The sequence below is a fragment of the Papio anubis genome, chromosome 1 (assembly GCF_008728515.1).
Source record: "Papio anubis isolate 15944 chromosome 1, Panubis1.0, whole genome shotgun sequence".
Lineage (NCBI taxonomy): Eukaryota > Metazoa > Chordata > Mammalia > Primates > Cercopithecidae > Papio > Papio anubis.
This window is the reverse complement of record NC_044976.1, coordinates 114,762,738-115,038,986: the sequence shown is the minus strand read 5'-3', so window position 1 is coordinate 115,038,986 and position 276,249 is coordinate 114,762,738. Positions and strand designations below refer to the sequence as shown.

At 44.8% G+C, this 276,249-nt stretch overlaps 2 protein-coding genes, 1 long non-coding RNA gene and 2 pseudogenes across 9 annotated transcripts; 4 read left to right on the top strand and 1 right to left on the bottom strand.

The window, feature by feature from the left end:
• Positions 1-10,186: 10,186 nt before the first annotated feature.
• On the top strand, positions 10,187-15,152 carry LOC116274676 (annotated as a pseudogene).
• Positions 15,153-63,447: 48,295 nt separating this feature from the next.
• Positions 63,448-156,750, top strand: IGSF3 (immunoglobulin superfamily member 3). Of its 4 annotated transcripts, none has more exons than XM_003892466.4 (12): positions 63,448-63,585; positions 64,241-64,908; positions 114,765-115,142; positions 116,996-117,406; positions 122,880-123,269; positions 124,647-124,706; positions 127,173-127,574; positions 130,798-131,202; positions 141,938-142,348; positions 146,010-146,417; positions 151,147-151,629; positions 153,619-156,750. In XM_003892466.4, the coding sequence occupies exons 2-12, from the start codon at positions 64,866-64,868 to the stop codon at positions 153,867-153,869; spliced, it is 3,642 nt and encodes a 1,213-aa protein (XP_003892515.2). In that variant the 5' UTR covers positions 63,448-63,585; positions 64,241-64,865; the 3' UTR covers positions 153,870-156,750. The 4 variants fall into 4 exon arrangements, with proteins under 4 accessions (XP_003892515.2, XP_003892514.2, XP_017801658.2 ...); XM_017946169.3 differs by having other exon boundaries at positions 63,450-63,585; positions 124,650-124,706; XM_017946164.3 differs by lacking the exon at positions 63,448-63,585 and adding an exon at positions 63,675-63,836.
• Positions 156,751-160,015: 3,265 nt separating this feature from the next.
• CD58 (CD58 molecule) lies at positions 160,016-215,868 on the top strand. Of its 3 annotated transcripts, XM_009216299.2 has the most exons (6): positions 160,016-160,205; positions 185,541-185,834; positions 194,213-194,476; positions 208,388-208,465; positions 211,116-211,152; positions 215,563-215,868. In XM_009216299.2, the coding sequence occupies exons 1-6, from the start codon at positions 160,136-160,138 to the stop codon at positions 215,570-215,572; spliced, it is 753 nt and encodes a 250-aa protein (XP_009214563.1). In that variant the 5' UTR covers positions 160,016-160,135; the 3' UTR covers positions 215,573-215,868. The 3 variants fall into 3 exon arrangements, with proteins under 3 accessions (XP_009214563.1, XP_009214568.1, XP_021778300.1); XM_009216304.2 differs by lacking the exon at positions 211,116-211,152; XM_021922608.2 differs by lacking the exons at positions 208,388-208,465; positions 211,116-211,152 and having other exon boundaries at positions 160,058-160,205.
• Positions 194,483-200,021, top strand: LOC101005310 (annotated as a pseudogene). The gene has a single exon (XR_159748.5). The product of XR_159748.5 is annotated as a nucleosome assembly protein 1-like 4 pseudogene (transcript).
• Positions 215,869-241,336: 25,468 nt separating the features above from the next.
• On the bottom strand, positions 241,337-245,311 carry LOC110740711. The gene is made up of 2 exons (XR_002515713.2): positions 245,231-245,311; positions 241,337-241,498 (listed from the first exon to the last, which is right to left on the bottom strand). It is a non-coding gene; the product is annotated as an uncharacterized LOC110740711 (long non-coding RNA).
• Positions 245,312-276,249: the final 30,938 nt, after the last annotated feature.

The following is a 276,249-nucleotide window of genomic DNA, read 5'->3' as shown; positions in this document are numbered from 1 at the left end:
GCCAAAGTAATTAAGGAGAATACGATGTGCTTTTACAAATATCAGGGGGAAAGAAGATTATGGAGAGGAAATAAGACTTAATAAATGCAGAGGACCATGAAATTAATGATGACCACAAATGGCTAAAATACCCAGTTCTTTTTTTGTTAGCCTTTAACTAGGAAAACAAAGGAAAGAAACTGAGCAATTAAAGAGTAAGGACCCAAAAAAAAGTAAGAACAACTTGAGAGAAGAGTTAAGTAGACACTGGCAGGGAGGAGGTGTCTGCACCGTGCGGTCCTCAAACTCTCCAGGCACCTTCCTGGGACGTAACCGCCATGGGCTCAGGGAACAGCCCAGCCCCGCATTGGCACTGGGCTGGTGGGCAGGATGCCTGAAATTCTGAGTGCAACCAATTGACAGAACTTCCCCACTTTCTGGGGAAAGACAGTGAGTGAGGAGGGGAGAATGGGAAGGAGAACCAGGCCAGGGTCTTCAGAGAATGGTGACCTTGGAGCCATCATGACTGCTCCAGGATAAACAGAGAGGCAGGTTCCACTGGGCTTCCACATCACCCCTCTCTTCCCATTCCTTCTCTCTCCTTCTGCCTCCAGCGCTCACCACCCTGTGTTCAGTGCACATCTGTTGAGTTCTTCCCTATGAAAAGCGCACCGACAAGATTGTCACGCTTCATGAGAAATGGAAGGAAGTACAGAGCATGCTGAGGGAACAAAAATGGCTTGTCCTTTTTTTGCTTGAGGGGAGATCACATTCGTTTCTGTGACTTGCAACCAAAAGTCCTACTCATAAAGCCCTGTTCTACAACAGGCACTGGGGATACAAAGATGTGAGACACAGTGCTGCTCTTAATGAACTCACAGCCCAGGAGGGAGACATACACACACACACACCTTTGCAATATGGTGTGGTGCATGCAATAATGGTGGATGTATGGACAAGGTGCCTTGCCAGCTCAGAAGAGGAGTGAGCAGTGTTGCTCCCATAGGCCAGTGAAGAAAGCTTCTAAGAGTTTCTTGTGCTTGCTCCTGAAGGATGACTAGAATTTGGACAACTGGCAAAGGTGCACTCTTCAGACAGCAGGAAGCCAGTGTGCAGAGGCCAAGAGGCACAAAGCGCCTGTAATATCCAGCATATAAATCATTCCTTTTTCTTTCTAAATCTTTCCAGCTAAACCCTCTGGCTGCCTAAAATTCCCTCATAATTCGGATATTTCTTGCTAGAGAAAGAGTTGTAGGAATAGGTTCAACTTTTGGCTAACCTCAAGGATTAGGCCACTTTCACGTCCCTTAATTGCATTACAAAAGACAACTGAAATGTGAGGACACTGCTTACCCAAAGCAATAGGTAACTGCTGGTGGCTGTTCTGACAGTGACTGGCTACAGTGGGGAGCTGGGGAAGTACGCGGTCTCGGTCTCGGGGAAGGCAGGGCCAAGGAGGCCAAGTCGTATTCTCTGTCTCAGCTGCAATGGGAAGCTGCTGAGAGGTCTAAGCAGCAGGTGACCTGATTAGCAGGTAGGTTCGAATTTTTAACAAATCACTCCGGTTTCGATGTGTATATAATTTGGAGTGGGTCATGTGACGTGAATACAGGTCCAGGTGACAGATGAGCCTGGGGCTTGGATTAGTGCAGAGGCAGTGAAGACAGAAAAAAAAAAGGCAGGATGTAGTGATGAGTTGAATATGATGGTGTGGAGTCAGGGTATGGAGAGGAAGGTATCAAATGGAACACCTTGGGGTTTGGGATCACGTATCTGGATGGGGATGCACTAACTAAGATGGAAAGCCCTAGAAGAGGACCCATGGTGAGCCTCACCCAACCCTTAACTCACCTTGTTCTTGCATGTAGATGTGCCCAAGGGGCCATTGGAGGTACCACTGCTGCCACCATCACCCTGATTGACCCACAAACTGCTAGTTTGACAGTCAACAGGCCATGTCATGTCCAGCTCCCCCAATGGAGGGACATGGCACTGTCAGACAATGTGGCCTTGGTGTTTTAACTTTTGTCATTCTGTATTGTGTTTACTAACTTTTGGGGATGGAGATGGGGGTGGAGTGAAGGAGAGGCTAATAATTAAGATAAAAGAACTAAAAGGAGCTTCGACTTGGCAAAAACATATTGAAGAGTTACATGATCAATCAATCATAAAGTGTTGAAATTGGGAGGAAACTTAGTTAAAAAAATAATCTTTTCCAGAGCAGTTTTGACAGTAGTTCAAATACCCTCTGCTTCAGTGTTTCCAGTCCTAGGAGCAAACTGTCTCAAAAAGCAGCCGGTTCCATTGTCAGAGGATTCTGATAGAAGGAGATAGGGTTTTCTTGTATTGAATTGAAATTTATCTCTGAGCAACTTCCATTCATTTGTCTTGGTTCCATTCTCTGGAGGGAGAGTAGGTCAATGTCCCTTTTAAAATGTGGTGCCCAAGGCCGGGCGCGGTGGCTCAAGCCTGTAATCCCAGCACTTTGGGAGGCCGAGGCGGGTGGATCATGAGGTCAGGAGATCGAGACCATCCTGGCTAACATGGTGAAACCCCGTCTCTACTAAAAAATACAAAAAACTAGCCGGGCGTGGTGGCGGGCGCCTGTAGTCCCAGCTACTCGGAGGCTGAGGCAGGAGAATGGCGTGAACCCGGGAGGCGGAGCTTGCAGTGAGCCGAGATCGCGCCACTGCACTCCAGCCTGGGTGACACAGCGCGAGACTCCGTCTCAAAAAAAAAAAAAAATAAAATAAAATAAAATAAAATGTGGTGCCCAGAAAGCAACACAGAACTCCAAATGTGGTCTGATTTAGTTAAAGCCCTGTGGGGAATTTAGAGGGGGAATAAAAATAAAGCCACGAGTTAACCAGCTTTAAAAAATGACTGTCATAGAAAGCTCCCATAAGCGGAACCTTAGAATCATAAACTAAAGGGAGCCTTTGAAAACACCCAGCTGGTTTGTTTCCTTGCAGAGGAAAATCACACCTAAACCTGTCTAACCCAGAGATACTGACCTATTTTTTAAGACCTCTAAAAGCAAGGGTTCCACTGATGTTTATTGCAGAGAGATTTCTTACAAATCAATCATTATAAAATATCTTCAAATCAGTGTTTTCTAGTAGACTAATTTGTTTTTACATTTTCCTCTTTCTCTTGCTATTATCTTTCCGACCACATAAATTGTCTTCCTAATGAAGCCGCTTATTGTATCATATTCTGGGAGTGTATGTTCATCTGCTCCTGTAGTGTTTCAGCTCCTACTGCATTAATTAACTGCGCTTCCTCTATTATTTTCCTCTTTTTTGCATGCGATCCATGGCATTTATCCTTATATTGTTGCATAATGCTTTGTGCGATGGATGTGTTCTCAAAATCGTGTGCAAATCTAATCTTCGCAAATTGAGTCTCTTCAATCAGAAGTGCCTTCCAAATGCATTTCAAATGTTCATTATCGAAAGTCACTCTGTGGGAGTTGGCTTGGTAGAACAGAAAACACAGGACCTTTGGGTCTTCTTCTTACAAGCTGCGTGATCTTTACTGGTGACGTAATCTACTTGAGCCCTAGTTTCTCATCCATGAAATGGGGATAAAAATGCCTCTTCTCAATATGTTGTTGTAGACAATAAATAAGCTAAGAAAAAATTAGTGCAACTTAAAAAATAGATGTCTTCTTATCTTTAAAGTGAAGAGTCCTCTTTAAAGACAATAATAGTCTCAAAAGTCTATTTTGCAAGTTCAGATGTTTTCACATCACATGTTCTTAAAGGAGAACACAAGCATATAATGACTTTGCTGTCTGGCTGTGGCAGCTTTCTACCAAACTTCTTGGATTCACACCTCCAGAACCCCATCTTGTCTGGGCTGACTTTCTCATTTGCAGAGGTGAACATCTGCAGTGTTCGTGGCCATCTTGCTGTGTCCCTGCTTTTACCACTATGCTTGAGTTCTTGAAGCTTAAGTAACTTAAGCTTAAGGGATGTAACATCCCTTCTGTTTTCATTATCATTTAAATATCTCTTTCTGAATATCCTAACCTGCTCATTTCCATGTTATTTGAATCCTTTTTGTTTCCCCAAGAATCACCCATCTCTCCTACCTGACTCTGAGTTCCTTGAGACATCATGTCCACAGGCCAAGAGTAGTATATGAATGAATGGCTAATGACCCTCACGAGAAGTTCTTTCTATAGCCTGACACATCAAGCAATTCACTTCAACTCTCTGAGATTCCATTTTCTCATCTGTAATATTAGGATATGCAATGATATCAGTGGTTTCCAGGAGGCTGGGGTGCCTTCTCCTTGGGGGTCTATGATGATAGAAATGGAGCAATGTTTTTAAAAGCTCAAAAGAAAGTGTGTGTGTTGCCAGTTAAGGCTATGTTGGCTAATATGAACACTGTCTCTTGCTCTGGTTGAATGATGTCAACTCTGTGGGTATCGTAGATAAAATCATGTTGCTTAGCATGTGTATCCATCAAGATTCTTGGCTGCATGCAATAGAAACTAAGTCTAGTTGACTTAAGCAGAAAATAATTGCTTCGGGAAAATGTCTGCCAGCTCCAGAGCAAATGAAAAGGCAGGAGGACTAGACTCTGGACATGGGCAGTAGCCAGGAAAAGCTGAGCAATGAGGAGCTCAGCCAAGGTCACATCACAGAAGTGGCATGGTTGGGATGCCACTGGACACCAGGCACTGACCCATGGAATCCACCAGGACATGGGATGCCACTACCCAGCAGACTGCATTCCAAACCATGGTTGCTGCTTTGTGTTACTTGCTCCAGATGCAAAGTCCCAGGTTGAGACCATCCAGTTGGCAATTTTTTTTTTTTTTTTTTTTTTAGACAGAGTTTTGCTCTTATTGTGCAGGCTGGAGTGCCATGGCGCGATCTCGGCTCACTGCAACCTCTGCTTCCAGGGTTCAAGGGATTCTCCTGCCTCAGCCTCCTGAGTAGCTGGGAGGCATGCACCACCATTCCCAGCTAATTTTGTATTTTTGGTAGAAATGGGATTTCTGCATGTTGGTCAGGCTGGTCTCAAACTCCCGACCTCAGGTGATCCGCCCACCTCAGCCTCCCAAAGTGCTGGGATTACAGGCATTAGCCACCGCGCCTAGCCGAGTTGGCAAATCTTAAGTCTTGTGTGCTCTTGCCCAGCTGCTGAAGGACAGGGACAACAAGTATAAGGCTGTCAAAAACTCTATTTTATTAGGATTCCCCAAATATAAGAAGGAGATCAGCTGCTGGCCAGCCCACAAAATGAAACAAAACAAAATCCACTATGGTTGTTAAATATTTGTTTTTTGTTTATTTTATTGAGACAGGGTCTGACTTTATTGTCTAGGCTGGAGTGCAATGATGCAATCATAGCTCACTACAGCCTCAAACTCCTGGGTTCAAGCAATCCTCCTGACTCAGTCTCCCAAGTAGCTAGGACTAGGACTATAGGCATGCACCACCACATCCAGCTTGTTAAACGTTTTTCATGACCAAAAAACCAATAGAACTTAACTGATAGTAGAGAAACATATTTTGGAACATGAGATCAATGGAAGAAAAAATAATGAACAGGTTTAAAGATTTAAAAAAAAAAGATTGACTATAATAGGCGATCTCTAATGTTGTTCACAGACTTAGACGCCCCCTGCAGGCAGGATGAAGGAATAAAGACTGGACTGATTTTCTCAAGCCCTTTCTTTCATTGAATATATGTCATAATAATCTGGACTTGTAGAATTAATCACTGCTTAGAAATAGCTAGCTCATAGCTGCTACACATAAGAGAAAACAAAAGTAATAATGCCTTAAACATGGTATGGAGGTCCTATTGGTTTGAATGTGTCCCACAAAGTTCATGTGTTAGAAACTGAATCCCCAAACCAACATTATTGGGAGGCGGGATTTGTAAGAGGCTCTGCCCTCGTGAATAGATTAGTGCTTTTCTCACAGGGGTATGTTCCTGGATAAAAAGATAAGCTTGGACAGCTTCCTGGTCTCTCTCGTGTCCATGCTCTCTTGCCCTTCCACCTTCCACCATGGGATATCACGGCAAGAAGCCCCTCATCCGATGGAGGCCCCTGTACCTTGTACTTCCCAGGCTTTAGAACTGTAAGAAATAAACCTCTGTTCTTTATAAATTACCAGTCTCAGGTATTCTGTGATAGCAGCACAAAACAGACCAAGACAAGTGGTTTCTTTCACATAAAAGAAATCTGAAGGTGGGTAGGCCCAGGTTGGTGCCGTGATTTCATGGTGTCCATGAGCCCGGGCCTCTTTTATTTTTGCTCTGCCATCATTAGTATTACAGGGCTCCCATCCTCAAAGACACTTCCTTAAGGCTGCTGGAGGGAGGTAGGCAGAAAGGTGAAGGGAAAAAAGACAAGAGAGAACAGATAAACCATCTGACCCCTCTTAAGACTTCCTGGAAGTCCTGAGATCTACATTTAGATTTAACAATGTCTGCTTGCATCTTATTGACCACCCTTAACTGTAAGATAGCCTGGGCGTTGTGGTCTTTTATTAGGGTACATGGTCACTCAAATATTGAATGAGCAACTAGCAGTCTTCGCCTCCCCAGGGAAGTTTCAGAGATAGTGAGAAGTTTGATTTAGTGGCCTTTGACTCTCCCTTTGTTCCAACTCTGTCCCTCCCCTGAGTCGACTTTATGTGATATCACTTAGGACGAGGGAAGCTTCCAGGGAAGACACCAGCACTGAGGCGTTAGCACCACCTCTCTGCAATGTCTAGAGAGTGGTACGAGCCCTTTGAGGAGCTTCCTAGGAAATAACCGCACACTGAACATTTATTGAGCATTAACCTTCTGCCAGGCACTGCGTGAAGTGCTTTATCTCCACCTTCTTACCTCATCCTCATAAATGCTCCACGAGGTAGGCACAATTGTGCCCGTCCTGAAAATGAGGGAGCTAAGGATAAGTGACCGTAACTGATCACAGTTAGTGAGTGGGGACCAGGATGGAAACCTGTGTTTATCTGACTTCTGAGCCCAGGATCTTAACCAACCCACTGCAGCTGTGCTGTCCCATACAGTGTCACCGGTTCCACGTAGCTATATGCCCTTAGATTTAAATTAATTAAAGCAAAGTCAAATTTAAAATTCAGCTCTTCAACCATGCTGCTTACATTTCAAGAGCTCAGTAGCTGTGGAACACGTAGAACACAAGATCAGTGGAAGAAAAAAATAACTTTATTATTTTTTTCATTATTTCATTTTTTGTGGCTAGTGGTTACCATCTTGGGCAGCAAAGCCGTAGAACATTTATAACATCACAGAAAGTTCTGTTGGACAATGCTGTGCCAGAGGAATGGATCATTATTGATTTTCATTCATCATCACAAATAGGATGACCAGAAAATTTTTTCTTGCCCTAGCCTCTTTTCCTGTTTTCCAGCTGCCTTTTCTTGATATATTATATAGCCCAGCCATACACGTACAAAGAGACGGAAGAAATTCTGAAAAAGAAAATACCAACCAAAGGTGAAAGTGGCCGCTTGTGATATTTCTGCTGCGACGATACTTTTCACTCTGGGGCAGGAGACCATTGTGGAGGGCACGGCAGGCTTGGTGGGGAGGGTGTTCCCTGGTGTCTGCAGTCAGCTCAGCTCACAGGGTGAGCACTAGACAGCATGAATTCCTGAACACAAAACCCTCTTATCTTTTAGTTCTGCTCTTTAGCTGTGCTCTAGTTGCCCTATTTCAGCACATGCCAAATGTGTTTCAGTGTAAACCTGTACTTTTAAAAGGTTGCAAAGCTCGTAGGTGCTGCAAAGTAAGGTTTTTCAGAACACATTTGCATCTTTTCTCAGTTGCTACCTTAATTACACATAATAAAGGTATTTAGTTATAGACAAATAGCTGATGAGCCTGAACTGTAATGAAAAGGTCTTGCCAAAAGTCATTTTCCTTGTCAAGAGAGAACTTGCTCAAAGACAGTGGAAAGCTGTGATTCATTCTTGTGCCACAGTGTTACTACAAGAAATTCAGTTCACTGGGAGTGGCTGGCGCACAAACTTCAAGCAGTGACAAAGTCCAGAGTTCTCAGCTGTTTTCTGTGGCCACCACTGATGCCTTGATTAGAAATGTGTGATGAGAGAAGACCAGCACCATTTGTGATTGGTTTAACAGGAATCAGCAAACTTTGCAGTTGACCATCTGTTTTTGTTAATAAAGTTTTATTGGAACACTGTCCTGCTCATGATTTATGGCTGCTTTCATGAGACAACAGTAAAGGTGAGTAGTTATAGCAGACACTATATGGCCTGCAAAGCCTAAAGTACTTAATAGATGACCTTTTCCAAAGTTTATTGACCCCTGGCTTAGAAGGTAGGAGCTGGACTAAATTAGAGGTCTCGGCCCTATCTCTGTAGGAGGGCTGGCACTGACCTTTCCCTCTCACCTGGCCCAGTTGACCATCTCTGCCCTGCATGACAGCCCTACCTTCTTTCTGCCTAGCCGTCTACCTCCTGGCTACCTGCAGTCTATTCTCCTCAGCACAGCTAGAGTGCGCCCCTTTGAAACATAAGCCATTTCATGTCACTCCCTTACTCAAAGCCCTTCAAGTGCTTCCCATTTCATAGACAGTAAAATCCAAAGGCCTTCAAGTGGCCTGCAAGGCCCTATATCAGATTCTCCGGCCATCCTAGCCTTCTTGCTGAGCTCGAACTGGCAGCACTGTCTCCACTCAGAGGCAGAGGTGGCTCACTTACCACCAAAAATGCCCATAATAGTGTGCCCTTGCTGCCGGAGGCAGCTGCCCGGAGAGATGCCTCAGCATTCAGGTGTGGCTGAGGACCGGTTCTCCCCAGCGGAACATGACACGAAGTGGTGCTTGTCACTTCTACTGGGGGTGTGAGGAGGGGGTGACTTAAGAACCATCTGTGCCTTCTCTACTCCCCATCTGCCCACTTATTGGGGAGGAGTTTTGGACCCTTGGAAATGAGAAAGCCACGAGATGGAAGTCGTTTGGATGTCAGGACCCAAATGAAGACTACTGTCCATCAACCAGCAACATCATGTTGAACTGGAGCATGAGCAAGAAATAAACATTTACTGTGCTGTGCTCTTATTGTGAAGTTTGGGGATGTGTTTGTCATGACAGTTAGTAGTAGTGCAACTCACATAGGGCCTTTGCTCCTGCTGTTCCCTTTGCCCGAAATGCTCTTCCGCAAATACTTGCATGACTTTCCACTTCCTTCAGATCTCTGTTCTGACAGCATCTTATCCGAGCAATTTCCCCAGGTTACCCCAGATAAAAGAGCAGCTCACCCACCCCAGCATTCCTCTCTGCCTGACCCTCTTTTCCTTTTCCGTTTAGTACACATTGCTTGGCATAGACTTTACCAGCTCGTGGCTCGGTGCCTGAGTTGTTTGCTGTCTTTCTCCCTCCATTAGAATGTAAGTTCCATGAAGGCTGCCATCTGGTCGGGGTATTTCCACATGCCCCCACCACTTAGTATGGTGGCTGTCACAGTGTGGGGGTGCCATAAATGTTTGATGGACACGTAAAGAAATGAGTGAACAGACCAGCAAGCTGGCTGTCTTCCTGATTATGTACACAAGGATGAATGGGGAAAATAGCAAGGTTTAGGGTAGGCCGTAGAGAGGAGAGAAGAAAGCAGAATGACACAAGTGGGGTGATTTTGTTTTGCAGTTTTTAATATTAGGTATTATTTGATGCCAGAGACAATACATGCACCAGGCATGGGGGGGCCCAACTGTCAAGGTGCTGCAAGTCCATGGAGGCTTGAGACTGGGAAACAGGTGGCACACACTGGGAGCATGGCCGTGTGTTCTGCAGGGATCTCTGAGGCTCACGGATGAGCATCATGATTAGCCTGTGGGTCAGGGAAAGCTAGACAATCCCTAGGAGGACTCGGCAAGAAGGAGAATCCAGAAGAGGCACTCCTGGAATCAGGAAGAGCAGGTAAAGTTCCACAGCCTGGTGGGTTGGAGGAGCCCTGAGCAGTATGATAGAGCATGAACCTAGAGGAAGGTGGCGGGGAAGGGAGGGGACGGCAGACAGGCCTGTGGGGCCCAGATCATGAACAGACTTGTTTGTTATACTAGGAAGTTTGAACTGTATGCTGAAAGCAATGGGAACCAAGCAAGAGAGGTTCAAGCAGGCCGATGGCACAATCAGATGTGCATTTTATGAGGCTCTTTCTGGCAGCAGCCTGTAAAAAAGATTGGCATGGATGTGAGATTAGAGGCCAGGTGAGGCAAATATATCCAGATGTCCTAGGGATGGTCCAGGAACCCAGCACCAAATTGTTGTGAGACAATGCAAACCATGTGCCCTAGCTCTAGCCATGGGAGCCTGGGAAGCTATTTTCACTTTCTTTCTCCCTGTGCCAAGTTGAGGGGGTGGGTGCCATCTAGATCTAGTTTCCTAAAACCTTGGACTCCAGGAGAAGGCAAAGGTTTCATGCAATGACATCTTGAAACCTTGATTGGGCTTCATGTTCTGCCTTTTTTCACCATCCAGAGGGGTTCTTATAGGGATGGTGGAGCCCCGATGAACTATTACCACAAGCCAGTGCTGAGGCATAGGCCAAGGACCTTGAGGTCCAACCAAAAGGGAGGATATTTGGGAGGCCCAGGTACCAGGTTGATCATGTTTTAAATGAAGTGTCTAGGGCCTTAGCATCAGAGGGGTGGCCAGAGAGGGGACATTCAGGGTATATAGACAAAGCAGCTGCATTTCAGCTGATTGGGGTTAGCATTCTCCAGGAGAATCAGCTGCATTTCAGCTGATTGGGGTACATCCTTCCCAGGAGAGGCCAAGGAAGACAGAGGAGATGTCAGGAACGGGTATCTGTAGCTACCCAAATGTCAACAGGAGATCTTCCGAGACTCTTGGTTTGCTCCCAGATGCTTGGTAGCTTTCATGTGGCAGTGTCTACACAACAGCAGAACTCTTGATAATTTTCCCTGAGCTCACCTACCCATGTGGCACTTGTTGAGAATTCCAGGAATGAGAGAAAGGATGGAGTGGGGTCTCTCAGGGTATGTAAAAAATACTTGGAGCTGAGCAGTGGGTGAACTCTAGGGGTCTGGCTTCCAACAATGAGTCATAAAAACTGGGAGAGGTCAAGATTCAAGATAGCCCTTGTTTCTCATATGGTTTGTGCAAAGCTCCTGTGCTGTGAGAGAACATTCTGCATTCAAGGAGTTTACAGATGTTCAGGGTGGCTGGAATGAGAAATACAAGGAGGTGGGTGTATGAGTGAGGTTGAGAACAGAGGCCAAGTCAAACAGAGCTTTGCAAATCATGTCAAATATTTGAACAAATGTCTGAAACAGGTGCCCATAAGTGGCTTTTATAGGTTCCCTGTGCCTCTTGTTATACATGAGTGGCATGGAGATTTCAGTTAGAAGCTTAGAAGGTCTGGGGTTCAATGTGATGCTTTGATATATGTATATATTGTGGAATGACTATATTAAGCTAATTAACATATCTGCCACCTCACATACTTATCATCTTTCATAACGAGAACATTTAAAGTCTACTCTTTCAGCAATTTTGAAGTCTATAATATATTATTACTAACTATGGTCACCACGCTGTGCCATGCTGAGACCGTCTTAAAATATCTTTCTCTTGTATAATTGAAACTTTGTACCCTTTGATCAACACTACTTGTTCCCCACCCCACTGCACTCCTCAGCCTTTTGTAGCCACCGTTTGACTCTCTACTTCTAGAAATTCAACTTTTTTAGATTCCACATATAAGTGAGACATGCTGTATGTGCTTTTCTGTGCCTGTTTCATTTCATTTAGCATTATATTATCCAGGTTCACCCATGTTGTCACAAATGACAGAATTTCCTTCTTTTCAAAGGCTGAATAGTATTCTATTGTGTATATTGTGTGTACATACTACATATTCTTTATCCATTCACTGGTTGATAGACACTTAGATTGATTCCATGTCTTGGTTATTGTGAAAGATACTGAAGTGAGAAGGAGAGTGCAGATATATCTTCAACAGACTGATTTCAATTTCTTTGGATGTATACCCAGAAGTTGGATTACTGGGTCAACTGGTCATTCTAATTTCTGTTTTTTGAGAAAGCTCCATATTGTTTTCCATAATGGCTGTACTAATTTACATTTCCACAGTCAGTGTACAAGGGTTCCTTTTTTTTCCACATCCTCACCAACATTTCTTTTTTGTCTCTCTTATAATAGCCTGTTAGAAACAGGTGTGAAGTGATATCTCATTGAGGTTTTAATTTGCATTTCCCTGCTGTTGGCCATTTGTACGTCTTCTGTTGAGAAATGTCTACTCAGGTCCTTTTCCCACTTAAAATATTGGATTGTTTTCTTGTCGTTGAGTTGTTTGAGTTCCTTATGTGTTTTTGATATTAACTCCTTAACAGATGAATTGTTTGCAAATATTTTCTCCCTGTTTATGGGTTGCCTCTTTATTCTGTTAGTTGGTTCCTTTGCTGTGTAGAAACTATTTAGTTTGTATTTCTGGTGCTACAGAAATACAGGGGTTCATAAGAAATGACTATGAACAATTATCTGCCAAAAAATTGGATTTTTTTGAAATCCAATCTAGCTGAAATGGATACATTTCTAGACACATACAACCTACCAAACTGAATCATGAAGAAATAGAAAATCTGAATAGATCAATAATTAGTAAGGGGATTGAATCAGTAATAAAAAGCTCCCCATCAAAGAACAGCCTAGGAATAGATGGCTTTATAGTTGAATTCTACCTAATATTTAAAGAAGAAAAATATCAATTCTTCTCAAACTCTTCCAAAAAATTGAAGCAGAGGAAATACTTTCAAATTCATTTTTCAAGCCTGCCTTTACCCTGGTATTAAAGCCAGACAAGGACACTACAAGAAAATAAAATTACAGGCCAATATCCCTGATGAACATAGATGTAAAAATTGTCAACAAAATACTAGCAAATTGGATTCAACAGCACATAAAAGGATCATGATCACCATGATCAAATGAGATTTACCCCTGGGGTGCAAAGATGGTTCAACATACACAAATCAATAAATGTGATACACCATATTAACAGAATGAAGGGCAAAAACCATCATCTCGATACAGAAAAAAAAAATTTGATAAAACCCAACATCTTTTCATGATTAAAACTCTCAACCGAAGAAATGTACCTCAACACAATAAAGGCCACATATGACAAGGCTATAGCTAACACCACACTCAATGGTGAAAAGCTGAGAGTTTTTCTTCTAAGCTCAGGAAAAAGGCAAGGACGTCACTCCTGACACTTGTGTTCAACATAGTGCTAGAAGTTCTAGCCAGAGCAGTTAGGAAAGGAAAAGATACAAAAGGCATCCAAATAGGAAAGGAAGATGTGAAATTGCCTCTATTGGCTGGCAATCTGGTCTTACACAGAGAAAATCCTAAAGACTCTGCCAAAAATTGTTAGAACTGATAAACAAATTTTTCAGTTTCAAGATACAAAATCAACATCAAAAATCAGTAGTGTTTCTATACACTAACAACAAATTTTCTAAAAAAACAATTAAGAGGGCCGGGAGCGGTGGCTAACACCTGTAATCCCAGCATTTTGGGAGGTCAAGGTGGGCAGATTACAAGGTCAAGAGTTTGAGACCAGCCTGGGCAACATAGTGAAACCCTATCTCTACTAAAAATACAAAAATTAGCCTGGCATTGTAGCGGTACATGCTTGTAATCCCAGCTACTCAGGAGGCTGAGGCAAGAGAATTGCTTGAACCGGGGAGGTGGGGGTTACACCACTGAACTCCAGCCTGGGCGGCAGAGCAAGACTCTGTCTCGGGCAGGGGATGAAAAAGCAATTAAGAAAATCCCAGCTCTCTGCTCCTCCCATTCAACAGACAGCTGCATCTTCTCGTGCAGCGCCAGCTGCATCCCTGAGACATCATGGTGAAGCTGAAGCCTGGACTCAAATGGGTTTGGCTGTATTGGGTGCCTGGTCACCAGGGCTGCTTTTAACTCTGGTAAAGTGGATATTGTTGCCATCAAAGACCGCTTCATTGACCTCAACTACATGGTCTACATGTTCCAGTATGATTCCACCCATGGCGAATTCCATGGCACCGTCAAAGCTGAGAACAGGAAGCTTGTCATCAATAGAAATCCCATTATCCTCATCCAGGAGCTAGATTCCACGAAAATCAAATGGGGTGATGAGTATGTTGTGAAGTCCACTGGCGTCTTCATCATCATGGAGAAGGCTGGGGCTCATTTGCAGTGGGGAGCCAAAGGGGTCATCATCTCTGTCCTCTCTGCTGATGCCCCCATGTTCATGATGGGCTTGAACCATGAGAAGTAGGACAACAGCCCCAAGATAGTCAGCAACGCACCCTGTGCCATCAACTGCTTAGCACACCAGGCCAAGGTCATCCATGACAACTTTGGTACCGTGGAGGGACTCATGACCACAGTCCACACCATCACTGCCACCCAGAAAACTGTGGATGACTCCTCCGGGAAACTCTGTTGTGACAGCCACAGGGCTCTCCAGAACATCATCCCTGCCTCTACTGCCAAGTCTGTGGGCAAGGTCATCCCTGAGCTGAATGGGAAGCTCACTGGCATGGCCTTCTGAGTCCCCAGTGACAACGTGTTGGTCATGAACCTGACCTGCTGCCTGGAAAAACCTGCCACATATGATGACATCAAGAAGGTGGTGAAGTAGCATCCGAGGGCCCCCTCAAGGGCATCCTGGGCTACGCTAAGCACCAGGCTTGTCTCCTCCGACTTCAACTGCGACACCCACTCCTCCACCTTTGATGCTGGGGCTGGCATTGCCCTCAATGACCACTTTGTCAAGCTTATTTCCGGGTATAACAATGAATTTGGCTACAGCAACAGGGTAGTGGACCTCATGGCCCACATGGCCTCCAAGGAGTAAGACCCCCAGACCACCAGCCCCAGTGACAGCATGAGAGGAAAAGAGAGGCCCTCACTGCTGGGGAGTTTCTGCCACACTCAGTACCCCACTACACTGAGAATCTTCCCGCCTCACAGTTTCCACGCAGATCCCCTGAAGAGGGAGGAACCTAGGGAGCCCCACCTTGTCATATATCATCAATAAAGTCCCCTGTGCTCAGGAAAAAAAACAAAAACAAAAACAAAAAAACTCCATTTACAATAGGATTGAAAAAAAAAAAGTTCATTTCTGCTCATGTTGTCAGCAGCTGTGGCTCTGCTCTGCATGTCTTCTTGTTCCAGGATCCAGCTGTAAACCAGACTCATCCTGAACACATTGTTTTGCGACCGAGGGAGAAGAGGGCCCGCAGACCCATGTGGTGCTTCTTCAAGCCACTGCTCACCAGGCGGCACAGATCACTTCTGCTTACATCCTGTTAGCCAAAGCAAGCCCCCTGTCCAGGCCTGAGGGAGTAGGGAGAGGACCTGCACCTCTCCCATAGGCAACAAAGGAAGGGTAAGGGATAACTGGGCACAAGAATAGGATTTGCCCCACTCCCTGTTTTTAAATGTTGGCAACTGAATTAAAAGTGTCATAAATGCTGGGCAGAGCCAAATAAAACACAAGAAACCACAAGCCATGGATGTACAACCTCTAATTTAAAAAGTCAGAAATGGAGTGAAAGCCTTGTTCTCTTCCTTGAAACATACACACTACCTCAGAGTCTGCCGAGTTGAACAGTCCTCTCAAAAAGGAAAAGTGGTTACTTTGCCTTTAACAGTATGGGTGAATCTATACTAGCTCCTAGTATAACCCAGCACCCCTGTTTTTCTAGAGGTGGTTTGTTTTTTTCCTTCTCGCTCTCTTCTTTTCTCATTTCCCTGGCTCCCTTAGCCTTTCAGAAATGCAAATACAACCATTCTCCTCCCCCTCACCCGACATTCCCTACAGGGCAAGTTTTTCTAACTGTGTGCTCCAAGACAGATCTCTCCTGGAGAGCTGACGGTCGATTTGCAGACCAAAGCACACCCACCAAGGAACTTTCCCTTCCAGAGGTTGCCTCAGAACTTCCATCTTCCCAGGGTTGCCTCAGGGCTTCCATCCACCAGGAGGGCAAATCGAAAGCACACCCGCTTGGCCACTTTTTCAACTTACTTCTGCCCAGGAAGGCGCCAGCTCAACACCAAGCTAGGAGGGGCACCCCTGCCTTTGCTCATTTTCTCCCTTACCCTATAAAAATCCCTGCTTTCTGCTCCCAAAGTGAAGCAGCACATTTTAAGGTAGGACCCTTTGTACCCCTTCCCCAACCTAACTTTGGAATCAATTCGCTTTTTTTTGTATCAGACCTTGCTCTTGTTAGCTGGACTCCACATGCAGTGAGCAACTAACCTGCATTTTAGTTACACTGGTAATCACTACTTCCTTGTGTAGGTGCTCATAAATTCTCTTTAAACAATTTATTTGTAAATATGACCCAGAATCTAGGTCATTTGCTATTCTGTAATCTCCAGGATTCACCTTCTAGTTCTTGCACTTAGGACGTTTGCCTGGGTCCAGTGCTATGGCACCAGTTTTGCTCACTACAGTCCCACAAAGATCATTGGTAGAACTAAGCAACACATTTGCAAGATTTCTTAGCACCCAAGGGTAAAATGTTTTCGGGCCAAGAAACTTGACACCGCCTCCAATTGCATGAAGCTCTTTTACATTTCTTTAACTACTTTTTTATTCTGGACCCTATCATTGTCATTAAGAACCATATGAGTAGAATCTGGAAGAAACTGCCATTCAAACCAGCATTAATTTTTGTTCAGAAAGAAGATGGTCAATTACTTAGGGTTCTCCAGGGGGACAGAACCAATAGGATACATATATATATATATAGGATTGTATACATTTGTGTATATATACACACATATATACATGTATCCTATTGGTTCTGTCCCTCTGGAGAACCTTGAGTAATTGTATACATGTGTGTGTATATATATATGAGTTTATTAGGGAGAATTGGCTCACACAATTACTAAGGCAAAGTCCCACAATAGGGCTTGCAAGCTGGGGAATGAGAAAAACCGGTAGTGTGTCTCAGTCCAAGCCCTAAGCCTCAAAACAGGGAAAGCTGACAGTGCAGCTCCCAGTCTGAGACTGAAGGGCTGAGAACACCCCAGAGGCCACTGGTACAAGTCCCAGAGTGCAAAAGCTGAATAACCTGGAGTCAGATGCCCAAAGGCAGAAGGAGAAAAGACGGCCTGCTCTGGAAGGGAGAGAGAAAGAGAAAGCCCCAGCAAGCTGCATGCCCCTTCTGCCTGCTTTCTTCTGCCTGCTTTCTTCTGCCTGCTTTCTTCTGCCTGCTTTCTTCTGCCTGCTTTGTTCTGCCGCGCTGGCAGCCGACCAGAGAGTGCCCATCCACAGTGAAGGCGGGTCTTCCTCTCCCAGTCCACTGACTCATATGTCAGTCTTCTCTAGAAACACCCTCACAGACACACCCAGAAAAAGTGCTTCACCAGCCATCTAGGCATCCCTCAATCCCATCAAGTCGACACCTAATATTAACCATCACAGAATTCATCTGGACAGTCAGCCCTTGGGTCACACTTCATGGGTCTTTTTGTTACATACATGTGCCTGGAACAAGTGCCCAGTGTGCTCTTTGGAACAATTATAAAGTCATCATTATTCTGGATGATGATTTTAGGTTTGGATGATAAATGTTTTGTGTTGGTCGTGTATGTTTTTGAATATGGTCAAGCCTGAGCTACGTCTCTATAATTTTCTTGCTTTCCAGGAAGGAGTGAAATATTTCTTAACTCAGTAGGAATGTAGTGAATTACAGTGTTTGCTTATCCTTGCAGAGTGGAGAATGTTTTTTGCCAGAGCAATTGTTTGCAAGAGCGGCCAGCCCAGAGGACTACAGAAGGACATTCAGGCAGAATATTCACCTCTCCCTAGAAGACAGCTTATGAAAGAGAACTAAGTGTGTTCAATGGACAGTTTCTGCCCTTCAAGTGGCATTATTGAAGTATAATGACCCCAAAGCCCTTGAGACTATTGTGTTCTGATGGGACTGTTGTACTGGGTGCCACAGGATGAGATCATAGGCCTGGAGTGAGGGCCGGGTTTCCTGGGGGAATAGATGTCCCATCATTGGTCACCAGGGAGGAGCAGGTGTTCGGTAGGAAATAAGTGCAGGGAGGCAGCTTGAGAATCCCTTCCCCTTTCTGGGTCTTGGGAGGGGTGGGGCTGGGATTCCAGGCAGAGTAGACCTGATTTGAGGGCACTTAGACTGCGTGCAGTTGTGCTGGCTCATGCCACAGGACAGGATAGAAGCCCTGTAGGAAGACAGTGCAGCTTTGTCCAACAGAGCGCGGCCAAGCTGTGCACCCTGCTGGGGGCTGCCCTTGCTGGGAGAAAGGCATGTCTTTTTCTCGACACAAAGGTACCACCTACTAACCAAACCCTTACCTGACAAGGACCTGCCCAACAACTGGGATCGCTGTCTTCTAAGGTATCTGCCTGCCTTGTGGGTGGGGAGAGGGGACCCATTTTTCTATTTTTTTCAGCCCGGAGAAGCTTTTTCTGCCCACAAAGACATATTCTGCACGCCAAGCCATCAGACTGCTTAAGGTAGGTACATTTTCATCACTGGGCATTTCTAAATCTGAGTCTGAGGATCCTGAAATTCACAACATCTTTTAATTGTTGTTAGCTATTCTCTGCCTTGTTCTTTCTTTCACTTTTTAAAAAGTAAAATAGAGATAGCATCTCGCTATGTTGCCTAGGCTGGTCTCGAACTCCCAGGCTCGAGCAATCCTCTCCCCTTGTTCTCCCAAAGTGTTGAGATTACAGGAATGAGCCACCTTGCTCAACCCTTTCTTTCACTTTTGAATGTTTATTAAACGCTTGTTAAAAGTCAGAGATTTACTGAGCTCCTACTGTCTACCAAAAACTGTTCTAGACCTTGGGGTTACATAGATGGGGGTATGGGTGGGGTGCAAACATTCCTCTGCGTGTGCAGCTGGTATATTAGAGAGAGGATTGTGCTCTGGGGACTCAGGGAATGCTGTGTTCTGTGTTTAGGATGGAAGGCAAAGGGAAACCCAGCATCCCTCATCCCAGGTGGTGGCAGCAGCAGAGCTGGCTAGCTATGCCCTGCAGAGGGTCCGTCTCCTGAGTGTCATTAGCATCAGGGGATGATTTGGGGTGGTGAACAAGCATTCGCAGCCCGTCACCCAGGGGGAATCTCAGACATATCTGAGGAACCCTTTGCAAGGGCTACATTCTGCGGGGGTATTTAATGGGTATGTGAAGTCTGCTCAGAGCAATTATATATGGCTTTGGTTCCCTCTAACCAGCACTAATTCTGCCCTTTCCAGTCTGAAGATGGGTCTTCTGGACTGAGAACTGAGAAGTAAAGTACAATTTGAGGAGTTCTGCCTGTTTTGTTTTGAGACAGAGTCTCGCTCTGTTGCCCAGGCTAGAGTGCAGTGGTGTGATCTCGGCTCACTGCAACCTCCGTCTCCCAGGTTCAAGCAATTCTCCTGCCTCAGCCTCCTGAGTAGCTGGGACTATAGGCGTACACCCAGCTAATTTTTTTGTATTTTCAGTAGAGAAAGGATTTTGCTGTGTTGGCCAGGCTGGTCTTGAACTCCTGACCTAAGGTGATCCCCCCACCTCGGCCTCCCAAAATGCTGGGATTACAGCAGTGAGCCACCACACACAGCCCGAGTTCTGCCTTCTTGCTATCATCTGTTAACAAAATACAGTTAGCCCCAATTAGCCTCCCTTTCCTCTTGAGCTGTCTTCTCATTGAGAGTCTCTTTTCCGAACACGTCTGAACCCTGCTTTCAGAATGGGTTCTGCCTGAGCCCCGGGTGCCACCAACTTTGCAAAAGATGGCTCCTCTCAGGGTCCCTGTCACTTCCACTTCTGCAGAGCATGACCCCTGTGCTTAGGTGCAGGGTAGCAGTCCCTCTCATTTCTTTCTTTAAACTATGAAAGACGAAATTGTCAACATGAGGAGAATTTATCAGACACCCAGGGTCTAGGAGAAGGAAATTCCCAGCTATCCCCACTCAGTCTTGCCTCTGTGCCAGCGTTGTCAAATGTGTCATCAGAAGGCCTGCTCATGCCTTTGAACCCCGAGGGCAGAGTCACCCGCTTGTGGACAAGCAGGAAGAAAAGCCACAGCTCCACAGCTCAGCAGCAGACAGCCATTTGGTGAAATTCTATGCGCATCTTTGTGTCTGTTGGCTCCTGCCCCTCGTCCATCCACCCCAGCAGACCCCTTCTTGTTTCTAGCCTCTGTTCCTAGGTCCTCCCTCTACCTGTGTCTGCCCACTTTTACAACTCTCTTTCTAGATTTGACTCACTTGTGTCACCTGGTTTCTGCTTTTTGATTGACCTTGAACCCATATTTGTCTACTCCTGTGTCAATCAATTTTGCTTCCAGTCCCTGCGCTCAGACGTGCCCACACCTGGAACTGCCTACCAGGGTCAGCCAGTTGCTGCTGCCTGGCTCTTGGCTTTCTATGCCTCCAGCCCCTGATTCTGCCTGCCAGTGAGCTGCATGTGGCTCTCTGCCCCAACCCAGCATGTGCACTGTGATTCTCAGGAGCGTGGCTTCCAGGCCTTACATCTGGCTGCACAACCTCGTGTGCAGGCCACAGTCCCCCTTCCCTCTCTCTCCTTACCTTCTCCATTACTCTCTCTACTCATGGTTTGTGGATTTTCATGCAGGAGCTCTCATCTTAACACGTGGTCTCCTCCACTCCACTACCTCCCAGGTCTGTCTTTTGAGAAAGGAATGCTGTTCCATTGCTGCCATCCCACCTCCCTGGGCTCAGAGAACCAGCACAGTCACATGGGCTTTCCTGAGCTGTGATCTCAAGGTCACTTGTTTCAGTACCATCTCTGTCACCTGGGGTGCAGACACCCAAGACTGCAAAGTTTTATTCTCCCTAGTTATTTTATTTCCTGTGAATTACTGGAGATTTCCTCCATTCTTGTTGTGGCTTCTATTTCTTTTCTTATATCAGGCTCTATAATTTTGCTGCCGTAGCCAGTGCATTGTTTTGTACATTCTTGGTTTTAAAAAAATGACAGAAATTCAATTCTAATAAGCACCAATGATAGAGAGGATTTGTGGGCTCCTGTAACCAAAACAAGAAGGGCAGAAACAGGGTTGGACATCAGTGGCCACCAGAACCAGAAGCTGGAGGCTCTCAGGACACTCTCTCCTCACCCTTTTTTCCTGCTTGCTGCAGGCAGCTCTATGCTCTCCGGCTGGCTTTCCTCTCAGTGCTGGAGGCAGGGATGCCAGCAGTTCCCATCTCACATGTTCCCAGCTTTGTGTCCAACAGGGCAGGGTTTGCTTCTTGGTTCAAAACACCTTTGAAAGCACCTGGTTAGGCCAAGCGCAGTGGCTCACTCCCATAATCCCAGCACTTTGGGAGGCAGAGGTGGGCGCGTCACCTGAGGTGGGGAGTTCGAGACCAGCTTGACCAACATGGAGAAACCCCGTCTCTACTGAAAATACAAAATTAGCCAGGCATGGTGGCGCATGCCTGTGATCCCAGCTACTCAGGAGGCTGAGGCAGGAGAATCGCTTGGACCCAGGAGGCAGAGGTTGCAGTGAGCTGAGGTTGCACCATTGCACTCCAGCCTGGGCAACAAGAGCAAAACTCCATCTGAAGAAAAAAAAAAGAAAAGAAAAGAAAGAAAGAAAGCACCTGGTTAGCCAGGCGTGGTGGCTCACGCCTGTAATCCCAGCACTTTGGGAGGCCGAGATGGGCGGATCACGAGGTCAGGAGATCGAGACCATCCTGGCTAACACGGTGAAACCCCGTCTCTACTAAAAAATACAAAAAACTAGCTGGGTGAGGTGGCGGGCGCCTGTAGTCCCAGCTACTCGGGAGGCTGAGGCAGGAGAATGGTGTGAACCCAGGAGGTGGAGATTGCAGTGAGCCGAGATCGCGCCACTGCACTCCAGCCTGGGCGACAGAGCGAGACTCTGTCTTAAAAAAAAAAAAAAAAAAAAAGAAAAAAAAATAAAGAAAGCACCTGGTTAATATCTTGGAGAATTAGGTCATCTCACAGTCCAGGGGAAAACTAGAGAAGCCCTTATAGAGCCTCATCACTGGGGGGATGTTCCTAAGTGAAAGGATGTCCATGCCAGAAAGAAGGGGTCTTGGCAGATAATAAATGTCCACTGCAGACCAAGATTAAATACATCCTGGCTCTGACCATCTCTCATCTCTTCCCCCCAAGCGCTCTTCCCCAAGTTAGGAGAAGTCTTTTATTCCAGAAGTCTTTTTGTTTGGCAACTTGATTATGGAGAATGTGACCCCAGTATACTAAGTTTTCTTGGGTAAAATGTGGAAGGAATATATATTGACAACAACGGTGGTGAAAGGAGAGAGGGAGAGGAGGATCAGATTACACTGTAGTTTTCACACGCAGCTCAGCAGATCTACACCAAGTCTCTAGCAACATTTTCATTGACATAAGCTAACTCAAGCACATCTTTGGGCTTTCATTGTAACTTTGAGTGGATACGTGTTATAGAGACAGGTGGTTAGTGCTAGAGCACTAGTTTCAGATGCAGCAGAACACCCTTCATTTATCACAAAGAAAATAGTATGAACTTTAATATGTAGAACAGATCAGACCATATATGCTGTAATTGAAGTTTCCCTTCTGCTACCCTCCACAGGAACCTGAGCTCCACAGAACTCAATGAAAAAGCAACTGTAACAGAAGAGATACGTACGTTATATTCTCTGTTTACTTTGTTTATGTTTATGTCTGAATTTACTTTGAAACGCTTCAGCATTGGCAGTGTGATTTGCTTGCGTATGTTATTTAGATGTAATCTGCACCCAAGGGATGATCACTTGCTGTAATTGGGAATGCGTACTCCAGGGATGGTTAGTTAATATTTACCAAAGTAGCAGACAACACAGAAAATGAGAGCCAAGTGAAAGGGGAAACCCCTTATAAAATCATCAGATCTTGTGAGACGTGTTTACTACCACGAGAACAGTATGGGGGAACCGCCCCATGATTCAATTATCTCCCACCAGGTCCCTCCCACAATATAATTATGGGAGCTGCAATTCAAGATGAGGTTTGGGTGGGGACACAGCCAAACCATATCACCCGATAACAAGGTTAAGAAGGGGGAAGAGCCAATATCTTCACCTCATCAAGGTTGGATCCAACTTTTGTGGGGCCTGAGACTTACATACCTTCAGGGTCTTCTTTGAAAAAGATGTATTAAAAATTATAAATACAAAATTAGCGATGAAAATGAATACAGAATGAGAAAAAAATGACTTCAATTTTTTTTTTTTTTGAGATGGAGTCTCACTTTGTCTCCCAGGCTGGACTGCAGTGGCGCGATCTCAGCTCACTGCAACCTCTGCCTCCAGGGTTCAAGTGATTCTCCTGCCTTAGCCTCCCGAGTAGCTGGAATTACAGGCATGCACCACCATGCCTGGATAATTTTTGTATTTTTAGTAGAGACGGGGTTTCACCATGTTCACGGCTGATCTTGAACTCCTGACCTCAGGTGATTCACCTGCTGTGCCCTCCCAACATGCTGGGATTACAGGCGTGAGCCACTGTGCCTGGCCAATGACTTCAAATATTGAAAAGTTTACAAATACCACAAAAATCCCCCAAATAACATAATATTTCTATTAATTAATGGTTGATATGGCTGTGTAATACATTTTCTTACTTTTTTGCTGCGTCCTCCTTGATGGCCTCTTCATGTCACCACCGTGTGGTAATACTTTCTATAGAGAGAATAAAATAATTCAGTGCTTCCTCTAACTTGGTTGATCAAAATTTTTTCCATGTTAGTTTTTAAGATTCATAAAACATGCAACTTCAATAGACAAGTTCACTCTTTGTAGTTCTTCCACAAGGTTGTGCACTATAAACAGAAAAATTCTGATGAATTTAGTTTTGCATAATATCTTCACAAAAGAAAACATCATGGAGTGTTTATAATTGTATACACTGCATATAAAGCACACTCCTGACAGAATGTCCTTTACTAGAAATGGATGAGAACAGAATCCTCCACTAGGAATTGTTTATGTCTTGATGGAAAGACACTTCCAGAGATTAGTTTCTGGCTTCGCACAATTAAAACCTTGTTTCTTCCCCTCTCCCTGTAAGGATCCAGTGCTGGGTGCCATAGCATAGGTTCATGCTCATAGGTGCTCTGGTTCCGTATCTTCCTGTTATATCACTCGGTAAGTTTGCCCCGTGGGTGGTAAGAATATTCCTGCACAGGACAGCTAGGAATAAGTTAACTATACATGGAAATGTCTGCAAACCACATAAATACCTCCCACTAAACCGCAGCTAAATGTATCACCAACTCAACTTTCCTTAACTAGATCCCCAAAATGCTTACGGTCACTCCCCACCACCTGAAAGGGGAGACTGGCTGAAAGAAATTCATAATGGAAAGAGAGAGTGCCTTATTCCATTGTGGTTCAAATCTGTCCTTGGCAAAATTTATAAAACCATCTACCATGTAAACAGATGGCTGGGGACCCTCCCAGGGCCTTGGAAGTGGTCCATCACATGAGAGCTCTGATATTTAGCTTCGTTTGTTTCGTAATACAATGCCTCTCCACCAAACTATAGAGGGTCACCAATATTTACCTTGGGAACAGCCAGTTGAATTAGGTGGGTTTGCAACAAAGGGAATAAATGAAAGACAGGCTTTTTCTATTTATAAGCTTCTGCTTATAATCATCAGCAAAACAGTCACACATAAAATAACTGCCAAAAACTTAACAAAACTACATGGCCAGAAGTGCAATTTAATGTAGTAGAAACGAAGTACAAATTACAACAAAGGGCAGATGAATGAAAAGGGTGAATGGATTAATCATAGGGTGTTTTCTGGAAAAGGTGAGTTTGAAAGAGCTTTTGTATGGAGTGAGGCATAGAAAGAAGAGGAAAATGCATTTGAGGAAGGCCTGAAAGGTCTAAATACACTGAAGAACATCAAATTGTATACAGGAATCAGCTGAAAATTGACTGGAAAGGAGTGTTCATGAAAAACAGCATAAAATTAAATTTTAATAAGACTGTTTATGGTCAGAACGAAGTAACTAGTGCACATCTAGTCCACCAAGTGTCAGCAACTAGAAAATTAAACAAAAATATTAATATCTGAAATAGTTATTTTCGGTTATTGAACAACAGGCATTTCAGGCATGAGATCTCAGAGAGAAGACAAACAAGTGAGGTGAGCCCTACCATAGCCCTAGCCTTTTATTTCAATGCATTTTCTGGACCAGTTGCAGGAAAGGGGAATTCAGAGTATGGCAGTCTCATTGACTCAAAAAGTCAGAGACTGGAGTTCAGGAAGCCTGAGGCATCTGGATGGAACTTGTGAGACACAGTAGCAGAATGAAAGAGCAACACAGAATAAGTTCCAGAAATCTGCAGAGGATCCTCTTGAATCTTTGGCTAAATAATAAGATGCACATGTTAAAGGTGAAACTCCATAAACCCCGGGAAATAATAATGATTAAGGAAAGATAAATTACGGGGAACTATAAACTGAGCAACTATCAGAGCTTGCACAGGACTGGGAGATATTTGAGTTCAGCTCAGCCAGAATGGGAAGACCTCATTGAGTACTTGCTGCATTCAGGTGAAATCCTGGAAAGAGTATGTCTTACTAGTAGGGCTAAACCAGTCCTAGAGCAAAAGATACTCTAGACTCTTTCTAAAAAAGCCTCAAAGGGATAAAGCTGATCTGAAATTAATTTAATCTATTGCAAGAGCAAAAATCAATAATTTGTAAAGAAACACAAGAAAGTTTAGGCTAACAATGGAATATTCGCAATAGCCAGAATCCAGTCAAAATTATTAGACATGCCATAAACAAGAAATGTAACCCATAATGAAAGGGAAAATCAGACAATAGAAGCAGATCTAGAAATGACAAAGATGGAATTAGCAAACAAGGGCGTTAAAACAACGATTATAGATTTGTTCAAGCAATTAAGGGAAAACACGAACATAATAAGTAAGTAAATGGAAATCATTAAAAGAAACAGGCCAGGCACAGTGGCTCATGTCTGTAATCCCAGAACTTTGGGAGGCCAAGGCAGGTGGATCACCTGAGAGGTCAGGCGTTCAAGACCAGCCTGGCCAATATAGTAAAACCCCGTCTCTACTAAAAATAGAAAAAAATAGCCAGGCGTGGTGGCGGGCACCTATAATCCCAGCTACTTGGGAGACTGAGGCAGAAGAATCGCTTGAACCTGGGAGGCAGAGGTTGCAGTGAGCCAAGATCACACCATTGCACTCCGACCTGGGCAACAAGAGTGCAACTCCATCTCAAAGAACAAAAACAAAAACAAAAACAAAAAACAGAAAAAGAAACAAATCAGCCATCTAAAGCTAAAAAACACCCCAATATCTAAAACAAAAAGCCCACTAGGCAGATTTAAAGGCAGATTCTACATTATAGAAGAAAAAAATTAATAAAAGATGTATTATATCAACCCTAGAACAAACTATTAAAAAAGTTATAGCTAATAAGACAATAGTGAAAATAAAATGAAATAATAAATTTTTTAATTCAAAAGAAGGGAGAGAGAAAGGAAAACAAAACCAAAGAAAAACTGAAACCAATAAGTCAATAGTTAACTGATTTAACACAGCCACATTAAGAATTGTATTAGGTAAAAATGGACCAAAATCATCTATTAAGAGATACCATTATACTTGGTAGAAAAGTATAATAGGACCAAAATCATCTATTAAGAGATACTATTATACCTGGTAGAAAAGCAACATCCAACTATTTGTTTTCTACAAGGCTTAGTTTTTTAATACAAAAATACATATAGGTAAAAGTTAAAGAACAGAAGAAGATATACCAGGCAAATATTAATTATAAAGCTAGAGTGGCTACTTTGATATCAGACAAAGTAGACTTCATGATAAGAAATATTTCCAGATTAAAGGGAAATATTTCATCATAAAAAAGGGTCAATTGATCAAGAATATTTACAATAGTCAATGTATGTGCACCTAATAATAAAGTTTGAAAATACACAAAGAAAAAACTGACAGAACTGAAAGAAAAAACACACAAATACAAAAGTATAGTCTGAGATTTTTAATACTCCTCTCTCAGTAGTTGATAGAACAAAAGGGCACAAAAGTTAGAAAGTATATGGAGGTCTTGAGCAACACCATCAAACAATCAAACTTAATTGATATTTATGGAATACTCCAGACAGCCAACTATGAAACACACACTCCTTGTAAGTGAAAATAGAACATTTATCTTAGAGGACACAGAGGGCACATAATTGGCCATAAAATACGTTTCAATAAATTTAAAGATATTCAAACCCTATACAGAGTATGTTCTCTGACCAGACCACAACGGAACTACATTAAAAAACAAGAAGAAAAAAATCTACAAAATCCACAAATATTTGAAAATTAAACAACGAACTTTAAAATAACATATGGATAAGGTCAGAAAATATTTTGCGAAATTAGAAAATACATTGAACTAAATAGATAGATAGATAGATAGATAGATAGACAGATAGATAGATAGATAGAAAGAAATATGTGGATACAGTTAAAGAAGTACTTAGACAGAAATTAACAACTTTAATGTTTACATTAGAAGAAAAAAAGTTTAAAAATCAATGCCCTAAGCTTCTACCTTATGAAACTGGAAAACAACAGCAAAATAAACTTCAAGTAAATAGAAGAAAGGAAATAATAAACATAAAAAAGGAAATCAGTACAACAGAAAATACGCAAATAGCAAAGAAAACTGATAAATCCAAACATTCATTCTTTGAAAAAAAATTCAATGAAGAAAATAAACTTCTAGTGGGCAAAGGATATGAACAGACACTTCTTAAAAGAAGACATTTATGTGGCAAAAAAAAAATATTAATAAAAGCTCAACATCACTGATCATTAGAGAAATGCAAATCAAAACCACAATGTGATACCATCTCATGCCAGTCAGAATGGTGATTATTAAAAAGTCAAGAAACAATAGATGCTAGTGAGGCTGTGGAGAAATAGGAATGCTTTTACACTGTTGGGAATGCAAATTACTTAAAACATTGTGGAAGACAGTGTGACAATGCCTGAAGGATCTAGAACCAGAAATACCATTTGACCCAGCAATCCCATTACTGGGTATATACCCAAAGGAATACAAATCATTCTACTATAAAGACACATGTACACATGTTTATTGCAGCACTATTTACAATAGCAAAGACATGGAACCAACCAACCCAAATGCCCATCAGTGAGAGACTGGATAAAGAAAATGTGGTACATATACACTATGGAATACTATGCAGCAATAAAAAGGAATGAGATTAATGTCCTTTGCAGGGACATGGATGAAACTGGAAGCCATCATCCTCAGTAAAACTAACACAGGAACAGAAAAGCAAACACCACACGTTCTCACTCATAAGTGGGAGTTGAACAATGAGAACACATAGACACAGGAAGGAGAACAACACTCACCGGGGCCAGTCAGGGGGATGGGGGGCAAGGGGAGGGAGAGCATTAGGACAAATAGCTCATGCATAAGGGGCTTAAAACCTAGATGACGGGTTGATAGGTGAAGCAAACCACCCTGGTACACGTATACCTATGTAACAAACCTACATGTTCTGCACTTGTATCCCAGAACTTAAAGTAAAATTTAAAAAATTTTAAAAAAGAAAGTAAAAACTATCTTCTGCTTTTTGTAGTCCCTCCCCCACCACACTCCCAACACTATGACAGTCAATTCCAAGCTAATGTTTGATGAATGAAAAAAATCCTCAAAATAAGCTTTGTTTTCCATTAAAGAGAAAACAACCCCTAAAAATAAAAAATAAACTTCTACCAGCAAGACAGATAAAGAAAAAAAAAGGAAAAACACAAAAATAAATATTAATAATAAAAGAAGGGACAGCATTATAAGTCTTATAGACATTAAAAAATAAAAAGGGGATATTATGAACCACTTATGCCAACCAATTAAAAAGTTTAGTTGAAATGGATAATTCCTTTGAAAACATGAATAACTCAAATTGACACAAGAAGAAATAGAAAATCTCATCAATTCTATGTTAAGCCTAAATAAATTGGATTTATAACTTAAACTCTTCTGATAAAGTGGACTCTGGGCCTAGATAGATTAAATAATGAATTCTATCAAACATCTAAAAAGGAAATAATATCAGTCTTAAGCAAAATCTTTCAGAAAATAGAGGGGGAAGAAATACTTTCCAACTCCTTTTATGAAGTCACCATTATTCTAACAACAAAACCAGACAAAGACATTAAAAGAAAATTATAGTCTAATTCCTTATGAACATAGCATAGATAAAAAATTCTTAACAAACTATTAGCAACTAGAATCCAGAAATATAATTAAAATGATAATACATCATGACTGAATGGAGTTTATTCCAGGCATGCAAGGTTATTTAACATTTGAAAATCAATCATTGTCATTCATCACATTAACAGAATAAAAAAGAAAAATCCTATGATCATTTACAACGATGCAGAAAAATCATCTGATGAAATTCAGTACCTTGTTACGATTTTTAAAACTCAGTAAACTAGGAATAAAAGACAACTATCTTAACCTAATAAAGGAATCTATGAAAAACCTGAGCAAATACTGTAAATTAATATTGAAAGACTCAACATTTTCCCATTAATATTGAGATCCAGGCAAGAATGTTTGTTTTTTATCTTCCATTCAACATTATATTGGTGTCCCACCAGTAAAATAACACCTACAAAATAAAATAAAATCTTATAGATTAGAAAAACAGAAGTTAAACTTTTTTTATTCACATAATTTTCTTTTCTTTTCTTCTTTTAGTTAATAGAGATGGGGTCTTGCTGTGTTGCCCAGGGTTGGGGTCTCAAACCAGGCGGCCTCCAAGCGAATGCGTCCCACCTCAGCCTCCCAAAGTGCTAAGATTACAGGCATGAGCCACCATGCCCAGTCATATACATAATTTTCTATCTAGAAATGCCAGCAGAGATCTACCCTGTGGTGGCTACTATGTTAATAAGTGAATCTAGTAAGGTTGTAGAATACAAAGTTAACAGAAAAATGAGCCACCATGCCCAGTCATATACATAATTTTCTATCTAGAAAATACTAACAAGTCTACCCTGAATGGCTACTATGTTAATAAGTGAATCTAGTAAGGTTGTAGAATACAAAGTTAACAGAAAAAATTGTATTTCTGTATTCAAGCAACAAATAAGTGAGACATTAAAATGTAAAACATCATTTACAATAGCATCAGAAATAGATAATATTTTGGAATTAATTTAACCAAGCATGTATAGAACCTATGCTAAAAACTACAAAAAAACTACTGAAAGAAATTAAAGACCTTTGGAAAATGGAGAGACATACCCGTTTGTGAATTGGAAAACTCAATATTGTTATGCTGTCAATTCTCATCACATTGATCTACAGATTACATGCAACCCCAATCAAAATCCCAGCAGGCATTTTTTCTTTAAGCAATTTTTATACTGAACCTAAAATTTGTAAAAAATAAAAATAACCTATGTTAGCCAAAACAATTTTGAAAAAGAAGTTCAAAACTGAAGGACTTAATTTTATATCAAGACTTACTTTAAAGCTACAGTAATCAATGTGCAATGTATTGCCTCTGGCTGCTTCCTCATTATGATGGTAGAGTTGAGTAGTTACAACAGGGACCATATGGCCCAGAAGGCCTAAAATCCTATCTGGCCTTTTACAGAAAGAGTTTGCTGACCTCTATCATAGATGATGCTCGTATGTAAGACACTACTATCTATAATTCCTGGCCTACCAGGTATTATTCCACGACTTTCTCTGTTATTCATTATAGCATATTAAAATGCAGATAAGGGAAAATAATTTTAGAAATAATCTTTAATCCCTTCGAATTTATTTAAAATCAAAATTGTTCATAGATTTTGGCACTTTATAGTTAATAATACGTTATTTGCAACATCCCTTACAACTGTGTACAAAGCCATAGTGGAAAACCAGTCCTACCAGGATGAAGATAATTACACATTAAATTTGTATTGTATGTAAATATGTATAGGAGGCATTGTAAGCATTATTTGACCCATTTTTTAAATGAGGAGGCTGACTGGCAAATGCATCTATTAGAGCCTGCAGAAAGTGAGGAAGGCATGGTTAGGAAAAACAGACCTACTGGACAGTGGAATTAATAGGTTGAAATTGGTAATAGATTGGACATAGGTAATGAACACAAGAAAGTATTGGAAAAGTAATTTTGAGAGTTGTTGTGAATCTGGGTTTCTAGACAGGGTTGCCATTGACCTGGTAGGAAAATTGTGAAAAAACATTTATTTCGCCACTGAGAGCAGATTGATTATGTGTTCCCTTTCTAATTGCTCAAAGTGGTGCTTTCCAAATTAATGGACTTACTAAGTACCTGGTCATCTTGTTAGAATGCAGATTCTGATTCAGCAGTTTTGGGATAAGGCCCAAGATTCTGCGTTTCCAATCAGCTTCCAGGTAATTCTCATGTGACTGGTTCAGGAACCACACATTTTAAGAAAGGCATTAAATGTGACTAAAGGAAATCCAAGTGTAGATTTCTTCTGGAAGATAAGAGGAGGGTGCTGACGGGGAATACTGTTTATGCAGTTGGAAAGAAGCTATCTATTTGTCTTCTCTAGAGGCAAGATACAAAACTAAGGGCCTGTAATCTTGAGGAGATTCTCAGTGCAGAGAAGAGAAGGCTCTAGAACAATCAAGGAGACAGAATAAGAGCCATCAGAAAAATAGAAAAACCAGGAACATTTAGTGTCATTAAGGAATCCTATGGAATACTGAATGTCAAGGAGTCAGTCAATGAATTCCAACATGCAACTCAGTCATCACACCATCTTTTCTGGCCCCCTTTCTTTGCCTTCTTTGGTCTTTTTTCCAGCTCTCTCTAGAATGTAGTAGATGCTTACTGGATTGTCTGTCCAAAGCTTCCCCACTCCATTTTTTTTTTTTTTTTTTTTTTTGGTAAAGCCACCCATCATCAACACGACTACCGTAAGAGCTGCCATGTTTTTATATGACTCTCGGTCCTCTTCCTACAGTTGATTGGTCCAGGCATGGACACCTGATCCCAGCTCAACCAATCAAAAATTTCTTCTCTGGGATTATTCAAAAGAGGATTCTACAGAGACAAAAGTTGTCAGGTGCAAAACAGTCTTTATAATAGGAAAAGTCGTTAGGCACAAAATCTACTAGTCCTAATATGCAGCCATGTTAGGAGCCAGCACAGAGAAAAAGTAAAGACAGGTGATGGAAGATAGTCCTAGCAGCATTCCAGTTTTTGTTCCAACTGTTCCCGAGCCCAACTACTTTCGTTCCTTTCCCATGATTTGGTTATTCAATGTTCCCTTCAGTGACCCAGAAAATTCCCCCTATTGCCTAAGTGAGTTTGAGTCACTTGCAACAGAATCCTGACTAATACATGGCAAACCTTATCCCCACTCATTTTGTCTTATACAGCATCTTCCTTTGGGTCCCTGCATGCTGTTGACTGCAGCTTTCCCAGGTTTTTCCTTAGAATGACACCAGGCCAAAACCAGCTGCTGGGCAAGGACCATAAACCCCAGTGCTGGTCTTGGTGGATGTTAATGGGTCACTGAACACCAATGTACCAAGTCGATGTGTTCATGGCAACAGCCAAAAAGAGCCCACAAAAGTCTAATCTTTGGCACACTGGGGGCTTCACTGGCAGATTGTTAAGACCCTGGGGGCAAAACTTAATTTGCATAAGTATTTGCAATGCACAATTACCTTTTTATTCATTTAGACTAAATTAAATTCATTTTGGAATCTCCAAAGTTATTGCTGTTGACTTCTCTTCCCTTACTTCACGTTCTAGGTATATTTCCCCAAAACCGAAAGCCATTTTCATCTCTAGTTTTCTGGATGCCTCAGATCCCAGGTGAGGTTTTATCCCGCCACAGTTCTTTAAGATTAGCAAAATAAATTAACTCCTTAACTGCTGGGAAATTTAAACAACAAAAAAACTGCTGTTTTGCAAAAATGCGAATATTATTAGTATTCCCTACTCTCTTCCTTACTCCCAACACACACACACACACACACACAGACACACACACACACACACAGGCACGCACACAGGCCTGGCTGCACTCGAGAAGCCCATTCCCACCACCCCTTCTGCAGACAGAAATGCTGGCATTCGTAAGCTGTCACACTGAGGAAGACAGCAGCTGTGTTATTCCATGATTTATAGAACAGATTTGCATTTCCTTGCCTTTGAAGCTTGCCTATAATCTGCCACATAAATATTTGAAAGACAGGATGGTGGAAACAGACCTAAGCAGCTTAATCGAACACTTGGCAGGTAGAGGACTCGGGCTGGTGTTCATTTCAAACACCCCCATTGCCCCGAGGCCTCTTGGTGTGTGTATGCAAAATTGAAATTCAATGTTTAAACCCAAACCTACAGTCACAATTCCACTTGAAGAAAAAGTCAGAAGAATGCCCCTCTGAAAGGAGGTTTTGTTTCGTCTGGTCTCCTGAGGCAAAAGCCCAGTAGTCTTCCTTAAATTCTGCTCCAGGAAGCAGGAAGCAGGGAGCATAAGTGTCTCAGCCACTCCAGAAGCCCTAGGTGTGCTCATGCAGGGACAGGAGCTCTGCCTTGCCTCACAGAGGCCCTGAGGCCACAGAGAGGCACTTTCACCAGGGAGCAGGCACATTCCTGTCCTGGAGACCAGTCATAGCTCTGGCTGCTCCATAGAACCAGGATTCCCTGGTAGAGGATCAGGCAAACCTTCAATTTTCCATGCATCCACCTTTGTGCAGCTTTTCACAAAATATGGTATGGAGAACACTTTCTGGAGTTCATGTTAAATGGCCACAGTCTCAGTGCTTTTTTTTTTTTTTTTTTTTTTTTTGAGACAGAGTCTCACTCTGTTGTTGCCCAGGCTGGAGTGCAGTGGCACGATCTTGGTTCACTGCAAGCTCCGCCTCCCAGCTTCAAGCCGTTCTCCTGCCTCAGCCTCCTGAGTAGCTGGGACTACAGGCACCCACCACCACTCCCGGCTAATTTTTTTTTTTTTTTTTTTTGGTAGAGATGAGGTTTCACCGTGTTAGGCAGGATGGTCTTGATCTCCTGACCTCATGATCTGCCCGCCTCGGCCTCCCAAAGTGCTGGGATTACAGGCGTGAGCCACCATGCCTGGCCAACAGTCACAGTGCTTTTTAGCCCATTATAAGCTGTAAGTCCTGCAGGAAAAATAAAAATCTAAGTTGTTTAACCTAATTATTTAAGTGGAAAATATGCACTTTTATTTTTGCCGTAGTTCTATTAATATACTATTGGAGAATTAAAAAACCGAAAATTGGCTAGGTGCAGTGACTCACGCCTGTAATCCCAGCACTTTGGGAGGCTGAGGCGGGCAGATCACCTGAGGTCGGAAGTTCGAGACCAGCCTGACCAACATGGAGAGACCCCTGTCTCCACTAAAAATAGAAAATTAACTGGGCATGGTGGCAGGCACCTGTAATCCCAGCTACTTGGGAGGCTGAGGCAGTAGAATTGCTTGAACCCGGGAGGCGGAGGTTGCGGTGAGCTGAGATTGCGCCATCGCACTGCAGCCTGGGCAACAGGAGCGAAACTCTGTCTCAAAAAAAAAAAAAAAAGGAAAATTATGTCCTAATCTGATTCAATAAATATGTGTCGACGCCCCATATGTGCTCAAGGAGGCTAGCCACAAAGGTGTCTTCACGCTCAAGACAGCCCAAGAATGCCACTCATGGCCTAGGCATCTTATCAGAAGTTCTACAAGGTAGAGGGTGGGCAGGGGAACAGAAAGAAGAGGTTTTTGAATGTGAAGGACCTTTTATAAAATTCAAAAACAACAAGGGCAGAAGGCACAGTGAATGGAGACCCAGACTCAAAGTCAGGAGATACGATCAGTCCAGCTCTGCCATGAGGTCCATGTTCTTAGTCCAACCACTTCACCTCTCTGGGCCTCTGTTTTCTCATCTGCAAAATGAAGCAGTTGACCTAATAACGTCCAGAGTTTCTTTCATACTGATATTCTATAGCAGGCTGGGGCTAAATTTAGATTTAGGTTTGTCCAAATGATGGAATGACCTCTTTTCCCATCCCTTCCCAGGTTCTAACTGGATTCTGGAGCTCCAGGGAAAGAACCCGCCTGTGTCCATAACTGGGGTCCCTGGTGCCTGCAGAACTTAGGACAGGGAGCGGGGGAGGTGGGGTGGTTAGGGACAACACCCAAACATGGACTCCTTAAGAGAAAGTTCAACCTTAAGAAGAAAGGAATCCGTCCCAGGCAGCAGCACAGTTGCAAGTCAGAGGAAGCTGCGGTTCCGGGTCTTGGGTGGTGGTCTCTACTGTTATCAGCCACCCTGAAGTCAAGCAGACATCTGGGGTGTCTCACCAATCTCCCAGCCCCTAGAATGCCAAACAAGCATGCTCTGAGGCCCTATAATATTATCACATGGGGGTCAGGGAGCTACTCTCCTTCAATACTTCCAAGCAAACTGCCTAGAGCCAAAAGTCCCGGAAGACTAAACACTCTGCAGATTTGAGGGAGAAATCCCCAGGGACTTCCATAGACACTGAGAGTCTCAGAAACACCTACCAGGTTGGTTTCCCGAGGCAGTGAGCCAGGGAAGGAGCACTGATGGTGATGTTACCTCATTTGGATGCTCCATGAGTCTACACGAGTTTCACAAAAGCTTCAAAGGAAAACAAGATATCAAATGAATCCATTAACAACATTCAGGGGAAAAGGCTACCTGGAAGAGGGACAAAAAGGGACCAGTTTCTAGAGGAAGCCTAGGGAAGATGCCTGATGTCACTGCTGACAGAGGAAGCAGGAGGACTCGGTACTCTCTGGACTGACCAGGCTGTGATGGGTGTGGCAGGCCAGAACTGGGCAGGATCATTAAAACCCTTGGAGAGGATTTCACTGCAGGAAAGAAGAGCTACCAGGCCTGGAGGAGAGTAAGACTGGGAACCCAGGCTGCCAGTGAACTTATGCCCACCCAAAAACTCAGTGGCAGAAAAGTGGTAGGGATGAGTACACCAAAATGAGAATTACAGTCTCTGCCTCCTCAGCCCTGGCAGAGCTGCCATACGTGGCAGCAGCACTGTCCTGCCTCCAGGTGAAATAGGAGCCACTGGGATCACCCGCCACGCTGCAGGAGCTCTGAGGTGTACAGAACCGTGGGGAAGGGATATCAACACACATAAAGTAGTTCCATCCTTGCCTTATATCTGTCTTTTTATACCTCCGCAGATGTGGCCAAGAAAATTGCTACATAAATTGGACACTGCCCAAAGAAGCCTTTAACGCCATTCCTGGGTTCTTTGTCAAAACCATGGTGGCTTTTCTTGTCTTCACAGAGCTGAGCCCATTGTTCTGTGGTCCCTGCAGCTGTGCCTCTGACCTGGGTGGAGCTGCAAGTCTGGGCAGGAGAGGCTTGGGAAGCTAGAGTTGTTGCTGATGATCTGTTTTCAGCTTGGGGCAGGAGCCAGGCTGGGTGCCAGAAGCAACTTTTGATCAGTCATTAGGCACAGACTTTGCTCCAGCCACACAGCCACCTCATTCCTGCCTTGGGGCCTTTGCACTCGCTGTTGGCTCTGCTTGGAGTCTTCTCTCTTGATCTGCCCCGGACTTGTTGCTCCCTACTTCATCAGATGTTACCTTCTCAGAAGGACCTTCCATGTCCACCTCCAGTGCAGGCCCTGTTCACACTCTGTCCACTGCTCTGCTGATTTCTTTATGACAGTTACGGCACTCTACAAGGATCTTGTTTATTTGTTTACATGGCCACTGTCTCTTTCCTTACTGGAACGTCTGGAACATTAGCTCCACCAGGGTCATCTGAGGGCTCCCAGGGTGACCCACACAGACCAGACTCCAGCCTGCACCCCAGGAGGCTCCTGCTCCCCACATACACAGAGCTCGCCTCAGCCTTACCTTGTAGATGAGGAAGACTTTGGCGCCCATATAAATGCCCATGTGTGTCATGACCCAGACAGCAGCGTTCATGCCTGCGAGAGGTCAGGGCAAGCCCGTCAGTCCCATGCTGAGATGCGAGGCCCTGGACGCCTCCTCACCTCAGAGGGTGAAGCGGGGAGGCCTGGACACCCTCTCCATCTCAAAGCACAGGGGGTGAGGGGAAGGCCTGGCAGGCGAAGGATCTTGTCTCTCTTGTTCACTACTGTCCACAACCTCCAGCACAATGCTGGGTATATAATAGATAATATCTGTTGAATGAATAAATGCACACAGCAGCAAGCTGTGTGACTGCTTATCCAACATAACTGTATCCCTGCGCTTCTCCCTTCCTAACATAACTCCAATCTGCTTGGCAACATGTCCTATTCATGACCACGTGTTTGCCCTAAGCTGTTCATAGCATTCTCTTTCCCTGTGCTAATAACTGGTTTTTCAAAAGGACCCATGACTTAGTTCTGACCAAAACCATGAGCAGAAGTCTACTAGGTAGGGCCGGGGGTTCTAAAAGAGGCTTTCCCCTTTATAAAAAGAGAAGCAGCCACTGTCATATTATCTGGATTGGATCTGCTTAGTACAGCTGTGCCTTACTTCTCGCTCTGAGGAGAGTTACCGTGAAGAAAAATGCAACCCGATGAAGATAGCTAGGGTGGGAGTTGGAAGAAACTGGGTCTTCTATGACATTACTGAAGAAATAAATTAACCATCTCTGGAGCTTGCATATCTCTGGATCTCTTGCTATGGGGCATAATAAATTTTCTTATTATTAAGCCATTGTGAATTGCATCTTTTGTTACTTACAGCCAAAGGCATTTGAACGATAGAGACTATGGCATACACTGTCCCTTAGTCCTGGTGGCTGCCACTGCCCTGTAGAATAGAGCTATGACTTTTATCCACCAGGTATACTGTAGGTAAACATGAGTTAATGAATTAGTTTTTTCTTTACTTCATTCATACACCCAACAAACTTCATTGAAAACTTATGTGTACAGGCACTGCACTAGGAAGAGTGATCAGAAAGGCAACCTGCCAACCCCGAGGAAGCTCAGAGCTCAGTGGGAGGAAGACTTTTCAACAGAGAATGACAATCTAGCATGGACACACTACAGCAGAGGCATGCAGAGGTGCCACAGCAGCGGCGGAGAGCAGCAGGCACATGGCGTGAAAGAGGACAGGCAGGAGGGTAGCTAAGTTGCTTTCACAAGAGGTTGTGTCTGATCTAGTCTTGAATGAAAAGCAGGAGATGCCCAGGAGGACCAGCTGGCTGAGTCTCTCAGGAAGAGGGAACAAAAATGTCCCACATTGGGGAGTAGGCAAGACCACTTTTCACGATGGGCCAGGCACGGTGCTAAGAGATTACGTAGACATTGCGCCCTCAGATCCTTAACAATATGCACTCAAGGTAAATACAGTTATCCCGTGTTATAATATGGAAACCGAGGCTTCAAAGGGTCAAGGAACTTGTCCAAGGTCATACAACCAGGAAGTGGCAGAGCCAGGCTTTGAACCTAGATCTTCCAGAGCCCACATTCTGTTTACCACCCCAGCACTCCTCCTACACTAGTGGACCCTGTTAGGGAAGCATCATCTGTAGGGCAACCTAGTGTCCTGCCTGTAAAAGAGAGTACACCTCCGTGGGCAGGCGAGAGAAGAGACTGAGCACACGGGCAGGAAAAGGTGTACTCTGAGAGGGGTAGTGGTTAGGTGGGTGGGCAATGGAGAGAGCAGACAGAAAAGAGAGAATGTGGGTGGCCTGAAAACACCCGTTTCTCTTCTATTCTGTTTATTTTAACTTGAATGGCTTTACTCAGGGTCACCATCTTCTAACCTTTCCCCTTCAAATCACTCTTACAGTTAAATTATCCTGAAAATTTACCAGCCCACAAATTTTTGTTAACCAGCCTGCCACAAATATTATACAGATGGCAGAATAAATAAAATTCATTGGTAGTTACAGCTAGCCTCCCTGAAATGGTAACTGGCCCCGGGCCCACAGGGACTCAGCTTTGAGAAGACTGCCTTAAATAATGAACAGGCAGATGAAACAAACAGTCGGTCTCTGGGCACTGCATGGCACTGCAAGTTGGCACCCCAGGTCCTGCAGCCACCCTCGCTTTGCAGGCTGTCTTTTTCATGAAACAAGGGGGGTATGGCAGACACCCATCATCATCATAAAATAATGGCACCAGCTAATTTCCTGAGGCTTCAAGCTCAGCAGGGAAGGATATAATATTGCAAGCCAGCAGAAGCCAAGCAAGTGGTGATACAGTAGTTCTGTTTTACATTACATTAAATGTTACTATTTCTGAAGGGAATATCTGCGGAGCACTGGTGTAACCCATAGCAACCAGCTAATAAATTGTAACTTACACTGGCTCAGCTTATTGTAGGGGTGGAGAACAGCAAGAAAAAAAGACAAAAAAAAAAAAAAAAGGCAAATGCTGGCAAAAATGCCACATTTTTTCCCTCTTACTACGTCCTCTACACACACACACACATAAACACATGCGCGCGCGCACACACACACACAGCACAAATACAGGCTGCATCAGCATTCTCTAGCAAAATTACTTAAGGTGAAGCAGGACAATTAGCTGCCAGGATTTTAGAATTCTTGACCTTCCTGTAGATCTATATATACAATGTCTCTTTTAAAGCTCAGAAGTCGTACTTTAAATGTTTCCAACACTGGGCCCTGCCCTCTATGAGGGTGACCCTTGGCATCATTTTGCAGCCTGTATTGAGGATGACAGTCCTCTGCATCCAACCTGCACGTGGAACTAAGCTTAAGCCATTTAGTTCACCGTTTTTCCTTCTGTCTACAAATAGCTCATGCCTAATTGCCCCCATACTTCAAATTCACAGCAGGCTGGTGAGCCTGGCTCTCTGCTACACTGAGCCTACTCTTTGACCTCAACCACGATAGATTCCTTCCATCCATTAATTCCTGTTCCCTGAGCCCTTCGTCTTTTACACATTCAATCAGTCTCTGTGAAGTGTGGGCATTGGATGTGTATTTACAGGGAATTATTCATGGGGCACTTTGTGGCCTTCAGACAGTATGTTCGTCTATTTGGGTTGACTGAACGTGCACACCCACTGTCTGTCCATGTGAATAGTGCTAAACTTAATGAAAGTGCTCTGTATCCTGAAATGCCCGCCACTTAGCCACCAAGGGGGAAGTGACCAGCACTCAGAGCACCTGAGTAAGTGTTACTGGGCATCTTCCTTCTGTCTAGCCATCTCTGAACTGTGTACAGAAGAGGAGAGCCAGGGAGTTCATCAAGACTCAGACAACAGGGGCTCTTCCTGTCTCTTTCCCCAGGACACAAGTGAGGGACTTAGAATCAATCACCCATGATCAAGAACCATTTCGGGCATTTGCTAGCTGAGTGTCATTTGGCAAAATCATTTTACTTCTGGGGCCTTCATTTCCTCACCTGCAATGCGAGAACATTGAGAGTATCAGGACGCATTTGACTGCAGGAAACAGAAAACCCAACTCACAGTGCTTTAAAAGGGAGAGAAATAGAGTTTCTCATGTGACAGTGGATAGGGCAGGGTGGAGCCTCAGTTTCTACTTCTCTATGCTTCTCTTTTCAGCTGGTTCCTTTCAACCCCATGTTCTCTACCCCAGAGCTTGTCTTACCGCTGCAGTGACACTGTTTGGGAAAAGATTGCCTGTTGGTCTCTCCACCTAGATCTGATCCCTTCATTCATTCATGAAAGCCCTGGCTTCTGGACCAGTGGCTAGCATGTGGTCTGAATGAATGGATGGGTGAATGAGTGAGCGAATGATTCTAAGCAGTCTTACTTCTTGGACAATGAAAAGGGAATTTGGGGCAAATCAAAAGCTGCAACATGTGCAAAAATGCTCTATAAACTGTAAAATGCTACAAGACATTAGGAAATGTTATGGTTATTAACGATTACAATCATGAATCTTCATGCTATAAGAGCAGCCTCCTGGAGGCTGGTGTCAGCCATAACCACACCATAGTGGGGTTTTTGATGAGACAATGGAAGAAAGATGGTTTTTCCAGGAAAAGTAGATGACTTTTGCCCCCTAAAATGTTTTAACATCCACAGTGTGACTATTAATGAAAAAGGTCAAAAGGTATCTTTACAATGGAGAGATGTGATGGATATCTCCTTAACCAAATAACTGAGCATCATAAACATCAAGGTCCTCCTGATATATGCAGCAGGAAGCACACAGTGTCACCTGCAGAGTGTTCTTGCCTCAAACATTTAGCCTAAATATCATTATGAGGAAACCATCAGCAAAATCTAGATTGTGCGATGTTCAACAAGACAAGTGAACTCTAATAATGCCAATGTTGGTCGGGCATGGTGGCTCATGCCTATAATCCTAGCACTTTGGGAGGCTGAGGCAAGAGTATGGCTTGAGCTCAGGAGTTCAAGACCAGCCTGGGCAACATAATGAGACCCTGTCTCTAGAGAAAACAAAGAAATTAGCTGGGCATGGTGGTGTGGGCCTGCGGTCCCAGCTATTCGGGAGGCTAAGGTGGGAGAACGGCTTGAGTCCAGGAGGTCAAGGCAGCAGCGCACTCCAGCCTGAACAACAGGGTGATACCCTGTCTCAAAATTAAATTAAATTAAAATACATGCCAGTATCCTTAACACAAAATAAGTAGTAAATAGAGGCAGGAAGCTTCTTTTAGATTAAGGGAAACTAAGAAGATATAAAAATCAGTTTTCAATGAGTAAAGTTGAATGGATCCTGGATTATTAAAATACTATAAAATAGATATTTTTAGATAGCTGGACTATATATCAAAGAATGCTATTGCGTCAATGCTAAATTATTTTAGTGTGATCATATTTTAGGAGTGTGTTATTTTTATTTATTTATTTATTTATTTTGAGACAGAGTCTCACTCTGTCGCCCAGAGTGCAGTGGCGTGATCTCAGCTCACTTTAACCTCCGCCTCCCAGGCTGAAGTGATTCTCCTGCCTTAGACTCCTGAGTAGCTGGGATTACAGGCACGCACCACGATGCCTGGCTAATTTTTGTATTGTTAGTAGAGATGGGGTTTCACCATGTTGCCCAGGCTGGTCTCGAACTCTTGACCTCAAATGATCCACCCACCTCAGCCTCTCAAAGTACTGGAATTACAGGCGTGAGCCACCGGGCCTGACCTTGTTTTGCTTTTTGAGACAGTCTTGCTCTGTCTCCCAGGCTGGAGTGCAGTGGTGTGATCTTGGCTCACTGCAACCTCCACCTCCTGGGTTCAAGCGATTCTCCTGCCTCAGCCTCCTGAGTAGCTGGGATTACAGGTGCCCAATACAATGACCAGCTAGTAATTTTTGTATTTTTAGTAGAGACAGGGTTCTACCATGTTGGCCAGGCTGGTCTTGAACGCCTGACCTCAAGTGTTCCATCTTCTGCCTCAGCCTCCCAAAGTCCTGGGATTACAGGTGTGAGCCACCGTGCCCAGCCTGCATTTGTTTTTCAACTTCTACCTAGGCCAAATTGGGGAGCCTAGGATAACATATCAGAGTACACATATTTGTCAGGATTGCAAGTTTCTTTCAAAAACATTAACTGGTCCCCTGCTGTGTGTTCCTACTGTGTCTCCTCCATCTCCCCCTTTCCTTCTCTCTCCCAGTCTTCTTTTCTCTCTTCACTGTCTTCCCACCAGTTATCTCAAACGCCCCTGCATTTAAATGACCGTTGTCCCTGCCCTCCAGCCCTGCATATCCTAGATAAGACGTCCTTTGAGCAGAAGGAAGGAGAAGAAATGCTGGTTATTTCTTCCCCATCATGTGAACATCACACACACACACACACACCTGAGGCTTGGACAAAAAAGGACAGATTAAAGTTAAGCCTTAGTGGATCAAGTCCACATCAGAGGCAGTCTTTGGGACAGGGTCCCAAGTGACTCTGAATTATGAAAGGCTGGTTCTGGCCCTGGCTGATAAAATGCAGAGCAGACCAAGCCTGGGATGCTAGGCCATCTGGCAGAGTTTCCAGACGGGCAGGTCCTTGCTGCTTCCTGTCCCTGGGACTGGATGTGGCTAGCAGGACCTACCAGCCATTGACAAGTGGCCCTTCGCCCCCTGGAGTGTCCAGTCCTGACTTTGCTCTTCTCCAGATGCACACACCTCTGCGGTATTTGGCCATCTTGTGAATTTATTCCTCAAGTATTTACTCCTCTAATACAATCCTTGCTCCCCAGGCAGGAGCAGACTTCTCCACAGGCAGAATGGGGAGGGGATCATGGTGATAAGGAAGACTTTGGGACCCCATCCTACTGCATGCTGCCTAAAGTTTAGAACGGGCGTGTCTTAGGCACACAACACTTTTAGGGGTCTAGAGAAAGGTTTTACTTTGTTTTAATGTCAGAATAAAAATAATAAACTTTTGGAGGTCGAAGATTATAGTCTTCCTTATACCAAAGTAGTCATAAAATGTAATCTTTAGAATTTTTTATGGTGAAAGTTCTGCTCACTCCTCCTACTTCCCCGAACACGGTGCCTGGGGCCGAAGATCATGTGGCCCTGAGGACAGGTTGTTGGCTCCGCTTCCCCAAACCCAGGGTGGCTAGAACCTCAGCACCAGAAAAAAAATGAAGACCAGATGCCTCAGGACCTTTGTCCATGTCCCTTTACTCTGCTTGTGGCACCTTCTCCAGCTTCTCTCGCATGAAACAAGACAAATAAGGACAATGTGATGAGTTCTTCACAAAGCCAAATTCATACCAATTCAAGAACACTTCATTTTTGCCTGTTATTATGTCCATTTCATTTCTTTTTCTTTTTTTTTGGTATAAAAATGTCCTTTCTTCTATAAAAGTATAATAGTGGACGATATTCTCAGTAAACATTATTTCACAAATGTAAAAGTTGATAACCTTTTCCTGGTCCTGACAACTCCTACCCCCAATTCCACAGACAATCTGCTGCTCTGTGAAACCCCACAGTCTGAGAAGCACTGGTTTAGATACTTTGAGTTTATCTTCAAGGCTTACCTCTCACAGGTGTGTAAAGCTAGCATGTTGGGAAGCCGACCCAGGAGGTCACTTGAGCCCAGGAGTTTTGAGGTTACAGTGAGCTATGATTGCACTACTGCACTCTAACCTGAGTGACAGAGTGAGACACTGCCTCTCAGAATAAAAAAAAAAAAAAAAACTTACCTCTTATGTCATCCTTTCTGAAGCCCTCTCTAACCCCAGAGCTCTGGAGGACCCTGTATCACTTCCACCTTAATACTCACTTTCTGTTTGCTCGTTAGCATTTCTCGGCTGTCTCCCCTCCTAGACATCTCTGGAAGACAAAACTGTACCTTACTTCTTCATGTCTCCTCTCCTTAGCATGGTGCCTGCCACACAGTAGCTGCTCAATCAATCTTTGTTGAATGAATAAATATACTAATTCCCAGAAAAATTAAGTTAATGGATAGAGTATCTTCAGCTTTTAGTTTTCTCTCTCTACATTTTTATTAAATTGTTGGCACCTGTTATTCCTTGTCCACTGGCCAGTGCTAGCAGATGACAGAAAGAATTAGTAAGTAACAAATGAATATTAATGGACCCAGACATCGCCGACAGTGCTTAGTTTGACAGCTTTTTTCTATGGACAGGTGTTTGGGCTTATGGTTGTGGTTTTATATTATGTGATAGTATCTGTAAGTTTAAATAAATTTAACTTTTTTTTTTTCCCCAAGACAGTCTTACTCTGTCACCCCGGCTGGAGTACAGTGGCACAATCTCAGCTCACTGCAACCTCTGCCTCCCAGGTTCAAGCAATTCTCCTGCCTGAGCCTCCCAAGTGACTGGGATTATAGGCACGTGCCATCACGCCCAGCTAATTTTTGTATTCTTAGTAGAGACAGGGTTTCACCACGTTGTCCAGGCTGGTCTCAAACTCTTGACCTCACAATCTGCTAGCCTCGGCCTCCCAGACTGCTGGGATTACAGGTGTGAGCCACCGTGCCTGGCCCAAATTTAACATTTTTAAGCAACTTAAGCATAAAGTAGCTAAATATGTAATTTTGTGCTAATTCATAGGCAGTATTTTGAACTTAAATATATCAATATTTCATGGTGTTCTGCAAAGGGTACCATCACTGATTGGAGGAGTCCCACTGTATGAAAATGTTGAAGGTCTGGGTGCGGTGGCTCAGGCCTGTAATCTCAGCACTTTGGGAGGCCAAGGTGGGAGGATTGCTGGAGCCCAGGAGTTCAAGACCAGCCTGGGTAATATGACAAGACCTTGTCTTGACCAAAAAAATAAATTAAAAGAAAATTAGCCAAAAGAAAATTAGCCAAATGTGGTGGAATACATCTGTAATCCCAGATACTCAGGAGGCTGAGGTGGGAGGATCGCCTGAGCTGAGATTGAGGCTGCAGTGTGCTATGATTTGCACCACTGCACTCCAGCATGGGCAACAGAGCAAGACTGTGTCTCCAAAAAAAAAAAAAAGTGTTGGAGACTAGAGAAATAGTACTGTCCTGGTGCAAATTTGAACTCTGGGGGAAGATTTTAATTGGAATGAGGGCTCTCTGAAGCTCCAGGGAGCCTAAATGAAGTGGGTGGGACACAGAGAAAAGGGCTAAAAAGGCTTGCCTGAGGCCAAGGCAGATTCTCTGTCTTGATGCTGCCTCTCATTGCTTGGGTCTGAGAATGTAATTCTCTCTTGTTTATTCTTGCCGAGGCTTTAGATGTGTTCATGTTAAACATCTGCGTATACTGAGGGTGTGGCAAATGACTAAAAGAATTAGTTATTATTGGATAAAAAAGAAATGCCTTCAGTCCCCCTGCTAAAGATAACTCTTCCCAGATTCAGCTCTGACCATGTTACTTTCCTATTAAAAAAAAAAAAAAAAAAAGTCTCTAGGGGCTGCCATTTCCAACCTAAGCAAACCCACATTTCTTGGCCTACCATTTAAGGCTTCTCAAATCCTGACCCAATGTAACTTTCCAACATTATTTTCATTACCCCCCTCCACACTCTATAAGTCAGCCAAACCAATCTTACCACGGAGTTTTCCAGACCAGTCCACTTTCTTGCCTGTATGTTTATTATTACTGCTGTTCCCTCCTTCTTTTCTTTCTTTTCTTTTTTTTTTTGGAGACAGAGTCTCCGTCACCTAGGCTGGAGCGCAGTGGCACGATCTCAGCTCACTGCAACCTCCACCTCCCAGATTCAAGTGATTCTCGTGCCTCAGCCTCCTTAGTAGCTGGGATTACAGGTGTGCACCACCACACCTGGCTAATTTTTGTGTTTTTAGTAGAGACGGGGTTTCAACATGTTGGCCAAGCTGATCTTGAACTCCTGGCCTCAAGTGATTCACCCGCCTCAGCCTCCCAAAATGCTGGGATTACAGGCATGAGCCACCGTGCCAGGCCTACTGTTCCCTATTTTCTAGTCCTTACTTCCTTGATTGACACTACCCCAGCTTCTCCAAATGGATGTTTTCACCATCTTCTTTGACTTCCTATATCTCTTTCAAGGCACTAAACATATTCTGCTTTCTAGAATAGTAATTTTGATATTCTTATTATCCCAGTTTACAATGCACACACATATATATTTGTCATAAGATATTCATGGTGAGGAAGTTTTATACTTCTGTGTCTAATACTGTGCCTGGTACATTGTTCTCATTGTATCTATATTGCACTGAATTGAATTTGTGTTCTCAATGGTCCCAAGCTGAATTCTGTATCTATTTTACTAATGATCTATGTATCACAATTCTTCCCACTGTAAATCACAGACGAACCAACAAGAAAAGGCATAGTCGACAAGGAAAATTATAACAATATTTCACATATTAAGAAGGCTGGGCCGGGCGCGGTGGCTCAAGCCTGTAATCCCAGCACTTTGGGAGGCCGAGATGGGCGGATCACGAGGTCAGAGATCGAGACCATCCTGGCTAACACGGTGAAACCCCGTCTCTACTAAAATATACAAAAAACTAGCCGGCGCTGGGGTGGCGGGCTCGTAGTCCCAACTACCTCGGGAGGCTGAGGGGCAGGAGAATGGCGTGAACCGAGGCGGAGCTTGGTGCAGTGAGCTGGGAGAGATCCTGCCACTGCCCTCCAGCCTGGGCGGCAGAGCCGGTGACCCGGCCCCCAAAAAGAAGGCTGGGCTGGGCTGGGTGGCTCACTGTAATCCCAGCACGCTAGGGAGGGGCCGAGGTCGGGTGGGATCATGAGGTCGTGAGCATAAATAACCCGGCCAACACAGTGAAACTCCGCCCTACTAAAAATAAGCAAAAATTAGGCCGCGTGCGGCGTGGCGCCTGTAGTCCCAGCCACCAAGCAGGCTTGAGCAGGAGAATGGCATGAACTCCAGGAGGCTGCTTGCAGTGAGCCGCGATAGGCCACCGCACTCCAGCCTGGTGATAGAGCTTGGTGCATTCCTGTCTCAAAAAAAAAAAAAAAAAGAAGTCTGGAGACAGGGAGGCTCCAGGATTGAATTCAGTGGTTTGGGGACTCATTATAGAACTGCCTTCTTCAGCCTGTGGGCCACCCTTCGTACTGGTAACATGTGACTGCTGCAGATCCAGTTTCAACACACAGAGCAAAGAAAAGAAACAGAAGAAACATTCCTTCCGTGATTCTCTTGTTATCAGAAAGGAAAATATTTTCTAAGAGACTACCAGCAGATGTCCTGTCACATATTGTTGGTCAGAATTGTAACACATGTTTGTACCTAAAAGAATTGCTGGCCAAGGAAATAAAACTATCTTGATTGGCCCACACTAACCAAGATGAACAGCCTTGGTCAGGGAAAAGACTCAGATTCCCCCAAGCACATGACCACCACATATCTGAACAAAAGAGAAAGTAAGAAATGACTTTGTTTAGGCATGATAGTGCCAGCCAAGATCTCTCTACATTACAGGCTATATCAAGCCTGGGCCCATCAGAACAGGAGTCTTGAGCTCCTGGATGTAATGAGTAAGTTGGGAGCCCTTGCCTCCTACAAGAAGATAATAACAATGGATACTGTTCATTTCTAGATGAGAATTTCTTATCTTCTTTCTCCTCAACGTTCCAACAACCCCAACAACCCTCCCCCATCCTCAAGCTCAGCCAATGACCTTGCTGAGAAAACATAAGCAAAGAAGTTTTATGTTCTTCTACCTACGTGTGACCACCAACTTATGTCAGTGCCCACATATTCTGCCTTTCCTCTCACATTATATAAGATTCATCCTTGCTCCCAGTTAAAGCCAATGCCTTCAACGGGTCCCATTCCCACTCATCTATTCAAGGATATCATCCAGCAAATCTTTTTTTCTCTATTCTTCATCACTTGATTTTCCTCTCTCTACTAGGTCTTTCATATCTATAAATAATATGCTCTCAATCTTAAAACCTGTCTCTTAACTGCAGATCCTTTTACCACTATGGACCCATTTCCCCATTTTTCTTTATATGAGAGTTCCTTAAAAGGGTTATCTATAGCCTTGGTTTTAATTCTTCTCCTCTCATTCTTTAACTCCTCCTAAGCAGGCTTCCACACTTTGCACTCTAGTAAAATTGTTTCTCTCAATGTAACCAAAGATGTGCCTTGACTAAATTCAATGATTAATTCTCAGTCCTCATCTTAGTTGATTAGGTAGCAGTATCCAACACAATTGCTTCCTCATTTCTCCCAGAGACACATTCTGTACTTGGTTTTCAGGACACCAAACATGCCTGGTTTTCCTTCTGTTGTACTGACTTTTGGGGATTCCTCTTCCTTTCTAAATGTTATGGTTCCCCAAGGCTCAGTCCTTAAACTTCTCTACCTTTACTCACTTCCTTGCTGTTTTTATCAGTTTCATGACTTTATCATCTATATGCTCATTAATTCCTGAATTGTGTTTTCAGCCTGGACATGTTCCCTGGATTCTAGACTCAGGCATCCAACAGCCTACTTGAAATCCTAATTTGAATGTGCACAAGGCATCTTAAATTTAACATGATTGTACCAGTTATATATTGCTACATAATTAAACTCTGAAGTTTAGTGGCAATTTAGGCTGAGCTCAGCTAGGTGGTTCTTCTGTTCTTGCCTTGGGTCATTCACGTGACTGAAGTCTTTTGGAGATTTACTGGATGGTTTAAGATGTCCTTGCTTACATGTCTGGATATTAGTTGAGCCTATTGACCAGGGCATTTTGGCTGTCCTCCATATGGTTCTTCAGTAGAATTCCTTTTAAGGCCAAGGCAGCATTCTAAGAGGGCAAGTCCCAGTATATAAGGCCCAGTACATGACTCACTGGGGACTATTAAGGTAATAATCTCTCACAATATCCAAAACATAATTCATAACATCTACCACCTGCTCCATCTCATCCACCCCCAAATTTGCTCCACTTACAATTTTCCTCATCTTAGCAAATAGCCACTCCATCCTTTCCATTGCTCAGGCCAAAAACCTCAGAGACATTTTTGAACTCCTCTCTTATTTTCACAATTCCTTTCACAAATCCATCATCAAACTCTTACAGCTCTTCCTTAAAAATGATATCCTGAATCCAACCCCTTATCACCACCTCCTTCTCTACTACCTAGTCCAAGCCACCACCATCTTTCACCTGGCTTATTGCACTGACCTTTAACTGGTTTCCCTACTGACACTCTTGATCCCCCATAGCCTACTTGCAGCACAGCAGCCAGAGCAATCCTCTTAAAATGTGAATCAGATTCTATCATTCCTCTCCTTAAAACTCCCCAGAGTTTTCAATGGCTAACAAGTTCCTACATGATTGCACTCCCTGCTGCACCTCCCCTCCTTTGTGCATGCACCATTGCCTTTCCTGCCCCACTTCCTACTACTGTCCCTCCCCCACTGAGCTCCAGCCCACCAACCTCCTAGATATTTCTCAATCATACTGGGTGTACTCTTGACTCAGGACCTTGGAACTTGCAGTTCCCTCTGCCCAGAATGCTCTTCCCTTCAACATTTGCATGCTTGGCTCTTTCACCTCCTTTAGGTCTTTAACCAAAAAATTACATTTGCCGGGTGTCTGTGCTGCTCTGTTTAAAACTGCAACCCCTCTTCTCCTAGCACTCCTTTATGCCCTCTCTGGCTTTATTTTTCTCCTTTCACTTTTGATCATCTGATGTGCTATATATTTTATTTATTTACTTGTTTATTGTCTGTCTCCCCCTGCTAGAATGTTACCTCCATGAGGGCAAGATTTTCTTCTTGTCTCTTTTGTTCACTCAGCACCTGGAATAGAGCCTGGCATGTAGTAGGTGTATAATTCACTGAGCATTTACTATGTGCTATGTATTTCACCTAGTGTGTTATTCCTGCATTCCTCACACTAACCCCAATATCTACAATATGGGGGAAAAGCACTATGATATCTCCTTATATAAAGCAGGTGCCATTATCTTCATTTTGCCAATAAGGAAACCAAGGCTGGCTATGTCACCCAGGCTGGAGTGCAGTGGCACCATCATAGCTCACTGAAGCCTTGACTTCCTGGCCTCAAGCCATCCAAGTAGCCAGGAGACAGGCACATGCCACCACGCAGGACTAATTTTAAATTTTTGGGGAGATGAGTTCTCCCTATGTTGCCGAGGCTGGTCTTGAACTCTTGAGCTCAAGGGATTCTCTTGCCTCGGCCTCCCAAAGTGCTAGAATTACAGTCATGAGGCACCACACCCTGCCTGAACTCTAAACTAGTAAGCTGAACTATCATTTGCCTTTTTTGATGTTATCTTATGCCCCAGAGACAGGGCTGGCGGCTCTGTGGCCTTCTGATCGGCATCTTTGTGTGGTGTGACTTCTGACTGCCTTTCTGTGACTCCATTGCTTACCCGAGTCAACAGTTATGAAAGAAAAGGAGGAGATGGAGGAGGAAAAGGAAGGGGAAGAGATAGAGAAGAAAGAACTGGAAGAGAAAGACGGAAGAGGTGGTGGGGTGATGGGGTCAGGAAACATCAGCTGCCTCTCAGTCTATGGTACAGTACTGGACTGCACAGCCAGTACTCAGGGAAGGGGGACTCCGTGTGCCCCACTCCATGTCCCCAGCTCACAGCACTCCTTTCAAATCCCACTATTATGTCTGTCCTTTTATTCTCTCATGCTAAAGACTGGATTCCCAGGCAGAAAACAAGCTTTTTAATAAGCAGCAGTTGCTGAACTTTCGGAAGAAATCTAACTCCATCCCAGCTCCACTTCCAGGTGGCTTTGCTCCTTCCCTTCCCCCACAGCTGGCCTCAGGCAAGATTAGGTCACACTCAGATCTGGGGTGGGGCTCAGAAAAGGCTGCAAACCCCCACCCCTACACAGGCTGAAATGGCTCTGTGGTGGGTGAGGATGAAAGGGAACCACTGAATGACATCTGGTGGCCAGAAGCAGGCTGGGGGAACCACTGCTGAGTCTCACAAGTCAGCCATTGTTGCAATGGAGGCTACTTTGGTTCTGTGGCTGAAGCATACACACACACATGTTTAAAGAAAAAAAAAATTGTTTTTAAACAGTCCAGGACCAAGACAGATGGCTGTGGCTGATAGTTTCTGGAGAAAAATAGCAATTCCTGTGTTTGGGTTATCATATGATAGGTCACAAAGAAAAGGGGCTTTGTTCTATGATTGGTTTCTCTAGTCAATTAAATGTTTAATATCGGCCACGAGGTTCCTGCTGTTTAAGTAGAGATACTTCAGATAAATTTCACAGATGTGTGTGGATGCTTAATTTAAAGTTCTCTCTTTGTTCTTTCTTTCTGTCTTCTGTTCTTTCCTTCTTTGTACTCCCTTTATTTTCCTCTTTCTTCCCCTTATTCTCCTTTATTTTTTTTTCTCTCTCTCTCTTTTCTCTCTCTCTCCCTTGTTCTCTCTTCTCTCCTCTTTCTCTCTTCCTTCTTTCTTTTTCCTTTCTTTCCCTTCTGGTCCTCCCTTTGTTCCTTTCTTTTCCCAATTTTTCTTCTCTGGTTCATCCTCTCTCCTCCTAGCCGTCTCATTTTTATGTTCCTCTGTACTTCTTCTTCTATAAATAGCATATTATAAGTGAGGGGAAAAGGGAGAAGATGCGGGGGTCATGGACGATAGTAGAAATTACACATGACTATGAAAGATGAGTGTTAACATCCACATGTGATAATTTGTGCTGTGAACTTAAGGTACATCTGTGGGCTCCTAAATACAGTCAGCATCACCCAAGCTGGGAGGAAATGCTGCTTTGGGGTAAGTCCCAAGGGCTGGGCACGGGATTTGTGGGTGGCACAAAAGAGGGTAATCAGTAACTAAGGCTCTTGGGTACAAGTAGCTACAAAACTTTTGAACTCTTACTTTTTGTGTGAACCATCCATCTAAAGCAGCTAGGGAGAGAGGCACATGCCATGGCCAGCGTCACCCAAATGAAAGCTCATGAAATACCCCCAACGCTGGTTGCTACAGCTTTCCTCTAGGGGCTGGAGGTCTGCTCTGTGAGCTTGAGTGTATAGTCTGGTGTATTTGTTCATTTAACGACTCCTTTATCCATTCCATAAAGATTTAGTTGAGACTAGGTGCAATGGCTTATGCTTATCATCCCAACTCTTTGGGAGGCCAAGGTGAGAGGATTGCTTGAGTCCAGGAGTTCAGGACCAGCCCTAAAAACATAGTGAGACCTTATCTCTACAAAAATATTTAAAAATTAACTGGGTTTTGTGGTGCATGCCTGTAGTCTCAGCTACTTGGGGGGCTGAGGTGGGAGGATCATTTGAGCCCAGGAGGTTGAGGCAGCAGTGAGCCGAGATCACACCCCATGTCCAATCCAATCCACTTTACTCCACTCCTGGGTAACAGAGCGAGACCCTGTCTCCAAAAAAAAAAAAAAACAAAACAAAACAAAAAAAACTTCAGTGGAGTGCCTGCTATGTGCCAGGCATAGTATAGGGAGCAGAAGACATAGTCATATCAGGCAGCCTCTGACCTCAAGAAACTCAGTAGGTAAAACATGGAAAGTGGAAAAGTGCTACCTTAGAGGAAGGTCTATACTAAACACAGAGCTTTCATAGATGATTAACTCAATTCTGGACGGACAGGAGGAGGGATACTTCTCAGAGAAACTCATGCTTTGGTTGTTCCTACAAGAAGGGTGGGAGTTTGCCAAGTTGATGGGCAGCAAAAGGAGGAAGGGCATACTGGCAAACTACCTAGCACATGCAAAGGCATGTCCAGGAAGCCATAGATAACTGGTAAGAGCAGGATATAGTAGGATCAAAAGCATAGGGAAAATGGAGAAAGATCAAGGGGGGTTGGAAGGCCCTTTAACCCATTCTAAGGAGTTTGAACCTTCTTTAAGCAATTGGCAGCCCCAGAAGTGTCACCTCTATATTTTAGAAAGATGCATACTTTAGAATGACAGTTGGGCAGGGACTGAGATCATTACCTGGGAGATAGGTGGGAGACTATGATAATAGTCTAGAGAGAGGTGATGAAGGCTTGATCTAGGGCAAAAGCCATGAAAATAGAAAGAAACAGACAGCTTCCAAAGAAGTTAAGGAGGTAGAATTGCTAGTCCCTGGTCGCTAATTGACTATGGAAGTGAGAAGTCTAAAATTAATCCAAAGGCTCTGGCTTATGTGATTGAGTGAAAAGTGGTATCATCAACTAAGATAGGAAATTGAGGAAAAAAATAGTTTAGAGGGGCAAATAATGAGCTGAGTTTGGGGCACGTTCAGTAGAAGATCTGGTGACATTGAGGTGGAACATTTCAAAAGGCAGTTGGCTCGATAGGTGTAAAACACAGAAAAAACGACTGGGCTGAAAATGCCAATTAAAGAACTGTCTACTGAGAGAGAGAAGGAAAAACCATGTGGGGTGGGGGAGAATGGGGTCATACAGAAAGCACATGGAGGTGAAGAGCTATGCCGAGCTTTTTCTCACACCCCATGTCTAGTTCCATTCACTGTATATTCTGAATTCATTTCCCACCACCTCCATCATCACCACTTTACACTAAGCCTCTATCATCTCTCACCTGGACCATTCAATAACCTATTAATTGGTTTCCTTCCTTCTATTTTTGCTTCCTTACAGTCTATTTTCTATACAAAAGCCAAACTGACTTTTATACAATTAAGTAAATTAAGTTATACCACTTCACGGCTCCAAGGCATCAAATGGCTTCCTTTGACACAGAGACTAAAACCTAAAATCCCTTAAGACTCAACATGATCTGACCTTCACCTTCACCTTCCTCTTTGACCTCACCTACCACCTCTTACTCTTGTTCCCTCTGCTCCTGCCAGAGAATTTCTATCTTTTTAGCATGCCAACCTTATTCCTGCCCCAGGGCCTTTGTACTTGCTATCCTCTTGGCCTGGAATGTTCTTGCCCCAGATCTTAATACGATTTTGAGTTTCTGTGCAAATTTTCAAGTCTGAATTTTATTTCTTTGAAGAGGCAGCCTCTGACCTCAAGAAACAAGCAAGCCTAGTTGTTTTATTGGCTGTGCTGGATGATTTCAGTATCTCAGGGTTTTGTGGGCCTTCCTGGTTATACCTGACTACATGCTGGAAATTCCATTTTGGAATAATTTGAAGCTTAGAGTGATAGGGTTTTCCTCTTGACTCTGCCAGGTACCTGGCACTCCTCCTTGTCTGGAACCACTTTAACCCAAGTTCTAGGCTCAAGATCTCTTGTACTATCCAGGTGACTTGAAGTCAGGTTACAAGTCTGAGTAAGAGCTGGTTTATTTCTGCTTCACATTTACCCAGAAGATGCAGCTGCTAAGGGGCCCCAGCTTCAAGCACAGAGTCCCCATCTTCTTCCTAGGCTTTGAGGCTTGTTCCCCTTGCCTTATGAGGTCAAAAGACAGCTTTTGCAGATATTTATTCCAATCCATAGATGTCCTCATGGCAACGGTGGCTTTCAGTGATGGTCCTCCTCTTCTCCTACTTTTTGCCTGGCAATTCTTCACCACTAATAACTATTTTTTCACATTATTTAAATTTTGTCCAGTTTTTTTTAGTTGATCTCAGTGGGAACATTGGTACAAATGTCCCGGTCTGATATTAAAAGCAGAAGTCGGCTGGGTGCAGTGGCTCATGCCTGTAATTCCAGTGCTTTGGGAGGCTGAGGTGGGTGGATCACAAGGTCAGGTGTTCGAGACCAGCCTGGCCAACATAGTAAAACCCTGTCTCTACTAAAAATACAAAAAATTAGCTGGGCATGGTGGTGGGCACCTGTAATCCCAGCTACTGGGGAGGCTGAGGCAGGAGAATCACTTGAACCTGGGAGGCAGAGGTTGCAGTGAGCTGAGATCGCGCCACTGCACTCCAACCTGGGCGACAGTGTGAGACTCTCTCAAAAAAAAAAAAAAAAAGCAAGAGTCCTTCTTCTCTCAGATCTTCCATGATTCTTTCTTTCATTCAGATCTCTGTGTAAGTATTATTTCTTCAGAGATGCCATTCTGATCACCCCATCACAAACAGCCACCTCCAAAATTAGCCAGGTGTGGTGGTGTAAGCCTGTAGTCCCAGTTACTTGGGAAGCTAAGGCAGGAGGATCACTTGAGCCCAGGAGTTCCAGGCTGCAGTGAACTATGATTGCACCTCTGCATTCCAGCCTGGGTGGCAAAGTAAGACCCTACCTTTAAAAAAACAAAAACAAAAAACACCCCAGCCACCTCCAGTCCTATGATCTCTGTTTCATTTTGCTTCATAGCATTTATCACATCTGCAACTGATTGCATATTTGTTTGCCTACTTGTTTATTGTCTTTCCAACTAGAACTTATTCATTCAACAAATATTTGTTGATCACATCCTATGTGCTAGGCATTATTCTAGGCATTGGACCTACACTAGAGAACAAGACAGACCAGATTCCAGCCCACAGGCAGCTTACATACCCAGGGGAAGATGGACTACAAACGGAGAAACTAATGAAGAATGTAAACTCATGAGGATAGGAAACTTACCTGCTTTCTTTACCATCCCTGGGCATAGAACAGTGCTTTATGTTAACTGAATTTATTTTTTTAAAGTTTTTGTCCTGATGTTATTTTTCAGTATTATTGAATCCCTGGTATTTCGACTGTACTATTGGTATACTGCTTTTCCCCTCTGAAATATGTGGCATTTCAAGCATGTTAAGGGTTAAACACACTTGCATGTCAGCCTGGAAATAAAATCACCATTTATTATATTACTGTTATGGGAAAATATGTTCTGAGTTCCAAATAATTAACTTCCAAGTGAACTTTTGGAAACTGACAGCCAAATTCATATATATTTGGGTGAGATTTGCCAATGTCTTTGCACTGTTTTACAGGGAGAGGCAACGTGCCAGCCAGATCAGGCCAGACAGGCCTGGCGACTAGTAGGGTAACAGATGTCTCAGAAAAAACACCCCATCTAGAAGGCTCCATTCTGCTACAATCTCATGGTTGTTTGGATTCTTAGATTCTCAGATCTACGGTGACACACTTTTCCCTGTGCAAGGACAGACGCTCTGTGATCAAACTAACATCTTTCCTTTGGAGAGGCCAAGCCAAATTCTTACGAGTCCTCCACCTGGACCACAGCATGGTTGAAAGTGGCAGCCAGCCCAGGCAGACAGCCCAGCTGCCCTGGGACGTTGAGAGAGAGAGATTGGGGGTCAGCCAATCTAATTCAGAAAAGCTACTCCAACGCGACAAGCGTCATGGCTTTCAGCCTGCCCACAGGTTTGGGTTCTTTAAATTCTTTAGCAAAGGGAGGGAGCCCATACAGGGAAGAGCACTGGCCAAGAGCCAGAGCTAGATGTAAGGAGACATAGATCCAAGGCTATCGGATTAAGAAAAAAATCAGGATTTGGTGAGATTTTGGAAAAGACGAATGGAGAGTCATTAAATGCTCAAGCTTTGGGACTGGGAAAGATCGGGAGCCTGTTGACCATGGTGAGGACTAAGTTCAGAATGGAATATTGGTAGAAGAGATGAGCTCCTCTGATTCTTCTTATCTGGGGTCAAGTTATGTAGTTGAGGGAATTCTCAATCCCAATAAAAAATGAACTTGGACAGAGGGGATGGGATCATGAATCTGAAAATCTGTCACAAAATGTTGGCCTGAAAGACCCCTTTTAAAAGTCTTCTTAGACTAGTCTCAGAAATATGTTCAGAAATAAGATCTTCTAAGTGGGGCCTGGGAATCTGCACTTTAAATGCTTTGGGAGTAACTCATGCACAGCCAGTTTGGGACTTTCTCACTAGTCTAATCAACCTTTTTTTTTTTTTGAGACAGAGTTTCGCTCTTGCACCCATTGTGCGATGGCGCAATCTCAGCTCACTACAACCTCCACCTCCTGGGTTCAAGCGATTCTCCTGCCTCAACCTCCCAAGTAGCTGGGATTGCAGTTGCATGCCACCATGCTCAGCTAATGTTTTGTATTTTTAGTAGAGACAGGGTTTCACCATGTTGGCCAGGCTGGTCTAGAACTTCTGACCTCAGGTGATCCACCCGCCTCAGGCTTCCAAAGTGCTCGGATTACAGGTATGAGCCACCGTGCCTGGTCATCACCCTCATTTTACAGCAGAAACTTGGGTCCAGAGAGGTCAAAACACAGCATAAGCAGCAGAGCCTGAACTGGAAGCTAGAATTTCTGACTCCTGGTTTCCTGCTCCTTAGACCATGTAAAGTACATTGATTTGTGAAGAGAATAGCTAATGAACACTGAGAACTAAATAGCAGGCATTTTACTAAGTTCTGTCCATATATCAACTCATTTAATCATTCCAGCCTCCCTTTGAGAGCAGGTGGTATTTGTTATTCCCTTTTACAAATGAGGAACCTAGAGTAAGAGAGGTTAAGTAACTTGACTGGAGTTCGGTGTCAATAAGTGTAGATCTGGGACACAAGCCCAGGCATTTGTCTTCAGATTCGCTCTTCACCGTCAGCCAAGAAAATAAGCTAACACAGCACAGGAGTTTTGTGAAGAAAGTAGAACGTTAGCTGAATACAATTGTATTTCCCCCTCTGGGATAAAGTAGTCTTCGAAGCTCCATGAGGGGGCAGACCCCTCTCTAACGCTAGATGGCGAATCTCAGGTTCTGAACACCCACCTATGGGTAAAGCCTTTGGGGACTACCCACTCGCTACCCTGATCTCAAGATCATATAGTCACTTCTCTCTCTCTCTTTTATTTTTAAAAGACAGATGGTGGGGGCTGGGCGCGGTGACTGACACCTGTTATCCCAGCACATTGGGAGGCTGAGGTGGGTGGATCACAAGGTCAGGAGTTCGAGACCAGCCTGACCAATACGGTGAAACCCCGTCTCTACTAAAAACACACAAAAAAATTAGCCAGGCATGGTGGTGCACACCTGTAACCCCAGCTATTCAGGAGGCTGAGACAGGAGAATCGCTTCAACCTGGAGACTGCAGTGAGCCGAGATCACACCACTGGACTCTAGCCTGGGTGACGGAGTGAGATGCTGTCTCAAAAAAAAAAAAAAAAAAAAAAAAAAAGACAGATGGTGTCCTGTGTAAATTATTCCTAGTCTTCGGCTCTGGGGATCCTTGCCTGTGTAGGAGGGTAATCACCCAGAAGAAAGCTGGCTCTCGGAAGAATTGTTGAGTGGGACACTTTTAGCTCCAACTTGGCTATTCTGTGAGGTGGGGAGGTTGTGCTCTTTTCATTTGGCATTTTGAAGTACATAAAGAACAATTAACATCAGTTGCTTGTGAGTGCACAGTATCAGGCTATCCTTAGACAAAATGCCTTGGCTTCAATCTTCTTTCAAGTGATGAAGGATAACTTGGCTAACACCCTTCATTTTTTTCCCCTTAAAACATGTAACTCTCTGCCATTTGTGGTTTTATATTAGCCTTTTGGTTATAGCTATGGTAGGTCTAGAAACCCCAAACTGATATAACCACTTGGCCCTATCTTATCCACGAAAAAAATTTGTGTTGGCCCCCCCCACAGTGTTTAATTAGTTAATTAATTAGTTAATTTATTTGCCCTCTCAACCCAGCTTTTCCTCACTCTAGGAAGAACTAGAAAGAGAGGGATTAATTTATTTTTGAAACACTAGTTTCCAATGAGCAAAATTAAGAATAATTTTTTCTAAAAATGTGGATTTCCTGATTCTCTTAAAAAGCAGGAAAACCAGGTAACACCACACCTTCCTCACCAGCAGCAACACTTTGCCGAATCTGTGCGTGCTCTTTCAGGCTGTGCTCTGGGGGCATGGGCCCCAGTACTCCCTCCCTGGCACTGTGTGCTTCAGGCTTATTTCTGTATTTTGGAGATGAACTTGATGATGGGTGACTACAGAGTCAAATGTCCAAAATAAACACCTGATTCCAGGCCAGTCCAGTAGAGGTTTCAAAATTCAAATGCAGACGTTTTGGTGCTGCTTGAAATACCCAGCCTGTAATTACATTGCTGACTGGAACTTCTGTGCACTCTCCTCTTGACATCTCTTCCTTCCTATGGACTCTTTCCAATTACATTTTCCTTCGCTTTTCTTTCTTTCTTCTTTCTTTTCTCTCTCTCCCCACTCCTCTTTTGACTTCTTCCTTAGGACCTTTTCCACCATTTCTCTCGCTTTTCTTTTCTTTTCTTTCTCTTCTTCTCTCCCCACTCCTCTCCTTGACATCTTCTCCTTCCCTTAGGACCTGCTGACGATCGATATTTTCGCCATTGATATGCGCGCGCGCGCGTGCCGCGTGCGCGTGCGTGCGCGTGCGCGCAAAAGTGCGCAAAAGTCGCGCCGCCGCCGTCGCCGCCGCGCGCGCGCAATGCGCGTGCGCGTGCGCAAAAATGGATTTTCTTAGATTTGAGACGATTTTCTGATTTGACGCGCCTGCCGATCGATTTTTGATGCCTGATTGATTTTGATGACGCTGGATTCTTCTTTTCGCCGCCATGACGCGCGCGCGTGCGTGCGTGCGTGCGTGCGTGCGCGCGCGCGCGCTGAATCGCCTTCCTTAGATTCTTTCTTCGCCTGATCTCGCCGCCGGATCGATCACGCGCATGTCTTTTCTCTTCTCTTCTCTTCTCTTTCTTCCCACTCTCTCCTTTGATATTCCTTCCTTCCTTGACTCTTCTCCAATTATTTCTCTTCATTTCTCCTTCTTCCTCCTTCCTTCTTTTTCTTTTTCTTTTTAGAGAGATATAGTTTTCATATATGTTGCTCAGGTTAAGTGCAATGTGTCACCGCAGAACCTCTGCCTCCGTCTGGCAGATTCTGCCCCAGCCTTCCTGTGAGCTGAGGGCATGTCACCATATTAATTTTTAGATTTTAGTAGAGAGATTAGGTTTCTCCATGTTATCAGGCTACACACTTAACTCCCGACCTCAGATCTGCCCCGCCTCTGCATGCCACCTAAAGTGCTGGGATTATAGGTGAGCCACACCAGCCCAGCCCCTCCAATTCACTTCTCTGCCTGCTGATGAGTTCCTGAAGGGGCCACCATCATATCACTATTCAGGACTTATTTCATTTAATCGTTTCTATGTCTGGAGGGCAGAGGCATTCTTTTAAATTATACTTTTCTCTCCCCATCCAACACTTTGCACAGTTCTTTGCATATCACAGAGGTTCCATAAATGTGGAAATTAGAAAGAATGCCACGCTGGGAATCAGTCATAACACATCTGGTGGTGATGGAAGTCAAGGGTTGAAAGATTATCCAGAAGGATGCAAGGGGCCATGTAGTATGAAAATGAGCAGATTGAGATTGAAAGAACGAGTAATAGAGAAGGGATAACTGAGTATAGGGGTTCAAGGATGAGGGCCTAGGCAGAGGCCTCAGAAAGTGCAGTCTTGGGAAGAGTTAGAGCACCTTGGTGGGGTCAGAGAGTTCCAAAGCAGGCTGAGATGGACCTTCTGAAAGATTCCCTGACTCTTCTCTTTTTCTTCCCCTCCGTATTCAACTCTTCAGAGAATTCATTGACTTTGCTTTCCAAATGCTTCCAGACTCCACCCACTTCCACGACCTGCATCAGCACCACCCTAGTTTAAGCCATGATCATCTCTCACCTGTGCAATGGAAAGAACCTCCCATTCAGTGTCCCTTGTCCACCCCTACAACCTGATGCTCTATTTTTACCCAGCAGCCAGAGTGACCCAAGCTCCTCAGGTTTGAAGGTCCTACTAGATTTGGCCTCTTTGACCTCTCTGATCACATTCCTCCTTCTCCTTCTCTTTTATGCCATTTCAGACACACTAACGCACCTTTAATTTTCTGAGCATGTTACAGGGCTTTCCACTTGCTGTTCCCTGTGCTTGGAATGTTCTGCCTCCAGAAATCTCCAGCGCTCACACGCTCCCTGTACTCAGGTCTCTGCTCAAATGTCACTTCCTCTGAAAGGTCTTTTCCGACTACCTCACCTAGAAAAGAGTCCTTCTTCCCACTGTAACCCCCAAACATACACACTATTCTTTTCTTTTCTGTTTTTTATTTGTTTGTTTGTTTTGGAGATACTCTCACTCTGTTGCCCAGGCTGGACTGCAGTGGTGTGATCTCAGCTTGCTGCAACCTCTGCCTCCCAGGTTCAAGCGATTCTCATGCCTCAGCCTCCCAAGTAGCTGGGACCACAGGTGTGGGCCACCACGGCTGGCTAATTTTGTATTTTTTGTAGAGACAGGGTTTTGCCATGTTGACCAGGCTGGTCTCGAACTCGTGACCCCAAGTCATCCATCTGCCTTGGCCTCCCAAGGTGCTGGGATTACAGGCATGAGCCACTGTGCCTGACCACACATTTCTTTACTCCACTTCTCTTCAGAACACGTTACATTATATTATATACTTGTTTCATTGTCTGTGTTTGCCACTAGAATGTACGCTTCATGAGAGCAGAGACTTTTTTTGACACATAGTAGGTGCTCAATAAATAAGTGAAGGAGTCTAGCAGATGGGAACTGAGAACTGCCAGAGTCATGGGTGTCTCTGGGAAAGACGTAATAATTAACACACAAGGAAAGATTTCTGGCGGGCACAGTGGCTCATGCCTGTAATCTCAGAACTTTGGGAGGCTGAGGTGGGCAGATCACCAGGTCAGGAGTTCAAGACCAGGCTGGCCAACATGGTGAAACACCATCTCTACTAAAAGTACAAAAATTAGCCGGGTGTGGTGGTGCACGCCTGTAGTCCCAGTGACTTGGGAGGCTGAGGCGGGAGAATCACTTGAACCTGGGAGGCAGAGGTTGCAGTGAGCCAAGATGGCACCACTGCATTCCAGCCTGGGTGACAGAGTGAGAACCTGTCTCTTAAAATAAAATGAAAAATAAAACGTATATCTGATAACCATAGCCCCTTACTCAACACCTTCAGTGACTTCCCTATGGTCCCAACCCCTTAACACACCATACAATGCCCTCTAGCTTCTGGCACCGGATTTCTTCTCAGCTCATTTCTTGTCACTTCTCCCCTACAGTCAAGTTTGGGCCCAGCAGAGCGTCCTGGTCCTCTAACCGGGCTCCTTTCTGGGCCCGCAGAGGTGCTGTTTCTTCAGTCTGCGATGCCTTACCTCCCCTCTGTCTCCTCTGCTGCTGCCTTCTGCTCCTTGGCATTCAACCGAGTTTTCCTTTCCTCTGAGAAGCCTGGGACCTACCCGGACCAAAGCTTCCTCCTCCTCGCCCCTCCCCCAATAACACAGGGTTGGGGTCTGCATTTTCTTCCTCAGCACTGTACTTTTATTGTCATGTCTATTTTATGGTCTGTGTCCCCACTAGACTGCAAGTTCCATGAGGGCAGGGCGGTCTATTCTGCTTTGGTCGCCTCGTGACGGTGTCTACCCAGCAGGTTGTGCGTGTTGGGTAAGTAGTGAGGGAATGAAAAAGCACTTGCTTTACAGGGCGGTTGGTCATAAAACAATAATAGCTTATATTTACTGACCACTTATGATGTATCAGGCACCATTCTAAATGTTTTACAAGTATGTCACAGACTTCTCACATTACCTTCTTAAGTAGGGGTTATTTCTTCCACGGAACAGATGGGGAAATTGAGGCACAGAGAGGTTAAGTAACTTGGCCAAGGGCCACAGCTAGGAAGTGGAAGAACCGGCGTTAGAACCCAGGCTGTTTCCAGAGTCCAAATTCTATCCAAGAGTGAAGTGCAATATGGGGTTCCATTGCATGAACAGATTCAAGTCTCCAGCAAAGGGCTTTGTTTTTGTTTCCAGGAGAAAGGACAAGCTTCTGTGCCGCGGGCTTCCCGGGTTATGGGTCGCCGGCTGGGCTTTGGGAAGGGCCTGTACATCTCGCAGGCGGCCCCGGAGTCTGGGTGTGAAGCCCTGATTAACTTTGCGGGCTCCTCGGCCCACACGCCAGCGCTGCCCAGGTCCTCCGGTGCCCCCGGTGCCCCCGGCCACTCGCGTGCCCCCGCCAGGCCCGGAGCCCGGACTCGCGTCTCCGGGGGCGGGGCCGAGGGCGGGACCGGGCCGCTCTCCGTGGCCGCCGCCCTGGCCCCGCGCTCGCCTCGCCGAGTGCAGCGGGCCGGGCTGGAGCTGGAGGGGCGGGGACTCGGGAGGGGCCGCAGCGCGGCTGCTGGTGCCGTTGCGGGAGAAGAGGAAGCGGCGCGTCCCCTGAGGCGTGCGCCCGGACGGACCGACGGACGGACGGACGCGCGCGGAGGGAGAGGGCCACGGGCGAGGTCAGGCTCGGCGGGGGCGCGGGCGGCGCCCGGAGAGGGCTGCAGCGAGGGGAGCCGGGGGGCCCCGGAGAGGGAGGCGGGGAGGGGGGAGCGGGCCCGCGCCAGCTCCGCTCGGGGTCGGGCCCGAGACCCCTCCCCTGGCTGGGCGGGCACGCGGCGAGCGCGCTCCGGCAGCGGAAAGCGGAGCCCCGGACTCCCTTCTTCCCCGGTCTCTTTTCTTTACAATCAGCGAGAAATAAACACCCTGGAAGGTAAAACAATAGCGGGGCCACCTGGGACGCGTCGCGCGCAGAGCTCCCACGGTTGGGGCGGGGGCCGGGAGTCGCGGCCCCACCGCGGAGCCCCTTCCCAATTTGCCCTGGCGGAGGGTGGGGCTACCTGCGGCGCCCGGACTGGGTAGGAGGTGACGGGAATTCCCAGGAGTGAAGCATTTGGTGAAAGTATTTCAGAAACAATCGGGCTTCCCACTGTTGCCCTGCTCTGGGCAGGGAAACTGAGGCGGAGGGAAAGATAGCGACTTGCCCAAGGTCAGAATGCGGAGGTTGACTGTCCTGGTCCAGGAACCGGACCCAGGTGTCCGGACCAGCTCAGCGCTCAGCCCCAGTGGGTTTTGCAGTCTTGCCTTTGATAAAAATCTCTGTTGTGTTTGTTTTAGAAATCTGCTGGCGCTGGGGGACCGCTTCAGGGCTGCCGAACGCCAACTTGCTTCGTGTGCCCTAGGCAGGCGTGGGGCAGGTGGCGCCTCCGTGACCTACCACCATGGATGGAAACGGACTTTTTGGTGAAGAAACCCAAACGGTTGATGTCAGGCAGGGTGATTTGGCCGTCAAAGGTTTTGACGAAACCTGCCTTGTTCTCTTTGGGGAATCTGAATGAGGGAGATCACAGACACCTTCACTGGGAAGCCAAGGACATTTCTGTATAATCAGTGGATGAAAGGATTTTCTCAGACTCTTTTTTCCCTGATCCTGGAGGATTAATCCACTACAGTCTACAATTTCAGTGGAAACTGCAAGGCACACGATGTGGCAGGAGCCGGGAGCGCCTTCGGAATTGTTGTGGACCCTTCCTGTGGCATAGGGGAGTTTTCACACTTGCCTCCACTCCTCCCCTTCCCCCCAACTCCCTCCTTCTGATCTCTTTAATCTGTTCCCATTTTCCGAGTTAAGTTCTATTTCCAAAGCTGTTCTCTGGAGCTATAAGTGGATTGCCAGAAATGAGAGATTAGGAGCTGGGAGAAGAGGAAGCGCCTTGTGTTGTGTCTCCTGGAGGCTGCCGACATGAAGCGCTTTTTCCTGGTGCTGAGCTGTCTGGCTGTGCTGGGTAAGTGGCTCTGCTTATCAATACAATCGATGTGAAAGTTTAACCTGCTCTTGGTTCTTGTAATTTCTTGTGGTTCTTTTTCATCAACACTAGGCTTTGGGGGACACCAGGAGGTGGTTGGTGTGTGTCACAGGTTGGAGTAGAGTATGAAGAGGCCCGTTTCTGATCCAGGAGCAGCGATGGAATATCATTTGTTGTCTTTAAGAAGGAACATTTGCTGTTCTTAAAGTGTCTGTCTTGGGCCCTGGGGTGAGGTCCTGCATCTGCACATCTGTGGTTTAGGGACTTCATATGGCTGGTGGGCTGCTGTCTGGTAGCATGACAAACATGGATGCTCTGGTGTTGTCACTTCTTTGTTGGGCTGCGTCGATTCCTAACTGGGAGTGGGAACATAATTCCCCTCTGTCTCGAAAGTTGGTTTGGGTGATAATGATGGTGCCTTTTTTGAGGTGGAAATGGGAGTAAATGGGATAGGGGTTGAAGGGATGCTTTGCCTACCTGAGTGGTCTGTAGGCTAAAAATGTGAGGGCACACTAGTCCTGTGTCTCCTCACCAAGGAAGCTTAGATCATAGTTCTGGGAGAAAGAGAGCCTGAAGAAAAGGAAGCTGCCTGGTAGAGGAGGTTTTAGGATTGGCTTTTGTGCTCCCACAAATCAGAATGCTTGGAGTGGGAAGAAGAAACTATGGCCCTGGGTGAACCTTTGACACCTCTGTTAAGGATCCCTACCCCAGTGAAGAGGCCCCTCTGCTCATAAATTGCCTGTTCTTTTTATGCCAATGAGCACTGTCTTCAGCGTGATATCTTAGAACACATCTCAGGTCTAGGATAAACTTCATCGCCGGGATTTGGTGCCATTCTCTTTCCCCATCTCAGACCTCATACCTAAGCACACCCCCTGCCCTCTCTGTAAGGCTCGGTCCTCTGCATTCAGAAGGGATTATGATTGTTGCCTACAGGGTTCACATCTCCAAATCTAGGTGTCTTGCACGTAACTTACGGTGATCTGTTGGCAGTGGAGATTGCTTCCATACATTGTCTATACCCTGGAAGTAGTTAACAGGTGTGTGGGAAGAGAATGGACTTTAGAATTAGGGGACCTGAGTTCCTATCCCAGCTTCACCATGATTGACATCTGAATATCAATAAAACAGAAACAATAAACAATTCAAGGATATAAGGTGTCCTAAATGCCTTGACTGCCTTAAATAATGTCTGAAACTCGTAATAGATGTTCAATCAGTGGTTCTCAATCAGCGGTTCTATCAGTGGTTCTCAAACTCTCGTGTGCATGTTGGAATCACTGGGGGAGCTTTTAAAAATTCTGATTTCAGGCAGCAACCCCCGACCAGTGAAACCAAACTCCCTTGGTGGGGTGGGACCCAGGTCTCAGCCTTTGAGCTCTCTCAGGTAATTCCATGCATGGTTCACTTAGAGAACCAGTGGGTGAGTTCATTAGTGCCAGTGCCCTACCACCCAACACATGCTGACACCCTGCCGGCAGTGAGTTTAGTTAGTCTTCTGTTCAGCTGTGGGCTAGGATACAGGCAGTGTCTCCCTGTCACCTCTATGCTCAGGCAGAGTCAAGAGGCAGGGAGCCCTCCATTTGCCAGTCTTTTCATATTGGATCTGTATTTGTTGTACTGTATGTGTCATTCGCTTAGTGTCTGGGTTTAAATCAGCAATTAGTGATTCATGTGGATTCAACAGGACACAAACAAGGAAAGCCCTTGGGGAGATTTGGATGTGGGATGGGGTGTGTGGCTAAGGCGGGAAAGAAGGCTGAGTGGCAGGGTGGGGCCCAGGGCAGGAGAAGTAGCCATCAATGGGAGAACAAGGCAATGTGACATTTGTGCCTTTTGTTTCTTCTGGCTGCTCAAGAAATGTAAGGCTGCATGCTGGTCCCCTGCTGTTCACTCTCTGGGCCACTCTGTGGAGTGGAGCTTGGGCCCTGGCACCTGGCAGATGCTGTCATTTTTCCTCCACCCTCACCTTCATGTGTAAACAGGTGCCATGGAGGAAAATGAGCATCAAGGTGGCTTTAAAGGGGCACAGTGGCAGACGCCTAGATGCAGGCTAACATGGGAAGGTTTGGAACTATAGGCATGCATATGGATCTCTGCCTGATTTGGAGCCCCGCTGGTGGAACCTCATCTTTCTCTTCACCTGATGGCTGTCAGTACGGTAGGAAGGAGGCCTGGCTACTACTTTCCTAATCTGGGAGAGGTAGAAGGCGTTTTGGGAGGGAACAAAACCCTTGTTGGGGTCTTATTTCCTGCTTGCAGTCTGCTGTAGTCTGGTTCATGTGTCAGCATTCTTGCTGTGTAATGTGAATTAATGTGTAGTGTGAATTTAAAACAGCAAAGAATTCTAAGGTTTTAAGCCCATGTAGGTCACATGCCTGGAATAAAATTTTGTTTATAAAAGTTGGATAAGGCTAAGTGCTCTGAAAGTGAGACTGATGCAGGTGCCAGCCTCTAGAAATGGCAATTTTGGTTAGAAAACCCCGGACAGTATGTGAGGGGGTACACAGGGTAAATCTCGGAGACACTTTCATCTCCCTCAACATCATAGACCTGTGCTTTTCTGCACCCGTCCTTTGCCAGTGTCTGGGATTGGAATCAGATTCCTCTTTTTCTGTCTGTTGGGACAGTGATTCCTGCTTATGTCTTTGTCCTACCGTTTGTCTTTGTACCTACCCCCTTGACCTCTGTGTGTTGTTTCCTTCTGTCCTAACCCTAGGTGCCTCACCCAGCAAGGGTTGCGGTGGCAGTGCATGGCCCTGCCACCACAACCCTTGGTTCCAATTACAAAGCCACTTAAGCCTGGTCCTGGTTGAGTCATGAGGGTAGTAACGTCTCTACTTGAGGACAGATGTAGCCAGAGGGGCAGAAGATTAGAGAGAGAATGCAGGCTGATGCAGTGGTAGGAAGGGAAGGGTAACTGGAAATGTGCCTCTGTCTGGGAGCAGCCTGCATGAGTGACAATGACATGGGAAGATGACAGCAATGTGGGAAAGAGAGCATAGGATTTGTGTCTGCAAGAACAGGAAGAAAAATTCTCAGGAAAGATGAATATAAGCTTTAGACACATACAGCATGCTTTGATTTTGTGTAGCCATGAAGAGTTACACCTTCCAGACCAGTGCTGATGTTGCAAACAAGATTAAATAGCTTTAAAAGTGTTAGCAATGAAAAATGTAGGCGATTGGGACATCTGAGAACCTGTAGATGGCAAATGATCATTTGTGTTCTGCTCCAGAGGGAGAGAAGTTGATTTGTAGAGTTTGGGAAGTCTCTTCTTTGAATAAGGTAAGGCCAAGGAAGCCATGTCTTACTTCCCAGTTAGTTAGAAAAGGTTTCTTAAGGGAGAGGCCAGAGGGTGGTTCTGAAAGGGATTGAAAGAAACTTTGAAGTACTGATGGGTGTGACCTCAGAGACAGGGCTGGAGTGATCAAAGGCAGAAAAGAAAGAGGAGGCAAAGAAAAGTGAGATGGTTTGGAACAATCAGGAGAAGAGTTCTGAAAGAAGGAGATGAGGATTGTGATTTATGGATGAACAAACACCACTGTCCTAATAGTTGTCCCAGAGGTAGTACACTTCCCTTTCCTGGGGACCATTTGACAAGGGTGCAGGAGAAGGAAATTCTTGTCAGGTGGACTTCGCCTACTAGGATGCCTTTCAACTGTGAGAATCACTGAGCTACCTCCAAGTACCCAGGGCTGTGTTAAGATGTTGCCATCTTCTACAGTTTTCATGGCAGCAAGACTGCTGGTACTTCCATAATGGCAGTAATACCAGCTCTCCTAACTCTAGTCCTTACTGTGACCCAAGCCCTATATCATCATTCAGTCTTCAAAACAACCCTGCAAGATAGATACCTTGCATTATCACTTTTTTTTTTTTTTGAAACGGAGTCTCGCCTTGTCGCCCAGGCTGGAGTGCAGTGGCGCGATCTCGGCTCACTGCAAGCTCCGTCTCCCGGGTTCATGCCATTCTCCTGCCTCAGCCTCCCGAGTAGCTGGGACTGCAGGTGCCTGCCACCACACCTAGCTAATTTTTTGTGTATTTTTAGTAGAGACGGGATTTCACCATGTTAGCTGGGATGGTCTTGATCTCCTTGACCTCATGATCCGCCCGCCTCGGCCTCCAAAGTGCTGGGATTACAGGTGTGAGTCACCACACCTGGCTGCATTATCACATTTTTATAGATGGGGAGATTGAAGCTTAGGGAGGTTAAGTAACTTGCCTAAGCTGGGCACGGTGGCTCATGCCTGTAGCCCCAGCACTTTGGGAGGCTGTTGGATCACTTGAGGTCAGGAGTTTGAGACCAGCCTGGCCAACATGGTGAAACCTCATCTTTACTAAAAATACAAAAATTGGCGGGGCATGGTGGTGGCACATGCCTGCAATCCCAGCTACTTGGGAGGCTGAGGCAGGAGAATCGCTTGAACCCAGAATGTGGAGGTGAGCCGAGATCACGCCATTGCACTCCAGCCTGGGCAACGAGAGCAAAACTCTGTCTCAAAAAAAAAAAAAAAAAAAAAGTGACTTGCCTAAGATAGATTGCTGACAGTGGTAGGGCTCCAAGCTCCTGCTGTCTTTCTCCATGTGCGTGCTCTCTATTCCCAAGATGATTTTGTGGTCCAGGTTGACTTCTAGCCCCAGCCATCAGGAAGGAAGAAAAGGCTAGTGAAGGGTAGGACCTCTCAATGTAAAGATACTTCCTGGAAGTTATATACATCACTTCCACTGACATTCTCATTGGCTAGAACCTAGTCATGTGACCATACTTAGCTGCAAAGAAGGCTGGAAAATATGCTTATCCTGAGGATCCATGTGTCCTGAGAAAAACTTGGGATTCTATGACTGTAGGGAAAGGAGAGAACAGATTTTGGGGGACAGCTGCCCGTCTCTGCCACAGTCACAAAGCTAAAAAGTGGCAGAGTAGGGTTTTGAAGCCAGGACCATTTGGTTCCAAATCCTGTGTTCTTTCATCTAATAAGCTATTCCCTTTGAGTCTGAAGCCGAGCCTCTGGCCTCCAAGAAGGCTTGTTAAGAAGGCATGAGTTTGATGAATCAACATTTGTTTCGTAGAAAGCAATCTAAATCAGCATATAATTAAACACTACATGTGGTGGTTTTATCAGTGAGTATTAAAATGTTTATAGAGTGCTTATGTGCCACTGTGCTAAACACTTTACATAGCATGACCTTCTGTATAAAGTTCTTAAAGACCATCTCTGTCATGTTCATTACTGTAGCCCCAGAACTCAGCCTTGTGCCTTGCAAAGTAAGCAGGTGTTCAGTTATTTTCTTTTTTATTTTTTTGAGATGGAGTCTCACACTGTTGCCCAGGCTGGAGTGCAGTGGCACGATCTCAGCTCACTGTAACTTCCGCCTTCTGAGTTCATGCGATTCTCCCGCCTCAGCCTCCCGAGTAGCTGGGATTACAGGCACACACCATGACACCCGGCTAATTTTTTGTATTTTTAGTAGAGATAGGGCTTCACTATGTTGGCCAGACTGGTCTTGAACTCCTAACCTTGTGATCTGCCTGCCTTGGCCTCCCAAAATGCTGGGATTACAGGCATGAGCCACCACGCCTGGCCTGGTTAATTTTTTGATGAGTGAATGGTTTCACAAGGTAGGTGTTGTTTCTGTGTTGGCTTCCTTGATCAAGATAAGGAAATTCAAGACACTTTTCCCTTGAACACAATTATGTTCAAAGGAAAAGAGCTGGAATTTGGCAGAATCTGAATTTGAATTCATATTTGTCTGATTGTAGAGCTTAACCTTTTTTGTGTCATGGATCCTTTTGGCAGTCTGGTGAAGCCTATAGACCCCTTCTGAGCATAACATTTTAAAATGCATACGTGGCCGGGTGTGGTGGCTCATGCCTGTAATCCCAGCACTTTGGGAGGCCAAGGTGGGCGGATCACCTGAGGTCAGGAGTTTGAGACCAACCTGGCTAATTAGCTGGGCATGGTGGCCCCCGCCTGTAATCCCAGCTACTCGGAAGGCTGAGGCAGGAGAATCCCTAGAATCTGGAGGTTGCCATGAGCTGAGATTGTGCCACTGCATTGCAGCCTGGGCCACAGAGCAAGACTCTGTCTCAAAAAAAAAAAAAAAAAAAAGCTTACATAGGCCAGGTGTAGTGGCTCACTCCTGTAATCCTAGCACTTTGTGAGGCAGAAGCAGGGAGATCACTTGAGCTGAAGAGTTCAAGACCAGCCTAGGCAACATAGTGAGACCCCCCCATCTCTATCTACAGTCTCCTACAGAGTTCAAAGTGAAGTTCAGTGTAGGTGGCTGTTGTTGGGGAAGACGAAGAGGACATGGGCTGAGTGTTCAGAAATGGTCAGGATTTGGATGGGGAGGGCATTCTACTCCCAATGAAGTCCTGACAATGCAAAGGCCTCAGCGGGCCTTTTACAGACTGGAGAAATGACTGTCAGTGGTTTTAAGGACCAGTTTAGGTGGGGTGATGCTGGACACAGAAAATTGGCTTAAATTATAATGAGTTTGGGATTTAGGCTTAAAGTAAGTCCCAGAGCCCAGGCCACTGCTGCTTAGCCCAGGCCTGGGAAATGGAGGAAGCTGTCCCGGTTGCTGACCTCTTGTGGTCCCTGGCTTCGGGTGTGCAGTGCATCCTTAGTTATGACTCCTTGATTGATATTTTTAGCTTCTGGCCAGGCATGGTGGCTCATGCTGATAATCCTAGCACTTTGGGAGGCTGAGGCAGGAGGATCACTTGATCTCAGGAGTTTAAGACCAGCCTGGGCAATATAACAAGACCTCATCTTACTAAAAATCAAAAACATTAGCCGGGCATGGTGGTACACACCTGTAGTCTCAGCTGCTTTGGAAGATGAGGTGGGAAGAATTGGTTGAGCCCAGAAGGTCGAGGCTGCAGTGAACTGTGATTGCACTACTGCACTCTAGCCTGGGTGGCCCCCATCTCACACACACAATAAAGAGCGAGACCCCATCTCAAAAAAAAAAAAAAAATAAATAAATAAAAAAGGAGTTCCTCATTTGCCATGAGTGGACACCTGCTTCTTTACGGCTCGAAGTGAACACAGCTATTCCTTGTAAAGGGTTGGTTTTTACTTTAAGGAAATTTAGAACACCTGTGTGTGAATGCCCCCTGATTTTCAAAGAAATGAGTGGTTGCATCAAAATCAAGCTTGTATTTGTGGAAAATCACATGTTGCCAAATTCTCTCATCAAGAACCCTTTATTAACTGACTAATTGTGGGCCACGGTGGCAGGCACTTAACAAAGACCATGGCAGCAGACCTCCCTTAACTGGAACCCTCAGTTAAGTGGGATTTTGTTTTTATTTTTGAACTCCACCTTCAGAAGGGCAAAAATCACAAGATGTGGTAGCAAGGGTTTTTTCTCGAAATTAGCTTCCAAGCAGTCATCAGCTCAGTCTCTATGTCTTCCGCAACTGTAATTATAGTAGCAGAAGAGAACGGTGAGCCTGGGGCACTGCAAGATCCTAAATCAAAGATTAAGTCATATTAACTCTACCCTGGCTGGAAAGTGGTCAAATGTACTTTAAAAAGCTTTATAATAGGCTTTATAATAACGAGAGTTGAAGCAAAGTTTCCACCTAACCCTGTAATTAAATTCACCAGAAGACCCCATTTCCCATTTTCCAGACAACCAAGGCTTTGCCAAACACCACCGGTCCCTGCCCTCTATGAGAGGTCATCCAAGGCCGGCAATGAAACAGTCAGTCAATTTGCAAATGGACAGGAAGACACTGACAGGATGTGTTCACTGAGGCTAGGTGTCTACCCGGGGAGAGAGGCCAGGCAAGTCTGTTCTTGTTTTCAATTTAGCAGGAGGAGTGAAGGGGAGGCCAGAGTAACTCCTGAGTGGTCAATCTGGAAAGGCCTTTTGGAAGGGCTGGAATTTTAGGCATTTTTCTTACGTAATAGGAGAGTGACGTCCTGTTGGAATTGTGGGGTAGAGGATATTCTGGGCATTTGTAAAGGGGTGGAGAAGCCTGAATGTCCTGGGATGGGAACCCTAAGGGTGTAGGTTTGTAAAAATTGGTGCAGTCGGCCGGGCGCGGTGGCTAACATCTGTAATCCCAGCACTTTGGGAGGCTGAGGCGGGTGGATCACGAGGTCAGGAGATTGAGACGATGGTGAAACCCCGTCTCTACTAAAAATACAAAAATTAGCCGGGCGTGGTGGCCTGTAGTCCCAGCTTCTGGGGAGGCTGAGACAGGAGAATGGCGTGAATCCGGGAGGTGGAGCTTGCAGTGAGCCGAGTCCGCGCCACTGCACTCCAGCCTGGGCGACACAGCGAGACTCCGTCTCAAAAAAAAAAAAAAAAAAATTGGTGCAGTCAGTTGCCATGAGGACTGGGTATTTGGGCTAGAGACAGGTGGGCGACAAGTCAGAAAGCTGTGAGTGGATATCCTGGAAGACCACTGAGAGGAGGAGCCAGGGATGGCACTGGACATTTCTGAAGGTGGGGGGGCCCACAGGTCGAAGTGAAGTGGGGCCTGTTTCTGTACTAAAGCAAGAGCTTCTGTATATCCATCAAAACATAATCAGGCCAGGCACAGTGGCTCACGCCTGTAATCCCAGCACTTTGGGAGGCCGAGATGGGTGGATCGCCTGAGGTCAAGAGTTCAAGACCAGCCTAGCCAACATAGTGAAACCCCATCTCTACTAAAAATACAAAAAATTAGCCAGGCATGGTAGTGGGTGCATGTAATCCTAGCTACTTGGGAGGCTGAGGCAGGAGAATCTCTTGAACCTGGGAGGTGGAGTTTGCAGTGAGCCGAGATTGCACCATTGCACTCCAGCCAGGGCAACAAAAGCAAAAAAATTAAAAAAAAAAACTCCATCTCAAAAAAAACCCCATAATCAGAGCAAAAACATTCTAACAAAACTGTGAACTCAGAGAAATTAGTGATGCCTGCTTCCCGTCAACTTTCAGGTGTCCAGGCCTTCTCTTTATTAAAACAGAAAAAATCTGGTACCAGTTGTGTGTTCTTTCTTTGATGTGGTGCAGCTTACTCAGGCTTGCCTTAAGTTGGTGCTATTTTTGTGTATTTAATTCTGTTTTTGCATGTGACCCATTGTCTGATGCTTCAGAATGCAGTCTGCTGCCTCTTTTTGATAGCAACTCTGAGAACATTGTCTTTGCTCTCAGCAGAGCACTGGGTACACCTGTGTCATCGCGGGTGCCATGGCATGAGGCAGGCTTCCCACTTCACTTCTCAAGGACCCATTTTATTAACTCTCCTTCCCCTGGGAGCGCCGTATTTTGAAATCTTTTGTTTCCCAGACAATTAGGGAGTAATTAAACCTTTTTTCCCACATGATAACCAGTATGATCATTCACACTTGATATAGTCCAGTTCTAAAGCAAAATTAGTCTGGTCGTCTGGGTTGTGGATGACCAAAGCACATATGTGTTTGACCCATTAGGTCACTAAGCCCTGTGGTTAGGGAAAGTGGGGTTATTGTTAGGTGATTTTGAAATCTCTAAGGTGATCAGTTTCCCAACCCCATGTGCTGCTTTGGGCCTCAGGAACCTTGGATAACCTGGATGGTGTTTGTCCACTACTTGTTTGCATTGGTGACCTTGACTGACCTTGCCAAGTAGCACTTTTCAGCAGGGAGAGGGAAGGAGATGCAGAGTTGAGCAGCCATCATTTGCTGCGGGTCAGATCACACCTACCCTATCCCAGCCAGGTACGATCTATTGCTTTTTAAAAAGACTCAGAGAATGAAATTTTACAGTCTTTTCTGTATAACACCCCCAAAAGAAAATCTTGATTTTCACTTAAGATTTGATTTGAAGTAAGTCATGATTTAGAACAGCAGATAAAATGCATTAGGGTAAAGTATTATGTAAACGTAAGGTGAAAAGATACTGGTTTCTACTTCAGGAGGTAGCTTATATTTGTTTGCTTTAATTTTTTTTTTTTTTTTTGGGGATGGAGTCTCGCTTTGTTACCCAGGCTGGAGTGCAGTGGTACAATCTTGGCTCACTGCAACATCCACTTCCCGGGTTTAAGTGATTCTCCTGCCTTAGCCTCCCGAGTAGCTGGGATTACAGGCACCCGCCACCATTCCCGGCTAATTTTTGTATTTTTAGTAGAGATGGAGTTTCACCATGTTGGCCAGTCAGGCTGCTCTCGAACTCCTGATCTCAGGTGATCTGCTGCCCCAGTCTCCCAAAGTGCTGGGATTACAGGCGTGAGCCACTGTGCCTGGCCTAATTTTTGATTTTTAATTTTTTGATGGAGGTAACAGTGACTATAATTCTAAGAATGTAGAAAGTAAATGTGAACGTTACCCTCCTTGTCCATGTCCCTTATGGACTTTGATATAGATTCTTTATAGTTTGGTATATATTCTTCCAGACCCTTTTCTATGTATGTACTCACAAAAATATATTTTTTCTGACATAAGTGGAATCATGCAGAACATATTGTTCAACAACTTGATTTTAAAGGAATAATTTACTTCACTATTTTTTCAGGCTTAATTTTATGGCTATATCAGAACTGATTTGGTTATTTTATAGCTGGTTGAAGCTGTAATTTGTGAAATCATTGGGAAGTAGTGAGCCTCCTTCAATAACTATATAACAATAACTTTGCTATATCAGGAGAGCAAGTCATAATAAAAATATTACCCTTAAATTTTAATGTATTTAGTGAGAATAATTGACTTGTTTATTCTGCATATTTTCTTCGAAAACACATAAATTCAGCAAATTAAGCACATTCATATTTTGACTATTTTCCTATAATTTTAAAATTATGTTAAATTAAAATGAAGCCTATTTGAAACCTGTTAAGATGACAACCATAAATACTTAGTTTGTGTCTAATTCATTTAAGCGTTCTTGTTTGTTCATGGACCAGAAAAAATGTTTTCCTGTGTTTTCAATTCCCAAGTGGCTCCTCCAGATAGAATGAACTGGACCCGAGTAGCCTTTAAGGTTGCTGGCTGCGGGCTCAGCATTTAAGACTTTAACCCAAAGGAAGAGAATTTTTTTCTCAGGCCCTGCAGCAACAGTTATTGCTGTAAAACGATTATCATTTCAAAGTGTTGGGTTACTTCTCATGTTCACGGGAATGACTTTCTTTAAAACCTGTGGGAGCAGGAGCAGTTTCTTGGATGGCTCACCTTTAGACCTGATTTTTAAAATAGTTGCTCTTTTGGAGAGATGGCTGTGGGATTCATGTGTCATATAATCATCCCTTCTTAAACATCAGTGTTTGACTTTCTACCCCTTGTCCTGAGACCTCTGGGGGTAGCCCCTGTTCTAGTAGAATCTACTTCTAATACTTTCCTAAGAAGGCTTTCCCAAGAAGCTCGTTCAACAAATAACCGAGTGCCTGCTACAAGCACTCATTGTTCTGTTATCTCCAGTGCCACAGAATTCAAAGTTAAAATCATGAGTAACATTTTAAGTAGTCACCTGATATGTATTTTTAATCTTTAATAAATAGAAGGATTAATTAAATACACTGTGACTTTGGGGAACTCTTTTTTATTCCTAAGGTACATCTTTTTTCTTGCCACTGCTTAACCTCTTTTCTTCCTGTTTTGTTCTCAGCTCTTCTTTACAGCCATGAGTCACCAATGCCCTGTGCCACCATGAAGGGGGGGTATCTGTAGGAGTAAGATCATGAATAGCAGTGATGAGGGGAGAGCGAGGAAAAGGTGGCGGGGGGGGGGGGGCCTTTGAGGAGGCCAAAGGGCAAACTTTTTTTCTTGAAAATACACAAATATCCCAAGTCCTGGGTGTGTGAAATGTCTTTATTACTGCTGGGGATGTTGCCTGTCTGTGGGAATTGGGAATTTCACACCTAGCTCTGAATTTCTAGGAAGCCCGAACAAAAGAGAAGTAGAAATAGAGAAATCACATACTTCCCACCAGAGAGGAGACACCATCCATACCGTGCTTTCTTCAGAGGAGCCTCGTATGGGGGGTGGCGAGGATAAGGCCGATCCATCTTCCCCACCTCATACTCTGCCTCCTGCAGTGTGGCCTCCCTGAGGGCGCCCTGGCAAGGGAGGATATGGGGACATAGCCCAGGGCCTCATCACTGTGGCTCTTACAAATTCCCAGACGCTGCTGTAGCAGCTCAATGAGGGGCAGGCTCTTCCAAGTCTGTTCCTTGCCAGATGCCCTCTCCCAACCTGGGGTTAACCCTAAACAGGCATTGATCTGTACTTTTCTGAGAGTCACTGGTGACCTCCCGGGTAGCCAAGAGCTTCCCCCTTCCCTGTGAGCCCTCTGAGACTGCAGGTCCCAGATGGTTGTAAATTCTGCCTGGTGGAAATCACCAGGGCTCCAAAGCAGGCGCCTGCTGCCCTCGGGAGCCTCTGTGCAGGGCCATTCTTCTCCCTACAAGCAGCACTTCTCGGAGACCTTTCTGGTTTTCCTCTTCAGGTTTATTTGGCAGTGGTTTGGTGTTGGTTTGGAGATGGTGATGTGTTGGGAATTCTGCTTCACAGATGGACACGTTTGTTAGGGTGAGGAATGATGGTACAGATAGATTCATTCCGAGCTTACCCCAAGCTAGGTAACCCTTTATGACATTGTTTAGAGATGATTTGCTGAACGGTTTCATAATGCCTTCTGATGTTTCAGTACAAAAAAATAGCTTGCTGAACAACGTTGTAATTTGTCTTCTGATATTTCATTACAAAGAAGCAAGAGCACATGCTGAGCACCCTGCCCAGCGCGAAATGTCGGAGCAGGTGATTGGCTCCAGCTCTGCGTTTCGGCACCTCTCTGGCTAGGTGTCCCTCTGAACTGTGTACTTCTAGAAGGGAGCAACAAGATACAGAACTAATATGCCTCTAGGCCTGAGTTCATTTTGGAAGAATCTTTGTAGATTTCATGCCCAATCCTCTTATTTTAAAGGTGAATTGTCCTGGAGGGAAAAAAAGACCATGGTGACAGAGGGTGGAAGGAGTACTGGAAAACGCCCCTAACAGGAGCCGATAAAGAGACTCTGGGGCACGTCATCTTTGTTTTAATTAAAACGTTATGCAATACAAACATTCGCCTTCCCACTCTTCCCCCTACCACAGAGGAGCTGTAATTTCCCATATTTGGAATCTGGGGAGAGCTGGGCCTCATTTGAAGATAAGGCCAGATTCAGTCTCTGATTTGGGGGAAAGTAAATAACTGAGAGCCTCGAGGACTGTGGTATTTATGGTGAATATATCAGAACTATATGTGCCTCCTTGTCATCATTTATTCAACACCCCTGATGTCCTAGAGCTGGTGCTATGCCCATCAGTAATCTGACTCGTGTTTTCTTCTGCATATTTTCCCTTTTGCAAATGTATAGGCATTCAGCTTTAATCAAGTAGGCTTTTTACTCTGTGATCTGTAACGGGGATGACTGAAGTCATGTGGAGGATTTTAAGAAACTAATCTCTTAAGACATTCAGAGCATAATCTTCCCTAGCCCGTGATCATCCTGCCTGCATCCGAGAGATTTGTGAGGCTCTGCAAAGGAGGCTGGATGGGAACTTTGGCATCCTTTGGAGAGACCGGGTGTCTTCCTTGCTGGTGACAGGTTTTTGTTTGCTTTTGGCATGGGGACAGGGCCTGCTGTTCATTTACCATGTCAAGAGAGTTCAAGATGCCCCATGAATGTGACCAGTGTGTTACTAAATCTCCATACGGATACAGAGACCAATGGCAGGCCAAACACACATGAAGACACTGTCTAGGCTCATTGATATTTATGCAGTTTGTGTCCAGGGCTGGTTCTCAGGGACATACTGCAAAATAGATAAGAGAGGACTGCTGGTCAGTGGTATTCACTGACATTTTTCCTTGAATGATACCAGGTTAATCAAAAGATAAGGATCAAAAATTTTGTTGTGCTCTGCTTATAATTTGAATGTGACTTCATATATGTGTCATCTGTTGGACTAAATTGGATTGCAGTTGCTCTTCAAATTGTCATTCCTTTATTTTCTATTTCTCCCTACCTCCTGATGTTAGCTCAGGTTCCTGCTACCAAGGTGTCTTGCAAAAGAATTTAGTGACTATTACTCTAAGTGAAGCCTTTGATACTTTCTCTTGATATGATGGTTAAATCTCTAACAGTGTAGACTAATGAGGAAGATTAGTTTGAATTAGTAAAATGTCTGAATTGCCAAATATTTTTCAAGAACTTCACTGTTACTACTTTTAAGTAAATACTGTAACTCAAACTAGGCTAACAGAATGCCTAATAAAGATCCTTAGGGGATCCTGCTTTAGGAGAGAAATAAGAATGATTTGCAATTAGCGTACCAATTGTTCATGTGAATGGAATTTCTGAAATACTAGACTGAGCTTGAAAACCATTTGTTCTCTTAAGTATTTTAAATAGTCCCTATGAAACCCCTGTGCATGCTGGTAGTTGTTTATATGCTGTATAGAGACCTGTTTCGTGAAGACCTAACTCAACCTTATCATCAGTATCAGAAATTCCAAGTTAGTGACGTCCAGGATCCTTGCCTTCCAAGATTAGATTAGATCTCTCTACCAAAGGCTTCCATAGCACATGCAATTGTCTGTTGTAACACTAATCAATACATTTAACAAATATAGGATGTATTCTGCTATATGCTTGGCCAGTGTGTGAAATGGAGGAGACAGCCCTCATCTTTGTGTAGTTTATAGGCTAGCAAAGAAGTCAGGCAGTAAACAAATAAAATGCATTTATAATTAATTACAATTCTGAAGTTAGATTGTACTTTTGTGAGTAATGGTTTAATAAACTAGATTTTAAGTTCCATTAGGACAGGGGTTACTGCTTTGCTGTTTGTCATGGTGTCCCAAATCCTTCCTTAGCCTACTGCCTGGCATCGAGTAAATGTTAAGTTGAGCTTTGTTGCCATTTTGATAGGTCAGAAACAGTCGAATGTCAATAATGTCACGTAGTTCAACCTAATAGTTGCTCAGTCAATATGTATTGAATGTTGAATGCATGTTGTAATCAATGATCCTACGGTAGGGTGCATTTAACACAGTTTTCTCCAGCCGAATAAATGCTAGCTATGGTATTTGAAAAGGAATTCTGAAACTTCAAACAGCTAAAACTGGTGATCTGTGATATAGACTGTGGGGCTGGATATCTGTGAGACTGGAGTGCCTTTTGTCCGGTATATTTTTTATGCAGTTCTTGGTACTACCATTTCCCAACCTCAGGTGGGAGCACGTGTATTTGGGTCTGGAGTGCTTGTCAGTAGCCCAAAGAACCTGGGAAGAGTATGCTGGAAAGCTGAGATGGAAGGCAGGAATAGGAGCTGTTTGGTCTGAAGAAGAAAGAGAGAGGAAAGAGCTATTGGCATAGCCGAAGAAGCCTTCCCTTTAAGCCCGAGTGTAGGGAGACTTGCTTTTCCAGACCAGAGCTCATGAGATCATGCACTCATTCCACAGATTTGTGTGAGCCTGTGATGTGTTCAGTTATGGCTAGGCATGGGCGTTCCTTATTGTGAGCTTCCTTTTTGTGCCTGGAACTTCTGTCTGAAGGGTTGTGGGATGGACTGTAGACCACTGGTCCCCAGAGACAAGGGTTGAACTGAGGAGAAGGCCCCAGCTGGATCCTGCTGGGAGAAACCCAGCACTCTGGCCTGGGGCCTGCTCCCTATCTGTGGAACTGGGAGTTGGGCCCAGGCTAGGGCTTAGATCAGAGCTTCCCAAACCTTCTCTGTTAAGAACGTTTTTGCATCTGTTTGGATTTCATGGCTCTTTTTCCATTTTCTGTGCACACATGTCCAATTGTACCACCCTATTATAATGCACACTCTTTTCTCACACCCACAGGATAATTTGTAGTTCCACAGCTATTTGTTGAGCATCCTTATCTGCCAGCACAGGATGGGGGTGGCAAGTGAGGGGAAACACAGATATGTGGTATTAGTCCTTGCCTGTGGTAGACGGGATTGGTTACCTACAGTGGCTCTTCTTTTCTCTTCCTGCTGGCAGGACCCAGTTGGGTTGGATGCCACACTTCTCCCACATGCCACTCAAGGAAAGGTGACCCTGCCTCCAGCTCTAGGGTACATGCTGATTGAGCAGAACTCCTCCTGGAGGCCCGTAGTTTAGACATGGGCATGTGACATGGTTTTGGCCACTGAGGTATGAGAAATCTGCTGGGAGATTCTGGGAAAGATGTTTTTCATTGTAAAAGGAAATGCAGAAGGGACAGCTTCTTTCACTAGATTCTTGGACGTGAAGCAGCTGTCTTGTTGCAATGAGGAAAGCAGGTTTGTTGAGGGCAGCAGAGGGGAAGAGATGGGAAAAACCAGGATCCCTGAGGGGCCAAGCCCCTGAAGACCGAACAGTCCAACCTCCGTACATTTTGTCGTCACTGTTTAAGCCAGTTGCGTTGGAATTTTCTACTACTTATAGTTGAAGGCAACCTATATTAGACACTCCCTCAAAGGAGCATGAAATAGGATTTCTTGTACCATTCAGATTATCATCAAAAAGCACATTACTCAGCGACAGAGCTTAGCCTTGTGGTAACGCAGAAAGGAGAGAGGAAAGCATGTTGGTAGGAAAGAGTTGAGTGAGGAGGTTGTATTTTAAGTGGATCCTGAGGTAGGATTAGGATTTGTGTGGGAGGAGCAGAAGGGCGTACCGGGGAAAGGAATGGCGGCATGAGCAAACCTGTGAAGACAGGAATGGATGTGGCACTGCCAAAAAACAGGGAGATTATGTCCTGACTAATTCCACGGGCAGATTCTAGAGCACCTCAAATTACGAGTGTATATGGTGACTCGTGACGGATGCAGCAGGAAAAGTATTGCAGGCTCATGAACAGGGGAGAAAGGAATGAAATTGGGCCTTGGGAAGAAGGATAAGGATTAAGTAGCTGGGTACCAGGTTCATTGGAAGGGAAAGAAAGTAAAAGGCCAGTGACGAGTTCAGGCTACTGGAATAATTCACATTTGAGTTGATAGCAGTGCGGAGAGGGAGTGAAGCTGTCAAAGGAAGATTTTAAGTGAATAAATTAATTGGCGAAGAAGGATAAGAGGGATATCTAGGAGAGGATGATGGAAGAGGAATATTTTAGGAAGATGCTGTTTGCTTTTTGCCACTGTGGCTTTGAGGTAATGAGGAAAGATCTAAGTAACAAGGCGTTGAATTCATTTGAAAATAAGGCTAGACTTTGGGAATGAGAGGCCAAGGCTTAAGAGGATGTGGTGGAGGCAACTCACTAGACATGCACATACTCCAAATTTTCCAGCCTCCCTTACAGTTCAATTAGGGCCACGTGACTAGTGTTATCCAATGAAGTGGGAGAGGAAGGAACCAGGGAAGAGCCATGTATTCCTCCATTGATTCCTCCCATGCCACAGCAGCCTTGGGCCAGGGCCAAATGGTGTGGCTGCCAAGACGGGGAGGGCTGTCCTTCCAGGACCAGACTTTGATGGTTCCTGCTCAGCTGGGAAATCCTGGTAGAAGCAAGATCTGAAGCTTTGTAACAGGTGGCAATGCTGACAGCTATTTGTGTTGGGTCTGGGTGGTATGTGGTCTTCAGGGTACAGTTGTCCACCTTCTCCTGACTTGATTTGCTCAGGGGTCTGCAGTGAATGGGCTGGAGCTTGCTGGCTGACTCATTCTACCTCTAGGACTCTCAGTGTTTCTAGGGGCAGGTTTACATCTTTGCTGTCCAGGGAAGGGGATCCTTGTTCATGAGCTGTGCTAGCGAGATGGCTGCTCTCTCCAGAGGCACTAGAATGCCAGGTGCCTTGTGGAGGGGAATGTTTGGGTGGCTGGCGTCCAGTGGTGACCAGGTGGAGTGTCTCAATTATCTGGCTAAACATGGAGCTTCAGGAGAAGTTCCAGATCTCCAGACCTGTATAGGAATAAGGTGCAAATCCCATCTTTCAAATCTTTCCCACTTTCAGAAGAGTCAAAATGTGCCTTTTCTGCAAGGCTCAGCAGTCCAGAGCTAGGTAGGCACTTTGCACACGCTTTGTTACAGTGTTGTATCAAACTCGCCTGGCTGAATCATGGTGTTTTCCTAAGGGCAAAGGGCCCCATGAGTGCTGGGAGGCCTTTGGCACCTGGTTTTCGTCAGGCAGCAAGTAAAAGTGCAGATGGCGGGTCTGATCGTGCTTTAAACAAAGCAGAGTTGGACACGTGGGAAAGGCATTTGAGAGGCACCTCCTGCTCTATGTGTGATCTCCTGTGCGTCCTGTTTCTCCTCTAGCTGAACACCTCAAGTCCTAATACCCAGAGGGAAACCCTTCAGACTTGGGAGACAGCTGGCATTGCTGGCACTGGCCTCTCTGGAGCTTTTCTTGATGAGTTTGAAAATTTAAAGACAGCAGTGGCACTGTTTCTCTGTTGAATGGAGAGTTGACATTCTTATTTTTCCTTCCCCTCCTGCAAAACTGGGGTGTCATCAGTGTTTGTTGCTGTTGTTGTGTTCTTGGGCAGCTACTCTTTTTTTTTTTTTTTGAGAGGGAGTCTTGCTGTGTTGCCCAGGATGGAGTGCAGTGACTGGATCTCAGCTCATTGCAACCTCTGCCTCCTGTGTTCAAGCGATTCTCCTGCCTCCGCCTCCTGAGTAACTGGGATTACAGGCATGTGCCACCATGCCCTGCTAATTTTTGTATTTTTAGTAGAGATGGGGTTTCACCATGTTGGCCAGGCTGGTTTTGAACTGCTGACCTCAGGTGATCCGCCCGCCTCGGCCTCCCAAAGTGCTGGGATTACAGGCGTGAGCCACCGTGCCCAGTCAGCAGCTCTTATTTTACACACTGCTTCTGGCTGATAGGCCTACAAGGTCTAAGCTTAATCCCAGGAAAAGTGCTACCCGAGTGGTCTGTCAGCCGGCCTTTCGTTTGCTTGTCTCGTTCAGGTCATCCTTGCCTCTGTCCACCCAGACAACATCCAATCAACATCTGTTACAGAGCCAGCAGTATGATTTTGCTAGTTACTTTTCTAAGCTCTGATTTCCTCATCTGTAAAATAATAGGAAATACTCATTAGGGTGATTCTAACAGTTAAATGGAACCATCTGAGGAAAGCACTTAGCATCGGTCTGGCACATAGTAAGTGCTCAGTAAATGATGGTTGTCATTGTTGAGCAGAGCCAGGGGTTGCCACCCTGGTCAGCTGATTGGCTGTAGACATGGGGTGACCATTTGGAGCTGGGATTCGGGCCACACTCAGCACACAGTTGTGAGCCATAAAGGCCCGACCTTTGGACCCTATTGTCACCTCCTTTGGAATATCTTGGTGTTCCTGTTTCAGTCTGATAAGGCCATTGTAGCTGGGTTCTAGGAATCTCTGAGCCCGGAGCACTCACGCCAGCCTCAGACATCGCTGTCAAGGGCATCGGCAGCTGTGAGGTGATTCCTCAGCCTGTCGTTTGGGCATCGCTGCCTGGGTCTCTCCTGAACTTCAGCCTCATCTTTTTTGTCACCTGCTGTACCTTTGCCTCTAAGTGTCCCCCAGCATTTAAACATTTTTATTGCTGCCCTCTCCATCCGTGCCAGTGCCTCTCTCTGCCAGTTCCACCGTTCTCTCGCCTGCTCTTTAGGATTTTCTTTGTTTCGCCTCCTTGCCTGGTGCTTTCAGAGAGCAGCGCTGACGTCATCCCAGGAACCGTGCTGCGTCTGAGGGAAGAACCTGCATTAGCCGCTTAAGTGTGAGGTGCTGGAAGAGTACCTCCCTGGAGGTGTCCTGGGGAAAGTGAGTGATTGCTCACCGGGTGGTGAGCCAGGGGCAGGGTTTGCGGAGACATCTGCATTATCAAGTTAGCATCACTTGAAACACAGGCATCTAACAGGCAAGGACGTGCTCTTCAGCTACCAGGCTGTCCTGGCTGGAGCCGGTGGCCACAGACCTGAGGGACCCAGGCTTTGTTCCCTTAGCTGCCTTTGTTGTCTCAGTGTAGCTCTCTCTACCTTCTTGTGTATTTCACTGCTGACAGCTCACTCGATTCTCCCTCTGGCAATCTTAGTTACCTGTGAATACTCTTGAACGCCATCTTCTGCCTTCTCAATGAATTAAGGAGATTCTCTCCTTGACTGTTTGTGAGCCAAAACCTAACCTTCTCTTGGCTGATGAGTATTAATATATTGTGCTGAGAGGAACTTTTGGAGTAGAATTAGACATCAAAAAGAACGGGCACAATTAATTTCCAAGCCTTTTAAGGTTCCTGGAAGTCTTCTGAATCCATCCTCTTTTTGTGGACCTACCCCAATTCTCCATCTTCCTCCTAAAAATAACGATAATGGCATTTCACCAGAAGCTGGACAAAAGAATGCTCTGTCTGTTTCGCCTGTGGGAAGTGACAGGGACTGCTGAAACTTGTGTTCTGTGTCACAGAGCCAAGGGTTCACACAGTGCAGAAACAAATCACAGTGTGTCATGAAGGAGACTTTTTCTGTCTCTGGCCCCACTCTGTGTTTGAGTCCAAATGTGGGGGGAGATGCTGTAGTTGTGGGAAGGCACTTCTATGACCCCTCGTTAAGGTAGAGGAAATGAGAGGCCTGAGGCCACAGTCAGGCTGGCCTTTTGCAAAATGGTCAAGTCAGCAGCAATTTGGCCCTGGCTCCCACTTTGTGCCCCACCCGCCAACTCCTGCTACCTCCCATCCCCACTCCCAGCGCAGTCGTGTCCATGGCTTCCAGGGCCCCACCAGGCTGCCCTCCCTGTCTGACTGTGGTCAGCCACTGTCCTGGTTCTTCCCAGCATTTCAGTACTTTCCTGAGTCCTCCTGCTGGTCCTTGACTTGGCTGGTTGGAAGGTGTGTGGATCATTAGAGCCACTTACTCACACTGAGGAAAGAAAACAGAAGTGGATATTTGGGGAAGCCCCACATGTTGCTGGCTGTGTGTGTTCACTCACATTTTCTGATTTCATCCCTACAGTTCCCCTGCCCGGGGAGTGTTATGCAGCCACCTGTACAAATGAAGCAGTGGAGACCCAGCAGGCTTATGTGATTTCTCCAAGTCATAGCCAGCATGGGCCACTACTTTGAGCTCTAGATAAGGAAAAGGAACCTAGTGTTTTAAAGATCTGCTTCATTGTGGTACAATTTGCTTGCATATAATGGAATTCACCAATTTAAAATATGTAGTTCTTTGCTGACAAACATGAGCAGCCACATAACCACCACCGCAATCAAATATGGACCACGCCTCTGTCCCCAAAAAGTTCCCTCATGCCTCCTTGCTACCAGCCCCTCCCCCGCCTCCAGGCCCCAGCCTCAGGGGACCTGAATTCTGCCACTACAGTTTTGCACTGTCCAGAATGTGATGCACATGGCATCCTACAGTGTGTAGCCCTTTGGATCTGGCTTCTCTCGCTCAGCACAGTGCTTTTGAGATCCCTCCATGTTCTTGTGTGTATCTAGTTCATGTCTTTTGATTGCTGAGTAGTGTTCTGTTTTATGGATATACCACATTTTGTTCATCTCTTCACCAACTGATGGGCATTTTGGTTGTTTCCAGTTTGGGGCTACTATGAATACAGCTATCAGGATGCGTACAAGTCTTTGTGTGGACACAGGTGTATTTCTCTTGGGTAAAAATACTTAGGAGTGGGATTGCTGGGTCATTTGGTAACTTTGAAAGAAACTACCAGACTGTTTTCCAAAGTGGCTGCACCATTCCCCTCCCCACCAGCCCTGTGTGAAGGGGACTGGGTACTTTTGATGCCTAATCTAGGTTCTTTTCCCTATACCTAGATGCGAATTGCTGACTATCACATTCACACGCCTCGAGCCTGTCCTTTTCACAGGAATTTCTTGGGAAGTCTGACCCTTTGGAGCCAGTTGCTGGTGGAGAGGTTTCCTGAGGAGGTCCTTTCATCACACAGGGCCGCGTCCTCTGATGGCTGATCGCCACACACACCCTCCTTTGCTGTCCATCCTCTCTGCCGTCACCTTGGTTCATAATTAAGATTCACCTGTCGGTGACGTGGGACCCACTTGCAGCCCATGGACACTGGAACAATCCATTCTGTGCAGTTCACTTCCTGGCTTTCACGGCACCTACTATGCTGGCTGCTGGCCAGAGATGGAGTTAGAGTTGTCGTGTCCCAAATGAACCTGCATGCAGAAGCCACTGGGGCAGTGGAGACACTGCCTCAGCATCATTGCGGCTGCCAGAGGCTGATGGCTGCTGCGCAGGGCTGTGTGGAGCGGCTGCTGTTATATGGCGCATCTCCGGTCTGGAACTCACTGCTCAGGGCTCTCCTTAACAAGCGGCCAAAGGACTGCAGTTTTCTGCATTGCTTTCCTGTCAGGTCCCTGATGTTTTGAAAGAGCCAAAACCAGACAGGAGTGCTATCAGGTTACAGTTCTGCTCTGCTGTGGTGTTTCTGTGAAATGGAGAGAAGGATTTTGAGGAATGTGTGGTTGGGTTTACTTTTGTCTTTATTTGTGGGCACATTTCCTGAGTGGGGACCACGGATAATTAGGTGTTCTTTGGTGTAGGGGCCCAGATGGACAACATGGGACCCCTTTCTAAGGGATTGTTGTCACAGAGTGAGAGGGCTGAGCACTGAAGTTTTTCCTGCAGCATCTGTGCTGGGAGCAGCCCCTCCAAATTGGTGCATGTGTTTGGGGAGGGCAGAGACCTGGGCATAGTCTGGCTGGCAGACTCACCTGCTGGGCTGAAAAGCGTCCTGACCTTGCAACTAGAAGCTCTGGTTTCTTGTCCTTTCCCTGTTTCCTGCTAACTTTATGACCTTTCATCAGTCACCTGACCTTTCTGGACTTCAGCGTCCTCACTGTAGAATAGAAACAATGATCCCTGTTTCACAGGGATTGGAGGATCTGCCGCACGTCAAAGCCCTTTACACACCTGTGACAACACAAGATGTGCCCGTAGACACCTTTCTGAGCAGGGGTGTGGCAGGAGCCCAAGCTCACACCCAAGAAGCCACCTGCCCTTCTGCTCCTTATCCTTGTCAGTCGCTGTGCCTGCATCCCCAGGAGGACCTCACGGGGCTGGGAGGGCCTGGGACAGGCTGGCCACAGGCTGGCCTCAGAGCACCAGGCATTGAGACCTCCTGCTAGCCTCAGGCTGACAGTAATAAATGTACAAAAGAGGACAGAGCTGCTGAGGAGCAGCTGGGAGTCCAGACACAAAGGACTGTCAGAGGAGTGAGTCAGGGCATCTGAAGGTCATTTGAGAAGTGTCCGCCCTGAATTACTGACCTGCGGTGGTGTGAATGGAGAAGTAGCTGGGTTGCCAGCCCTGGGGCAGTTCCATTGGGTGGATCTTTAGAAGAGAGGTGGCATGGGAGGAGTAAAAGCACTGATTTGGGAATCAGAGACCTGGGTTCTTCAAGCCACTTTGTCCAGGACTAGCTGCGTGTCCTTGGACAGGTTGACCGCAGTTTCCTTTTCTGTGAAATGATCGACTCCAGAACTGTTGATACCTGTCACATTGTGTCTGGGCTCAACAGCCCAGCCTGCACCATGACCCTGGGGCCTCTCCCCCATCCCCCTGCGCCTTTCGGACCAAGAAGTGCAGGCACAGATAGAGCTTTGCAGCCTCTTTTGTTCCTGGATGGTAGATCCCTGTGGTTAATGAATAATTGCTTTAGGGGCAGAGGTGAGGGGAGTATTACAAGTGAAGATGGGTGGGACAGGGAGGCTCCAGGTGGTGAAATATTTTCAGGCAACAATGTGCAGAGGAACCTGACCATGACTCAGCTAAGCAGTGGGCTCACTGGCCCCTGCTGACATCTGCTACTACTGTGTGCTCCCAAGGCCCAGCAAACAGCAGCGGTGATTGATGATACCACAGCGCATCGGAGGAGCTTGTATCCCAGGGCAGCGCTGCACCTACTGCCAGCCAAGCCCTTCGGTGCAGGACACCAGTCCACCAGCCTCGGAGTGCCCAGTTCCAACCATCAATTTTAATTCTTGTGAGGCTTTTCTTTTTCACATTCAGTTATCCTGTTGAACCAATCTGCTTCTTCCCACCAGTATGACAGTTTTTAGCTCCTTTCCAGGCCAAATTTTGCTCTGGCCCAAGTCCCACTGTTTGTTTCTTTCATGTGTATCTTTTACATTCTGGGAGCTCTGATCGACTCCCAGTGCCTGAGCCCCTTCCCCTAAGCATGGGGACTCCCGCCTTAGGCCCTCCCTGTTCCAGCTGCTGGGAGGCATCCAGAATTCTAATGTTATTCATCGTAATTGCAGTTTCACTACAAAGCATATGGTTTGACCTGTTATCCTTACTAAGTCATCTCAGACTTTAGGGAAAAAATACCCACTTAAGGATAATTTTTTTACCAAAATATTTTGTGTTTTTTTCCTAATAAGAGGTAATCCATGCACATTTTAAAAATAAAAAATCAGATGTGAGGTTGTGAAAAAAATGAAATGTTCTATATTTCAAAGTAAAACTTTGAGTGACAAAAACTTCAGTGATTTTTTAATGGTGATTATAATATCAATAATACTTTTGAAATCTGATATTGGGCTGGGGCACAGTGGCTGATGCCTGTAATTCTAGCAATTTGAGAGGCTGAGGTGGGAGGATCACTTGAGCCCAGGAGTTCGAGACCCTGTCTCTCCAAAAAAAAAAAAAAAGCTCAGGAGTTTGAAACTGCAGTGAGCTACTGTTATACCCCTGCACTGCAGCCTGGGTTACAGAGTCAGATGCTGTCTCAAAAAAAAAAAAAAAGAAAGAAATCTGATAACACTTTATTAGGTGCTGCAGGGTTGTAAAGGATCATCAGACACACGAATTTGATGGTTAAATAATGTTCCTAAGTCTTCTGACTGAAATAATAACACAATGCAAAATCTCTTTTCCTAGCTTCCCTTCCTGGTCTTCCTTTTGTCCTCTCTTCTTGCCAGCTCTGCTCTCTGCCCGTTCTGAATGGCTGTCTGCTGCAGTGATCAGTGCTCTTCTTTGGATGTTCTTTGCTACAGATGCTTTATGACATTTCCTTCTTTTATTTATTTTTTTTTCTTTTCTTTTATTTCTTCTTCCTTTTTTTTTTTTTTTTTTTTTTTTGACAGAGTCTTGCTATGTTGCCCAGGCTAGAATGCAGTGGCACGATCTTGGCTCACTGCAACCTCTGCCTCCTGGGTCCAAGCGATTCTCATGCCTCAGCCTCCTCAGTAGCTGGGATTACAGGTGCACACCACCATACCTGGCTACTTTTTTTGTTGTATTTTTAATAGAGATGGGGTTTCCCCATGTTGACAAGCTGGTCTTGAATTCCTGACCTCAAGTGGTCCTCTGCCTCAGCCTTTCAAAGTGCTGGAATTACAGGCGTGAGCCACCATGTCCCATTCTTCTTTTGATTTCCTATTGTGAAAAATTTCAAATACCTCCCAAAGTGGAGAGAGCAGGATAATTAACCCCCATACACTCACCACCTAGTTCCAACAGTTATCAGCTCATGTCCAATCTTATCTGTACCGTCACTCCCGTACCCTCCCTGTAGAATTTTCAAGAAAATTCAGGGAACACCTGGTGTATTCTCATGTGTTAATGAAAACTCTTGTTGATTAAGCTGCACTTATTAGTAATTTATTTTCCCATTTAAAATTAATTTTCGGAGTACCAAGAAGGCACCATTTCATCCTCATAGCTGATTGGTGAAAAGTGTAATAGTCAAATAGTACCAAGGTTGACAAAGACATCAAAGAATAGGAACACTTAAACACTGATCTTGGCAATGTAAATTGGTGCACTGATGTTGCAGAACAATTTGGGCAATACCTAGTGTGGTTGAAGATACCCTTGGATGAATATTTACAAGAATATTTATTGCAATGAAAAGTTGAAAACCACTTAAGTTTATCAGGAGGAAAATGAATAAATTGTGCTATAGATAATGATTATTCAGACAGTGGACCATGGTATAAGGCAGTTGAAATGAATGCCCTAGAGTGACATATGTCAACAAGGATTACCCTCAAAAATGTTTTGTCAATAAAAAAAGATGCAAAAGGGTGTGTACTGTGTGATGCCATTTTAAACAGTTTTAAAGCATGCAAAAACTCTTTATATTGTTTATGGCTACATACATAGGTAGTCAGAGCATAAAAATGTGCAAGAGTAATAAATAGCAAATTCAGGATGTTGTCATTTCTGGGATGGGTGGAATAGTGGGGCTTGAAAGGGGGTGAAATAGGGATTGAAGCACAGCCTGTAATGCTTGCTTTCTTGAAAGGAAAATAAAAAAACTAAACCACGTGTGGCAAAATGTTAAGATTTGACAAATCCTGGATGTGCACAGGCATTTGTTATACATGTGTCTGTGTGAGTGGTTCCTTATTCAGAAATGAAAAATCTGTAATTGTCCATCTTCTGATAAACTTGCAATGGCTGCTGTTGTCACATGATGTCATTTTCTTGACTGGAGCTAAGAAACTTGGCATTTTTTGTTATTTAATCCTAAGAAAATGCATATTTTCTTTTTTCTTTCTCTCTTTTTTTTTTTTTGAGATGGAGTCGCGCTGTTACTCAGGGTGAAGTGCAGTGGTGCCATCTCGGCTCATTGCAACCTCTGTTCCTGTGTAAGGGTTCAAGCGATTCTCCTGCCTCAGCCTCCTGAGTAGCTGGGATTATAGGCGCCCGCCACCATGTCCAGCTAATTTTTGTGTTTTCAGTAGTGACGGAGTTTCACCATGTTGGCCAGGCTGGTCTTAAACTCCTGACCTCAAGTAATTCGCCTAACTCAGCCTCCCAAAGAAAATGCATATTTTCTTTGGCATCTTATGTTGGTAGATCATGGAGCTCCTTAAACTTAATGGATTCCTAGAGGCCAGCAACTCCAGGTATTTTCCAGACACTTATATGAATAGCTAGAAAAAGCCAAGTAATGAAGCTCTAATTGTTTGACTTGCTTTGACTTAACAAGCTTAGGGAAGAAGCAATGATACTGTATTTTCTTTCTTTTTGAGAGAAGGTAAGAACAGCTTGAAAGGAGAAGGCAGAGGAGGATCCCTTCTTGCCTCTGTGTAGACTGATCGTAGATGCAGCTTCCTTCTGTCATCTGCAGGTGGTTGGGACCTGTCTCCACACCTGTGGTTTGCTCAGGAGTAGGGAGGACAGGCCTAAGAGGAAAAAGGACTTGAGCTGGGCTTTGCAAAGGCACAGTAGAATTTAGGTAGATAATGAGGACTGGTTGAATAGATGTGTCATGGAATTAAGGGTTTATCTTTAGCAAGACACAAACCCTTTAAGACCTGATCCTGCCTGTCCATCTTCACTTCTTAGTACCCATCTCTATCCACCCTCCCATTCCAGCCAGACCCTGTATTGGCCCTATCAGTGAGCTCACCTTTGCCCTCTGGCCTTGGCTTTGCACGTGCCTTGACATCTCACATGGAAGGGAATGAGTGCCTATGCCTCACCTGTCCCTGTGCTGCCTGCCAGGCTCCTGCATACTCCCAGACTCTGATTGTGGCAATCTCCCGAGGAATGCCCTCCTGATTTTCCAGGCTGACCACCCTTCCACAGCACCTCGTACAGTTAGCACCCTTCCATAGCACTTCGTACTGCTTTGTTTTTAATTCTATGCTTGTCTTCCTACCTGTGACTTTTTTCCTGGACCGTGGTGGAACTGGAATGGTTCAGCATGCATGCAGACTTTGCACGTGACCCTGGGCAGATACTTAACCTTGGGGTGCCACACTCATCTGCAGATGCGGATGGAATGGTACCCACTCCTGTTGTAGTTGTGAGGGTTAAACATTGTAACACATATAAAGCAGTTAGGAGAGGGCCTGGCAAGACTCTGCTATAGGAGTTAGCTGGTCCTTTTGTTGTCCCCATTTCTTCCCTTTCTCTTCTTTTTTCTTTTCCATCTTGTTTTTAGCTCACCAACATAAGAGATGGAAAACAATGTAAGCAAAACCTTTAGGTGTGAATGACTTGTGGTCGACTTGGGGGAAATGGCAAAATCCAGTAAGAACCTTTAGGTGTGAATGACTTGTGGTCGACTTGGGGGAAATGGCAAAATCCAGTAAGACGTCCGGAGATGTTTGGAGGGAGTGGTGGGCATCAGATTGGGTAGGTGGGGTGGGGCCGGACTTTTGAAGCCTTGGATACCAAGATGCGGAGTTTGGACTTAATGTGATTGGCAAAGTGGAATCACCGGGCATTGTTTATCTGGTGAGAAACTGTTGTGGGAGACCTGTATGGCAGTAGTTTACTGAGTGGACTGGCAAGGGTAGGGAAAAGAGTGGCAGTAGGAAACTAACTTTAAAATATGCTGAAGACCTTTAATATTGAAGAGCAGCATGGCTGGATTAGGCAGGTGACAAGTGGCAGTGACTCAGGAGAGATTCTAGAGAGAGAGGAGCAGGACAACACCTGGCTTGATGAAAGAACAAAAGAGAGGGAGCTACAATCTTTGGCTTTGAGATTTGTAGCTAGTTAGACTGCAGGAAACCACAAAAAGAGTGAGGGTAGCTGGAATAACACATTTTGTTTTATTTTTAAGATGTGTGGGATGGCATAGGATTTGGCATCAAAGTTGGTGTGTTTATTGAGTATAGTTACTGTGGATGCCAGCAAGAGGGAGAGCGAACCGATATACTTACAGGCAGGACAAGAGCAGTCCACGTCCGTACGCAGGAAAACAGCGTGGCCAAGCATTGTTTTCAGACTTCTTTGGCTGCATTAGCATGCTGGAGGGTTCTGTCCTTGACCTTTCTGCATTGACTGTTGAGTTTGGTGAAAGTAGAGGTCACAGTCATCTGAATCATCTAAAGTCATCTGTATGACTTTAAGGCAAGAACGAACAGCAAGTGTGTAGGTTGGCAAGTAAGAAAAAAACAGTCTGGATGAGATAGACTGATGGTCTGGCCCTGCTGATGGAACAAGGGTGAATGCAAGGTTTTGAATCCAGCTGCAAAGTGTAGGAGGGGGAGGCTGTGGGAAGGATGGAGGATTTTAGTTGGCAGGTGTCCACCGTGTGATGTGGCCTCTAAACAGCCATCTTGTCTGCACTGAAAGAAGGTGGTCTGCTTGCTTCATCCTTGTCCACAAGCTGGTCAGGCCACTCGTGGAGAATAGCATGCAGTTCTTGGCAATACACTCGGAAGGATAGAAACAAACTGGAACCTGTTTGTAAGACACAGGGAAAGAAAATGAACCCATAGAACATGAGCTCCTTCAGGGTAAAGATTGTTCCTCTGCATCTCTCTGAAGCTTTAGTGCCTACCTACATCAGTGTCCAGGCCTAGTATGTGCTCACCTGTTGTCCACTGAATAAATAAGAGATTGGGGTTGTCCTGAGCCCAATTTCAGTTCAAAGTGAAGAAGAACTTTTGAATAGTGCTTTCCCCTTGCTGCCGTTAGTGGGAATGTGCATCTGCACGCAGGATGTCCACAGGCACAGGGGAGTCAAGCTTAGGTGGGTGGTTAGACCAGTGGGCCTCAAGATTCCATCACTCTCTGCATAAGCGGGACGTTTTGGTGGGAGAGAGTAAGGGAGCGTGAGTAAAAGTCTGTGATCAGTGAGGGTGGCTAGGAGCAAGTCGATTTGTAAATGAATCTGCTGGCAAACTTCCTTACAAATGCACTCCCCCAACAATTTTTTATAATTTCTAGATAAAACGCCCTGATTTGAAAGAACGTCAAGTAGAAGTTAAGTTAATAGTGTGAATTGCAGTCCCATCTGCTCAGCTCCATGGCCCGGTAGATCTGTGGAGCCATTTGTCACAATTTGTTGTAAAGCCAGGAAGAAAAACACTCCTGGACACTGCCCAACACTTCTCGTGGAGATGCTGTCTTTGGAGTGTGGAAGGGGTGGGGTGGGTGGTGAGAAAGCCAGGTGGGACAGAAGGAGGGCCCTGTGCTTCGAGGCAAAAGATGGGGTTCTAGCCCCTCTTCACTGGCTTGCTCGTGACCTTGGGTGAGTCATGCAGCTTTTCAGGCCTTGCTCCAGGTATAGAAGGGCTAGACAGATCATAGCTTCTCCAAGTCTGGGGCTGGGCCAGATGGCTGTTTGTTCTTTCCTCCATTCAACTAATATTTTTGAGCTCTGTTTAGGTGCCACAAACCATTCTAGGAGCTGGGGATCCAGCAGTGCCAATACTTTTTCTAGTTTTAAGACTGGATGCTGAGAACATCATTGTCCACTTCATGCTTTTGGAGAGCAGCAGTTCTTCCAGGCATAAGAACCTGGAGGAACCAGTTTGCGTGAAAACTGTCCTGAGCTCAGGAAAGGTTGTCACCAGCCTTCCTCTTGACATGCTTGAGGCCGAAAAGGTGAGATAGGGCCAATTCAGAGTGCGTGAAACCAAGCCGTGAAGAGTGGATAGCTGAACAGATGCCTGTGAAAGCAACTTTGATCAGGGAAGGAATGGTAGACTCGGTGTGGGGAATTCTTCTTGGGAAGGTGACTGTGGAACAGCTCTCAGGAGACAAGAGGCTTTGTTTGATGACTGGCAAAGGCCTTTCAAGAGGGTGTGGTTGGGGTGATGGCTGGCACCTGTGAGGAAGACAGTTCTGGCGAGTGGAGGTGTACTGGGAAAGGGTGTTCCAAGAGAATAACCAATTGATTCATCCCACAAGCATTTATTGGGCACCTACTGTCTGAAATGCAAAGGGACACACAAAGATGAGTTAAGGATATGACTTAAGGCACCCATACAACACAAGGCAGGAATGGTTGCCTGTATAAGGCACTGAGGAAGGTTCCCTAGCAGAGATGATGGATGAGCTGGGCCTTAAAGTATGAGTGGGCATTGGCTGGGCGTGGGGCGGAGAAAAGGCCTTTCCAGATGAAGGACTTTGAAATGCTTTATGAGTTTGCCTTGGTAGAGACCAGAGACCTCATAACCAGATGTTGTTCATTTGATTCTGGGAATCATAGGAATACTTCAGAGTCCCGAAAAGAAGATGCCATTACAGTGTTTGAAGATGATATTCTTTGTGCTTAAGTTGCCTTAAGCCTTTTCTTAAACAGCCTGGATGTGCAGCAAAAAATAGTCCTTTCTGCCCCATGTTGTAGGGCGTTGGAAAGGATGATGTACTGGGAGGTGACTGATGCAGCCTCCAGTGCAGAGGCATGGAAAAGTGGACGATCTGTGGCTGCAGGAGGGAGAGGTTAGGGTGGGCAAAGAAGTATTATGAATGAGCAGAATCTAGGGACAGCTCCATGGGTGAGGGTAATATTAAGAAATAAGAGAAGGGCACGGACTACTCTATGCCAGGAAGAGAACTGAGGAAGGCCAACTATAGCAGGGATTGTTTTGGAGGAATAGACAGTGTGTACAGACACAGTGAATTTGTTTAAACAAATATCTGGAATTGGTCACTCAAGGGCTTGGTCCGGTTCAGTGGCAAAAAATCAGTGAGAACAGGAACATGAAGTAAGTTAGAGATGGGGCCTAGACATTTGGGATTCTACTGTTTAGAAGGAGGCGTTGCAGTTGTCCAGTGCTGCATAACAAATCATCCCAAATCACAGTGGCTTAAAGCAAAAATGAGTTTATTCTCTTTCATGAAGTCTGTATGTCAGCCTCCGGAAGGGCTGGGCTCGTGGTTCTGGCTCAGTCTTTCATGGGGGTTCAGTCAGTTGGTGGCTGGGGCTGGGACACTAGGGAGCTGGAGCAGTGGGACTGGCATCTTGTTCTCTTCACCTCGTCTCTCCTGTGGGCTAGCTTGGGCTTCCTTATAGTGTGGCGGGCTCAGAGCAGGCAGATGGCTTACACGGCAGCTCAGGCTCCAAGCGTGTGTCCCAGGAGAGCCGGCAGAAGCTGTGTTCCCTTTATGTGACCTATCCTTAAGGTCACAGAGTGTCACTTCTACCAGAGCTGTAGCCCACCTAGGTTCAGGGAGAGGAAACACAGGTTTTCCCCTCTCAGTGGAAGGAGTGTCAAAGTCATGGGGAAGCAGAGCAGGCATGGGAGATGGCATTGCAAGCCAACTTTGGGAAATACATTTTGTCTCGGGTGGGGAAATCGCATGAACAAATGAACTCCCTCATAGCGGGGAACGGAGAGTACCACCTAAGATTTGGTGGGCAAACTGAGAACTGGGAGAGAGGCAAGAGAGGAGGCAGCCAGTGACTGAGGAGATGTGGGCAGGGAGACAGGAGGAAAGCCAGGCGATGTTCTGGGCACGAAGCCAGGCTTGCTGTGGGTGCTCCAAGGCAGATGTGAACGAGTGAGGATGGGAAAGAGGTGGGGTTGGCCAGGACCATGGAACACGTGGCTTTTGTTTTTCAGTTGTTCTCTCCACTAGCTCAGCCTACCCTTTTTTCCTCTTAGATTTTTTTAAACAGCGTTTTATTAGGAGAAATTTAAAATTATCTTTTTCTTTTTTATATTGTCTCCTCATTTTGCTTTGCCATGGCATGTGTTTTTACTCATTTATTTTTGAATAGGTAATGCATTCACATGTGTTCAATTAAAAAGGATACCGAAGGAAGTACACAGTGCAAATTAAGTCTGCTTCTGACCTGATTCTTCCAGAGACCATCACCGTTACTGATTTAATGTGTATCTTTCAGAAAATATTCTCTACCATTTTTGCCTCTTTGATGCCGACTGTACACACTAGCAGGGCTGATATGCTCCTGCTTTGGTTTTAGCCTCGGTGGCATAGAGGCCCTTCCATAGCACGAACAGCCATCTCCAGACCCATCTACTCACCTTCATGAGAGGGCAGAGCCTGCAGACTCAGGGCTGAACTCAGCCCTGGATTCTGTTCCAGCTTTTTCTGAACCTGTAATTTTAAGTGCTGCTTCTAATTCAAGTCAGACTTTTTCTATGTTGGCTTTTCATTTTTGCTTTCTGTGGTTTCTCAGTGTCCTTTTACCCTTAAGATCATGATTGTGAATTTTTATTTTTTAGTTTTATTTTTTGGTTCTAAGGAGCAGAGAGTTTAGTAGACAGGAAGGAATGGAGAAGACAGGAGGAAGAAGCTGCCTCGTACAGAGACAGAGGGAAGGGAGCTCCAAAGCTGAAAGAGGAGGTCCCTATGATTGTGAAATTTTTTGTTCTCTCACTTATATGCACCTTTCCCTAGCATAGGGGAATATATAGTTAGGGAAATGCAGGGGCTTTCAATACTGGTATCACAGAATTACACAGTCTTGGAGCTGAAAGGGGATTTTAAGGATTGTTTAGATGTTTTCTTTTTAAAAAAAAATTTAAAATTTTGCTTATAGGGAATTCAGCCTTAGAGAAAAAATTAAAAGATTATATAAGGTCTCTTCTTCCACCCAACTAAAAATCACCCCCACACCAAAACCAACTCTGTTGGACTTTCTGGGATGGATGATGACCTACTGAGATCTGATTTCCCAGAGCAGGAGGTGGGAAGTGCTTGATCCAGCAATGGGTGGGAATGCTTGAACCCAGGAGATCCCAAATGACTGGAATGTGGGACAGTGGTCCCATGCCCAGGCTGGGACCAACTTCTTAGCTGACCTTCAAAGGGACAAATGGCAGCTGAACTCTGTGAAATGCCCAAATACAGCTCACAGAACCCAAAGGCTGTGTCTCTGCAGTGTGCAGCATTGATCTATTTTTGAAGCTATTTTTCTCTCTGTAAGTGTCCACAAAATTCATCACTTTCCAATGAGCCTGGCAGGATAGCTGCAGTGAAGAAACTCTCCACACAGGTCCCAGTGTCTCTTTGGAATTTTGCCTGAGCAAGTAAATCAAATGCTTGGTAAACACACTGATGTCTCTGTCCCTAGGCATGGGGCTTTAGAACTTTGTCAAAACCCCTTTCTCTCTGTGGCACCGCTTGTTTCTCGCTGCAGCCTTTTGTTTTTCTGGAGTTGGCTGTGGTTCTCCCTCCACGCTCCAGGCCAGGCTCTGTGGGCTGGACAGGTATGGCGAGTTAATCCTGCCAGACGAGGTCAGCCTCTCTTTCTCCCCTCCAGAGCATGGATTTCCTTTAATGTCTTTCTTAAGTTTGAGGAGACAAAAATATATGCCTGAAAAAGGATTGCTGGGAAGAATTAAACACGAGTCCTTCAGCATGCACGTGTCCATTTGTTGCCTTCCAGGTTTGCTTTCTTCTCTGCCTGCGAGGCTCCTCATTCAGTATGCTGTGTTGTGTGGTTAGCTGTTCCGCAGTTATATTGAAGGTGGCTTCTCAGATGCTGCTTGAGTCCTGGGGAATGTCACCATCTGATGACAGTCTAGCTGAGAAATGCTAGCACGCCCACCCCTTCTTCCCCCCACAGATCCATATCTCATCTAGCTGTACACAAAAGGCAACTGAGATAACTCCTGTTATCAGCACTAGGTGGGGTGGGAGGTTTTGGGGGATGGTAAGCATTTTCTGGTTTCAGTTACCATGTAAGTATTTTAAATGTGCAGCTCTAGGAAACTGATAACCTCCACAACTATATCATCAGAGCCCTCATTAATGGAATCATTTTCTAAATTGAACATCTTGTTTGTCCTTCCTCTCATTTCTTAGTGAACTTGTCAGTCTTCCCTGGCCCTTCACTGGTTGAGTTGTGGAAGTTTGGAGTCTTTTGCTTTTCAGGAATAGGCTCTGCTCTCAGTGACCTTTTCTGTGTCTTGACCTTTGTGGCGAGTGGAGCTTATTTGGGATTTATAGGGTCTGCAGTTGATGGAGACGCTGAGGAGGATTGAATGCCAGGTATTTTAAAGTGGCCTTGAATTAACTGTTTTCTGGCATCTTTCTCAAATCGATCCATGGGTTATCATGGCCTGTGGAGGCACCTCCCATCTGAATGCTTGCCATCCATCAGCTGAGTAAGTGTTGACCTCTGCTCCCTATGTCCTCCTGTGGGCTGGCTGGGGAAGATCACTTCTTAGGGGCACATGGCAGGGTGGTCTAGGGACTTGGTTGGGCCCAGGGAATAGATTCTCTGTCCAGTGATGACCTCATCAACTTCTCCCCAGCCGTTGCCTAAGACCTGGAAATTGTGGACAGTTACCTGGACATGCCCACATTCTCTTGCCTGTTAACTGCATCTCTTTACTATCGCTCTGGCCGGACCACCCCCTTTCACTCCCAGTGGAGGTCCAGTGATCTGATTTGTTTGGGGTCCTCAGCAGCTCTCACCTTGGATCACTGCAGGACCATGAAGGAATCTTCTGCCAGGGCCCCTTTCCCATCACTCCTGGCAGAACAGTCTTCCTAAGGCAGGGTTTGGAATATCTGTTTCCTTATTTACACCCCCAGTGGCTCTCCACTGCTCGTAGTTCAAAGCCCATGCTCTTTAGTAGAGCACCCTGTCCCTGCCCTGGCCTGGCCCCTGTCTGCCGCTTCCTCTTGGTCTTCCTCTACTTTCATGGACTCTACCACCCGTAGGGTGGTAGGACCCTATGCGCCCACTCTGCATAGATTCGAGCTGCTCTCTGCTGAGGTCCTATGTCATGTCCTCCCCACCCCACCACGATCAAGCAGAAATACCTACTCATCCTAATTAAAACTGGGCACAAGCAACCTCTCTTGTGTGAAGCCTTTCCTGATGCTCATGGAACCCCTTGCTCTGTGTCCTCAGTGCATCTTTCACAGTGCCACGCTTTGCCCCCTCCGTTTACTTATCTATCTCTGCCTCCTAGACTGTGAAGATTGGGTCTTGTAGCTCATCAGCCCAGCACAGTGTCCAGCAAAGAGGAGGCACCGTATATATTTGTGAAATGAATGAAACAGAAGCTGAGTCAGAGATTGTGGGTTTGGATGCCAACTCTGTATCCCACTAACAATTTCTCTGAGCCTCAGTTTGCTCATCTCATCAGTAAAATGGGGAGAACATACACTTCCCTCACAGGGTGGCTGTGAGCTTAAAGTAAGAAGACACCTGTGGAAATGCTAGTTTGCTGCAGATTTGGCTAGTGCCTGGAATTGAGCAGGTACTCAGTCCTTATTTCCTGTTTCAGGTGATAACCAGAGAGAAAGCCTCTACTTCAGGAGACTACATCTCATTGTGCCTTTTGTCTTCTTCCAAAGAGGCTTCTCAGATGTTGCCCCTAATTAGGAGGGTGTGCCTGGAGAGCCCCTTAACAGCATCTGGGCAGGGCTTGCCACCAGGGGGCAGAGGCTTTTGAACCATCACTGCTTTGTCAGAGCCTGCAGTGAAATGTGCAAAGCCCAAATCTTGTTCCAAATCCCATTCCCTCCAGGACCCTTGCCCTCGGTGGGGATTTAGAAACAGCCCCATGCTGTATGTCACATCCTTGGCTCTGTGTAAGTCAGTGACAGCCTGCATGTCAATGCCTAAACTTCTGCTTTCTCCAGATTCCTCAAACCATCTGTCATTCAGGTGCCTTCCTTGTACCCTGAAAGGATGATTTTCATCAGGGCTCACAGTATCTGTTAATGCCTCATGAAGGCATCCAATTGGAAGAAGCAAGAGAAGAGATGCGTTAGAGGGCTCGGAAGGGATCAACTTGGAATGGGAAGTTTAATAACTCAGAAAATAGGAGTTTTTAGGAAAGCGGCTAAACAGCTTTAAGAAAAAGTAAATGAGGTCAAACCTGTTCAACCAGGCCCTTGTACAGTAAGTAGCTCAAATAGAGGGCAACTGATTAACCATTTGACACTTCACACACCTGCAAAGTTGACCTGACCAGGTTGGCTCCAGCCAATTTTGCAATCATTTTCTGTCTCCACCCATTCCCTATTTCACATCAGCCCCCCTCCCCTACTTCAGGCCCCTTGGCCACCCCCCTCCTCTCCACTTACGCAACCTGAATTCATCTGTACCAAAATATTCACCCCCCCTCTGACTTCTTTTTTTCGGGTTTTATGAGGCAGGTGGTCTGAGAAATTGCTTATGACTGTTGGTCCTAATTCTGAAGCTAATTCATTCAGACTATAGAATACTTAGAAAACACAAAGTGCAAGGAAAAAACAATCTCTTATTACCCGACCTCCCTTTAGCGTTTTTTAAATATACTAGCCCAGTCCTTTTTCCACACATATATAGAGGTGTGTGGGTGTGTGTGGGTGTTTATCTTTACAAAAATACTTTCAAATCCTTTTATAGCTTTTCTCCCTCCCCTTTTACTTAGTAGTGTGCTTTCAGCATTTTTAGGTGTTCATAAATATTGTTCTCTGCAGTTTTTAAATGGTTGCATACTATTTCACCACATAGGGAGAGTGCTGTAATTGACTGATGAATTCTTTGTTTGGGGACCTTTTCCTGCTTTTGTGACCCACCCACCTATGGTATAGTGCTCATTCTTGTACCTTCTTTGGAAGCCCCTGAACTCTCCAGCGTGGTCTTATGCATCTGTGAGGGCCCTGTTTCCCAGTTCTCTTCTCTGGGCTGCTGAAGAATTAGTCTCTACCTCCACGGGTCTGTTTTTTGCATCTGTGAGGCTGGCTTATCTATGCCTCCCCAGCAAGAATGACCAGGGCCCACTGCCTACTGCCTGGTCATAGTTATGCTCAAGAGCATGGTCCTTGAATTGAATAGGGAAAATGTCCAATCCAGGGCTACCACCGATGAGAGCCGAGCACAGGAGCCTGAGCCACCAGCAATGAAAGTCAAAGCTGAGGGAGGAGTGACCATCCATTGTTATCATAGGTAGCAGGTGCTTGGGAAAACCCCCAGAAGCAGTATCAGTGCTCTCACTATGAATTTGTAGTTGTGTGTAGATGTTCATGCTTTATGAGTGTGCTAGACATATTTCAGGGTACCTGCCACCCACCCTCTTGATGGAGAACAGTCTGGGGGCCCTTCACAGTCCCTGTTGCCCAAAGTGGTTATATGCTGGGTAATGGAATACAGATGCCCATCTGGTCAAGTCCACCTGGATCTGAGTGTGTTGAGGAAATGCATATTGTCAATGACCCCAAAACCTACAACTTTGGGGGTCTGGTTAAAAAAAAAAGTCTCCCACCCACTCAGATTGCTTTCTGGGGAATTTGCACTGTGAACCACAATGGCGAGTGCAGCAGCAACAGGCATGTGTAAGCTGAATATTTGGAGCACAGAAACCATGGCCAAGTAAAGGAACTTTGTCCCTGAAGAGTGGCGAGGCTGTCCTGAGGAGGGTGGCCTAAGTCACAAAGGTTTTCCAGTTCTGGTTCTTGCAAGGCATAGCTATGCTGTGATCCTCACTCGTGGGCTGCCCTGAAATCCCACGGTGTCGTTTTATATCCTTTCTCCATCCTCCCCACTTCTCCCCACACACTGGAGCTAGTTTGTGGGGTTCTGCTTCTTGCGGTTATCCAGCTAACATCCAAGAGGATGGCACATTGGCTAGTGCTTCCAGTGCTGAGAGGGTCACAGCAGTGCCTTGGGCAGAGTCAGGAGAAGAGGAACATTCCTGTTTTGTATCGGACTGTTTTCCAGGATGAAGAGCTGGAGTTGCTGCTCTGCAGTAGGACACGGCTCTGAGGTTCCTTCTGGAGACCCTGATTCACAGCCTGCGCTTTCCTACCTAGGCAGCCCCATTTTCTAGTTTTGTGTCTCCATGGCCTGGTGTTGGGAGACAGAAGGTGGGGACACTGTGTTGAAGGACACAGCAGACTGATTTATCATGGACTTCCGGAAGCCAGGGCCACCCCTTTGTATCCAGGTCTAGTTCTGATGCCACTTGAAAAAGCCCCTCCAAGTGCTTTTGCTATTGGTGCCCGGTATCCCTCTGCTGCCTGGTAGCTGACATCCTGACGCTGCCTTCAGATGCGCTCCTGGCATGTTGTCAGCAAGGCCCTGGGCTTAGCAGTCCTCTTCCTGAAGCCGTGAGAGCACTGAGGGGTGCACAGCTGGGGCTCTGCCAGCTCCAGGAGGAGGTGCAGGCAGTGCTGAGTGTGGCAGGAGCTGTGGAAGAGTTATTCCAGTCCCCTGGGAGAGGGTGGGGGTGGCGGCCAGTAGAGGGACTGTTTGAAATCCAGCCGACACCTTTCTCCCAGACTGAAATCTGGGGACCAGACTGAGAGTCTGAAGAAACTGGGGTATCTTGGGTCTAGAAATGAAGCGTAAAATAATAGCAACAGTAATTGCTGTGAAATGTGTGCTGTGAGAAGGAATGAGGCACTTGCTGGTTCGAGTGATGGTCCTTTTACTGGAACTCACTCTAAGCTGCGGTTCACTGAGCCTCTGGACTTCTCAGAGGGAGTGTTGCCACAAAGCTGCCCGCTTGAAAAAAAAAAAAAAAAAAAAGCCCAACCCTCAGCCTATTTCCGTTATCTCCAAAACCGGACGGAAAGAAAGAGCAGTCAGAGTAATTATAGGGAGAACATTTACAGGCAAGTAATCTGATCTTGCCTTTTAATTTTTTTCCCCTCTAGAAAATAGAAGGCAAATACTAGCACTTATATTTACTTATAAGCATTTCGATTAGATGCTGCCTTGAATCTAGGTGGGGCTGAGAAAAGTGTCTATTCCTGTGGCTGTGGGCATGGCTGGCCTAGGGCAGGCTGCAGGGCTCCCTCGCTGCCTTTCTGTTTGGATAATGCTTGTGTGCTGTCCTTCCGTGAGAGTGAGGGGGAATGCAGGTGAGAGGGTGGCAGGACTCAGGCGCTATCCCTACCTTTTCTGGGAAGAGTGGAGGGTGGAGGCAAGAAATGAGCGATAGGAGAGGAGGAGCAGAATAGAAGGTCAGGAAGTGGGGTCTTTTGGGCTTTCCTGATTCCAAGCATGGCATGGGGTGAAAGAGCCATGGACATCCTGGAAGTGACAAGGTCTTCCCTAGGGTTTCAGTGGTCATGGATAAGAGAAGCTGGGGATTGTACAAATTCAGGTGGGGAGAGGATAAGCGGTAGAAGGCATGGGAAAAGGAAAGGGCTTGTTGGTTATAGAAAAAATATATATAAATAACCTAAATATTCAATAATATTGGAATAAATAAGATGTAGTATATTCCTATGATGGAATACTGTGCAGCTATATATTTTTTTTTTTTTTTTTTTGAGACGGAGTCTCGCGCTGTGTCACCCAGGCTGGAGTGCAGTGGCGCGATCTCAGCTCACTGCAAGCTCCGCCTCCCGGGTTCACGCCATTCTCCTGCCTCAGCCTCCGAGTAGCTGGGACTACAGGCGCCCGCCACCACGCCCGGCTAGTTTTTTGTATTTTTAGTAGAGACGGGGTTTCACCATGTTAGCCAGGATGGTCTCGATCTCCTGACCTCGTGATCCACCCGCCTCGGCCTCCCAAAGTGCTGGGATTACAGGCTTGAGCCACCGCGCCCGGCCTGTGCAGCTATATAAAGAGGAAAAATGGGAACTATATTTGATCTCAAAAATGTTGAGGAGGAAAACTGAGGAATATAACTCAATGTAAGGGATGATAATGTTTATGTAAAAAATGCTGTGTATTTTCCAGTACTTACATATATCTGGATATAAAAGCATTTTTTTTTTTTTAAGTCTGGAGAGATCTATCCTTCAATCGTAGTAGTGCCAGTCTCTGGAAAAATGAGGGGAAGCAGGGTTAGTGGTGGTAGTCAGAAGAGATAAAAGACTTAAAATACTGTAATTTTTAAAAATTAAGTAAATATTGTAATCTAAATAATTAGTAGCATGTTTAAAATATTTTTGAGTTACGGTTTAGCAGTCCTCTAAGGAAGCAGCTTCAACATTTAGTAATGAGGGAATTAGGCAGCAGCTTAGAAGCAGCCATCCATCCCTGGGGCTCAGTAGCTAAATGTCTCAACCTAGGACAATCAGGCAGTCTGGTGACACAGCAGCACAGACGTCAGAGAGATCACAGTCAGGTTGGGATGAAATGAATTACTGGGTTTGCAGTCCTTTTGGCTGGTTCTGTAGCTGGCAGTTACATCTTCTTAGAAGTGGTATTAATAATTTAACATTCATTAATCATCATCTTTAGACCAGCTCTATTTTAGGTACCACTGGGGATTCAGATAAGAGAAAGAATGAAAGAGTCAATGAATGATATTTTTGTCCTTGGATTTAAAACCAGGCCAGGCCCTCATCTCATCACATTTGACTGTGAATTTGGTCTGTCTGCTTCCAGTCCTGCCCTCTGCTCTGTCCTCCACCTGCCACCAGAGTGATGACTCGAAAGTGTAAATCTGATCTGCCTTCTTACTTACCTCTGTTAGTCTCTTTCTCAACTTCCCCTGTCCCAGAGGAGGTGTTTGACTTTATTAATGTGCCTTTCGGTGCCCTTTTCCGCCTGGCACTGAGGTGCCCTCCAGTCATGTGACAAAACGACCTCGGCAAACTTCTTTTGCTAATCCTGGAACGCACTGCAGTGTTTTCATGTGGCATATATTTCCCTTGCACTTTGGGACCCAATTCAGATGTCACTACTTTTGTGAAAGCTTTTTGAATACTTTCACTTTCTGAGAGGGCTTAACCTTGCACTTTGCACCTCACTGCTATCGTATACCATTAAAATGATTAGTTATGTGTATTTATTTTAGGATCGTCAGCTTAGGACAGCTTGTCAACTATGTCTTATTAATCTCTCATAGTTTCTGTCCTAGTATCCATTGTATATAATAGGTACTGAAAAAAATGTTGATTGAAGCCATAGCATATGTCCTAGTTACCTTTCTATGTAACAAATGTTTCCAAACCTCAGTGGCTTAAAACAACCATTTTATTATGCTTACAGAATCTGTGGGTTGAGAATTTTGGGGGGTAGAGGCACATCAGGCATGGCTGTAAGTTCCAAGGCTTGGGCAGCTCACAGTAGAGGCTTGTTCAGTCACATGGTTGCAGGTGGAGCTGGCTGGAGCCAGCTCTGGACTGGAGCATCTGCCCAGGGCCTCTCCATGTGCCTTGGGCCCCCTCACAGCATGGCCTCAGGACCGTTGGCTTTCTTATGTGGTGGTTCAGGGCTCCCTGAGTGAAATAGAAGCTGCATCACTTTTCATGACCTAGGATCGGAAGTCACAGTGACTTCCTGCCCAGATCCAAAGAGAAGGGAATTATTCTAAGCTCCACCTCTTGATGGGAGTGTGTGGCATGGTCACATTGCAAAAGAGCATGTGGGAAGGAGATATTGTTACTGTTGTATCTGGAGAATACAACCTGCCAACGTGTGTGGGAGAAATTAGTTCCACAGCTAGAGTTAATATCACTACTATTGCTACTACTGCAACTGGTGGCTGAACATTTATTGAGCACTTATTATGTGCCAGGAATTAAGTTTTAAATGTAGCAACTCATTTAATCCTTCCATAACACTGTGAAGATTATACCACTTTACAGATGAGGAAACTGAGGTGCAGAGAGGTTAAGTAACCAGCCCAGGGTCTCACAGCCACTGCCCACGCTGTGGGAAGTCAGTGAAGGGGAAGACTTAGGAATTCACACTGATCTTTAGGTTTGCTGCTAGATTGTGGCAGTGCATTTATTACGTGGGAGTTGATGGCTGTTTCAAGAGCCTTTTTTTTTTGAGACAGGATCTCGCTCTGTTACCCAGGCTGGAGTACAGTGGCACAATCATTGTTCATGTTAGCCTCAACCTCCCGGGCTCCAGGGATCAAGGGACCTTTCTTTTTTTCTTTTTTTTTTTTTTTTGAGATAAGAGTCTCGCTCTGTTGTCCAGGCTACTGTACAATGGCATGATCTCGGCTTACTGCAACCTCCGCCTGCTGGGTTCAAGCGATTCTCCTGCCTCAGCCTCCAGAGTAGCTGGGACTAGAGGTATGCACCACCTTGCTGGGCTAAATTTTTGTATTTTTAGTTTTTAGATTTTGTATTTTTAGTTTTGTATTTTTAGTAGGGACAGAGGTTCACCATATTGGCCAGGCTGGTCTCAAACTCCTGACCTCAGGTGATCCACCTGCCTTGCCCTCCCAAAGTGCTGGGATTACAGGCATGAGCCACGGTGCCTGGCCTCAAGGGACATTTTTGATGAAAGTATGGATTCAGATAAGGTAAAGGTGCAAGGAAACTGAACCTCGAGCTGTCCTGGTTTGATGGCTTCACTTCTGCCGTCTGGACCTTGGTTAGACTGTCCCTTGATGGCAGTGACATTGACCTAGTGGGCTGGAATGCAGTGGTGTGATCTCAGCTTGCTGCAACCTCCATCTCCCAGGTTCAAGCGATTCTCCTGCCTCAGCCTCCTGAGTAGCTGGGATTACAGGTGTGTGCCATCACACCTGGCTAATTTTTGTATTTTTAGTAGAGCTGGGGATTCACCATGTTGGCCAGGCTGGTCTCGAACTCCTGACCTTAAGTGATCCATCTGCCTTGGCCTCTCAGAGTGCTGGGATTACAGGCATGAGCCACCGTGACACACCAGTGCAGGTGTCTTTAGTCAGCTTCATTTACTCCCTAACTCCTTGCCTCAGGTTCTGCATCTGCAAAGTGAGGTCACTAGGAGTATTTACCTCAGAGGGCTGTTGTGAAGGTTAAAGCTGGTTATACAAGCAGAGTACTTGGAACAGTTACCTGGCTGAGGCTCAATAAGTGCTGGCTGTCCTTATTGGAAAGGTTCAAGTCTTGTGGTTTTCCTGTCACCTGATCTGGAAAGATGTCAAACATAGGATCTTTTAGCCCATGCCACTTCCTGTCCTTCCTTGGCAGAAGGCTGACAGGTGAGAATCCCCAGAAGTTGTCACCGATGTGGCTGTGGAAGTGGCTTTCCCGATTGCTGTCTCTCTGGAGCCTTTAAGTTCCATGAAGCACTAAGTTGACCTGGACTCCACCTATTCAGCATGCTGTGGCAGCTCAGTTTAGCTCCCATTTTTAACTTGGGACTGCACAGATTCCCCATCACTTCTTTTAGGACCAGGTGGGCAAGAAGATCCAGTCAGTGCTTTATTACTTCTCACTGATATTCACAGAGCACATTCAGTGTGAGCCATGGAGTAAGAAAACTCTTAGTCACATTCTGTGTCATGAGAAGGTTACTTAACCTTGAAGACCATTTCCTTGTTTGGTATATGTGGCTATAATGAAATCGACCCCATTCAGCTGTTGTGAGGATTAAATGAGATGATGTATGCAGAGCAACTAGGACAGTGCCTGGGAAAGTGCTACTCATCATGATTATTTATCTTCAGTTTAGAAACAATGTATACTTGCTTATTTAAAAAAGGAGATGATAGAGAAAAGGTATTGAGAAAAATAGGAGAGGAGAAAAATCACTCATATTCTCACCATTCAGTGATTCAGACCAGTGTCATCAATGTTTTGTTTGGTTGTTTTTGTAGGTGTAGGATTTTTTTTTTTTTAATCAGTAGTTTTACTGCATATGCAGTTTTGCACTTTTAACCCAAACTTAATGTTCTTTTTAATGCTTTTGTACTTACAAAGATTGATCCTGTTTTTAGATTGATATCTCACATTGGTAGAAATGAGATGAAATTTTAAAATACTCATTTGGTGGTTTTCACAGTATGATTTGATCTCTAGGGTCTCCTGTGGGATTGCTACACGGTGCATTGTATTATTTTCATCTTATAGATGAAGAAAGATACTAGTGTGGCTGAGTCACATGCAGAATTTGGAGGAGCGGAGTGCTGAACGAGTTTGATGATTGTAGGGGCCACAACTGGAAGAGTGGATGTAAAATGGTGAGGTTGATCCCTTTGACACTTTCACATGCCTAGTCACACATCTTGAACATATAAGTTGGATCCTGTGCCTACAGATATAGGTTTGTGAGCCAAGTCATATTCCAAAAATTGCATGAGAAGCTGGCTTTCCCAGGCACAGTGACCCCTCCCTGCTCACTAACTCCTGAATCATACCTCCTGCTCCTAGCCAGGTTTGTCTAGGACTTGAGCACAAAGAAAAAGTGGGAGCATCTTTGAACAAGAAATACCTTGAAAAACTAGTTAAGTGGTATCATGTATTTGTGGGATGGGTGATTTCAAAACTCAATCTAAAAGGACAGGACCTTGCTCATTGATACGTGACTGTCTGATGCAATGTTTCTTAATCTTTTTGGGTCTTGAATTCCTTTGAGAATCTTTTGAAATTTATGGACTCTTTTCTCAGAAGAACACACTCATGTGTATGTAACACAATTTTGCATTCAATCTTAGGTACTGCAGGTGTCTACATTAGTTATATATTGGTGTAAAAAAAAGCCCCAAACTTAAGGCTTAAAGGAACAATAGATGTTTATTATTTCACGGTTTCTGTGGTTCAGAAAGTCAATAACATCTTAAGTGGGTACTTCTGACTTAGAGTCTCCCAGGAGGTTGCAGTCAAGATGTTGTGGGGAGGAAAGGGGCAGGTTCAGTGGCTTGTGCCTGTAATCCCTGCACTCTGGGAAGCAAAGCCAGGAGGATTACTTGAGCCCAGGAGTTTGAGACCAGCCTGGGAAACATAGTGAGACCCTATGTATTAGTCAGTTCTCACATTGCTATAAAGAAATACATGAGACTGGAGAATTTATAAAGAAAAGAGGTTTAATTGTCTCACAGTTCCACAGGCTGTTCAGGAAGCATAATGCTGGCATCTGCTTGGCTTCTGGGGAGACTGCAGGAAACTTTCAATCATGGTGGAAGGCGAAGGGGAAGCAGGCATGCCTTACATGGCCAAAGCAGGAGCAAGAGAGAGAGGGGGGGAGGTGCCACACACTTTTAAACAATTGGATCCTGTGAGAACTCTCATGAGAACAGCACCAAAGGGGTGGTGCTAAATCATTCATGAAAGATCCACTCCTGTGATCCAGTCACCTCCCACCAGGCCCCACCTCTAACATTGGGGATTATAATTGAACATGAGATTTGGGTGGGTACACAGACCCCAACCATATCCCATCTCTATAAGAAATAAAAAAGTTAGCCAGGCATGGTGGTGTGTGCTGGTGGTCCCAGATACTCAGGAGGCTGATGTGGGAGGATCACTTGAGCCTCGGAGGTCAAGGCTGCAATGAGCTCTGATTGCACCACTGCACTCCAGCCTGGGTGACAGAGTGAGACCCTGTCTCAACAACAACAGAAAGATGCCTGGGGTTGACATTATCTGAAGGCTTGACTGAGTTGACTGAGGCTAGAGAATCTACTTCCAAGGTGGAATCTACTTCCAGTCACATGCTAGCAAGTTAGTGCTGGCTGTTGGCAGGAGGCCTCATGTGGTCCTCCCCATACAGCTGCTTTGATGTCCTCATAACATCGTGCTTGTCTTTTTATGACTTAGCCCTGGAAGTCACATTCCACCATTTGTGCATTTCCTACTGGTCACATAGGTCAGTCCTATTTAGTGCACAGGGCAAGGTCTGAGAGGGGAGTAGTGCTGACTGCCCACGCCCTCTCCTGGTGCATGCTGCTCCCAGCACCCAGAAGCTCTCCTAACTGCATTATTTAGGGTTTTCATATGGGGTTTCATTATATGGGTATGACTGATCAAATCACTGACCAGTATCTATATAAAAGATACTACAGTAGTGAATACAGAAGAAATTTTATATAGCAAATATGCATTATTTTTATTTTTGGCTAAAATTTTTTTCTAGTTATTAAACTGGTACATACTCATTGCAGAGGACTGGGGGAGGGAGTAAAATATTAAGAAAAAAATAAAAATCACTTGCCATCCTGTCACCTAGTATTTTCTTTCTAGTTCTTTTCATGCAGTTATATATAACATTTTGATCTTTCTTTTTATATTACAGAAGTCATGTTTGCTTATTGCAGAGTAATCCAAAGAGTACAGAATGTCTAAAGTTTAAAAAGTTAATTAAAAAAAAAAAATGATCCTTGCCTGGGAGGAACCTTCTGTTGTAGGTTGAGAGGGGAGATAGAGGGGCTGTGGGTCAGAGGATGCCCTGATCAGGGTTGGGGGCCTGTGTCTCTTTGGAGGCAGCAGAGGTCTGCACAGCAGGGTATTACCATTAGGAGGAAATGGGGAGGGGGGCGGGTATGTGGAAAGGGAATTAAACTGCCAAGAAGAAAACATTTATTTTTATTGTTATGTTGAGAAGCATTATTTTCAGGGGTCAGAAGCCCTTTGTGGGGCAGAGGGAAATTAAGGACATATTTAATAAACAGGTGCAGCTGAATGTGTGTGGTTGAAGTGCAGTCCAGTAGTTAGTTATTTGTCCAGGTTGTTTATAACCTGCTTCTGGCCTGGGCAAGTTGATTTGACCCTGCTGTCCTGGCTCATTCAGGCCACTTAACACTGTTTACCTTTGGGTGGGTAGGACATTCATGATCCGCTGGCCAAGTGCCTTTGTAAGGCTGTAAATAGGATGCATTCTGGTTAAACTCATTATTGCATCACAGGAGCCAGTATCTGATGGGTCTCAGCTGTTTTCTTTTGCACTGGGGAAGACTAGAGGAGAATGAAACTTTCTTGAACCAGGGATTGGGTCTCTACCAAAGAGAGAAGCTTAAAGCTAGTGAGAGCCTTAAGATACTTCATTTGAGCACTTCGCTGGCACCATGTAGGTAGAGACACTTTAAAGTAACAGTGCTTTGCTACACCTGATTTGAATCATCTGTGGAGCTTTAAAAATAATCCTAATTAGTCCTAAGACCAGTTATGTCAGGTGGGGTCCAGGCACTGTTAGGTTTTAAAAGCTCCCCAGGTGATTCCAATGTAGGTCCAGGATTGAGAAGCAGTCCTTGAAGATGCTGGTGTACCCTGACCTGCCTCTAGCCTTCTTTGCAGGAGATGGATGGGGGTTGGTTGTAGTTGCTCTGTCACAGAACACTGCAATTCACAGGATACCTAATGTTATGAATGTAGTTAAATTGTTTGCAAAATGTTCTGTGTTTCAGGAATACTGCAAATATTTGATTCAAATGTCACCATATATGTGTGTGTATATATATATAGTCATGGGTCACTTAATGATGGGGATATGTTTTGAGAAATGCATCATTAGGCAATTTCATCCTTGTGTGAACATCACAGCGTGTATTTTAACAAACCTAGATGGGATATATATTTTCATTTATACATTTTCATATGGAAAATCAAATGTCCCAGCACTGTTACTGAATATCAGTCATTTCCCCTACTTGATCTGCCATGCCAATATTAAGTGCCATATACTAGATCTCTATATATGCTCCGTTATAATCTTACAGGATAACTGTTGTACATGTGTTTCCTCATTGAAATGTTACTCAGTGCATGACTACATATAGCAAAAATGTTATACAGCATATTTTAACATACTGATATTACTAAAGAGTTGTCCTCATGGTGACTTTAAATATCATAATTAATGCCATCAACCAGAATATATCAAATAAATTCACATACCACTTGTTCTGTTTCCTTCCCCTGCCAATTTTTTATTTTTCCTGATTCTGCTGAAGCCAGGATGGGTTCTGTGTAAGATTTTGTTTGTGAGGAAAGGTTCTGCATGAATTAAAGTTTTGCAAGCCATGGGCGTTTCATTGTATGGGCCGTTTTGAGGTCTGTCATCTTGCAGATTAGATCAGCTTACACCGAGGCACAGTACCCTGCTGAGCTGGGCTGAGAGCTTCACTCCACTAGTATTCGAGCTGTCCCGGCTGTTCACCAGCTGGATCCACTTCAGATAGGCATAGCCGGGGCAGCCGCCATTCCCATTTGTGGGGGAAAAGGGAAGCTATCACAAGAATGGGCTGCAGCTGTGGGAGGACATGGGCGGCCCAGTGATGGTGTCATTGTCAAGAGGCCTTTGAAATGTCCTTAAGCAGTCATTGGCCAAATCCTGTCCTCTATGGATCCAGAGCCACAGAATGTTCCAGCCAAAAGATATCTTAGCCAGCAGCTCTTTATTGAGGACTGATTGTGGGCTAGGCTGTGTGCTAGGGGCTTTACAGATGTTATTAGATCTTCTCAATAACCCTATGAGGCACACATTATTATCCCCATCTTACAGATGAGAAAACTGAGGCTTAGAGAGGTTAAGTAGCTTATCCAAGATCACAGTTAATAAATGACAAAGCCAGCATCGGAACCCATGCTAGTCCTCTCCAAAGCCTTCTTCTTAGAAATCATTTGATAGATGAGGAGATCAAGGTCTGGAGAAGAAAAGCAACTTGTTTGAGATGACACAACCAGCTCTAATTGGTGGCAAAGCTGTGCCTAGAACTCACCTGCACTTTTCACAACCTGCAGTGCGTGACCACTGCCAAAAGGGAGAGGCAGGGGTGTGCCCCCTCCCACCTTCTGAGTGACCCAGGCACAATCAGTGTTGAGTTGGCATGAAATGAGAAATTAAACTCACCATGCCACTTTAAGAAGAACATGGAGAAGGCAGGCAGAGTGACCTTGGAGAACGCTATCTCAGCCAGAAGGCAGGAGGTCAGCGGGGGAATCTGAGTGGGAAACTCAAGGGTAGCCTGACTGTCCTTGTCATAGGTTTAGCTGGGCACTGTCCCCTTTGTCAATTTGTGGGAGTCTGGGCATCAGGGATCTGCTTCAGCCCTTCACATTAGTATTTGGGCGTGCTCAGCTTAAAACGATAGCAGTCTGCAGGAGCTCAGCTCTGCCTCTGTTTATGGAGGGAAGAGAAACTAAGGAATGCTCCTTGGGAGTGGTGTAGGGGAGCAGCCACATGGGAAAATGAAGGGTGTGGCACCAGAAAAAAGGTGCTCCCAGGACTCCCTCCCACCAGCGCTCGGACCAAGGAAGAAGCATTTAATTTCAACCAGATTTTTAGACGGTTGCTTTTATTTGTTTTCATCTGAATTTGTGCCAAGGATTCAACTTTTCCTGCTCGTTTTATTAAAAACTTTATAAACAGCATTAATAAATAGATATAAAACTGCCACATAAATGACAAACAGAGGGACTAAATGAAATTCCCAAGGGTCAGCTGTTGAATAAGTAACAAAAGCACATCTTGGCATGATCAAATTCCCATATATGCAAATTAGGGACCGTGCTTTACCACAGAGTGTTTTAATTAATATTTATAAATCACAGAGCGCCTTTGAAAGGGCCAGTAAGCTATTTATATTATTATCATGTCACACAAATAACAAACCCTTTGGAGACTGCTGCCTACTTTGCATTTTGGTCTGAGAAGTGAGTGAGCATGTTGCCTGTGTTTTTTCTCCCTCGTAGGTGTGGTGTCAGCACAGCGGCAGGTCACCGTTCAGGAAGGACCCTTGTACCGCACGGAGGGCTCCCACATCACCATCTGGTGCAATGTGAGTGGCTACCAGGGACCTTCGGAGCAGAATTTCCAGTGGTCCATTTACCTGCCTTCATCTCCAGAGCGAGAGGTGCAGATCGTCAGCACCGTGGACTCTTCCTTCCCCTATGCCATCTACACCCAGCGCGTCCGCGGAGGGAAGATCTTCATAGAAAGAGTCCAGGGGAACTCAACCCTATTGCACATCACAGATCTTCAGGCCCGGGATGCCGGGGAGTACGAATGCCACACACCCAGCACTGATAAGCAATACTTTGGGAGTTACAGTGCAAAGATGAACCTAGTGGGTAAGGAGATGCTGTCTTCGCATGGCCCGCATCTGGCCTGACTCAGTTCTTTAGTAGTGTAATTTTGCTTTATGCCATGCATTTGACTTTAAAAAAGTCCCCAAAATCCCCACATATTTTAGGGGTCAACAGATAGCACAAGTAAACTAAATTTCTTTAGTTTACTAATAGGTGGTTGAGGGTGAAACTTTAAAAAGGTCTAATGCAGATGTTAAGAATTTCATAAGTTAACACTGTAACTGGTGAAAAGGGATATGAAAATATAAGGCAAGATGTTTGTGGTTGATGATCTGAATGACAAGGAAGATGAGACATATGACATCAGTTGGGAGAGAGGAGAAACCTCTCAGAAGGATAGGCCTTTGGGCAGCTCTGAGACCCACGGGGCACTGCTGAAGCAGGAAGCACATGTGGCTGTGGGTCCTTGCTCAGACCTCGTACATTGCAGGTCCTTTGGCTCCATGCGTAAGGAACTATGAACTGGCTGTCTCCCTTGTTGCTCCTTAATGCTGAAGGAAACATGAAGAAGAGGGATGCAGGAGCTTCCAATGTGGGCAGCCCTGGTCATAGTGTTTGTCAGTGTCAAAGGGTTAACCATATCAAGGCTGTTCTGTTTTTCTGCCTATCTTAATTTCTAGTTTTTATTATCACAACTAAGCAGTGGGTTTTCCTTTTTCTTTCTCTAACAAGTCTGTGTCCCAGCAGGAGACCTTTTGTGTGTGTGTGTGTGTGTGTGTGATGGAGTTTTGCTCTTGTTGCCCAGGCTGGAGTGCAATGGTGCGATCTTGGCTCACTGCAACCTCCACCTCCTGGGTTTAAGCAATTCTCCTGCTTCAGCCTCCCGAGTAGCTGGGATTACAGGCATGCACTACCACGCTGAGCTAATTTTGTGTTTTTAGTAGAGATGGGGTTTCTCCATGTTGGTCAGGCTGGTCTCGAACTCCCGACCTCAGGTGATCTGCCTCCCTCAGCCTCCCAAAGTGTTGGGATTATAGGTGGGAGCCACCGCACTCAGCCGTTCCCAGCAGGAGACCTTTAAGACCCAATCCTTGGGTGAGAACAGGGAGAAAGCACATACTAGTTGTAACTAAGGTACTCTCATCAGACAAAGAGGTGGTGCTATTTAATCTCCAGAAAGATGCAAGGAAGGATCAGGGTATGATTCTGACCAAGAGATCACAGAGAAAATCTCTTCTCTTGCCAGAATCTCTCCAGACTGTCGCTTCCTTCCAGTGAGGACCCTTTGATGGATGAATTATGTGAAAATTAAACATACTAAAAATAGGGTATGATGATGATTTTTTTCTGCCAAAAATGGTTTTTTTTTTTTAAAAAAAATTGTCTTCCTGGGGCTGTACTGCTGAAGTAAGTTACAGAATTGGGATGTGGGAAGGAGAGAAAGGGGAAAATAAGGATGCTGTATACAAATGTAAAACTAAAAGCTCCAGGAGGCATTTCCATTTGAGGATCAGTCAGAAGTGAAGTTAAAGTATCTCAAAGCAGTGCCAGAATGAACAACAAATGTTATTTGACCTGTGAGACAATTGTTTAAAGACAGTATTTTCAGGGAGTTCATTTATTATATAATATGAAATACACCCCATGTTTCATCCAAGTGTTATTAAAATACCACACAGGTAGGTGTAAGCACCAAAATGATGCATTTCCAAATCCAAACAGAAAACTTTCTGTTTATGTGCATTTGGGGCTGTCTGTGACCTTGAATGGATGGTTCAAGGATGACTGTTAGGGATGCAGGGCAGTGACGCCTGCATGGAATGGGAGTTTAGGCCCTGGGAGTCTCAGATTCTGTGGCTTTGTGACTGCAATCTTGGGACATTTCTGTGTTGCAGTGATCCCAGACTCCCTGCAGACCACTGCCATGCCCCAGACTCTGCACAGAGTGGAGCAGGACCCGCTGGAGCTCACTTGTGAGGTGACCTCGGAGACCGTTCAGCACAGCCACCTGTCTGTGGCCTGGCTCCGGCAGAAAGGTGGCGAGAAGCCCGTGGAGGTCATCTCCCTGAGCCGAGATTTCATGCTTCACTCCAGCAGCGAATATGCCCAGAGGCAGAGCCTGGGGGAGGTGCGACTGGACAAGCTGGGGAGGACCACCTTCCGCCTCACCATCTTCCACCTGCAGCCTTCCGACCAGGGCGAGTTCTACTGCGAGGCTGCTGAGTGGATCCAGGATCCGGATGGGTCATGGTATGCTATGACCCGAAAGCGTTCCGAGGGAGCCGTGGTCAACGTCCAGCCAACTGGTCAGTCTCTCTGAGCCTCTTGTCCTGTCCTTTACCTGGTGGTGAAGGCTGTCAGATACTGGGAGGATGTGGAGACTCCTTCTTTGGGGGCCTCTACCAGGACAGCTGGTTTTCATGTGAAGTTAAAACTGATCTCCTGTGCAGCCGGAGGGAGCTGAGGGATGTGCAGGACAGGGGTATCCTAAGACCTGAGTCACAGGCAGGTGCTGCACAGACTGAATCCTGCTTAGTGACGTGCTTTCTTTGACCTACATGGTGTTTACACTTTTTTGAATTAGAAACTCATGTTAAAAATTGGGAGATTTCTGAGAAACTATTTGTATTTTAAAACTCTGGGCTTTCATTCCCATTAGCCACAGTTGCTGCCCCGTTTAATGATGTTGCTTTCCTCAGGTGCCCATCTGGTTTCATTTGCAGAAGACATTTGAGATAATGAGACTTCCATCCAAGGTCTAACATTATGAACTAGAGAAGTTTTGTCTTAAATTATTATTTTTTATCTAGTAATAGTCTTTGGTGATATTTTGTAATTTGCAAAATACTTTATCACATATGACTTCACCATCTCCCAGACGTTCTGTGAGGTGAGTAGGTGGTAGTATTTCTATTTTGCAGGTGAGGGTGCTGAATGCAGATTACTTTATGTTGGGGCTCAGGAGGAGTCACAGGGCATGTTGATAAGGCCAGTCTGAGAGTACCAGTTTCCACTCTAGATGTTTTCTTAAGGCCTGGAAGGGGTCCTGAGGAGGTTGTGTGATGTCTTTAGAGCTAAGGCAAAATGATGGTGGCACAGCCAGCTGAAACCCTAGGGCCCTGGCTCCTCTTGGTATCTCCTGTGGTCCCAGACTCTATCTCCCCAGGCTCCTGAGCCCACCAAGCTCCAGGCCAAAGCTGATGGCTGTCGCTGGCTGCCTCTGCTGGGCTGAGGGCAGGTTCTCACATGGGCCTTCAGTTCCCCCAGCTTTGGTGGACCGTGGCTGTTGTGCCATCACTAAGTTGCGATGAGTGGCTTGAAAGCCTTTCCTTGTGCGGTTGCTCACTTCTGGTGAGGACTGTGGTGGTTCTGGTGAGTGAGTGGAGGTGTGGCTTTTGGGAAATGAGCTGGGGAGTCCCAGTACAGGTGGGGTCCCTCTTCAGGACCTGTCTCTTGGACTCCCTGTCCCATTTGCTGCAGTCAGTTGTCTGGGTCTTTGCATACTTTCTCTGCCATTCTAGAGTAATGCTTCAGATTCAGCTAACAGTACACATTTTGGGGCTTCATCCCAGAAGTCTTCATTTGGAGGCTCCTGGGATGGGACCTGGGAAGCTGGATTTTCGGCACGCTTCCCAGGTAATTCTTCTGCTATCTACATTTTTTTCAAGCAAAGCTTCTAGGGCAGAAGCAATTCTCTGGACATCATTTTAATAAGTCATCTAATGTATGTGAGATCTTTTACCATAGGGGTTGGGTTCCCGGATGGGGAGCACTTTATCTGCTCTGTAGGACATTTAGCAGCTTGTGGATCTTTCAGTATTAAAAAATCTATCCAAGGGGCTTTACTTTATATTTATCCTTTCCCTTCCTGGATAGTTTTAAGATCAGCTTCAAAAGTTTGGGCCAAATTTTGAGTCTTAATGCTTTTAAATTAGGTTGCATCGGTTAATCTTCTTTATTTTAATCTTACCAATTTGGAATTAGAACTTTTTGAGTTTACCCTAAAAATGTATCTAGACTAAGCCAGCAGAGGGAAAACTAAGTGCAAAAAAAGTTGATGACTTCACTCTGCATTCCTGTGCTGCTTAGGTTCAGCAGTTGCATCTCCAACTCTACCCTTCTCTTAGTTCATTTCAGTAAACGTGTAGTTAGTCTCCACAGCATTGAAGGTGTGGTGGTGATAGGCATTAGGGGCTTCAAAGATGACTAGCACTGGTCCTTGCACTTAGGCAGACCGGAGAACCAGTGACCAAGTAGAATGTGCTAAGTGCATTGATAGCATTTGTATAGAGTGCTCTGGGAATACCGGAAATAGGAAGTGTTCTTGCAACCATAAGTTTTCTCTGAATGGGATGGTTGGTAAGACAAATCCAGGAACGCCAATAAGTTTCTTGACTTGAACTGAGTCTGGAAGCTTAAGGAGTCAGCAGGAGGAGAAGCATAAAAGGACAAAAGAGTTTGATATGTTTGGCAAGCAGAAAGAAGTCAAGTATGACTAGTTCCGGATGTTGAGTTCTGGATGTGCGTGATGAGAAGAAAGGCAGCTGGAAGCCCCAAATGCTGTAGTGTAGAGCTGGGGCTTCACTCTGTGGGCCAAGAGTTTTCAAGCTGTTCTTGGAACCCTGGGAGCCCCTTAAAGGTGCCTAGGAGGTTAGACATCGGTGTGTGTGGGTGTTCATGTGCATTTGTGCACGCCCAGGAGTTCAGGGAGAAGGCATGAGACAGCCTGGGTGGTCCCCCACTTGCTTCAACTGAATGTTTTCTATGTTGGGTGGCAAAAGATTTTATATGACTAAAAAGTCCCCTTCCTTTGTCCTCTTCTTAATAGTTTGAAAACCTCTGCTGCAGACGGTTGGAGAGGAGGTAGAGATTTTTAAGCAGGGAGTAACACAATCAGATCAGGGTTTCAGAAAGAAAAACCCATGGAGGCCACCTGGAGGTTGATTAAATCCATTGGGTCTGAAGTCAAGAGACCAGGTAGAAAAGAGCTAATAAGAGCTATGGCTAGGTCAGTGGGTGCCAGAGGCGAAAGAATAAAGAGCACAGTGGAAGGAGGGGTCCAACTGGCTAGAAGCCCAGGGGCTGGGGCTGGGGCTGGGGTTCCGGGGGTTCCTTGAACTGTGGAAGGGAAGGAACAATAATGAGGACATGCGGGACCTTTGCATTTGTGGCAGCATTGTATGTCTTTTGTGTTTGTAAATTCTAATGAAAGAGCCCATCCATCAGGTAGACTCTGATAGAGATGCTCAGTATGCGAAACACCCAGTGAGTCCTCAGACATAGGGGTCTGGGGCTCAGAGACTGGGCCTGAGAGTGATCAGGGCCCCGGAAGAACCCATGGGGTAAAAATGGGACAGGGCCTGGGAGAACAGTAGCAGGAAGAGGTGACCAGAGAAGCAGGTGAGAGAGAGTGTGGAACAGAGTGGGCAGGCCAGCAAGAAGAGGAGCAGGAGGGAAGGTATCATAGAGCAGGCTCAGAGGCCTCAACCCACTTGAGGAAAGCCTTTGGTTGGGATGCGGGTAGGGGTAGGGTGGATCATTCGTGACATTTGCTGTCAGTGGAGCCTAATTTCAGTGAGTTGAAGTGGAAGGGGTATTGGAAAAAGCACAGGTCAGTTTCTAGAGATGTAATTGACTGGGCATAACCAAGGGCAGAAACGGGGGTGATGTGCTGTAAATCTTGTGTCTTCAACCTGGGAACATGAAGATGTCACCACAGTATGGGGGGATTCCCCTGAGATGAGAAGAGTCTTTGGCCGCTGAAAGAAGAAAGCCAGAGTTACAGCCAGGCTAACATGGAGCAGTGGAAAGGTCTGAGGTCTAGGGTACCCCTTGCCCAGCTCCAGTGGTGTTTATGTAGAACGAGTGCTTTTCTGTCATTGATGTCGGGTTATAAATAATTGGGTTGACCTGAGAGATAATATCCAGCAGATAACACGGACACTGTCCCATACGGGTGTGTGCATCTAGGCAGATGGTGGCAGAGAGAAATGTGCTTCCTTCAATCCATGCCTCTTAAGACTTGTCCCTTGGGAGCTGGAAGCTGTAACAGCAGCTACTTCATTGGAGGGGAGGCCCTGGAGTTGATGAGGTGGTTTTCCCTGTCAGGAAGTTTGGCTGCTAGAGGAAGTGGTTAGGTCACTGGAAAAAAGGGGTGTTTGTAGCAGGACACCAGCCTATGTAGGAGGGGAGGGGCTGGAGAGCCTGAGGAGTGGGAGGGGTAAAACTGAGCTGGGGCTGGAAAAGAGGAATGTGGATGCCGCTCATGTGTGATTCTTACGTTTTCTTGGGAAACAGAATCCTCATCTGCTTGAAGAACGCCTAGGACGGGATGAATGGGCACGATCTTGAAGACAGTGGGAAAGGCTAGAAATGCCAGTCTAGGGAAGGCAGGCAAGGTCGGAGCTAATGACTCCACATGGAATTCAAACGTCTGTGCCATGGGATTTTGCCCCCTCAGTGTTCTTTTTAGAGGAACAGAGCTAGAACTGGGCGGTGGGCACAGCTCCAGTCTCTAACCCTTAACTCCGTTTTCTTCCCCCGACTTCTGCCCTGGGTGCCTATGAGATACGATAGCTATCTCATGAGATTAATAGCCACTGTACACTGGTACACAGGTTGTGGTGATGCTGTTAGTGGTGATGAGCCCCTCTTTGGTCACCCCCTCGTGCCTGGTTAAACACCCAGCTCAACAAAAATTAGCCGGATGTGGTGGCTACTCGGGAGGCTGAGGTGGGAGGATGGCTGGAGCCTGGGAAGTTGAGGCTGCAGTGAACCATGATCATGCCACTACACTCCAGCCTGGGCAACAGAGCGAGCCCCTGTCACGATAAATAAGTAAATAAATAAACATTTAAAAATTAATAAATAAAAACTTTAAAAACACCTAGCTCTTTGGAGGTTGCTTGGGTTTAGTAATCATTTCACAGGCTGCCTGGCTTTCAGCGTAAGTAGGTACTTTCCCACTAAAGTACCTACTAAGTACTTACTAAGGGAAAGTACCTACTAAGGTTTAACCAGACATGAGTACTTAGTAGGTACTTTCCCACTAAAGTAGGTACTTTCCTACTAAAGTAAAAGTACTTAGTAGGTACTTCGGTGGGAAAGTACCTACTACCACTGAAATCTGCCTAAAGATTTGGTCTGACAGGTGGTAAACTAGTGAACAGACATTTGTTTTCATTTTTTTCTGTGTAATTCTGTTAGGTTTTGTCATACTTACATCTTATTTCTAGTATTCACATGGCGGGGGCTAGAGAGGGAATTTTAATATAGTCATCCTTGAGCATTTGTTAGGATTGGGCCAGCACCTAGGCCGCTCTGTAGTTTTCTCCCACAGACCTCAGTGGGGTGAGTCTTGCAATATCTGCTGAAAATGTTTATAATGCTGTTGCTTAAATAGAGTTCTGGGTGCATATATCAAGGCTATATCTTTGTAATCTACCATTCGAGTGATATTAGTAGCTTCTCACTGACCTGGGGGTCTCATCTAAGATATCTAAAGCTTCCGACTGATCCCCATTGGTCTTCACTGGGGTAACAGTTTGCTTAGACCGTCTGGGCTGAACTAGTTTTGAAATCTCTGTGATATTCAGAGGTTTCTCTAGGCCTCAGAGAACCTGGGTCTGAGTTATTTTTCTCACAAGCTAAGCACTGTGGTCCTCCCCACAGTTAGTATTGTAAAGAAGAGGAAGGGTAGTGGGAATGTGCTGATGTGGTTTACTTGGCTGGGGCCCTCATTCACCCAGGATATGTCTCTTTTCTAACTTGTTCTCTCAGACAAAGAATTCACTGTTCGGCTGGAAACAGAGAAGCGGCTGCACACAGTGGGAGAGCCGGTGGAGTTCAGATGCATCCTGGAGGCTCAGAATGTCCCTGACCGTTACTTTGCTGTCTCCTGGGCCTTCAACAGCTCGCTCATCGCCACCATGGGCCCTAACGCTGTGCCTGTCCTCAACAGTGAATTTGCTCACCGGGAAGCCAGGGGACAGCTTAAAGTGGCCAAAGAGAGTGACAGTGTCTTTGTGCTGAAGATCTACCACCTCCGCCAGGAAGATAGCGGGAAATACAACTGCCGGGTGACTGAGCGAGAGAAAACCGTGACCGGGGAATTCATTGACAAGGAGAGCAAGCGTCCCAAGAACATCCCCATCATAGTCCTCCCCCTTAGTAAGTAGAGAGATGTGCTGCGTTCTTCTCCTTTGGCTCAGCATGATTTAGGAGAGGTAGGGGAAAGCGAATAGCATGGGGAGGGTGAGGGGAGGGCAGGTGTAAGGAACCCTTGAGGTAATGCAGAGCTGGGGGAAAACCGTTGGGCCTCTCTTCCCTGTTAGCCCACCTGCCTACAGTTAGCAGGCTCCCCATAGCAGAGGATCAGGATCAGGGGTGTGTTGGCAGGCCAGGGCTGGGCATAGGCATATCCGAGTGCTAGCAGCCCTGTGCATACACAAGCAGTGCCAGCTCAGCTTGGAGGGAAACTAGGAATCCCAGAAAACTGTTTGCTCCTGTGTGGGAATCAAGTCCCAGAAGAAGTAGGTAGATGCCTGCCTTGAAATCTCACTTAAGGAGAATTGATCTTTTATGGGAGGATTTTAAATCATAAAGTATATTATTAAGAATTTGCCATCTGGGTTTTTCAGGTATAAAGGCTGGCATTTCCCTAAATGGCTCTTCCCTGTTGAAATTGCATTTCTAAAAGTCAGTGGGTGGGACCTCTCACATCTTCCTGGAGCATAGCCTTTTAAGCTTAGCTGATTTCTGAGGCTGCCTCAGTGGGCTCCCAGCTTCCATGTAGACTGGCCTTGTGTGGGTGGGTAGCGGCCATTGCTAGGGATTCCAGAAACTACTGATGTTTGCTTGTGTTGTGTTTAAACATTCATATTATCAAGATATTCTTATTAATCTCATTCTCCCATAGTTCTGTTTTTAGTAAAAAGAATAAAAACTTATAATGCTCTGATTTTAAACAAATGGTAAAGTTTTAAGACTAACCTTTAACCTTTTCTCAGCTGCTCAAACTATTCTTTCTCTAAGCCTTGTAATAATTTCCTTTACATTTTTGTTTATATGTTTTAATATTGAAAAGATTTCTCTTCAAGTGTGAAGTAAAAAGTAGCCACAGGGGTCATCTTGTCCTCTTGCCACTCTTTTCTTCTTTTCTCATCAACTGGATTGTTTTCTTTTATGCTTATTATTATTTTGTTAAAAACCATACACATACATGTCTAATTATCTTGAAATTCTTTTGTTTCTTAGCCTTTCCCCCCACTGCAATGCCTAGCATGGTGCTTTGCATAGAGTAGGTGCTGTACAATTGATATTATTGAATTGAATGCCCACTGTCTTTACTATTTTCCTGTCAGTCTGTGCTTGCCTTAACCACAGACTCTCTACTTTTAAATCTGCAACTAATTCCTCATTGTTTTCTAAGGATCAAGTGAAGGGCAGCCACGCTGTTTACTTCCTATATTTTTTGTACTAAGATTTCCCCCAACCCCTTCTAAGAACTTGTTTGATGATCTGTGGCCTGCTATATTGCTTTTCCAGCAGATAACTGGGTAGTTAAAGTCCCCCAGCACCACCAGATCCTGTCCCAAGGCCACTTGGGTAAGTCTACCGAAGAACAACAACAATCACATCGGTAATGGTGATAATGCCTTGGATTTTAATGGCGCTTTTCCTCCAAAGAGACCAAAGTGCTTCTGCATATATCATCTCCTTCTCCGCTCCCACCTCTTAAATCCTTGTAGAGGCCAATATGATATCCGCCTAATGAATGAAGAAATCAGAGCACCACACAGGAAGTGACAGAGCTGATTGTTCAATTAGTGGTTGAGCTTGCATTGCATTAGGAAATATTTGCTTCTAACTCCAAACCCACCGCCCTGCGCTTAGCCTGTGCTACACCATCAACCTCCTGATTTGAAATTTCATTTGTGAACGTGTACTCAGTTTTTCATTAGTTCTGTCCTAGTTTTCACTTAATCCAGAGAGTTTAAAATTGTCGGCTGCCTTGTCTCAGGCCTGGAAATCCCCGTAAATAGTGTTAGTGGGTAGTGAGGCACTAGGTCTGTAGTTGCCTTTGCCTTAGCTGCTATAATAAAATAGCATTTCTTCTTGTAGCCCCACATGCTAACTATGTGGGTTTTCCAGGCTTGCTCAAGCAACAGAGCACCACCAAACAGTAGCCCTTACAATAAATGAGCCAGGACGTGCATAAGCGTCCACTGGGATGACAGTAGTGGATGGGAGTGAGGTCCTACACGTCATTCTTCTGCTTAAGACAAGTGAAAGGATTTTCTTCCTTGATGCTGAAGTTGCCCTTTTAATCCCTTATTTTGAATTGATAACAGTGGGGATGAGTCTTTAATCTAAAGAGGAATATTGTTGTTATTAATGATGAGGAAAAACAATTACCTCATCTAATCCTCTCAATGTCATGCCCTAAGAAGTAGGCACTATTAGTATCTCCATTTTGCACATTGGAAATGAGAGCTTTGGTAGGTTAAGGAAGAACCACAGGATTACAGAGTTAGGAAGTTTCCAAATCCATCCTCTTAACCATTAGTGCTATACATGGTGACGGTTCAGGAGCCTGATCATCTCTGTGAATCGTCCTGGTATGACTTCTGGGGGAGGTTGCCCTCCTGGGAAAATTGCTATTCCCTGCCCTATCCACACCTTTTATTTTTCACATAAAACAAGCAAATCCAGAATGGGTAGCAGGCATCCTCGATATAATAAGAGCTACATGCTGAGTCTCTGTGCTCGTCTTTGTTTCGGCCTGTTGGGGAAATAAAGGAGAGAAAAGCTTTGATTCAAATGCATTGTTATGTGTATGTGTGTGTTTTCTCTTGGTAATTGGGTGTGCCTCTTAAAATCTGGGATTTGATTTAATTAATTGGTTTAAAATTATTGCATGTATTTCATGTGGGTAGTACCCAAAAATTGGAGCCAAATTAGTTACTTTGTGTTCTTTAATACTTACGGGCCTTCTGAATTCCATATAGATAATTATACAAAATACTATATGCATAATTAAAATAATTAGGCTCTCTGTGTTGGTTATAAAAACAAAGAGTTATGGGGAATAGTAAAATTAATCATGATCATGATCACCAGTTTTTGAAAACCTACTGTGTGTTAGGTGAATCTACGTGTCATCTCATTTACTTTGTAATATTTAAAGAATTCTACAATTAAAGGTATCTCTCTGTCTTACAGAAGAAGAGGCTGAGGCATGTCGAGTTTAAATAACTCGATTGCATGAATTCAGATAGTTAAGTGAGCAGCAGAGGCTAGATCAGACAGGGAAGGGAGTGGAATCCTTATCCCAAACTTTTGATTTGCAGAATGTTTCTAGACAGAGAGCAAAGGAGCCCCAGGGTTGACTAGACAGGCGGGAGAGTGGTGGATGACGAGCTGCTGGCTTTGTTTTATTCCTGTGTGTTAATGAAAGAATGAAAGCCCGCTCCTCACGCACTCTGCAAAACTAGACCATCTGTGCTCCCTTATTGCCCACACTTAAGCACACGTTATCGTCCAAATACTTCCTATCGGGTTTTTTTTTTTTCCTATTTACTAAATTGTCCTGAAGGACTCAAATGGCACATTATGAATGTTCAGCTTTTATTTGACTGCTGGAGTACCGAATGGTAGGAAGAGTGAAGTGAAGTAGGATTTTGGAGTTACTCGTCTTGCTGAAAATTCAACTTGAAAAACCCGGAACTCCAGCTGAATAGATTACCCGATAAATTGTTTTATGCCCTGAACATCATGCCACTATGTTGTATTTGTTAGGTTCTTATTCAGTCTCAGGTCTTAGAACCTTGTTATCCCAGTCCTCTGCACACGGCAAAGAACATCCTAGATGATCAGATCTAAAATCCCAGGGAGCGACGCCCAGAGCCAGCCAGGGCTTGCAGCAGCTAGTGTCAGAGTGTTTTTGACCCTCCGAGGCTCACCGTACCTGAATGTGATTCCATTTGCACCCCTCCTCCTGTTTCCTCTGTGGGGGGGGGCGCCGTGGAGACCGTTAAAGCCTCCAGTGTGTTTCTCTCTCCCTCTTCCTAGAGAGCAGCATCTCCGTGGAGGTGGCCAGCAATGCCAGCGTCATCCTTGAGGGCGAGGACCTGCACTTCTCCTGCAGCGTCCGCACGGCAGGCAGGCCGCAGGGTCGCTTCTCTGTCATCTGGCAGCTCGTGGACAGGCAGAACCGCCGCAGCAATATCATGTGGCTAGACCGGGATGGCACCGTGCAGCCAGGCTCGTCCTACTGGGAGCGCAGCAGCTTTGGGGGCATCCAGATGGAGCAGGTGCAGCCCAACTCGTTCAGCCTGGGCATCTTCAACAGCAGGAAGGAGGACGAGGGCCAGTATGAATGCCACGTGACTGAATGGGTGCGGGCGGTGGATGGCGAGTGGCAGATTGTTGGGGAGCGCCGGGCCAGCACTCCCATCTCCATCACAGCTCTTGGTGAGTGAGCGGTGGGACTGGCGGTGGGTCTGGCATGGAGACTGCTTCAGTGTCAAACACCTTATCCTGACTTTTGTCAGAGTTCTAGCAGGAAACTGTGGCCAGTCTTTCACATATAGAGGTTAAAGTACTTTCCTTTATGTCTATTTTGTTTCTTACAAGAGTTTAATTAATTAAGGTGGTGCTAGCAGGGTCTAAGGGATGATGGGCTCCTGAGGGATAGCAATAGCTGGGAGCTGTGACTTCTCCTAGTCTGGCTGGGAGGGAGTGATGTTATCAGAACTCTATCCGGGTTACAGAACCCACCCAACCAAAGTGGTGGCCCTGGGTGGAGGAACGTGGCCACTGCCAGCCTGGCCTTCAAGAGAGCAGAGGGACTGAGCACTGTGTGGCATGTCTTTCCTGCCCTGCTGCCCAGGGGCCAGCCTTCCTGAAAGTGAGCAGAGAAGGGTTCAAAATCACCTGTTGGCATTTATTTAGCATTTACTATGTTCCTGGCTGATCCTTAACACTTAAACTTAGTTGTCCCATTGAATCCCCACCTAGCCAAGTGACAGACACTTTCATTTTATGGAGGAAACTGAGACTGAGACACGTTAAATACGTTGCCTAAGGCTACAAGTTTCTACTACTTAGTGGGGTCCATACCTAACAAAGCTATTCCCTCATTAGCATGGAATGAAAAGATACCTTGAGATTTGCTGAAACCAAAGAAGATTAGATTTGCTTCTCATAGGGTAAAGAGGCTTCTATCAACATTTACCTGCCTGGATAGAATCAGTATATTAAATTTTAAACGACCAGTCTGTGGCTTTGCTGGGAAAGAAACTTGTTATGTGACATCGGTTGTCCTCAGCAACGTTACGTCCCACTCCCCGGGACTGTGTCACCGCTTTCCTTGCAGGTAGGGATGGTGGTGCTTTTGGATACTCCCAGTAAAGATGGCAGCCCCAAGTGGTTTTTGTCCTTAACAGAGTCCTCCATTTTCTTACCCCTCTGAGATTAGAATTACATTTATTTTCTAAAGCTTAATCCTAAAGATTGACCTGCTTTTTGCAGTAATTATACAGCTCAGATTTCTGTCTTAGAAACTTCTTCCAGTGATTGTGTTTCCTGATCAGCTCAGTTCCTGTGTCCATACTCAGCACTGTGTGGACCCAGTGAGGTGGAACGTGGGGGGCAACTTTTGGATGTCCAGTACTGGTAGTTTTTTTTTTTTTTTTTTAACCATCCTGGAAGGTTAGGAATGTCTGATGAGTGATTCGAGTTATGAGGATTGTTTCTCTAGAAGTAATTTATGGTATCAGGTTATCCCCTGAGTTTTTTCTTACTCACCATATGTCTGGTGGTTCTTACAGCCAGGGGCACTGAGAGGCTCTGCCCTGGGATCCGGAGGCCAGCACTGTTCATCTGATCTCCACCACTGAGATACCTCTGGCTAGAGCCATAATCAGGTGGCCCAAAGGACTGAACAAGGAAGAATGGGAGGGCACTCTGGACTAATTAAGGTTGTCTTTTCAGTCTAAAGTTAACAATGACACACATGAATTTTCCTATCAGTATAATTAGATGTGGGTCCCAAATGTACAATGGGCCATTATGACTGTTCAGTTAGAGCAGCTTGGGTGCTCTGTGGCCATGGCATGTGCCCATGTCAGGACTAGACAGTGTCATTTACTTGGAGAAGCACTCTCCCCTTCAGGTGTGAAGGCAGGAGCACCTGCTGTGGGTCCTGTCCCTGAGGTTCTGTCCTACACCACTCTCATGCAACACCTACTACACACAGGTGCACAGTGACCGTCACAGGTGCTTCATGTTTAAGGATGGGCCTCTGTGTCGTAAAGTTTTTTAAAGGGTATATAGAGATAGCTTATGAAATCCAAATTGAAGGTCCAGAGTTTTCAGCAAATTGTACCTATTTGCCAACTTAACCTCACCATAGAAAGCCAAAAGATTCATCCTGTGGCCAGTCTTTCACATACAGAGTTTAAAGTACTTTTTTAAAATTTCTATTTTATTTTTTAACAAAATACTTGACAAAATATATCTCATGTGCCAGGTACTATTTGAAATATTTTACAAACACTGATTTATTTAATCTTCACAGGGACTCATTTTACAGATTGGAAAACAGAGGCAGAGAGAAGTTAAGTAACTTGTTTAATGGAAGTTATCAAAGTCTTGGCTGCTGGCTTCAGAGTCTAGGCCTTTAGCCCCTGTGTTAGGCTTTCCGTGGGTAGAGCAGCCTGAAAAGGCCCCTGGAATCAGTTACATGTGGTTGGAGACTGACTCTGTCATTGACTTACTAAGTGCTTGATATTGGGCAATCTATCTAACCTCTCTCTGCATCAGTTTCTACATCTGCAGGAAGAGATGATGAGCCTGCCTGTTCCACAGGTTTGTTTTGGGGATTCAGTGAAGCATGATGAGAGCAAAGCAGCTGGCACCATGCTCGCACCTAGATAGTGCTCAATACATACTGGCTACTGTTAGCTTTATGATTGTGATCAATGTATGAATATTAAGCGGTATTTCCAGGCTGAAGGAACTCTGAGGTACTCATATTGAGGAGTCAGTGTTAGGGCTTAGCAGTGCTGCCCATTCAATAAGGAATATTGAGAGACTCACAGCGGCTGAGACTGCAGAACCCTGCATTTAGGACAATTGTCCCACCCCACTGGAGGTCCCCACCTGCTTTGTTCTTGGATTTCATGAGGGACGCGGGAGAGGGCCTGGAGGCCAGTTCCATCTGCTTCCCTTCTCAGCACCAGTGCGCTCGGGGACCAGGAAAAGAGGTGTTGGGGCTGTGTGGTTGTGTTTACCTCCTATGCAGTGGAGGAAATTGGCTTTGGGCTTTTCTTTTCCTGTCTTCTCATGGAATCTCAAGACTTCTGGGAGCGACCCTGCCTACATGCAGTCAGTCCCCAAGAGGACTGTGGTGTCTAATTCCAGGGGAGGAGCAAATGCACAAGGATCTTATTGGGAAGGGTTAGGCTAGTGCTGCTCAGGGGGAGCTGTGGTGGGCCTCTCTGTGGAGTCTTGGAAACTCTTGGACTGGGCCTCAGCAGGATACTAAAAGCAACACTAGCCTGAGAGTTCAAAAGGGGCCCCGAGAGCCTCTGCTCCACTTTGCTTGCTTTGCCAGCTGCCCCATTGCTGATGTCACGCTGCCCTGAGAAAGCCACGGGCCTCCTCTGGTTGAATCTTTCTGCTCTCTTTCCAGAAATGGGCTTTGCAGTCACAGCCATCTCCCGGACACCGGGAGTGACGTACAGCGACTCCTTTGACTTGCAGTGTATCATCAAACCCCATTACCCTGCCCGGGTTCCCGTGTCGGTGACGTGGAGGTTCCAGCCGGTGGGCACGGTGGAGTTCCATGACTTGGTGACCTTCACCCGGGACGGAGGGGTCCAGTGGGGGGACAGGTCCTCCAGCTTCCGAACCCGAACTGCCATCGAGAAGGCCGAGTCCAGCAACAACGTCCGCCTAAGCATCAGCCGAGCCAGTGACACGGAAGCGGGCAAGTACCAGTGTGTGGCGGAGCTGTGGCGGAAGAACTACAACAACACCTGGACACGGCTGGCGGAGAGGACCTCCAACCTGCTGGAGATCAGGGTGCTGCAGCCAGGTGAGTGCTGCGGACCTGGGGACTGTGTGCCCATGCTGCCTGAGCAGATGTGAGGGGAAAGGAAAGGTGTGCATGGAGCCCTTAGCATCACTTCCCCCTTTCCCAGCTCTTCATTGAGAGACACTGCAAATCAATAGGAAGTTTTAAGAATCATGCAGTGGACACTTGTATTCCCTTTCCTTGAGAGCCAGTTGTCTGACAGCATTTGTTTTCTTCCTCTGTGTGTGTATTTTGTTGTTTTTGAGCCATTGGAGGGAAAGGTGTGGACATTGGGATACTTCCCCCGAGTACTTCAACATGTAACTCCTAAGAACCTACCCACCCACTGCACCATTATCGCATGCTTGGGGTTTTACGTTAGTGTACTGCTATCACCTACATTTCCCCAGTTGTCCCAATCATGCCTTTTAGAATCCCTTTCCCTTTCAAATCAGGATCCAATCAGGGATCACACATCACATTTGTTATCCTGTCTCTTTAGACTCCTTTAATCTAGAACAGTTCCCTAACCCGTGTGTGTGTGTGAAGACATGCACATTTGTGAAATGCACAGGCCAATTGCTTTAAAGAAAGCCCTTTTCTTAACCTCATCTCCTGTAATCCTCATACAACCATGTGGAAGCGGTATCATTGCCTCCTGTTCACAGGCAAGGAAATTCTGAGTAAAGAGGGAGGGTAATGGGCACCTATTGAGCATCTGCTTTATACGAGGCGCTGAAGGTCAATTACTTTATTAGAATTGCACAACCACCCCAGGAAAGATTTAAGTGACTAGCCTAAGGTCATGTACCCAGTGAATGGTGGAGCCAGGATTTGAACCCCGGTTGAGTTTCTCCCACAATGTTGCCTGCACCCAGGCCCCGTCCAGTTGTATGGGCCCTGAATTTGAGTTCCTTTCTCTATGGAGGCTGAGTCTGTCTAAAAGCAGATCATGAGGATGCATCAATTTGGGGAGCATTAGTCAGTGGGGATTTTTGCAAACACTCTCACCTTCATCAGGCTCTTCTGCTGACATGTGGGAGGAGTTAAGTACATGTAGCTCTTATGGTTTTCCTCTGTCTGTCCTTGTCTCCCGCCAGGTTAGAAGCTGGTGGAGGGTGGAGCCCGGGCGGTTGGCTCCTGTGTTCCTTCCCTTGCCCAGCCCATGCCTCGGCTAGAACAGGCACCTGTGCAGGCAAGGGTGAGGGTTTGACTTTGCAAAGATGGCTGGAACGCTTTGCCAAAAGGATTTTTCTGCCCACTGACAGCCACGGTTAGTGCCAGACCTGGTCTGCTAGACTACTTCAGGTAGCCAAGTGTTGTTTTCAGCAATGTGAGGTTAAATAATGGTCACCTTTGGGTTTCTCCTTCACCTCGTCTAACCCCATAACAGAGTTCTGTTCTGTACCAGATTTTGGAACAAGTGAGTGGTATAAATGATGAGACTGTTCCCTTGGCCAGTGAGAGCCTAAACTTGGGGACGCTTGGGGAAGAGGCTGTTTTGCTTAAGTGGATTTTCAGGTTAATGGAAGGTTAAGCAGAGACGCCATTTTATGTGAACCCTTGTTGTGGAAAATGTCGAGGTACCCACTTGCCTGCATTATTGAGTGGTACATTAGGATTGTAATTGCACCTTTTTTTTTGGTCCCCTCTGGCTCTTAAGGTCAGTTTTCTGAGCAGTAGTGCCCGTCACATGGTTCTGCAGCTGTAGAAGGTAGAGGAGATGCTGACCCCAAGACCTTGTCTGACATTGCCTTTTTGAATACATCCCTCGTATTTGCCTGTTTCTGGTACTACTTGGAATCTAAGACTGGAGTGCCTAAGAGAAGAATCCAGAATTAATTCATTGAAGGTTCTAATTATTTAATGTGTGGTGTTACTAAAGGCACACAGGAAAAAATATGTATGAAGTACCTCTTGGATGCCAGGTTTGTGCCTAGTGCTTTACTCATGTTTTCTTTTTAAATTTATCCCACAACCTAATAACATAGGTGTTTGTATCTCTATTTTGCTAATGAGGAAACCAAGACTTAAAGTGGTTGGGAATCTTGATGGAGGCAAGCCAGCTGGTTAAGTGGCAAAACAGATTTGAGCTGAGATTGGAGCCCAGGTCTCTCTGACTTCTGTAGAGCAAACGTTTTCCTTTATACCATAATTGCCTCCCGGGTAGATAAAGTAGCTGGAGGGTTGGGAGACCCTGGATCTGCTCTGAGGACGTCTTTCGGGTGTCTTGAGTTGGTTTCTGTTGTGTTTTCACTGTAAAGTGAGAATGAACAGTGGTTGGCAGAGGGGACTTAAGAGTATCACCGTACTTGTGCTGTTATGAGGCCTTTACTTAAAGGTGCACAGTAATATACTTTTACGGCCCTTTGGAGGCTAGGAAGAGCAAAGGTGGGTGCTTGAGGCCGTGCAGGACTCCCAGAGGGCGGCTGAGGCACCAGGAGAGTGCATCCCCTTAAGTGTTACTGTCTCTCCTCTGTTAAATATTTATGTGTTTAGCACTTAATATTTTCCAGAGAGCTTCATATGAGTTTTTAACTCTTTTTCCTATCAACTTTGGTGCTGGTGCATTCATTTTGGGGAAATAGAAGTGGAAAAATACATGAGAGCTGACTGTGTGCTGGGGACTATTGGACACTTGGTGTATATTATCTCACTTAATCTTCACTGCAACCCTGGGAGGAACATATTGCTTTCCCATTTTACAAATGAAGTAACAGAGGCTCTGAGAGGTTCTCACTTGCTCAAATTAAACACCTAGTGAGTAAGGGGGGAAGTTGGGATTTGAATCCAGGTGTGCCTTGTTAAAAAGTAATTGAGGTAGGGAGACTTTGACCTTTTTAAAGGCTGTGTAATCAGAGATTACTCTTTCTGCATTCAGTGAATGGTGTCCTTCACAGAAGAATTTTCTCCTTGTAGATTGATGATGTGGAGGAGTTATGGCACTAGTGTTACTGGTAGTAACAACAGTAGCAGCTAATATTCACTGAGCATTTCTTGTAAACCAGTGTGAATGCTTTACACATAATAACTTAGTTCCTCCTTCCTTAATCCATGCAGTGCTGTGAGGGGGACCGTTTTACCCAGCTTCACGGATGAGGACACTGACACAGAAGTTACATAAATTGCCCAGTGTGCCATAGGAAGTGGCAGAGCCAGGATTCAAGTCCAGACAGGCAGTCTGGCTCCAGAGTCCAAGTTCCTAATTTTATTATTGTATGTTCTAGACAAGCGTTTTTCTTCTCAAGAATCCTCTTTGGTACCGTATACTTGTATTTAATGTTTCCTCTCTCTGGTTAACCACCCCTGATTTCCTAATCCCCTTTAGCAAATCCTTAAATTTGTTTTTTTGGAAGTTGGAGTCATAAGACACTCGTGGAGGTTCCTCAAGACAGTTTGCTGATGGTGTAAAAGTTTTATCTTGTGCCTCTTTTAACTCCCGATTCTTCCAGCTTCTGCCACAAGGTGGCTCTAAGACTTGGGGATACTAGAGCTCAGAACCAGCGCTGTCCTCTCTTCCTTTGCTCTCCCTGCATACCTTGCCCCTCAAAACCTAGATTCTTAGCCCTGCTCTGGTGTCTTCCATAGAAATGTCCCCTGCTACCCCTGTTTTAAAGAATATTGTGTTGAATATTCTTATTCTGTCGGAATGAAATAGGAATCCAGGGACTGTTGACTCACGCTGGTCCATTTACCATCAGCCTTCCACTGCTGTGAGATCACTTATCGCAGCAATCTACTTTGTGGTCTGTGCCCCAGACTCGTCCCTGCTGGAGCCCCCTGCTAGTCCTGCCCCCGTATCAGTATTCATCAGAATCTCTGGTTGGATGGCACAGTTGACTTGTTGTGGATGTGTTATTTGACCGTTCCCTGTGCGTGCTTCCTGTTGCAAGTGCACATCCCCAACAGAATCTTCAAGGAATGCTGTCACTCTCACGTTGCCGTTGTTCTAGCTTAGTCTGATCCCCATTGATCACGTAGTGTGACCCCTCCAGGGGCGCTTAGGCAAGACTTTCAGCCAGTTCACATATTTGATTGTTAGCTCTTAATCAGTTCTTTTCTCTTTTAATTGTGAAGCATAATTGCCTTGCTTCCTTCTGATTTTCTTTAGCTCAAAACACCCACCAATTACACATCCCTAAATACAGAAGCAGTAAGGGAAATGTCAGCACTCATTTTCCAAATGTTTACGACAATATCTTGGTTTGGCTATTAAATATTGTACATTAAAATTGACAAAGCCATAAACAAGCTTCCAGGAGGACAGCCTCCGGTGGTGGAAAGCCGACTTGTCAGAGGGTGTATTCTGCTGGGATTTTACTGATGGGCAGTCAGGATGAATATTTAATACTCTCTGGATGTTGCCAAATCGGTTTTCTTCTATTTCTTATTGCTGACCTGGCAGATTGGGATAGCAGAGGGCTTTTCTTTGACTTCCCTGAGTCCAGAGCATGTGAACACTGGCTCTCCTTGTTGCATTCTGATGGGTGACTGGCTGTCCCATCCCTCAGAGGACTGGCCTCTACCTTCTTTCAGGGGAGTCTGGGGTTCTCCTTCTTCCATCCCAGGTGGCTTCTACCTGTTGTCTGTGCCAAGATAGAATGGGCATGAGTGCAAGAGCCCTAAGAGGAGTGCCCAGCCCCTCCCTGATGCCTCAGGCCTGTTGTCATAGTAACACCGGGGCACTTGTTTTTGGCATCAACGAGCCAGGGTCACTGCCCTGCCTGCAGACAGGTAAGGCAGGGTAGGGCGCATCTGGGTTACCTTCATTAGCTCTTTCCACCTGCAGACTCTTGCCACTTTCCCCTTGCCCCTCCCTCCCTGTCTCTCTGCATGCATGTTTGAGCACCTACTAAGTGCCAGGTTGCCATGCTGGTGAGGCTGCAGAGATGGGTGTGTCACGTTCCTGTCTTGCGGGCTCTGTGGGAGGCAGCAGGCCTACGGACAGAGGAGAGCAGAAAAGCATTACAGGTGTGGAGGCAGAGCTAGCACAGGGCAGGGGTAGGGGCCGGAGGTGTGAGGAGGGAGTCGGGTAGGGGTGAGGGCAGTAGGTTGGGAAGGAGGAGTGCAGCATTTCGGGCTCAGAGAAGAGTGTGAATACAGACAGTCACAGAGGGTGGGAGCACATGCTTATTTTGAGATGACTAAAGCATGGGGTCTGGGAGGGGTTCACCCCTAGGCAAGCTGGCAGGGATCAAGAAGTCCATTTTGTACACGGGAGCATGGGGTGAGGGTGGGCATATGTAATAGCTAAAAGCAAGGACAGACCAGACAGCCTGGGTTTGAATTCCAGCTCTACCACTGAGCCAGCTGTGTGACTGTGGGCAAGCGTCTTTATAAAATTGGGAATAATATTTATTTCATAGGATTGGTGAGGACCAAATAGTTAATATTTATAAAGTGCTAGCATAGTGCTGAGCACATAGGACCAGATGAAAGTTTGCTAAATAAATAAGAATATCCTAAACTCAGAAATAGGACTTTAGCTCATACTCAGATCATATACTCCATTTTTGTAATAATTTATATTCCCTTTACCCAGAAATGAAATTAATATACAATATAACATTCCTAATCATATCATCTTTAAAATTTGCTATACTCTCCTAGTTGTGGGATAAAGAAAGTTTCTTTAAAAAAGTAGTTCATAGTAAAATAATGTGTTTCAATGTGTAAATGCTCAGGACAGCTATGCTGGGGGCACAGTCACAGTCAACGCTGCCTCTAAATGCACACTGACAGTCACTGTATCAGACTTGGCACCCCGAGCAGGACTGCCATCCCGACAGGGTTTCCGAAGTCCTGAGTAAGTCTTGCTACAATTCTGAACAAAACAAAGGAAAATCTTCTCTTGACTGACCTGGCACATATTAAAACTATGCAAAATAAAAGTATTATGATGATAGTAAAATGAATGTAGGTTCTAGACTCAGAGGCATAAGTTTTGCCCATATGAATGTCATTCGAAAGTCACACAGGACACGAGGCAGAGTTTTGTTGCATGGAGTTGTCCCAGATAGGATTTTACATCTTCAATGGCTTTATTCCATTGAATATATACCCCTCCCCAAATCAATATGGCAACCAGAGACCTGCTTGCGATTAGCTGCTTTATTGAGAACTGCTGTCATGGGCTGTGGGGTGGGCAGCCGTGGGCAGTAGCATGCCCTGCTTGCCATTTAGGAAAATCTCCTGACTGTGGTTAGGCTGAGAGGGAGGGATGCAGGCCAATTATAAGAGTATGAGAAAGAGATCACTGGGGCCCAAATAGGGAATGGTCATGTGGAGAGAGCAGAGAGCCAAGGGGTGTTAAGGACAGAGGGACTCAGGGGTAGTAACAGTTTGACTGGCAGGCAGCCATGCCACTGGCTTCCCAGGCAGCTCACCCTGCATTCTCTCCTTGTCTCTCATCTGACTTGCTTCCCTCCACTTGAAACATGTCTCCTGCCACAGCCACTGGCCGCCTCTATCTCTGGCATTACTGTCTTCTTTCATAAAGAGCAGTGTCTTCCTCCACACCACTGCACAGAACCCGCTCTCTTCAGACTTACCGGCAACCACCTCAGCAGCACGGCTGTGGCTTCTCAAACTTGAGTGTGCATCAGAATGGACTGGAGGGCTCATAAGACTGCAGGTTGCTGAGCCTCACCTGCAGTTTTTCTGACTTAGCAGGGGCTGGCAGATTCCCAGGTGATGCTGATCTGCAGATCCATGGCGTGCACCCTGAGGGCCACAGGTGGTCAGGATGAAGTGCAAGCTCCAGGCCCTTTGCAGTGTGGCCGAAGCTTACCTTTCTAACCTCATCCACTGCACCTGAGCACGTGCTCCTCCCTGAATAGACTGCACAGGGTAATTGTCCTCTTTCCTCACTTGTGCTCTCTCTTTGACGTGCCCTTTCACTCTCCTTCTCTGCTTGTTTCACAGGGCCTAGCTCAGAGGCCACATACCTTTCGAAATGTTCTCTCTTCTATCAAAATCAGAATTGCCTCTCCTTTGAAAAAAGTAACCACATTTATTCAACCATTCATTGATTAGTTTAACAATGATTGGGTCAGAGTCCCTGCCCTGAATATGCTTAGAATTTTGTAAGAGAAGACTGTTGAAAAATTACCTTCGTTGTAAGGCAGCAGTAACAGAGCTATAGTGGAGCGTAAGGGAATCCTTTATTGAAGACATAAATGAGTTTTGAGTGAGAAGAGCACGCACAGAGTGGAATCCGAAGGGAGGGTAGGCTGGCTGAGAAAGCTGCTGCTGGTCTCCGCTACGGAGTTCTTCCCTCTTCCTGATGTCTCACCTTGAAACCACCCTATCCTGGCTTGTAACAAACACAACAGCCTCTCCTACGATGCAAAACACAGATCTTTCAAGTTTTAATCAGAAGCCTGGGAAGGAAACTCTCCAGTTGCAGAAAGAAAGGGCCATTCCCTTAAGCAGGGCCCGGCCCCTGGGGGCTGCTGTGAACTCGGCTGCTGGCGTGAGCTGGAGCGGCTCTCTCTTCCTGTCTCTTGCTGGATTCTTTCTTCCTCCTGCCAATTAGTCTTTTCTTTCACGTCTGCATTTATGGCCTCTCAAAGTCCATTCACTCACACGGCTAAGTCCAGGGTTTCTCAGGTTTGAAGCTACTTTCTTTCACGTCTGCATTTATGGCCTCTCAAAGTCCATTCACTCACACGGCCAAGTCCAGGGTTTCTCAGGTTTGAAGCTACGTGTGAATCACCTGGGGATCTTGTTAAAGTGCAGATTCTGATTTACTGGGTCTGGGGTGGGGCCTGAGAGTCTGCATTTCTAACAAGCTCCCAGTGCTGCTGATCCAAGAACAGCACTTTGAACAGGAAGATTGCCACTTATGCTTGACAACTCCCAATCTAAGTGTTGAACTTTGAACTTGGGACAAGGCACAGAAAACAAAAAGGAATGAGAATAGCTAAAATTCACTGGGTGTTTGTTGTATACCAGGTTCTGTGCTAAACTCCTTTTATAGACAATTGCTTTTAGTCTGCACAAAACTCCTAATGGAGATAGAGACATATTGTTCTTATTTTGAAGATGAAAACACCTGTGGTCTCTGAGCGGGCAGGGCTCTCCTAGCCCTGCGGAGGAAGGTGGTGCACTCAAGCTGTACACCGCCCAGGGCAGGGCTGTGGCAGGACATGGGAGGGATCCTTAATTGTATGTGGAGATTCCAGTCTCCCCCGTGCCTCAGGAAAGGTCCTACCTGCCCTGGAGATGTGGGAGGAAATCCAGAGCATAGAACAGGAGCTGACCCCTTGCCCACCTGTCAGACATACACCAAATTTTAAAAATGCCTCTCTTTCAAGCTTCTCAACACTTCACAATATTTTGACATGGGAAGAAAAAAAAATGGAAATGCTTTGAAACATTTCTCTTCCTTGGATTCTTGTTCTCAGACCATGTGACTGAATAGAAGTTTCGTCATAGGATTCCAGTTTAACATATGCAGTTACTATAGCAATTGAGGTTTCCTTAGTAACAGTTGCAAAAATAATCTGGCCCCAATTAATAATACATTTTAAAGCTCTTTCTACTCCATTGCTGAACAACCCAGTTTTTTTGGCGAAGAACCAGATAATTCAGGTGGTGTCATTTGCACTGATATAGATATCATTTGCATGCGGTGAATTGGGTTGGAAAGGAATGAAAAGGGAGCCGGTTGTTTCAAGTATTATATGAATCCAATCTGAAAAGTCGACTGGCAAGCGAATGGGAATCTCGTTTCCAGAGCTTGGGAGCTTAATGGTAAACCCTGTCCTGGATTCCTAATGTGCCCTAGAGGGCTTCCTGTGTTTGAAGAAGGAGAAGGCAGAAGATTGGACTTGCTAACAAAAAAGATGAACCCGGGAGGGTGGGGCTGTGGCACACAGGATTTCTCTCTAAATGGTGCCTGGTGTGTTCTTGATGGTGTGAGAAGGTCTGTGGGTTTGTGAATTCAACAGGTCTTCCTGGAGAGAATGTCTGATTCACCGCTGGGAGATGCTCCTCAGTGCTGCTCAGTCATGGCATTGGGAATTGGACTCTGCCACACCTTGGCTTGCTAAATCCTTCCATCCATTCAGAATATTTGTCTCTGTTATAGGGAGACCAAGTGGCAGTCTGTGGCTTTCACAAGTTTTGATTTCGTGATGCATGGGACTCAACCCTTGATGCTGCCAAACCAAGCTTAAGCAAGCTGGCAGGCCAGGGTCATGACCAGTGGGCTGGGTCCTGGGTCTAGATGCAGTTCCCTGGGTTGAGCTGGACTAAAGAAACAGAGTCTGACCAGCAAAGTGCTGGAGCCTGGCCAGGCATCCCTCCCCTGCCCCTGCCCTCCACACAAGTTCAGCTGGAGGAGGCCCAGGTTGCCGTACCTGGGTGGAATCTGCACCCTGCCCCTGCTTTCTTTCTCAGCTGGGAAGTGGTTTGGTCCCTGTGGCCGAAAAACAGTGTGAAGAGAGTGGTGGAGGTGGAACAATGCTTGTACTATTAGTTCCCTAAGAGGAACTTAGAATTTTTTTTTTTTTTTCTCATTTTTAGTAGCGGGAGAGGGTGGGTGGGTGGGTGGGGGAACGCAGAGCTGAGGTTAATGATAATGGCGTGGGTAAGATCTCAAATCACCTTCCTAAGATGGATTTCATTACACCTTGGCTTCTTGCCAGTAGCTGCTGGGGAGGCGCTCCACAGGCTGCCCTCTTGTCTGTTTTTGGAGTGGGACAGTGAGGAGGAGGGAGGACTACAGTTGGCTTTGCCTTGTCCCATGGTTTGCTGTCTTCTTGGCCTTTTCTCTCACTCCCGCAGAGGAAGCCGCCTCCCCCCCAGCATCCTCTATTTACCTGTTGCTGTGTTTCTCCAATGCGTTCTCATTCGCTCACCCACTCATTCACCTATTTCAGCAAGCACTGATTGAATGCTTTCCTGGACCAGGCGCTGTGCTAGACTCTGGGGCTGCATCGATGAGAATGTCCACTAGGCAGTCCACCCCATGAGGGCTGGGACTCCGGCTTACTCTTCAGGGCATCCCCAGCACTTGGCATCCTGTGGGAAACCGAGTGGGCCTCTGTAAATACTGGCTGATTGAGTGGAAAGAGCCTGATCCCTGCCCTGGGGGAGCTCACCATCTAGGATATGGGAGAGAGATATGAGGACACACAGCCCAGAGATATATAGAGGGTGCTGATGAAGGGTATCGAGCCCAGGGGGACGGGAGTGAGGGGTAAGTGGAGAGAAGGGTCAGGGTGGGAGGTGGCAGAAGGAGACAGGCAGAGAGGACAGCAAGGCAAAGGCCAGCGCTCAGGGGAAACTGCACCAGGTGCGTGTGCCTGTGGAGGGTGCTTGAGGGTGAGTCGTGAGAGATGAGTCAGGACACTTGGGTGAAGGCCAGATCCTGAAGGGACTTTGTGCTGTGAAAAGGAATTGTTTCTCTCTAGCCCTTAGGTAGTTCGGAGCCATTAAACTTTTCAAGCAGAGACCTGATATAGCTAGATTTGTATTTCAGCGGGATCACCCCAGGAGGCCCTGTGATGGTGGGCTGTGCAGGCAGCGGAGAGGGGAGAGATGGTGAAGGCCTAAACCAGGGATATGGCAAGGAGGAGATGGGGAAGGATGTTTAGGGGTGGCCTAGGCTCCGTGCTGCCTTCCGCACACTGAAGCCAGTCGGTGTTAAATCCCCCAGGAACTGTGCTGGAGGAAACCCGGCCTGGAGGTGGATGGGCCATGTTTCTGGGAGTGTGTGGCGATTCCTCTGTTCCTCTTTCCTTTGCAGTGACAAAGCTGCAGGTGAGCAAATCAAAGAGGACCCTCACCCTGGTGGAAAACAGGCCCATTCAGTTGAACTGCTCAGTCAAGTCTCAGACCAGCCAGAACTCCCACTTTGCGGTGCTCTGGTACGTCCACAAGCCCTCGGATGCCGACGGCAAGCTCATCCTGAAGACCACCCACAACTCCGCCTTCGAATACGGCACTTACGCCGAGGAGGAGGGCCTGAGAGCCAGGCTCCAGTTTGAGAGGCATGTGTCGGGGGGTCTGTTCAGCCTCACGGTCCAGAGAGCCGAGGTCAGCGACAGCGGCAGCTACTACTGCCACGTGGAGGAGTGGCTGCTGAGCCCCAACTACGCCTGGTACAAGCTGGCAGAGGAAGTTTCTGGGCGCACAGAAGTCACTGTGAAACAGCCAGGTAAGGCCGCATGGCACGGCTGTCCTGGGCCAGTGGGTTTAGTGCAGAGACTGCCTGGGGGTGGGTGGGGCTCTATGGGGCTGGTGTGGAGAGACTGTCTGCAAGGTGCATGCTGGTTGTGGTTGCAGGTACACAGACCATCGCCCTAGCACACTGCAACCCCATCCATTTTACCTGCAGTGGGTTCTGATGCTGATGGCAGACTCATGGAAACATCCTTGACTCTGCTTCTGTGAACACCATCTTCACCAAGGAGCAGGGCGGCTGTGGTTAGCAAAATGTGGCAAGGCAGGGTTCATGGCAGCTCCTGAATCTCCTTCTGGGTTTGCAGTTTGCACCCTGAATCTTGGGCTGCCACCAGCTTCACACCCAGAGTTCCTACCTAGAAGGCATTTTCTGGTTTTATGCATCTGTATCCCCCTTCTTCCTTAGCTCCCAGCCCAGCCCAGACAAGCCCTTCCTATCTCCAAACTGAATCATTCCTCCTCTGGCCCTTTGACCCCGTGGTGTAGCCCTTATTCCTCTGCCTCACAGGTGGCACTAAACCTCTGCCAGAATGCTTCCAGAGAGGGAGAGTTACTCACTCCGCAAGCCTCAGTTCCACTTTTGGGCAGCTCTGATTGTTAAAAAGTTCACCGTCCCGTAATTTCCCATTTTAGATCTGCCTCTGGAACAACCGAAGAGAGGTCTGGGTCATTTCCTTTCAAATACATGAAGTGTAGGCCCCTCTCCGTCTCCCCTTCTCTGTTAAAGATCTCTAGTTCTTTCAACTTCTTCTCACATAGTGGAGCCTTAAGGGCCTCTCCATCCCTCATTCTCACATCCCTACAATTTGTTGTTGTCGCTGCCTATCCTTCCTGATGGGCCATAGGAGGTGCTGTGTTACCACTCAGAGTCTCATCTCCATGCCTTTGCTTGTGCTGCCCTCATTGTCTGGAATGTGTTTCTCCTGCTGCTTCTCCCTTGTCTTCACCTCATCCCTAAGACTTCATCCAGCACCACCTCCAAGAAGCCTACCCTGATTTCTCCTATACCAATAGGGGTCCCTTCTAAAATACAGAGTCTAATAATGGTTTGCATTTCTTCTATACTACACTGTAAGCATGTTGAGGACAGGGCTCTATCTTATATCTTCAGCCACTGGCATGGTACTTTTAGTAAATATTGGTTGAATAAGGAATAAATGGTTGCTTTCCTTGAACACCTTAAGGCCTTTGTACTTACTGTTCTCTTAGCCTGGAACATGTTGGCCATAGATATTCATTTGTCTTGCGCTTCTGTGAAGGGGGATTCCTAGCTCATTTTAACTTAAATGTAGCCCCCTTGTCACTCTAGATTTCCTTTCCCCGGCCCTTTCACAACACATATCACCACCTGACATTCTGTTAATTTACTTATTCATATATAAGTAATTATGAAGTATTTACTTATAATTGATTTATCGGTTACTATGTTTTATTATTTTTTTACTGGAATGTATATATATACACATTTGTTTTCTATCTCTTCTACTAGAATTGAAGCCTCCTGAGTAAGCCTAGGGACTTGGTTTTCTTCACTATTACTTGTCTCCTAAGGAGGTCTATTCAGTAAGCCAGTGGAACTCGATACCAGACTCCAGATGTGGCCTGTCCCCTGCTGAATGCAGTGGGTCTGTTCCCCTCCTTTGCCTGAGGATATGATATTTCCAGAGATTCTCACTGACCTCACAGTGGCATTTTCTGCTAACCTCTGCTGGTGCGTTAAACAGGAAGCTCTGGTCTGAAGTGATTCCCGTTGGCATTTTCGGTGACCTATGTCCTGACTTCAGGCCAGTCCCTGGGGCTTTTGAAAATGGAAGGTTGTCATTAGGCCTACCAGTGTTCTTTTGGTTCCTATTTTTGATCTGTTTTCAGTTCTGATTATTTTCTCTACTGAAAGAACATGAGCACCCCCACCACTCTGCATTTCCGTTCTAGTCATCATCATTTTTTCCTTTCCTCATTTGTACTGGAACCAAGAGATTCTTGGAGGATCCTAAATTTATTGAGGAGAGTTCCCTCTCTGAGACTACAGTCAAGCTAAGTGGGATAGTGCGGAAGGACTAGTAGGATCCCCCTCAACACATTTAGTGAAGTCTCTGTTACAGTGAACTTTAACACTGTAAACATGGAACTCAGAGGACACCGAGTAAAACAGCTTTCCCCGTTTCAGTTGACAGTTTTGATTTGTGTCGTTTTCTTTCTTTTTTCTCTGCTTCTAGTTTTTTTCTTTTCCCTGCTGAGAAAGCCTACACTTACAGAGCTTTTGGAAAATACACACACACACACACACACACACACACACACACACACAACTGCCCCAAACAAAACAAAACTCAACAAAAAAATAACCTTTCAACCCTGAGACAACCAGAGTCAATATCTTCTTTTATTTTTTGGATGGTGAAGGAGAAAGGGAGACTGGTTATTTAAAATATATTTTGTTGTTTTGTATTTTCTGACTTTTTAATTCCAGAAGTAATCATGAATGTTGTAAAACATCCAGGCAGTATTGAAGTGTGGAGAAAGTAAGGAATGAAAGTGCCCATCCTCCCCTCCTCTGATGTCACTCAGAAGTCTCATTCCTGAGGTGCTACTGTGCATTCATAGTGTCACAGCTTCTAGATATCTCTGGTCCTGATAGACTTATTTGGGCCCCTGTGAAATTACAAGCATGCCATCGGGGCATGCTATCATTTAAGACATTTTTCTACTGGAGGAGACTCTGCTTGGCTGAGTTTTCAAAGCACCCAGTTCTACCAGTAACAATCTTTTCTTTTTCTTTTTTTTTTCATTTTTTTGAGACAGAGTCTCACTCTATTGCCCAGGTTGGAGTGCAGTGGCACGATCTTAGCTCACTGCAACCTTCACCTCCAGAGTAGCTGGGATTACAGGCATATACCACCACACCCGGCTAATTTTTGTATTTTTAGTAGAGATGGGGTTTCACTGTGTTGGCCAGGCTGGTCTCAAACTCCTGGCCTCAAGTGATCCACCCACCTCGGCCTCCCAAAATGCTGGGATTACAGGCATGAGCCACCTTGCCCGGCAGTCTTTTCTTTACTGATGTCATACTAGTTCCATTCCCAACCTAAGAGGGAACCTGTGTGGGTTTTTGTAAGGAAATTGAGGACTATAATTCTTAGGGCTAACACATGAACAGATTAAACTGGGTTTCCCCTGAAGTTCTTTTGTGGTTGGCAGCTCATCATTTTCTAGCCATCATATGGTCAGTTTTAAAAGTTTACTCTTGCTTTTCAGAGGTTTCTCACCATCCCCTTCCCTGGCCCCTCCCGGCCACCTGCCTCGGCCAGCCATATGCTTTGTGGTCCGTTGTCATTTGGATGTGCAGTCTCTACAGCTTGCACTAATCCTCCTGTGAGCATCAGAAGTGATGAGGACTATGACTTTGGGACAGCTGTTACTGTAACATTGAACTCCTTGAAACCCAGGCATTCTAACACATGATCAAGGAACTCAGAATGTTCAGGGAGCCACATCTGAGAAACGTTTCTCCTAATGGAGTGTGTGCTGCCGTCCTTCTGTATTTGGAAGGCACCCATTCACGTACCCTGGGAAAGGGTGCATACGAATTGCTTGTTGTTCTCTTGTCACTGATGTCTCTTTCCTTACTGTTCCAGACAGCCGCCTGAGGCTCAGCCAAGCCCAGGGGAACCTGTCGGTTCTGGAGACCCGGCAGGTGCAGCTGGAGTGTGTGGTTCTCAACCGTACCAGCATAACCTCCCAGCTCGTGGTGGAATGGTTCGTATGGAAGCCCAACCACCCTGAGCGGGAGACCGTGGCCCGCTTGAGCCGTGACGCCACCTTCCACTACGGAGAGCAGGCAGCCAAGAACAATCTGAAGGGGCGGCTGCATTTGGAGAGTCCTTCCCCTGGCGTGTACCGGCTTTTTATCCAGAACGTGGCTGTGCAGGACAGCGGCACTTACAGCTGCCACGTGGAGGAGTGGCTGCCCAGCCCCAGTGGCATGTGGTATAAGCGGGCAGAGGACACCGCTGGGCAGACAGCTCTGACAGTCATGCGACCAGGTGAGAGTCCATGTCCCCAAGCTTCCACTTCCTCTGGTGTTTCCCATTTAAGTAAACTATTTTATGCACTGGATAAAATTAGTTTATTAATAAATTATTTGCAGTTAAATATATGAGTGTCTACATATGTATGCATTTATATTCAAAATTGCCTGAAATTTTTTTTCTTGTGAATGGAAAATTGCACATCTGGCTTTGGCATAAGGTGATTTGATTTATTAATTAGAATAAAATCTGGCCATTCATTTTTCCAGGTCATAGAATATTTCCTTTTTCCAGACTTGAACAAATGGTGGATATGACAAAAATCTTGAAACAATAACCATGTTGTTAAGAAAATTTGGCTTGTGGATTGTCAGTGGAAAATAATCGATTTACATGCTTCAAATAGAAAATAATGAATTGTGTGCAGCCTTCACTCTTTGACTTCCAATAATTTTTTTTTTTTGAAATGGAGTCTCACTCTCTCACCCAGGTTGTAGTGCAGAGTGCAGTGACGCTATCTCGGCTCACTGCAACCTCCACCTCCCAGATTCAAGCGATTCTCCTGCCTCAGCTTCCCGAGTAGCAGGGACTACAGGCATATGCCTCCACACCCAGCTAATTTTTGTATTTTTAGTAGAGACGGGGTTTCACCATGTTGGCCAAGCTGGTCTTGATCTCCTGACCTCGTGACTGTCCTCCCACCGCTCCGGCCTCAGCTTTTGAAAGTGCTGGGATTACAGGTGTGAGCTACCGCGCCTGGTCCCAATAATTTTGTTAGTACTAACAACTATTCTGTGTGGCCTTTTGTTTTTCTTGCCTTTATTGCTGTTTCTAAATATCTAAATGCATATAATTACTAGATATAATTGTTGTTGCACATTTAAACACATAATTAAAGCTACGGTGTGTAGGATTCCCATGTCCTTTGCAACATCACAGCATCATCCATTCATATTAGAATGAAAAGTCGATGGTTCCTGTAAGGACCTGGAGCAGAAGTGAATTTGTGACCCCATCAGTATCTTGTTTGTTTTCTGAGCATCCTGACATTCACATTTGTGGCCTGGGGCACTACTGGAAGTTTTCATCACGTCTTTATATCTGAGTAGAGCAGCTCATTTTGTTGGTGGAACATTGGATCTCCAGGGTGGTGTCCCTTACGTCATGGAACATGCTTCAGGGAAGCGCTGCAGCCTTGGTTACAGGAAATGGGCAGTATCTCACTCGCCTGTGTCTTGCCTAAGCTGCAGGGGAAATCACCTCCACTTTGAGTTAGCTCCTATTTTTCCATGAGCTTTTATTTATTTATATATATGTTTTGCTTTTTACCTTGCCTAGAAATGGCTGCATGTTTTTTCCCAAAGGTGAAATTGAGAGAATGGCAGCTGAGTGCCCCTGCCTCAACTCCCACCCATGCTGCAAGTCACCACTGAGGCCCCCAGATGGAGTGGGAGGAGACAGATGTTTATTGAGTACAGCTACATCCCAGCCATAGTTAGGAGACTTATGTTCAGTCTTCACAATAACCCTGAGTGGTAAGGTTTACTCATGAGGAACCAAAGCTTGGAGCAAATCACCACCCAGCTAGCAGGTGAAGGCGGAGTGACCACCCAGGCTTCCCTCCTGCCACACTGTGTGCTTCCAACATGGACCGGAACCGTTAGCCTTGTGTCTGCCTCCTGTTCAACCCTGTGAGCAAGCCTGGATCAGCCTCTGCCTTCCCGTCCATTTGTCCATCTGTCCCTGATTGCATAGGTTGATTGTACTAATTACAAAACAATGGAAAACAGAAAAGTATAATTTTGAAAAGAAAAGTTAGCCATAATCTCACGGCCTACAAATATCTACTATTAATAATTTGGTGTATATTTTTTGATCTTTGCCTCATGTCTTCATATTTCCTCTGTAAGCAAAGTCAGGATCTTACTGTTTTATGTGATCTTTTTTCCCACTCAACTTTCTTTTATGAGCATTTTTCCATGTCTGTGAAAGCATTTCATAGCCACCATTTTTACTGGTTTCGTAACGTTCATTGTGCAGATGTACTTCAAAGATTTTTTTTTTGGAGGGGTATGTTAAACACATGGAAGACTTGAAATAATGTAGCTCTAAAAGTATTGTTAGGAAAATAATCACCTTCGGCTGCTGAGGGTTGACATTCACTATAATCTGAAATACATGGAAGGAAGGGCTCCCACCCTCACTAAGATTGCAGATGAGTCGATTAGTAGTTGTGTTTGGCACACACAACTGGGGAAGGGAGAAAACCACAATCATCACACACAGGCCAGGAATCGGCGGTCACAGTGAGAGCCAGGGGAGCTGTTAGCATCACACAGACAGCAGTGGCAGAAGTCGGCATCTTTCTGTGGCTTATACTTGGAAAAGAAGAGAGTATTAAAGTCCAAACAGGGAATAGGGTTGGCATATTCTAGAAGGGGGCAGATGCAGGGAACCAAATTGGTAGAGAAACATGTTAAGGGAAGAGAGATTGTGGGAAGGTGGAAATTAATTTCTTTCAAAAAACCTGTATTGAGTCATTTATGCAGGCAAGGCATTTGAAGGGGCCAAGGAAAATGTTAACTGGTTAAAAGAGAAGAAAGCAAAAGGAGAGTGAAGAGGGAGGAGGCGTTTCGAGCTAAATGCCTGATGGTCTCTAGCTATCTTGCCCCTGGCCATGAAAAGTTCCATTGCACATTGCCCAGGGCCACGTCCCTTGATACCTTAGCCAGTCACCAGGAGCCTGAGGATACTATGTTTAGACTCTGGAGGAGAAAAGCACGGGATGGGGCGTGTGGGGTCTCCCCTTGGTCTGTAGTAGGGCTCTCCAATGGCCTGGGAGTTAGAACTGAGGAGTTGAGTGAGTTTGAGTTACCTGTGAACTGATTGAATAGTCCCCACCCGGCCATTTTCTGTTCTCAAGCATGTTCTTGTCCCTGAGAGAGCTGGGCCTGCCACCTGTAGCTGGTTACTGAGCCCTCCTGTGCCAGCAGTGCACACTGAGATTCCAGGTGGGTGCAGGAGGCGGGTGCAGAGGGGCTTGGCAGAGCCCCCACAAGAGTAATGGAAAGCCCAGCTTTGTGTTCACCTGTGAGCGACACTAAGCCTATTGGTTGAAAGCCCAGGACCATACTTGGAAAGTGCTCCTATTTGGTCTTCATCCAAGTAGGATCTGATTTGGTATCTCTACTTTGGTTTACATTACATTGGCACCTTTCACGAACATTTCATAAACAGAGCCAAAGGGAGGCCTTTTAGGAGTTAGGGAGTGAATTATTTGTTTAGAACATACCACAGTGAGCCAGAAAAAAAAAAAAAGCAAAACAGATTTGAGTCTTTTGGCATCTGTGAGATGTGATTCACCTGCTTGGGGTCCCTCTCTGTGTACTCTGTGTCTCCCGCCTAAGTGGGGAGGACACTTTGCGTACATCCTCCTGAGACATCTGTGCTCACAGGGAAGGGCCCTTTCAACCTTATCGTCTGTTATTTGGCTTTAATCCTTGGAGAGATATTGATCTCCTTGGGTTCACTGTGTTTTAGGCAATAAGCTACATGCACACAATTTAAATTTAAGTTACTGCATGGGTGTTTTAACTTCCCAGGGCTACCATAACAAATTAGTATAAACTTGATTGTTTAAAACAAAAGAAATGTATTCTCTTGCAGTTCTGCAGGCCAGAAGTCCAAAATCAGGATGTCATCATAGCTATGCTCCCCGTGAAGACTCTAGGGAAGAATGCTTCCTGGCTTTTGCCAGTTCCTTATGGCCACAGGCATTCCCTGGTTCACTCCTATTTGGGCCTCCATCATTATGTGGCCACTTTCTCTCTGTGTCCCCTCCTGTGCTCATAAGAACAGTAGTTATCTTCATCTGCTCAGCTACCATAACAAAATACTATAGACCGAGTGGCTTAAACAACAGAAATGCATTTTCTCACAGTCCTAGAGGCTGGAAGTCTGAGGTCAGGGCACCAGCATGGCTAAGTTCTGGTAAGAGCTCTTCTGACCTGCAGACGACGCCTTCTTGCTGTGTCCTTGAATAGTCTTTCCTCGGTGCCTGCACCTGGAGAGAGATCTTCTCTCTTCTTATAAGCCACCAATCTTACTGGATTGGGGTCTCAGTCAGCCTTATGACCTCATTTAACTTAAATTACCTCCTGAAAGTCCTACCTCCAAATATAGTCACATCGTGGGTTAGGAAGTCAGCATATTAATTTGGAGGAGGACCAGTTCAGTTCATAGCACCAGCCACGGGATTTAGGGCCCACCCTAATCCAGTAAGACCTCCTCTGAGCTAATTACATCTGCAAAGATGCTATTTCCAAATTATCACATTCTGAGGTTCCAAGTGGACATGCATTTTGGAGGGACACTCTTCAGCCACTACAAGGGGTTACAGTGAAAGTAAACATCCCTTCCTCCCAGGATTCCCGCAAGGAACCACGTTACCAGCTTCTTATGAATTCTTCCTCAGATATTTTGTGCAGATACAAACAGATATGTATGTCAAAATAAAAATATGTTTTCTGCGTACAGTGACATGGACAGTAACATTGTTCTGTACTCTAACAATTTTTTTGGATCAACTTCCACCTGCAGCACTGCCTATACCTTTTCAATAGGTGCATAGTATCCCATAGTATGGATGTTACTATCATGTGTTTAATGATGGACATTTAGTTTATTTTGAGCAAATAAATTTAAACAACCCCTTCTCTCTTCTTTGTCCCTTGTCCTTCCCCAGATGCTTCCCTGCAGGTAGACACAGTGGTCCCCAATGCCACGGTCTCTGAGAAGGCAGCTTTCCAGCTGGACTGTAGCATCGTGTCCCGCTCCAGCCAGGACTCCCGCTTCGCTGTGGCCTGGTATTCCCTGAGGACTAAAGCTGGGGGGAAAAGGAGCAGCCCTGGCCTGGAAGAACAGGAAGAGGAAAGGGGGGAGGAGGAGGAGGAGGAGGATGACGACGATGACCCAACAGAGCGGATGGCCCTGCTGAGCGTGGGCCCAGATGCTGTCTTTGGCCCAGAGGGCAGTCCCTGGGAGGGCAGGCTTCGCTTCCAGAGGCTCTCCCCAGTGCTCTACCGGCTCACAGTGCTGCAGGCAAGCCCTCGAGATACAGGCAACTACTCCTGCCGCGTGGAGGAGTGGCTGCCCAGCCCTCAGAAGGAATGGTACCGGTTGACAGAAGAGGAGTCGGCCCCCATCGGCATCCATGTTCTAGATACAAGTGAGTTTCTCAACTACAGAAGAAGGATGTCACTGTTGGTTCCAGTTGTGTCTGGAAGATAAATGTGAGCTTGATTATGGGTTAATAAACAGGTTTTTTTTTTTTTTTTTGAGATGGAGTCTCACTCTGTTGCCCAGGCTGGAGTGCAGTGGCACAATCTCGGCTCACCGCAAGCTTTCACACCATTCTCCTGCCTCAGCCTCCTGAGCAGCTGGGACTACAGGTGCCTGCCACCACACCCAGCTAATTTTATTAACAGTTTTCTTAACTGTCATGGGCTTTTGTTAGTAGGATTTGAGATACGGTAGGATTGGATATACTAATTCATATAATTGACCCTTGATTACCCATGCAAAAACAGGGATAGAAATTAAAGTGATAATATACCATATAATCTTTATAATAAACTTCTACCAGATTCAATTTTAGTAAGACTTCATTATACTAGTATATTGTTAGGTGTTACTTTGTTATTTTTTAGAATATTGGAACTAGTCTTCAGCGAATTAGCAAGTGTTTCAGACTCACAAGGGAAAGGGGTAAAAAATGAAGGCTGACTACCTCACAGTCATTATTTCTTTTTGTCCAGTTTCTGGGTCATTGTTATTTTGGAGGGTGCCTTGGAGGTTGAGGTGGATCTTGTATGGTTGGGAGGACCAGCCTGGAAGGGCTGTGATGTTAGAGGAGAGCTGAGGGGGGATTTGCAGCCACCCAGAATGCAGTTTCCGTGATCCTGAGGGACTTCCATTATGAACAGAGACTGGGGGAAGTAATGCTGGCCTGAATTATTTGTTGTAACAATGCACTCTTGGTTGGCTTGCCATCAAAACGTGGACTACATTAGACTAAAAATGGTGTTATAGTAAAGTTAGCCTAGAATGCAGAAAGAAAAAACATTGCTGGAATTTTCAACTTCTTTTTAGTCAAAACACTTTGCCACATAATCTTGATTGGAGTTTTTTAAGTTTGGGTCACTATTTTTTTGGCTTGATCACCCCGTGCTCACATTGTGTTAGACAGAACCATATGAAATTGCAGTTTTGCAGGTCAACAATGGTTGACTATTAGCAGTTTCATACACTTTGGAAATTGAATAAGAGGCAGATTAAATGTTCTTAATAATACTGATGAGCAGCAGCTATTCAGTGGACGGGAAAGCAGGCTGCATCATACATAGACCACCCTGTGGTCCACTGAATAACCCACTGCCTCAAAGCGAAAACAAAGCAGTCTAGGCAACATTGTACCTGTCCATTGTGGATGTCCGTAATAATTAAGCTTCATCGAGCACAGAGGTCACCCAGCAGCCTTATTTTACAGAGAAAACAGGCACTCCCAGAGGCTAGGCTCCTGCCAAGGTCTAATGACTTATAAAGCAGCTCTCAACCTGTCTTGGGGCACCTGGTTTATTCTCTTCCATATCCAGCTGTAACTAATACTGTGTTCTTTGTGGCCACGGACACACTGTGGACGTTTGTAAGTGGTCCATAATGACATTTAATTGATAACATTAATCAGGTAAGTGTCATTTCTGGTAAAACTGCTCTCAGAAGCTGGCAGGAAGGGATTGTGTCATAATCCCAGAGAAGGAAGTTTGTAGCAGAACTAAGTGCAAAGGGGCATGTAAAATCCAACCATGCAGGAGGCTCCGACTAAACCAGAGTGGCTTCTTCACCATCCTAGATGCAGTTGAGTTCACAATCAATAAATTATGTTTCATTATGTGGCTTTCCAAGCAGCAATAATGGCTCTCAGTGGAAAATAGAAGCATTGCTTTGTTGGAACGTACAGCCGTAAATTAGGAGAGGTGTCAAGAGAAAAAGAATATAAGGGTCGTCTTCCACCATTAGTGATAGCAGGGGAAAGACAAGGTGGTTTGGGAGTGTCACCGAGGAGCTTCCATTGGGTCAGGCGAGGTCTTCAAAAGGAAATGTGAGCAGTCCAGGTTCTCAGCCCTCATTGTCTTGTCTCTCTCACAATCCTTTTCAGGTCCCACCCTCCAGTCCATCATCTGCTCCAATGATGCACTCTTCTACTTCGTCTTCTTCTACCCTTTCCCCATCTTTGGCATTCTTATCATCACCATCCTGCTGGTGCGTTTCAAGAGCCGGAACTCCAGCAAGAACTCCGATGGGAAGAACGGGGTGCCTCTGCTGTGGATCAAAGAGCCACACCTCAACTACTCCCCGACTTGCCTGGAGCCCCCTGTTCTCAGTATCCACCCAGGGGCCATAGACTAAGCGGGTGATGCCCCAGCGGATGTCGGCCACGGAGGAGCTGAGGCTCTCCCTTGCTCTGTGATTGGACAGTTGACAGCACCCAAACTCTGGGGTGCGTGTGTGGAAAGTTGTCAGACTTGAAAAGTGTTCCAAGTTCCTAGTCAGTCACAGAGACAGACTGCCTCTCGGTGGCAGTCTTGGTTGGTTAGCTATTTGCGCGCAAATGTTGTGATCCTGCCGTTAATAGATTTCTTGTTTCTGTTTTTAGTAACGTAGTGAGTAGCTCCAGGTGCCACATCTACTCACAGATTTATCTAGTATTCTCAGATAGATGTTACAGGGCTTCTTCTTCTTTGTAATGTACTCTTTTTAAATCCCTTTGGTTTACCCTTTTTGGATTCCTTAATGTGGACGAATTTCTCTTACGTACAACTGACAGCAAAAGGAAGGACGAACTTTCTAGTGACAAGGAATCTCTTCCAAGACTTTTTGTTTTTGCACATTTGAAAATGCCACCCATGGATCAAAATATACCCAAACATTTTTTACTTTCTTAACAAGACTTAAGAATTGTGTGTAGTGTGGGCAAAATTTGTATGTTGTCTTTTCCCTCAGCTGGAGTTATTGGAACCACTTTGTAGTCAAGACGGAAGCATTGAATTTTGCTTCAAAGAACTGTGTATGTACAAGAGACATCCTGCATAACCCCATTAGAAGTAGATGGTGCCTGGCCTATCTGTCAGGGAGACAAAAAAGGTTTCATCCCATCCTTGCCAAAAAATAAGAAAACTGTCTTGTAGAATGGGTCAGAAGCCCCAAACGGCACACACTTTCCAAATTAAAGTGGGCAAAGGCTGCTTTGAGCAGCTACTGACCTGCAGATTTGTCAAAGCCAGTGACTAGAGAAGGGAGAAAGGCTGGCTGTTGGCTTGCTCTGAGCTGCAAGGGTGGTCTCTAACTGATAACTGTCAGCAGGTGGGCCTTTGTCTTCAGGTGCTTTGCCAAACTCTTAAAGTGTCCAGTGAACTTGGAAGGGGGCCCCTGAGCTGAGCACAGGGCCAAAGCAGCCACGGCAGACACCTGACGGAGGGCACGGGGCTGGCCGACACTAAGTTTGGTGGGACGGTGAGGGGTGGGAGGGGGCCTTCCAGGGCCTGGTGTTGGAGAGTGCAGAGAAATACCTACCTCCCTGGAGGTGTGAAGACTAGGTTTTTCTTCTTCCTTCCAATTAGGTTTTCCTTAATGATAGTGATGTCTTCCTTATTCATTTTTCTCTCTCTGCCTCTCACTGCCATAAGAATATCAGCCTGGGGGCAGTCCAGACGCAGCCCTTTGTCATCCTTTCTGTTTGCCTAGTCTCAGCAGACTGTGATCACAAGGCCTTGTCTGTGGGATTTTTCCCTTCCCTTTCTTGATCTCTCTTGTGGTTCTAGGTTGTTTGGTTCATTGTTATGGTGGCTTTTTATTTTAACGCCCCTTGAGCCCCATGATGGCTGGTGTCACCCTGTTCTTTTACCCTGTTGGGCCAGATGCTTGTCCCTCCGGGGGCATCATCAGTTGCAAATATTTCCTTTTGCTCACTTTATGAAGATGTTCTTATACCCTTGCTTTCCCATATTTTTCTGGCCAAGCATGCCATCTCCCTTACTCTGGGAACTTGCATCCTGAGTCCCAAGAGGGGGGTCACAATTTGGAAAAAGTCGTCAGGGATTCTGGAACTAAGTCTGATAAGAGATTCCAGTGAAGCCCTGTTCTGAGAACGAGCAGACTGCAGGGGAGGCCGTGCGATTAAACCCAGGCCAGTGTCTGTGCTGATCCTTCAAGGGTCTGCAGGTGTGCAGGTGGCCCAGGCTGCTCGGCAGATACTTTGCTGATTCCCAGCTGAGGGGAGCATGGCAGCGATTGCTCAGTCATTTTCTGACAGACACACAGACCTGCCTTTTCTCTCCCAAATACACCAGTACCCTCCTGTGAGACAGTGTGCAGGCACCACCACCTTAATCCTGCTGTTGCCTGACATGCTGATTCTCATTTATTATGCTGCATCAACACATTTGAGGTACAGGAGCGGCTCAGTCATGAAGAAAGAAGGTCTTTTGCCCCATTTCTTTATTTCAGGGATGTGGGCTTTCAGTGGGAATTTGCTGACTCCTACTTTACAGGCTGAGTCAATGAGGGAAGATGACTGGCGTTTCCTCTGTCTAAATGGGAGGATGCCAGAGGGCTGGCTGGGACTAGGATGTATAACTAAGATTTCAGTTTGAATCTGTTCACAGCGATAGCAAAGTAGGTGCTGCACGCAATTAAATGTGTAAAGCAATTGCAGGAAATTTGAAAGGAAAAGAAACCGAAGCCAGTATTTTAATAATTGCTTTTTCTGTGTATTTTGTATTGGGCTGGGGGATAGCATCAAAGGTTGAACTTTTCGAGCTTTCTATGAAAAACCCCAGGACCTTCTTTCTTTGGCCATTTCTGTGGAAATGCGATGTCAGATGGATGGTAATGGTGCCCTCCAGTGGCTGTGAGACCTCATTGCGCATTGTCTACTGGAGCTTTAGTCTTCTGAGACGGAGGAAAACTGCTGAATACTCTCGATTCATCTATGTCTACAATGTTGCATTTATGAAAAACTACACTGTGCTAGGCGCATTCTAGGACATGAATATGACAACACCCTCTTTCACCGGGTGTTTCTGTAGCAAGTTTTCATATTTTCAAACAATGGTTTCTCTGCGTTAATTATTGAAGAAAAAAAAACGATGGGGTAAGAAAACTACCCATGCATGATGTAGAGAGCTGTTGATTTGTTTCTGTTTTTTAAAGGAAAACTATTTGTAAGATGTTGCACTAAAACATTTTATATACACTTCAGAGACCTGTAGTAAATTATGTTGAAAATATGGCTGTTTACATTTACTGTGGTCTTCTATCATTCTTTCCCCCTTACTAACCAGCCCCCTTCCTCTGTGAGACTGTGCTGTGGGAGGCCTACAGTTCTGCCCTTGGCATTGGCCTGCTAGGCTCAAGGTCTGTGAATTGCAGTCTTTATTATTACACCCCGTAACCTTTAAATGATAAAAACACCTCTTCCTCAAGACACTTCACTGCCATCTGCTGCGACATACCATAGTCAATAGACACCTCCACCCTGATGATCAAGGCTATGCTACCGCTAGAGCTGTGCAACACACAACACACTTAGCCCCTGAAAGGCAGGTTCAGAATGTAGATCTTACAACCTGTCGCGTTTTTGTTGGGGGCTGGAGTATAGAAACCGGATGAGAAGGAGAGCAGGAACACAGGATGGCCATCTCTAGGGCCTCTGCAGCAAGTCCACACCATCCTTTTCCAGCTATGAAGTGCTGCCCTGGCCATGAAATGCAGCAAGGATTTCCCAGAATGATAAGAGCAGGAGCTGTGCCTTCTAGTTAAATGACACTGCACAGCGCACTGGTCTCTGTTTCCTCTTCCAGTGTTGGGAGGTGTTTACATCTGCAAATTGAGAAGAATGTTAGAATGATTAAAGCCATAGCAGTGATACGTGATTAGCCAGAACCCAGCTGTAATTCTTTAAAATTCACAGAACATGCAAAAAGGAACTAGATAGTAAGAAGCAGAGGGAGACACTTCTTTTTTTCTTCTCCTAAGTCCAAGACTTTCAAAAGCTTTCGTGTGTGCTTTCCTCTGCTCCCCAGAACCATCGGCTGCATCCTTATCAACTCCTTGCAGCTGCTGGCTTGGCCAGGAGTTGAAAATGTGACTGCCTCTCCCTTGGGTACCCATAATGGTTCCATGTTAAGTCTTATGTATAATTTTTCCTAATTTTTTTCAAATGTTCTTTTTCTGCCAGGGAATGTTTTAAAAAGGGAAATAGAGTATTATGGAATAAGATTACCCTTCTATGCCCTTTGTGCAAATCCACTCAGTATTTATATAAATGAAGTGAACATACATTCCCCCATGAGGCATGCAATGAAAATGACAATTTGCATTTATGCAGGATTGGGGCAGTGTTTTGCTCACTACATTCTGGGATTCCTAAGCTTTGTGGGAGTGGTTCCAAGGGTTTGGCAAAAACGAGAGTCAAGACACCAGAGAGTGACATGCTAGGAAGAACAGCCCCGGCCTCTTAAGCAGCCCTCCTTTCTTACTTTCTCATCCATGATTACCTACAGTGACAAGAAGATAAAACTGGACCTTGCAATACTGGTCACAGCGTGAAAGATACATCCACCCCTCCTTTTGATAGCAGGTTCTCAGTATGTAAAGGGAACCTTTTTGGCTGCCTGCCTAACACATTGCAGGTCCAGCATTCCTGAGCTGCTTTTGATTCATAAAATTAACCAGGCATTTGAGTGCTTCTAAAAGTGCTTGATGGACAGCATTTCTCTCAATGAAAGAGCACGCACCACTCCTTGGTCAAAGGAGAGTCCAACCAAGGAAGCCTAATGAGTTATTCCTCACCCAATACCTGGAGACCATGACCTGGGGGCGAGGGGCTTCCGCAACCCCTTGTGACTGGGCTGTTCTTTCCTCAGCCCTGCTCTTAAGGGGGTTAACAGCTCTTGCTGGCAGTCCAAAAGTCCCATTATCATATCCCGCTCCTGTAGGAAGGGGTAAGAGTAGAGGCACTGGACATGGCCTCAGCTGGACTCCAAGTTCTGCCCTTTACTGTGTGACCTTAGTAACTTACCTTCTCCAGGCATCAGTTTCCTCATTTGCAAAAACAACAGCAGTAAGATTAAGTGAATCCAAGTAATGCACTTCACACGGGGCCTGCTCAATAGATGTTTGCTGTCATATCACTTCCCAGCTCAAAAACTTTCCGTGGCTCCCCGGTGTCTGAAGGTCTGACCCCAATCCTGCCTTTCTAAGTTGGCCTGAGTTCCTACCAGCCCAGGGCAGAGAACACTTGATGTCCTTACATTTTATGTTACACACTGCACCTGCCTTGTGTTCCCAGTATCTACAGATGGTAGGGAGTATCTTGAGATAGCAGGTTTGTGGTAGAGGGCTTTGGTCCCAGAAGTTTCACTGATAGAGATCACCTTTTAAGACTTTATGGCTAACTTAAGAAATAATTCATGTCTCTTTGCAATATGGTTCAAGTGTCTCCAGTGACTTTGAGTCCCCACCTGGGGATAATGGAGGGGAAGCAGCAAGAAAGCACATTCCCACTCAGTGTCACAGCCTGCACCATGTGTTGGTGGTTATTTGGGCAGCAGGGAGTCCTGTTCATGGAAATGAATTCCTGCTCACATCATAACTAAGAGTTCTGTGAACTCCTTCGGCCGGGCAGGGGCAACTCTGGTGCTTCTGTCTGCAAGAAAGGGGACAGACAGGGAGGCTGATGTGAGGAGTTGGTTCTGGGAATAGAGTCATTTGTTCTGGGATATAGGGATGTGAGGGGAGGGCCAGCTCAATCCAGACTGATGAAGGAGGGAGAGTGATGAGTGCAGGCCGCAGCTTGGGCTGGATGGATGTGGGGAGGCTGGGAAGTGAGGGAGATGTGGATCTGACATCAGCCTGAGGGAAAGTCCACGGTTGAGATGGGGGAAGAGAGAGAGGAATCTGAGAAGGGAGAAACCAAAGGCTGGAAATCCCAGCTCCGGGGATACCGGAGTGTGGGGACGGAGGAGGCCTGCCCTAGGTAACCCTACGCCTACTAACAGTTGTCTAAAATGCCCCCTTTCCTTGTCATGTTTGAGGAAAAGTGGTTCACAAAGTGGTTCAAAGAGGCCGTCTGAGGCGGGATCCCACAGCGCTGAAGCGATGAGGGGCCCCGGGTGCTCCTGCCCGTTCCCTTGCCTCCTCCGGTGGCTCTCTGGGAGCGACAGCCCCGTCCAGCCACCGAGCGGCCTTCAGCACGCCCCAAACGCTAAGGGGAAGCGCGGGAGGTGCGGGAGGAAGGCAGAGAAACCCGGTTTTTAAAACGCAAGCCACTTTCAAGGAAATAATTTCTTACTTAAAAATAGCGTATGGAATGGCGGTGGAATGCCGGGAGGGACCGAGCTGGGGGACTGGACGGCGCCCCGGGGACACAGGAAGGAGATGCGCAGAGCCGAGCCCAGGAGCGCGCCTGGGGACTGGAAGCGGGAAGACAAACGCGGCGCCGCGGAGGGTGGGGGAGGAAGGGCCGGGGAGGGTGGGGAAGGAAGGGCCGGGGCGGGCCGCGGGCTGCCAGCCCCGGGCGGGGCGGAGCCCTACTTCTGGCCGCCCGCGTAGGCGGTGCTTGAACTTAGGGCTGCTTGTGGCTGGGTATTCGCGCAGAGGCGGGCCGGCCAGCCATGGTTGCTGGGAGCGACGCGGGGCGAGCCCGGGGGGTCCTCGGCGTGTTCTGCCTGCTGCGCTGCTTCGGTGAGTGAAGCCTGCTCCAGGGGCCCCGCGCCGGCCGGCGGGTACTGGGCAGCGCCCAGGCTGGGTGGACGCGCCGGGCTCGAGGCGGGTGCCGATCAGGGACCGGGTGGGGACGGGTCGTTGTGGGCCGGGAACAACTCAGCCATGGGAGCCTTTTCAGGAAAAGAAAGTTGTTATTTCTTCGCCAGTGTCCCTCATGGAGTCAGCAAGGAACTGTGGCCTCAGGGAAGGACGGGCACCGGCCCGCTCGCCTCTCCTGCGGGGCGCGCGCGCCCCCACTCCCGCCCTCCCCCTCCCGAGCTCCAGTGACCAAGTTCCTTCCCGGGCCTCCCCAGTAACGTCGCTGAGCGCTTCCGCGGACTGCAAAACTTCTTCCCAGCCGTGAACGCGCCCGGGACGGGGTGCGGGCGCGGATGCCACCTTCTTGAGGGCGACGCCCGGTGCCCTCAGCGCGCGGTGCAGTCCCCGCCCACGCCGCGTCCGGCGTATCAGCAGAGAGGACTTTTCAGTCGCCCCACAGCGAGGAGCGGGGAAGCAACTAGGAAGCCCAGTCTCACTAGGGAAGCTGCAAATACAGTGATTAACAGCATCAGCTGTAGGGTCAGATGCCTGGCTTTGGATCCTGGCCCCACTCCTCACCTGAGTCATGAACTTGTGTGAGTTCCCTAACTTCTGTTCACTTCAGTACCTTCGCTTTTGAAGAGAGCACCACTCACATGAGGGAAAGGATAATAATAAACCCACTTCATAGAATTACTGGGAACATCAGTCATTTAATAAATATTTACTGAGTATCAATTGTATGTTAAGCACTGCATAATAGACGGGGGATACAGTAAGGTACGCACAGTTCCCTGCCTTTTTGAAGCTCACCTTATAGTGAGGGAGAGAGACAGTAAGTAAATGAGTAAAAACATGGATGCTGAATGGTGATAAAAGTAAACATTTACTAGTATAGAGATGAGTAAAGCAAAGAAAGGGGAGATGGAAGTCGTTAATATTTCAATTTAGTTTTTTTTTTAAATTTTGGAACAATTAAAATCTTAGGACAGTTGCAAAATTAGTACAGTGAATAGTTGCATACTTTCTCCTTGAATCACCAGTTAACTGTCACATTAGTTTTTTTTGTACACACACATCTATTATTTTTGTCAAACCATTTGAGAGTTTCAGACCTCATGACACCTCACCTGTAATTCTTCAGCATATGTCTGGTAAGAACAATAGCATTCTCCAACAAGTCACAGAATCATCATGGTCTGGAAATGTGGCATTGATACAATACTGTTTCCTGGTAGAGAACCCAGAAGCCAGTCTTGCACCACATACTTCATTTGGTAATCATGCCTTTTGGACCCCCTTTAACCTAAAACTGTTGCTTTTTTTTTTTTTTTTTTTGGTACTTTATGACATCATCATTTTTGAAGTGTGTGAGCTGGTTGCTTTACCGAATGTCCCTTGGATGTGGATTTCCTGCTTGTTTCCTCATGATCAAATTCTGGTTGTAACTCTTTGTTAGCAGGAATACTACATAGTTATGTTGGGTTCTTCTCAGTGTGTCACATCGGGAAGCAGATGTGGTCTGTTGGTCACATTATTGGAGATGTTAACTTTGACTATTTGGTTGAAGTGAAGTTTACCAGATTTCTCCATTGCAGAGGCACCATTTTATCTTTGTAAGTAATAAGTGATGTGTTAAGTGATGTTTTGAGGTTGAGTGAATATCCTGTTCTCCAGCCACTGTTCATTCAGTGGTTTTAGTATCCTATGGTGATTCTTCTCAGAATCCATTATCACTAAAATATTTTATTTAATTTTTTGAGACAGGGTCTCACTGTGTCACCCAGGCTGGAGTGTAGGGGTACTATGACAGCTAACTCCAGCCTCAGCCTCTGAGGCTCAAACAATTCTCCCACCTCAGACTTCTGAGTAGCCAGGACTACAGGTACATGCCACCATGCTTGGCTAATTTTTTCTTATTTTTTGTAGAAACAGGGTTTCCCTATGTTGCCCAGACTGGTCTTAAACTCTTGGGCTCAAGTGATCCTCCCTCCTTGGCCTACCAAAGTGCTGAGATTACAGGCAGGAGCCACCACATCCAGCCACTAAAATATTTTCAAATGGTAATTTTCTTTCCTCCTTCCCTTTCTTCCTCCCTCTCTCCCTCCCTTCCATCCTTCCTCCCTTCCATCCTTCCTCCCTTCCCTTCCCTTCTTTCCTTCTTTGTTTGATTTTCTTTTCTCTATTCTTTTGAGACACGGTCTCACTCTGTTGCCCAGGCTAGAGTACAGTGACACAATTATGGCTCACTGCAGCCTTGATCTCCCAGATTCAAGCGATCCTCCCACCTCAGTTTCCAAGTAGCTGGAACTACAGGGACATATCTTCACGTCCAGCTAATTTTTTTGTATTTTTTATAGAGACGGGGTTTCACCATGTTGCCCAGGCTGGTCTCGAACTCCTGGGCTCAAGCAATCCTCCTGAGCCAGTTTCCCAAAGTGTTGGTATTATAGGCATGAGCCACCCAGCAATTTTCTATTCTGTTTTTCTATGTGTATTTATTGGTTTACATTATTCATAATGAATAGCTTTTGCACACACATCCTCCCTTTTTTTCTTTTATTTTAGAAGGTTGTATGGACTCATGGATTCTTTTTTAAATATGACATTCCTGTCATCCATTTTGATGCTCAGCGACCCCACATTTGACAAGCAGGAACCCCTTCAAGCTTCAGAGTCCTTTTGCTGTGTTCCTGTTTGATTTTAAACACTTCCTTACTTTCTGGCACAGAAAGATATTCTGGACTCATTTTGTAGTGTTCCTGCCTCAGCCTTCAAATCATTAGGTTCCCTGGGTTTCTTTTAGTGAGGGATGGTATTTAGAAATCAAGTTCTGGGTGCTAGGTGTGCCCACAGGTACTGGCGTCATTGCTTCTCAGCCTTGTCAGTTTTCAAAGTTAAGAAATGGAGTTTTTACAAAGTCAGGAGTTCACCCTGATACCTTTAACACTAATAATCTTACTGCTCAGTTCTTCTCCCTCTTCTGCTTTTCCGTGTTTGCATCTCCTTACTCCCACAGTGAGAACTCTGTTCTTAGTAGCATCAGTATATTTTCCTAATCTACGTTAAACCCCAAATCATTTTACAGTTGTTATACCAATCTACTACCAACTACAAACTTACTAAATACAGTTAAAGATTTCTTTACAGTTCCTTTTATTTTTCATTACAGATTGTCTCCAGCTTAGCAATGGTTTGACTTAAGATTTTTCAACTCTACAATGAGTTTTTCAAGATATAACTCCATAATAAGGAAAATCTGTATATCCCAGTGAAGATGCATGCAATACCATATTCAAAGGTTACTTGAATTCTGGCCAGGTGCAATGACTCATGACTGTAATCCCAGCACTTTGGGAGGCTGAGGTGGATGGATCATGAGGTCAGGAGATTGAGACCATACTGGCTAATGCAGTGAAACCCTGTCTCTACTAAAAATAAAAAAAATTAGCTGGGCGTGGTGGCATGCGCCTGTAATTCCAGCTACCTAGGAGGCTGAGGCAGGAGAATGGCCTAAACCGGGAGGCAGAGACTGCAGTGAGCCGAGATCACCACACTGCACTCCAGCCTGGGTGACAGAGTGAGACTCCATCTCAAAAAAAAAAAAAAATGTTATTTGGATTCTTTTTTTTTTCTAACTACCCTTCTTAAACAAGGTAACACTCTATGTATTTTTTTCTATCTCATTTTTTCACTTCACCATACATCTGGAAAATCATTCCCCATCACTTGATAGAGATGAGATCATCCTCATTCTTTTTCACAGCTGTACAGTCCCCCATAGGGTGGCTATATGGTATTTAATTCAGCTACCCTCTGCTGGTTAGTATTACATAGTTTAGTTAGGGAGGATCTCTTTAATAGGGTGACAGTTGATCATACACTTAAGGAAGTGAGAGATAGGCCACAAGGCTTTCTGGGGAAGTGATATTCCAGGTATACTACTCAGGATCCTGAGATAGGCTTCAAGTGTTTAAGAAACTTCAAGGATACCATTGTGGCATAGAGTGGTAGAAAATGAAGTTGTAAAAGTAGTCAGGGATGGATCCTGTAGACAAAGTTTTTAGGGCCTTTTAAAGATTTTGACCTTTTTGCTTTCAGTGACTGGAAAGTTTTGAAGGATTTTGAACAGGGGTGAAATTATGATGACTTGGGTGTTTAAAAGAATTATTCTGGCTGCTGGATGAATAGTATGTAGAGGAGAGAAAAGGAAGAGCAGGGAGGTTGGTTAGGCTGCAGGGGCAATGCCGGAAAGGAATCACTGGGGGTAAGAGATATCTGGATGTGTTTTAAAGGTGGAACTGGCAGGATTTGGTGTGGGCTTGCATTAGTGGAATGACATGTGGATAGGGCCTGGGTAGTGCTGGGCAAGTAGCAAGAGTTTGGAAGTATGAACTGGGCTGAGCATGGTGGCGCATGCCTGTAATCCTAGCACTGAGAGGCTGAGGCAGGCAGATCTCTTGAGCCCAGGAGTTCGAGACTGTCCTGAGCAACATGTTGAAACCCCATGATATGGTTTGGCTCTATGTTACCACCCAAATCTCACCTTGAATTGTAATAATCCCCATGTGTCAAGGTCAGGGCCAGGTGGAGATAATTGAATCATGAGGGCAGTTTCCCCCATACTGTTCTCAGATAGTGAATAAGACTCACAATATTTGATGGTTTTATAAATGGGGGTTCCCATGCACAAGCTGTCTCTTGCCTACTGCCATGTAAGATGTGCCTTGCTTCTCCTTTGCCTTCTGCCATGATTGTGGGGCCTCCATGGCCATGTGGAACTGTGAGTTCATTGAACCTCTTTCCTTTATAAATTACCCAGTCTTGGGTATGTCTTTATTAGCAGCATGAGAATGGACTAATACAGTCAATTGGTACTGGGTAGTGGGGCACTGCTGCAAAGATACCTGAAAATGTGGAAGCAACTTTGGAACTGGGTAACAGGCAGGGATTGGAAGAGTTTGGGGGACTCGGAAGAAGACAGGAAGATGTAGGAAAGTTTGGAACTTCCTAGAGACTTGTTGAATGGCTTTGACCAAATGCTGCTCATTCTAGATGCTGATGAGGAACTTGTTGGGAACTGGAATAAAGGTGACTCTTACTATGTTTTAGCAAAGAGACTGGCAGCATTTTGCCTGTGCCCTAAAGATATGTGGAACTTTGAACTTGAGAGAAATAATTTAGGGCATCTAGTGGAAGAAATTTCTAAGTAGCAAAGCATTCAAGAGGTGACTTGGTTGCTGTTAAAAGCATTCAGTTTTATGTGTTCACAAAGATGTGGTTAGGAATTGGAACTTATGTTTAAAAGGGAAGCAAGGCATAAAAGTTCAGAAAATTTGCAGCCAGATGATGCAATAGAAAAGAAAAACCCATTTTCTGAGTAGAAATTCAAGCTGGCTACAGAAATTTGCATAAGTAATGAGGAGCCAAATGTTAATCACCAAGACAATGGGGAAAACGTCTCCAGAGCATAACAGAAACCTTCATGGCAGCCCCTCCTATCATAGGCCTGGAGGCCTGGGAGGGAAAGATAGTTTCATGGGCTGGACCCAGGGTCCCCCTGCTCTATGCAGCCTCCAAACATGGTGCCCTGCATTCCAACTGTTTTAGCTCCAGCCATGGCTAAAAGGGGCCAACATACCACTCAGGCTGTTGCTTCAGAGGGTGCAAGCCTCAAGCCTTGTTGGCTTACACGTGGGGTTGGGCCTGTGGATGCACAGAAGTCAAGAATTGAGGTTTGAGAACCTCTGCCTAGATTTCAGAGGATGTATGGAAATGCCTGGATGTCCAGGCAGAAGTTTGCTGCAGGAGTGGGCCCCTCATGGAGAAGCAGATAGCTGTACCCTGCGAAGCCACAGGTGCAGAGTTGCCCAGGGTTGTGAGAGCCCACCTCTTGCATCACTTGGATGAGAAGGCATGGAGTCAAAGGAGATCATTTTGGAAATTTAAGATTTAATGACTGCCCTATTGGATTTAGGACTTGCATGGGGCCTGTAGCCCTTTTGTTTTGGACAATTTCTCCCATTTGGAATGGATATATTTACTCAGCACCTATACCCCATTGTATCTAGGAAGTAATTTACTTGCTTTTGATTTTACAGGCTAATAGTTGGAAGGAACTTGCCTTATCTCAGATGAGACTTTGGATTTAGACTTTTGGATTAATGCTGGAATAAGTTAAGATTTTGAGGGACTGTTGGAAGGGCATTATTACATTTTGAAATGTGAGGACATGAGATTTGGGAGGGGCCGGGGTGGAATAATATGGTTTGGCTGTGTCCCCACCCAAATCTCACCTTGAATTGTAATAATCCCCATGTGTCAAGGGCAGGGCCAGGTAGAGATAATTGAATCAAGAGGGCAGTTTCCTCCATACTGTTCTTGTGATAGTGAACAAGTCTCACAAGATCTGATGGTTTTTATAAAGGGGAGTTCCCCTGCACACACTCTCTCTTGCGTGCCACATTTAAGACATGACTTTGCTTCTCCTTTGCCTTCTGCCATGATTGTGAGGCCTTCCTGGCCATGTGGAACTGTGAGTCCATTGAGCCTCTTTCCTTGATAAATTACCCAGTCTCAGGTGTGTCATTATTAGCAGTGTGAGAATGGACTAATACACTCCATCTCTACAAAAAGTTAGCCTGGTGTGGTGGTGCATGCCTGTAGTCCTAGCTACTCGGGAGGCTAAGGTGAGCCTGGCAATTGCTTGAGTCTGGGAATTTGAGGCTGCAGTGAGCCATGATGACACCACTGCACTCCAGCCTGGGTAACAGAGCAAAATAATAAAAAATAAAAAAGGTAGGAACTATTTTATTATTAACAGAGTCTGCCTTATTCTGCTGTTGTTGACATTTTACAGATCCTTTATTGCCAACTATCTGCATAACTAGATTTTAAGTTCCTTGTAAGAAGGAGTGAAGTCATGTATTATTTTTTAAAAATTTTCCTTACATTGATCTTTTTTTTTTTTAATAGTACAGATTGTTAAATCTGGACATTAGATGACAATGTATTTGTCAAGCATTTCTCCATTTGTAATTATCTCACATTATTATGTGAGACTTGTTCATGTGCTTTGCTGGAATTGAGACTTAGACAGTCTGTGTTTTTTTATTTAGCAAAGATAATCCAAGTTAAAATAGTGTTGTGTGTTCCTATAGGAAAACTAGGCCCAGTGTTATAACAGAGTGTAAATAATAATAGCCGCTAGGAGGTAAGCACCTGCTGTGTGCCAGGAGCTATGCTTCAGATTTGAGATGTTTTTATTTAATTGTCACACTAATTTTATTACATAGGGAACTTTTAATAGGAGAACAAAGCTTAGGTAGGCTCAGTAATGTGTCCAAGTTCACACAGCAAATAAGTGGCAGAGTGAACTTGAATTTTGATTCTGTCTGAATCAAAACCTATTCCCTTATATGCTCTGTTGTATCCCTAGCCTGAGATCCACTATAAGCAACTTTTTGAAGATTTCTTATATGCGACATGTATACGTTGTCCAATGAAATTCTGCTAAACATGTGAAATTATATAGGTCAGCACAATTACCAGTCATGCAAAATTGCATTTAATGTCATAATTTGTAATGGTGAGGGGTGCTTCTTTGGGACATAGAATTTGCAATGGGAATTTATTGACATATTTATTATTAACATATTATCATATTTACACTCTCTAGGTACCTACATTTCACTCCTAGACACTTTTGCATAATCCCAATAACATGATAACATCTATAAAAATTAACACTAATCCTGTAATATCACCTTTTACCTGTATTCAGATTTCCCCAATTGTCACAAGAATGTCTTTTGTTAAAAAACCTAGATCTAATCAAGTGTCACTCATTGTATTTATTGCTATGTTTTTGGTTTAATTTTGATGGGCATCTTTCAGAAGTTTTAAAATAGTCTTAGAACCTCTTTTTAAGAACCAGATTTGAATAATTTATTTTATTGACCTCCATGTTACTCTAACATTTCTTTAGTAAATACAGGCTTTGAGGGTAGGCATTGGTTTCTCTGTTTAAAAGTAGAAACTTTGTCTGCGTAAATCAGCCCTTATATGTGTAAGTTTTCTGCCTTTTGGTTTCTTCTCATGGTGTTTCTGCACAAGTGCCTAAGCTTTTTTGAAGCTTTACTTGAGGGGTGACCAGAAGTTTTTACTTAAGGACACAGACCCTTAAATCCTGCAATGGCAAATCTCACCTTCCATCTCAGGGTTGTAAGTGAAACCAGGATGCAGCCGTTTTGCTTTTCTCAGACAAGCTCAGGTTTGAATATAAAATGTGACTGTAAGATACAGAAACTGTCCCTAGAAAAGGAGGGGAAAACATTTTAGCAGTTCCTCTTTAAAGATAACTTTCAATGCCTGCCTGTTAGCCTCCAAGGAAAATGCTTTTTGGTTATTTTATAGGTTCTAGTGAACTTTGCTTACTTTACAATGTTCCTCAAAATGTTTGTTGAGATTAGTGCCTCAATTTCCATTGGGCTCACCAGTCTGTAGTTTCTTGAACATTTTCTTCGTATGCCTGTTAAAAATTAAAAGACAATTGAAGCTTAACATACACATTCAGAAAATAATACAAAATCAGATTAATAAGAAACTAATGAGGCTGTGCCATCATCAACTACTTGCAGTAGAGTTTCCCAACGATTAACTGAGTATCTAGAAAATAACAAGGATTTTCAAGGAATTTTAGTGAAATGATCAATAGTGTATTGAAATACCTTCAATCAGATTTTGGAGAATAGATTTTAAAAGACTCACATTCTTAACCAATCTAGTAAGAACCTTATTCCCCAAAGTATGCTGTGGATCTCAGCTGTATCCTGTCTAAGAAGAGAACAGTGAAAGGAAAATGTGGCCTTTGAGCATGGCGGGATGTGAGTGTCTTGAAAGGACGGGCTAAAGAAGTGCTCTCAAATAGAAATATAATATGGAACATGTGAAATTAATTTTAATATATTTTGGTTAACCTAATATATCCATAATATTTTCATTTCAACATGTTTTAGGTTGGTGCAAAAGTTATTGCGGTTTTTGCTATTAATGGCAAAAACCGCAATAACTTTTGCACCAACCTAATAGTTACTACAGAAAAATATTAATGAGAGATTTTATGTTCCACTTTTTAATACCAGGTCTTCAGATTCTGGTGTGTATTTGATACTCAGAACACATCTCCATTTGTACTAACCACATTTCACGTTCTCATTAGCCACTTGTGACTGATAGCTACTGTGTTGGATTGCACAGGTCTAAAGGGAAACATCTTGAGAAAGAGGTTAAGTGCAAGAACAAGAATTAAAAAGGAAACTATTTGAGCATAATATTAGAAAGAAAGTGTAGAAATAAGTTGATTTAGAGAACCAACATCTTAATTCTTAATGAACTTATCGAGGAGGCAGATAGATAGCTGAGAGCAAGGTCCGGGAAGTTTCTGGTCTCGGGGACCAGGGGACTTGTAACCGTTGGGAGACAGGTGGCTGCAGTTTCAGTATGAAGTAGATGGAGGCAGAGAAACTGGTGGTGGTGTGACTGAAATCAGTAAATATCTGCCTTAAGGAAATAGAGAAGTCACTAACTGGGACTGGCTAAGGGTAGAATCGACCAGGAAGAAAGAGGAATGGCCCCAACCAAGGCATCTGATGTTCTGGCCAACAGTGCAGACTCTGGGGCCGAATGCCTGTGTCTGGACACCAGCTCTGTCCCTTGCTAGCTGAGTGACTGCGATCAGCTGACCCTCTCAGTCCGTTTCCTCATCTGTAGCCTGGTGCTTCTGACTCTTTGATATTTTCTGTCAACCAAGTGTCCAGCGGAGTGAACCAAGTTATTCTGATAGACATGTTCTCAAAAAATAACTCATTTCTTACTCTCACCCCAGATGTTCTTGGGATCCCTCCCCTGCTTTTCTGGGCTCTGTTCAGATACCAACTTTTGACTGCCCCCCATGCCATGCAACTTCTTTCTTTACTAGTACTCCTCAGGCCCCATACTCTGCTTTATTTTTCTCTACAACACTTAACATCATCCAACAGAAAAGGTATTTACTTTTTCATTTATTATGTTCTTCCCTCCACCGAAAAATAGACCCCGAGAGAGCTGGGATTTTGTCTGTTTTGTTCAATGCTGTATCCTGCCTGCTTATTTCAGTGTCTGACACTTAGGCAGGACTCCATGAACATTTGATGAACAAACAAATGAATGATAAGAACTACCTCAGATTTGAGTTGAGGATTAAATGAGTTAATACACAAACAGCTCTTGGAACAAGTGCTTGTCACATAGTAAGCCTGCAGTGAATCTTCATGCTGCTGCTACTGTTAAATATTATTACTGAGGCTGAGCTGGCCTAGGGCTCCTTGGATTGGACTTACTAAGAGCTAGGCAAGAAACACAACTGTATGAAACTTGCTTGAGTTAAAACAAAACAAACAGTGCTACTCTTCTTTATTATCTCCATGCCTGGTAAGCACATTTCCTACCCCCAAAATTGGGACTGACTAATACGAGAATATTATGCCCTTAATAGGACAGGTTATTTGATACAATACTAGCCCAGACATTTAGGAGATTGGCCACTCCTCAATACTATAAATGCGTATATGGATAGAGATGTTGCTTCCCAGATTGCCACACACCCTGAGACTGCAAGTAGGCATTCACTGAAAGTGTGCTGTGATGTGAAGATGAAACACAGAGAAGTGAGATGAACAAGGGTGTGCTCAGTGACCCATATCCAGATAAACCCATCTGCTCACTTGGGAACAAAAATGCCCCAGGACCCTGCTATCTCTGGGCCTGCACAAGGCTTTAACTGAATCACCATTATGATGTCATATATTCAGAGGGAAATACCAATATTCATATATTCAGGTACTGAAACTTTTAAGGGAATTTTTCTTTCTTTCTTTTTTTTTTTTTGTCAAATGAATTTTTACTTTAACTGCTAAAATCGGTAGGCAATGTGAGCCTTAAGATATTTTAGAGAGAGAGAAGTATCTTGAAATTACATTGTTTGTTTCTAAGAACAAACTCAAGAAAACCCTTTCCTCCAAATCCCAGAAGAGTGATTAGCTTGTCTCTAAGATATGGCATTGGCTGGGCACGGTGGCTCATGCCTGTAATCCCAGCACTTCAGGAGGCCCAGGCAGGAGGATCACTTGAGCCCATGAGTTTGAGATCAGCCTGGGAAACATAGTGAGACCTTGTTTCTACAGAACATATAAAAATTAGCTGGGCGTGGTGGCATGCAACTGTAGTTCCAGCTACTTGGGAGGCTGAGGCAAGGGGATCACTTGAGCCCAGGAGGTTGAAGCTGCAGCGAGCCATGATTGCACCACTGCACACCAACCTGGGTGACAGAATGAGACCCTGTCTCCAAAAAGAAAGGAAGGAAGGAAGGGGAGGGAAGGAGGGAGAGAGGGAAGGAAAGAAAGAGAAAAAGAGAAAGAAATGGTGTCGATGAACTTCCTCAAACTATAGAGAGGCTGTTTGATTGGGGCTGACATCCCTGAGTGGGTCCAAGTTTATCTGGTGTGGTGTCCTACATCCTATAACACTTAGTAGGTAAAATCTACTTAAACTTGAGAGGGAACATCTCAAAAGGAACAGCTGTGGCGTTGGCAAGGGGGAGCCCGCAGGTCCTCCTATCTTGCTTTGGTGATGAGGCAGAAAGTGGGGCTGAAAAACAGTCTGTTTTGGTTGTATATGAGGGCTCCCGAGCCATTTTTTTTTTTTTTTTTTTTGAGATGGAGTCTTGCTCTTTTGCCCAGGCTGGAGTACAGTGGCCGGATCTCAGCTCACTGCAAGGTCCGCCTCCCGGATTCAGGCCATTCTCCTGCCTCAGCCTCCTGAGTAGCTGGGACTACAGGCGCCCGCCGCCTCACCCGGCTAGTTTTTTGTATTTTTTTAGTAGAGACGGGGTTTCACCATTTTAGCGAGGATGGTCTCGATCTCCTGACCTCGTGATCCGCCCGTCTCGGCCTCCCAAAGTGCTGGGATTACAGGCTTGAGCCACCGCGCCCGGCCTTTATTTTTAAGCTCCAGTTAAACTTCTTTCTTCACCTCTCCTTACAAAGTCCTGCTTCTTCAGTCAGGTTCCACAGCAATTTGGGATTTCACAAAGCCCAGGGTTTGGGGTGACTGTCGAATTTTGCTCTTTTGTCAGGAAGCCTTGTCTTTTGAACTACACTTAAGTTGTATTTTAGTCATTTTAGTTAATTCATTCAACAGGTATTTATTGAATGTCCATATGCCAGACATATGGGGATACAACCAAAAACAGGAACAACTTTGTCCTTGTCCTGATAGGTCTAGCCTGGCTGGGGGTTACCCCTAAGCTAAGATTTGAATTAGTTGCCAACTTTCAAGAACAGGAATTTTTACACAAAATGTGAATATCTGGCTTTTCTTGAAAAATTAAGAGACCTGGCAATGGTGGGCCCGTTTCCACGTGGCAGGAGCTGAGGGGCCCCTCCCTGTAGGTTCACTGGTGCTCAAGTCCTCACCAGCCCCTTCTGAGTCACGCCTGGCCCACTGGTATCTCCTTTGTGGGTGGAATTGCTGGTCTTCGTCTAATGCATCATTTGCCACTGTCACCAGTTCTATTTCTTTGTGACTCCTTTGTTTGCTCCTTGTTTTCTTCTTCTTGTTTCTGGTCTGGCTTTTTCTTCCAGGGCTGGACTCTTGCTCTCTGAGGCCCTCTTCAGCTCTAACATTCAATGACTTGGAAACCACAGAGCTTAGTGGCTCACCTGTAGGTCTGGAGGTGTGCTTGACTCAGTTTGACTTTCTCATTTGCAACATCTGCTGTTCCAATGCTGTCTATAGATTGTATCCTGAGAAACCCTGCATCATGTCACTGTCTTTAAGAGCCTTATGCCAGGTAGCAAGCTAAATAAGAAATAATGGTTAAGAGCACTGATTCTGCAGTCAGATTGTCCAGGTTCAAATCTGGCTTCAATACTTAACTAGCAAGTCACTTAACATTTTTGTCCCTCAGTTTCCTCATCTGCAAAATAGGGTTAGAAATAAAACCTGCTTAATATGTTTTTAGGATTCAGTGAGTACCTATTTTTTTTTTTTTTTTTTCTGAGATGGAGTCTTGCTCTGTCATTTAGGCTGGAGTGCAGTAGCACAGTCTTGGCTCACTGCAACCTTTACCTCCTGGGTTCAAGCGATTCTTCTGCCTCAGCCTCCCGTGTAACTGAGATTACAGGTGTGTGCTACCACGCCCAGCTAATTTTGTATTTTTAGTGGAGACAGGGTTTCACCATCTTGGCCAGGCTGGTCTCGAACTCCTGACCTCAAGTGATCCACCTGCCTCGGCCTCCCAAAGTGCTGGGATTACAGGCATGAGCCACTGCTCCTGGCGGTGAGTACCTATTTAGAGCTCTTGCAACAGTGCCTGGCACAGAGCCAGGGCCATACAAGTGTTAGATTAAGTAAAAAAATGTATAATCAGTCAATCTGAATCTCAGGACCTGAGTAAAAGTTTGCAGAGGAATTTGTGCTGGGGGTTGAGAGTTCCTTTTCATTAACCCATGGTTAACGGTGACCAAATTTTCTAAATAAGAAATCAGGACACTTCATCTGTAAAACTTAGGTTCCGGTTACAACTTCAGGCCATACAAAAAGAACTATTAAAATCGAGGTGTTGATGTTTTGTAGCAACACTGCAACAGAATATTTGAGATTAGACCTGTTTTTAGATATATGATCACTCTATACATGTAGTGCTGATTAGGTATTAGGTACCCTCATATCTTTATTTAAAAAAAATTCAAAATCCTTCAAAACAATAAAACCTTCAAAAATTATCTAGCTAGCATAGAAAATCTTTTTAGGTGATCACTGATAAAATTTTTTCCCTCCCTCCATCTCTCTTTGCCTTTAAACAGCAAAAACTCAGCCCATGCCCAGTTCTCACCCAGTTAATTCAGACAGTGTGAACACCTTGATGTTGACCTAACTCATTAAAAGAAAAAGAGAGAAAACCTTTGAAAGCCTATTCCATGTCAACCAGTATAAAAAGACTTTCAATTTTATTCAAACCTCAAACATCAAAACAATCTTTTATGGTAGGCATTATGATTTCTACATTACATCTGAGGAGACCTAGTGTGGGGAGGCCTTTGGGAGTTCACCCTGGGCCTTGCTGGCTTCAAAATCTGGGCACTCTCTGTTCTGCACCCTGGCATGGTTATTAGCATCCCTATAGTCCCTTTTCTGACCACTCAGTGGTATCAGCAAAGCAACAAACTCACTGTTGACTCCATTCCTTTGCTCCTATTTGTGTATTCATTCATTCATTCATTCATTCATTCATTCATTCATGGTTTGTGACCGGTGAGATAAAACTCATTCCCCTTTCTTCTATTGTTCTTTTTTCATTAGAAATTATCTTAGCAACTTACTTTAGTGTTAGTCTTGGAAGTGCAACAGGAAAGACTTTCCTGTAGGAAGGAAATAATAGATATACCCATGCACACAAAGTAGAGGTAGATGTTAGCTTTAGAGACAGTTCTTAACAATTCCTCCTCTTGGTTGAATAATTCTATTAAAAAAATTTACATAGTTTTGATATTATAATAGTAATATGAGATTTGTCTTCAAAAGTAACATATTTTTCAATGTGACCTGTATTAAGTAATAAGTAAAGTAATAAATTGAAATCTCACCATCACTACAATCTCTAACAGTGGTTACTTCAAAAGCAACCACTGTTAATCATTTAGGGTGTCTCTTTCCAGTCTAAAAAAAGAACAAGTGAGAATGCATGTACACATGTATTCATGTCTTTTTATAGTTAAAAATATATATATTTTTTGGTGGAGATAGGGTCTTACTATGTTGCCCAGGCTGGTATCAAACTCCTGGGCTCAAGTGATCCTTCCACTTTGGCGTCCCAAAGTGCTAGGATTGTAGGCATGAACTGCTATATCTGGCCTCTTTATTGTTTTTAAAAACAGGAATATTCTGCATATATATTTCTATAACTTTTTATTTTTAATATTAAGAAATTTTCCAAATTCCCAATAATAAAAGGAGAATAAATCTATTCTTTTTCCTTTTTTAAAACAGCCACATAGTAAGCCATGGCATAATACTAAATTGTTTATTACACTAGATTATTTTTTACTAGTATAGATAACTTTAAAATGAATATTATTATGCATATCTCTTTATGTAGGTTATACTATTGTTTTATTTGTTACATCCTGAATAAATATCACCCAGATCCCAGTATTCAGTGAAACCACAGGTTCTTTTAGAGCATAAGCAAAAATAAATTGTATGCATGTGCTTTTGTATGTGTGTTTAATTCTGCTTACATTTGAATTTTCTTCCATCTTTTTCCTACTATCTGAGTAATATCGCTAGTGCCTTTTATTCAGTCAAGTCTCCACATGTTGACTCTTGTCTTGGAGTTATGATGCCATCCCCTTCCTGGCCTTTCTTCTACTTCCAAGATCTCTCTCAATTTCCTTAGCCGGTATGTTCCTCTCCAGCCAAGCTTTAAAGCACAGGTCCAAGCTGCCTTTTCCCACTTCATACGCTCTCCCTAGCTGATGGTCCTAATGGCCTCCATTGGAGCCACTAGAAATGTGAAGATTCCCAAATCTGTATCTTTTCCTGTGAGTCCCAGACCCGTGTACTTAGCAGCTACTGGGCATCTTTGCTTGGATGTCTCGCAGACCCCTCACACTTAACAGTGTCAAACTGAAAGCATGATATTCCAGGCCAGTCTTAGTCTTCCCGCTGTGTTTCCTTTCTTAGGGAAAGACACCACAACCCAACTAGGAGGAAGTAAGAGCTCTGATTCATCCTGGCACTCCTGGCACCTCCCCTCCTCCTCCTTTACCCCGTATGCTGTCAATCATCTAGTTTTCCCAGTTTTACCTCCCTAATGTCTCTTGAACCACTTTCCCTAGCACAATGCTGCTTCTTGACCTGTCTGAAATTGCTGTCTGATGGATCTCTTGCTGTCTAGTCTTACCCCTCCCATCAATCTTCCACACCACAGCCAGAAAAAGATAAACACTTTCATTATGTAAAAATTTAGAAACTTTGTGTGGAAGATATCCATTTAGTAAATTCAATAGGCAAAGGCTGTGTTTGAAAAAAACTATAATACAGATAAAAAATTTATCTATAACATATAAGGAGCTTTTAAACTTTGAGAAGAAAAGACAGGCAATCTAATACAACAACAAAAAAAACAGGATATGAAAAGACACTTCTCAGAAAAAGAAATCCAAATCAACAAACAGAAGAGATGGTTAAATTTTTAAAGGTCGGGAAAATGCAAATTCTAATATCAATGAAATGTCACTGTTTGTCCAAAAGTTAAACATAAAAAAAATTACCTAATGCTGGCAAGAGTCCAAGGAAAGGGCAACTCAGGCATTACTGATGGAGTTGTAAATTGCCAAAGTCTTTTCTGTAAACAATGCAGCAACTTCTATTAAAATAAAAAATTCTAGTTACCCTTTGATGTAGCAACTCCCAGCTCTACACCACTCCCACATAAATATGAAACCGTAAATATATCAGGACATATATACAGGATAGTTATTGCAGTGTAACTGCAACAGACAAAGCTAGGCACAAAAGGAGTGTTCATCAGTGGTGGATGGCAGATTAATTATGGTTCCCTCATGCTCTGGAATATTATGTAGTTATTAAAAAGAATAAAGAATAGCTATACCAGTTGATTTCAAGGGGCTTTTATGAGTTATTAACAAGAAAGCCAGCATGTAGAGAAGTGTGCATAAAACCATTTTTATTAAAGAATGGTAAATCCCTCAAGTACACCTCATTTTATTCGTTTCACTTTATTGCATTCACAGATAATGTGCTTTTTACAAATTGAAAGTTTGTGACAACCCAGCTTTAAGCAAGTCTATCAGTGCCTAACTTTATATTTTGTCTCTCTGTTACATTTTGGTAATTCCCACAATATTTAAACCTTTTTCATTATATCTGTTATGGTGATCTGTAATCAGTGATCTTTGATGTTACTGTTGTCATTGTTTTGGGGTGCCATGAACCATGCCCATATAAGACGGTGAACTTAATTGATAAAGGCTATGTGTGTTCTGACTGCTCCACTGACTGGCTGTTCTCCTCATCTTTCTCCTTCTGCTCTCGCCTCCCTATCACCTTAGACAATGATACTGAAATTAGGCCAATTTAATAACCCTGCAATGGCTTCTGAGTGCTCAAGTGAAAGGAAGAGTTGCATTGTCTCTCACTTTAAATTAAAAACTAGAAATGATTAAGCTTAGTGAGGAAGGCATGTGAAATACCACAACAGGTGGCTGGGCATGGTGGCTCACACCTGTAATCCCAGCACTTTGGGAGGCCAAGGTGGGTGGATCACCTGAGGTCAGAAGTTTGAGACCAACCTAGCCAACATGGCAAAACCCTGTCTCTACTAAAATTACAAAAATTAGCTGATCATGGTGGTGGGCACCTGTAATCCAAGCTGGTTGGAAGGCTGAGGCCGGAGAATTGCTTGAACCTGAAAGGCAGATGTTGCAGTGAGCCAAGATGGCACTATTGCACTCCAGCCTGGGCTACAAGAGCAGAAGTCTGTCTCAAAAATAAAAAATAAATTTAAAAAAGCCACAATAGGCTGAAAACTAGGCCTTTTATGCCAAAGAGTTAGTGAGGCTGTAAATTCAAAGGAAAAGTTCTTGAAGAAAATTAAAAGTGCTACTCCAGTGAACACAAAAATAAGAAAGTGAAACAGCATTATTGCAGACATGGAGAAAGTTCGAGTAGTCTGCATAGAAGATCAAACCAGCTACAACGTTCCCTTAATCCAAAGCCTAATCCAGAGCAAGACCCTAACTCTCTTCAGTTCTGTGAAGGCTGAGAGAGGTGAGAAAGCTGCAGGAGAAAAGTTTGAAGCTATCAGAGGTTGGTTCATGAGATCTTAGGAAGAAAGCCATGTTGGCTTCCAAGATCTTGACCAATGCAGACACAATGATTTTTGCTTGTTGAGTAGCAAACCCATTGTCTTCCAGTAAGCACACTAAGGCTCCTTTTGCGCTCCAGCTGCAGGTGTCCAGCAGACAGACTTAGCTCTCTCCTGCAGGAAACGAGTGCAGGCGCCGAGCTGTGGCACCGGGGAAAGGCGCCGGCGGCAGCCATGATGCCCGGGCCAAGGCCCGGTGGGCACCTCCATGTACCACTGTGCCCAGCTGGGTGTGCGGCATACCGGAGGGCAAGCGCTCCCAGTCCCCGAGGTGCTGGTGTAGGGCTGCGGCAGCCAAGCACGGGGAGGGCACTCAACAACAGATTTTCCATGTAGACAAAACAACCTTCTGTTGGAAGAAGATGCCATCAAGGACTTCCATAGCTAGAGAGGAGAAGTCAACTTCGGGCTTGAAAGGACAGCTGACTCTTGGTGTGTGGGCTAATGCAGCTGATGGCTTTCAGTTGAAGCCAGTGCTCATTTACCACTCTGAAAATCCTAGGGCCCTTAAGAATTAGGCTAAATCTGTTCTGCCTGTGCTCTATAAAATGGAACAACAGAGGCTGGATGATGGCACATCTGTTTACAGCATGGTTTACTGAATATTGTAAGCTCACTGTTAATACCTACTGTTTAGAAAAAAAAGATTTATTTCAGTATATTATTGCTTATTGACAATGCACGTAATCACCCAAGAGCTCTGATGGAGATATTCAAGGAGATGAGTGTTGTTTTCATGCTTGCTAATACAACATCCATTCTGCAGCCCATGGATCAAGGAGTAATTTTGCCTTTCAAGTCTTATTGTGTAAGGGCTATAGCTGCCATAAATAATCAATCATTAACAGGAGTTTGGAAGAATTTGATTCCAATCCTTCAGGTCAAAATATCAACATTAACAGGAGTTTGGAAGAATTTGATTCCAATCCTCAGGTCAAAATATCAACATTAACAGGAATTTGGAAGAATTTGATTCCGATCCTCATGGATGACTTTGAAGGGTGGAAATCGCAAGAAAAATATAAGTGGAGCCTGAATATGTGACTCAGTTGCTGCAATCTCATGCTGAAAATTGAACCAATGAGGAGTTGCTTCTTATGGATGAGCAAAGAAAGTGGTTTCTTCAGATGGCATCTATATTCCTGGTGAAGATGCTGTGAACATTGTTTAAATGACAACAAAGAATTAAGAGTATTACATAATTTTAGTTGATACAGCAGCAGCAGGATTTAAGGAGATTTATTCTAATTTTGAAAGAAGTTTTACTGTGGGTAAAATGCTATCAAACAGCATTGGATGCCTGTGAGAAATATTTTGTGAAAGGAAGGGTCCATTGATGCGCAAACTTCATCATTGTCTTTTAAGAAATTGCCACAGCCATCGCAGCCTTTAGCAACCAACACCCTGATCAGTCAGCAGCCATCAACATTGAGGCAAGACCCTCCACCAGCAAAAATATTGGGGCTTGCTGAAGACTCAAATGATTGTTAGCAAGATCATTTTTTTTTTTTTTTTTAGCAATAAAGTATTTTTTAGTTAAGATATGTACATTGTGTTTTTAGACATAATGCTATTGAACACTTTAATAGACTACAGTATAGTGTAAACATAACATTTATATGCCCTGAGAAACCAGAAAATTTGTGTGACACACTTTACTCTGATATTTACATGATTGCGGCTGTCTGGAACCAAACCCACAGTATCTTCAAGCTATGCCTGTATGTATCCATTATATGTGATATATATTTGTCTCTACTTGACTATATGAGAGAAAAATATTGAAAGATGTATTCTGATTTGTTAATGTAGATTATAGAACTGGAGATTGTTATGGGGTTAAGAGAGTGGGTAAAAATACTTACATGATCATTTTTCATTAGCGTAAAGTTGTATGTATGTGTCTATGTATAATTTATGTTTTAAAATACATTTTTTTAAGAAAGAGTTACTCTTATTTTGTCACCATCCTGTTTAAAACTCTTCTGTGGCTTTCTTTACTTCAGTACCAGAATTGTGTTTGTCTGATGCCCTGCAAGGGCTGTCTGTGCTTGTGTATGCAGCCCGGCTCATGCCACGTTTCTCATGCCATTGCCCCTCCTGCTTCAAGGTCTTCATAACTGTTCTCTTAATGGGGGCCTGCCCTGCTCTCCTGGGCATAGTTAACTGCTGCTCGTGCCTCAGAACTTCTTTTAGCGAAGGGAACTGCCCTCCCTAACCCCTTGTTGGTTCCCTAAGTAAATGTTCTTATTGACACCTGATGCTTTTAGTGGCAGTTATCATAGTTGCAGTTGGGCATTGTCTAATTATTTGTGTAAATTCTGCCTCCCCTAATAGAATGTCATCTCTAAGAAGGAAGGGATGGTGTCTGTCTTGTTCTCAAGGATCTTGTATAGAATAGATGCCCAGTGAATACTTCCTGAGTAAATGAATAAATGAAACCCATCCTGAATGTGGGACCATACTGTTCTGAAAGGGCACTGACCAAGGAGTCAGACAATGTGTTCTGGTCATTGTGCTGCCATAAACTTGCTGAGAGACCTGGAGCGAGGTGATATGCCTCTTGGAGCCTGCATTCCTACCTGTAAAATGGGGTTAACAACACCATGTCTACTGCATGTAGATGTGGAGAGGGATAAAAAGGGATACAAGACAATGTGAATGTATAACCAGCAGAGAGTAAGCATTCAATAAAATTGCCTTTTATTTTTCTTGGTGTCTTGTCACTTCACCAGTGAAATGGGAATAATTTGACTAAATAATTTTTAGAATTTCTTCCAGTTCAAAATTATAGTTGACCCTTGAACAACACGGCAGTTAGGGGCACCAACCCCTAGAGCAGTCAAAAATTTATGTATAACTCTTGACTCCCAAAAACTTAACTGCTAATAGCCTACCAGAAGCCTTACCAATAACATAAACAACACATATTTTCTGTTATATGCATTATATGTTGTATTCTTACACTAAAGTAAGCTAGAGAAAAGAACTTACTAAGAAAAGTATAAGGTGTAGAAGAATAAAACTGGATCCTCATCTTTCACCTTATACAAAAATCAACTTAAGGTGGATCAAAGACTTAAATCTAAGACCTGAAGCCATAAAAATTCTAGAAGATAACATCAGAAAAACTCTTCTAGACTTTGGCTTAGGCAAAAAGGTCACGACCAAGAACCCAAAAACAAATGCAACAAAAACAAAGATAAATAGATGGGGCTTCATTAAATTAAAAAGCTTCTGCACAGCAATAGAAACAATCAGCAGAGTAAACATACAACCTACAAAGTGGGAGAAAATATTAATAAACTACGTATCTGACAAAGGACTAATACCCAGAATCTATAAGGAAGTCAAACAAATCAGCAAGAAAAAAGCAAACAATCCCATCAAAAAGTGGGCCAAGGACATGAATGGACAATTCTCAAGGAGGATATACAAATGGCCAACAAACATATGAAAAAAATGCTCAACACTACTAATTATCAGGGAAATGCAAATCAAAACCACAGTGCAATACCACCTTACTCCTGCAAGAATGAACATAATTAAAAAATCAAAAAATAATAGATGTTGGCAAGGGTGTGGTGAAAAGGGAATGCTTTGACACTGCTGGTGGGAATGTAAACTGGTACAACCACTATGGATATTTCTTAAGTAACTAAAAGTAGAACTACCATTTGATCCAGCAATCCCATTACTGGGTATCTACCCAGAGGAAAATAAGTCACTTTATGAAAAAGACAACACACAACATGTTGCACACAACATCTTTATAGTGGCACAACTCCCCATTGCAAAATATGGAATCAGCATAAATGCCCATCAATCAATGAGTGGATAAAGAAAATGTGGTGTATATATATGAATATGCCATTAAAAGGAACAAAGTAGGCCGGGCGCGGTGGCTCACGCCTGTAATGCCAGCACTTTGGGAGGCCGAGGCGGGCGGATCATGAGGTCAGGAGATCAAGACCATCCTGGCTAACATGGTGAAACCCCATCTCTATTAAAAATACAAAAAAATTAGCCAGGCGTGGTGGCGGGCGCCTGTAGTCCCAGCTGCTTGGGAGGCTGAGGCAGGAGAATGGCATGAACCTGGGAGGCGGAACTTGCATTGAGCCGAGATCACGCCACTGCACCCCAGCCTGGAAGACAGAGCAAGACTCTGTCAAAAAAAAAAAAAAAAAAAAAAAAAAAGGAACAAAATAATGGCATTGACAGCAACCTGAATGGAATTGGAGACCATTATTCTAAGTGTAGTAACTCAGGAATGGAAAACCAAACATATGTTCTCACTTACAAGTGGGAGCTAAGCTATGAGGATGCAAAGACATAAGAAGGATACAATGAACTTTGGGGACTTGTGGAGAAGGGTGGGATGGGGATGAGGGATAAAAGACTACACATTGGGTACAGTGTACACTGCTTAGGTGATGGGTGCACCAAAATCTCAGAAATCACACCCAAAGAACTTATCCCAAAGGAAAAAAAGAAGAACTTCTCCATGTAACCAAACATCACCTATTCCCCCAAAACTGAGATAATAGTAATAAAAAATTTTAAAAAAGAAAAGCATAAGGAAGAAAATATACTGACTAAGTGAAAGTGGATCATCAAAGGTCTTCATCCTCCTTTTCTTTACGTTAAAGCAGGCTAAGGGGGAGGAGAGGTTGGTCTTGCTATCTCAGGGATGGCAGAGGCAGAAGAAAATCCACATATAAGTGGATCCACACAGCTCAAACCCATGTTTTTCAAGGGTCAGCTGTACTTTGATTTCTTCTGAGCTACAGTGTCCCCTTCCTCTACCCTCACTTCCCTCCACCACTAGCTCCATTCCTGACTACTTTCTTCTACTGTTCTCAAGCCCAGGATACATCAGCTCTCCCTGGGAAAGACAAAAGCCATCTTCATGCCGCCAGGGTATGGCAGCTTATCTCATACCTACTGTTTCACCACCACCCTATCCTCTATCACTCATTGTTTCATTTACATTTATAAGATATTTTTGAGTTTCCACTATTGTGTGTGGTAGACTCTCACCCCTCAAGTTCTGTTCTTTTTCTTGTGCCTTCCCACATACTCTGTTGAGTGGGAGAAATAATGCGTAATCAGCAAAGCAATAGAAAGATGCTGGTGTGTTTTTGAGGGCAGTCCCCCTTAATTAAGGGAGATGGGTTCTAAAAAGTCCTTGTAGATAAACAAATGGGTGATATTTGCTTCTTATCTGAAATTACTAATACAATTGTCTACAACTGGTCATTCAGTGTTCTTGATTTCCCCTGTATTCTTTCAATTACCCTAATTGCTACTAGGTAAAAACTTCAGTCAAGTTTTAATTAATCTTTAATGTTAACTTAAAATAGCTGCAGTTTTTTGTTTGTTTGTTGAGACAGGTCTTGCTCTGTCACCCAGGCTGGAGTGCAGTGGCACAATCATGGCTCACTGCAATCTCTGCCTCACGGCTTCAAGTAATTCTCCTCAGCCTTCCAAGTAGCTGGGACCACAGGTGTGTGCCATGCCCAGCTAATTTTTTGTTCTTTTTGTAAAGATGGGGTTTTGCCATTTTACCCAGGTTGGTCTTGAACTCCTGAACTCAAGCAATCTGACCATCTTGGCCTCCCAAAGTTCTGGAATTACAGGCATGAACGACAGTGCCCAGCTGCTACTGTTCTCTCTTAACAAGAATCAAGTCTTAGAGCAAGATGCATCTAAACCCACTTTGGGGTATCAAAAATATCCCAATCTTGTGGTTCTAATAAATGTTTAACAACTAGATTGGCATGGAGGCAGAGTGGAGGTTCTGATGTGAACCATTAGTCAGTTTTTGTGCTACTACCAGACGTCCCCTAATAGGGCTGGGCAGAGATGCTAACAATTGGCTCATGAGGTCAGGTGGGCCTAGCTCCAACACACCACTGTACCCAGTCCCTGAGTTCTTAATCTTCATCACAACCTCCACTTGCTTCCCAGCCATTCTTTCTGATCTCAGTTAATGATGCCTCTCAGTCAGCCAAGAAGGAGACCTGACAGTTCCTTCCACTTCCCCCACCCTCATCACTGGATCCTGTTGACTTCTCTCTCCAGCGTCTCCTGAGTCTGTCCCGTTGTCTGTCCCCACCACAAACACCCTGGTCTGGTCTGTCCTGCCCATGGCCTTCATTGCTATGGCATTGACTTTCTTTTTTTTTTTTTTTTTTTTTTTTGAGACGGAGTCTTGCTCTGTCGCCCAGGCTGGAGTGCAGTGGCCAGATCTCAGCTCACTGCAAGCTCCGCCTCCCAGGTTCACGCCATTCTCCTGCCTCAGCCTCCCAAGTAGCTGGGACTACAGGCGCCCGCCACCTCGCCCGGCTAGTTTTTTGTACTTTTTAGTAGAGACGGGGTTTCACCGTATTAACCAGGATGGTCTCGATCTCCTGACCTCGTGATCCGCCCGTCTCGGCCTCCCAAAGTGCTGGGATCACAGGCTTGAGCCACTGCGCCCAGCCAGCATTGACTTTCATTACAATTTCCCTGCCTCCGTGCTGGCCCCTGTCAGCCGCTCTCTACTCTAAAGACAGTCAGCCTGCTGACACTTAAATTATGTTAGGCCAGTCTTGTTAAAAACGTTTCTGTGGCTTCCTCTCCGTTAGGATCAGTCCAAACCCTTAGCATTCCTTACTTTACCACACATAGGCTGTGGGCTGGTCTTTGTCTGTCTTATTCTCCACCACCCACCCCTTGCCCTCCTCATTCTAGCTGTTAGGAATCACACGTGTATCCTCCATCACACCAAGCTCTTTCTCTATTCAGGGCCTTCCTTTGGAGGAGCTGCTTCCTATATCTGTATGATCATTTCTCCTTCCACTCCCCACCCACTCACCTACCCAGCCCTGTGGCCTAACTGCCTTTTATCCTTCAGTGATTGGAGCATTTGTGTCAGTTCCAGCATGACTTCCTTGGGGAGGCCCTAGACCAGGCAGCTCCCCTCATGCAGCCCCTGATGTAGTGCCTGCTCCCTGTCTTCTCCACAGGTGAGGCTCCTGGAGGGCCTGGAACAACCCCATATTCCCAGCACAGCCCGTGGTACCTGGAACATGGTTGGTGTTCCATGAATGTTGAGTCCATTTCTTGGATTTATGCAGGTCCCAGTTTTCTATTAAAGAGTAAGCTCTACATGGTCAAACATGTTCTTACTTCCTGTACTTTGTGTCAGCAGTTTGTCAGCTTAGCATAAAAAGTACCTGATGAATAATTTCTGCCACTAAAGTCATGTTGTTTTTTCTAACCATTTTTTTTTTCTCTCCTAGGTTTCATCAGCTGTATTTCCCAACAAACATATGGCATTCTGCATAAGAATGTCACTTTCCATGTACCAAGCAATATACCTTTAACAGAAATCCTATGGAAAAAACAGAAGGATAAAGTTGCAGAACGGGAAAATTCTGAATTCAGAGCTTTCTCATCTTTTAAAAATAGAGTTTATTTGGACACTGTGTCAGGTAGCCTCACTATCTACAACTTAACATTATCAGACGAAGATGAGTATGAAATGGAATCGCCAAATATTACCGATACCATGAAGTTCTTTCTTTATGTACTTGGTGAGTATTCCATCAGTTGATTTGTTTAAAATGGCAAATTTCCATTTTTTTAGTCTGTTTTCAGAGACTAACACAAACTAATGGTCTATGAGAAAAGAATTAGATGTTACCTATTGTCAGGGTTTTCTCCTTTTCTGGTGGCATACAGGAGCTAGCTACTTTCAATTCCTTTTTTTTAGTCTGTTTTCAGAGACTAACACAAATCAATGGTCTATGAGAAAAGAATTAGATGTTACTTATTGTCAGGGTTTTCTCCTTTTCTGGTGGTATACAGGAGCTAGCTACTTTCTTTCTTTTTTTTTTTTTTTAAATTTATTTATTATTATTATACTTTAAGTTGTAGGGTACATGTGCATAACGTGCAGGTTTGTTACATATGTATACTTGTGCCATGTTGGTGTGCTGCACCCATCAACTCGTCATTTACATCAGGTATAACTCCCAATGCAATCCCTCCCAGGAGCTAGCTACTTTCAATTCCTTTGTCATTCCTCTGGGTGAGGAGAGAATCTAAGCAAGGTGTCGGGAGAACAGTATCAGTTGTCTTACTAGGAATGTTCTGGAAAGAGATGTAGTGACAGCAGTTAGCTTAGAACTCTTTGGGCTCCACTGATAGATGTTACTCTACAAAGTTCCTGCTTCCCCACACAGTGGGGAGACTGTTTTTCCTCCTGCACCGTTATACTTAATTAATTAATTTATTTTGAGGAATCTCGCTCTGTTACCAAGGCTGGAGTACAGTGGCACAATCTTGACTCACTGCAACTTCCGCCTCCCAGGTTCAAGCGATTTTACTGTCTCAGCCTCCCAAGTAGCTGGGATTACAGGCGCACACCACTATGCCTGGCTAATTTTTGTATTTTAGTAGAGATGGGGTTTCACTGTGTTGGCCAGTCTGGTTTCAAACTCCTGAGCTCAGGTGATCCACCCACCTCAGCCTCCCAAAGTGCTGGGATTACAGGTGTGAGCCACCACACCCGGCTCCTGCACCATTTTAAACTGAAACTAGATATAGGGGACACATTTCTCCCTGCTTCTCACTAACACTCCTCCCTGTTCCCTAAAGCCCCTTTTGTGTTGCAGTCTTGTATAGGCCCCTGCCTCACATGCCAGTGTTTCTTGGTCATTTTAAGGCCTGCCTCATTTTCATGGTTTCTAACATTCTTGGTGTCTTGGTGGTTGCAATATTTAAATTAAAATTCTGTCAGTATTTTCCTTGATCTCCTCTCCTGAAAGGATCTTGTCCTCTGCGTTACCCACTACCCATACATGTAACCGAGAACTCATCATTACCTCAATGTCAGGTGTCGCACTCTGCCACCATGCCCTGTCCTTGATGATGCTGATGATGACAGTCCTTCACACACCTGATGTCCCTGCTGCCCTCCCTACTCAGCCTGAGTGCTGCTGTCACTGACTCGACTCAGTCTGCCGCAGACACACTTGGCTTCCTTGCTCCTTTGTTGGCTTGTTATATTCACATAGCCAGATTACAGCTAGGTTAAGTCTGGTGCTTTGCCTATTCTGTGCTCACACCCATGTGGTTGCAGAAAAATACACCACCCTGCAAAGTCCTGCACTTTTAATTTCTAATCACTTACCTCAGTTAAGTCTGGTATTTCCTAGCCTGTTCACTTAGCCACTCTCCTAGCAGTTACTTTTTCTCTCCTCGAATCTCGAATACCTCCTTCTCCAGACTCCCTCTTGAGCTGAAGGCTTTGCTTCTTATTTCACTAAGGAGAATAAGCAGAGGGCAATTTCCACAAGCTCTCACCACCTGCCTACCTTCCTACCTGTACCTGAGCCTGTAGGCCCTGCTTTCTCTCCTGATATGAATGGACTTTCTGAGTTCTCACCTGAGGTTAAACTTTCCACGCGTGCCCTGGATCCCACCTCCTCTCACCATCCTCGGGAATATCACCCTAGTGCTTCTACCCACTCTCTCCTGATGAGAATTTCCCCCATAAGTTGATGGTTCCTTTTAAGCGGCATACATATACACTGTCGTCAAAACTTTCTCATGATCTCCCTACCCCGCCAGCAACCACCACCAACTCTTTGTCTTCACTTTATAGAAAATCTCCTTGAAGAAGTTGTCCATATTCACTTATTCTGATCCCTTATATTCACTTTTAACCCACTCCAAGTAGGCTTTCATCTGCACTGCTATGCCAAAGCTCCTCTAGACCTCCTTGTTAATAAATCCAGTGGTTCATTCTCAGTCCATGTCATTCTTGACATCTCAGCAGCTTTTGACATAGCTGATCACTCCCTCCTCCAAGTACTGTCTTCACTTGATGTCCAGGATACCACCCTATTCACGTTTCTTTCTTCCTTTTTTTTTTTTTTTTTTTTTGAGAGGGGATTTCGCCCTTGTTGCCCAGGCTGGAGTGCAATGTCACAATCTCAGCTCACTGCAACCTATGCCTCCCGGGTTCAAGCGATTCTTCTGCCTCAGTCTCCCGAACAGTTGAGATTACAGGCATGCACCACCATGCCTGGCTAATTTTATATTTTTAGTAGAGATGGGGTTTCACCATGTTGGTCAGGCTGGTCTCGAACTCCCGACCTCAGGTGATCCACCTGCCTCGGCCTCCCAAAGTGTTGGGATTACAGGCGTGAGCCACTGCGCCTGGCTTCACATTTCTTTCTAACACACTGACTATTCCTTTTCATCTTCTTGTGCTGGTTTCCTCATTTCCCCAACCTCTTAACACTGGAAACATCAAGGCTTAAGCCTTGGGTCTCTTTCCTTTTCTGCCTGTGTTCATAGCCAGTGGGTGAGCTGATCCTATGTCAGGGCTTTAAATATCATCTCAGTGCTAATAATGCACAGATCTAGAGCTCTAGCCCAGAGTACCCCGCCGAGCTCCGTATGTGTATACCTGACTGCCCACTGTACATCTCCACTCAGATATCTAATTGGCCTTTCAAATATCCCATGTCCAGAAGTAAGCTCATTATCTTCCCCTTAAAACCTGCTCCTCCCCAAATCTTTTCCCTTTTGGTTAATGGCAGCTCATCCTTTCAGCTGGTCAGTCTGAAACCTTGATGTCATCCTTGATACCTCTGTTTTTCTTGAACACCACATTCACTCCACCAGGAAGTTGTATTGGTTCTACCAGAATGATCTTTTTAAAACAGAAGTCAGATCATGTCACTCATCTGTGTGGAACTTTCTAATGGCCCCATCTAACTCTGTTAAAGCTAGAATGTGTAAAGTGACCTGCAAAGCTGTGTGAGGTCTGACCCCTATGGACTCTGTTTAGACAAATACAGCTTGCTAAGATGTCAAAGCATACTCCTAGAAGATTTCTTTGAAAAAGTAGAATCTTTGAAACGTGGACATTAGGGATCTGGTAGTTTACAGACAGGGCCAACAAAGAAGATTGAGTGAGAATTTAGATCACACATTTTAAGAGCCCGTTTTATAGAGTTTGTAAAACTAAGTTCAAAACATTTGAATAAGTTTCTCCTCTTAAACTTGATGAAATGTTTTAAAATAATTTAATTTAAAATATTCTAGGCCGGGCATTGTGGCTCAAGGCTATAATCCCAGCACTTTGTGAGGCCAAGGAGGGAGGGTTCCTTAGGCCCAGTAGTTCAAGACCAGCCTAGGCAACATAGCAAGACTCCATCTCTACAAAAATAAAATAATTAACCAGGCATAGTGGTACATGCCTGTAGTCCCTGCTACTCAAGAGGCTGAGGTGGGAGGATCCCTTGAGCCCAGGAGGCTGAGGCTGCAGTGAGCCGTGATTGCGCCTCTGCACTCCAGCCTGGGTGACAGACCAAGATCCTGTCTCAAAATAACTAACTAGCTAAATACATTAATTAAATGAAACATTCTATGGCAACTCAGCAAAGGTATGGTTTTGGTGGTCGGACCAACTGGATAGACCTTAGGAAGCCTGCAGAGGAGGAAAGTACAGGGGAGGTGAGTTTTGATCCGGAGGCAGTGATATTGATAGTATTGAGTGTGGGACTTAAAGTCCTGGTTTGAGAGTCTGGACATCAGCTTGTAGCAGTGGGGAGCCATTGTATCCTATACTGGAGCAAGGAGGTGACTTGATAAAATACATTTTTGGAAGATTAATGTGATGGTGAATACTTATGATGGATTACAGAGAGGAGATGTCAAGTTAGAAGCTACTGTGATCATCCAGGTAGATAGACGGTCTAAGAAAGAGTCTGCAAGATGTAGGTTTTGGTTGTAAAAAGACATAAGATGACTCTAGGTTTCACATCTGCATGATAAAATGATTGGTCACACAATTTTTTTTTTTTTTTTTTTTAAAGAAATGAGGAAGTCATACTTCCTTGAGGTAATGTTAACACTTGTTTTAGTAACCTGGTAATCTTCTAGAGACACCAGACCTAATAGGAGACTTCCAGTGAGTATATTTTGGACAGGGGGATTTCCTGGCACTTCCTAAATTCAGGGCATCCACTTCCTTCTGTGTGTACATTGAGATCTGGCTTTCCTCTATACCCAAAAGTCCCCTTAAAATTTCTACTTCTGATGTTTATTAGTCCTTTCCCATCTTTTTATGGACCTTCATCACATCTCAGATGATGATTTTTATGTAAGTAGAATTAACTGCCTTGTCCTTAACTGGGCTGGATTGATACTTGACCTTTACTAAAATTCGTGAAAATATACACATATTTCTATAAAATGTCATCAGATATGTATAAGAAATTCTCATTTTTTACACAGCAGTGAACTCAATTCATTAATTATAAATTGACTAATTGTCTTAGGGAGGAAGTAGACACATTTCTTGCCAGTTTAATGCTGCTTAAAGTAGAGGTATAACCAATATTTGTTAGATACAGCTGCGGTGAGTCCCGCGGGCAGCAAGAAAATGTGAAAGATGTATAGAAGGAAAAGATCTAAGGTGTAGAAACTGTGATCTAGGTGCTGCAGAAAGGCTTGCACACTTTTAGATGAGTTGGATAGGCCCTTCTACATTTGCTATCTGGCAACTGTTGTGTAATGAGATAGCTAGAAAGAGCTTCTATATAGTCAAGGGAGTTCTAGCAACTTAGAAGATAATACTAACACTTCTCCATGTTTCCCCTCAAATTACTTTCATATTCTGTTTTTTTTTTTCTTTTCTTTTCTTTTTTACAAACCCTGCATGTGGCATTCAGCCATATTCTGTTTGACCTTTACAATGGCCTGATACAGCATTCCCTTTCACAGATGAAAATAAGACAGTTTAGGAGTCCGTTTCTCTGTTTGTAGAACAAGAGACCTGGATGGATGCTTTCTTAAAACTTCCAGCTCCTAAAAGGACGGTGGCCCCAGGTCACATAGCAGGCCAAGGCTAAGGCTTGATCAAACATCCCAACTCCAGTCAGTGACTCTTCTCATCATATCACATATACCCTCTGGGGAGCCTTGGCTTCCTGGAGTTGGAAACTCACAGCCAATGACCGTGTGCTCTATTACAGCTAGCATTTGTTAACTACTTACTCTGTGCAGGCACTACATGTTAATTCATATATTGATTATTATCTGTATTAACTCATTTAATCTCATTACAGTCTAATAGAGTAAGTGCTATTTGTGTCCTTCTTGTAGAAAGGAGGAAACCTAGACACAGGTGATTTAAGTAACTTGTCCAATGTCAAATGGCTCTTAGCTGTCATGAAGCTGGGATATGAATTCAAGCAGTTGGGCTTCTGAGTCCATGCTAAACACCATACTGTACCTCTTTGGCGGTAGCTGGTAGAAGAATTTACATTTTGTTTGAAGACTGTCTCTCTGAATCTATCCTTCTATCCATCTGTCTCCCCATCTGTCCAGTACTACTTGTGAGGAGCCATCTGTGTGCCTTGCGTTATGTCAGGTGCTGTGGTTGAAAGGTGAGGCATACCTAGTCTTTGTCCTCCAAAGATGCACAGTCTCTGGGGCTGATGATGCACCTCTGTTCAGTTCAGAAAGTACTGGATGAAAGACTAGACATTGGCAGAGCTAGATCAATACATTAGAATCTGTAACAGAACGAATAGGGCACACACATCAGAAGTACCTGGGATGGTGGGGCTCAGGAATCTGTATTTTTAACAAGCACCCTTGGTGATTCTTATGCACCTTAAAATTTGAGAAATGCTTCAAAGGACCATTTCTAAGGAAGTAGAAAGCTTGGTTTTCTGCCACTGAGAAATGCCCAGCCTAGTTACAGAGGCAGGCATACGTATATGAAATACTGAGAACAGGCATTTTTGACTATTCTGGGGATGCATGTTCCTTGAAAGTCCCCTGAGGGCTGCTATGGGGTGGGGTTGGCAAAAGGGACCACAGGAAGTTAGGGGAGCAGGGCTCTAGGCTTTCGATTTTGAGTCAACTAGAGCAACTTCTTATCCATTGGACTGGATTGCACTGAAGATTTAATTCAGAGAAATTCCACTGCTTAAAAGATGATTAAAAGTCTTTTTAATTTAAGAAAATCTTAAGGAAGTATGTAAGGACTTATGTGAGCTAGATTAAACTTAAAAGCTAGGAAGCCCCAAGTAGAAAGGGAAGTCAGTGTGTGCCTCTGGTTTCTACCAAGGCAGCTGGGTACATTATTTAACTGAGCGAGAAGGAATTCAGGAGGAGGAGGAGAAGATGGGGGAACCATTAAACACTTTTATTTTTCAGATTATAATTGGAGCATAAGCTATTAACTTGTTTTATATTATAAAACATCATTTTAAATGACAACATAGTATTCCATTATCTTGGTGAACCTAAATTTACTTAGATGCTCTTCTAATAGATGTTTATAATGTATCAATACTTTACTATCCCAGTGCTACCATGACCATTGTTGTATATTACATATGTTTTTGCATGTTTCCTCAAGCCTCTTATGATTAATTGCTGGAGGGTAGCTGAAATGCAAGAAGGCATATGAATTAACAAATAAATGACCAATAGGACAAAGTAATTAGCCTTGAGGCTTTTAAAGGGCAACAGTGGCAGAATATGACATGTTAGTGTCTTAACTCATAGATCCACGCTGCCTTAGCCAATAGGAGGCACTTCTTAGAGGAAGGGTGGGAGTGAGGCCTCTGGACTGGCAGGTCTGTGACACATGCTGCACCCGGCACTGCCTATTAATAGGGCCAGCCCAACCAATAGGCAGGGCCTGACAAGGCTCTGTGTAGCTCCACCTTTCACAAAATGCTTTGAGTCAGATGTGTTATGGAATTAAAATTTCTTTTTTAAATTTTGGAAAGGTAATACAAGGTATTTCCTCTGCATATTAAGCACCCCACCTAATTATGGGGAGCACCCTGTGGGTCAAGCATAGGAACAAGTATTTATTTCATTCCTATATATTTAGAGACAAGGTCTCAGTCTGATACAGTCATAGCCCAGTGTGTGCAGTGAGCTAGAGTGAATTAGCACAATTATAACTCACTGTAGCTTCAGACTCCTTGGTTCAAGTAGTCCCAAGTAGCTGAGACTATAGGCAGGAGCCATCATTGCTGGCTGATCTTTAAACTTTTTATAAAGACAGGGTCTTACTATGTTACCCAGGCTGGTCTTGAACTCTTGACCTCAAGCCATCCTGCTGCCTCAGCCTCCCAAAGTGCTGGGAGTATGTATAGCCATGAGCCACTGTGTCCTGCCAAGCACAGGAATATTTTTGTGGTGAAACGATAATGAATATTTGAAGTAAGTGAGAAAATAAAGACTATAAATCCTTGTGTTAATTCAGGTCAGGTCAGGATTTGCAGCTTAATGATTTTGCTACCAACTTGTGAAGACTCTTTTGGCTTCAGAGATTTTTTGATTTCAGAATTGAGGATGAGGGATTTGGGGCCTGTATTGGTCTGTTTTCACATTGCTATAAAGATCTATCTGAGACTGGGTAATTTATAAAGAAAAGAGGTTTAATGGACTCACAGTTCCATATGGCTGGGGAGGCCTCAGGAAACTTACAGTCACGGTGGAAGGCGAAGGAGAAGCAAGCATTTTTTTCACAAGGCAGCAGGAGAGAGAACTGCCACACACTTTTAAACCAACAGATGTCATGAGAACTCACTCTCTATCATGAGAATAGCATGGGGAAACCACCTGCCATGGTACAATCACCTCCCACCAGGTCCTTCCCTTGACACATGGGGATTACAATTCAAGATGAGATTTGGGTGGGGACCCAGAGCGAAACCATATAAGGGTCTGAATTTATTCTCTTAAATTTGAACAGGTAGGTCTGACCTAGCAAAAGAAAGAATTCTCAGTCCTTGATGCTCAAGGAGTTTGTCTGCTCATCCTTTCAAGCTCGTAAGGAAGTTGGGAGCTCTTCATAAATTTGCAGATGATGAGTCTAAATATTACTATTTTCTGTACTAAATATTACACTTTTTTTTTCCAGAGCCTCTTCCATCTCCTACACTAACTTGTGCATTGACTAATGGAAGCATTGAAGTCCAGTGCATGATATCAGAGCATTACAACACTCATCCACAACTTAACACGTACTCATGGGATTGTCCTTTGGAGCAATGTAAACATAACTCAACCCGTATATATTTTAAGATGGAAAATGATCTTCCACAAAAAGTACAGTGTACTGCTAGCAATCCATTATTTAAAAGAACATCATCAATCATTCCGGAAACCTGTATCCCAAGCAGTGGTGAGTAAATAACTAAATGTGTCATGGAGGCTTTCAAACCACAGATGTGGTGACTAACATAAGGTTCACAATTTTGAAATGTAAAACAAGTTACAATTTTTAACAGAAACCCCATTATAGATATAAAGCTAACATTATTTAGCACTTTCTGTGTTGAGCACCATTCTAATACATATGTTAATTAAATCAATCTTCGCTTATCCCTATTTCCTGGTGAGAAACCAACAGAGAGAGAGTTTAAGTTGTTTGCCCAAGGTAACAGCTAGTAAGTGGCAGAACCTGGCTTTGAGTAGAGGCTGTCTGGCTCTAGAGCCCATGGTTTTAACTATTCACAGTGCTGCTTTATAATATTGTTAATAATCATTATGTTCTCAAAGGTTACACATCTACTACAGGAACATGCATTTGATCCGTTTCCTTAGGCCTAACACTATGTTAATATCATGACAATCTGTCTTGGCTATGATTTTCTAATGTTGTTTTAGTATTATTTACATTTGCAATTTTTATTATGTTTTTTACATTATATCCCCCGTTTAACAAACAAAAAGGTCAGTGACCTGAAAGTGGTTTATTAAAATATAAAAGAAAAGATGAAAATAGTAAATATTATTATTCAGAATAATATAATTGTAAATAGTGAACAGGATTCCAGGGCAAATAGAGAATATGGGTCTCTAGGGCTGGGATAAGGTGAGTCTATGAATGAAATTTTTCTGAACAAGCAGCTGAAACAGATAAGGGAAATTAGCAAATACAAGAAATATAAGAAACTTGGATTTTAACTGGTGAGCCACTCTAAGTCTCCCGTTTATTGTCTTTTCTGAACCCTTTCAAAGAATAACTTAAAGCCATTAAAGTTATGTTATTTTCAGACAATGCAGAGTAACTTTTGGGAAAGACATTTTTCAAGAAGAAAAAGTGGACGTCCTCGTCAGGGCGGGCAGCGGCAGCCGCAACTGCGGGCCTGGGGCTTGGGGCCTGGAGCCTGGGGCGGGGGCGAGGGCGGGCGGTCCCTCCCAGCACCCGGCGCGGCCCGCCCTGCCGCCCACCGTCCTGAAGGCCAAGGCGCTTTGTTCTGCATTGCGGGCGGCTTCCACGGCGGCGGCCCAGCGGAGGAGGCGTAGACTGCAGTGAGCCCGCTAGCTTGGCCAGCCCCGTGTACCCCGTGGCCCTAGCGGCATGCCGGGAGGAGCGTTCAGGCTTCTCGTTTTTTAGTTGGAGACGTCCAGGACCTCTTTATTAGATGTTTAGGAATTTCAGTTTTTCCGTAGGGCAGTGGTCATCGTGAGCCTCTGTGGGGTCAGGCTGGGCTAACTGGGGTTTCGATTGTAAGTTTCCTGTGGCCGAGGGCATGTCTGACTGGGAAGAAAGTCCTTGGCATGACTTCTTAGCTGTTGGGAGCTGTGCGGTGCGAGCGAGATGGGCGGCATGCACTCCCCGAGGACAGGCCTGAGTGGCCTTAGCCTAGTTACTCACGGGACTTGGTTTACCAGACAAGGGGATAAAAACATTCAGATGGCAGATAACAGTTTTTCAGATGGGGTTCCTTCAGATTCCGTGGAAGCTGCTAAAAATGCAAGTAATAAGGAAAAGCTCATGGATCAGGTGATGCAGAATCCTGGAGTTGTGGCAGCTTTACAGGAGCGACTTGACAATGCCCCTCACACCCCTTCCAGCTACATGGAAACTTTACCTAAAGCAGTAAAAAGAAGAATTAATGCATTGAAACAAATTCAGGTGAGATGCGCTCATATAGAAGCCAAGTTCTATGAAGAAGTTCATGACTTGGGAAGAAAGTACACAGCATTATACCAGCCTCTCTTTATCAAGAGAAAAGAACTTACCACCGGTGATGTTGAACCAACATCTGATATGGAATCAGAATGGCACAGTGAAAATGAAGAGGAGGAGAAATTGGCTGGAGACGTGAAAAAAATAAAGTAGTCATAACAGAAAAAGCAGCAGCAACAGCTGAAGAGCCAAATCCCAAAGGAATTCCAGAGTTCTGGTTTACCATCTTTAGAATTAGTCCAGGAGTATGATGAACCAATCTTGAAACACCTGCAGGATATTAAAGTGAAGTTTTCTGACCCTGGACAGCCTGTGTCCTTTATATTAGAGTTCCACTTTGAACCCAACTACTACTTTACCAACTCAGTCCTGAGGAAAACCTGCAAGATGAAATCAGAACCAGATAAAGCTGATCCCTTTTCATTTGTAGGTCCTGAGATCATGGATTGTGAGGGGTGTGTACTATTGACTGGAAGAAAGGAAAGAATGTTACTGTCAAAACCATCAAGAAAAAGCAGAAGCATAAGGGTCGAGGCACTGTTAGAACAATCACTAAACAAGTATCCAGTGAGTCATTTTTCAACGTATTCAATCCACTGAAAGCGTCTGGGGATAGAGAATCACTGGATAAAGATTCTGAATTCGTATTAGCCTCTGATTTGGAAATTGGACTCTTTTTCCGTGAGCGGATAGTCTAAATTGGACACTTTTTCCATGGGCTGTGCTATACTTCGCTGGGGAGGCCTTAGAGGACGATGACAATTTTGACGAAGGTGAAGAAGAAGAGGAGGAATTAGAAGGTGACGAGGAGGGAGAAGATGAGGATGATGCGGAAGTTAACCCCAACAAGGAACCTAGCCAGCTGGTGGAATGCAAGCAGCAGTACGAAGTGCAGGTGGGCGCCTGGCAGACCGGCTGTCGGGACTCTGAGCTTGTGGGGGAGGCCTCAGTCTTTGCCGCATGCGGCACAATCCCGTCGACAGCGCTTACTCCATCTAGATCGTTTTCCAGTGCATGATTTTCACTTTCACTTTTCTTTTTTCCTTATTGTTTTGCTTAACTTGTACAGTGGCAACTGAAATGCATTTCAGAAATAGGAGGTTTCGTCCAGTACCCTCTGCAGCCTCGGTGCCTGTAGCTCTGGACTTACCTGGGCCTTTCCCTGGGGGAGGGCCCCATAGACCACGTTGGGGTGGGGGGGGGGGGGGGGGGGGGTCACTTGGTAAAAAGGGCCGAGGTCTGGTGATGAGGTTCCAGGGATCTAGAACCTCTCCTACCGCTCCTGCAGTTGGACTGAATTCTTCCCTTTCATTTGAAGAAACCCACTCGCTGTTTCCAGCCGCTTAATCTGCCGAGTGTGCAGCCTGCATCACCTGCTGTATGCTAATCATCTCAGAAGGGCTGTGTAGAGTAGGGCCCTGTTCTCCTTAGGATGTTGCTTCTTGATTTTCTTCTTTTAGGGTTGGGTCAGGGTTGTGGCACACCACCTCAGGCGAGAGCTGCCATAGGTCACTTCATATTTGTTTATCCCTTCTTGCCTGGGAGGACTGTGGCCTTTTGCTGTCGCTCGTCCTTGCCATTTCTGAACCACCCTGGTGACCTGAGCAGGAAGATGTGCCACTTCTTAGCAGGAGCAAGGGCTGTGCGGAAGAAACACTGCTTCCTGCCACCAGGGCTGAAGACACGAGCCTGTCCTCGTGACATAGGCACCGCCCTGCTGCCGGAGCCGGGATTCGGCGATCTTCTCCAGTGAGGGGCTGGACTGGGAAGTCCTGCGTTTCATTTGAGCATATGAGCATCAAGTCCTGCTTTCTCAGTAGCCCCCTTGCTGGGCCCTACCATTCATCCTGTCTGAAGGTCCCGGTTTGGTGTGACCGCTTGGTGGCTGGTGAGTGGGGTTTCCAAGTGGGTGACAGTGCTCTCCGGCAGCCTGGGATGGCCGTGTCCGCACTGACCAGGCCTGTAGAGAGTGCTCAGCCTAACCTTAGAACACATTTATAACTGAATACAGTGTTTTCAATTTGTACATAATAGTTAGAATATTCTATTAAAGTTATGAAACATGGAGAAAAAAAAGGAAAAGTGCAAATGAGTTCCAATTTATAACTGATAGATTTGATTCGTGAAGACAGAGAAAAGATCAAACCCACAGAAATGTCACTCTGTACAAGTCACACAATTGCAAGAAGTTTTTAAAATGAGCTGCAAAGTTATAATAGTTAAGCTTGGAGCAAACACTCCTTTATTAATTCTACCTTTTGAGTGTTACATAATACCCAAGGCATACAATATGGAAATGCAATTTGTTGTAAAAGCAGATGGTTGCTTTATAATGGGAACAAAAAATAAAACCAGTATGCTTTTGCCTTTTGGTGTATGTATGCTGCATCTAACTGACAAGGAGGAAGAAGATGACCACATATAGACAGAGCAAGCAAGTTGAAATCTTGAAAAGTTTTAAGTGTTCCAAGAGACAAAATACTTGAAGGAAATAATTTCTGAGTAAGATCCCTCTACAGAATTACATGGAATATTTTAGGGGATTTTTAAAGGTTTTGTCCTGGCACCAGTTTTAACTTTATGTTTGCCATTAGAGTTGAAGACACAAAGTAAGATTACTCTTACTGAAAGTAAGATTACTTTCCTTGAAGATAGTCTGGTAAAAGATGTAAGAGGGAATAATATTCCTCTTATTGGTTTGAAATAAGTACTATTATATTGAAAAAATTATTTTAATTATTAAATAATGTGATTCATCCATCCTTCTTTTACATTTTCTTCCAAATTGATAGTTCACATATATACAATAGATTTTGAAAGTTTGAGGAATGTTGCTTGCTAGGTCTTAGGTTTAAATCCTGGAGTAGTGTTGACATCTGAGACATACATCTGGGCTTCTGACCCTGGTTTCTGTTAACCACATGTTGGAGGACCTTCGCCTTTTAAAATACAAACCAGTAACTGAACTTAATGATCTTAATGGTTCTTTTGAACAATAACAGTCTAGGATCTTTTTTTTTTTTTTCCCTGTGATGATTTTTGAATGCTTTTGTGTGGAACCACATGCATCATAACAGATATAAATCCGTGAAAGTATAACAGTTAAATACTATATCTTACTTTTTCAGGTTTTGATTTCTCATCTAAACTTTCCAATGCTTTGTCAGTGAAGCAAACTAACTCACATTGACTAGCCTGCTCTTCTTTAGCAAACCCTTCAAATAAATGCCTCATTTCCTCCTCACCACTGTCATTTTAGATTGGCCAGATGGCTGTTACTTACCTTTTAAGAAGGAGGAGACAGGTGGTGGGGCGTGGTAGCTCACACCTGTAATCCCAGCACTTTGAGGGGCCGAGGCAGGCAGATCACGAGGTCAGGAGATCGAGACCATCCTGACTAACACGGTGAAACCCCATCTCTACTAAAATACAAAAAATTAGTCGGGCATGGTGGCAGGCACCTCTAGTCCCAGCTACTCAGGAAGCTGAGGCAGGAGAATGGTGTGAACCCAGGAGGTGGAGCTGGCAGAGAGCTGAGATGGCGCCACTGCACTCCAGCCTGGGTGACAGAGCAAGACTCCGTCTCAAAAAAAAAAAAAAAAAGAATGAGGAGACAGGCTGAACCAGGTGGGGTGACTTGCCCAAGGTCATTTAAGTATGGGAGACAGAATTAAAATTTAGGTCTTTGAATTCTAGAGTGTTTTTGTATGATACCATCCTGACTATACATCTCAAATCAAAGTTTAAAGTTTTCTTTGATTTATTCATAGGAGTGAGCTCGAGAAACCCATACCATGTAGATATACATAGTAGATATTGGTCAAATGTTACTTGATTTTAAATCTTATTTTCTCATGTTTTTTGTAACATTTTGTCTAGTAGGACCTTTTTGTGGTTTGTGGTCATTTTAGCCATTACATCTACTGTCATACTATCACTGCAACCCAGAAATGGGGTGATGGGGTTATTAACTAGTTAAACACAATCTAAAGGAGAATTTTAGAGATAGTTAAGATTGACGATGGAGTTCTTGTCCACCTCCTATTGTATTGAGGGAATGAACTAATATTTAGTGAAGGCCTCCTCCACAACAAACTCCTGTAAATGATTTACATAAATGTGTCACATTTAATCCACACAACAAACCAATGGTGTGGGTATTTATAAAGGAGGTATCTGAGTCACAGTGAGGCTAAATAACTTGACCAAATATACACGTTTATTAAGAGCAAAGCCAGGATTTGACATTCAACTCCATCTGAACTCAAAGCACTGTGTCTTCCCCACTGTATTGGTAAGTGAAAGTAAGAAGATAACTCAAAGATGTAGAATTATAATCTGGAATTGGAATTTACTTCCATTGATAAACCATTTGAAAATTGCAGCTCCAAGGCATTGGGAGATGGAAAGAAAGCTAGTGAGCAATTATTTATTGCCTTTGTGTCATGCTCCTACAGTTTGCTCCTCCTTATCTCCTTATCTGTGGTCAGAGTAGATAGCATGGAGGTTTTATGCCCATGCTACAGATTTGCAGAGACCTCAAGGTCAGAAAGCTGGTTTATGGCAGCATGTGAATATAGATGGACTTACACAGATTAGAAAATTGAGAAGTTGAGGGCAGGAGAAAATTCTGGATAGATGAGAACGTGGGATTGGGAATGAGAAAACCTGGGTCCTAGACCTGATTTCATTGCTTACTGGCAGTGTGAATGTGGGGGATAATAACACTTACTTTACAAGGACTGAGGAAATTAAATAAAATAGCATGTGGAAAAGGGTATTGATGATGGTTAGTCACCATAAAACTGGTAGTTGTTATTCAGGATACAGGAAGAGTTTCAAGAGACAGGACATTTGGTATAACATTATATACAACCAATGGTTTAAGGAGGACAATGTAGAAGAGGTTGTGGATTTGCACTTCGGAGGTCATTGTTGACAGACCTTGTGAATAGATGAGGGTAGGAACCAGATTCCTGGGCTTTAAGTAAGAAAAGGGATAGTCCAATAGGCCAGTTATATATCTGGCTGTGAAAGAGGAAAAGAAAATCTGAGTACCTTTGAGAGTCAAAGGTTATTTCCAGATAAAGAAACCTAGTGGACTTCATCATTCTCTTAGATAACTGCTGGGAAGAAGTAGGGTGATTGTAACACCCTCCGCATTGACACAGAACTGTAATCGGGAGCCCAGGGAAAGTGCATATTTTTTGAAGGAGTAGGCAAGAGGATATTCTCTAGAGTACCAGTTTCCAACTGTTGTCCATATTTATGGACCAAGAACATAAAAGAAACATTGCTCAGCTCCGACCTGAAGTTATGTAGAACAAACATTGTTCTGAGTTCAACTAGATGATTTTTCTTTCATAGCTGGGGTGGACATTATGTTACCTGCAGGGAGTAAGTCACTGAAGGACCCTGAAGGTAGAGCCTCAAAAAAACACCCTTTGATCTTACTCCTAAAAAAAATGGGAGAAATTGGAAAAATTCATCATAGAAACACAAAAATATGGAGAAGTAGGAAAAAAGAGAAGAAGGAAAGAAATGCAGCATAGGAAATAATATTATGTAGACTGAAATGAAGAATGTTAAGAATATTTGAACAAAGTTTGAACCAGATGAAATGTAACAGGCAGAAACAGAAGTAGGAGAATTTTTGGACTGATTTAAGTTGGTCTCTTGTTACTTTTATGACTTTCCACCAGGAAGAATAGTGATTAAGAATGTGCACTCTGCTTTTAAAAATTGAGAAAGAAGGCTGCATTCAGTGGCTTATGCCTATAGTCCCAACACTTTGTGAGGCCAAGACAGGAGGATTGCTTGAGGCTGAGAGTTTGAGACCAGCCTGGGCAACAGAGGGAGACCCTATCTCTACTAAAAATTAAAAGATTGCTGAGGTGTTGTGGCATGTGTCTGTAGTCCTCGCTACTTGGGAGACTGAGGTGGGAGGATCACTTGAGCCTGGTAGTTTAAAGAAATCAAATCAATAATTAATAATCTTCCAAAACAGAAAGCACCAGGTTCAGATGGGTTCACTGGTGAATTCTACCAGATATTTAAGGAAGAAATATCAATTCTCTATAATCTATTTGAGAAGATAGAAGAAGAGGGCATACTTTCCAACTCATTTTGTGAGGCCAGCATTATTCTTGTGCTAAAACCAAATAACAATACAAGAAAAGAAAATTAAGACAAATATTTCTCGTGAACATACATGTGGAAATCTTAAACAAAATATTAGCAAATTGGATCCAACAGCATATAGAAAGAATTATACATCATGACTAAGTGGTATTTATCTCAGGTATGCAAGGCAGGTTCAACATATGAAAATCAGTTAATCCATCACATTGACAGACTATGAAAGAAAAATCACATGATCATACCAATAGATACAGAAAAAGCATTTGACAAAATCCAACATCAATTTATGATAAAAACTCTCAGTAAACTAGGAATAGAGGGGAAACTTTTTCCATTTGTTAACAAATGCCTACAAAAAACCCTGCAGCTAACATCATCTGTAATGGTGAGAAACCTGAAGCTTTCCCACTAAGACCAGGAACAAGGAAAGAATGTTCTTCTCACCACTCCTTTTCAATATTGTATTATAAGCACTAACTAATGCCATAAGACAAGAAAAGGAAATAAAATTTATACAGATGAGAAGAAAGAAAGAAACTTGTTTTGGTTCTCAGATGACATGAATATCTATATATATAATCCAAATGAATTGACAAAAAAACCTCCTGGAACTAATAAAAAACTATAACAAGGTTGTAGGATACAATTTTAATATACAAAAGTCAATCACTTTTCTATATAACAGCAATGAACAAGTGGAATTTGAAGTTTAAAACAGAACACCATTTACCTTAGCACCCCAAAAATGCAATACTTAGGTACAAGTCTAGCAAAATACATACCAGATTTATATGAGAAAATCAACAAAACTGATGAACAAAATCAAAGAACAAAATAAATGGAGAGATATTCTATGTTCATAGATCGAAAGACTCCTTATTGTGAAGATGTTGGTTATTTCCAATTTGCTCTATAAATTCAGTGCAATCCCAAGCAAAATATCAGAAGTCATTTGTGGATATCAACAAACTGATTTTAAAGTTAAATGGGCAGGCAAAAGACCAGAATAGCCAGCAAAATATTGAAGGAGAACAAAATTGGAGGACTGATACTCCTCAACTTCAAGAGTTACTATAAAGCTACACTAGTCAACATAGTGTGGTATTGGTGGAAAAATAAAAGACAAATAGATCAGTGAATCAGAATAGAGAGCCCAGAAATAGACCAACATAAATATGGTCAACTGATCTTTGACAGAGGAGCAAAGACAACACAACGGAGAAAAGATGATCTTTTCAACAATTAGTGCTGTAACAATTGGACATCCACATGCAAAAAAATGAATCTAAGCACAGACCTTATGCCCTTCACAAAATTGTACTCAAAATGGACCATACATCTAAATGTAAAATATAAAACCATAAGACTCCTAAAACATAAGAGAAAACCTAGATAACTTTGAATATGGTGATGACTTTTTAAAGACATGATTCATGAAAGAAGTAATTGGTAAGCTGTACTTCATTAAAATTAAAAACATTGCTCTGTGAAAGACAATTTTAAGAGAATTAGAAGCCAAGCCACAGACTGGGAGAAAATATTTGCAAAAGACACATCTGATAAAAGACTATTATCCAAAATATACAAAAAAAAAAAAAACTCTTAAAACTCAACAAGAAAAACACAAACAACCCAATTAAAAAATGAGTGAAAGACCTCATCAGACACCTCTCCAAAGAAGATATACAGATAGCAAGTAGGGATATAAAAAGATATTCCTGGGCTGGGCGCAGTGGCTCACACCTGTAATCCCAGCACTTTGGGAGGCTGAGGCAGGTGAATCACCTGAGGTCAGGAGTTCAAGACCAGTCTGGCCAACATGGGGAAACCCTATGTCTACTAAAATTACAAAAATTAGCTGGGCATGTCCTATGTCAACAGGCATCAGGAAAATGGAAACTAAGACAACAATGAAATACCACTTCACACCTATCACACTGACCAAAATCTGGACAGCACCAAATGCCAGTGAGAATGTGGAGCAACTCTTATTCATTGTAGGTGGGAATGCAAAATGGTACAGCCACTTTGGAAGACAGTTTGGCAGTTTCTTACAAAACTGTACATACTCTTACCATTCAGGACAACAGTCATGCTTCTTTCTATTTACCCAAAGGCATTAAAAAAAAAACTTATGTTGACATAAAAACCCGCACATGGATGGTTATAGCATCTTTATTAATAATTGCCAAAACTTGGAAGCAACCAAGATGTCCTTCAGTAAATGAATAGACAAATAAACTGTGGCACAGACAGACAGTAGAATATTATTCAGCACTGAAAATAACTATCAAGTCATGAAAAGACATGAAGGAAACTTAAATTCATATTACTAAGTCAAAGAATCCAATCTGAACAGACTACATGCTATGTAATTTTACCTATATGACATTCTGGAAAAGGCAAAACTGTGGACACTGTAAAAAGATTAGTGGTTGGCAGGGGATATGAATAGGTGGAACACAGAGGAGTTTGGGGGCAGTGAAAATACTCTGTATGATACTGTAATGATGTTATACATTTGTCCAAACCCACAGAATGTACAACTGAATGCTAATGTAAAGTATGGATTTTTTAGTGATAATGATGTATCAGAGTAGTTTCATTAATTCTAAAAAATGTGCCACTCTGGTGAGGGATGTTGATAATGGGGAGGCTATGCATGTATAGGGGCAGGGTATATGTGCAAACTTTCTGTAACCTCTGTTCAGTTTTTTTGTGAACCTGAAACTCAAAAATATTTAAAGCCAAATGAAGCTAATGTACTAAGCCATGAATCAAGTTTGTGGAATAACCCCAAATAGAGGAACAATTCCAAGTGTTTTAAAAACATAGTAATTTGGGTGCATATTTCAAGGGGCTGCATTCTAAGGATAAAAGAACTACAAAGAAAAAAATTGTAATGTTTTAAGTAATTATATAGTTAGTGGTAATGCTGGTATTTGGTTACTTTTGAGTATGTACTGCAGGAAAGTGCAAGTGAATATTTATATTGTTGTTATTGAATATTGGGATGTTTGGCATGAAAGAAAGGAGATTCAGCTGTAAATTGATTAGGTTAAGTAAAAACTATAGCCCTGGATTTATTTAAAGGTATTAATTTGAACCATATGAAATTGTTGTTTCTCTAGTCAAAAACCTTTGAATCTTGGCAACTGAATAGGGTTCAACATAATGCCAGCATGACCCATCAATGTGTTTTGTCTCTTAGAAAATCATGTATTTCCTGGTTCTGTCCTTTGAAATGTTCTAGAAACAAGAGCCAATCTCATAGCAATTTGCATGCTTCTTGATTCTTGGACCCAGATTTGAGTGACCAGTGTTACCTGGTGTGCCCAGACTTCCCAGTTTCAGCACCCAAATTTCACATCCCAGGAAACTCCTCAGTTTCAGGAAAACCAGGATGATTGGCCACCTTCACCCAGATTATGGTATCTAATTACCATTTCCCATGAAAATGAACCAGGGCCTTTGGGACAGTTGGCTGATTCCATATCTGGCGCATGGAATGCATTAAAATAAGCCTTGAATATCTTGTTTTACCACATAACAAGAAAGCTATCAAAAAGACTTACTATGATGGTACCAACAGGACTCAGGAGCCACTCTGAAGAGGTTCCCTCTGGCCAAAAATAAGACAATTGGAACATCAATAAGAATAACAACTTCAGTAGATTGAAACACATCAATTGTGCTCAGTTCATGAGTTCATAATGGTACTAAAAACAAATTTAAAAACTCATTGGTCATCTCTAGAGAATGCTTGGGAGCTAACTCATTATTTTGAAAAAACGGTAAAGAAAGAGAAGAATCAAACACTGTTTTTCCTTTATAAACTGAACCTCAGAGTAACCACATTGTTGATGGGGGCAGTTTATTTTTATGTGAAGATTGTAGTTAGTAAAGAAGGAATGATAGACTAAACCACTCTACAAACCCTTGATGAAATTATGGCTCTAGACAATGATCTTCAATGGCATTGACATCATGAAAAGAAAAGCAACCAGGCATTGTATGCCACCTGAGGAAAGTATACAAACACTACTTGGGGAGTATTATTGCCAAAGAAAATCTGAATTCTGCTACTAAAGAAGGGAAAATGATGTTCAGGGGCACCTATCAGTTTCTTCTCAAATCTGACCAATAGGTGACTGCCTATTTGTTCCTACACACCTGTGTTCTTAATAAAAGGAAAGTGTGGTCGTATTCTTATTTATTCATTCATTTTCTCTCTCTCTTCCTCCTCTCCCTTCCTTTCCCCTCCTTTCCCATATCCATGTCACATTTGCTCTTAGTGACCCCTCCCCAATCCTTTAGCAGTGCACTGTGTACTCTGATTTTGGATTTTCAATAGCTGGATGGTTTACTTCGTGAACATACCACAGTTTTTTGTGAAAACAAGGGGCTGCTGTGAAAACAACTTAGGTTATTTTCGCCTTATGGTATACTAAGTAAGGCTGCAGTAAATATCTTTGTGCCTTTTTACGGGGAGAAGAAGGGCACACCATTGGTAGTTTCCCCAGGATGACATCTTAGAAATGGAATTGCAGAGTCACAAAATGTTAATAGAGATACCAATAACATCTACTCAATAGGTTAATGACAATATATAACAGCTGTTCTTAAGTGCAACTACCCTATGAGATAAGTATATTTATTAGTCCCATGTATAGTTACCCTAGGAGAAAATGGAGGCACTGAGAGGTTAAGGCACTTGCCCAACATTGTAATGACTTAGTGAGACTATAGGCACATGACTTAGTACAATGCCTAGATGCTTCATGATAAATATTTTTTTTTTTTTTTTTTTTTTTTTTTTTTTGAGACAGAGTCTCGCGCTGTGTCACCCAGGCTGGAGTCCAGTGGCGCGATCTCGGCTCACTGCAAGGTCCGCCTCTCAGGTTCACGCCATTCTCCTGCCTCAGCCTCCGAGTAGCTGGGACTACAGGCGCCCGCCACCACGCCCGGCTAGTTTTTTGTATTTTTAGTAGAGACGGGGTTTCACCATGTTAGCCAGGATGGTCTCGATCTCCTGACCTCGTGATCCACCCGCCTCGGCCTCCCAAAGTGCTGGGATTACAGGCTTGAGCCACCGCGCCCGGCCCATGATAAATATTTTTAAGGCTTATTATATACAACTGCCAGAATTGCCCTACCAAACACATATGCCAAGTTCTGCTTCCACTGGCAATATGAAATGGTCAGAAACAAACCTTCTAGTGGAATATTTGCTTCTTTTATTAAATAACACAGGGTCTGGAATGTATCAAGCTTATGCATATAAGTTTGTTTAGAAATAGTCGAATCTTGTTATTCATAGTAGTTCTACAGAGTCAAGTTAACACTGAAATAGCAAGTACTGAAGTAACGTTCCTGGGGGAAATACAGGGGTAGGTTCCTGTAAGCCTCTAGTCATAACATTTTTGTTAATGATCTGTTTATAACCTTGTTTTATGTGTGTTTTGTTTAAATAAACCTTAATATATAGTGTTGATTTATTAACATTAAACTCATAGCCAACAGCACTATAACTCATGCCTAAGTGAAGCTTATCTAATACACCTATTTTCTCTGCAAGGCACATCGCAGCCTTCTTGCACTTAGGAACTCTTGTCAGCACTTCAACACTATACTTTGGGACCATTTAAAATAGTGAAATCACCAACAAAAAAGCGTAAAAATGCAAAATCATGGCACTAAATAGACTGCAAATAGGACACTTGTTAACAGTGTAAGAACTGAAACAAGAAGGCAGAGCTTCACTTTCTTCCACCTCTGCTGGGAATCTGCTTATTGGGTGACTCAAAAGTTTTCATCACTGTTCTTATGTCTGAGAATGACTGCTATGGGTGTTGATTTGTGGACTACAAATAAATTTCAGCAAATAAGCAAATTGCAAGGTGGAATCTGCAGATAATGAGGATCCATTTTGATCAGCTCAACTAGTTGAATTTCTTTTCTTTTCTTTTTTTATAGGTCATTCAAGATACAGATATGGACTTATACCTGTAGTATCAGCACTAATTGTAACATGTGTTGTGCTGTGTGTGCGTGGTATGTATGTTTTTTAAAACAAAATAATTTTCAAACTTGCATTGGTTTTCCAAAGGCCAGAAAATAGTTTAAGGATGAAAATAAAGTTTGAAATTTTAGATATTTGAAAAGAAACAAAAGCTCTTTTGCTTTACTTATGTGGGACTGCTGAGCATGCTAGGTTCCTCCAAAGATCCTACATTATCTCAAGGTAGAATGAATCGTTGGGCCACAGAGAGCTTTACAGGCCTGGGAACATAGCCTGGACCTGTTGCATAGTCTCCTTTTACCTGTGATCTGCTTCAAAATATAGTTAAACTTCTGGTCTTCAAGTCGGAGTTTGCTAAAGACTTCTTTAGGCTGCCACCTGTGGAAATTATTCATGAAAATTATTCATGTCGTATACCACGAATGGGGCTCCCAGGTAGGAAAGGAGTTTTGGTTGAGTGAAGTGACTTGTGTAATACAAGTAATCGCGCTTGTATTACTTCCTGAGCCTTTCTCAGTCCCCCAGCGATCTTGGGCCAGTCACACAGCTTGGAGAACTGATGACTTGGAGAATTTGTTCCCAGCCTGTTCATTCCTGGTAATGAGTAATCCCTCTCAAATCCCAAAAGACAGAGAGCAGGCTGTAAATCTGAAGAGTAGATATTCTTGATGCCACAGCAGTTTCCATATCAGCCTTCACCAAAAAGAAATAGACCAGACAGAGAATGCCAAAAAGTAAACTTTCTACAAGTGATAGCATCTAGGACCCATTGTGTCTTGAATCAAGTTTGTAAACTAGTTTCAGTTTCCCTAGACCTGCACTGTTCAGTATAGTAGCCAATTAGCCACATGTGATTATTTAAATATAGAATTTAAAATGAAATACCATTAAATTTAAGATTCATTCCTCAGTTGCACTAACCACCTTTCAAGTACTCAATACCTACATCTGGCTAGTGGCTACCATACTGGATAGCCCAGATAAGGAATAATCCTATCATTGCAGAAAGTTTTCTTGGTCATTGCAGACCTAGACTATTTTGGGATATCAGTGCTAAATATAATTTCCTGAAAATAACATTTTCATATTATAAGTTGTAAATACCATGAAAATCCATCCCTAAGTAATAGATTATCAATCAGTTGACTCTCCACTAAAGAGTATTATAACAATCAGCTGAAGAAAGTTTTCAGCTATTACCCGGTGCATAAAATATTTTGGGAGCTCAGATTTTTAAAAAATCTATTTTAATCCCCAAATAGCAGTATAATAGTTAATTATGTCCTGAACAGGTTGGTTCCTAGAATCCAAAATCATTTTCCACTCAGATCTAATTGTTGTTGTAGATCTCAATTAAAGGACTAACCCAGGATGTCTGAGCCAAAGAGAGGTGGCACTGAGTTTCCATAGAACTTCAAAACAATTGGATTTAACTTAAAAAAAAAAGGTCGTTCAATATACAGAAAATTACTCCCATGGTCAGTACTGTTAGCCCCAGATAATCTGAAAAAATTTGTTCTTAAAAAAAAAAAAAAAAATTGGAGGCCAGGCATAGTGGCTCATGCCTGTAATCCCAGCACATTGAGAGGTTGAGGTGGGTGCATCACTTGAGCCCAGGAGTTTGAGACCAGCCTGGACAACATGGTGAAACACTATCTCTACAAAAAAAATACAAAAATTAGCCAGGCATGGGGGTGCATGCCTGTAGTCCTAGCTATTCAGGAGACTGAGGCAGGAGGGAGGCAGAGGTTGCAGTGAGCTGAGATTGTGCCACTGCACTCCAGCCTGGGTGATGGAGTGAGACTCTGTCTCAAAAAACAAAAAAACTCAGCAAGCATCTCAACCTTTAAGCAACCTTAATGTCATTAATTGGGGAAACAGTGAGATGTTTGGCATGGAACCTTCAGAAGAGGAAAGAGTTGAATGGAAACAGCTCCAGCTGCCTAGTTGTAGTTGACAGACAACTTTATAAGCTCTAGTCAACCCTGTTGACTAGGCTTCTGGACCACTAGCATACTTCTAGGGTAGGGCGAATGCCTACTGTGGGCAGGAAAGCAATGCATGCATGTGTGGGAGCACTGTCTTGATGTCTGAAATAGTACCCATGAGCTACATGTGGCTATGGAGCACTTCAAATGTGGGAGTCCAAATTATCATGTGCTGTGAGTATAAAATAATAAGTTTCTAAGACCCTGTGTGAAAGAATGTAAAATATCTCATTAGAAAATGTTTATATTGAGTACATGTGGAAATAATTTTATATTTGTGACAGATTGTGTTAAATAAAATATTAAAAATTACATTTTTCTTCTTACTTTGTAATGTGGTTACCAAAAATTTTAAATTGCTTATGTGGCTTGCATTATATTTCTGTTGGACAGCACTGGTCCAACCCATTCTAGCCTTCCCTGCATCTTCAGCCTTATGCATAAGGTAAAATTAGCTATTTTGCCAACAGTTTTTGCATTTGGTTTTCTATCATGTTCTGACCAATTTTGAACAACTCTTTGGACCAGCTCTGTAGCCAATTTGATTTAAGCATACAGGATAGCAGGAAATCCCAGGGTGATGGGGCTCTGGCTTAGTTTTCCATATTTAGGCCTCTAATAGGCAGTCAGTAACCCCACATTTCAGCTTTTCTTTTCAGTTCTTTAATTGAGAAGACAACTTATTCATTTTTAGGTACTCGGAAATGTGGCAGAAAACCAGACAGAAGCAAGTAAGTACCCTGCAGGCTGTGCACGGTGTGCCAGAACAACAGCAGCCCTGCTGTAGATGCCCATTACTTGGGAAGCCAGATTCTACTCATCTGTTGGTTGCTTTGTACAGTAATAAGAAGTAACATCAGCAGATATACGAACCATAGTGTATTAAGTACCAACTGTGTACCATGCACTGCACTAGCCACTCTCTGCATGTCATCTCCTGGAACCCTCTCAATGAACCTTGCAGGAGGAGTATCCTACCCCTTGCTTAGAGACAGTGCACATGAGATTTGTAGAAGTCAAGTGAGATATCAAGGTCACATTTCTAATAAGTGGTGGGCTGGGATTTAAATCTAAGTCTTTGGACTCCGAGAGTTATACTGTTAAGCACTGCAATACACTCCCTCCACCTCCCATTCCAGGAAAAGTTGGATCAGGGATAGGGTTCACTTCAGGAGCCAGGGTCAGAGCTGAGCTTGTAGTTGCAAATAAAAGATAGGACACAAACACAATTAGCAGCAATGTTGGTTTAGTAAACTGCCATAGGATGCTCCAGGAGGCCCCCTCCTAGCAGATCCCACTGGTGGTCAGGAGGCAGAAGCACGAGCTGGGTGTTGAGGGATGAGGGGAAGAGTTAAGGCCCAGGGTGTGAAGGGCAGAAGAAGAAGTAGCAAGCCATCCTCTTTGGAGCAGCGAGTGTTGAGGCGTTAGAGAAAGATAGTGCTGGGCCGGCAGGTTGGGCCAGGCTGAGACTTTGAGAGAGGCTTTGGGTCATTTGGGGAGAACCGCAGAGTTTTCTAGCAGAACTATGCTTTAGTAAGATCACTCTGCTGGCAAAGCATGGGACGAATTAATAGGAGATGAGATGAGGACACTGGTTAGTAGAGTAATGAAATAATCCAGCCAAGCAGAGAAGAGGGGCTGAGTCGGGGTGATGGTGGCAGAACTGAATACGCAGAGCTAGGTTTGAGAGAAACAGCAGAGGTCCTGTTAGGAAAACTTTCATCTAGCAGTGTAGGCTCTGGTGCCAAACCCCCTGGTTCAGATGCCAGCTCCATTTCTCACAGGCCTTGGACAAGTCACTTAAATTCTCAGTGCTTTGGTTGTTTTCTGTGGAAAATGGGCATAATGATAATATAGAAATGACAATGATAGCATAGATAATAACAGAAATAACTGTGTCAAAATATAGTAATATAAGTAAAATGCTTACAATAGTGGCTGGCTCGTAATAGTGTTCAATAAATGTTAGCCATTATGATGATTGTTATTATTATTTTTCAAGAAAAATAAAAGTGACAGGACCAAGTGTCCCAGAGGAGTCACACAGGAATCTTGCTTGGGAAGGAAAATTGTGAATTTTTGCTTTGACAAGTTGATTTTGGGGTGCTGGTGTATTACCTGGGTAGTGATGTCCATGTACAGAATTGGAGATGTGAGTTTCAGGCTAGAGTTACAGATTGGGGCCCCTCTTCATCCGGACAGTAATTGATGCCATGAACACCTGAGGTCACTAAAAAAGAAAAACCAGATGCCCTAGGGTGATGGGAAAAAGCAGAGGAGGCAGGACTGGGGAAGCAAAGTCCAGGATCAGAGCCAGGGTACCCCCACATTAGAGACTTGAGGGAGGAGGCTACATGTTAAAGTTGCAAAGACAAGGAGGTAGGCGAGGGGTTAAGACCTTTGGTTTTGTTGAGTCAGTTGCTGTGGTCAGTGCAGGGATGAAGGGAGGATGGCTAAGCAGCAGCAAGGACCTAGGTGAGGTGGGATCGATGGATGGGCCACAAGGTGTCCTTTCTCCTCAGCTGCCAAGTGGAACAGCGCAGGAGAAACAAGCTGTGGCAGGAGGCGTGGAGGCAAGGGAGTCCAAGGGGCAGCTCAGTCAGCCACAGGCCCAAGCTGGGAGGACCCAAGGCCATGAGGGGTTGAAGGGCCGGGAGGCCGGGCAGAGAGGAACCCAGTAGCTGGAGATGAGGTGAGGGGGGAGAGGTAGAGACCTCCAGGCTTGTGGTCAGAGGAGGGCATTTCAGATCTGAACAATATGCGTGAGCCCCAGTGAGAGTGCAAGAGCCAAGTCAGGTCTCTGCTGAGATCTAGGTGGTTACAGTGGAGGGGAACTCTGAGTGGTTGGGGGAGGCAAAGCCACCACCACCAATGATGGGGGTAGGGGGGCATCATCCAGGGCCATGGGGAAAGGCAATGGGCATTCCAGAACTCATTCCTTCATCTGTTCCTTTCATCACAACAAACATTTTGGAGATTAGGCGATACCAGGCACTGTGCGAGCTAATAGGGTGGGGTCAGAGTACCCAGCGAGGCTAGACATTGTGTGGGATTCAGAGAAAGCATATAATAGGGTTCCTCCCACAAGAAGCTTGTGGCCACTCCAGGGAGAGAGAATGGATGCACGTGAGCGTAAGAAACTCTTAGAAGGACTTAGGCAGGAAGCACAGGTGATAGGCAGAATGTGTGATACGATGGTGAGGGCTAAGCAACCAATGCAGGGGAGTTGAAGAGGCCAGAATAATCAGAAAAGCTTTGGAGGGGGTAGGATGTGACCTACATTTTCAGAATGAGAGTGGAGTAGAAAAGCCTTTCCAGGTGGGATAAACAGCAGAGGCAAATACATGAGAGGGAATTAAATCTGTTGTGATTTATTTGATAGTAAGGTTGACCTGCCTGGCATCGAGTTGAAGTAGAGGCAAAAGACACTGAATATTTGCAAGGAGGTCCTTGGAATGGAGTGATATGGAAATAGGCAGCCATTGTAGGTTCTTGAGCAGGAACATTTTGCATGAAAAGCACCGCTTTGGAATGAAGAGTCTAGAAAGGTAACACTGACCTCCCTAAGGTGACATTCTAGGGAGAGACCCGAGTATTTGGGGCTGAGATTGAGAGAAGAGCTTACTTTTCTTGGTATATTTTTATTTACTATTCAAATTCTGCATCATGTGTGTTTACTGTCTATTTAATAATCAGTTTTAAACTTAAAGAACCCACTGTGGCAGCAGGGGGAATTCCCTAAGCTCAGTTACTAAAGGGTTATGAAGCTGGGTGTGGTAGCACACACCTGTAGTCTCAGCTACTTGGGAGGCTGAGGTGGGAGGATTACATGAGCTTAGGAGTTAGTGGGAGGATTTCTTGAGCCTAGTAGTTAGAGACCAGCCTGGGCATCCAAAAAATTAAGTTAAATTAAAATGTTAAAAGGTTCTATATATGGTGGAGATGGAGGGGATCGGGGGAGGAGATGAGAAAGGGGCAAGCATAACCAGGAACAAATGTGATATTTCCCCAGCTGCATGAGGGCAGGACCAGGAAGAACTAAACCCAATTAGGAACAACAGAGGACAGATGAGTAGATAAGCAGACATCTGACGGGAAATGACCACGCCACACTTCCCACCCCGGCAGTTCAACATAGGCAATTTCTGAGTGCCCTGGTATTTTTTGTGTAAGCGTCTAGAAAACAGATCACAAAGTCAGCCAAATTAAAAAGGAAACAGGGAGTCCTATTTCTCCGAGAAGAATGATTTACAGGTGGGATCTCAGGCAGGAGCCAAGCTGGAGAAGCAGGCTTGATTCCTTCTAGTGGGTGAGGAGACTGCTGGGAGAGGGCAGGGGAGCAGAGACCGGCAAAAAGCTGTCCCAGCAAGAATCCTGTGCCAGCCAACCTGGTTTAAAAACATTTCCCACTGTCTTTATCCCCCTCAGAAAGTCACACCACCCATTTCATGTTCTGTGAGGCTCCCAAGGAGGGAAACTTGTAGTTTGCTCTCCTTTACCCCACCCCGTGACCCCAGCACTAATTTCTCATGAATTCTTGTTACTGATGAGATACAAATGTTTGGGGAGCTCTGGCCTGGTCTGATTTTGAGCTCCATGGAAATACGCAGACCATGGGGGAGGAGGCCAGGAAATGGACTCGGTTTGAGAGCTTGCTCAAGGATGTGGTTTTGTTTTTTGGCGGATTTACTCTGAGACAGCCAGAGATTGTTCTGTCATTGCCACAGAGGTGACTAAAGAGGAAGACAAGTTTGAGTTGGAAGAAAACCATCCCCAGGAGTTTCATGTAGCGAAGAAGGAAGTAGCTGTTAGAAATGGGTGACAGTTTACATAGGGGTCTAACAGTCTCAGCTCTGTTTTTCAGTCTTTCAGTTATACTCAGAGACTCGGCAGGAGGAGCCTTGGGGCTGCTATTGAGTGCAGCATCCTGAAGGCTGTTTTTCAGGTGGGACTCAGACTACCATCCCAAGAGCACTCAAGGCGGTTCTTCCTCCATCCCTGCTCCCTAGCTCCCTGGCTTTGATGAGTTTATTACAAAAGGGCTATTCACATTGGAATAGGAGGGTAATTAAGACTCCTGGTCTGCAGCCCAGATTTACTGCATTTTACAAGTTAATAATATGAAAATTTTTTTTTTGTAGCTCCAATTGATTGGTAACAGAATATGAAGACAACAGCATAACAACTAAATTATTTTGAAAACTAAAAAGCCATCTGCTTTCTCATTTGAAGAGAAATTTTTGAAAAATTTCCATTTTCGAAGAACTGTTGGAAATGTAACTTGAAGCAGCTTTTTTTTTTAAGAAGAAATACAAACAAAGAACATGCATTAGTTTCAAGTGTCATCAACCTATTATATGACAGGGTGCTTGCTTTTTTGTCACTAAATTGTTTTTACTGATGATGCGGAAACTTTTGTAAATAAATGTAAATATGTACATAAGTGACTAGGTGGTTTGTCTATTGTTTTCCTAAGATAGAAAAATAAGGGTCACATACCCTTTTAAAATCTATACTCTTTCTCCCTTGCTTTAGGGGAAAAATAATTCATTATAGGGTCATTCATGGAGTGAGGGAGAAAAGTACTGTCCCTCATTGGGTTCCACTGCGGTAGGTAGGAGGCAAGTGAACACATGGGTCTTTACTTCTGCTGCTTTTGAAAAGACCAGATCACCACCATCCAGTGCAGTTGTATAACACAGGTGGGGCGGGGAGACTTCTCTCGCTGCCATTCATTAGCCTACTTAGTTTGTTGCATTGGTTAGCTGTCACACTGGGAGGTCAACGCAGACAATAGCTAGAAAACCGTAGTCATAACAAATACGGAGTGGCAACCACTCCTGAGGAGGTGGATGGCGCCAGTTGCCCCCAGCAGCCATGTAAACCCAAGTCAATACACAAGACGCTTCAGCTTGTGCCTGCACTGGAATTCCTATCACATGAGCGTCTCCAGCCTGAAGGAAGAAATCAATATTTCTTGACTCCAAGATGGGCCTGTCAAGGCAGGTGGACCACGAGGTCAGGAGATCGAGACCATTCTGGCTAACATGGTGAAACCCCAACTCTACTAAAAATACAAAAAATGAGCCAGGCGTGGTGGCGGGCGCCTGTAGTCCCAACTCCTCAGGAGGCTGAGGCAGGAGAATGGCGTGAACCCGGGAGGCGGAGCTTGCAGTGAGCTGAGGTCGCACCACTGCACTCCAGCCTGGAGGACAGAATGAGACTCCATCTCAAAAAAAACAAAAACAAAAACAAAACAAAACAAAAAAGCCTTTGGGCTACATGTGTTCTCTCTAGAACAGCCTGCATCTGAACTTCCACAGGCCTCAGCAAGAGTGGGAAAGGAGCCCTGAGTGTTTCCAGGAAGACCCGCATCTCCCCAGCTCCCCCATCTCCAGGTGGCATGGCTTCCTATCCTGTCTCAGACTAATCTTGTCAAACCCTTTATCCCAGGCCCTGTAGGAAGCCCATGACTCACCTGGAGACTTCTGTCCCATGTAGCTCTGTATGCCCCGCTTTCTGCCCCCATCCATCAGCAGCGACATCCCTGATGTCCTCTTCTGTGAATGTCTCCTTCGCCTCGCTGTTCTAATCGAAACCCAACTCTCCCCGGGGATGCTGCCTCCCACAGCCTCTCAAGGAGTAGCTGTTTTCTTTCCTGCATCCCTTGTATTCAGGGATTGGGAGAAAGAAGATGTCCTCCTTGCTCTTCTCTGCCTGCAGACCAGTGCTCTTTCCTTGACTTTGATGCTCATGCCAGCTAATCATCACCACCTGACATCCCTTGTTCCAGTTATCTTTGTTATTCCTCACCCCTTGGAGGTTTTAGCACTATGTCAAAGTCTTCTCTGTGACATCACTTCTTCCAGATTTTGAATGCTTTCAAAACCTACAAATCTAATAGCCTAGCATGGTCTTTTCTTCTTTTTTTAGCTAGCCACCCCATAGCCATACTCCTGTCCTATATCTGCAGCATGCCTACCTAGTCTCTGTAACAAGCATCTGACTTTGCTAGTCCCTACTTCATATCTTCCACGTCACTCCCTTGAGGGCTCCAACTCCAAAAATTCTTCAACCCCACTAGAACCTACAAGCCAGTGACCTTGCTACCTGTTCCCTGGCCCTGAACCCCTTCGAGTTCTCACTCTTCCTTTTACCTGGCTTAGATTCCCATTGTTCATCATTACAATTACTCCTTTTCCTTTTCTTTTTCTTTTCTTTTCTATTCTTTTCTTTTTTTCTTTTCTTTTCTTTTCTTCTTTGAGACGGACTTTCACTCTTGCTGCCCAGGCTGGAGTGCAGTGGTGCGATCTTGGCTCACTGCAACCTCCACCTCCCAGGTTCAGCCTTCCAAGTAGCTGGGATTACAGGTGTGCGCCACCACGCCCAGCTAATTTTTTTTTTTTTTTTTTTTTGTATTGTTAGTAGAGATGGAGTTTCACCATTTTGGCCAGACTAGTCTTGAACTCCTGACCTCAGGTGATTTGCCTGCCTTGGCCTCCCAGAGTGCTGGGATTACAGGCATGAGCCACTGCGCCTGGCCTACAAATACTCCTTTACCATCACTCTTTTCCTCTCTCACTTTGCCATTCTCATTTGGCCAAGTCCCAGCCATGGTTATAGTTATCTCTACCAGTTTCCTCTCTGCACCCAAACTGCTGGATGTACCTGGAGAAAAATTGACCACCAAGCTGATTAGTTTATCTTTAATTACTTCAAACGTTTGGCAGATTTGTAGTGTTTCTCAAATGTCTTCATTACATTGCTTTGTTGCCATCTCTTCACTTCTCTTCCTAGATCTTCAATCCTGTGTCCTCACTCTCAACTGATCACTTTGCTTCTCAACTCTCTGGAAAAAAATAGCATTCAGAAGAGACCTCCCTCACACTTCCATCACATCTACACACCCAGCTCCCTCAGCACCACTGCACTTTGCCTCCCCTCCTCTTAATCTAGGATACACTCTCCTTGCTCCTCCTAAAACCAGTCTCTTCATTTGTATTAGTCTGTTTGGATGGTGCTGGCTGTCTTAAACACATGTTTACTTCTCATAGTTCTAGAGGCTGGAAAGTCGAAGAACAAGGTGCTGGCCAATTCAGTTCCTGGTGAGGGCTCTCTTCTTGGCTTCCAGACAGCCACCTTATCGCCCTGTCCTCAGTTCTTTGTTTTGCATATGAAGAAATGGACAGAGACTTGTCTCAGGTCAGTTATAAGTGGCGGAGCCAGGATTCAACCCCAAACAGTGTGGCCCCAGAAGTCTCTTAACCACCAAGCTATAATGTAAGAAGATAAATGCGTGCAGTCAATCTTCCACATGTAGTAGGGAGCCCTCCGAAAGTCTTCTCCAAGTTTTGTTTTGTGTTTGCTCCAAGAAAGAGTCTATCTTTAATTTAGGTATTCTCTAAAGAGGTCATTGGCTTTCAACCACTTACGTTGAGCATGTAGCAAATACATCGAATACTAAGCTGAACTCTGCCTTCTAGACTCTTAAGGCTAGATGGGTCCTCAGAGACCTCGTCAGACAGACAAGAAAACTTGGACTGCGATAGGGAAGGTAATTGGACCAAGGTCTTGTACCTAGTTCATGGCAGGAACTCCAGTACCCTGGTCTCCACTCCAGTGCTTTTCCACAACACCAGGGCGCCTCCCCACAACCACTCCTGGTGTGGAGTGGCACCGGTTTGGGGAAGATGGCACTGGCTTCTGGGCTATGCAGCGTGAGCCCAGCTGCAGCCCAGCACCTGGCGAGGGCTTGTGGTGCTGGGCGTTTTGGGAGGCATCTCTGGGTCAGAGCGGGAGTGGTGGATAATGGCAGAAGTAAATTCAATGTGAACAAATATGTGGACTGCCCAAGCCGCCTGTGTTGACGTCTGATATCTAGAAAATGAGGTCGAGTCCTTCCTCTCTCCCCAAGCCTTTCCTCTTCTTGATCTCAACAATTCTTTTTCTTTTTCAAGATCCTTCCATGCAAAGGAAAAACTAGTGCTCATTGGAGTAGGCCCACATGGCTTGATTTGGGGATGACTGAAAAGCACCCCCAAAGAGGCAGTCTCCCTCAGCAGGCTCCTGAAATCCCCCACCTCTCACTGCTGTAGATGAAAGCAATTTAGGCTGTGAACATTACAACAGTCTGCTTGGGAAGGATGGGTCATGATACCGCTTCATCAGCATGCATCTGCTGAGAACCATTGCCCTGGCAACCCACATGTAGCCTGGAGCAAAAGAAAAATGTGGGCCTCTGTGGTACAGGTCTTGATGTATTTCCCTTTTTAAAAAATTTTGCTTTCTTTTTTTTTTTACTTTTAAAAAATACAAAAACAGGTTCTTGTTATGTTGCCCAGGCTAGCCTTGAATTCTAGGCTCAAGAGATACTCCCGCCTCAGCCTCCCAAAGTGCCTCGGATTACAGGTGTGAGCCATACACCTGGCCTTGATGTATTTTAATTGGTTATTTTTTTTCAGAACATTGAGGTAGCATAAAAAAAAGTTGGAAAACTGAAAAGTAGGTACATTAAAACTCTATATTAAGTTTAAATATTTTACTTATACCAAACAAACAAACAAAAGCCCCAGAATTTATTAGAATGTTACTTTCCTGGCTTTCATGGAAGAACACTCATTAGTAAAAATTTCAAAATCTACTTCCTATTTTGTTTTCAATTGAGAACACTGCCGTGTTTGAGAATTTTTTCTTGAACAAGTGAGGATTTTAAATAATTTTAAATTAACTTTAGCTCACTTGCAACTTCTTTTGGATGTGCCTTTATTTAAAAATTTGATAGTTTGTTCATCACAGATTTTTTGCACTGTGACTAAAAGAAAAATGCATTAAAATATTATTGATCTTGATTACTGAGGTTTTTGATGTTGCCCTTACAATTTCTGCCTAAGGCGAGTATCTCATTCCACGATGAAGTCATCCATCCATCCATCCACCCATTCATTCAACACATAGTTCTTGACTGTCTACTTGGGGCTTGCATTCTACTGGATAGAGATAGACATTAACCAGGGTAAATAAACCACAGCACTAAGAGCCATAGAGAAGAATAGAACAGGGAAGGGGTGGGGAGTGTAGGAAGGCACAAGGAAAGACCTCACTGAGGGATCTTCCAGCAGAGCTGTCAGGGGGTCACAGATGGGATCCCAAGTTGGGAATTCCCAGCAGAGGCCCGGAAGTGAGAGCAGGCCCTGCACATTCACAGAGCAGTGAAGAGGCCCATGGCCCAGTCAACCCACAGGCATGTTTTATTTGGCCCTCACAGTATTAAACTTAAAAAAAAAAAAAAGAAAAATGATATGCCTTTAGATGGGCATCTCTCTCCAGTTCACAAGCTCTACTCCTCCCTATTTTCTTGCACTCATATGTTTCCTGGCTCTGAACTCAAGCTGTGGGGATAATTGTGTGCTTTGAACATGTCCTGGGAGCAAGAGAGACACAGGACAGGAAGACAGGGCAAAGCACATCTGGCCTTAAGCTGTGTAGATTGAAGATCAAGGGCAAATCCCCACCCTGCTTCATAATGTGAAGTCATGGTCCACAGTGCCAGGGCAGCAGGCTCCCCAGGAAGGGGTGGGGTTTAAATTCTTCACCAACCAAGAGAAATGGGAAGTGGAGTCACCAGAACTAGAAGGCATATTTTTTTCTTTCAGATCTTAGTTTATGGACTGAGTCACACCTACAAGGATAAAATCTATTCTGCCTCTCCTGTGTTCCAGCCACCTTTGGTCCCATAATCTCTATTTAATCCGCACCACAATAGCTCAAGCTAGATGGAATTTTCCTACTATTATTCCTGGGTGACACAACTGAAATTCAGGGAGATTAAGTGACTTGACCAAGGATGTGCAATGGGCAGCAGGTGAAAGCAGTATCCAGATCTCCTGTGCCTGCCTCCAAAAAATAGACTCTTCCCCAGGAACCTTGCTGCTTGTCATAGAGATGAAGTCCCTCCCTCCATCCCATTGCTACAAGTGTACACAGGGTGTGTAGGTATGAAAGTAACTCTGATGGCCCTGTCATTGTGGCAAATACTTTAAAAAATGTTTATCTCGTTTGAGTCTCAAAACATCTTGGTGAATCAGATAGCATCACCCCATTTTGAAAACAACAGATGTCCTCAGTTGAGACGACATGTCCACAGTCACCTAGCAGTGACTAGGAGATATGAATCTGGGTCATAGTCCTGTCCCAGCACTGCCTTGCTGCTCCCAAGACAGGATTGTAGTGTGCTGTCTGCCCTACCCAAGCCATGCCACTCATCACAAACTTTGCCACATTAGCAAAATGCTACACAATTTGAAAAAGGAGGATGTAATCCTCCATGCCTCCCAGCCTATGCCCACGCACAGCCCTAGATATTTTAATCATAGAATAACAGTAAAATCAGAGAGCTAGGTATATCCTGACAGGCTAGTTACCCACTCATCAACTCATGGCACATGAGGATTTTCAGTGCTGCTACTAGGAACTGACTCAGTTCCTGGGCTCACTGAATGCTCAGGCCAGAAGGATGCCCATGCCTTCCAGGATGCCACAGATAATGGTGGCTACCTGCTGACATGAATGTTGCCTACAACGAGATGTGTTTGTTCCCAAGATCTATTATATTAGCTATACTTTAACATTGTCACGTAAGCTGGTGAAGTGTGAATGCAAAAGAGAAAGAGTTATTGTTTTTTATAAGAAACAAGTTGACAGTTTTATGAAGACTTAATATAGGAGAGATGCTAAAATTAGATTCGTGGATTGGGTACAAGCAAGACAGCTGAAAAGACAGTGGGAAAAGTACCACATCTATAAGGTTTCTGTACTAAAATTGCTTTGCAAGTATCTTTAAGCTCTCATTCCACTATGCAGAAACTGAAATTAGAAATTGTAGACAATGCATTAAAGACGTGATTTTTGTATGAAAGAATAAGGAAGAACTCTGAAAAATGTACGTAGTCTGAATGAAAAGACTTTGACTATGTCAAAATCTTAGTGAAGGAATGTATATTTCTACGTTTTAGGTTAACAAAAATAAGATATATATACATAATTTAAAATTTTTCTTCTTACATCTACTCACAATAAATATACTTTTACATTAATACATAACACATAAATGTAAAAGTCTATGAGTGGATGTAAGAAGAAAATGCATATTATATATAATCACTATGTGATTTTTTAATATATAACATGTAATTACATAGTAATTACATAGTAATTACATGTTATATATATAGTTTTAATTTTGATGCCATCGTTTTCTTCTGCTTGGGTCCTCCCTCATTTTCTCCGACTCCCTGACACCCTTGTCTGCATCATATGACTGTCCAGCCCCCAAAACCCATGAAGAAAGCTTGGTCTGGATCCTGCCATATTGATCAGGATCCAATGTGTTCTGGATCCTCCACGCTCATGTGTGTTGGCTCCCATACACACATGGGATGGGGAGAGTGGCATTACTTCTTTGTAAAATTAAGATAATTTTATGCCTAATTTTATTCACTCAGCTTTGTCTCATCAATGATTCATTCTAATCTCTATGAGTCACCTGATGTAGCTCCAATTTATTTTATTTTATTTTTGAGACAGAGTCTCACTCTGTCACCCAGGCTGAAGTGATATTGGCTCACTGCAGCCTCCAACCCCAAGGCTCAAGTGATTCTCTCACCTCAGCCTCCTGAGTAGCTGGGACCACAGGCATGCACAACCATGCCCTGCTATTTTTTTTTTCTTTTTTGTATTTTTAGTAAAGATGGAGTCTTGCCATGTTCCCCAGGCTGTTTTTAAACTCCTGAGCTCAAATGATCCATCTGCCTCAGTCTCTCCAAAGTGCTGGAATTACAGGCATGTTCCACTGCATCCAGCCTCCAGTTTATTTTTTAATGGCTGCAGCGTATTTCTCGGCAAGTCTAAATATATTCAACCATTCTTCTTTTGAAGAACATTTGCTTTGCTTCTAGGTTTTGTTTGTTTTCCACCATATATAATAATTTATTATATATCCTCATTTATATAGACACACATTTAGGTATTCCTATGGGGTAGATTCCCATGAATAGAAATGCTAAGTCAAAAGGTGTATGTATTTTTAATTTAATTTTCTTTTTTTCAGAGACAGGGTCTCACTATGTTGCCCATAAGCTGGAGTGTAGTGGCTCTCATAAATGCAATCATACCTCACTGGAGCCTTGAACTCCTGTGCTCAATGATCCCCTTGCCTCAGCCTCCCCAGTAGCTGGGACTAAAGGCACTTCATTTGTAATAGATTGTGTTAGGCTGTTCTTGCTTTGTTATAAAGAAGTAACTGAGGCTGGGTAATTTATGAAGAAAAGAGATTTAATTGGCTCGTAGTTCTGCGGGCTGTACAAGCAAGGCACTGGCATCTGCTTTTCCTCAGGGAGCTTTTACTTTTGAGGAGGCCTCAGGGAGTTTTACTCATGGCAGAAGGTGAACCAGTAGCAGACATGTCACCCAGCAAGAGCAGGAGCAAGTCGGAGGAGGGCGCCACACACTTTTAAACAACCAGATTTCAGGAGAACTCTCACTATTGTGAGGACAGCACCAAGGGGATGGTGCTAAACCATTTATGAGAAATCCATCCCCATGATCCAATCACCTTCCACCAGGCCCCACCTCTAATGCTGAGGATTACATTTCAACATGAGATTTAGAGAGGACACATATCCAAACTATATAATAGATATCACCAGATTGCTTTCCAAAAAGGCTATAATACCCTCTATGGTTTAAATGTGTGTCTCCTACGAAACTCAGGTTGAAACTTAATCCCCATTGTAATAGTATTAAGAAGTGGAACCTTTAAGAGGTGATTGAGTCATGACAGCTTTGCTCTTATAAATGGATTAATGGGTTAATGTGTTATCACAGGAGTGGGTTAGTTATTGCAGGAGTGGCTCTGTTATAAAGGCCTGTTTGGCTCTATCTTGGACCCTTTCACTGTGTGATGCTCTGTGCCACCTCAGGACTCTGCACAGAGTTCCCACCAGCAGGAAAGCCCTCACCAGAAGTGGCCACTTGGGACCTCGTACTTCCCAGCCTCCAATATATGAGAAATTAAATTTTTTCTTTATAAATTACCCAGTCTCAGGTATTTGGTTATAGCAACACAAAATGAACTAAGACAACATCCAAGAACAAATATTAAAGTAACCTTTTCCCTGTATTCCCACTAGCAATAGATATTCGTCTTTCTAAATCTTGATCATTCTGATAGAAGTAAAGAAATATCTCACTGCTTCTTAAATTTAAACGTTACTCTGATTACTAGTCTAAAATCATTTCATATGTTTTTGATCATATGAACTTGTTCTATGAATTGCCTATTTGTACCGTTTGCCCATTTTTGTGTTTTAAAAAATAATTCATCGCTTTAATTAATTTTTGCAGCTAGCCTGTCAGCTTCCATTCCCTGTCCTGTTGGGTAAGACAGAAAAATGTTACAAATATTGACATTTTGCTATCATAAATCACTTAACAGAGTAAATGAAAGCTTCAAAGGATGATTAAAAATGGTCCAGAAGCCGGGCACAGTGGCTCATGCCTGTAATCCCAGCACTTTGGGAGGCCAAGGCGGGCAGATCACCAGGTCAGGAGATCGAGACCATCCTGGCTAACACTGTGCCCGCCTCTACTAAAAATACAAAAAATGAGCCAGGCATGGTGGTGGGTGCCTGTAGTCTCAGCTACTCAGGAGGCTGAGGCAGGAGAATTGCTTGAACCCGGGAGGCAGAGGTTGCAGTGAGCCGAGATCACACCACTGCACTCCTGCCTGGGCAACAGAGCGAGACTCTGTCAAAAAAAAGAAAAAAAAAAAAAAGTCCAGAAAAAAGAAGCTAAAAAGTCAAAAACAAAAGAAAGAATGAAAAGAAACCAGGATGCTTGAGAAGACAGAAATGATGTGAGCCGTGTGGTCTGTAATTGGTATATGATGGAAAAATACAGAAAAGAAAAGTCAAATGCTCAGGGGGAACACACACACACACAATCATTCATTGAGCAATTTCTTTTTTTTTTTTTTTTAATGACAGGGTCTTGCTGTGTTGCTCAGGCTGGTCTTGAGCTCCTGGACTCAAGCGATCTGACCACCTTGACCTCCCAAAGTGCTGGAATTACCATTAAGCATTTACTATGTTCTTCCAGGCCCTGTGCTAAGCACATTCCCTGCTGCATCTCACCCTTCAGTAGGAGTAGGTAAGTAGTATTAGTCCCACTGTACAGATGGAAAAACAGAAGCTCATAGAAGTGTAGTAGTAACATGGTTAAGGTTACATTGCTAGTCAGTGGTGGAACCAGGATTTCCATCCAGGTCTGCCTGACTCCAGGCACTGGGTTGGTAGATGGCTGGGCCTGAGAACTATCTAGGAGTAAACAGCATGGACAAAGCTGTCATGGAAAGAGCTCTGGCTGAGATACAAATTCTAAACCAGGCCTCAAAAAGGGTTAAAGGGAAGTAGGGTGACATCAGTAGAGCTGCAGCTGGGGTTTAGAGCTTCCTGAGGAACTGGTGTGGTCAGGGGAGCCTTTGAGAAAGTCCCAGCCCTGTTAGACTGTTAGGGCCCTGAGCTGGGACAGGGGAGGGTGGCGAATGCAACAGAACATCGCCCCGGATGTAACACCCAGCTAGATAAAGTGACTCATCACCCTGCTGTCTCCCCACAGCCTCAGCTGCTAATCATGGTGGAATAAATGTCACTGCAAGTTTAAGGAAGACTATGCACAAGGAACTGTCACTATTACTTGCTTAGAGAGAGAGAATGGGTGGCCTTGTTATCACTGAATTCCTAAGTGCTTTCTCACTGCCACCCCACTCCCCTGTTCTTCATCAGCCTTTGGGTGACACAAACCCACTGAGAGGCCTGCTGGAGCCACAGGGTTAAGACCCAGTGACTGGTGAAGGGCATCTTCTGCAGTGGCAGGCGCCATGAGTGCAGGGTCCTGGGCTGCCCACACGGGCCCTGCTGTGGGGCCTCCATCAAGTGATGCAAGCTCCCTGAGCCTGCTCTGAGCCTGCTCCCCACCTCAACATGAGGAAAATAATGCTGTCTCCACTCACAGTGAGTGAAATCATTGTGAAACACTGAGGCACAAAATAAGCGTGAATGCTTTGATGAATTGGAGTGGTCATGATATAAAAGACTTGACAAACCATAGGAGGAAGTTGAGAGATCCCCTTGCACTGGGAGACAGTGATGCTAGTTGCATTTCAGCTAGAATGAAGGGTGAGAAGGTCCTGGCACCAGGGCTGCCTAAGAACATGGGGGTGGATCAAGTCTGATTGCATAAACCATTGGGGCTCTCCCAGTGGATTCTCCGCCACCACGTCTACCCCTGATGTGTAGCTTTGAGTCTGTGACAAGAGTATTTAGGGTTGGATTCAGTAGACTGAGTTTCAAATCTCAGTTCTATTTATGAGCTGAGGACAACCCTGACCTTCAGTTTCTTCACTGGTGCAACAGAATAGCAATAACTGGTCCATGTGATTGTCGTGAATATTATATACGAAAGAACTGGACAGATCACATTTGAGCATTTACTATATCCTTGAAGAATTTGAACTTGTTTAACTCTATTCTCCACTTTGGGTGCTTCCCTCCTCAGTAGGAGGAGAAGAGGTTTGAGGGGAGGAGGACAGATGACATTTGCAGGAATTTGGCCAGGCATTGTGCTTTGTGTTCTCTGTAAAGAGACTCATCTGACCCTTCCACAGCTGCCCTGTGAGCCATGTACTCTTATCCTTACTCTACACATGGGCGCCTGGTGCTCAGAGAGGGGAAGCTATCTACCTCAGTGAACCTAGGCCTGACACCAAAAATCTATACCTTTTATAGACACCCACAATCGATTATAACACCCACAATCTATTCAAAACTACAGTTATTTTTTCTGACTGACAATGCAAGAAAATCTCAAGGTGGAAATTCGTGCAGATGAGATAAGTTTCAAACACAATCTCCTATTATTCAATTACTCTGTTATCCCCCATTAAACAATCTCTTAGATGACCCCTGGTCACCACTGTCCTTCTTATCTCACTCTGGCTCCACACCCAGGCTTATGCTGGAGAAGCACAAAACTGCAAGATACCTTAGAGATCGTCTGATCCAGCTCCTGCTCTAAGAGCAAGGAAACTGAAGCCCAGAATGAGTGCCAAAACCGCCCAGTAGAAGTCTGCTCCTGAGGGTTGTCCCCTGCCCCCTGCCCCTCTCTTGCCCTGGGGAACCCATGCTTCCTCCCCTCTTGCCCCTTTCTCAGAAGCAGGCGGCAGAGACACAACACAAAGGACGTAGAGCATCACTACATTTTCCTTTGAACTGTACAGCTGGTTCTCTTTACCCACTTTTTTCTTCCAGATCTAGGACATCTGATTTTGAAGAAATGAATGTTTTCATAGAAAGTAGAAATAATAACTCCTTTTGCTAAAAAGAACTCGGAGGGAGGGGATGACCCAAGAATTGACAGTGCATTGCATTTTGTGTAGTGTTCTAAACAAGAAAGCCAGGTCCTTTCCTGCCAGGGTCTGAGCTTCTTCGGCACCCCCCTCAGTCAGCTGTGGTGCTGATCTGGCTGCATCCCGTGCTTCCTATGGCCCCAGCCAGCCCTTCTTCCTTAGGTCCTGGGCCTTGCTCCCACGGCCAGCAACCTTCTACTGAACCTCCAGCCCTGATCATTCATTCCAGCTCCCTCTCATTCTTTCTTCTTGGGTTATTTCTCACGTTCTCTATGAGGTAGTTGAGCAGTCTGTTCTATTTTGAGGCTGCGCTCCATCTTGGAATAAAAAATTGCTCAAAATCAGACACATCTTCATTTCAAAGCCAATTCCTCCATGGCTACTGACTCATTGTGTGTTTCTGGGCAACTCAGTCTCCAGACCTCAGCTTCATCATCTGTAAAATGGGGAAAATAGTATCTCTTTAGAAGGTCTTATGTCAGAATCAACCAAATAGTGTCATTAAAGTTTTGCATATGATAAAGGCACAATAGATGGTCGCTTTTCTTCTTCTAGCAGGCTGATTATCCCAAATCTTACACTCCCGCTAAGTCTAGGTGTGGCGCCCCCAGGAATCCACCTGGAGAGCGCCAAGTTGAAGTCATCTTTATGTCACCCAGAGATCTGTCGGGGTATGGCTAGCATCATCCTGCCCTACATGTGGCTAAATGACACTGCTGCAGCTCCATTATACTGCACCACCTCGTCTGGAGCCAGACCAGGCATGCCTCCAAAGTCATAATAATCTTCAGGGTGTGATTATCACAGTGCACAGAGGCCTGCCAAGGCCCTAGAAGAAAATTATGATAGGGTAGAAAAAAAACGTGCCTTCGAAACTTGAGTTGAGTGTCTTGTTGTGTCACTTACTAGCTCTGGGTCCTTGGGAAAGTTCTTTAGATTCTCTCCATTTTAACTGTAGGAAGCAACAGAAATTTCTTCCTCCCTCCTCCTCTACCCTACCCCACTTCCCTTCAACAAGTACGAATTAGGCATCTAGGCACTGGGGATGCAAAAGTGAGTAGAAACAGAGAAAATCCCTCCACGATGGCATCATGGAACTCACTGTCTGATGAGGCAGAGGTATGTTCATCAAATAAATAAATGCAGGACTGCAGCCCTCAGGTCACTTTATCTGATAGGTTCATGGTGGCAGTGCATGTCTCACGGTGCAACTTGAACCTGTCGGTGAGGTCAGGGAATGCATTTTGATGAAGTTGTGACTTCATAACAACCTGAAGGACAAAAAAGCAGTCACCAGCTAAGAGGGGTGAAAGAGCTTTCCAGGCCAAGGACGGGGTTAGTGTAAAGTCTTAGTAGATGGAGTCAGGGGATGCTTGAGGAACTACAAGGCTTGGGGAGTGCTGGGCAGAGAGGATGGCTGGAGGGGCCAGCAGTCACAGTGTCTCACAAGCCTTTTAGGCCTTATGAAGGATTTTGGTCATTACTCTCTTAGGAGCAATGGGTAGCCCTCATATAGTTTTAAGAGGAGGGGATAGACATTCAATAAGTAATTTTTAGAAAAATAAATGAGTCCGTTAATGCCTTATCTCCCAAATCGTTTATCAAATTAAGTAGTCACTTATCAAGAGCTTGAATGTATGGGACACAGCAAAGAATGTTTTGGTAGAAAAAAAGGATGGGAAAAATCTGGAAGGTGAGGTGCTGTCTTAGAGTTGAGGCCAAGACACTGTGTCACAGTGGGGTCCCTGGGCCCTGTGGGAAGATCTCAGAGTACCTGGCACCTGGCATGGGTGTGGGGTTCAAGACAGATATCCTGAGGAAGAAAGGGGAGGATATTCCAGTGTCTTTAACATCAAAGACGCTTTGCTTACTTCATGACTGAGATCAGGGTTAGCCATTCTTGAATATGTTGCAGGTGGAAAAAGGGGAAAACCTAGTGATTATTTGAGGCCTTTACTGAGCCAGTCACATCCCCTAAACCAGTTAGAGGAGTTTATTATCTGACATGGTAAAGTGCAGATGTCCAAACTGATTTTCAGTTCAACCCTTATAAAGACATTTTCTGACACTGACATTTACAGACCCTGACTTTCTATGTCTGTAAATTGGGAATAATGATACCTATCTCACCAGGTTAAATGAGAACATGTACATACTGTGCTTAGCATAGTGTCTGGGACCTGTGGCAGCAGCTATTTTCATGGCAATTATTCTGTATGTATGATATAACTTTAAAACTTCTCTAGGGACCAACAAGGCAATGCAATCGAACACCAGCACAGCCAATAAGGGGCAATAGGGAGTGGTGGGGACTGTGGAAAACTGGAGAATCCTTGCCTGTCCAAAGAGCTCCTCTTTAGTTTCAGCTATTAGCTACTGAGCAAGAACTCAAAACAAGTGCTTTCTGACTTTTCCAGAAATGCTGGAAATCCTAATGCATAATTTTGTTATCCAATTCAAATAAAAAACTGCAAACAATAACAACCACCAGAATTAACAACACTATGGAACACACAAAACAGGTTCTGGAGCAAAGCTAGGCTGAAAGCAGCTAAAACGAAGTTTCACAAAGGCCGAGCTGTTCTGGGAAGTCAGATCTGCCCCACAGAAAAGACTCTAAAAGCATGTGAAAGGTCATAATAAAATCAGGTACAGACCAGGCGCGGTGGCTCACGCCTGTAATCCCAGCACTTTGGGAGGCCGAGGCAGGCAGATCACCTGAGGTTGGGAGTTCGAGACCAGCCTAAACAACATGGAGAAACCCTGTCTCTAGTAAAAATACAAAATTACCTGGGCATGGTGGTACATGCCTATAATCCCAGCTACTTGGGAGGCTGAGGCAGGAGAATCGCTTGAACCCGGGAGGCGGAGGTTGTGGTGAACCGAGATCACGCCACTGCACTCCAGCCTGGGCAACAAGAGCAAAACTCCATCTCAAAAAAAAAAAAAAAAAAAAAAAATCAGGTGCAAAGGAAGCATTCCAAATACGTTCGGTGAAATGTCAGCATTTTTAGAACATGTATGCACCAACCTCCCTCGGGAAGGATTTTGAAGACGACAAGGCTCATTAGGTTTTACGTCCTGGGGCAGTTACTCAAATGTTCACACCCACAGCTCTGGGAGCCTTGAAGGTGTTTGCTGAGCTGCTCTTAGGGGCGGTGATACCAGCAATATCCACTGGGGGTCTCTCTCATACAAATAATGGCATAGTTGTTCCCAGCTATAGAGGAAATGGCAGCCCCGGGACCTGGGGGGATGGAAGGCCAGTCCACGTCTCAGTGGGAAGATGGCAGCAGCTCAGTGGCTCTTCGCAGTGATGTGATGACCTGTTTTTAAATGTTTAACAGAAGCCAAACTTGGCTTTTAGGGGACAGCTCTCCTGCCAGCCAGTCAGCTTGCCAAAGGCATCTTTCCTGTGCACAGAGAGCACACTGGGCTTGGAGACATTCTCCGCACAGTGGGATTTGGTGAGAATCTTAAAGGTTTCTGTTCAAGGTCAGTTTGGTTGCTTTCTATGCCCAGTGTCTCTCAAAGACTGTGGCATCAAGGGACCTGCTGGTATCCTACTCGATGGGGCTGAACAGGAGATATATTCCACACTTCACAATTGCCACCTTTCGGGAGCAGCTTCTCCAGGTGAAGAAGCCCTGGTTTAGAGATGAGATCTGCGTCTGGGTTCCGGTTCTGCCCCTCATTAGCCGTGTGACCTTGAGCAAACCTCATCCTTTCTGGTTCTCAGTTTCTTCATCTGTAAAATTAGGAATACTCATCTCTAATACTAATCTCAAAAATTGTTTTGAGTGTTAAATAGGAATGAATGCATACGAAACTTTACTTTAGAGAAGGGCTTGGCTAACGTTTCCTATGAAGGGGCAGATAGAAACTATTTTTGGCTCTATTGGCCTTATAGGCTCTGTCTCAACTACTGAATTCCGCAATTGTAATAGCATGGAAGCAGCCATAGGCAATTCATCAAGAGATCAGCAGGGCTGTGTCCACTAAAACTCTATTTTACAAAAACAGGCAGTGTGCTGGGTCTTGCTCGTGGGCTGTACTTTGCCCATCCTCACAGCCTGTTTCTGTGAGGCCTGTGAACTCAGGATGGCTTTATGTTTCTAAAGGCTTATAAGGAAAAAACAAGAATAGGTGACAGGGCCCAGAGCGAGTATTTACCACCAGCTCCTTGGAGAAGCTAGCTGGCTCTGCTCTAGAGCATTGCAGGAAAGTCAGCCCAGGAGGCAGGCAGCTATGTCCCTGAGTATCAGGGGGCCTGCCAGGTAAGTCACAATGAAACAGACGGGCCAGATGAACCCTGGGCCCTGTCCAGCTCCAGGGGCTAGGGTCCACGTGACTCTGATGACCGAGCTCTGGGGCTAGAGGGGGGAAGGGAAACGGCCCCCTAGTTCTCTTTTCAGTTGTCTATTTCAGATGGGTCTTACGAAAGAGGATCAGAAAAGCCTCCATCAGAAAATGAACCCATAATCAAGTGAATGGGGTTTTCGTTTCCTGAATTGCCTCTAGCCTGCGAGGCCGTGGTTTCATGTGAAACTTCTGAGTTCTCTACGAACTTGAACAATGAGTCATGGGCGAGCCCGGGACCCCCACCCACTTGGAGTCACGGGGCTCTAATATGGAGACAAGACCACGGGGCTTCTGTTAGGCCAGAGCCCTGACCCCTCAGCTAAGATGCTTCTTCTTTGTTCTAGATTCAGTCACATAAGCAGAGGCAGCAGGTACTAGGCCTCAGGGTAATAGTCCCCGAAAAAAATAAAGAGAAAGTCTGTCTGAGAAAAGCGAGTTGTGCCGGTTAAAGAATAACCTATGGCCACAATGCCTTACTGGAGGGTGCTTGGGAGCCCATGCCCTCATGTCTGTTGTATGGGGTTAGGGAGAGCCTGGTGCATTTCAGCGGGGAGGGGGTTGCTGCTGGTCCTGTTTTCACTCCTTCTTTCCCGTTCCCGAGTGAGCCCAAGACAAAATGCTGTTAGGTAAGTAGGATCTGCTTAGCCCCACTAAGTTCCCCCGTCCACCATTAGGAATCAGTGGTATTATTATAGTCTACCAGGACTGACCTGGTGCTGCTCAGAACCGGGGGCTCAAAGCAGGGCCTCCCTTCGTCTTCTTAAGTTATTCTGTAGCAGCTCTGAGTTTCCTAAAGATTCATCCTAGAGAAAAAACTACGTCACTTACTTCTTTTTGTGATTGTAAAAACACGCATAGTTACTGCAGAAAATTTGAAAAATAGAGAAATGTGTAAAGAAGAAAATGTATAGGATAATTTTAGAATCAAAACTAATCTGGTTGATTCAGGAAATGATTATTTATTGAGCACCTACTATGTGCCAGCCACTGTTCATGGTGCCGGGGACACAGCAGTGAAAACAAACAAAGTCCTCACCCCTGTGGAGCCTACATTTCAGTAGGGACAGTCAGGACAGTAGAGGAAGGGGCTGGGCTGATGGAACAGAATGCCTTTTTTGATAGGGTGGTCAGGACAAGAGGAAGCAAGGGATGCAGCTATTTGGGGAAGAGCGTTTCCGGCAGAAGGAAGAAGACCTGCCCAGGTGCCGGATAAGAACCTGCTTGGTGCATTCAGGGATACAAAGGAGGCCAGCATGGCTAAGATGAGGCAGGGGCAACCGGGGCGAGAACAGGTGGGACTTGCCGGCCGTGAAGAGGACCTTGGATTGGTGTTGAGTGAAATGGAAAGCCAGATGCAGGGTCTTGAACAGAAGAGGGCCATGATCAGCTTTATGTTTTGAAATGATCATTCTGGACACCAGCTGGAAAACAGACAGGGGCTGGGGGTGGGGTTGACAAGGGCAGAAACTGGGAAGGCATTTGGTTGTTGCGAAAGTTACACAAAGCTGTGAAAGCAGGGCTGGCCTGGTTGAAGGAAGGGTGAAGGTGGGGGGAGGGCTGGCAGTTCCTCCCACTGGGCCTCTGCCCTTTCCTTTTGTGCTCTCTGAGGTTCCACCATGGGACCCCGGGGTACCTAGGATTACATTTTGAAAGCTATTGGACTAGAGGTTCTCCAAGGGCCCTTCCAGCTTTGGCTCCTGTGCTCTTGTGTTTCAGGACCATGCTGATTCTGTGGAACCAGGCCCGGGCTCCACCAGCCAGGCCTCTGAACATGTCAACTTGAGAACTGAACAGGTTCAGGGTCTAGGAAGGGGAGAGATTTCAAAATTTTAATTAAAAAATATTTTAAATGTTTAAATTTTTGTAGAGACAGAGTCTTCCCATGTTGCCCAGGCTGGTCTCAAACTCCTGGGTTCAGGTGATCCTCCCGCCTGGACCTCCCAAAATATTGGGATTACAGACATGAGCCATGAGATTTGGAAACTTAATTCAGCTCCCACGTACTGAATGTGGCCAGCCCTGTGTGGGGATTGTAATGACGAGTAAGAGGAAATGTCTGCTCCAAGAAACTCACCGGCTGGGATGGGAACTAGCGAATCACACGAATGGCCCATCCCAAAGTCTGAGAGGCCCCTGGCCCCTCCCTGCCCGGCCTTTCTTCCATGTGGTCCCTGAGCCAGTGGTTCCCAAACTGAGCAGGTCATGGGGTCATCGAGGAACTTCAGAATATGCAGATGTCCAGATTGTGCCCTCAAAGATTCAAATTCAGTTAGTCCAGGATGGGTGGGGCCTGGGAATCTGTTCAGACAAAGGCCTGGCCTGAAGCCTGGGCTGGAGGGTTCGGTCCTGACAGAAGCACAGAGACTGCACGAGAGCTTCTGCCAGCCTCACCAAGCCCGTGCTGGGCGGGATGTGGAAACCAAGCCTGTCTTCCAGTGGGATCCTGAGGTGGGGGGGTGCTGGAGGAGAGGGTGGCAGCTCCTTTATCAGCTGTCCCCAACAGAGGCCCTTCCCCCAGGAAGGAATGTTAAAAAACTCCCAGGAAGGAATTGCTAGGTTTGGAGACCATGGGAATTCCCCATCTCCCCCAATCTCCTCAGCCACCTCAAATCCACCAGCCCGTCTCCCCATGTTTGGGTTAACTCCTTGTTGCCTCGGAATGTCTCCCCTGGGTTGAGCTACTATCTGTGAGATCGCTTAGTGGCCTGAAATAGTTCCAGAATACAAGCAACACTGACAAAAATATTCTTGTAGGGTCCCACAAATCTCACTGAGGAAGGACCCCTACAGGTGGAGAGGAGTATGGGGTATGCAGGCTGGAAGGTGGGACCCTAAGATTCATTCCAGAACTGGAATGAAATCAGGCATTTCCAAACAGGAGAGAGATGGGAAGCAGGAGGAGGAAGCAGGAAGAGGAAGAGAATGAATCTTATGTGAATGAATGGTAATTTTCTCTCAGTTACTGGGAAGAAAAAAAAAATAACAAAATCAGACCTTGGTCTGGTCCACTCAAAAGAATTCTCTGAATCCGACTTCTTTCCTGGAAGTTGTGAACTTTATCCTCCGGCAGCCATTAATCTAATATTAAGCCCCTTAACCTTCCTAATTGTTCTCTTTCAGTATCAGCTGGTTTCATATTAACCTTTCAATCTTTCCCATAATGCAGTTACCTCCAACTCCAGCCAGACCCAATTCAGAGCTGCGGTCAGCTCAGACCTTTGCCTGCTCTTGGCAACACGTCCGCCTGTCCTGCTCCTCTGCAATCTGCTCCTCTTTTTCTTCATGTGCTGTAAAGGCATCATGTGGATGGGGGTTCAACTCCTGGATTGGGGATGCACAGAGCCTGGGGGACACACTTTGCAAACCTGCACCTTGCACTTTTGAGTTCTGGTCTGCAAGGTCTACTTTATTCTTTTGGACCAAGGCTGTCCCTGGGAGAGGGCAGCCGCCGGCCTGTCAGAGCAAATCAGCCTCAGGCGGTTTCTGCGGCTCTGGTATTTGAGCTTTGTTTTCCCTCTCTCCCGGGAAGAACTCGTTGAAATCGTTTCTCTGGGAAAGACGAAGCATCTCGCCCAGATGCTGAAGGATCACTTGGTACCTGCCTGTCTTGGCTTCCCATTGTGCCGGTGAAGGCGCATCCGCTCTAAAGCTGACCTGTGGTTCTGTCTCCAAACAGCTAACTCAGACATCACCCTCTTGCAGCCAGCCGCACAGCCTGAGTTGGAGTTCTGGCCTCTCCTGGCAGTGAGTGACAGTGTTGGAGGGGCCTTGGACACCTTGGGTAATTGCCAACTAAAAATGAGCAGCTGGGGGAAGGTCTTCTGGTCCACGGGAGAGCCAACAGGGCATTTCCTCTTCTGTTTTCTAGTCAGGGTAGAAAGCTAGAAAGAATCCTAAAACTCACTATCCAAGTCCCCATTGTGTGGCGACAGAGGCCTGTCCTGAAGCCTGGGCTGGAGGGTTTAGTCCGAAGCAGAAGCGGGGAGACGGCATGAGAGGGTTCCTGCTAACTTCACCAAGCTGGTGCTGTGCGGGATGAGGAAAATCAAGCCTGTCTTCCAGTGGGGCCCTGGGGCGGGAGGCGGGTGTAGGGGGTACTGGGGGAGGGGGTGGCAGCTCCTTTATCAGCTGTCCCCAGCAGGGGCCCTTCTCCCAGTCACCGCAGACCAAAGCCAGCTCCTCCTGGGGGCTCCAACCTGTCTGTTCACTGTTTGCCTTGCGCCTTTTCCTGCTGAGGCCACCCCCGGCACCATCTCAGGCCTCAGAAGGACCACCTCACTGAAGGAGCCCTGAGGGTGGGAAAGAAGCAAGCCCTCCGCACCCCGTCCCAGTCTCTCATCTGGGCACTAGCACACACAGATGCCCGGGCCCCGTTCCCGCGCCAGAATGGCCGCTGGCGTTTCCCGGTACGATGCCACTTTCCGTGAGTGCACAGAGAGCCCCTGGGCTGAGCTGGGGGCCGAGCTCCACGCTCTCTGAGCAGCTCTGAGCTGCACGCCTAGGAAGGTCTTTCAGATGGGCTCTGGGATGTGGAACATGGCGTCCAGCCCCAGTGTCCACCCCACGCTCGAGGCACCCTGACTTCCCCCACCTTCTTACCTGAGTGTCAGCTTACTTCCATCTGGGGACTGAATATGGGGCAGATTCCAGAAAAAGGAGGTTGGGGCACCAACACCAACACCAACTCTGCCAGTGGAGCCAGCACAGCTATTTGTCTTCAACCACAGACAGCAGGGGAAGCTCACCGGCTCTGCATCCCCGGCCCGGATGTAAGGATATTGCCGGTTAGACAAAGGGAAGGCCTCGACTCCACAACTTATGTTTGTGAGCTTAACCTTTGGAAAAGGCCCAGGTTCTCCCACCATGTACAGCTGCCGTTGACCTGGACAGTCCTGCAGGGCCCTTCAGTGGAAACCCAGAAGGGGGTCACTGGCCCTGGAGGTCAAAGTTGCTCTAGGTGACAGGCAACCAAGACTAAAGGCAAACTTGAAACATAAATGAGTTAAAGCCCACAAAAATAAGACAGTTTTAAATAACTAAACACGGTTTTCTCATTCTTCCCTTATCATCTGAGGACGTTTGAGGCAAATGAAGCTTTAGAGTTTTTCTCCTTTCATTGGGTTGACAATATTTAAAATGATATCCAGAGCTGTCTCATTTGCCTATTGCTCTAGGCTTACTGATCCTCAGGAGGTAAGACTGGATGGGTTAAAGTGGGCGGGCTCGAGGTCTGAGACTGTCCATCTCTCTGAGAGTCGAGGGCAGCATTTATCAGGGGCCTGTGGTCAGCCAAGCTCGGCTTGAGCTCTGTGGGAAGATAAAACCAACTGACCCAGATGGGCTCCTGTGGGGCCTGGGTACTGTTGGGAAGATAAAGCATATGAGCCTGATAAGAAAAAAAAAGCAAAGTCCGGCAGAAGGAATGCAAGTGATTCCAATGCAACTGAATTAAGTGCAAACTCAGTAGGAATGGGTGGGGGGTTTGATTGGAGAAGGGGTTATTCAGGGGTGGTTAACCACAGAAGATTGAGGAGGTGAACTCTAAGTTGGACTTGGAGGTAGAAGAGAGAAGTTAGGGGAAGCATTTGTTTTATATTTGGGTGCGGTGTGTGGGGGGTGTGGATAAGTGAAGTGTCACACACACACACAAACACAAACACACACACACACACAGCTTTGAGTAGGAAGAGGGTCAAGAGGACCAGGTTGGCCTAGACAAGTCAGTCCTAGCTTAAAAAGTCACACTCAGGATTCCTGCAGTACCTCCGCCATACCCACCCCCACCCCCATGGGCACAGCACTCCCTCTTGTCTCCAACGCAGGCCTGCTGCCTGAGGTGCCACGATCATTTCCATAGCAACCAATTGCTCTGTGACATAGACATAATTCTGACTCCAGGTAGGTTATGAACAGAAGAAACATATGAAACCACTAAGTGACAGAGATCTAGTTTTCCAGTAAGTGCCCTGCTAATAAAGAAGAGAAAATGCACAAACTAGAAGATAAATGGAACAGGAATGAGCAAATGCTAAATTTTCCATGAGGCATCAGCTGTTTGCTAAAAACAATAGCAACCTAATAGGTTCAACAAGAATGGTGCTGGCAAGGACAGCCCGGAACAGCCTCTTTGTCAGTCTGCAGAGTAGGGGCGATGGCAGAATCCGGGGATGCACAGTGTCAGGGTTGTGAGGCAGAAAGGAGATGCCTTAAATGCATCATCTCAATCCTGCACACGTGCCTAGTGCTTTTACTGGAAAAGCTGCACTGCTGCTGCTGTGAATCCAGCATGACCTCGCCTTCATTCATTCATTCACTTATACATGCATGCATGCATACATTCAAGAACTCATCAGTGCTAGGTAGGTTACTAATTAGAAATAATTGGGAGAAAAGTCTGAATTACTAGGTATTTTAGAAGCAAAGCTTTCTTACTCTGAAGGCATGGCTGAGATAGTGCCTTCGGCAGGGAATCGGAGAGTCTGATCCAGTCTGAGTCTGCCACTCATGCTCTGTATGACCTTGTGCAAGCCACTTACCTGTCTTGGTCCTTATCTTGTAGATGAGGTGGTTGGTAATCTATGTGATGCTTCCAAATCTGTCTAGTTCAGAGGCCTGCTTTAAGTGTCTAAACGGTTAATGTCAGAGTGAGTTGATGTGTTGGGTGTTTTCATAGAGCAGAACCAAGACCGTTTACTCATTTACCATTTATTTCCACCTTCTGTTGATATTCATTGACCACTTACTCTGTGACAGTCACAGATCTACGCATCAGAAATAAAGGTAAGACATGATGGTGGCTTCAGGGCCCTCATGGCCAGGTTGGGGGATAGGCAGGCCCGGGCTCAGATCCACAGGGCACAAGCTGGTCTCCAAGTGCAGGCAGAGCTCATCAGGTGTGGGGAAGGGCACTTATACCTGTGGTCAAGAGCTCTCTCCACACCCTGGATGGGGCTGGAAGGAAAGGCAGGAGGCAGACTCAGGGAGGAGGAGCTGCATGGAGAGGGGGTGCTGAGGAAGCCCCACATGACCCAGGAAGCTTGTGGGGAGGAGGGGAGGAGAGAGATGCAGACAGGCCATGTGAGGGCCCGTGTTCTGACATCATGGTCATCCTTGTCAAAGATCTGGAGATTAACAGACCACATAGAAGAAGGGGCAATAAGTGAAGGGGAAAGAAGATAAGCAGAATTCCAGGAGGGAAGAGCATAAGATCTGGGCTTTGTGCAGGCATATTTGCCTCCAGGGGTGATCCCAGTTGCTGCCTGGTGCTGTCATCACTAAGGCCTGGGGTGAGGCTAAGAGGGGGACACTGGAGAAGAGCTGGGAGTGAGTGCCCAGACTTGGAAAAGACTAAGGGAACGTACTAGGCTGCCAGAAAGGCTGGAGCTTTCTGAACTCACCTGAACCTTCTGAGCTTTGGGTGGAGTGCTTTAGTCTGCCCTAAAACCGGCAGAGAGCTTAACGCGTGGTTTCAGTGCAGAGCAATGTCCGTCTTCTCTAAAACACCCAGAAAGATATGGGGAGTGAATTACAGACTGTGGTGCTAAGGGGAGTCTTAGCCAAAGAGACGACTTGCCTCTGAGTTTTCCATGCTTGTCTACTTAACAGAATCACGAGGACTCCCATAGCCTCTCCTAAAAATTAACCAGTTAATCATTCAACACACATTTTGCAGCAGCTACTTGGTATTATTTGTTATGCTACAAATTCTCAGGGCTCAACAGAGGCATTGTTCATGCCCTTGAGGAGTTTATAGTACAGCTGGGAGTTTGCATATGCAAGTGAAAGTTTATATGCGCTAAGTTGTATCTATTAAGGGCTAAACCAGGAGTGCAAGCAGAGGGGATTACAGAGGTAGAAGAGAGAGAGCGTGTGTGCGACCGTACATAGTCTGTTGGGACTGGCTGATGAGGAAGTCTTCATGGAGAAGTTGGAATTTGTGTGGGTTTTGAGGACAGCTAGATGGAGAGAAAGAGGTCAGAACAAAGATGTGTTTGGGAGAGACAATGCTTTGCAGCAGCATTTAGTAGCTGCTACTTTTCTGAGAGGAAACCTGGGCACTAGCATGGAAAGAGGACATTATCTGACATTGGAAATACACTTCAATGTCAACCTCGACCCAAGTTGGAATCCTGGGTCTGCCACTTAGTAGCAGGTAGGCCTGGGCAAACTCCTTAACTTGCCCTATCTAAATTGCCCCATTTATAAATTGAGAGCGTGGATAATGTTTATCTCAAAAGGCTATTGGGAGGATAGAATTAATGTGACCACAGGTAAAACACTTCCAGGAATACTTATTCCTTCTCCCTTTCTTGGCCCATTAGGAAAGTGCATTTGAGACCAAAGGGAATAATTATTCCAGAAGTCCTCTGAGTGCCCTTGTAGAAGTAGATAAACAGATTGATCAGTGAGAAAAAAAATATGTTCTCATCCAGACCGTGGGGTGAGTTAACCATGCATGCTTTTCTCCGGATGTTTGACTTCCTGAATCTTCCTTGAACAATGCCATCTCTGTCCTGGCACCCCTGGCAAGCAGTCCCATGTGAGCCAGGTTCTTGTCACATGTCCTTTTCCTGAAGTGAGTCACTAGAGAAGTGGGCTGTAGTCATAACCTTCACCAATTAAGGGAGGTGAATGTGGATTGGAATGAACACAAACACGGTGCAACTTGGTGCCTAATGTTCCTTTCCATCAACATTTTGCCCCAGGCCTTAACCTTGCAACTCAAAAAAGTAGGGAAGCATAATGAATGGGATAAACTGAATGACCGCTTGTAATCCACAAACAAAAGGCCTTTCAACAGCCCATGGTCGGAGGCTTTATCTATTCCAATCAAATCTAGCCAGTTGCAAACTGGAGAAAAAAATGGGTGATCCTAGTAAGAATTAGTTCAGAAGAAAATTGAAAAAGACATTTTGTTACCTCCTCAGGGAAAGTGATAATGAACAAAGAAGGGAAAAATCTAAATAACTGATACAAAGACATAGAATTGAAACTTTGAGAATTGGATGCATGTCTTCCCCCTTTAGTTGTATGAGCATAAATTAATTTTATGATGGCAAGCATAAAATTAAGATCAGCAGTGCACAAATCTATGTGTAACCTTCAAGATCTTTTATTTCCCCAAATTAGGTTGACTGATGGCATCTTCACCGCGGGCAGCTATGGTGGTGGAACAGAAAATAGTAGACTGGGATTGGGACAGGCTAAGTCCTTGGGCATACCACTCTTGCTTTTCTGGGACTCAGGGTCTTCATCTGAAAAATGAATTATTTTTCTTGATAATTTACAGTTTTTTTTCAAATCCCTCCACTACCCCCCAACCAAGATTTTTATTTTTATGGCAACTCAGATCTTGAATCTTAAAAAACATAATAATAATAAGGTAGAGAGGACAGCAGTCCTTACCAGTGCCACTCTATCACCCTATACAGCTCCTCAAACACAAGCCCAGAAGGGGCTTCACTTTAGTGGAAGTCCTGGGCCTACATTTGTATATTTAAGTGGAACCCAAATACTTGCTCCCAGAATGGTGTCAATGGTCACCCCAACTTTTCAAATTCTGGTAGGCACAGCAGGTCATTCTGTGAGCTGTTCTCATTCACATCCAATTTCCATGGGGCCCCAGCTGTACTCTGCAATTTGGTTCTACCAACACTCATTGCATGTTGCTGATATGGCAGGCACTAATATGAGACACAGTGAGCAAACAAGCATAGCCCAGCCCTGCAGAAGTTCGCACTCTAGTAGGGAGCACAGAAATACTTGCAGTCTGAGCCTAATGGAAGCAGAATGCCCTGTGACAACACTTAGGAGGGTGACGGTCATTCTAGCTTGGGCAAAACTTCATAGAGGAGGAGGCCTTTGTCCTGAGTGTTGTGAGATGGGTAGGATTTAGACAGGCTGAGACGAAGGAAGAGCATGCCAAGCAGATGGAAGAGCAGGAAGAAAGGCATGACGGCAGAAGGGTTCGAGTCATATTTAAGGAGCGGCATTTGCTGGATCTCCAAGTGTCCAAGAGTGATGAGCTTAGAAATTCAGGCAAAGGCCTTGTCATAGAAAGCCTTCAGGATTCTAAGGAATTTAGACTTTAGGGGAGAAAATGGGAAACCATGGACATTCTTGAGCAGGGATGTATCATGGTGGGACGTGTGCCTCAGGAAGAGAAATCCGTCAGCAGAAAGGCTTGGAGACTGAGAGTAGAGGCAGAAAGAACAATGAGGGCATTGTTACAAAAGTCCAGACCAGTGGTCATGGAGGTCTGAAGTTCAGTGATGAGACCAAATTTGGAAAGGAGGGAAACTTTGGACAGGTGCTGTAGCAGCAACAGAATGGAGGCTCTGGGGCTGATGGGGCATGGGGAGTAAATTCACACTGAGGCAGGAGAGCGTTGAGAGGGAATCCAGCCATCTTCTCTTCCTGGGCTCACAGGGTGGTTTATCCTCGGGGTTGTTGTACAGAAGTTCTCTGATGTCAAAAATGAGCAGGCTTAGGGAAACTGATCTACTTTGGTAGAGATTGTGGGTTATCCACCAATATCTATCTGCCTTACTTTATTAAAAATAGGACCTTTAATTTTTAGCTAGGCACATGCCTCCTACCCCTAGTTGGAATAAAGACATTTTTCAGTTTTTTTGTATCAGAGTGGGTTTGCATGAGTACACCTGGCCAGTGATTTATAATCAGAAGTGTCAGATTTTGGGAAAATATAGATTTTTTTGTTGGCAAAAAAATAGTCTGGATGGAGCTCAAGTAACCATCTTAAACCACTAGACAAAAACTCATGTTGAAGATAATGGAGCCATAAGATAGTGACCGGTGATACTGTAGAGTTGCCATACTTGTCCCAGGCTGCCAACATCTGGATTTCATTGACATGGGAGAGAAATAAATGTACATTTTATTTATGCTACTATTTTGTCTGTTTTATGTAACCAAATCTAACCTAATCTTAGTCCATATAACAAAAGTCAAAGGAGTATAATGCGAACTCATTTGTAGCTTTCTAAAAATATAAATATGTATATCTCCTCTAAAGACACTTCTTCCAAGGATTTTAGCACCCAAGAAGCCAAATTATTCATTCAAAGATCGAGGGGGTGAGCAGAGTCTTGGATGGGGCAAGTCCATCAGGCCAAGTCTTGGGCCTCAGTCCATCAGCTCTATAGAAACTTCGCCAACTCTCTTTACTGCACAAGCCCTCCACTCTCATGAGAGGGGAACTCATGTCCTCTAAGCCCGTTTCCACTGAAAGAGCACTGCTCTCAGATTCCCATTTTTCCCAATATTATACAATTTGTGTCTTGTTAACATAATATTCCTTTAAATCAGGTGCAGTACCACTCAGGATGACTCAGGTGTTGGAATTGGAATCAGATCTGAGTCCTGCCCTTTCTATACCTGACATCTTAACTGGCCAGTGACTCATTTACACAAAATCTTTTGGGTTGGTTTGGCAAGTGTTTAGTGCTTAGATACTTTACATTCAGGATGTACTTTATCATATTAAGAGCATAGGAATTCTAGGGGATACATTGTGTTATGTACTAACTGCAGGGGACAAGTACAAATGAATAGCCAAAACTGAGGCTGATGTTAAAGGTTAGCTGCCGGGGGAGGATCGAAGAACCAATCTCCATTCCCCAACCCTATAAAGGACATCTAGAGGTGAAACTGGTTTAACCAGGAAGATGTCAAGATCAGTTCCAGCCTGCTGAAGTGGAGGTTCTAATCAATAACTGATAATATCTAAGACGTATTGAGCACTTGCTTTCTGCCTGGCAATGTTCTAAGCACTTAGATTCATCAAACACATCACCTCACAACTACACGAGGCAGCTACTCCTAATACCCCCACTTGCAGACAGGGAAACTGGAAGCTAGAGATGAAGCAATTTGACCAGTGTCATTCAGTTAACACATAGAAGAGCTGCTACTTGAATCCATGTGTTTCTCATTGCAGAGCCCTTAACTACTACGTTAGTTGCTCTTAGGGAGCTTAGCAAAATTTCCTTCCTCATAATCTCCCTCTTATCAGAATGTATTTCTTCTCTATGACACCAATTCCATATTTGATGCTTTATCTGAGAAAACCTTTATAAACAGGTTGATACTTGCCCTTTCCCAGGTGACAATATTTTAAGTTTGATAGGGGTTTTACAAGGATGTACTGATGAATCCACTGGAGGAAGGGTTAGGGGTGGAGAAAACTCTAATCTGTAGCCTTTACCAATTTCCATGGTGTAAATACTCCCACCATGACCAGTGCAGCTGGTAAATTTCCTGAATATTTGATGATTGCCTCCTGCCCGGCAGCTCCAGCACACCACTGGGCCGAGGGTTCTATTATAGTTAAGAGTGCCCACGCTGGCTGGGAATTCTAGGAAATCCATGGCCAGCCTGAGAGAGTTCTGACATGAGAAAGCCTTGCAGTCTCCTTCAAGGCATACCTGTTAGGGGGGTCCCCAGCTTCTTTTCCTCAGCTGTGTGGCCCAGGACATGCTGGGAGGTGGTACTGTGGCCCACAGAGAGGCTGCAGACCTGGGCTGATGGCCCAGTCTCCCTCCTGAGGCTCCAGCGCCTGTTCCGGAAGCAGCGCTGTGACCAGCAGGTGGCAGCACTCTCACATTCAACAGTCTGTGCCTCCGCAAAATGAGGGGCCTTTGTTCTGAGCCGGAGGCTGTGTCACCAAGAGAAAGGCCCTGAGGGGCCAGCTAATCAGCCTGTCCTTAGCTGACCTCCATCAACGTGAGCCAAGTGGACAGTCTCTGGCAGCGTGATACCATGAGAACAACCTTAGCAAACGGCAGAGACAGCACAGTCTCAACCCACCCCTGCCCATCCTGAGGGCCTGGCCTGGGGCCGCCTCATAAAAACAGGTGGAGCTCCATTCAGGAAGGGAGCTAAGAGACAAGAGTGGCGCTTCCAGTGCTAAGAAGGAAACGTCTCCTGCCTGCTCCCACCACCAGCCATGCTGTGGTGCCGCCTACCTTCTCTGCTGACTCCATGGGTGCTCAGTTCCCACCAGGTGACCAGCTGTTCCGGCTTGCCCAGGACTGTCCGGGTTTTAGTACCGAAAGTCCCAGGTCCTGGGAAACTCCCTGTCCCCAGGCAGCAGGCCAGCTGGTCATCTGAACTTCTAGTCCCCGTCCATGTGCAATGCCTGCCTGGCACACAGTAAGCACTTTCGATGGCGTTGCTGCTGCAGGAGAAGGCAAAGCGGAAGTTAGGTGGGACTATAAGAGCTGACTGACCCCGATAGACAGGTTGGTTAGTTAGTTAATTGATATTGATTGATTTAATTTATTTAGAGGCAGGGTCTTACTCTGTCACCCAGGCTGGAGTGAAGTGTCATGATCATGGCTTGCTGTAACCTTGACCTCCTGGCCTCAAGAGATCCTCCCACCTCAGCCTCCAAGTAGCCAGTACCACAAGCAGATGCCACCATGCCTGGCTAATTTTAAAAAAATGTTTGTAGAGATGGGGGTCTCACTATCTTGCCCTGGTTGGTCTTGAACTCCTGAGCTCAAGTGATCCTCCTACCCCAGCCTCCCCAAAGTGCTGGGATTACGGGCATAAGCCAACACACCCGGGCCTCATTCCATTGGTAAAAGGTGCTCCCTTTGCTTTTGGTCAGAGGTAAGAGCCAGAATGTGTGAGGGGGAATCCTCAAAACAGTCCCTTTCTTCTCCAGCTCACCTCCTATCTTTGACCTCCCTCCCTCTTCCTTCCCTCTCACGCTCGCCAGCCTGACTCAATAATCTCACCCTCCCCAGAGTCCAGTGGCAGAGAACTCTGTGTTCCAAGGAAGGGTGGAGCCTCTTAGAATGGGCAGGTGGCAGGGTTGGTAAAGAGGACAGGCCAGAGGAGGGGATGAGGCAGGTCAGGAGGCACTTCAGCCACCTAGACATGGAGCAGCGGGATTTAGGCAGCCCAAAGATCTGTGCGAGGTTTCCTGGAGCCCTCCCGCTCCTGCCCCCACATCCAAGCAGGGACGTGCACATTCCTCTCTCCTCCTCTAACTCAAGCCCCATTGCGCTGTGGCTTATCTGTTCATGTCACTGTTGACCCCTCCAGATATTTCACTTGGACTCCCAGTGCCTAGCTTGGGGAGTCAGGCATGGCAAACGCCACCCTGCGCTATGGCTTGAAGGAGGCCAGAAAGCTTTGCTTAAGCCAAGGCATGTGTGAGGAACTTGCAAATCCTTCTTCCCTGCTCTGGGCATGGGGAGAAAAGGCAGACTTCTCGCTGTGACCCTCAGATTCTGCACAGACCGGCCCTTGTCAATTCTCCAGGCTTATCTTGTGCTGCGTTTCCCAGGACTCACTGTGGCCATCATCCTGGCCTTCTGCCAGGCCCTACTAATGCCATGCTCTCTCCCGCCTCAGAGTCTTCACTCAGGCTGTTCTCTCTGTCTGGCCAAGAATAGCAGGCAGGGTCTGGTTTAGACATGGTCGTCTAAGAAGCCACTGTGAGCAAGGGAAAGTGAAGCTTTGATCTGGAGGATGTCAAGGGTCATGGCGTCCACCTGGGGAGGAGGTCTGCTCTGACCAGCACACTCCCTGTGGCGGCACCAGCTCTCTGTCACCCTGTTAGGAGGGAGTTAATGGGCACTTACAAAGGCAAACTTCTCATGGGCTTTCTGTTTTAAATTTTCTATATAACTGACCACTCCTCATATCAAACTATCATACTCAGCGGGTTTGTATTTTCATTCCACTGGTGACAAATTAATGCAGGCATAGCCCTATTCTGGATAAAAATTGACCATCCTGGTGAAATCCTGCTGACTCCTGTCTCCCAGCCAGCACTTGGATTTGGTGGAGACTGCATTAACCCCAGGGTCTCAATAGAGATTCCTAGGTCTTGGAGGTTTCTACTAAAAGGCCCAATCTTCCACCTTAGAGAATACAGGCCAGAAGTTTGGGCTACTTCGGCTGCCAGACCATAGTAAATCAATATTGAGTTTATTGAAGAAATACTGAGTTTATGACATGGAGTTTGCCAAGTAAGCCACATCCTACATAGAGTGCACAGCAACTCTGGTTATTAAGATCTAGATAAAAACCCAGGCTGGCAACTATAGTCCCAGCAACTCAGAAGGCTGAGGCAGGAGGATTGCTTGAACCCAGGAGTTCAAGACCAGTCTGAGCAACACATCAAGACCCCATCTCTAGAAAATAAAAAAGTTCAAAGTTTGAGGAGGTGGCCAAAGCCTTTATTGGTGTCAAATACTCCATCTCAAGAACTACAGAAAGATCTTAACTCTTCCAGAGAGGCCATAGTCTCTGTGTAAGGCACCCTGTGTCAGCTCCATGAAGGACACCCGGGAGGCACACATGCCCAGAGAAGAGCGGCACCTGCTCCCCCCCACCCTCGAAAGAGCCAGGCGACGATCCTTATGGAAACTACTGCACCTCACCCAGCTGTGAGCAGCCTCTTCCGGGGTCCTTGAGGGTGGGGAAACTAAATCTCTAGGTTTGAATAGCATTTGGTATTTTCCAAGAGCCTGTGTCTACGTCCGCTTGCTTTTTGGGTTAGCTCCAGCCAATCCCTGTTATTTTTCACAGAGGAGGAAGTATCCAGCTATTGGGGAAAGTCCCAGGATCTGGGGCCTCGGGGCAGTTACAGGGATGTTGGGTTATGGCTGCTCTTTTCTTTCACCTATTTGTCTAGAAATGCAAACTATTCAGGTTGCCAGTAGCAAAAAGGCCAACGTTGGGAAGCTAAGGCATGAATGTGGTGAAGGAGAGTTGGAGGAAAAGGCTCAAAGAACCTCTGTTCTGTTTTGGGGGAGGTGGTGACTTCAATCTTGTTCCTTCATTTCTACCTGGCCGAAGAGTCGCCTTGAATGACCTCACCTTCACCCAACCCCCACCCAACCTGCTTATTCACCTACACTGACACCTGCCCTTCAGTAAGAAGCCCTACCCTCCCCAGAACACAAAGTTCTTCCCAGAGAACTGCTGCATTGCATTGGCCGAGTGAAGTGTCTGTGGGACTTCCTTGTCAATTTTTGATTGTGGTAATATACATAACATAAAATTTACTATTGTAACTATTTTTTTTTTTCTTTTTTTTTTTGAGACGGAGTCTTGCTCTGTCGCCCAGGCTGGAGTGCAGTGGCACAATCTCGGCTCACTGCAAGCTCCGCCTCCCGGGTTCACGCCATTCTCCTGCCCCAGCCTCCCGAGTAGCTGGGATTACAGGCGCCCGCCACCTCGCCCGGCTAATTTTTTTTTGTATTTTTTTTAGTAGAGACGGGGTTTCACCGTGTTAGCCAGGATGGTCTCGATCTCCTGACCTCGTGATCCACCCGTCTCGGCCTCCGAAAGTGCTGGGATTACAGGCTTGAGCCACCGCGCCCGGCCTATTGTAACTATTTTTACAGGCACCGTTTGGTGACTTTAAATACATTCACATTATTATGCAACAAACACGACCAACCATCTCCAGAACTTTTTATATCTTCCCAAACTGAAAGTTCATACCAATTAAACAACTCCTCATTCCCCTCACCTCCCAGCCCCTGGCAGACACCATTCAAATTGCCATCTCTTTGAATTTGCCTACTCATATAAGTGCCTCATCTAAGTGGAATCACAGAGTTTTTGTCTTTGTGTGACTGGCTTATTTCTCTTAGCATAGTGTCTTCAGGGTTCATCCATGTCATAGAAATATATCAGAGTTTCTTTCCTTTTTAAGACTGAATACTATTCCATTATATGTAGGTATAGTAGCCCACCCCCCCTTTTCCATAATTTTACTTTCCTTAGTTTCAATTACCCACAGTCAACAGCAATACAAAAATATTAAATGAAAAATTCCAGAAATAAACAATTCATACCTTTTGAACTGTGAGTCGTTCTGAGTGGTATAAAAAAATCTTGCTCCATCCTGCTCAGGGCACAAACCCTCCATTCGTCCAATGTGTCCATCTGTCTACACTCTCCTCCCAGTAGTGACTTAATAGCCATCTTGGTTGTCAGGTTGTCTGCCCCAGTATCGCAGTGCTTGTGTTCAAGTAACCCTTAATTTACTTAGTAATGGCCGCAAAGCACAAGTGTAGTGATGCTGGCAACTCACATACGCCAAAGAGAAACCATAAAGTGCTTCCTTTAAGTGAAAAGATGAAAATTCTCGACTTCAGCAAAGAAAAAAAAAATGGTATGCTGAGGCTGCTAAGATCTATAGTTAGGAACGAATCTTCTATCTGTGAAATTGTGAAGGGGAAAAAAGAAATTCGTGCTAGTTTTGCTGTCACACCTCAAACCACAAGTTACGACCACAATACTGGTAAGTGTTTAGTTAAGCTGGAAAAAGCGTACATACCTACATACAATTTATGTATGTACCTACATACAATTTATGTAGGCGGAATATGTGAACAGAAACGTGTTGCCACTGACAGTAGTTGGGTTCGGTACTATCCATAGTTTCAGGTATCCACTGGGGGATCTTGGAATGTATCCCCCCAGGATAAGGGCGGATCACTATACCACATTTATCCATTTATCCATCAATGGACATTTGAGTTGTTTCCACCTTTTAGGTACCTTCTGTGGATTTACAATTCTTTCAAAATAAAATGTTAAAAAGTACAATCAGAAATGAAATCTATGAATTGGCTCACTCTTTCACCTACTGAGTATGTAAATTCGTGTTTGTTGTTGACCTGTTGACTTTTGTACAGTTCCCAACACAGAGACGATTTAAGCTTGGTAGGGCATACAGAACCTGATTTTTTCTTTTCTGCTTTTAAAGAAGCAACATGTATGATTGTTCAGAGGATAGTATGTGATGTTCAGTGAGCTTTAATTAACCTGGCCCATGACACTATGTACACGCTTAGATCGAGAAATAAGAAAGGAAATTCAGAGCCCTCTTGCACTGACAGGTGATTTCAGGAGAGACAATGACATTAACATTGAGCCAGCTCCTGACTGTACAAAATATGAAACCATTCTTTTTTTTTTGAGACCGAGTCTCGCTCTGTCACCAAGCTGGAGTGCAATGGCACGATCTTGGCTCACTGCAACCTCTGCCTCCCAGGTTCAAATGGTTCTCCTGCCTCAGCCTCCCGAGTAGCTGGGACTACAGGCCCGTGCCACTATGCCCAGCTAATTTTTGTATTTTTAGTAGAGACGGGGTTCCACCATGTTGGCCAGGATTTCTAATGCGACCAGGTAAAAGTAATTAGTAGGAGAAGGGAATGCTTGGCTTTGGAGGATTCATTTGCATTGCAAAGTATTTCCCATTGGTGGCTTGGCCAGGCATTTCTCTGTCCAGCTGTGTAATGGTCTCAAGACTGCAGAGCATATTCACGCACAGCATGGACACCACTTCATGTAGGGGCACTGGACTACCTAAAGTTGGAGGAAGGGACCCTGTGAGTAAGCATAACCTCCCCCTGGGAACTGCATGGCAGTGGGCCTGCAGGTGGGGAGGAGAGGGTGGGCGCTCACAGGGCAAGACAGAGGCTCAGCAAAAAGAATGTGTATTGTGGCTGATGCCACTGTCACCTTTCCAAACTTGTTTCTGAAAGGCATCACATGAAGAGGGGATGGTGACAGGGATGACACAGTCCCAGCTCCAGAAACACCATCAGCTGAACACAGGGGTTTTTCATTTCTGTGTTTTTTTATAGCGGTTTAGGGGGCTTAGTAAACCCCTAAGTCAACGTCTTTATGTGTATTTTTTTTTCTGGGGATAAACCCCAAACCTTTTCTCAAATCTTTGAGGTCCATGGCCTCCCAATATGTAGAACCTTATGCTAATAACTGCTCCTGGGAGACCTCTCCTGAGGAACTGACTTGACCCACCTTCCTACCAATATCGCCGTGGGCAGAAGGAAGTCCCTAAATGTGCTCGAGCCTGTCTGATCCAGCTCCTGTGGGAGTCCGTGTTCCTCTCTTCACCCTGTCCTTCCCTTGTTCTTCTCTTCCTTCCCTGTCCGTCTTTGGCTTTGCCGCCTCTCTTCCCTTCCCATTGTTTTTCCTCCCTCCTCCTAGGTTCTCACATCACTTTCCTGTTTGCCTCTCCTACAATATGGATTTGACATATTAATCATTACAGCAAGTGCTAAAATTCCACTGTGCTTCATTAATCTGGAGGAAAATACTATGTTAGCTGGTAAGTGCTGTAGGGTATGCTCATATGTTTTTCCCGGGGTCCAGGATAGTGGAAATTTATCCGTTTCTATGAGTAACAAAACAGCAGGCCATATGGAAGGCCACAGTGAGCACGGGTGGTGGACGGACACAGGGAGGGTGGGAATGTGGATGGGCACCAGTCCTTGAAGGCATTAAGTCACCCATCACGGACCCTCACAGACCCTGCGCTATTCAAGAACTCTAGTCAAGGAGGTTGAGTTGTAAAATCCTATTAGGATTGCCAAGACCAGAACAGTGTGACTTTAATAAGGTTAAAGTTTGGCATTTTTATGGCTTTCATTATGATAAGGTTTTCAGTCACATGACAGGGAAAGAGCTAGAGAGGGTCCGTGCAAACGTAGCCGGTCAGACCTTAAGGTGTGTCCAGGCATGGCCTCCTGCCAGCTCCCCAGGGGTTCCTCATGCTGCAGCGCCGGCTTTCCAGTTGCAGTTTCTGCCCTGCACGTGGAGAAAGCCTGCTTCTATCTCTGGCCTCTGGGACTAATTGGGGAAATGAATTCAGGCAGCTATTTTCAGACAGAAAGAGCCCTTGGCTGACTTAGAAGCAAATGCCCCATTCTTTGGCCAAAGGTGTCACCCTGACCTTGGTCAGCAATTAGGCCACCAGCCACAATGAGAGCAGAAGAGATTGTTCCACTCCCAAAGAACTGAGGGGGTTCGATGCTTTGGTTAATACCCTCCAGCCTAGAATACATACTCTATGGTCCATCTGGATCTGTCCGTCCTTCAAACATCCGCTCCTCTGGGAGATCTTTCCTAATTTCATCCTCCCTTTCTGGCCCCAGGAAGAATTCACTGCTTCTCACGCCCATGGAGCTTAGGCCATACTTCTCAAGCAGCAGCTCTTTCAGTGCCGTGAGTTCCTTGAGAAAGTGCCTTTAGCCCCATTAGACCCGTAGCTTTCCATTCACGATTCACCTGTGCCTTGTTTTTCTTTGAATACTCAGCCCATAGTACAGTGCCTAACATACAGTAGCTGCCCATAAATGTTGACTGAGAGAAAAATTTAGCTGGAGACACATCCCTTCCACTGGGAAGAGGGCTTAAATGTCACGTCCTCCATGCTTGGATCATCTTTGCCCATGAAGAACAGGAGAAAGTTTAATTTCTAAATAGGTTACTAGTTTCTCGAAGTTGGAATTTACATGGGTTCATGTATCTATCACATCTACCATCACGTGTCCACTAGTGTAAATTTCAAATGCATTAGTAGTCTCATCTATGTCCATTGTGTCATGATGTCGACTTATTTAGAAAATTCTTTATTCAAACTGGACAATTCAAACCAACACCATCAATTATATACCTACCCTGTGTCACAGCCAGCACTAGGCCATTCAGAAATACAGAATTAAGAAGTCCCTGTCCACGAGGAGCAGAGTCTGGTAGCCAAAGAGATATAGTCAAGTGTTAAGTGCATATGAGGTCATGGTTTGCATGCTGGCTGTGTAAAGATAAGGACACAGCATGTTCCCTTGAGAAGTTTATGGTCCAGCTGAGGAGCTGAGCCACTCACTAATGAAAAACCCCAAATCGCAGCTGAGTATGTACCAGGTATACAGAGACCCCTTAGACCACAGCTCCCAGGATCACGGTGGGTAGCCCCTCTCTGGATCCACAGGTGTGTGAGAACCTCCAACGGGAGAAGGCCTTGGCCCTTCCTATTGCATGGAGTCTGATGGACTCCAAAGGCCACTGTGCTTTGGTGCAGAACTGGAGTTTTTCTTATGGGCCTGAGACTGATCTGAACCATCAGTGCTGCTATGGAGTGGAACTGACTCTTTAGCTAGGCCCTGGGAGACCCCCCAGTCAGGGTTCCTTGGATGAGGGATGTCCAGGGCTGGGCTTGACCTCCCAAGGTTATTTTGGACCGTAATGGGCCCTGCTTCCAGCACACCCTCGGCTCAGAACCAGGCCAGAACTGCACTGGATGCTACAGGAGGCAGGAGCATTGGTGGATGACCTTCAGAAGTAGGCAGTGCTGCTTAATGGGGAGGAATCGCCCGCACTTCACCTCCACAGCATGTCTCGTAAGCTCTGCAACTGGAGACCAGGGACCAGTAGAACTTGGAGGACGGCAGCGTGACACTGGAACTGGCCTCCCATGCTGCTCTGACTGGCTTCCCCTGAGTACTCGAGATGTGAGAAGACAGCCAAAGTCACAAGCAAGGGGTTGGGGGCTGAAAATTGTCCCCTGCGCTTGACCAAGGGTCAAGGGACAAAGTAGCAGGGTCCAAGGAGGCACCTCTCTCACATGGGGGGGAGTCAGGCTCTATAAGAATAAGCATTCTCAGTTGGAGGCCCTCCCTGCCAGGGGGAGGGAGATATCCTTGGCAGTGCTGCTCCTGGCCACCACAGTTCTCTCAGCTGAGCCAAGAAGCAATTCTCCTTTGCCCCTGGCCACTCCTCACTCGTGAGTGGGGAGCGTGACTCACATCTGTGGGGAGGGCAGGCGCAGTTAGGTGAGCCTCATTCAAATGCCAGGCAGACGCAAATAGCACGCTTTCCTATGAATAGCTTCCCCAGCTGTTCTGCGGGAGGCTGAGTGCGTCCTTATCCAAAGTACATTTGCCCTGTTCTTATTTATGAGCCGCATCGAGAACCATGGGCTGCCTACCTTTGGCCCCTCAAGGCCAGCTTTGTGTTCTTTGTTCCCTAAAGTCTCACCCAAGTGAAATATTAACTGGCGGTGGGATACAAGGGCCTGGCGCCTCTGAAGGCAGGGCAGGTGAAGAAGGATGCCTGGAGGGGGTGTTGTTCCCTGACCTGGAATTTTCCATTCCCCTTATGCTCGCATGACCAGGGCAGTGTTTTCTTCAAGTCACAAAATGAAGATGGCTGCCAGGGTGGCTGGTGCTAAAAAACCAGATAGTGGTGGCCATGGCTGTTAATGGCACCATCATCACTGATGATAATAATCTCAGTGGCACAGCGTGATGGAAGCTGTTAGGCCTGAGTGCCAGGAGGCCAGGGCCCTGGCCATGGTTCTGCCTCCACAGCAGCCTGGAGAACCTTGGGGAAGCCACTAGATGCCTTGGCTCTCTACTCCTCAGCTGTAACACGGGGAGGCTGGGAGCACAGAGGTCCTTTCCTGCTCTGACAGTCTCTGCGTTTATGAACTGCATTGATAGCTGGTCACAGTAGCTGTATTGTTTTATCTGTGAGGAGTTATTAGGGTGCACCCTCTACTACCTTTGTACCTTTCTTTTCCTTCTTTCCATCTGCCTCACTGTTTCTTGGCCTCATTCCCTTTATCTTACTTCCTTCATCTTTATCTTCAGGCCGAGGACTTCTAAGCTAGACTACACACTGATTGAGTGTCTTTTGAATCAAGAGGGCCCACCTCTGCCACTTGCTAGTTCTGCCACTTCCTAGCTATGTGACCTAAGCCAAATTATTTTGTTTCTCTGCATATCAATATCTATAGAAAGGGAATCGGGTTAGGGCTTTTGTAAATATCACACATAGTGCCTTGTATATGAAGGTTCCATGGATAGAAGGCATGACTTTTTTTTTTGTTTTTTTTTTTTTGTTTGTTTGTTTTTTGAGACGGAGTCTCGCTCTGTCGCCCAGGCTGGAGTGCAGTGACCGGATCTCAGCTCACTGCGAGCTCCGCCTCCCGGGTTTACGCCATTCTCTTGCCTCAACCTCTGGAGTAGCTGGGACTACAGGCGCCCGCCACCTCGCCCGGCTAGTTTTTTGTATTTTTAGTAGAGACGGGGTTTCACCGTGTTAGCCAGGATGGTCTCGATCTCCTGACCTCGTGATCTGCCCGTCTTGGCCTCCCAAAGTGCTGGGATCACAGGCTTGAGCCACCGCGCCTGGCTGGCATGACATGTTTAACACGTGAAAGCTGGCATGCATAAGGAACTCATCCTTCTTCCTGGAGACCTCCTTCTGTCTCTGTTTCTGTTACCAGGGTTACTGTCCTCCAAATTACTGGGGTTTGGGCTTGATGTCAGCTTGCCTTTTTTGTCACCTTGTTCCCTGCAGTACGTGTCTCCAGAAGCCTTCCTTTCCATTCCTGTGAGGTCTGACAGTTGTGGGCAGAAGGCCTGCAGGTCCAGGGCTGAGCAGGGGCCTTCACCGTCTGCTGAGATGGGGGTAGTATCTTTGGGAATCGCTGGAAGTTTTACTTACACAGGGACTTTGCCTGGGAGTGGTGAAGGAATTGGTTTAAATCATTGTTGACTGACCAGGATTTCCTGAAGGTGAATGTGGACCTCATTGACTGGGGTCAAACAGACCTGAGTACACTTTCTTGGACTTGCTGCTGACCTCCTTACTGTCCGGAGTCTACCTGGTGCATTCATGTTCCCTGCACACTGCAGGTTGTACATGAGGATGTCTTTCAGGGTGACACTGGCTTGAAAGTTAAGGGAGGCAGCCAGGTGCAGTGGCTCACGCCTGTAATCCCAGCACTTTGGGAGGCTGAGGCAGGCATATCCCTTGAGGCCAGGAGTTCTAGACCAGGCTGGCCAACATGGTAAAATCCCATTTCTATGGGTGTGGGAGCCTGCACTTGTAATTCAAGCTACTTGGGAGGCTGAGGCATGAAAATCGCTTGAACCCAGGAAGTGGAGGTTGCAGTGAGCTGAGATCATGCCACTGCACTCCAGCCTGGATGACAGAGCAAGACTCGTCTCAAAAAAAAAAAAAAAAAAAAAAAGAGAAGAAAAGAAAAAAGAAAGAAAGAAAAGTTAAGGGAGGCAGGTACTTCCAGAATAGCCCATATTACTCTTTGGGAAAAAATTTTTTTAAATTGCTTCCTCTGGAAGATGTTGCTCTGTGGGCACATAGCTTAGTGGAATGTAAGTTGGGTTTCAGTACCCACTTGCCCCCTTAGTGCAGAGCCTTTGTGCAAGGTACAACCTGCCCAATCTTAAGTGAGACCTTAACTCCTATTCCAGACCCTGGCACTCACTCATTAGATTCCAAGTTCCATGAGGACAGGGTCCATGATGAACCTCACTTCATCAGTGAGGCCCCAGGGCCTAGCAAAGGGCCTGGCACAATGCAGGTGCTCAAGAAATATTGCTGGATGTTGAATGTATGGATGAATGAATGAACAATGCCTTGTAGCTAGGAATGCCTGGTGTAATTGGTGCCAGAGAACTCTGGGGGCAATAAAGTGGGGCAGTTAACAGCATGTGCTTTGGAATCAGAAAAGATTGAGTTTGGATTTTGCCCTACCTCTTAATAGATGTATGATCTTAACTGAGTCTGACTTCCTTCATCTTTAAAATAGGGGTATAATACACCTAACCCATTAGTATTATAATGAGGCTTCGATGAGATGATATGTGTAAAGTACATATATTAGTATTTGGCCAAGGGTGAAGTTGTAAATGATGCTTCCTGGAAAGCACTAAGGATAGCATTTCCCTGGGGGCCTCCCCATCCGAACTGCTTTAGGGTTCCCATACCAAGTAACCTTTCCAGTCATTCTCAGTGTGCATCTCGGATATGGAGTGAGGCGGCTTGTGGCTGCAGTGATTTGTTTGCTCTTGGCACCCATCCACACAAACTAACTGGGGCTCCAAAACCCATTAGGCACTCAAGCATTCAGTGCTTCATGTATTTCCCAGAAAATGCTTGATTTCTGTTGGTTAGATTACAAGTATCTCCCACGATTTACTGCTTCCCATTACTGTACCCCTAGTTGCTCTTTTTCTTGGTTTTGGAGACCTGCCACCATCGTTTAGCTGATCTCATGCTATCAGCAAAGGCAAGGAAAACAATAGCTTCTCTACAGGACTTTGCCCTCCCACAGGCTCAGGGGCCACAGATCCTACATGCTGGGCTAGAAAACGCATGTCCCCAGCTTCTGAAGATGTTCAGTTGAGAAATATAATACAGGCACACACTCACTGTTGCTGCATCTGTGTTTTTGAAGCCCACAGCAGTAGTCCAGCTGAGAGCACATCAGGAGTCTATCCTTCAGCAGTGCTGCAAGTGGGAATTTGTGAAAGGCTCTGCTGAGGAGCTGAAGAAAAGTTGCTAAATCAATTCAGACTGGAGGGGGAGAAGTGGGAGAGGATTTTTCTATCACTGGTTGCATACATCCTTGGGGACTTAAAGATGATCTTGACTTCTTTAAGCCTGAAAGTTTGCTATTTTAAAACATCAATATTGGCCCATGCTAATTCATCAAGAGATCAAGTGACTTTGCAGGGGTGGGCAGGTGAGGGGGAACTAGGGTGTGGTAGAGGGGAATGTTTATGGAATAATGAAAAGGACACAGGATGGGGGGCGGTGGGGGCTCAAAAATGTAGGTTTAATCTCTGTTTTGTCCATCAGTGGTTCTGTGATCAGTTGATGTGACTTATCAGCCAGGGCCTCTGTTCCTCTATCTGTCCTATGGGAGCAACACAGGGATGTGCAGAAATTATTTCAGGCCATAGATTTGAGTGCGTGTGCAGCACACAGAGGGTGGGAAGCCACTGCCCCTGCAGTTGGCCAGTGCAGGCAGTATTGGTTCCATAGCCTCTGCGGGGCCCAGGGGATGCTTCTGAAGAAGGGAAACAGAAAAGAGAGCTGTAGAAGATTCAGAGCCTTATTCCAGGCAGGTGCTCTCCTCTTGATGATTCAGCCAGGGAGCTTGTCCTTCCTGCCCAGATGACAGGATTTCATGGCAGGCATTAAAAAGCTTCTTCCATTATAAAGCAAGTCAGTTGTGGGTAGAAGGGAAGGGAGGAGGGAGACAGAGCAGGCTCTGGAGAACATGCAGCCCTAGTGTTGATGTTGGGTGAGATGGCATTGAAGCACAGGGATGGGGAGGTATAGAATGCACAGACTGCTAGAGGAAGAGGGGAAGGCAAAACAGGAAAGGGAGGTGAATCAGGCAAGCAGAGTGAGCCCTAAGGATACGCAGCTGAGCCCTGTTGGTAGCTGACATCCAGCTTCTGCAGAGACACTGAGTTTCCCCTGTAATCTGTGTACTAGGAAGGCAGAGCTCACAGGGTGGGGGCCCCCAGGGCTGGGAGCTGTGGGGGCAGGCTGAAAAAATTGATCAATCAAAATAATTTATATTTTAATAAATAAAAATTAATGCAATAAATCATGATGCACTAAAAAAGTTAAATAAAGACAGAATGTGATCCTACAACTTGTATGACCTGGTCTCACTCATCTCACCCTAGTCTGAGCCCTGTTGGCTTTCACCTCAGCAACTGAGCAGCTTTTTGATGAAAACTTTCCTATTCAAGTCATATTTCTCAGAGACCCTACCCATGGTGTCTTAGTCCATTTTGTGTCGCTAGAACACAATAGCACAGAGTGGGTAATTTATTTATTTATTTTTTTTAAAGAAATTTATTTCTCACAATTTTGGAGGCTGGAAAGTCCACTATCAAGGTGCTGGCATCTTGTGAGGGCCTTCTTGCTGTGTCATCCCATGGCAGACAGTGGAAGAGTAAGAGGGTGTGAGAGAGGGAGAGGACTCATCCTTTAATGAGGAACCTACTCCTGCAATAACTCATCCACTCCCCCAATAACAGCATTAGTCCAGAGCCCTAATGACCTAATCACCTCTCAAAGGTTCTACATCTCAACACTGTTGCATTGGAGATTAAATTTCCAACACATGAATTTTGGAGGACACATTCAAACCATAGCATGTAGTAACTTCAAAATGATTTACTCTTTACTGGGGTAATACCATTAGTGACTCCAAGTAATCCTCTGATATTTTCTTGTTAAAGAAATTAAGTATACATAACATTTACACCCATTTTATCCCTGTTGGGGACAGTCCACGGCTCCTAGGAATATGCATGCTGGGTAAAAAAGGTGCACTTTAAATATTGGAAAAAGGATGCTACATGATTTGATACATTGAAATATTGACTTGCACTTAATTGTTTGCAAATGGTTTTATTTGTATATGTTCAGTTTCCTGCCTCCTCATCAACCAGATATTAAAGGTTAGGGGCATTCATTCATTTGTGCATTCAGGAAACATTTTTTAAGCCTCTAGTATGTGCCAAGCATTTGCTTGGTGCAGGGAATACAGAGGTAAATGACACAGGCCGTGATCTAGAAGTGCTCAAAGACTGATGGGGGAGATACTTGAAGGACAGTGAGGGTGATGAGGATGATGTTCAAGGATTTTCACAGGATGTCGCAGTGCACAGAGGTTGAATATGTAACAATACAGAGAGGGTTCCCTAGCCTGTAGGGATGTGTGGGCACTAGAACTTAGCTAAGGGAGGAGAGGAAGGAAATATTTCAGGCAAAGGCAACTAAATGTGTAGGTTAATGACTTCCTAGTACGCTCAGGGTGCCAAGGGATAAAGCGGCCAGCAACTAAATGTGTAGGGCAATGACTTCCTAGTACGCTCAGGGTGCCAAGGGATAAAGCGGCCAGGAGCCATGCCATCAGCACACCCCCTACAGGCCACTCCCAATAAATCTACATCCATTTAAAAATATTAGGCCTAATATGCTGGCTGACTGGATGCCCTTTGTGAGTGTATGTGCCGCACCCTGCCTTTCCCGCCCACAGCATTTATCACACTGCCTGTGGCTGCCAGCATCCTTGTTAGTGTCTCCCATTGGGCTGATAGCTCATGATGTAGGGATGGTTCTATCTTGCCCACTATTGTAATACCAGTGCGCAGCACAGTGTGTAGTTCCAGTAAGTGCTCAATAAAACATGTGTTCAATGAATGAATGAATAAATAAATAAATAAATGGAGGTAAAAGCACCAAGTTCAAGGACTCCCAAGTCACTTAGCGCCTAGATTCATTTACATTCCTTTTATGTTCTTTTAATATTATCTAATGTGTAGACTCTGGATGTAGCCAGTGTCCAATACACAATTTTAATGAATTATGATTCATTGACTGGGAACACTAGACGCATGGGCTAGGCCTTACCTAAGATCTGGGAGACCTCTCATCTTTCCTCTCCTGCCAACAGGGTCCATATGACAATCATTACTTGTGGGATGAACCTACAAGGTTAATAATTATATTCTTCTCAACATGACAAACTGCTATTGTCTTTATGTTTAGCTTTCAAAATAAAACTTCGAGGAATTAAGAACAATATTATACAGTCATAAATAACATCAACGCAATAATTAAAGGGTAGTTTAAAAATTCTCTACTTCAATATTTTCTACCCATTCCAAGCAGCTAAGTAATAGATATTTTAATGAGGCAAATGTATTACTTATTAGTTTGTAACATTCAGACTATAGGGTTGACAATACCACAGCCTAGAGAAGTGCAACCTTAAGGCAGAGATGATGAAAGAATCTGTAATTGTTAAATCCTAGGACTTCCATTTACTTTTTATAAATCCTTGGCAAGTTACTTATTCTCTCTGAGCATTTCTTCATTTGTAAAATGGAAACAGTAATACCTGGCCTATTTATCTTAACCAAAGCTATTGTGGAGATCAGATGACACAATGAAAGTCAACATATTTTACGAACCACAAAGCGCTATACTAGTATGAAGAATTATTATTAGTTATTTGCTGGATCATATTCTTACAAAAAAGAAATGTGAATAGTAATCATACAAGATTCAAAATTGCTAGATTTCTAGGGACATGGCGTGGTAGATAAATTGCCCTTCTGCAACCCTTCTTCTTCCACCAACCCAGACCTAAAGACTAAAGAGTTGGGAAAATTGATAGTCTTCTAGAAACTTTGTTTAGTAAACCAAGTAAACCAAGGCAGTATAGCTATTCGACTGAAGACTTGGAAACACTCAAAACTCTGTCAAGGTAATTTTGCTATAATCTTAAGCAAACAGGCCTGAATGTGATTGCCCATTAGAAAGCAGGAACATTCAATGTCTTCTGTTTTACTTTCCCAAGTCAACTGGGAGGTGGCAATGTGCCTCAAGTGTGTTCTACAGGGAACTCACACCAAAATTACCTGTATACTGGGGAGAGGGACGTTGTATATTGGGGAGAGGGGAAGGAGGGCGTTGTTAAGATGCACATTCCTGGGCCCCACACCCCAGAACTATGAATGAGAATCACTGGTGATGAGGGCTAGAAGTCTGAACTTTCAATACATACCCCAGGTTTCACAACAACTACTTTTTAGAGTCTGTCTGATGATGATTCGCCTGGGGGCATCTCTTCATCTTAAGGCTAAAACAACTTTGGAAAGATTTCAGAGAGGAAATAAATAATTTAGGGAAAAAGGACTTCATCATAAAAAAATTAAATATGTATAGGATTGACTGTATGAAGTCATGATTATGGTTTATAAATATTTGAAAGGTTCAAATTCAAATGATAGAATCTAAATGTTTTATTCAGGTACCAGATGGCATAAGTAGGAATAATGATGAAATGACATAAGCAAAGAGAACTGGGGCCAGCTATCAAGGAAAACATCCTCACAGTGTAAAAAAAAAAAAGTTATAGAATCATTTCAAATGGTCAAGTTAACCAAAATATTAGTCCGTTTGGTGGAAAAAACCAGCTGGGCAGCAGTTGAAAAAACAACCAATTGAGTGGTTAAATTCTCTCTCTCCCTCTTTTTAAAACTATTGTTTTGATGTCTGAAGCTTTCTGATCCTCAGTCATATAAATCTAATTTTTACTTAATAAGTAAATATGTAACTCATGAAAAATGTTTGGGTAGGAAGTGCCTGCTAGTCCTAGCTAAGACCTAGGTTTAGGAGAAGCAGAAAGTAAGCATAAAACTGCCTGGAGCGCCATTACTTCCCCTTCTGGGAAGAGTGTGACATTCACTGAGAACTATGTGCCACGCTCTGTCTCATTTAATTTGCCCAGCCTTGTCAAGTAGATGTCATTTCCATTTCACGGATGAGGAAAGTCAGGCTTAAAGAGTACAAGTTAGTAGGAAATGAAAAACCTGAAATTTGAACCCTCATCCGTATAACACCAAAATCCCTGCTTTTTCTCCTCAAGCAAGTACTGGGTACAAAGCACTGTAGTCACCACTGGTATCTTCTTTCTGTATCTAAAGATTGCCAAGGTGAGCTAACAAGTAATGACTCATACACATGATCAAACTCTCTCCAGAGTGGGAAGCTCTGTGAGAAACTACTGTGTTTTTCGCAGTATCCTGCTATTGTCCACAAAAACTTGATATTTTTGAATGCTAGCAAGGACAGAGTTAATGGGGTGGCCTATGGAAGGGAATCCACTTGGGGCAGTCTTCCGAGCTGAAAGGAGGTCACAGACCCAGGAGCATAATAATGGAAATATGTCCCTCCCCATTACCACTCCTCCCTCCTTTTCTCTTCACCATCATCTTCCTCTTCTTCCTCCACTAACAATCTTATCCCCATCATCTCAACACCACCTCTATCATCACAACCACTGTCCATTGTCACCGTCATCACCATTATCATCAGCACTATCATTACCGTCATCAGCATCACCACCATCACTGCCACTATCTTACCATCATGACTGCTACCACTAGTACCACCATCACCATCATTGATTTATGGAGAAAAATTGAGTTTTCTGTATTTGATATTGTTCATGAATACTACTTACCACCACTCCCATCCCAAAGAACCCCAATAATACTCTGTGCTAGATAGTTTTTATAACACCAGCCACGCTTTGTGGAGCATGAACTAGACCAATTATACCAACATAAAAACGAAACTGAACCGTAATTCCTCACCACAGTCTTAACAAAAAACAACCATGTACCAAATTATTAAGACTTCAAAACTCCTTTAAAAAGAAAGCAGATAATAAACAGATATAAAGGAAGCTCAGCTTTCTTCATACACCCCTGGGGCAGCCCCTGAAGCAACAGAGTCATTAGGTTGAAAGAAAGAATCATCTGATAAACCCCAGACATCCTGGTGCCGATTTGTGTCTCTCCCTTTCTGGCCTGTGCAGAGCTCAGAGACAGCGTCTAAGAGGGCGGCTCAGAAGGTGCCTCAAACACAAACACATGACGAATACAGTTCTGCAGTGAAGACTTTAGCTCCACGGGGAAAGCTGAGACTCAGGAACCTGCTGGCATAAACAAGGGGAAAGGCTTGGTAGCAAATCAGAAGACTTGGTTTTGGAAGCTGAAAACTTACTTCGGCAACAAGAGTCCTCCATGGCTCCCTAATTGTGCTCTTGCTGGTGAGGCCTGAGAAGCCCTCTTGGGGCCTCTGGGGCTTGTAACCAGCCCTGCTTAGGTAAGTACACTGTGCAAATAAGCCCTCTGGGGCTTACAGACGTGTAAACAGCTCTCCAGCTGACCTTCAGATACAAACTCGGGATTTAAAACACTAATTTCAGACCCATGAGTCCAGAGAGGGTCAGGGCTGGAGGAATGGGGGCCCCCAGAGAAGGGGTCACAAAATAATTCGTCAGTGAGCTGAAGGGCAAGCCATACGAAAGAGGGGAGGCAAATGAGCCAACGGGTGTGAAACCAGCTCCCCCAGGACCTGGAAAGAAATGGATAATCAATACAAGGGCAGTGATTGCTCCAGGAAGCACAAGTGTTGCTGACAAAGTTAAAGGAGAGCAAAAGGGAAAGGGATGATTGGAGAGGGAGGGAGAGGGAAGGAACGAACAGGCAAGGTTCAGAAGGGAGCCATGTAAGTTAAGTATTTTCCAAGAAACTTGTTGTTATAAGGGGCAAGGGGTAAAATTTCTTTGTTGCCTGCCCTGTCCAAAATCACAACGCAAAATGAAGTAGCGTTGCACAACGTCATCGATGTTAACACTGCTGAACTGTACATTTAGAAATGGTGAAGATGGTAAATTTCATGTTATGTGTATTTTATCACAATAAAAAGTAGGAAAAAAAAAGCTAGGATTAGGTGACAATCCCAAAGTACTGGGATATTCTTATCAATAAAAGAAATGGAAGGTAAAGTCTTACTGAGAGCATGCATACTGAAAGCACTTGGCCATGTCTCCCCATTTCGACATTTCAGACATATCCAAGGCATCGGGGAGGAAAGCGTTTTCAGTATGGATTGGCAAAATCTCTCTTCTGTCTGGATTGTTTCGGCTTTATGTCTTGACCTACCCTTCCAGGCATGGTTGGCATGGACACTGGCTCCTGCGTCTTCCCCGAGAGTTCCCCGTGCCTCAAATCCTGCAAGAAATGACGCTGAGTCATGTTCTCCTCACAACGTGGTTTCCTTCAAAGGAGGAATTCTTCCTTCCTGGGTGATGCCCCAACTAAGAACCTTTGTATTGCTATAAAAAGAGGCATTGACTTTTCAGGGTTGTCCTTCCTCCGAAAGCTCTCTTTTTCCAGCATGGCAGCCTCCCTGCCCACCATTTTATTTCCTATTCTAACTGGTGAAGCCCACAGGGGAAAGAGCAGCAGACTTTTGGGGTTCAGTTTAAACAAATGAGGTGGCGCAGTGAGGACGACTGGAACAAGATAAAAGCTTCTAGATAATCTGTAGTTACCATCTAACTTCCTGCCAGTTTTCTAAAAGGATTATGTATTTTTATTTTAAAATTTTACAATTATCTGTTATTTTATGCAAAATAGGCACATCAGCCAGGTAGACAATAAAGTGAGTTTCTAAAATGCAAAATCCATTTCTCCACTGACTTCATCATGAGACTGCAGATGTGTTCCTACAGGAAAAAAAAAACCCCCCGATTATTGGAGATAAAAATGTATCACAAGAAGAGATTAAGTTGAGGTCAGTTCTGTGGCAAACATAGTAATCCGTTATTCTAGCAAGATTCTTACCTGCCTGGAGTCAAATGGTGAGGAATAGGGTGATGTGGTTAAAGGGTCACAGGATTTGGAGTTAAGCAGTTTTGGATCCTAGCTCTGCCTCTAACAGGTATAATGTTAGGTCAGCTAAACTCTGAGCTTCAGTTTCTATTCCCATGAAAAGATAATAGTCATACCTATTTTTGTAGGACCCTCAATGAGGCTTAAATGAGACAATGTTGCTGGCACAGTGGCTCACACCTGTAATTCCAGCACTTTGGAAGGCCGAGGCAGGCAGATTGCTTGAGGCTAAGAGTTCAAGACCAGCCTGGGCAACGTGGCGAAACCCCGTCTCCACAAAAAATACAAAAAATTTGTCAGGCATGGTGGCATGCACCTGTAGTCCCAGCTACTCAGGAGGCTGAGGTGGGAGGATCTCTTGAGTTGGGGAGGTTGAGGTTGCAGTGAGCCATGATCATGACGACACTACACTCCAGCCTGGGCAGCAAAGTGAGACTCTATTAAAAAAAAAAAAAAAAAAAAAAAAGACAATGTGGCAAAGTGCTTGATATATATGATAGGTGCTCATAAATGATGGCCACTCTTAACAGCTCTCTTTCTTTTAGAAATAAGAACCACTTATATTAAGGGCTTATTGTTTGCCACTCGCTGGCTATAGGCCCTCTACATACCAATAGTGACTACTATTTCCTGCATACAGGAAATGTGACAGAGATTTATGTAATTTATGACTTCACTGATAATCCTTACAGCAGCAGCTCTGCACAGTATCATTCTCCCCTGTACAAATGAAGAGATGGAAGCTCGAATTCTCACATAACACCCTTGCAGCACTTGAGCCACTCCAGGATTCTCTTCTGCTGGTCACCCAGCTATTCTCCAGGTCACTTACAATCTTGGATTTAGGGTTGGCAGATTTAGCAAATAAAAATACAGTATGCCTGGTTAAATTTGAATTTCAGATAAACAGATAAAATTTTAGCATAAGTATGTCCCAAGCAATATTTGGGACATACATTCAAAAGACAATTCACTGTCCTATATTTCATCTGGTAATCCTACTTGAATTCCATTTGCAGCATTCTCCCTGTTCCATTACAAATGATCACACTTGGAAACATTGGATGGTTCTATCCCATTTCCTGACAAATGGTGCTTCGCCTGCATTCTGTGCTCCCTGCACATTCTCTAAATCAGGGGCATCAAGTATTCACCAGGGTGTGTTTGAAATAGCCATATGTGCATTTTCATTAAAAATGAGAATCTATGCATTTATTTCTGCTTAGATCTGTAAATATTTTATTTGCTGCTGCTACTCAGTTAAAACCCCCAGTTTCATCATGTTCTGACTGGCAAGTGTTTGAGGCGTCTGATTTTAAAACAGCTCTAATTCTCTTTTAATTAGATATTTAATTTAACTGGCTGCTGATCAATAGTTTCAGGATATTTGTTTTCAGCTTCATGGGAATGGCAAAGGACCATTTGTGCATAAAATAGCCCACTAGTTATCTTTGTTTTCAGCCACGCCTTTGCTCTTACTGTTCTTTGTTAATGTCACAACTGTTGGCTCCCCAGCAAGTTAAATATCAGCCCTGGTAGAAGCTGATCTGATGAGTCCCCTTCTATATTGAAAATGCTGGTAGAAACACTGAAGTCAGGAGAACGGAGGAGTAAAGTAGGGCAGGGCATCGAGGAAAGGAGGCCAAGTGTAGAGCGATCATACTTGAACCTGCCAATCGTGAAGCAGGAATCTGTGCTGCCTTGGGAATAGAGAGGCTGGGGAAGAGTCTTGAGCCAGCTCTTTGGCTGTGGACAGGGAGGGGTCATGGGGAGTCTTAGCCCAGCTCACTCCAACATGAGACCCTCATGAGCTCAGGTGCTCCCATTTACTTTCTTCCCTGAATAAAAAAGAAAGGGATTTCTATATCCAAGGCCCTACCAAGCTGTGTTCTTAGGTAGAGCAAATCCATTGCATTCACGAAGCTTTCATCCCCAGACCTGGGGAAATTCTTAAAATGGTAAAGACATCTATAGTAGATCATTTCGGTCAGGTCTCGTCTTCTCTTTACACGTTTTCATACCTCAAGCTCCCACCCTTTCAGATTTCACACAGTTTTCCAGACAAATATCTGTAGAAATTCACAAACCGCTTATTCTGAGGTTTTGCACAGAGCTTATGGTAGACGTGATTGTGGCACAGATCTGGGTCACTGCCAATCCCATGTTCCACTCTTCTTCAATTTGTTTAAGACTCCTATTTTGAAGAATGAATGATCAGTTTTGTATATGTCTTTGCTTCCATCATCAGCACCAGCAGTTATCATTCTTGTGGCATCCATTTTCCATAAAGAAACACGAGTTTTTGTCATTCACAAGTTTCTATATGAAAAGCAGCAGGCCGCGCGCGGTGGCTCAAGCCTATAATCCCAGCACTTTGGGAGGCCGAGACAGGTGGATCATGAGGTCAGGAGATCGAGACCATCCTGGCTAACATGGCCAAACCCCGCCTCTACTAAAAAAATACAAAACTAGTCGGGCGAGGTATGGGAGCCAGTCCCAGCTACTCGGGAGGCTGGAGTGGGGCAGGAGAATGGCGGACCCGGAGGCGGAGCTTGCAGTGAGCTGAGATCCCCGCCACTGCACCCAGCCTGGGCGAGGAGCCGGTGACCTCGGCCTCAAAAAAAAGCAGAAAAGCAGCAAACAGAGGGTAATGAAGCTGTGATGTGATGCAGGCACGTCGCAGCTGGCTCGGCCCATTCACTGACAACAAGATCAATGCTCAGAAACCAGATTCTGAATCCGACACATGACTCAGATTTATGCCTCTGGAAAATTAGGATTCATAATGAGTTATAGGTCTTTAGACAAACGAACTAATATTAAATGCAGGAGTGCCAAAGATCATGTATGTGGAATTACTTTGTATCATCCTATATCCCTAACTTGACTAGAACCGGTCATTTACTAAAGAAGCTTGTTCCCAGTCATTTTTCCACAGTGAAAAGGTAGGCGAGTTGAGGCTGTGGTAAAATAGTAATGCTAATCCTACTACCATTGCCCAGTACCTGTTATATACCAAGTGCTTTACATTAGATTTTGCCTCGTGGTTAGGGCTGAGCATCCCGGGTTTGAATCCTGGCTCTGCCACTCCCTAGCTGAATGACCTCAGAAAATTTAGTTCATCTCTCTGTGACTCAGTGTCCCCATCTATACAATAAGGACATGAATCGTGTCTACCTCACAGGGTCATCACGAGGATTAAAGGAGCTAGTATTTGTGAAGTGCATAAGTCAGAGCCTGGTATGTAGTAAGCACTAAGTGCCTGGATTTCATATATATATATATCTTACACATATAATACATATACATACACACACATATATACATTCAAATATACACACATACTTATATATATAATACATATACATACACACATATATATATTCAAATATACACACACTTATATTTATATTTATTTATATTTCTATGTATGTATATTTGAATGTATATATTTGTGTATATAGTCACATACATGTATGTGTGTGTACATGTGTGTGTGAAAGTTTATGTGTTTGGTTTCTGGTTCACAGCCAGTTCAGCTGTCAAGGGTGAGACTCTGGGTGGGTTGCCTATAGAGAAAAGGCAGGAGAGACTTAACAGGACACCTCTCTTGCAGGGGCTCTTATCAACTCTGCATTACTCTCTGCTCTTTCCCCAAGCAGATGGTAGTCACAGGGACCCACAAGTCAAGTTAGATCTTTAGTAGAGTAAGTGATCTTTAGCAACTATATTAGCCTTGGCTAAAGTTTATTTATTCATTGAGGGCAATCAGCAGAACTTGGGCCAGGGGAGTCACCCAGAGGTTCATAGGTCAGATTCCCTGGGTCTGTTTGAGGCTAGATGTCTCTGAGTCTCTGAAATGCAACCATTTCTAATGTGGAACAGAGAAAGACACAGGCAGGGCGGGAAGGTGAATGCTGAGGAACTAGGGGCCCAAAGGGAGCCCCTTGCCCTGAGAGCAGTCTGGCAGGTGTAATGACAGAGGCAGGGAGCCACTGCCATCACTGACGCCCAGGTGTTTTACTTCAGAGATGATTCCAGATTGGCCCCTGATCTTAGAGCCTCTGGGTCTGAAGGTCCAGGACTCTGCTCTGTGTAGAGGAAGCCCATCTCTCCAGGCTTGGCTTCTGCAAGGGCCAGTGCTCTCCCTCCACCTCGCTAGCGTTCAACATCTCAGTGCATGGGTGGCTTCTCAAAAAGACCTGGAGGGCAGGCTCTTTCTGCCTCTTCTAGGTGGGAGTTGCACTGTAGGAGTGGAGATGCTGTCCTTCTCTGCTAGAGAATAAAGCAAGGAGTTTTGTGGGTGGAGCTAAGATCATTTAAGAAGCCCCAAAGGCTAGAATTTGGGGATTTTCCACGTCAAAGGAGCCAGATGCAGATAAAGCATCCTGGGTACAGAAGCAAGAACCTGAGAACCGGGAGAGAAAAGCAAACACCAAGTGGGTTGAGAGTCAAAAGAGGGTTTGCTCTTCTAGACTGGGATGGCTCTCAGGTGGGGCAGCTGAGCTCTCCATGAAGAGCTTAAGGACACAGAAAGCCAGCAATCAATCTCCTGAGATCAACACATCAGCTCCCATGCTTCACTCTTCTATCCATATGGCCAAGCCATTGAAAGGAAATGATGTATCTGAACTTTAGATCCCAACTGTAGCTACCAGAACCCTCAAGACAGGTCTGGATCCCCCAAAGTCACAATAGTGCCTGAAGGAATAAGGATTTTTTTTTTCACTGACTTCTCCTGGCTACTTCAAATGAGGTCATACCTTACAGTTAACCCTACTTCCCTTGAGTTTCTCCTTACTGTTAGGCCCTGTCCCGGGGCCCTCATCTGTCCTTGTTTCCTTCACTTTTGTCTTATGATGCCTTTGTAGACTCACCCTCTTTTTTGATAAATCACACACTTATTTTAAACTCATTGTTGCATTAATCCTTAAAGCAAGTGTACCTTTTAAATGAGCCTTGGCATAAATCTTTTTAAAAAAATCTATTTTTTAAATTTTTATTTTTTGTGACCGGGTATGGTTGTTCATGCCTGTAATCCCACCACTTTGGGAGGCCAAGCAGGGTGGATCATTTGAGGTCAGGAGTTCAGGACCAGCCTGGCCAATATGGTGAAACTCCGTCTCTAGTAAAAAATACAAAAATTAGCCAGGCATGGTGATGCATGCCTGTGGTCCCAGCTACTCAGGAGCCTAAGGCAGGAGAATCGCTTGAACCCAGGAGGCAGAGGTTGCAGTGAGCCAAGATCATGCAACTGCACTGCAGTCTGGGCGACAGAGTGAGACTCCATCTCCAAAAAAAAAAAAAAAAAAAAAAAAGATTATTTTTTAATGGTATAAATATACATAACGTAAAATTTACCACTTTAACAATTTTAAGTGGCATTAAGTACATTCATATTGTTGGGCAACCATCACCATCATCTATTTTCATAACTTTTTCATCTTCCCAATCCAAAACTCTGTACCTATTAAAAAAACTCCCCATTTTCTCCTCTCCCAGCCCCAACAACCGCCATTCTGCTTCTCTCTCTTTGAATTTTACTACTCTTAGGTACTTCATGTAAGTAGAATCATATAGTTTTTATCTTTTTGTGTCTGGCTTATTTCACTCCAGTTTCATCTATGTTGTAACATGTATCAGGATTTCCTTCCTGTTTAGGGCTGAATAAGACGCCATTGTGTGTATAGACCATATTTTGTTTATCCATTCCTCTGTTGATGGACACAGGTTGCTTTCACCTTTTGGCTATTGTGAATAATGCTGCTATGAACGTGGGTGTACAGATAAGGAGTGGGAGATTTAAAAGCACCCTCTTCTTCCTAGGCTGTAGCCGCAGTCACATTTGGTAGAGGCTCTACCATTGTTAGGCCATGTTCCAGATGCTGGGATGGTTTCTTCAAATCCTTTCCTGCCCAGGACAATCTGAAGTCCTCCCTAATTGTTTCTCCTTAAGCTTTGAGCAAATCTACCCAAGCAACCCTGCAATGAATCTGGAGTCAGGAGGAGTAGGAGCAGCGAGAGGTGAGGGCCCATTGGCTTTTCTTTCGAGCTGCAGACAGATTACAAATGTGCAAGTGCAGGGAGAGCCGGCTGGCTGCTAAGCTAAGAAGGGCAGAGAAGAACAAAGCCCCTGACCACCTGGAACAATTAAAAAGAAATGAGTGTGTGGAGTGGGGGAGGGGGGAGGGATAGCATTAGGAGATACACCTAATGTAAATGATGAGTTAACGGGTGCAGCACACCAACATGGCACATGTATACATATGTAACAAACCTGCACTTTGTGCACATGTACCCTAGAACTTAAAGTAAAAAAAAAAAAAAAAAAGAAAGAAATGAGTGTGACCCTAACCATTTGAAAACAATAGTGGTGACCTGGAAATAATAGAATCAGTGACAAAATGTGGACATAAAATTTGTCCTCCAAGTTTTCCAAGTGGAGAGGCAAATTTTGAAATGTACTTGCTCTCAGTTTCTGATGGGTCTATTTCACATGCCTCTGTGCTGGAGTGGGAAGTTGTTGCTCCCAACTGTACCCTGTGGTCTAAAAGCTTTAAAAAGAGCCCTATGTTCCTGCAAACTCTGGAGGGACTGAGGTACCCACTGGAGATGCCCAGGGTTGCCTGCACTGCCTCGTGCTACAGCCTCTTTGGTCATGGAATGGTTCTTTATTGTCTCAGGAGCATTTGGGGTGACCTCTGACGGCTGTCCTGTTGTCAAGCTATTCCTGAGAAGTGGTGAGGTTTCCTTCCTAACAGAGGGTTGGGATTCCACTGGTCCTGCCCCAGCTGCACCCCGAATGCCGTCAGCTCAAGCGTGCCAGTGCGCTGACGGAGCTGGCAGGTGACATGCAGCTGTGAAGCATTTGTTGTAGGAGCAGAGTCACAGATGGCAACATAGCCCATCCTGCTGCATTGTTCTCTTTACACCACTTTCACAAGGGAGGGGTGGGGTGGGGAGGGGGGCATATTTATAGTTTGTGCTATAAACAAGCTAAGTCCTGGGCAGCTGCTGTCCCTCAGCTAGTTTGACTTGACAGTTTTGAATGTGAACACACACTGAGAGGGTGGACAGGATCTCTCCCTGAAGAGCTGTGGCCCTTTTCTTCTGGGCTTGGGGTCTGGAGGCCCCAGTGGGCATGAGGCACATTGAGCACAGCTACCTGCCTTCCCAGTCCTCCTCTGTTACATCCGATCTTTCAAATTATTAATCTTATAATAATTGTCTTTCAGATCATTATTAATGTTACATTGTTACTAATCATCTCCCAACTCAGAGATAGATCCTCAAAGCTTGTTGACTCCAGGCAGCCTTGGACGGCAGTAGTTTAGCAATGCTCCTGTAATATAGGTGTCTCCACCTCAGGGCCCTTCCCAACCTGCCACTGTGTGATTCTGTGATTCTCCCTCTTCTCAGAGTGCTCCCTAGATGCTGGCCACTCTGGAGGTGGTTGTGGGCCACACTTTATGGGCAGTGCATGAAGCAGCAGCAGGTGGTGGGAGAGGCTGGTATGATATTAAGAGAGGCCTCAGCTACAACTCCCATGGAAGGGAATTTGGCAATTATCTAACAAAGTTACATATGTATGGACCCTTTGGAAATCCCACAGCTAGTAATCCATCCAAAAGATTTGTTGGCACAAATATTAAAAAGATGACATTCCAGGTCATTCATTAGATTATTGTTTAGCAGTAAAAGATTAGAAAGTAATCAAGTGTTCATCAAAAGGGAAATGTTTGAATAAACAATGGTATATCCACATAATGAAATATTATGCAGCTGTAAAAAGAAATGAGGAATAATTATATGTACTGCTATGCAGCTATCTAGAGGCTATGTTAACTCAAGTTGGAAAACAAGTACAGTATTTTATTTTTATTTAAGAAAAGGGGGATGTAAATACATATATTTGTTTTTGATGGAAGCATGAATCATAAAATTTAAGGATTACTTAAGGGAGTGAACAGGGTAGAGGCGAACTGAATGTGAAAGTGATAGTCTAAGCTTCAGGGCCCCTTACTCATATAGATCTTTTTCAAGGCCCTAAGAGAAGCCCCTAGTAAATTTTGTATAATTTTTCTTAGAGGCATTGCAATTTAGATACGATTTCTTCTTTAGACACCTTCAATTGTGCCTCACTTGCAGGAGGTGCCCCCCAAAAATTTGTTGAATGAATGCATGAAATCAAATATGTTGATGATAGGTCAGCCCCACCACATTTTCACTTTTTGATCCTACTCCTTTTTTTATTTTTTAAAATAATTTTTAAAAAATAGAGTCAGGGTCTTACTTACTATGTTGCCCAGGCTGATCTCAAACTGCTGGGCTCCAGGGATCCTCCAGCCTCAGCTTCCCAAAGTGTTGGGATTACAGATGTGAGCCACCGTGCCCGACCTGATCCTAATTCTCATGGAGAGAACAGGAATTAGAACCTCTTCCTCTTCCACACACCCTTACCCAGCTTTCAAATATTTGGACACAGAATGTTCTGTTCTCTAACAGTACCAACAATGGTTCTTCCTGATATATCACTGTGGGGCTCCTTTTAATCCTGATATTTTCCTCTGAACAGGCTTCAGTTTGTTGTTTTTTGGTTTATTTTTATTTTTTAAGAGACAGGATCTTGCTCTGTTGCCCAGGCTAGTGTGCAGTGGCACGATCACTGCTCACTGCAATCTCAACCTCCTGGGATCAAGGGGTCCTCCCACCTCAGCCGCTCAAGTAGCTGGGACTAAAGGCACATGCCACCGTGCCTGGTTAATTAAAATTTTTTTTTGTAGAGATGGAATCTCACTGTATTTTCCAGGCTAGTCTTGAACTCCTAGGCTCAAGCAATCCTCCCACCTTGGCCTCCCAAAGTGCTGGGATTACAGGCATGAGCCACTGTACCCAGCCCAAGCCCATTTTTTAAGACCTGGTAAGGAAGACACAAACTAAAATAGGACCTTTGCTTCAGAATTGTCCTCAGCACACAAATACATACGAATGTTGTCTGAGAAGACTAACATCTTCATTTATCATCATCAAGATTCATTTCAACATATGCAGTGTCTCTTATTTGTTCATTTATTCATCTATTCATTAATTCAACATTGATGTTCTACCTCTTACCTACTGAGCAGTAGGTCAGCTCTAGGGCATACAAAATTGAATAAAGTCCATCCCCATCTAACTTAGTTTAGACTTCAGAAAAATGTTAAAAATTGGACAAGCTGAGTGAAAAAAAAAATGCTTTGAGATATCGGCACTGGCGCTTTTTGCTGTGTGATCTTGGATGCAGTATTTAACCTCTCTGAGCTTTAAGTTCCTCCTGACACAATTCCCCAAAGAACTGCTGTAAGGACTGAAGATAGAACATTTGTAAAGCTATTCCAATGGCTGGAGTCTAGTGGGACTCTCAGCTAGTTAATATTATTTCCCCTCTGGAAACTCCCAGTTGGGCTCAGGGAGGCTTGGGTTAATTTTGGTGGAAATGGTTAGGGACTTGAAAAGGTTGGCGCGTGGGAGGCAGTGTGGGGTGGATCTCAGGCAGCCAGGTCAGCCTGTGGGTTTCGGACCCACGCCAGCACAGAGGTGGAGAGGGAGGGTGTGTCTGTATGCTGAGGGTGGACAGGAGGGAGGGAAGCCTGCTCAAAACCAGGCCTTGTCCTGTGGGCAATAAATAAGGATTGTTTGTTTTGATGAAAATAACTAGCTTCTGGAACTCTGAGTGCTGTTCTGTACGCGTTCCCATCACTTCAGGAACTTACTATGTCTCTGTTTGATTGAGCCTGGGCATGAGATAAAACATGAGGTCATCTGCAATGGCGCTGGTGCTGTGGCTGTATCAGCATGGCTCTGGGTGATTCTTCGGGGCAGGCAATAGTTCAGGGAGGACTTACAAGCAAGCTCTGGTAAGTGGTAAGTGGGGCTGTGCCCAAGAAGGCGCCTCTGCATGCATTCTTACAGAATGGATAAGGAGGGCTGAATCTGCCTTCTCGTTCAGCACAGGGAGGAAGGAATCAGGTGCCCACTTGCGACTCTGCTTTCGAGCTGGACTAGGTGGGCTGCTCTGAGGAGGGAAGGGGGCAGGAGCAGGAAGGGACAGTGAGACAACCTGCTCCATCCCACTCAGGACACAGCCCTCCCCAGCCCCAGGTTCCACTGGAGGAGTCTCTCAAGTTTCTGTCTCAACCTCCTTCTGCCTCTCCACCCTCCCCTCACCCAGGCTCCTGCATGTCAACTCCCCACCCACTGCCTTGAATCTTGGCTTGAGCCTCGTGTCCTTCCTTGTCTGCACCTGGTGCTTTGGTCCAGGCCTTCTAGTTTCAGTTCTGACTGTATTAACATCTCACCCCTCTGGAACTGCGTGAGTTTCCACCCCAAGACCAGGCCTATGTGTTCTCATGTCCAGCTTGGGCCTCAGAGATACATGGCGAGGGCCTATTCTCTTGCCCCATCTGGGCAGGGAGACTGGACATCAACATGCAGCTTCTGTTTTTTCTGCCTGACCTCCTTTCCCTCTGCACCGCTTCCAAAGCCCTCTCCCTCCCTCCTTCCCTTTCTTCTTCTTCCCCTTCCCCTTCCTTCCTCTCCTTCTTTTCTCCCTGCCTCACCTTCCATATCTGCTACACTGTTTGACCACACTAAGGCTTTAGCCCTAGCAAGCAGACAAGCAGAGTGAGCTCAGAGGCCTTGACTGAGACAGGGCTCCTTCTGGGAGTGGTGGGTGGTTGCCCCTGGGCAGCCTGGGCTGAGAGGTCAGCAGGATAAGGCCTCGCCATAGAACTATGTGGAATCTCAGGAATCTGCTGCGGAGTGAGTATGTCCTGAGGGAAGAGAGCCTGCTCTGGCCTGAAAGCACTGTGTGGGGCTCCTCGATCTGCACAGTGGTTCAGTCCACCCCACTCCTAGGTGGGAGGAAACTGTTCAGCCTTCCTTCTCTTCCATTCCGATCTCCCACTACCATAACCACACTAGGGGGAGGGGTCTGAATTCAGCTCATCTCAAAGCAATTTGGAAAGACAGATGCAGGCTGCCCGTGGTGAGTCTCCGGAAACCAGCTTTCTTCCCCTGGCTGTTCGTGCTGGCATCGGGTGGGCTGCATAACCAACATTTACAGAATTAATGGG

Bases quoted from the DNA above. Each gene is read 5' to 3' on its own strand.
- IGSF3 (XM_003892466.4), top strand. From the start codon at position 64,866: ATGAAGCGCTTTTTCCTGGTGCTGAGCTGTCTGGCTGTGCTGG. The intron at 124,707-127,172 runs GTAAGTCTACCG...CCCTCTTCCTAG, and splicing joins CCTGTCCCAAGGCCACTTGG to AGAGCAGCATCTCCGTGGAG. The intron at 142,349-146,009 runs GTAAGGCCGCAT...TTACTGTTCCAG, and splicing joins AGTCACTGTGAAACAGCCAG to ACAGCCGCCTGAGGCTCAGC.
- CD58 (XM_009216299.2), top strand. From the start codon at position 160,136: ATGGTTGCTGGGAGCGACGCGGGGCGAGCCCGGGGGGTCCTCGGCGTG. The intron at 160,206-185,540 runs GTGAGTGAAGCC...TTTCTCTCCTAG, and splicing joins CTGCCTGCTGCGCTGCTTCG to GTTTCATCAGCTGTATTTCC. The intron at 194,477-208,387 runs GTGAGTAAATAA...CTTTTTTTATAG, and splicing joins AACCTGTATCCCAAGCAGTG to GTCATTCAAGATACAGATAT.